The 288,358-nt window shown below is 40.7% G+C and overlaps 4 protein-coding genes across 7 annotated transcripts in view; 2 read left to right on the forward strand and 2 right to left on the reverse strand.

The window, feature by feature from the left end:
* PM20D2 (peptidase M20 domain containing 2) overlaps positions 1-10,846 on the reverse strand; it is a 14,764-nt gene extending 3,918 nt beyond the window's left edge. Inside the window, exons 1-6 of one of the 2 annotated variants that reach the window (XR_001554327.2) lie at positions 10,140-10,846; positions 9,697-9,845; positions 7,174-7,316; positions 4,283-4,437; positions 2,672-2,807; positions 905-1,037 (exon numbers count right to left, since the gene is read on the reverse strand). Coding sequence is in view for 1 of the 2 variants with exons in the window: in XM_015858954.2 (XP_015714440.1) it covers positions 2,672-2,807; positions 4,283-4,437; positions 7,174-7,316; positions 9,697-9,845; positions 10,140-10,565 (1,009 nt within the window). In the remaining variant the exon portion in view is untranslated. The remainder of the gene's footprint in view (positions 1-904; positions 1,038-2,671; positions 2,808-4,282; positions 4,438-7,173; positions 7,317-9,696; positions 9,846-10,139) is intronic. The other variant, XM_015858954.2, reaches the window with a different exon arrangement.
* Positions 10,847-27,414: 16,568 nt separating this feature from the next.
* Positions 27,415-29,734, reverse strand: PNRC1 (proline rich nuclear receptor coactivator 1). Its single transcript, XM_015858935.2, has 2 exons — positions 29,181-29,734; positions 27,415-28,594 (listed from the first exon to the last, which is right to left on the reverse strand). The coding sequence occupies exons 1-2, from the start codon at positions 29,571-29,573 to the stop codon at positions 28,154-28,156; spliced, it is 834 nt and encodes a 277-aa protein (XP_015714421.1). The 5' UTR covers positions 29,574-29,734; the 3' UTR covers positions 27,415-28,153.
* Positions 29,682-32,629, forward strand: BORCS6 (BLOC-1 related complex subunit 6). The gene is given in 3 exon segments (XM_015858934.2): positions 29,682-29,718; positions 29,721-30,139; positions 30,142-32,629. Coding segments are annotated over 3 exon segments (1,116 nt in total). The 3' UTR covers positions 30,802-32,629.
* A 10,180-nt stretch (positions 32,630-42,809) lies between these two features.
* Positions 42,810-214,646, forward strand: RNGTT (RNA guanylyltransferase and 5'-phosphatase). Of its 3 annotated transcripts, XM_015858955.2 has the most exons (16): positions 42,811-43,031; positions 44,693-44,802; positions 51,248-51,351; positions 51,471-51,559; positions 55,150-55,225; positions 57,465-57,714; positions 63,850-63,959; positions 64,751-64,852; positions 86,912-87,047; positions 92,974-93,045; positions 107,351-107,515; positions 128,436-128,504; positions 156,869-156,969; positions 182,762-182,828; positions 210,646-210,769; positions 211,869-214,646. In XM_015858955.2, the coding sequence occupies exons 1-16, from the start codon at positions 42,968-42,970 to the stop codon at positions 212,030-212,032; spliced, it is 1,803 nt and encodes a 600-aa protein (XP_015714441.1). In that variant the 5' UTR covers positions 42,811-42,967; the 3' UTR covers positions 212,033-214,646. The 3 variants fall into 3 exon arrangements, with proteins under 3 accessions (XP_015714442.1, XP_032299456.1, XP_015714441.1); XM_015858956.2 differs by lacking the exons at positions 210,646-210,769; positions 211,869-214,646 and adding an exon at positions 205,507-206,879 and having other exon boundaries at positions 42,810-43,031; XM_032443565.1 differs by lacking the exons at positions 210,646-210,769; positions 211,869-214,646 and adding an exon at positions 183,111-183,176 and having other exon boundaries at positions 42,810-43,031.
* Positions 214,647-288,358: the final 73,712 nt, after the last annotated feature.

Genomic DNA, 288,358 nt, shown 5'->3' on the forward strand with positions numbered 1-288,358 from the left:
GAAGAGAGCCCACAGAGACTACATTCAGTGATAAAAGAGGACAAGATTAACTTGGTATCTTCTATGCCTGTAGATAAATCAAATGAGAAAGACTTTTCCAAAAAAAAGAAAAAAATGAAGAGAATCCAACTGTTGGCACAGCACTACATTGTTTTCATTCTGAGGACTCCGTACTACTCAAACATTCTTCGGTAAATCTGGAAAGACAAACCAGGAGTCTAAAAAGTCTGACCCCTCCAGACTACAACCAAGAGTTCTAGACTTGCCCTTATACACAACCAGCTGAAAAGTAACCTATGAGTATGTTTAAAGCTACAGCTGCCCAAATAGCTTCCAGTCAAACACCTGAAACTGTAAGCTTGCCATAGAAGCATAAATCAGATTTCCTTCAGGAAGTAGGAAGAACAGCAGTTATGAATACAACATACATTCACACACTATCTTCAACAGAAATGTATCGGGACTCCAACCTCTCAGAAGAATACCCTAAAGCAAATACTGAAGCCTATATAAGTCATTGAGCACATAATGGAAGTCTGTCATTACCACAAAGCATGAGTGGAATAGAAAAATGCAACTGATGCCAGGAAGCCTTTTAATTCAGCCCTGAAACTTCAGAAGGAGTATTTTCAAAACATACTGGTTCCTTAACTTCATCTACACCAATCCTGTGCACAGGGTACCAGCAAAATCTATTAACCCTAAAGGTATCAGAATAAGTTATTGTAAGGGTGGGTGCTTTGGGAGGTCACCAACATCCTGCAGTAAAGCTACAGCAGGAGGAACAGGTCACAGCACCTCCTCAGTCTAATTCAATCCTTTCACATCTTTCCATTTGTGTGCCACAAGGCAGTGCAGTTCGATAAAGACAGACTTCATGATGCTTAGCTGCCTAGAAAGATACCTGTAAGCAGACCGACACTAATACGCATGTAGAGGCGGCTGTGAGTATGCTCATCTGTTAGCGACTTTTCTGCTGCACAGACATGGAGAAGCACCTGAGCTTTCCTTCCCTTTCAACAGAAGAAACTGATATCCTAAAAGAAAACATTGAAAACCATATGAAAACTAAATAGAGATAGAGGTCTCGAAAAAGATGACACAAAACACTCAACCCTCCCCCAACAAGGGCTGCATACAAACTTTTGCTTCTATGTCTCTGGAGACTGTGCTTTGTTACTACTCCTGAGCCCCAGCACCACAAGAATTCACAGGAGAAACTGTGGAAAGAAAAGTCAGTAAAGTCCTACTGCAGCGTGCAACAACAATATAACTTCTCAGCCCTATTTTGACATCTGACAAGCAGCCTAAGGACAAGACAGGCACATGAGAAGTTTCAGTTTAAGCAAATTAATGCCTAATGTTTGAGGCATCACCTAACTTACATATGAAAATACTACTACAAGTAGATAGATGTTTGCACCAAGTTCATTCAAAGGTTGCCTGAAGAAGCAGGACCACGAGTTGTTAATGATTTTCTGAACCCTTAACACAACACCAAGGGAAGCAACCAGCAGAGCTTCAGAAAATTTCACTGCAGTGAACATTCTAAATAAGGTCCCTCCCTGCTTCGCCCCTTTCTTAGGCTAAATGTACTTGTGTACACTTGTACCATGCTGAAGGGAGGAAAAAAGAAACCTGACATTCATTATAAATTGATTTTATACCCAACAAACCAAACCAATTGGTGAAAATATTCTAGCATTGTCCCAATTTGGAAGTGGCAAACAGAGGAAAAAAACCAGAATACCATCAGATCTGTTATGAACCCCATCCAAAGAGTTAGAGAAATCCTACAATACACGAGACCTCACCTGCCTAAAGCTGAACCTCATTTAACATACAGGATATTAGTAACACAAACTAATTACAGTAACTATTTTTACAGTCTCTTCCTTCTAACCAAGAGAAAGGCCTTTAACTTGAATGGACTAGAAACATGATATAAAAGTTATGACCAGTCAAAGCTATAAAGTATTAGCAGCACTTACAAGACTTGAACAGCACTCCTGCAGGAAGATTCTAAGAAACTGCAAAAGGTAACAAGACCCGCCTGAGCATTCAGGAATTTAGTCCTACTACTCTGTGTAGGTCAGAAACTAAGAAAACAAAGCAGCTCTGAGACATAGTCCAGACAATGCAATGAGCACCTACTTGAAAGGCGCCCTGTAGAAAACTAGTCTGCTGAATTTGTGAACCAGAAGCACAGAATTACCTGTTCATGGAATAAGGTTTTAATTAGTTACTGAGATGCCTAAAACTTCACTCAGGCACTTCAAAAAAAGCCAACTCTTAGTTAGATGACCATAGATTTGTCTCTGTGTTGGCTCAACAGTTCTATAAAACAAGGTTTCTATAAAAGGCAGTCTCTATTCATAGCATAAAGCAGAATTCTGTATTTCAAAGTAGCACAAGGAGCCTCAATTCATCCCAAATCCAAGTGCTCCTTAAGTGAAATAATACCATAATGCAATTATTGCTTTTGATGTGTGTTGGGAACATTTCTCTGCTTATTGAGGAAACAAGCACAGGCCAGAGGTATGATCCTTCTACACTTCTTCAGATTTCTAATTTGACCTTTTCTTCTGATCAATGTTTTGTTTAACCCTCCTCTGTCTCATCCTTTTACACACTTAAGACTTGTCATAACAAAAAAAACAGATCAAGTTACCTGACAGAGCATTCAAAATGCAGTCTTCTGATATAAAATCTATTCCAAGCTTCTTGCCGTTCTCCTTGTAAATCTTCTCCAGGCTCTTATTTGGAAGCACATTGTAGTAATCATTTTTACCCCCTTTTATTTCCACCTAGTCAAGAGAAACAAGCTGTTAGACACCTTTCTCCAACCTAAAGCAGTTTAGTGTAAACAAGGACTGAAAAAGTACACGTCCGTACTTCAGAACCACATCAAAGCAGAGAAAGCACAGAGTTTCTTTCAGAAATATAACATCCAGCCAAACATTAGCTTTGTTTTCTGTCAGGCTTCCAAGAGACAGTCAAATACCATAAGGATTTCACAGACTGCATCTCTAAAAAGAGCAGGAAAATCCTCCCGTAACAGCTTCTAATGACTTTCACTGCAGTTACTATCAACCTATGACAAAAATCAATTTAAGTCTTCCACACAATTCTGTTTCACTACTTTTCTTTAGAGCAGTTCCAATAATTACAGCCTCAATAATGTTTATGGAATCAATTCACACAATAAATGTTTGAAAACAAGTGTAAAATATATATATATATATTTATCTACCAATGTCAAGTTCCAAAAGAGATTTTAGCTTTTATTCAGAATGAAGCAGACAGACTTCCTGAAGCCATTCTCTGGCTGTAGTAGAAAAGCCAAAACAGGCAAACAGCACCTAACACCTAGAACACTCCTCACAATTATATACACAATATCTCTTTGTTCTAATGAGCTGTATCAGCACCCTGTACCAACAGCAACCATAACCACCTATCTTACAAATATGCTGTAAGGCAATCTTATTATTTGAACTAGCCACAGGAGAGAGGAATGGGAGGCATCCAGGGTGCTCAGTGAGAAAGGAACATCACTACAACTCACAAGCATTTTTAAACATCACTGAAGTAGAGGGATGTTCCAAGCGACTGAAAAAATGCTGTCATATTCATCTTGAAGGGCCATGAGGACCTTGGAAATTACTGTCCTATCCTCAAGCTCTTGGGGAGATTCTGGAGTTAATTCTCCCTAAAACCAATGTCCAAGTACAAGAGTTATAAGAGTGAGAGTGAATATGCAGCATGGATTTGCTGAAGACTAGATGGTACATGACCAAGTTCAGCTTTTTATAATGACATTCGGCACAGTGGATATGGATGACATTCAGTTTTAAGTTTGTAAACTATACCTAATCAGTGTGGAGCAGGCAATAATGTGAAGATATGTATGGGGAGCAGCTGATAAGCTGAAGGCTGAGCTATATTCTATTCAGGAGGATGTCAACATGACAAGAATAGCAACAGGCTGGCAGGAACCTCATGAACTTGAATAAATCCAGTGTCCTACATCTAGGAGGGAAGAATCCCATGCAGCAGTGCTGTCTGGAAGCCAAATGGTGAGGAGACACAGTACACTGAACAGGATTCAGTAGGGTGCCCTTGAGGTAATGGGACCAAATGTAAACTGAACTGTATCACTAACTGGCGGGATAAGAAGAAAGATTCTTTCCCTCTCCAAGATCCTATTTGGTGTGCTGCGTTCAATTCCATGCTCCTCAGCTCATGATCAAAACACACAGCCGTGAGAATATGTTCATACTTTGCATCCTGTGGCCAGTGCTGCAGCTTTGAAGCAGTCCTCAACCTTCTCTGTCAGAACAGAAAGATCTTTCATTGAAGGGGCACGCAAGTAAAACTCCAGTTCAGTGTAAGAAGGAATGATATTAGGTTTCACACCACCATTTTTTATAACACCTGTGGAAAGAGGAAAGTCAAGTTAAACTACCAGCGTCAAATCCTACTGCTTTATCTTCATCCTTATCATGAAGCTCTTCACTCAAGAATTAAAGACATACAAAAACAAAGCATCAGTTGAGTACAAAATACAAAATGCCAAAAAACAGTGCATAGGCAAGATTTCTTTATCACATCAGATTAAATGGGATGTGTACATGCTTTCCAGCATGATTTCACCCTATTCCTTGGTTAGACATCTGTTATAAGCCTAAAGACAAACCAAGCTAGCATTTGCAATTAATCCCCTGGAATCCAGTGCATCATAGTTGCAAGGTAATCTGGTTGTCGATGACAAAGAAAATAGCCTGTTATAAAGGCTACCTTCATTTCCAGCTCTTAAAGGTTTCCTGAGCTAGAATGTTTCCAGTTTCTATCAGCTTGTAGAAAAAAATTTAATGAATGACATTACTCTGCAATGCTGATATGTGTGTGCTACATGGGACAGAAAGTTTATTAGATTCCTCATACTAATCCTTCAGGAATCTTAAAAGTGTAAGTTATATATACACAGTTTCACTGGAGAATTAAGTTTGAGTTTCAAGTATTCTTTCAAGGAAACATGACAAATACATCCTTTGTTTATGGCACTGGAGGCCATAAAAAACACAATATTTAGCAATTTCAACAGAAAAATACTGTAGTCATCAATACTACATGACAGCTAATTGCTTCCAACAAGCTGCCTTTGTTCCAGGCCTCCTGCTCTTATATATATATATGTGTGTGTGTAATATGATTTGTTTCCCACTGAACCTGAGACAACACCTTATCTACTTTAAATGAAAATAGCACACAAAGTGACTGATGTGTGTAACTGAAGACTGAAAAGGCCACACTGTCAGGATGGAAAGGGGCAACAAATCTTTACCCTTGATGCATTAAGTCTATAAATACTAGGAACTCCAAAGTTTTAATCTGGAATGCAGTCAAAGCAAAGTGCTGAACCAACCAACAATCAGCACTAGTCTACCATAAAGGGAATAGCTCAGAAGTGACAGACAGACATCATAAAGAACCAGAAAGTCAGCAAGCAATCATGAAGATTTGCATGACATATCAGAACACGTCTGCTCAAAACAAGTAGCTCAATGAGCAAACAACTCTCCCTTTTCTCCAATGCAGCACTTTGTAGAGCCTAAAAGTATGCATTTAAATACAGATATACAACAATAAATGGAGAGCAGATCTTAAAAGCAGTCTGCTCTGTAGACAGAACCCTGCTTCTTGACAGAACTTCACTTAAATGCACTGTTTAATATAACTTGAACAGAAAGAAAAAGAAGCTTCTGTTTTTCAGTTTGCAACATTTACCTGTAAGAAGATCAACCCAACAAATACCGGACCAACTCAATCTAACATGTTAAGCTACCATAAGACATTGCTCAGAGATTCTAGACTTAAAACAATGGAAAAGTATTTCAGTGCTTGTTAGTGCATTAATGATTTACAGGATCTCTTAGGGCAGATAGTTAATGCAAGCCCGCAACACAAAACATCTAATACACAGATGTAAGCAAAGCATTCCCACAGTTAAATCCCATTCTGGTTGCTTACACAGTAATTAAAGTTTTACTGTAGTTTTGAGAGTGTTACCTCAACAAAAAGGATTGTTTAGGCCTTTTTTGCTAACGAGGCTTGCAGAAACTAAGAGTTAGCCGCCTCAAGTCCTTTCTTAAACCTACAACACTAGTTTCATACACCCAAACTGAAATGTATTGTCTCCTATGGAGCAATAGGTTAGAGATGTAAGGCTACGCCCACTGAAACTCATATGGATAAGCTGACACAGCAGAACTGCAAATGTTATTTTCATTGACAGATGTGCGCTTCCAGACTCCATTTAGATACCCTGGAGAGAAACATGCAGAGGTGTTAGAGAGCACAAGCTGCCAAGATATACAATGGTCATGAGCTCAGGACATATGTAATACTCATAGCTCATAACAAGATTTCCAAATATGCAGCTGTACATTCATAAGACCTTTAGCAATGAACATTCTTCTTAATTTAAACTCTGATAGAGCTGTATTGGGTATAGGAGGGGAAATTTGGGTTTACAACCAACAGGCAGCTTTCACAGCTCCACTTCTGCAGCTTTCTCACCATGCACAAAGAAATGCAAGATTCTGAAGGTAAAGGAAGCTGACCAGTTAGTATATCTTATTGCAGAAGAAAGATGTATTTCTATCTCAAGGTCTACTAGATATTAAATAATAGAATCCAGCACATCTGACTGGACAACTATTCAGAACTACAGACTCCAGCCACTACTTTTCTTAGCATTAATTTAATTAATTTAATCCACTGAAACACTACATGAATGCCAGCATGAATGAGTACAAAACTGATGCAGAAATTAATACTTCTTTACTCTGAAGCACTTGATTATAAGCCACTGCAAAAACAAATACATAATTTTAGAGGAATTCTATTGAAGCACACTTCGCTCCTTCTTTCTGAACTGCAACTTCAGGTGCAAAGACTTAAGATTATTGTTAACAGTTTGTTGTGACACAGAAATGACTGTAAATATTACATACTATTTAAGTGAAACAGTGATACTCCACAATAGATGAAGTGACACTACTAATTTAATGCAACAGTGCAATATCTCAAATCATGGGATTTTGCAAGTTAGTATTTGAACAGCCTAAAGTCTTACGTGCTGGACATCAGATTTGATGAAGATCTCACCATGAACTCTCCAGGTAGGTTTCATTTGCTGTCTTAAAACAGACAGATTGTTGTATGCAAGAACAGCAGCATCTAATGCATTAACTCCTTCCCAAGGATAAGCAGCAGCATGAGAAGCTTTTCCAAAGTATTTCACAGTCACGCTAGGAAATAAAAGGCATTGCTTATTTGCTATTCATTCACTTACATATTAAAGAAAAAAAAAGCCTCTAAAACAAAAAGTTCCTTTTGTTCACACAATCAATCTCATTTAAGCCTTGTACAGCAGAACACCAAATAACAATTTACCTAACATGACACCATTGCAAAGTTAAACTACCTTTGAGCGAAGGGAGGTGTTGGAAGATTTCTAGAAAGCTAATGATATCAGATAATATTAAGAGCCGATCAGGCAAAACAGCTCCCAGAAAGTACAGTCTTTCCTGCAGATAAAAGGCTTCCTGTAGTACTTAAATTCCTTCAGCACTTTTCTATACCTTCCTGATGGTTCTGAGATACTTACTAATATTCTCCTCAGAGGATGACTGATTCAACATTAGAAGCTGGCTGTCCTAATTCTTGCCAGACTTTTAAATTTGTGCTGTTAATTATACATAATTGATGGAACATGAGTAAGATCACACATAACCCATGTATAAGCAAACAAAAAAACCCAAGTCTTAAGTGTAGTAAAAGCACAGTGGGGTACAGTGAGGTACATTATGCTACAGTAAGGATGCCCTTTCCCTGTACACCTTAAAAAACACTGGGAGAACAGCCTGCAATGATGAAGAAATGCACTGCAAAAGGCATCCTCCAGCTTACAGCAGTCACAATATCACACCTTGATATATGATAGGATGAAGGCAGGCATGAACTCTTCTGATGAGTGTCATTTATTAGCCTTACAAAGAAATTTAGCATCTTCAGTTATATGAAAACTCTGCACATAAGGCAGATATTAAATACTGACATCTCTGTTTATTACCATTTCTCAAATATGCAAACACCAGCTTTTATCAGTACCAGAGGTTTAAACTAATTTGGCTGGAGCTCAAACCCCAGACTTTTACATACAATGCTCTACTCTCAGGCTCACAGAGTTTCTCAAAACACACACTCGTTACTCACCCTGCTAGGGAAAGCCTGCCATGCTCATATCCCTGTCTGCACAAACTCCAACTCAGCCACTTGTCCTCAGCTGACCCCTCAGGCCTGGAACCATGCCACAGCTGTAAGCCAATACTGGCACTTAGATACCAGACAGCAAACAGGGACACAATGGGGTCCCCTGTTGCAGTACAAAATGACTCCTTTAGTGTGTGCAATCCAAGCTAAGCAAGCTTTTGTAATGCCTTTTTTTCCTTCCTCTCTCATCCTCCACAAGGATCACTCACTCCACTCTGCAGGGTATGAGTTTAACATCCCAAGCATTAGACCGCAGCCTTCGAGTCAGCTCATAAACATGATAGGACTGAATACTGTCCAAGTTAGAGGGAAGACAAAGTAAAGATGAAAGCCATGTTGCAATCGTTTTTGTCCATGAGAAACACAAAGCTGCTTATTAAAAACTCAGCACCCCTTCTCTTAGGGCCTCTATTGCAACATAAATGTCACATACAGAATAAAAACAGATTTTGGTGGACAATGAAATATGAGGACCTGGGTCTTCTTGCCAGTCTTGTCAATGTTAAACCTAAAGCAAAGCAGTAACTGAATAAATTGTTCTCCAAAAGCAACACTTTAAAACAAAAAAGAAGCCAATAAAATAAAGTACACACAGGGAAAGCCCCATAGATGCCTATAAAGGAAAGTATGAGTTTATTGAAAGCCAAATCACTCTGAGATTGCATATAAGTTGAAATTTCTGGTTAATGAGACACTATGTCCCCAGCATTAGCTCAGTAATGCAATTCCACCCCAAGCATCCAGCTCTAGTTACACGTCCAGCAAGGAACAGGTGAAGTACAAGTACAGAACAAGTGCAGAAAGTGAACATGTGAGCTAATCAAGAAGTGACAAGGCAGTATTGCCAAAGAGCTGTGCTGCCAGCTGACTGGAACAAGGTGCAATGAGGGCATGGCTGACTGCTGCCTGTACATATAGTGATGTGACCACTTGGAATCAAAGACAAATTTGAACCAAAAGACAAAGCTGATGTTAGTGTTACAGAATCACAGAATGACCCGGGTTGGAAGGGACCTCAAGGATCATGTAGTTCCAACCCCCCTGCCTGGCAGGGCCACCAAACATACACCTTTACTAGAATCAGGTTGCCCAGGGCCCCGTCCAACCTGGCCTTGAACACCTCCAAGGACGGGGCATCCACAACCTCCCTGGGCAATAGTTAATAGATACAAAATAGCCATAATTAAGTTTAGGCCGGAAATTGGCCTAAACTGACTGTGAATTCCTCCTCTGGATGGCACCTGTAAGGTCCCGGCCTAACCTCAGCCTCCGCCGGGCAGCAACCCGGGGAGGAGAACCAAGGATAACCAAGGATAACAGCGAGGCGACCCTCTCCACCTCAGCTCGCTGACTCACTCGTGCTCAGCCACGTCGGGCAGATAAGCCGCGTTCTCCTGCGAGGGGTGCGCCATGAAGACCACATCCAAGCCGTCAAACGCGCCGGCGTTGATCAGGTCGATCTTGCCTCCTCCCTGCTCCTCGGCGGGCGTCCCCAGCACCGTGACCTGCCACACAAACGCACACACAGAATCACAGAATGACCCGGGTTGGAAGGGACCACAAGGATCATGTAGCTCCAACCCCCCTGCCTGGCAGGGCCACCAAACATCACCTTTACTAGATCAGGTTGCCCAGGGCCCTGTCCAACCTGGCCTTGAACACCTCCAAGGACGGGGCATCCACAACCTCCCTGGGCAGCCTGTTCCAGGGCCTAACCACTCTCCTAGTGAAGAACTTCCCTTTAACACGGGCCCGAGCGGCTCCAGGGCCGTGTCCCCGCCCCGTGTGAGGGCACCCACCTGCACGGCGATGGGCGCGGGCTGCGGCAGGCTCTCCAGGGCGGCCTTAAGGCCCAGCGCGGCGGCCGCCCCCACCTCGGCGATGAGGTTGTGTCCGCACGCGTGGCCGATGCCGGGCAGCGCGTCGTACTCGCACAGGAAGGCGACGCGGAGCGGGCTCGGGCCCTGCGGGGGGGCGGCCGTGCCCCAGTCGGCGCGGAACGCCGTGTCCAGCTTGTAGCGGGGCCGCACGGCCCACGCGGCGCCCGGCAGCTCCCCGCCGGAGAAGAAGCCGGTCATGGCGTCGTGCGCGTGGTGCTCCTGGTAGGCCAGCTCGGGACAACGCCAGATGCTGCGGCTCAGCTCGCCCAGCCGCGCCGCGTTCAGCTCCACGCTGTCGCACGCCCGCCGCTTCAGCTCGTCCAGCAGCGAGTCCTGCGGCCCCATAGCGAGGCGGCTCGAGCGTCACCTGCCGACCTGTGCGCTAACCCAACCCCAAGGCTCCTCCGCCCGCACCTGCCAGCCGCACTGTGACCACACGCAGCTGCGCCGCACACTTTTATCGCCTCCGCAGCGCCCCGGGAGCGCTGGGAAATGTAGTTGGGGCGGTGAGCGGCTGCACGGGGTTGGGTGGCTGTATTTTCATGGAGCTGTTTTGCAACACAGGACACAGGATTGGTGTGAAATCCTCAGTGTGTGTATCGCTACTGAGGGCTTAGCAGCACTTGGGCTGCCCAGGGAGGTGGTGGAGTCTCCTTCTCTGGAGATATTCAAGACCCGCCTGGACGCCGTCCTGTGTGACGTGGTGTAGGGAGCCTGCTTTGGCAGGGGGGTTGGACTCAATGATCTCTAGAGGTCCCTTCCAGCCCCTACAATTCTGTGATTCTACTTGGAATGGGTGTGAAGTCCCCATCGTGTTTGATACTAGATGGGGTACCTTGCCTATCTGACCAGTCTGTGCCTGACAAAGGTGATGTCAACAGAAACAAAAATTAAGGCTTTTTTTTCCCCCTGAATTTATTGAATGACTTCATTTTACTGAACAGAATTATTCTCCAGGCTGTTTATCAGCTGTTGTATCAACCATACCCTGTCTCCATGATGCTTCTGTCACCTGCAGTAGTGCCCTGTCCTGCTGAACGCCACGTTTCCTTCTCTTTTCTTGGTGCCCCCCCCATATGACCCTCGGTCGCTCCAAGCAAAGTTCATGCTCCCGTTCCCTGACACAGATACTAATCACAAGCTATTTTTACTCTTGTAACCCAGCCCAGCAAACACTGTGGTCTGTTCTTTCCCCCAGATACTTCCAGACAGAACAAATCTCTCCACCCAGAAATACACGCTGGAATTCCAACTGTGCCACCTGTACATATACTACAGATAGCAGAGGGTGCCCATATACAGCAATAGTCATGTAAGTTCTGTTTTCCCAGCGATTTCAAGGGCTGGGAACCCTTTGAGGCAGGCAGCCCATTGCCAGTGTGCTTTAGAAACAGGCACCCTGGGACGTGTCTCTTTTCTCTACAAGAAGGAAGCAGATGAAGCCTCCAAGCAGAGCATGCTTGAGGGTGTCATTCCTCAAGTGGGCTTTGCTGGGCTCCATACCTCCCCCTGCCCAGGAGCCTGCTCCTGCTGCTTCTCTTTTCTGTGTCTGGCAAACTTTGCATCTAATTAAACCAATAAGAAGCAACTCAGAATATGCTTTTTCAACTGAGTACTGTTTCGCAAGGCACGTAATGGCCCTCTGACGCCTATGGGTCTTCCTGATTCCAGCAGGATTTTCTCTCTCCTTGTCAAAAAGTCATGCCCCATGCCATGCTTTCTTTGGCACATCCAGACACCATCACGGTTTGGAAGAAGGAAGAACTGTGTGTGTATTTATTTTCAAGTAAACAAGAGAAAAACTTTGCAGCTGATCAGTCAACTCATATTCCTGGAAGCAAGCTGTAAATAAATGCTTGTATTTTTGTTTTAGAGGGTGGATGAGGTTCTGGACCTTTTCATTGGTCAATAAGAAGGAACATCTGTTGTGGCCATAAAAAAACTTGATGATCAAGTTTACCTCATCCCACGTTAGCAACATTAGGCATTTAGGTTGAAATCCAGTTCTGACTGAACACAGTGGAAGTGCTGTTATTAAATTCAGGGTGGTCTGGATTTCAAGCCAAAATCCGAAGCTATAAAAACAATAGGACAGTTTGTAGTAAAAACAAAAGCCTGTTGATGCTGGGAGTAGGATCTGTATGCTGACTTACCTAAAATAACATTGTAATGTTCCATTCTTATTTTTCAGATAGCTTTATATTAAGTAATACTTATCAAGACATGCAGTGCTATGAAAGTGGACTGTGTGTTTAAAAGTGTGATGGAGGAGGGTCTTTGGTTGGACTGTGATATCATTGTCACAGTAGAGCAGACATGTTAAAGATCGGGAAGAGATCTTTAAAGGTCATCTTTTAAAGACTTTAAGACGTTCTTAAAAGAAGGGTCTTAAGTCACTGAAGCGCACTGTGAATGAATCAAAAATGCCACTACATTTTCTACATTGCTTATGAAGGGAAAATAACAGCAGGATAGGTTGGATTCAGAAAAACAAAGCTCTCTCCCTTTAGAAACCTCATGTCCACCACTAAAGAGGGACCTCACCATAGTGAGGTCAATATTTTATTAGCTAGAGCAGACTGAGTCAGACTATATGAACCTAATATTTTCCTTAATGTTCAGATTTGGTTACCTCATGTAATCGGAACTAAATGTGAAATTCCTCATATAGCACTTTTATTCCTCTATTCTTCTTTCATATTCCTTTCCCAATCCCCCACGCGTTCGCTATTTGACTTAACAGTTACAGCCTCACCAACTGTCCACCTACTCAAAAAGATAATGCAAAAACTGCACTTGGAACTTGGGTACATTCACTCAGAAGACAGCTGGGGCTATTTGGGCTGTCACTGCCCCCAAGCTCTTTGTAACTGCAAGGGATGCCTGCCCCAACTCTGGTGGCACAATGAAAGACGCGAACATCCAGGAGCTTAACTCCAGCTATCCCTAGACCCTTTGACATTGTATGCTTTAAACACTGGACTTTATCCTGAAGCAGCTTAGAATTATCTGCATTTTCAGTCTGCTGACTCTGCTGTGTGGGTGGTATCCACAGTAATATTGTAAACGGACACAGTTATTTTCATAACAATCACTTTCATGCACCATTAACCACAGGGACTGGTGTAAGCTTTGCTGGCTTCAGACTGGTATAATAAAACAATGCTCTCGTAACTGGTGAAGATTTTCATCTGCACTCAGAAAGTTGTGTGGCTGCAGACTGGATTTAGCTGTATTCTGTATTTTTGCTGCTTTTCTTTCCTATCTGGGCTGTGATGTTTTAACTAACTTAAAGAACAGTGCAAAAGCCACTCAAGGTAAGTATTGAAACCTAGGGAGGGAAGCTGTTCGAAAGACAGGGCTGGGTAAACTCTCATTTCTTTCTTTGGTTACAAAGAGCTTATCAGCTGCTATGGGGCTCCTTGAAGTCTGTGCAGTATAATATAAGCAGAATTAAATCAAATTGGCAGATGTGGAATGGCCAAGAACCGCATGGATTCATGAGGCCAAGTGTTTTCCCTCTTAAATCTTCATGCAGCTGAAAAGAAACTAATAAATGTCACACCAGTCTCCACAATTTAATTGATTTGCTCCTCTACCAAATTTTAATATGATTGATGTTGTTATTAATATTAATAACATTGCAAATGTAAGTGAAAAATGAAATATAGACTGTGCTAATCTTTTCAAAGTAATGCAAAAATAAATAAATAAATAAATAAATAAATAAATAAATAAATCTGATCTTTCCTGATGTTAAATAACCTGTTTGCTAACATATGTACACCTCCAGTTACTTACTGGACTTAATCTCATACTGCTAGAAGTAAAGAGTAACTGCTATTGATTCAAACACAGATGTAGGCAGGCCCCGGCACTTCCAGCCCGTTGGAGAAAAAATGTTTCCCATCTCTGACAGATCTCCATTTTTTAATCCATTCACTCTTCAAATTACTACAGCTGTTTGTTCATAGGCAATCTCTTTTTGTGGGTTAAGCAGACAGAAAACAAATAACCCAAAGCAATTTGATATTCAATTTTTTATTTTTAATGTAGAGTTGTGTATCTCACACAATACCTCATGTGAAAGCTTTATGTGGTTTTATATTTGTATAGAATCATAGAATTACAAGACTGGAATGGACCTGCAAGATCATCTAGTCCAGCTGTCCTCCCATAACCATTGCAACCACAAGCCACTAAGCCATACCTTGTAGCTCTTCATTCAGATGCCTCTTGAACACTGCCAGGGACTGCAACTCCACCACCTCCCTGGGCAGCCATTCCAGTGCCTGAACACTCTCTGAGAGAAAAACTTTTTCCTTATGTCTAATCTAAACCTCCTCTGGTACAACTTGCAGCCATTTCCTCGGTTCCTGTTTGTTGCCTGGTAGAAGAGGCCAAACTCCTCCTCATCACAACCTCCCTTCATGAAGCTGTAGAGTGCAACAAGCCTCCTCCAGGCTAAACGATCCCAGCTCCCTGAGCCGCTCCTCATAAGGCTTGTGCTCCAGACCCCTCACCAGTTTTGTTGCCCTTCTCTGGACATATTCCAGGGCCTCCATATCTTTCTTGTAGTGAGGGGCCCAAAACTGAACACTGTACTTAAGGTGCAGCCTCACCAGTGCTGAGTACAAGGGGATGATTACCTCGCTGCACCTGCTGGCCACACTATTCCTAATGCCATTGGCCTTCTTTGCCACCTGGGCACACTGTCAGCTCATGTTCATCTGAGCATCAACCAACACCCCCAGGTCCCTTTCCTCTTCACAGTCATCCAGCTACTCATCCCCAAGCCTATAGCACTGCATGGGGTTATTGTGGCCAAAGTGCAGGACCTGGCACTTGGCCTTATACTGTACACTGTTTTGCAGTTAACAAAAATACGATGCATTTCCAATCCCCAGAATTTTTAAATGGATTATCTCTGTTAGGCCTCACAATATTACTGCTAAGTACTTTGTTGTGGATTTAGTGATACTGAGGGGTTATTGAGAGAGTGAGAAGGCAGCTTACTGTGTGTAATTGCAAATCCCTGTTATCCCTGATGCTTTGGTTTCCCTTGCTATTACAGTTGTGCTTTATTTTTAACTAAGGTACGGCACAATCACAGAATCACAGAATTACCCGGGTTGGAAGGGACCTCAAGGATCATGTAGTTCCAACCCCCCTGCCTAGCAGGGCCACCAAACATACACATTTACTAGATCAGAGTTGCCCAGGGCCCCGTCCAACCTGGTCTTGAACACCTCCAAGGACGGGGCATCCACAACCTCACTGGGCAGCCTGTTCCAGGACCTAACCACCCTTCTAGTAAAGAACTTACCCCTAACATCCAACCTAAATCTTCCCTCCTTCAACTTAAAACCATTTCCCCTAGTCCTGCTATTATCAGCCCTTTCGAAGAGTTTACTCCCCTCCTGGGAGTAAGTTCCCTTCAGGTATTGAAAGGCTGCAATGAGGTCACCCCGCAACCTTCTCTTCTCCAGCTGAACAAACCCAACTCCCTCAGCCTGTCCTCATAGGGGAGGTGCCCAGCCCCCTGATCATCTTTGTGGCCCTCCTCTGGACCCTTTCCAAAATCTCCATATCTTTTTTGTACTGAGGGCTCCACACCTGGACACAGTACTCCAGATGGGCCTCACAAGAAGCAGAGTAGAGAGGGACGATCACCTCCCTATCCCTGCTGACCACCCCTCTCCTGATGGAGCCCAGGATCCCATTTGCTTTCTGGGCTGCCAGAGTGCACTGCTGGCTCATGTTAAGTTTCTCATCTATCAGGACCCCTAGGTCTTTTTCAGCCGAGCTGCTCTCAAGGACAACTCCTCCCAGCCTGTACAGGTGCCTGGGGTTCTTCCAGCCCAAGTGCAAAACCTTGCACTTTGCCGTGTTGAACCTCATTAGGTTCACCCGAGCCCAGCTTTCCAGCCTGTCAAGGTCCTCTGAATGGCATCTGTTCCCTCCACCGTATCAACTGCACCACTCAGCTTGTGTCATCAGCAAACTTGCTGAGGGTGCACTCCATTCCCTCATCGATGTCATTAATAAAGATGTTAAAGAGCACTGGTCCCAAGACAGACCCTTGAGGGACGCCGCTCGTTACCGGCCTCCACCTGGACATAGAGCCATTGACCACCACCCTCTGTCTGCGGCCTTTCAACCATTGCTTATCCATCTATTGTCCACCCATCAAATCCACCTCCCTCCAATTTGGAGATGAGGATGTGATGGGGGACCATGTCAAAGGCCTTGCTCAGGTCCAGGTAAATGACACGTCGCCTTCCCTTCATCCACCAACGCGTCACTCCATCATAGAAGGCCACAAGATTAGTTAAGCATGACCTTCCCCTGGTGAAGCCGTGCTGGCTGTCTCGGATCACATGCTTGTTCTTTATGTGATCAAGCATGTTGTCCAGGAGGATCTGTTCCATAATCTTCCCAGGCACAGAGGTGAGACTCACCGGCCTGTAGTAACCCGGGTCCTCCCTGCTCCCCTTCTTGTAAATGGGAGTGACGTGACCCTTCCTCCAATCATCCGGGACCTCACCTGACAGCCACGACTTCTCAAATATGATGGAGAGCGGCTCAGCAACCACCTCAGCCAGCTCCTTCAGGACCCTGGGATGCACGCCATCTGGCCCCATAGACTTATACTCATTCAGTCTAAGGAGGCACTCTCGGACTTGCTCTACCCTTACAGTGGGGAGGGATTTACCTCCTTGGTCCCCACATGGAGGGATGGGGGTGCAAGACTTAGGGACGTGAAAAAGACTAGAATCCTGGCCACCAGTGAAGACCGAGGTGAAGAACTCATTCAGCACCTCAGCTTTCTCTTCATCTGTTGAAGCCATTTCTCCTTTTGAATTTACCAGAGTAGGTACGCCCATTTTGGCCTGTCTCTTCTGGCCAATGTACCTGTAGAAGGTTTTCTTATTGTTTTTCAACATCCCTCGCCAAGTTCAGTTCTGCCTGTGCCTTGGCTTACCTGATCCCACATCTGCAAGTTCGGACGGCATCCCTGTATTCTTCCCGGGTGACACAGCCTTGTTTCCAGAGCTTGTACACCCCTTTCTTCACCCTCAGTTCTCTTAGCAGGTCCTTGCTGAGCCATGCCGGTTTTCTACCTCTTCCTGCCCACTTTCTTAATCAGGGGAATGGAGACCTCTTGTGCTGCCAGGAGGGGCATCCTTGAACAGTAGCCACGCTCCTCAACGTCCTTATCTTTGAGGGCAGCGCGCCAGGGGATCTTGGCCAGCATTCCATTGAGTAGCTTGAAGTCTGCTCTTCTAAAGTTGAGCATCCTGGTCCTGCTCTTTGCCAGGCCCACATCGCTTTGAGATCACAAACTCAACCAGGGCATGATCGCTGGAGCCCAGGCAGCCTCCAACCTTGACGCCTTTGATGATCTCCTCAGCGTTGGTGAGCAGCAGGTCCAGCAACGCTTGACCTCTGGTCGGTCTGTCCAATACCTGAACCAGAAAGCTATCATCAATGGATTAGAGCCTTCTGGAGCTCTTGCAGCTCGCCGTGTGGTTTTCCCAACAGATGCATTTTCCCAACAATGCATAAATACAGTTATATTATGTTGTCTTTTTCCACCATACCCTGGGAAATTATGTTTAAAAGAGTCATTATTTTTGCTCCTGCTACTAAGAGGTTTTGTACCAATCATTCAAACGCAAACAAAACAAGTTTTATATGTGTTTATTCAACAAGAATTATTTGCTTAAGTTATTCATTCGAAAATCAATGTTTCCATAATCATACTTTATCTATGCTCAGTGGGGATGAACAAAGCAATGAAACACTGCTAATAGCCATTATAACACACAGCAATCTTTCAGTCCTTGTTTAATTTATGTGGTATCACAAAGTTAAGAAACACTCGCACGATATGTTTGCACTCACTGTGTGTAGTTCTGGGCTTACTGCTGGCAGGAAGAGGTTTACAGATATAACACATTCATAGATTTGTTCAGTTTTACATTGTTTGCCTCTATAAAACAAGTAGGTAAGTAAAAAAGGAAATGTGTGTTTACCTGCAAGGCTCTTCAAAGGAATCGTGCTTTCTAATTTTCTGTGCCGGGAGCTGATAGGAACTTTGCTGATCGTGTGTATAGCAATAACTCCCAAGAGCTGCAGTTGGATTTGCTCAGGTCAGTGTAACACACATGCAGAACACTGTGAGAGCTTTATTGCCATTTGAAGACATGCAGCTGTGAACATCACGGTGAGATGAAACATGAACAGCTTTGTATTTTTTAAATCTGGGAAAACAAAGGCATCCAGTACGTTCAGAGATGTAAAAACGTATGGAAGATTGTAAGCAATTGTGATCAAACTGTATGGCTGGACAAGCCAGTCTAATCCACTTTCGTCTCAGCTAATGGTTAAAATAATTTTCAGCTGAAGTCATGCATTGCTCAGTGACATCTGGCAAATTTTGCTCATGTGTTCAAGTTGTTTCTGATCCAATAGAGCGTGATGAACCCTACCCTGTTCATCATTCCCCAGAGTGAATGTATTTCTTCAGTTTTTGAACACATCGCTGAGACACTGAGTTGCAGTTTGTCCAGGTACTCCATCACTATAATACTTTTCATACTTTGTTATCAGTATCAAATCTGGTCTGAGCATTTGCACCAGATAGAGATGAGGGACTCTCCTACTGTCCCAAATCCTTTCATGAAATGGGGGACAGAGGTGGCTCAGTGTCAGCAGGTGGGATACAGGTATGCCTCGCTCAGCATCCAGTTAGTGGCAAGATGGCCAGGGCTGGTTAATGTAATTAAAACATTCACCTTCTCCTGCATTCTCATGCACAGTGTTTGTGCACTGACATGTATCTGTGTGCTCTGTGGCATGTTTTTGTATGCTCTGTATCCAGTGTATGTGACCTCCCCATTCCTTGTTAGTGCTGCTTATAACACATACCACAGCTGTCCACCTGTGTGTGGTGACAGTGATGTGCCCTGTATTTCACTGATATGGAGAGAAGCTCTTCTAGAGGTCTGCACGGAGAAAACAAGCATCTCTTTGGGCCAATGCAAGATGAACTGCACAGGCAGCATTTTCTTAGCAACAACGCCATCATAGCAGCTGTGCAACAGTGAGTCATCTCTGTGGTGCAGATATTTACGGGCACAGTACGTAGGCTCCTGTTCATTGCTGATGAAAATACAAAGCTGATGGTGGTGACTCTGTTGAAAAATAGTGTTCTGTAGCTGAGAAACTGTTCTATCAAATAGCGCTTTTGTGCTCTTTGTATCAGTTTTCATGGAAATAAATAAGAGGCATTACTTTCAGAGCAGCCTACATAGAGGATCTTCAGTGGCTCTTAAGGGTCCACAGATGGCACAATCTTATTTGTTACAAATAAATAAATAAGGCTAAAGTTGCCATGGCAGAAGTGTGCCTGTATCAGTAGTGGAAAGCTGCAGTGACAGTGGCAGTGGGGAATGACAATGGATGTCTGGTGGCCGCCAGCTGCCCTGCAGCTCAGCTATTGCCACAACACGCCAACTGCTTGGCACCCTGCACAGCCGTATTAATCTGGACCCCAACAGCAGGTGCCTCTAACATAAGGGTCTCTAGCAGCGTTGCTTTTCAGGTTGGCAGAAAGTCCAGGGTTTGAGTGAGTCACAGCCTTGTTTGTGACATACAGGTTGTTTGTACATTGATGCAGCTGCTAACGTTTCTTAAAATAAATCTGTCACTTAATGGGCATCTATCTATGGTATCTACTGCTATAAATTATCACCAAATGTAAAATCCAGCAGCCCTGAGTACTGCAATTTATATATATATAAATGAATACCAGAGTCAACACAATTTATTACAAACACAAGAAATAAAGAGTTTGAAGGAGATGAGAGAAAGCACCAGATTTTTTTATACTACTCTCTAGGAGCTTAGAGATTTTCTTGGAAGCAAATGACCTGGTAACTATCTCCTCTTTCCTGTGATAAGGGTAGTGGGGTAATGACAGTTACCAGCCTCCATAATCTAGTGTGGAATTTCGAGACGCTGTAAAAACTGTTGCCATAATTGCAAGTGTCCCTTTCTGTTGGCTGACTGCTGAGGGTGAGGTTAGACATAGGTGTCTGCCTTCCAGGCACTTGAGCAATGGCATATACTAGTCTGCATATCCTCTGGTAAAAACACAGACATGCAATAACAGGATGGAATGAACACAGTTATGGCCATTTTTTTCCCCTAAGTTCCTAAGTTCACTGAAGGAAATCTGTTCTCCTATATTTTTGAAACACCGAGGGCACAGTAATTAATACGTTGTAAGTTTGTGTTTTACAAAAACACCATCTGCCAAAAGTGCACCGGATGTTTTATTTAAGGAATGGAGGCTTCCTGCCTAATTGGTTTTGCCTCAACCTTCCGGCTGCCTTTTAGGTAAAATATTAGCTGAAGAAAACAAAAAACATTAACTTCTTTTTTTTTTTTTTTTTTTTTTTCCAGTGTGCTAGCAGTCTTCATTGGCCTTCCGAATGATGATCAGACAGTGTATCTACACATGAGATTTATGTGCTGTAGGCTGTTTTTATGCTTGAAACTGCTGCTGCAGGATGACATCACCTGGGGGTGTACTAGAGAAGTGCCAGCTGGCACCGCAGAGTTATACCCAGGGGGATGCACTGCTACAGCCAGTGGCAGCAGAACACAGCCCTCACAGCCCACCTGGAACTATACAGACCTTAGAGGTAATGTTTTGTTTTTGTTTCCCTTAGGAAAAAAAAAAAAAAATCTTGACCAAAAAATCACTGCCTGGTGTCCACTTAACTCCAAAACCACCTGAGGACCTCCCACAGCATATTCTGGCTTACTGCAGCACCACAAAGCCTCTCCCTAGAACCACAGAATACCCCAGGTTGGAAGGGGACCCACAAGGATCATTGAGTCCAACTCCCAGCTCCACACAGCACCACCCAAAGCAAAAATCCTATGTCTGAGAATTTCTTGAACCCCAGCAACTTGGGGTGGTGCCCACTGCCCTGGGCAGCCTGTTCCAGGACCTGACCACCCTTTGCTGAAGGATTGTTTCCCAGCCCTCTGCCTGACCCTGCCCTGACACCATTTCATGTCATTTCCTCACAACCAGTTGCTGTCACCAGAGCAGAACTCAGCACTGTCCCTTCACTCCTAAGTTGTGGGACGGCAGGCTGCCATGAGGCCTCCCCTCAGCCTCCTGTGCTCTGAGCTCATCAAACCAAGAGACTTCAACTGCTCCTCACATGCCTTCCCCTGTAGACCCCTCACTACCTAACTAACTTGCATTTAGGCCTCCACCAGACTGTAGAAAGGTGGGGGTCAGCTTCCTTTTCCAGGTAACAGCAGTAGGACGAGACTTAATGATCTTAGGAGGTTCAGGTTGGATACCAGGAACAATTCCTTCTCCAGCATGTGGGGCATTGGCATGGGCTGCCTATATAGGTGATGTGGTCACCATCTCTGTAGGCATTCAAGAACTTTGTGGATGTGGCACTGGGGGACATGCTTAGTGGGCATGGTGGGGATAGGTCGATGCTTGGACTAGGTGATCTTGGAGATCTTTTCCAACATTAGTGATCCTGTGATCCTACGACTCTGTGATTACACTGCTCAGCCGCAGAGCACAAGTATGGGCTCAGAGCGTTGCTGTGGTGGGGCCTTATGCCTTCTGCTGCTCTCAGCTGCTCCCTATAGGATACCCCTGTGAAATGTCCCCACGAGCCACCAGAGGGAGCTCCGCTGCTCCTCACCAAGACCCACAGCACTCAGTGGCGAGGATGTGAACCTGCATACGCATAAACATACCTAAAACAGTATGCATATGCTACTAGGACATCTGCCACAGTTTCTCCATCTGTTAAAGTAAAGGAATCAGTAGCACTCTTCTATATTCCTCTTTCTCTCCGTTGCTCTATCAGCTTCCTACTCCTTCAGTTCTTACTTTGGCTGGGAAAGCCCTGCTCTTTGCCCTGCTGAGGGCTCAGCCCATGTAACCATCTCAGTCGTGTCAGAATTAAGCAAAGTCATTCCTGAAGAAAACCGTGACTAAACTGGCATTTGGGTCAAGTTGGCAAGACAGGCTCAAAATGACTTTTCCCTACACATACCCTGTCCTCACAGCGTTTGAAAAGTAGGACATGTTTGTATTAAAGAGTATACTGAAATGCAGCAGCTTGGAGGAGTGCAAGTAGTCAGTAACTGTATTGGTACAGGTTGGCTCTTCAGCATTACTAGAGAGGGAAGAAATAAAACCAGGCTCTCTCTTCCATACAGAAGTTTCAGTTTCATTTCAGCAGTATGACAGCAGGGTGTCCTGCCACGTGGTACCTCTGAGGGCCTTCCTTATGGCCATGCGTGATGGGAAAACCCCTTTGTGCAGGAAGACTGCCTTCTCCAGGCACTCTGAAACACCAACATTGACAAAGAATCGGGAATGAGTCACCAGATTGCAGAGCACGGTGACTAAGTGACCCAGAACTGATCCCTCCCAGCACCCCAGCACTTCCTTAGGGTGGAAATCTCTGATCGTGCTGCTTGTTCATTCCTGTGTACCCAGCTGTGTCCCTCCAAAGCTTCGACCTTTGTCCCTCCCAAACAGGATGGCAGTCACCAGCTACACCTTTGAAAAGCAGTGAAAATAATAAGTCATGAAACTAGTAATTTAATTCTGCTCAAGCAAAGATAGTTGGTCACTCTTAACTGTGCAGACAGGATGAAGTGACGCTGTTTGCTTTCCATAAGTTCACTTATATATAGTACGAAATCATACAAAAGCTTTTGAATTTGATCTCCAATACTATCAATTTGAAATTCTACCCTGCAGGTTCCATATTAAAGCCTTTAGGATATTTATTCTCATTTATGCAGAGAAAACATAGTTTCAGTACAGCAGTGAAAAGGATGTTGGAGATATTTTTAAATCCATATGGATGGATGTGTGGTAGAAAAGCAGCAGAATTCATTACAAGAGAAGAGTTTCATTCAGTGAGGGAAGAAAGGCTATTACACGGCATGAATGAGGACTATGGATGGGGACTACAGGCGCTGAAGAAATAGGCAGCACAGGAAGATGATACAAATGGTACAGAGCAGTACTGCTGGAGTAAACAGACATCTACATCTACATCTGAGTGAACAGACGTTCCTGGAACGTCTTCCCATGAGCACACAGGCCAAGTCAGGGCCCTCAGACTTCCTGATCTCTGTGAAAATAATTCCTACACTATAATTTAAAATGCATATATTTATTTATTTGTAGACGAATCCCCCAGTATCTGCCTGGCCTGGCTTGTTAGAATGTTTCTAGTCCTCCAGAGTATCAAATGGAGCATGTTACATTTACTGAGACTGTGCTACATGCTTGCCTGATCAAGCCATACCTTTTTGATGGGACAGATCTCAAGAGGATTACCGCATCTTGTACAAAATCTTTTTTCTTTAGAAACCTATATTCTTTGTCAGAGGAAATGCAGCCTGAACGTAACAGGTAAATGTGGTGCTCTCTCAAGTTGATTTTTTCAGGCAAATAAATTATACATACAAACATCTGTGGCTAAGTGAGGGAAACCGAGAATGGTGAAATGTGGGAAACAGAAAGAAATACAAGGAACAAAAAACTACCAGCTGTAGTGAAGACCAAAGAAAAGAGTCAGGGAAAGTCATGGGAAGGCTGAAGGTCTGGTGTTAGAGACTGGGTGCCTCAATCTTCACCCTGTCCTCCTCTACTAAGATCCTCTCTCTTGGGAAAGAATGGGCCTCTTTCAGGTTCCCAGGATCAACTGAGACTCTAAGGATGGCTCAGATGTAAAGTCAAGAAATGATGAGGATGCTGTGCAGGTAAAGGCAACAGAAGGGCAGCAGCCAACAGGCAGAAACTTTTGACTTGACATCAGTCTTCCACTGGTGGCTGTGGGAAGAGAACACAGAGGATAAGCTGGAAATGACAGTGGTGTGTGTGGATTAGATACTGTATAGAAGTGTCAAAAATAGGAGAAAACAAAAGTAATCTTCCAAGTGCACACTACTGAAACTGTCATGTAACGCAACTCTCCACCATACAGACCACAAACACAGCCCATTTTATCTCACCAGCCCTATCGCTGACTACATGTCCAACATCTCAAAGCAGAGTATTACATTCACTGCATTGTAACACACTACACACACAGTGGGGTAAGAGAGACTTGCATATCACACAGCAACCAGGCAGCCTAGCAAAAAACCCTGAGTCGAGCCTCAGACGCTGCTTCTACTCCTGGCTTAGTGAACCGAGTGAGCTTCAGCAAAACATTCACCTTCTTACAACAGCTTTTCCATCTGTAAAGCATGAAGGCAGCTGTCACCCACACAGATACTTCATCTGTAAACTCGTACGATAGTGCAGTAGTCTAAATATCTGACTCATCTCTTTCTGTTAAAATAACTAGAAAATCAAAACTGCAATATAAACCAAAAAAAGCCACACTCTTTCCCTCAAGTCATAATAAAAAATAAGAAAAGTTGTATGTGAAGTCTTGCACTGTTCTAGACCGATTAGTCAAGTGATCCTATACTGAACAGTGGAGTCCTTGTCTCTTGAAGCCAGAAGCCAAAATACCACAAACACGTGCTGCTTTTCCAGGTAGCACGGAATGTGGTGTGAGATGGCTGCCAAGGAACGTGGCATCCCAAGTCAACGGCTTCTCTGACCACTTCTAAAACTAGTCTAAAAAACCATGGAAAACTGGGAGCAATACGTCTCTATAGCAGAGCATCCTGTGATATTGAAATGGTGTTGGCCATTAAGAACACCACTCTTAGATGCAGTGACTAGTTATGAATAAGACGTACAGATCAGGCAGTCAGTCACAAGACCTGTCAGCTGATGTTGCCTTGCACAGAACTGGTAGCAAATTGCATTCCACTTCAGTCAGATGTCCAGCACTGCAGTAACATAAGATACCTCTGGAGGTAATTTTTTCTCACTGTACCTTTCAATCCCATGCAATTCAATGGCAACAACTATGTAGATTCTTTCTTACCTCCTGGTTGACCTTGTTTGTCTGGGTGTTACTTCTCATGAGTTATTTTTTCCTTATCACTTCTAGCACAGGGGAAAAAAAAGCATCAGCACTTTCCCTACTGCTTACATTGAAAGAATGCTTAGAGTTTGGACGCAGCCCATCCATTTACTACTGCATCGACTCCTGAAACCATCAGTTGGTATTCACAATGTGCTAACATGCAATTTCTGAGTAATTCGATGCTAGAAATGCAACTTGCATAAGCTTCATGCTATAGGGATGTGAATCGGCTGGAGCAGGCTACTTTAGACAAGAGTGCACCTTTTTCTTTCTCATGTCAGCTGGCAACAAAGAACACAAGACTGAAGGAAAAAGAAAGCTTGTCTCTATATTAATATATATTAATGTGATTTTATCATCTCATGAGAAAGCAGGCATAGAAGAATGCTGACTTCAGGAATGCTACCTCTGCTAGGATGAGTTCACTCTGCACATTAATATCTGAGGTGTTTATTTTTCCCTTTTGCTTCAAATTCAGCTGAATTCCTGACCTTCCTCTCCTAGCTCTATAACATTCAAAACGAAGTTAACAGCTTCTATGCAGCTGATAACTTCAGTTAAGAACCCTTAATTAGGTAATGTATTTCTTCTTAATTGATAGATGCGCCTTTTGTTAATATTTTCCATCAAATCAACAAGCTTATTAAAAATAGAGCATGATTCCTACTCAACATGACTCCTATTTTTCCACATAGGAAACGTTAAGATTTTACAGCATTCATCTCTTATTTGCTGAACTCTTCTATAGGCTACATAAGGATTTAGCAGGCTCTTTGAAGGGGTACTAGTGTACCAGTGTCAGTCCACTGACCAGGATTCAATCCAAAGCCCTGAAGAACAAGATTTAAACATGAAGTGTCAGATCATAACAGGACCATCAATAACAGGGCAGTAGTCAGCTCAGAAAGTTTTGCACTGTGTAATGAGTAAACGGTGAGGTAAAAGATGAATAAAAAAGGATAACATTGTTATCTTACCCTCGTTATCTTTATGACCCAACAAAGTACGAGACATTTTCTAGGGTTCAAAAGTCTCTTTCAACAGCTCTAAAGAACCTTCTGAGGAGATGAGAACTAATGTCACTTGTTTTTAAACAAGTTACATAATCCTCAGAGGTATGACAGCAAACCAAGGCAGGAACAGAGGTGCGTTATAGTGGCAAGTCTCATGTAGGATCAGAGTTACCATTTAGACTAAATAATCTGATGTCAGCTCCGAAGGGCAGGGAGGAAAAGAGGCTGATAGCAACAGAGGTAATAAGCAGGGAAAAAATGGTTGCTGTATTTTAATTAACGCCCACCCATGTCTTCTGGAGCTGGATCTTGTCAAGCTAGTTATCAAGATCCAGTAAGATCACGAGTTCAGCTGACAAAATTAAACACTAGTAAAAGCTATGGGGAGTTCTTAAAGGCATCTGCCTTCACACTCAGTGGCATGAAGCAAATAGAAGTATTTGGGGGCATTCATTTGTGTACAAACTTCTGGTTCAGAGCACAGTACTTATATAGCTTCATAGTATTACAATGATTATTCTTTCAAATATCTCATTAGTGCCTATAAGGAAAGCAAAGATGTTCTCTGATACTTTTCAAGCAGTGGAGTTTGGAACCAGCTGTTAATTACCATCACCAGTTGATACAAGGTCTACAATGTGAGCGCACACACCAGAACCAGCAATACTTAACACAAATACAGCTGAACGCTGGTTCTCTACTGAGCGTGCTAAGAAAGGAAACACTTAGGACCCTACTGGTTGTTTTCCACTTACATAACCTAACCTTCCTCATAAGCTAATGCCCAGAGATCACAGTATCACAGCCTCATGTGGGTTGGAAGGGACCTTAGAGATCATCGAGTCCAACCCCTGGGATTTGAGCCCTGTGTAGCAGAGCGGCACTTCTACCACTTGTGCCACAGGGGGGATTCAAACCCAGGCCTCCAGTGTTTGCAAAGCGGCCCTTCTACCACTGTGCCACTGGGGCAGGTTCTGTGAGCTATTGGATCTCTTCGCTACTTGGATAACTAAAGAATGACAAGGACAAAAGAAATATCAGTTACACATACAAAAAAGCAGCAACTTCAGTTCAAACACTTGAAGACACACACACAAGAAAAACAGAGACGTGACCTTAGGGGAGGCCAAATTGTTTTATTTAATTTTTTTAGTGACCAATTAAATTGATGGCAGGAAGCTCTGCTCTTTTCTTTTTTGTTCTCTTAAAAGAAATCAGCAGTGCTCAACGTGATGGCTTGGAATTCTACTCAAATTCCAGTTAATTTTGTTACAAACAGATAAACAGGAATTCCAGATACTGTTTTTTCTTTTTTTTTCCAGAGCAGAAAATTCACATTTGTAAGAAAATTCCATGTTTGTACTTGATTGGGACACAGAACATAGAACTATTGTCAGCAGTGCATGAATAAACCATTCACATTTGATCTGGAACCTTAACGTCAGCAAGCTGTACTCTCCGTTCAGAATATTCATTTACCTTGTGCAAATCAAGTCAAGTCTTCATGTGTCAAGCACACACGTAAAACTGTCCATGTTGTGTATATATATATACAAGACATCTACCACTCAGGCAGTGCAAAATACATCCTTTCATAACAAAACTAAAATGTACCTCTCAAAGTATCAACAAGAATATACACATAATACATGATGTACACTATTTACACAACCATAAAAAATATAATACAAGGAATTCTGTATGCGAGTATAAGACTTGACAGTCTTTCGTTTGTGGGTTGTTTTTTTTTTTTTAATTTTTTTTTTTAGTTTTTTTTTTGTTTGTTTGTTTGCAACAAGGCATGTGTAAGTTTCCTCGGATGGAGTTTTGCTTCATATTCAGAAGAGCTCGGAAACTACACCTGAACTTTGAGGAGAGTTTTCAGATGGACAGCCATCAACTCCCTGTTTTGGTCAGACAGCTCAGCTGTGCCCCCCACCCAGTGGCTGGGGGGCTTTGGAAGGACACTAGGGGATGGCGGGTCACTGAATTTTGCCCCGGCATAGTTTTCTTTTTGGTTCGCATCTGTGAGGGTGACGGGTTTCTTGGACTTGGCATTTCTGAAGTTCTCTGTGTTTTTAAGTGGCTTTTTCTCCTGCTTCTGAACGTTTTCCGGCGGGACCGAATCTTGCCAAAAGTTCTCAATCTTTTTCGCCGAGGCAATCTTTGTCATTGGCGTGTTACATTTACCCTTCTGCCTGTTCATCTTTGGCTGTTCACACAGATGTAAACCGTGAACGGGCTGGCCGTGGGGAGTGGCAGCCTTCTCAGTCTTTCCCATCTTGTTCTTCAAGAACTGAAGAGACAAAGAATTCGCGTCAGCACACGATCCCTCTCTGGATTCCAGAGGCGCCCGTGGCAACGAGCCTGGAAGGGCCAGGCTTCCCCGCGTCTTTACAACGGGTCCGTCACTAAGCGCCCCCTCGGACCCCTCACAGTCTGGTGCGGGTTGGAAGGGACCTCAGAGATCATCGAGTCCAACCCCCGGGGTTCGAGCCCTGTGTAGCAGAGCGGCACTTCTACCACTTGCTCCACAGGGGGCTTCACCTCCCGCCCCGCCCGCCATGTGGCGCTGCGCGCCCCGCACGTCCCGCCTCCGCGCGCAGGGGCAGCTGGCGCGCTGCCAGCAGGCTAAATCCGGCTGTTGCTGGGCGCAACGGCGGCCTCCTATTGGTGGAGGAAAGCAGCCAATCGCCGGCCGCGATTCCACTCGTCCCCCCCCCCCCTTCTCCCCGCACACAACGAACGTAACGGAAACTCAGTTCCCCCGCCCCTCACACAGCGCAGGGGAGGGGGGTGTGCCGCCCCCTGCCCCGCACCCCAACCGAGCAGGGAACGAAGCGCTTTGATTAAAGTCCCAAAGTCTCCGAGCCCCTTCTTACCTCCTTCCTGAGGGCGGGTCTGGAGGGGGTGGGTGCGAGGGACTCCTCGGCGGGGGTCGGCACGAAGCCGGGAGCGGTGGAGATATCCGAGGCGACGGGAGCGCCCAGCGCCGTCCTCCTGGCCAGCCCGGCGCGGTGCTGCTGGAACTGCTGGTAGCGGCTGGGCAGGAGCCCCGCGGGGCACGGCCGGATCTTGCCCTTCCTCCTCCTCACCCTCTTGAGCGCGGGCCGCGCGCCGCCCCCCGGCCCCGTTGTGCAGCAGCCGGGCTGGTTCTCACAGTTGTCGTCCCCCCGCCTGAGGTGCTGCAGGAGCGTCGAGGGCAGCCGACGGGGGTCTTCGGTGCCCGCCGAGATCCGGGTCAGGAAGGGCGGCGGCGCCGTGCTGGTAACCATGGTGGGACGTGGGTACCCAGAGCTGTGAACGGGAGAGGGGTCGAGCCCGGGTAGGGGACGAGCGGCTCGGGTCGCTGTGGGCTGTCGGCCCGGGCTTTGTGGGCTGAGATGGTGTCGCGGTGGGATCGGCCGCTAGGAGAACATGGCGGGGAGTGAGCCGAGCGGCCGGCGGCGCCCTGTGTTGTTACACGGGATGGACACGCCCTTTTCCGCCCTCCAGCCAATCGCCGCGCGAGAAAGGGGAGAGCGGCGCGCCTCTCCGCCGGGCTCCGCCAATCGCAGCCGACCGGCCGCGGCTCCGGTCCCGCCCCGACCAATCGGAAGCGACACAAACACTCGCGGCTCCGCCCGCTTCCGCAGGCCGCCCAATGGGAGCGGACACAAACAGCGGGCACGGCCCAGGCTCCGAGTCACGGGCTGGAAACGCCAAGCGAACGGACGGGGCGAGCGCTGCCCCTGCTGAGCGACAACAGCCAATCGGGAGCGGCGCTAACGGCGTCGGCCCCGCCCCCTCGAGCCGCTCAGCCAATCGGAAGCGACGTAAACAGGCGGCCAAGCGCCCCCCGACGGGGGTGGAGGCGCGTACCCGGCCGGGCCCGTCATGGCGGCGCGGCCTAGTGCCGCTGCGGGACCGCCGGGCGACGACGGAGCGAGCCGGGACCAGCGCAGCTTGGAGGCGCTGAGCCTGGCCGCCGCCGGAGGAGCGGTGTCAGGGCGATCCCTGCCCGACGGGCGGCAGCTGCCGGAGGGGCGGAGGGCGACGCTGGCGAGCGCCCTGGAGCTGGAGGGCACGGTGCTGCGCGAGGGGCGGCTCACGCAGTTCGTGGCCAACAACCTGGAGCGGAGGATCCGGCTGAGCGGCGTCCCGCGGGCAGAGCAGCACTCGGCGGCGGCGGGAGGAGCCGGCTCCATCCCCGCCATCGACCCCGGGGCGCTGCAGGACGTGGTGGCGCTGGCCGGGCAGGTGGCGGCGCAGGTGGACGAGCTGCTGCGCAACGTGCACTGCGGGCTGCAGGCGCTCACGGCGCTCAGCGTCGGCTGCATCCAGACGTACCGCGACGGCGTGGAGAGCCTGGGAGAGGCGGCCGACCTCAGCATCCGCGCCATGTACGCGCTGGTGGCGCGTTGCGAGGAGCTGGACCGCGCCATGCAGCCCGTGCCCGCGCTGGCCAAGCGCATCCGAGACATGAAGGGCACGTTGGAGCGCCTCGAGGGGCTGTGCAAGTAGCGCTGCGCTCCGCATGGCCGCAGAGCTGAAGGCCGAGCCGACCCTAATCTGTCTTCGGAGGGAGAGCGCTCAGCTGAAGCGCTGCACGTCGCTTTAACTCCATTAAAGAATTTGGACTCCTGACGCCTTACGCTTTCTATTTATTGAGGGCTTGGAAAACTGACCGAGTTCCATTAAAAGCCACCGCTGGTGTTTCTGCCTGACCGACTTTGAAGTCGTTGTGAATAGTTTCTTTCATACGTGCTGCTTTGCAGCTGACTCGGTGCCAGATGGGTGGAACAGTCTCTTAGCGCTTGTTTTCTGTTGCAGCACGCGGCCGTAAGGTGATGGAAATGAGAGAATTCATGTAGCCAAACACACTTTGTTTTATCAAACCCGCGGAGCAGAACTGAGATTCAGCTAAGAAAAACCAAATGCAAAGTTCTAAATAAAGGCTTTCAGGTAAAAAATGCTTTGCGTTTGTTAGTGTCTGCAGTTTTCACGGAGTGGAAGTTGAAACAGTATCACTGTGAAATGCCTCTTTCATTGGAATCTCTGTAGGGGCTGGGGGAGGCCGCTGGAGATCATTGCATCCAACCCCTTGTTAAAGCAGGTTGCACAAAAGGTGTCCAGGTGGGTCTTGAATATCTCCAGAGCAGGGGACCCAACCCCCTCACTTGGCAGTCTGTTCCTGTGCTCCTTCACCCTCACACGTAAAGTTTTTCCTCATGTTGAGATCATACGTTCCAATTTGTGCCCGTTGCCCCTTGTCCTGTCTCTGCTCACCGCTGAAAAGAGATGAGAAATACGATTACATCACTGTGTTATGCAAGTTTGACACAGGTCCTTTTGGAGAATTTGTGAACTCAAAAGCTTTTGTTCATGCATTGCTGTGTGCAGGAGTTACTTTGTTGTGCTGCCAGTATTTTTGCTGAGCCCAGAGAGAAGTTCTCTGGTGGCTGTGGATCTGATGCAGGTAGATTTCAGCATCCATTTAGGTTACAAAAGTCCTTCCAACAAGATTCACCACAGAAATGATCACTGTGATCTTTAGTGCTGCTGATGTGAGCAGTGTCTCCTAAAAGTCTTGAGGGAAAGGTACCCAGAAATACCACGTGAGTCCTATTCTTAGGTTTGTAGTGGGTACAGCTCTCACCCCTCCACAAGCTCATGTGAAACGCTGATGCTGTATGGCGCTTCTAAACATGCACAGTACTAAATTGTAACAAAACAATGAGCTTTTTACACTGCCCTGGTTTGCAGTCCATGGACAACTTTGTGCCTCTCAGTGTTGCCTCCCCCTTGGCACAGGGAATGTGTTTTGTATGCAGCCTTCCTGCCTGCACGGTGGGAGGAGGCTGGAAGTGGGCCAGGCCCTGTTGACTCTGTGGTGTCTGCTAGGGAGTAGTTGTGGCTCCAGAAAGAGACTTATCAGGTGAAGAATAAAGGTTAGTGGAGAGAGAAAGGAGAACGTGGGGCCTAGCAGATATCAGAGGCCACATAATACTGCAGTAATTTGTGTAGTTTTGGGGTGTTATTCTTGAGAAAGCTTGAAATTGTTTTATCATGAAGGTGCAGACATTTCATAGTTAAATGTTTTTTTTTGTTGGTTTTTTTTTTGTATATCAGGATTTAAGACCAAATTTTTCTCTTGTTTTACAAGTATTGATGACTTGTTTGTATGGTCACATGTACAGCTATGTTCTATTCATTCAAAGGTCAAGCCTGTAAAGTCTACACATCTTTGTACACTATCGGTTTTCAGTAGCTTTTCATTTACGGTCACTTGTGTTAAATGCTGATTCTCTGCTGAAGTTGTTAAGTCTGTAAAATAAAATCATTACTTTTATATTTGAAATTGTTACTGATGAGTTGCTGTTGAAGTTGTTTCACATCTTAATTATTCCTTTTCTTCTTTGGTAAAGCAATTGGAAGCCAATTTAAACTCCGCTCTTGGACCTGCACAGAGACCCATTACTGTGATTGCAGGGCCGGTTTCAGTCTGGGTCCCCAGGCAGTAATTTCTAACAGTGATGTCATTCCTGGGATGGAAAAGAGCTGACTAGTGAATCACAGGCATGAAGGCAGTGGTAATTAGCCGATGTATTTTGCTTCTTTCATGTCGGTGTGAAGGCTTCAACTTGTACCAGGATCAGACTCAGCTGAGCTAGGCAAAGTGAATCTCCTTCCCAGGTAGGTGCCCGTCTTATCCCTGTACCAGGCATGGCTGAATGAGACCAGCCTGTTCTGTGCCACCGCAGTCAGTATCAAGGCATGTATTCTGAGCAGTGCAAGTCAGTAGTGGAATGTTAATGCAGAGCTGCTGTGGTTTGCAGCCCTCCTCTCAATCCTGGCTTCCTTTTCTGCAGAACTGTGTCACTTGGCAGCATCCATATCAGCGCTGCTCCGATGCCAGCCCTGCCCTTGAAATCATATTTGGACTGCTCGTGAGCTACGTGCAGCTTGGAAGCCACCAGTGAACCTGGTGCTGCTGCAGCTGGAGATTGCTACAGTGCCTTTTTGATCCTAGGCCAGGCTTTCCTGTGCCTCTTCTGTCTTAATCCTGGTGCTCTCCAGCCTTTGAATGTTGAGTTTAGCTTTCAGGTTATTCGAGCCTTTTTCCTTAACCTATCAGCAGACAGAGCAGTGTTTGGATTTACCAGGATTTAACACACATTTGCATATATTGTCTTGCTAAATCAAGTCAGCTTTGCCGCTGGCCTTGCGTTCCTTATCAGCTGCCAAATGAACTGCTGTTCTGACAAGACGGACAAGGTCAGAGAAGAAAAACAGCAAAACGACGTGCCAAACACTAAGCAAAGCCAGGTACAGAATTGGCTGTTCTAGAATTTACTTCTCTGTTCCAATAACTGCTGCTGACTCCACTAGAAATTAGGTTAGTTTGTTCATTTCTTTTCATTCAAGACGACTCGGAGTTGAGTAAGGAAATCCTTTATTTATTTTTTTCCCAAGAAAAGTGTGCTCGGTTCTCCTTCATTTACATCTTTTTGTTCTTTCACTGTTTGTGACTCTTAACTGACCCCAAATCCATGCTGTTCGGAGGAGTTTTACCAGATAAAGCCTCACTGCATCAAAAGCCCCCTCACATCCTGGCTCTTCTGAAGCAGAAATGAACCAGCATTTCACCTTTGAGGCTTCTTTCCACTGTTACTTCATTGCACCATGTGTTCAGTAGGTAAATATGTATCAACATTTAGTCTATCTTGCTGCTGACTGTATACTGAAGTACAAAGTACTTTTTCCAGCCCTAAAGTCTTTTGGCTGGAGTTTCTAGATTGACGGTTGTACTTACTCCCATTCCTGACTGAGTTACAAAGTATGCGGAATGTGAAGCGCTTGGGAGCAGCATATTGGTTGAACTGAAGAAAATAAGTCTCAGTATTAAAGATGCATCTGTTTTGAAATGGTTTTGGATAGCATGGCTGTGCTACCAGAAGACTGAAAACTCAATTTGAATGCTTCAAAATGATCAGCATCTTTACAGAAGGGTCCTAGATTAGCTGTTGTACCAAACCGTTACTTGAAACTGTGAAAACTGGCTTCAGAATAGAGGCTTTTGCAATAGGCATCCTCAAACGTAAGGCAAGACTTCCTGTCAGACTGCACAGTACGTCATCTTAGTCAACACTGGCATGTTCATCGTGTTCCTGCCACAGTTTACTTTTCGTGCTAGGAAATTGCTTTGAGCAAGGGACATTCCTATACAAGTCATAGTCTGTGCAAAGCCAGGGGTTGAACATGTTGATCCTCGTGGGTCCCTTCCAACTTGGGATGTTCTGTGAGTCTATGAAAAAGAATCAAATTAGAATGATTTCTGTGAAGATTGTCCCTAATTCTGTCCCCACCCTCACCTCTTCCAGGAAATGTACTGTGGATTGTCCTTTCTGCTGTGTATGTAGAAGCACATGTGAGAGGGAGTTTCTTTCTATTTCTCCTTTAGAAAGCTGAGGCTGTTATTGCATCAGCTAGAGGAACTGAAACTCATTGTGTTTCACATTGCTGCTTCAGCTTGGTGGCTGATGAAAACTGTCAATACGGTTGTTCTACGTTGTCTAACTCTCAAGTAGCAGAAGTGGGCCTAGCTCTGGGCTTCCACCTTGGAAGTTTGGATCCTCCTACCCCCTGCCACAACAATGGCGGAATGGTGCCCTTACCTGGTAGCAGGAAGAATGATAAAGAATCAACCTCTCACACCTTCCTGCAGTTGTTTCTCTCCTACTGTTTACACACACTAGAAGCAATGCAAAAACAGAAGCTAACAACAAAAGCAAACATAACCCTCTGACCCAAAGGCTGATAACCGATTCTCTTGCCCTGTCTGTGAGGATGTCACTAGGTTGGCAACTTCATAAAGGATTATGGTTGGACTGGATAATCTTTTAGGTCTTTTCCAACCTTGGTGATTCTATGATTCTATGATCACAGTTTTGGCTACCAAGGATAATGCATGAGAGCCGGCTCTCTGCAGCTGTGTTAAATCCTGGTGAGAAGAGAACACGATTGTAAGGAAAAGAAAATCCAACATTTTTAGTTTAGTATTGATAAGTTGGGTATGTGACAGTCTGTGCAACACTTCCATAACTGCTCTCTGTTTTTTGCTAGCAGGGTTCTGCTGTCATGCACACTGCCTCAGAATACATCAATGCTCATTAACTGGGAAAGCAGAGAAGCAGTGTTGAGACAATCCCGGAATTCTGTCCAACAATGTATTTCCCTTTCAGTGTGACCAGCCGTGCCTTTTCCTGATTTTCTTGATGGACAATGCTGGAAAAGTTCCCATCATTAAACCTGCTTATAATGCAAACAGCTGTGCCCAGTGAGTTAGGAAATACATTGTTAAGGAAAGCTTCCTTGTCTGGAAATACATATAAGCCCAGGAAAGAAACATCCACAGTGCTGTCAGACGATCATTTGTAACTTTGCAGTGATCTAATAATAACGTCTGCTTTGTCACAGGGGTTGTTGGACTGTGCTCCATAGCAGAAAATAAAAAAAGATCCTAAGTTGAAGCCTTACATATTTAATAAATGACTTTTCATTCTGTAGCCTCATCCCATTAGTGAAGCTTCTGGCCAGATTTGCTGCAATGAGATTTTTCTTGTCTGAATTTGAACCGCTGCCATCAAGGAAATGCTAACCTGAAAAAAAGAGCTCCTTTAAAGTCGAAGTATCATTTGACTTTGTTCCTCTTTCTGTTTTCGCTGCCTGTGCAATTTGTTTACTTGCTGGATGTTTCTTTTCAGGCTGGGACTTTCCAGTGACGTTTCCTCAGCTGGAAGGAGAGCAGAGTTCTTCGCTGCTGAACAAAATTGGGATTTTCCATTTTCCCAGCCTCTTCCCCTGTGCAATTTAGAGTTGATGATAGGGATCTAACTTTGGTTTTATTTCCTTATTCAGAGAAAGGGATTTGCAACTACAAGCCTTTGATCTCTCCTGCTCCATTGCCATCAGCTTTCTTTTCAGAAAGTTATTTCAAATGTATTACAGTTTCTACCTTCCTTACCATTTTCCACAGCACACCAGTTGGACACCATTTTCCCAGAAAAAGGCTGCTCTTCCCTTAGTGCAGCGATCCATGGTCAGCTGTCAGATGCAATTCATAACCAAAGGGTTAATCCTCCATCAGCGTTAGAACGTCTGTTTTACAACAAACTGAATGTTGAGCTCTGCTGAGCTGAATAGCTGTAAAAAGTCACACTTAGAGTGCAAAAATCCAAGTTTTAGTAATGCTCCACTGGGCAGTTCTGTGCACGTACAATCTGATTAATTAAAATACATTACAGAAACTTCTGTCCAACTCAGTGCCTGGATCTGTTTCTTACCTTCTAAATGAACCTTAAGTAAGTGAGGTAACTGATTCGGACCTGATGTAAAATAGGAGCCACAGAACATATTTCCTGTATGCGTTAATATAACCAGAATAATTGTGTAACGTGTTGATGACTACTGGGATTTACACAGAGCTGTAGAAACTTCAGGGTGCAGTGTTCATTCATCATCATTTCTGGTTGTGAAATCAAATGTACTTAGTGACTGGCCTTGACTATTTATGAACTATGTGTTGAGATAGAGAACAGTGTTCTGTCTCAGAACTAGGCCTTGTTAGCAGACAAAACAACGGCTGGGACAAAAGTACATGTTTCACTACGAATGTGTGAGCCAGTTTGTCACTGATATCTTTCTGATAGTGATTTGATTAACACTTGGGAACAAAAGTTTCCTGGGTCCAACACAGACGATCAGCTTCTTGTTACAGAGTGTGCCCTCGGTGGCACGCCTTGTCACCATTGCCTCCTAGATAGCCTATCTTTAACACTATGTATACAGCTGTAAAATGGCAGCTGGCTAATGCAAACATGAGTAAGTCTTACCAAAGGGTTTGTCTGTTTGAGTTTTTCACTTAGGAGGATATTTCCTTCTGTTCCCATTTCATTTCTGCCTGGTTCTCCTGTGGAATGCCATGGCTGGGCCCCTGGCAACACTCCTGTTTTAAACTACCTCTTACAAAGCGAATCAACTAACAGGCTTAGTGCATACATTATGTTCGCACAGCTGGCACAGCAGGGGCCTGCAGTCTATAGGAGATCAACACCTGACACGGGTGAATTGTCAGCACAGGAGAGCAGGCTGTGTTGAGTCAGTGCTCATGTGGTGTGCCCCTGGGGCAGAAAAACACCTGAGATCACACGGGGATCTGCAGGGCAGCTTCAGGTTGCTTCACTAGGGGAAACAAGAAAGGAGAAATAGGTCAGTCAGGTGTGGCAGTGCCTGGCTGCTCCTCTGTCTGCCAGCTCGGACCTGTGGGACTGGCACTGCTTCCTCAGAGTCAGGAATTACTGTAGCACTGGAGTGATTAATACCCTCAGGACTGGATACACATGCATTTATCACGTGTTTGGATGCCAGAGTTCACATAGAAGAGGATACTACTTAATGCTAAAAAGGTGATGAGTGCAAGTGAACCATTCTTTGTAGCCCACAGCCCTCCAAAAAGAGAAAGCAAGGCCAAATTTTTGTTCTTGTTGCTTTATCATCCATAGGTAACAAAAATCACAGAATCACAGAATCACAGAATGACCCGGGTTGGAAGGGACCTCAAGGATCATGTAGTTCCAACCCCCCTGCCTGGCAGGGCCACCAAACATACACATTTACTAGATCAGGTTGCCCAGGGCCCCGTCCAACCTGGTCTTGAACACCTCCAAGGACGGGGCATCCACAACCTCCCTGGGCAGCCTGTTCCAGGGCCTAACCACTCTCCTAGTGAAGAACTTCCCCCTAACATCCAACCTAAATCTTCCCTCTTTTAACTTAAAACCATTTCCCCTAGTCCTGCTATTATCAGCCCTTTCGAAGAGTTTACTCTCCTCCTGGGAGTAAGTTCCCTTCAGGTATTGAAAGGCTGCAATGAGGTCACCCCGCAACCTTCTCTTCTCCAGGCTGAACAAACCCAACTCCCTCAGCCTGTCCTCATAGGGGAGGTGCTCCAGCCCCCTGATCATCTTTGTGGCCCTCCTCTGGACCCTTTCCAAAATCTCCATGTCTTTTTTGTACCAAGGGCTCCACACCTGGACACAGTACTCCAGATGGGGCCTCACAAGAGCAGAGTAGAGAGGGACAATCACCTCCCTATCCCTGCTGACCACCCCTCTCCTGATGGAGCCCAGAATCCCATTTGCTTTCCGGGCTGCCAGAGCGCACTGCTGGCTCATGTTAAGTTTCTCATCTATCAGGACCCCCAGGTCCTTCTCTGCCAAGCTGCTCTCAAGGACCTTGATGTTGTAATAATGTCAGTTTTTTACTTCAGTTAGTTCAGCTTCATGCATTAAAAGGACCTCCAGATTCCTTAGGATGCTTGGTAGATCACAAAGCTGAGATTAAGGGAGCCCATGTTCTGTATCCAGCCCCTAGATGTAACAAAAAGAGGAGCTTGACCCAATGGCACCCAGCAGTGAGGGAGGGAGGTCTGCTCACTTTAAGCTCCATCAGCTCCTGGCTTTGTTCACCCTGTGAGCACAGACCATGCTCAGCATGAGGGGGTCAGAAGGGTGTATGAGCCTGATGTTCACTACAGAGATCAGCAAAGTGCTCAGGATGGGTGTGCAGCAATTCATGTCCTGCTGATCCATGGCCTGCAGAGCTACACTGCTCAGCCTGGAGCCAGGTTACTCCTGAGATGAGACCTCTAACTAGAAGCATTTAGAACTAATGCTTCAGGTCTGAATCATGTGCAGTTAGATACATAAAAACTCTGGAACTTCAGCTGCCAAGCTGGTAAAGATTACTTTGCAACAGCTGCCCTTCTTGACAGTGGTACAAACTGCAGTGTAGAGAAGCATGGACAATAATGAGGGGGGTTGTGCTTTGGGATGAAATGCCTTGTGTTTTCATTCTGACCATTCCCTTTGTGGTAAGCAAAACGCACATCTAAGATACAAACTATTGAAACAGACTTCCTGGTTTAAATCATCATATCCTTACATACAACCAGGATGATGTCCATACTGTTTATACTCTTTTGAGACCCTCTGTCTCTGTGTCATGGTCCAATAACCTATTAATTATGTGTTTTAGTTCTGCTCATGACTCTCCACTGTTGTGCACAAATGTTTCCTGACACATTTTTCTAATTCTCCATGTACCGGATACAGATAGGCAGGGCTTGATTCACAGTCCACTGAAGCTCCTAGAAGTCTTCAGAAAGCTCAGAATGTGCTCCATGGTCTGAAAACAAACACCATCCAATTATAGCGAAAAATGAAACACTGAGCTCACTTTAGCACATCTAACTGCGTGTGGAAGAATATGTGGAGACTTCTCTCCCCAAAGGGATTTTTGTTAAGCAGTTTCTGAGCAGCAGAAACGGAGAAGGGAATTCACAGAATGACTTCTCACAGAAGAGTCTTCACAGGAAAAGCCTACACTGTCTCGGTGCATAAAGACTACTTAACCAAACTGCAGTACTTCCTAGTACTGGAACACACTGTGAGCCTCAGAGTCAGGAAACTCATCTCAGACAAATGCAGTCATCCTTACACCTCCTTCTCTTTCTCTTAATCTCTTTGAGTAACTCCCTTGTAGTCCATTTGTTGAAAGACAGCTTCATACCCATACCAGGTGAAGGTTTGAGTATGAAGATGGCAGGTTTATTTGTGTTCCTCTTCACATAACTACAGGAGGCAAAATCAGTAGTGGAAAGAAATGGCATGGATTGCATGTGACTTTGTGACCAGCAGTGGGTATCACACTGCCTAAGGAAAAGCCCATTCCATAATGTCTGCCCCAGGTTGTTACTGTGTGATGTAGCCTAAAGTGGTGAGAATGTGAGAAAGAGTATTTCTAGGGAACTCCAGACATGTGCCTAATGGAAAGGAATTTCTGATTCTTTCTCTAAGGAATGACTGCTGTATTCTTTTCCTTTCCCTTTAACCAGTTCCTTGGGGGCATTTTCAGGACTGAAATGCCTCAAGACAGAGACTATGGTTTTCATTTATACTTGTACAGTACATTGTATACCTTGAATCCTACAGGCATAGAATCATATATAAAGAAAAATAAGTCTGTATGTACTTTCTTATCTGTTGTATTACATAGTTCATACATGTGTTATTCTTCACAGGCTTTATATTCACATATATTCATAGTATATATCCACAGACTCCAACTTAAGGTGCAGAACATCAGAGAGTGTCTGTGGATAATAACCTTTACTTCGTATGACTGATCACATGAGAAAACACTTTTCTACCTGTATAGCAACCCAGAACTCACTCATCACATACACAGATTTACAGGCTTAAATGCCAAGCCCGTCTGGCTATTTCAGGCTGTAGAGAAGTGATAACCCCCATCAGCTACAGACTCTGCTTTGCCTCCCACACTGTCCAAGGCCTCAGTCACACAGTTTCAACCACAGCCTCCACTCAGGGTAGGATTTTGCTAAGGTAATCCATCCTCAGGACAGAAACTAGGAAGTGAAGCAGCAGAATGCTGTTTTACCATGTGGGATCGTCACTCACCAGATCAGCTCCAAAGATTATGAGTCACGCTTTCCACTTACTTTAATTAGAGTTTGTTTCTCTGTATTATGTCACACATCTCCCTACCGCTACTCATCTTCCATCGTGAAATTCCAGCTGATTGACTAAAACTCCATGGCTATCCATACTGAAAGCGCACTATTATTGTGTGATTTCACCTTGTGCAGCAGATCTAATGCAAGGCCACCAGTGTTGAGGTCAAATTTCAAGAACACTGGGGAGATCAGCATCAGCCCACTGGGAATCACTGTTGTTTTGCTCATGATCCTGCTGTCCAGCTGCTTACCTCCATTACATCAAGCATGCTATCAGTTCAGTTGCAGAGGAATTCAGTTGTGGAGGAACAGGAGGAGGGCATCTTGTTTTTTGGACCTGCAAGTCAGTATGTGAAGTCACATCCAATGTCCTTCAATAACAGCAGCCTCTGGACAGCCAGATACTTTCCTCCTCCTGTAGGTGAGAGGAGGGTTTGCAGACACACAGCTTTCTGATTCCTTTCTAGCACGATGTCCAGTTCAGGGACCTGGATTTAAAGTAGCTCCATCTGAAGCTCTCTGCATCCTCCCTGCCTATGCAGAACTATATTCTACAAACACTAATACCTTAAAGGCTTGTGCCTTTAATTTCCCATAATGAAGCCCTGAAGGGAAATTTAAGATTCACATGAAGACTTGAAAGCAAGTTGCATCTATTAGTCTGCGAGTTTTATTACTCTGGGTGTACTCTGTGCTCTACTAGAAGTCTGGCTTGTCTTCTGTTGGAATTTCTGTTAGGAACTGTATCACAATCTTGCATTATGGAACAGCTCCAGGAGCTGATTAGACTGGCTTCATGCTGTTTCCTGTTTAGTTTGGATAGGAGAATTAACTATACTTCAGCTTACATCATGTTATGTCTGTGAGACTGTGGTGCCCCCTAATGTTATGAAGATTACAGACTGGTGATTTTGTTGCTGAACTCTCAATGCTCTCTGCAGGAAGAACACTGCAAATGACATCTCCAATATATCAAAGAACTTGGTTTGAACAACCCTTTTTGTTATTTGATACACTCAAGGGTTACAATAATTCCTTTTAAAGTCTTATTTTCATTTCCAAACACGGAAGAATAATTGATTTGCCTTAGAACTCAGTTTCTTCATTATTTCCTGACACCAAACAGGTGGACGTGCTTTACAACCTGTTAAGCCATTAGCATTTTCTTTTGGCTTCACAGAATCACAGAATGACCCGGGTTGGAAGGGACCTCAAGGATCATGTAGTTCCAACCCCCCTGCCTGGCAGGGCCACCAAACACACACCTTTACTAGATCAGGTTGCCCAGGGCCCCGTCCAACCTGGTCTTGAACTCCTCCAAGGACGGGGCATCCACAACCTCCCTTATGGAAGAGCTGGTGCATGCTCAGCGTGTTTAAATGCCTGCATGATTAGGTTCTCTAATTAGCATTAAGTGCAAGCGCACACTTGTAACAGCAGTATTAAGAATGTGGGAACTGTGTGCCCTCTGCTGGTATAACAGGAGAAGTGCCTCGTTCGCAAAGAAACAACTTAAGAATTGTCATCCTACGCCTGTAACTTGTTTCGTAAAGTCTAACGTGGTAAAGCTCAGCGTGACCTACACCAGCAGAACTCGTAGTAGCTGTGGAAATAAACGTGAGGCATTACTTTCGGGGCAGCCCCCCGTAGGCGATAAGCCGGTATCCCCGCTTTCACTTTCAGTTCGGCCTCCAGCGCCCCCTGCCGGCCGCTTCCCGACCTGCGCTGCTGGGAGCAGCTGGGGAAGGAACAGAAACGAGGCGGCCGTGGAAGCGCAGGGCGATGTGGGTCGGGAGGGCACTGCGCACCCCTGGGTGTCAGCACAACCGCGGGCTGGTTGTCACCCGCTGGCTCCGGGCTCATTCATTCCTGCCCCGCTCTCCGCCCCGGCTCACCCGGCATGGCGGCGCCGGCAGCGCGCACCCGGAAGCGGAAGCGGTGGCGGAGCAGTGCGGGCCGGGGCCGAGGCGGAGCTGGGTCTGAATGAAGGCGCCGCGGGCCCGGGGCCGCGGGCGGCTCTGAGCGCCGAGCGGCCGCTCCCTCTCGCCCCTTCCTTCCCCCGCCCCCTGTGCCCTCGGCCCGGGCCCGGCCATGTCCTACAACAAGATCCCGCCGCGCTGGCTCCACTGCCCCAGGAGGGGACAGCCCGTGGCAGGTGAGCGCCCGGCCCGGCGTGGCTGCGTGGCGGCGGCGATCCCCGCCGTGCCCGCTCCCTTGTGTCCCCCCCGTTCCACCCGACCCCCGTTCTCCAGCCCCGCCGGGCGCTTTGTCCCGGCACCGCGTGGAGTTTGGGCCTCCCGGAGCCCCCAGCTCGGAGCTGGTTCGGAGCTGGAATCTCTGCCTCGCGTCTCGGCTGCAGGGAACAGGGCGAGTTGTCAGCCTTTGACCACCACCAAAATAGCCCCATGAATCTTTACTCTTTGTTTTCCCTCTCAGCACGTTCTCCGTCTCTAGAATTAGTTAGTTTGGTTTGTGTGGGGTTTTTATGAGTTTTTCTTATTCTTTGTTTGTTTTTAAAGCCAGGACTGCTCAAAAAAAGAAAAAAATAAAAAAAAATGGCCAGAGTAAGCACGATTGTAGTTCATCAGCGTGTCATCTGCTGAGCTCTGAATGCACGGGCTGTGCTTGTTCAGGAACTGCAAGGTGGCTGTTCTGCTCTGTGCGCTCAGACACCACAAGTTAATGCATAAAGATAAAGGGAACTGCTCGCTTTGTTTCTTTGGCTGCTGGATCATAATGCGTTCTTATGTCACTTCGCTTAATTTTTAGGCATTTAGTGTGTGTGCAGCTACCAGAAATCACAGAATTGTAGGACCTCTAGAGATCATCGAGTCCAACCCCCTATCATAGTGAACCAGCAGTCTGTCATGTTTTATGAGCTCTGGTTACTGGTGTTCTACATCATAACATCACATAGGGCACTGGGACTTAAACACAGTCTTGCCATGTGTTTTATTTCTTATTCTGCATTCAAGCCATCTACCTATTTTAGCAAGATGTGATTTTTAGACTTTCCTGGAGTTGCTGCTGTCTCACAGGTGCTTTATATTCCACTTTGGATCAGTTTTTCGAACACATTCGCATGCTTCTATGCATGGCTTCATTCCCTTCTAATAGCATGTCAGTACTATTGTCACTCAGCAAGGTTTGTCTGGCTTCTGTGGGCTAACAGCCACCACGTGTTTGATTGCATCCCTCTTATGCTTGTGGCATCTTTAAGTTCTAGGTGACCTGAAATACAAGAATCAGGGAGGTCTGGAGCTCTTCTGTTTGTGTGACTGAGCTCATTCATTCAGAAGTTGGGCACCTAAATGGTTCCAAGGCTCGGGGTTTCGGTATGTTCCCAAGTAGTACTAAATGGAGCCCGTTGAAATACTCAACACTTCCACGGAGTGAATGGGTGTGTTGGGATGGCAGTGTCTGAGCAGTGAAGTGAATTAGAACAGTTCTAAGCATGCTCGATGCTTTGTTGGATTCACTGCAAAGAGAGATTTCTGCATTAAGATCATCCACAGTCAGGATTTGGAGAATCAATCTGGGCAGTATAAGCTATGAGTTAGTGTGGAAGGAGGGGTTAACAGTGTGAGAGTGCTGCTTCTTGATGGTCTGGTTGGTTTCCCTCTTATTTGGGTGACATTCTGTGAACTCAGAGCTCAGAAAAGCTTCCAGTTAGTTGTTGTTGATACTTTACCCGCAGTTACTTTTCACTGTAGAAGAACCTATAGAACTGCTTGGTGTATTGCTTTGAAAACACTGAGTTGCAAGTGTGCATATACATCAGTATGTATATAATGCTGCCAAATCTGTGTTTCCTAGGGAAGTTTTTACCTTTGAAGACAATGTTAGGACCAAGATACGATGATCAGGTTGCTGAAGAAAATCGTTTTCACCCAAGTATGTTGTCCAACTACTTAAAGAGCCTCAAGGTAAAGTTATATTTTCTATTTGTTGAGATGTTACTTTTGTTACTAGCATTCAAATACTGCTTTTCAGGTTTAAGAAAAGAGTTGTTGATGGTTTTCCTGGAGACACCTGTACAGAAACATGTAATATGTGTGTGTAGCAGAAATGCTAAACCATGGCTTGAGTCAGTGATAAAGCACCGGGTGGGGAAGCAGGGCCAACCCAGATCTATGCATCTACATTCTACTTGGGCTCCTCTTTTATCTAATGCGGTGTCTGACTCCAATCAGCTTTAATGGGCACACTTAAATTTTCCAAAAGTTAGCCTGTTCATTGCTTAATGTAATATAAAATCATAGAATCATAGAATTACCCAGGTTGGAAAAGACCTTGAAGATCATCAAGTCCAACCGCACCCTAACTATAGTACCCTAACTCTAACAACCCTCTGCTAAATCATATCCGGCCGCCGTCCAACCCTGTCTTGAAGCATCCTCCAAGAGGGTCATCACAACCTCCTGGAGCCTTTTATCCAGGGCTAACCACTCTCCTAGTGAATGAATCTTCCCCCTAACATCCAAACCTAATCGTTCCTCTTTAACTAAACCATTTCCCTACTGCTATTATCACCACTTTCGACAGAGTTTACTCTCCTCCTGGAGTAAGTTCCCTCAGGTATTGAAAGCCTTGCAATGAGGGTCACCCCGCAAGCCTTCGTCTTCTCCAGGCTGAACAAACCAACGCCCTCAGCCTTCCCATAGGGGAAGGTGCTCCAGCCGCTGATCAATCTTGTGGCCTCCTCTGGACCCTTTCCAAATATCTCCATGTCTTTTTTGTACCAAGGGCTCACACCTGGACACAGTACTCAGATGGGGCCTCAGCAATAAGCAAGAGTAGAGAGGACAATCCCTCCCTATCCGCTGCTGACCAGCCCGTCTCACTGATGGAGCCGCGTCGCCATTTGCTTTCCGGGCGTGCCAAGACGCACTGCCCTGGCTCATATTAAGTTTCTCATCTTCGAGGCACCGGCTCAGGTCTTCCTGCCAAGCTGCTCTCGAAGGAACCTTGATGTTGTATGGATAATGTCAGTGTTTTTACTTTCAGTTATTTCGCTTTCATGCAGTTAAAAGGACCTCCAGATTCGCTTAGATGCTTGGTAGAATCACACAGCTGACCTTAAGGGAGCCATGTGTTCTGTATCCAGCCCCTAGATGTGAAAAAAAGAGGGAGCTTGACCCAATGGCAGCGTGGTGATGCAGGCATTGAGGAGGTGAGGTTGCTCACTTTAAGCTCCATGAGCTTCCTGGCTTTGTGCACATCCTGTGAGCAGCCAGAACTCATGCCTCAGCATGTAGGGGGTCAGAAGCGTGTGATGAGCCTGGGAATGTCATACAGAGATCAGCCAAAGGCTCCGGAATGGGTTGCAGCAATCATGTCCTGCTGATCCCACTGGCCTGCAGAGGTACACTGCTTCAGGGGTCTGGAGGACCAGTTACTCCTAGCTGAGAACTCTAACTAGAAGCATTTAGAACTAATTGCTTCAGGTCTGAATCTATGTGCTGTTAGTAGCACTAAAAAAGCTCGGGAACTTCAAGCTTCCAGCTGGTAAAGAGTACTGTTGCATGACGAGCTGCCTTCTTGAAGTGGTAATGGAACTGAGTGTAGAGGAAGCATGGCCAAGTAATAGAGGGGTTGTGTCTTTGGGATGAAATGCCTTGGTGTTTCATTCTGACCATTCCCTTGTGGTAATGCAAGAACGCACCATTAAGGATACGAGAACATTCGAAATCAGACCTTCGGTTAAATCATCATATATTACATACAGCCAGGATGATGTCTGACTGTTATACTCTTTTGAGACTCACTCGTCTCTGTGTCATGGGTTCCAATAGACTATTAATTATGTGTTTAGTTCTGCTCATGGACTCTCCACTTGTGTTGGCGCTATAATGTTTCTGGACCGATTTTTGCTAATTGCTCAGTGTGCCAGAATTACAGATATGGGCAGCGGCTTGTTCACAGTCCACTTGAAGGCTCCTAACAAGTCTTCGAGAAAGCTCAGAATGTGCTCCATGGTCTGAAAAACCCATCAATCCAATTATAGCGAAAATAGAAACACTGCGAGCTCACTTTAGACAGTCTAACTGCGATGTGGAAGAATGTGGAAGACTTCTCTGGTTGGGTATTATGATGTGGAGACTTCTCTCCCCAAAGGGAATTTTTTGTTAAGCCAGGTGTTGGCTGAGCGCAGGCAGAACGGAGAAGATGGGAATTCAAGAATGACTTCTCACAGAAGAGTCTTCACAGGAAAAGCCTTACACTGTCTCGGTGCATAAAGCTAATTAACAATGCAGTATCCTAGTTACTTGGGGAACACACTGTGAGCCTCAGAGTCAGGAAACTCTATGTCAGACAAAATGCAGGTCATCCTTTAACATCCTTCCTTTCTCTAATCTCTTTGAGTAACTCCTGTAGTCCATTTGGTTGAAAGACTAGCTTCAAACCCCATATGGAGCGCGAGGTTGAATGGTTTGAGTATGAGATGGAGGTTTATTTGGTGTTCCCTTGAACATAACTACAGGAGGTCAAAATGCATGTGGAAAGAGAATTGGTATGGTTGCCATGTGACTTTGTGAGCCAGCAGTGGGGTATCAACTGCCTAAGAAAGCGCATTCCATATATGCTGGCCCAGGGTTGTTACTTGTGATTTAGCTAAAGTGGTGAGAAACTCGTGAGAAAGCAGTTATGTCATGGAAATTCAGACAGTTGCCTAATGGCAAGGAATGTTCTGATTCTTTTCTAAGGATATGACTGCGTGATTCCTTTCCTTTCCTTTAACCAGTGGTTCCTTGGGGCCATGTTTCAGGACTGAATGCCTCCAACAGAGACTATGGTTTGTCATTTATACTTGTACGTAGGAATTGTAATTACCTTTGATCCTACTAGGCATAAGAAACATCTATAAGAAAAATTATAGTCTGTATGTACTTTCTTATCTGTTGTATTCAGCTAAGTTCATACTTGTTATTTCTTCAGCAGAGGCGTTTATAGTTCATATAGTATTTCGTAGTAATATATCCAGACTCTCAACTTTAAGGGGTGCAGAACATCAGAGAAGGTCCTGTGGACTAATAACTTTACTTCGGTATGACTGATCAATAGACAAGCACCTTTTCTTACTGTATGCACCAGTACCGAGCTCATCACAATTACACAGATTTACAGGGCTAGAATGCCTGAAGACAGTCTGGCTATTTTGCAGGCTGCTAAGATGAAGTGTGACCCCTCATCAGCTACAGACTCTGCTTTGCTGGCCCATACTGTCAAGGGGTGGGGGCCTCAGTCGACGTACAGTTTGCCAACCAGCAGCCTCGTCCACATCAGGTTAGGATTTTGCTAAGGTAATCGCATCCTCAGCCAACGATAGAAACTAGGAAGTGAAGCAGCAAATGCTGTTTTACCAATGGTGGGATCGTCACTGGGCACAGTAAGTCCAAGATTACTGAGTACGCTTCTTCCACGTACTTTATTTGAGTTTGTTTCTCTTGTATTATGATCACACATCTCCTACCCGTACTGCATCTTCCATCGTGGAAAGTTCCAGCTGTTTGGGACTGAAAACTCCATGGCTATACCATACTGAATCAACCCAAGCGACTGGATTGATTGTGTGATTTCACCTGTGCTGCGCATCAGCTCTAAGTGAAGGCCACCAGTGTTGAGAGTCAAATTGTCAAGAAAATCTGGGGAGAGTCAGCATCAGCCCCAACTGGGAATGCATGTTGTTTGACTCATGATCTGCTCGTCCAGCTGTCTTAGCCTTCTATGTAATTCAAGCTGCTATCATTCCAAGGGTTTTGCCAGAGGAATTCAGTTGTGGAGGAATCGAGGAGAGGGGCATCTTGTTTTTTGGACCTAGCAAGTCAGTATGTGGTAACGTCACATCTCAATGTTCCTTTCAAGTACTGAGAGCCTCTGGAACAGCCAGATTACTGCTTCCTCCTCCTGATCAGGTGATAGGAGGGGTTTGCGAGGACACACAGCTTTCGTATTCCTTTCTAGGCAGATGTTCCAGTTAGGGACCTGGATTAAAGTAGCTCGCATCTGAAGCTTCTGCTCCTCTCTGCCTAAGTGCAGAACTATATTGCTACCAAACACTAAGCCGTAAGCTTGTGCTTGTAATTTTCCATAATGGATAGCACTGAGGGAAATTTAGATTCACATGAAGATTGAAAGCAACGTTGCATCTAGTTAGTCTGCGGCGGTTTTATTAACTGCTGTGTACTGCTGTGCTCTACCTAGAAGTCCTGGCTTTTCTTTCTGTGGAATTTTTCTGGTTAAGGATACTGTTCTATCACAATGGTGCATTATGGGAACAGTCCAGGAGCTGATTAGAGCTGGGCTTTCATGCTGTTTTTCGGCTGTTTAGTCTTGGAATGGAGAATTAACTAATCTGTCAGCTTACATCATGTATGTCTGTGAGACTGTGGTGCCGCCGAAGTTATGAAGATTACAGACTGGTGGATTTTTTGGTTGCTCGGGAACTCTCATGCTCTTCTTGCAGGATAGAACACTGCAGAGTGACTCCTCCAATATCGATCAAAGACTTGGTTTGAACTGAACCGTTTTGTTATTGTTGATACCTAAGGGGTTATCATATTCTTTTAAGAGCTTATTTCATTGTCAAAACACGGAAGAATAATTGATTTGCCACGCTAGAACCTCAGTTTACTTCATTATTTTTCTGAACACGAAGCGGTGGACGCTCGTACTTTACAACGCGTGGTAACGCCATTAGCATTTCTCTCTCTGTTGGCTGTAACAGAAAGTATGATTGACCTCGTGCGGGTTGGAAGGGGACGCTTTTCAAGGATATCTGTAGTTTCCAACGCTCAGCCTGGCAGGCACCGATAACACGAACACCTTTTTAGCGTAGATCCAGGTTGCCCAGGGCCCCGTCCGAACATGGGTCTTTCGAACTCCTCCAGACGGGGCATTCCACAAAGCGATCCGCTTAGTGAGAGAGCTGTGTGATGCCATTCGCGGTGTTAATATGGGCTGCCTGATTATGGCTTCTCCTAACTTGATTAGGTGCAAGCGCCCACTTGTGCACAGCAGTATTAGATGTGGGACATGTGGTGCCCTCTGCTGGTATATGGGACAGGATGACGTGCTCGTTCGCAATAGAAACAAGCTTAAGATATTGTATCCTAACGCCTGTAAGCGTGCTTCGTAAAGTGCGTAAAACGGTGGTAAGTCAGCGATGATCGGATCACCAGCAGAACTCGTATTAGTTGTGGAAATAAACGTGAGCATTACGTTCGGGGCAGCCCGCAGTGGCGATAAGCGGTATCCCGGCTTTTCACTTGCCCCCAGTGGCTCAGGTGGCAGCGGCCGCCCTGTCGGCCGCTTTCCGCGACCTGCGTGTGCTGGGAGCAGCTGGGGAAGGAACGAGAAACGAGGCGGCCGGTGGAAGCGCAGGATGTCGATGATGGGTCGGGATGGGCACTGCGCACCCTCTGGTCAGCACAACCGGGTGGCTTGGATTGTGCTACCGCGCTCGGTCCGGCGTCAGTTCCTTAGGGGCATCTGGCGCTCCGTCTCGCCCCGGCTTAAGCGCCGCAGCACAGAATGACCCGGGTTGGAAGGGACCTCAAGGATCATGTAGTTCCAACCCCCCTGCCTGGCAGGGCCACCAAACATACACATTTACTAGGTCAGGTTGCCCAGAGCCCAAGGGCAATGTAATGTAATGTACTTGTAAGTGCACTATTGATGTCTTTTAAAAGAGACAACAGAATTTTGTTAAATCTGCTTGTAAAATGGCCTTTAAATAGGCATCTGATTTCATGGTGAGGATCCTAATTGAAAGTTTTGTTGAACCAAGGATGAAATTGTACAGAATGGAGAAGTCTAGCGTTGAGTCAACAGGTGGCCATGCAACTTGGTTTTCCTGTTCTGTTTTTCCGTGATTTCCTGTATCTCTGTATCGCTGTGATTTCCTGCATCCAAAGGGATGCATTTCCCCTGAACTTGGAGTGAAGTGTTTTCCACCACTACTATGAAATTCCTCTTGTTAACTTAAATGAGGAGTCAGTAGAATGCATGTTGCTGGTGAGCTGTGTGTACGGTGCCGCACAGCAGAACTCCTGCTTTCCTTCTTGAGTTTTGAACTGCTAACTTCAATAAAGCTCAAAGGATACATTAGGATAATGGGTAAGGCAGCCTTAATTCAGGTACATCCTAACATCTGTGTGGTTAAAACTACCAGCTCAGTTACCTTCAGGCACAAGCTTTCACAAAGAGTGACTGGTGGTAGAATGAAGCTTATATAGATGTTTTCTGAACACAATGTTTGAAAGACTTCAAACTCTCAACAGTAGTTCTAATTTGATTGTTATTAACAAATTAATCTTTATGCACTAATGCTTGAACTGAATATATAATAATTTTTATTATTTTTTTTAGGTTAAAATGGGTTTGCTGGTAGACTTGACCAACACCAATAGATTCTATGATAGGAACGATATACAGAAAGAGGGGATTAAATATATAAAGCTCCAGTGTAAAGGGTAAGTCGTCTGTATTCTTTTAAGCTTTTAACTTGAAAGATCACTCGGAAGTAATTGCTGTTTTTTCATTTTGATTTTTCCTTTCCCCCCAACCAATTCCTGTCTTGTTCTTTTACCAGGCACGGTGAGTGCCCTACACCTGAGAACACAGAGACATTTATCCGTGTATGTGAGCATTTCAGTGAAAAGAATCCCACGGAACTCATAGGTATGTCTATTTCCATCAGTTTTTGCGGTTAATTTCTTTTTTATTTATTCCTTACAGCCTCTTATCCTTTGACAGCGTCAGCAAAGGAATTTCTACAGTACAGTGTTTATGCATATCTAGAGGAGATTATTATTATTATTATTTAATTCTGGAGTAGCATTTTCTTTTTACAGAAACCTGTTTGTTTCCATATGCATCAGTTTGAATACAGGAGTTTACTTTATGCGGAAGAAATGTACAAGAACTGTCTACAAGATATCCGCATTATGTTTTTGAAACTTCTGCTGATAGAAGATTATGCATTGCCTGAGTGTTGTTTTGACACCCAGTGGTTCCGCTTACTTGCCGTCCTTTTCAACAGTTTCAATAGCTGAGACTCTCCAGCAGATTTCACAAAGCAGCTGATTAATTGGTAGAAATCGGTAGTAGATATTTGGCTAAGTTTTTCTTCTGTGATGTATTGTCCCATAGTAAATATTTGAACGTTCATAAGGGTTGTTTTTTTTTTCCCCTCAGAGAAGAAAACAAATAATCAATTTGAGCGGCTTTCAGTTTTAGTGGAGACCATTTTATTCTGATTCGTATTAAGCACTTTTATACTTAACTCTGTCTGCACGTTGTCAGAGATGAGAAATTACTGTGCAGCTGAGTTTGCAGAGGCAGGAAGAGTTCTGTCATTATGACACCTTTGGTGATAATTCCGTACCCTTACTAATAGGAATATCTGTCTGACTTAGTACATAGAACAGTTGTTTGCATAGGTGCATTGATAAGAGCTTGGTAAACTTAGCTTGTATGTTCGCTCAGTTTAGGATATGTATAGAGACTTAGAACAGCAGCAGTTGAAGTGGACCTCTGGAAATCATCTCGCTTATCACCCCTCTGCAGAGCAGAGTCAGCTGAAGCAGATTGCTTAGGATGGTGCCCACTTTTGCCAGTCTCCAAGGATAGGGACTCTACAATATCTTCTGGCAACGTATTCCAGTGTTTGATTACTTTTACAATGAGAAGTGCCTTTTCCTAGTGTTTAAACAGCATTTCTTGTATATCAGTTTGTGCTTATTTCTTCTTGTCGCTGGATACCATTGAGATAGGGGTGTGATATGGGTTAGCAAACCCATTTAACTACTAAAGCACTATTTTTAGTGTTGAGCCATTTATTTTTTGACTTGCATGAATTTTGGAATGGTCTATTGTTTAGACCGTGTCTTGACTCTGGTTGACTTTAGAATCATAAAATCACTAAGGCTGGAAAAGATCTCTGAGGTCATCCAGGGCAGCTGTCCACCTACCACCAGTATTACCCTACTAAACCATGCCCCTCAGTACAGCAACTGAATGTTTCTTGAAACACCTCCAGGGTTGATGTCCTAACCACCTCTCTGGGCATCCTGTTCCAGTGTCTGACTGCTCTTTCAGAGAAGTATTTCCTAATATACAACCTGAATCTACCTTGGTGCATCTTAAGGCCATTTCCTCTAGTCTTATTGCAAATTACATGGGAGAAGAGGCTGACCCCCAGCTCAGTACAACCTCTCGTCAGGTAGTTATTGAGAGCAGTAAGATCACCCCTGAGCCTCCTCCAGACTAAACAATCCCAGCTCCCTCAGCCACTCCCCTTAAGACTTGTGCCTCCATACCCATCACAGTTTCGTTGCCCTCTCTGGACACTCTCCAGGGCCTCGATGTCTTTCTTGCAGGGAGGGGCCCAACATTAACACAGTACTTGAGGTGAATAGAGGGGAACGATCACTTCCCTTTCATTCACTTCCATGAGGCAAAAAAATAATAATCTCTTAAATAACCTTTGGTTTAGGCTTTTGTACTATAAGTGAAAGGTTGGAATTTTCTATTTTTACATGAGTTACAGGAAAGTTGTTTCTAGGTCTGAATGCTTTGTTTCCTCTTCTGAAAGAGCGCCAGAGGACTTTAGTGTGGAGGATGTTTTTGTCAGAAGTGAAAGCAATCTACAGCAGTGATGGTACTGCACACTCTGCGATCGTTCCTTTCCAAGCCATTGGTCTCACTGCAGAAATGCTACTTATCTTTGTCATGTGTATAAAATTATTGACTTAACCTTCTCGGTAGAAGTAACAGCTGCAGGGCTTATTGATAGCAATTGTGTGCCATTTCATTGCCAGTGTCAGGATTAGATACAGAAAAGGCTCAAATGCGAGTGATAAGTGAACAAAATTTTCTATACAGCTAGAACACTAGAGGATGGAAGCTATATTTTTGCAGCTTGAAGGACTGCAGTGTGCCTGCCAACTTCAAGGAAACAAAATGCAAAGATTTTGCTTAAGCCGAAAACAAAAGAGAAATGATTACTGGGAACAAATTCTATAAGGAAGCTAAAATTAATTTCATTTGAGGCGATTTACGGGTTTTTGTGGCTATTAATGGTTAGAATGTGTGAATCCAAGAAATTCCTAGCAGATTTTGCATTGCTTTATTGGGAAAGGAAGGTTGGAGTGAAAGGGGAATGAGTCACAAAACCAACTTTGATGCAGTTGGGGTTTATTTCTGTGTAGCCTTGTAAAGCTGCTGCTCTTCATAGGTGTTTTGTCTTGAATCTCCAGTTTAAAACAAACAGATTGCTTGCAGTGTGGATGTAGGGTGGAGGAAGAGAAGATAGGTGCTGAAAATTGATCTGGATAAGCACCGAGTGAATTATTGCTGACTTAGTCATGGCAGAGAAATAAGTAAATTAATAAAACCTTGCTTTGTAGTCAGAGCTGAAAAACATTTAATGGATTAATAATTGCATTTGGTTTTAGTGGAAACTTTAATGCTGTGGTGTTTGCTGTTTAAAAATGTGCAGTGGGAGGAAGAGACGTCATCTTGCTTAAGTTTTTCATAGCCTTTTAGTAGCACAAGTTTCAGGCTTGGTTTGTTTATCACTAGATGGAGCTGTTGCCTTGAGATGGGAGAAAAGAACAGGAAAAAGGAATTTCGATTCCTTTGACTCTTCCCTTTCTTTCACTGTAAAGTAGAGAGAAATTTTGTGTTTTTCTTAAAATGTAATAAGTATTTCAAGGTTATTGTAGTGTTGTATAGTTTTTTTCCCCCCCAAATGAATGCCTGGCCTTAGCATAGTAATTACAAATCTGACCTAGAATTTTAGACTGACACTGCATTCAAGTTTGGAATAGGAAAATCTGGGTATGATTTTTATGCCCGATGGTGTGAAATAAATGTAATGCTTGTTGAATCCATTAAAAACACAGCTATCAAATTTGACTGCATCGTCTCCTGATAGGCATTTGAGCAGTCATTTAAAACAAAACAAAACAGCAAAAACCCAAACCAAACAACTTTGGATCTCGCCTGCATTAGCCATATTTGAGTTGGGTTAAGTTTCTGGTCTTGATCTGAAGTGTCCTATACTCTTATAGCTGATAATTTGCAGTAAGAATATAACAAATTGTTTTTAAGCTTTTTTTGCTTTAAGTAATCTGTGCTGTCTTGATAGGAGGGGAGGTAACTTGCTATTGACAAAGGTAGAATGACCAGAAAATTTGCTTGTGAAACGTAACCGTGTTTGTTGAAAATACTTTCAAATGATTATGTTCTTCTCTTGTTTCATCTAGGTGTCCATTGCACGCATGGTTTCAATAGAACTGGATTTCTCATCTGTGCCTTCTTGGTTGAGAAGCTGGACTGGAGGTAACTTTGACTTTTAATTCTTAGGGTTTTGTGGACCTGAAGGATCTTCAGGACTCATTGTCCTGGCAGCTATCCTCGTGCATTTGCTGTTTGAATTAAACCTTCCTACTAATTTTGAGCAAACAACCTATGTTAGCATTATTCATATCATATGTTGGCAGCTAAGCTGTGGTCAGTCAAGCTTTTCAGTTCTGGTAGGTGAAAGTCAGCTGTACCTGCTGTGTGTGAGGGCTTCTAGAAATGTCTGTATTATGCTGGGTCTTTCCCCAGTGCATGCCCCACACTTTGAATGAAAACATAGGGTTCAGCGAAGCCTTAAGTATTATTTCTTCTATTTCACATAGGTTTGCATGTAGGCAGTCCCTTCACCATTTTGATGGTATTTCTTGTACAGTCCTCAAAATAAAGAAAATTATACTCATGTTCTTGTGTTATATCTCTGGACATGGAATTTATTTGGTAGTTAGCATATATATGCAAGCAGTTTGCGAATAAGTAGGTTGTTGTCTTCTGTTAGTAAACTAGGATTAAAGACACTGGAGTAATGGAGACAGAATGCCGTTAATGGTGGGTGGCTGAGTCTTGGCAGGATCTTAGCTGACTGCAGGAAGATAAAAGATTGTTATAGTGTGATTACAGTTTCTCTTACAAAGTAGAAAATTGGTTTGCTTTTAATCTAACAACTTTAAAGCAGTATGCAATAATCAGACTCAATGCTGGTCGTTTGTTCTGAGGAGGAAATGCACTTAAATCTATTTGAAACTGCCTTTATGCGGCTTTTTACTTCTGAGCCTCTGTGGGAAAGGCCTTAAAACTTAGCAGCCATATATTTTTGTTTGTGTGCTTTGTTCAAATGACTGATCATATAAATTTGCTCTTCCCTGTCATATTATTTAACAGAGTGTCCAGATGTCACTTAATAAAAATACCCACCACAAAAGATTTTTGTAAGGTGATAGTGCTAAGCATTGTATTAAGATAAAGCCAGTTTGCTGTATCATCCTTTAAAATAAGTCCCTGCTGTTTGCTGAGGAGGAAATAAGGCTTTCCTGATGGAAAAAAACATCCATATTCATTTCTGAAGTGTGTGGTACAAGAGTACTGCCGCTGCATTGTGAATTCTGAGATGTATTTTGTAGTTAGTGTAAAGAAAGGTCATCTAGAATGAAAACCCTCCAGCTAGTTATCAGAAACCTTCGTTTTCTTTTTCTATAACTTTTTCCCCAAAGTCTGCTCTGTTTTTAGAGCTTGCAGAGCATGTTTTCCTATAGCAGATTTCAAGCTCAGAAACCTAGCACTGGATCTTTTGACTTTTGCTACCATATACTCCACAATAGTGTAGAGTTCTTGTAATACAATGGGGGACAAATCTGAATGTGTTTCAGGCCCTGTCTCTTTTGGTTGTTCTGGACTTGGAATGCTGTTGATTTCGGAAGGTGTAAAACAATTTAAGTTATCAAAGTAAAAGTTATCAAAGTAAGCAATTAGTAGTCATAAAAAGATTGTTCTTTTGTAAATAACTCAGGTTATGAAGATGTCATTTCTGAGATTTTATGACCATTTGATGGCTTGATTCCTGAAATTAGTTTGTTCTGCATTCTTCATGAAAGAGAGAACCAAACTTACCTCGTTCTTGGGAATTACCTTTCTCTGGTCTCCAGTTTATTATTGCAATTAAGGTTAAGTGTTTGCTGCAAAAGAGAAGGCTTCTAAACTGGAGTTTCTGAGGGAAATGTCCTGTGAGAGAAGTAAATTCAAAACATCTGAATGTTTCCTGCCGAAGTGTTTGCAGAACCTCTAAATAAAAAATGAGGAAAGCTTGTAGGCAGGAAAGTGTAGGTATTTGAATGTTACCACTTGAATTTTTTGTTTAAATAAGCCTTTTAAAATCTTTTTTTTCCCCTCTTAATGTGGTCTGCAAGTACTTACCTATGTGTCACCCATTTATTTTTTTAATAGCAGTAATAAAAATTATAATGAAAGTTTTACCTAAGTGAGCAGCAGGTTGCTCTTTGCTGCGACTAGAGATGAAGCAGATCAGTTGCAATTTCTTTTGTGAACGTATGCAGTGCAAGACCAACACAATTTAAACATGATGTTTTGAATACTGTGAATGTTTCTGCAATTATCACTTATTTTTTTCTGAATTCTTGCTGCTGATAAACTTTAAGTGTATTTTAGTCGTGCTGTGCCTTAACAAATAAAGCATACAGAGTAATTTCTATTTTTTATTTGACAGTATTGAGGCAGCTGTGGCTACCTTTGCTCAGGCGAGACCACCAGGTATTTATAAAGGTGACTATTTGAAGGAATTATTTCGTCGTTACGGAGATGAAGATGATGCACCATCACCACCTGAGCTACCAGAATGGTGCTTTGAAGATGAGGAAGAGGAAGATGATGACAATGGTAGAATGGGAAGCCAAGAATCAGAACCTGGATCGTCAAGCTCTTCCTTTGGCAAGAGGAGAAAAGAACACCTTAAACTGGTATTTTTAATTAAGAGCTTAAGATTCTAATAGCTAAATATACTTGCATAAACTTGTGGTTGTTTGTTACTACACTGTAAGTGCTAGGCAAGTGCTCTTGCAAGTTGGGAGCTACTAGTATTGTCTCTAACAATGGATTAAAGTTAGTTCAGTCTTTTAAGTTCTGTGCTCATTTTGGTGAATATAATTACTGTTCAAAACCTGAGAGGACTGAGACTAGGATTAGCAAGAAGCAATGTGAATTTTAGTAACCCGAGGCAATTCTGAAATAACTTTTATCTTTTTTTTTTTTTTTTTTTTTTAAAGCTTTTTTAACTATAGAATGATAAGAACTTTTCTTTAGATTGGAACTACCAAACTGATTTTTGGACTTGTGTTTTGATGCATTAGCAACTGAGGTGTGATGGTGAGGCTGAAGACAGCCATTTTTTCACAGGTATAAAACAAAATGGATGTGTTTAGCAGGAGTCACCATACTGTTTTCATAGGCTTCTTCTTATCTGCCAGCATAGATTTTATTTTATTTTTTTGAAAGCTGGAAGCTAAATTATACGAATAAGCATATTAATAACTAAAACTTAATTAAGAGTTAGGGAATTTGTGCAAGACAGAATCATCTAGTTAATATGCATATTCGTATAATTCAGTTTTGCAGCTCTGGATGAACAGTCTTTGGCATGAAGAGGAGGAACGGGGAGAATTCTTTACCATGATACTTGGCTGTCAGATTGGACTGCATCTTAACTGAGTAGAGGTGGATACAGTCTATTTGTGATTCCTTGTAAATATACAATCTACAGGGAGAATTATTATCAGGTAAATAGCTCCTGCTTAGATTTTCTCTTATAGAATGTCCTGAGTTGGAAGAGACCCAGTAGGATTGTGAAGTTCAACTCCTTAATCCACACAGCACCACCCAAAAATCAGACCATATGACAGAGTGTTGTCCAGATGTTTCTTGAACTCTGACAAGCTCAGTGCCACGACCGCTGCCCTGGGCAGCCCATTCCATGCTCACTGCCCTCTGGTGCAGACCCTTTCCCTGACCCCCAGCTGCCCCTCCCCTGACACAGCTCCATGCCATTCCCTCAGGCCCTGTTGCTGTCACAGAGAGCAGAGCTCTGCCCTCCGCTCCCTGTGAGGAGCTGCAGCCACCATGAGGCCTTTCTGGCTGAACAAATCCATGGACCTCAGCCACTCCTCATAATGTCTTCTCCTCTACACCTTTTGCCATTTTTGTAGCCATCTTTTGGACGCTCTGATAGTTTTGTCTTTATATTATGGCACACAAGGTGAGCACGACACAGAGCAGAGTGGAACAACCCCTTCCCTTGCCTGCTGGCAGTGCTGTTCTTGATGCACTCCAGGGTATGGTTGGTCTTCCTAGCTGCTTGGGTGCGCTGTTGACTCGTTCAATTTACTGTCAACCAAGACCCCCAAATCTCTTTTGGCAGTGCTGTTCTCCACTCTGTATGTATAGCCAGTTATTTTACTATCTAAAGAGCTAAATGTTGATTGTGACTGTTGATATCTCACAGCAGACATTTTGAGATTTGTAATCTGACTTCTCAAAAGACTGGAGGATATGTAATGTCAAACTGAACAGGACTGTTATGATACCGATGCTCTGAAATGTTTTCATTTCACCCAAATCTTTGAGGGAATAGAAGAAAAGTTCTGGGGGTAGAGGAGATACTTCCCAGGCACTTATAGTCCAAAGCAACTGCCCAGATAGCTCATGGGGAGATAGAATCATAGAATTACCCTGGCTGGAAAAGACCTTGAAGATCATCAAGTCCAACTGCAGCTTAACCATAGTACCCTAACTCTAACAACCCTCTGCTAAATCATATCCCTGAGCACCACTTCCAGACAGCTCTTTAACACATTCAGGGTTGGGAGAAACTTTACTGTTGATGTCCAAAAGCTCTGACAGCCCACCCTCCTCCCCCCCTTTTTTTTTTCCTCCTGTTGTATATAAGCTGTTGGAACAGTTAGGATATTATTTCCCTTCATCCACATCTGAATGTAGTTGACGGGTCACAGTGGGTCTGTTAGCTCACACCTAAAATCTCACGTTGGGGGGAAAAGTTCACCCAAGTGTTTTGCAAATAGGACAGAGAGTTATACTTCTGAGCTAAAACTTTCCAACTTTTCATGGGTCAAACAGATCTTTTAATGTTTATTAAGAAGCACCATCTGTTCTATTCCTATGTAAGTCATGCATTTCACAGGAAGTACAGGGTGTAACATGCAGCGCTTCTAAAATGGGTGGTTACGTCTCAACCAGCCGCCTGGAAGTGGTGGTTACTACTAGTGATTTCCTTTGGGATTTTGAGGGGAGCTGTCTTGTGATCATCTGCGAGATAGAGGGAAACCATTAACCTTCATGGCTGAGATAGGTAGCCAGTAATATTTAAGTATCAAATTATATTGATTGTAAATATTAGTGATTTTCTTTTTTTTTTTTTTTTTTTTTGGCCAACATTTAACCCCTATACTATAGCTGTGGACATACTTTGGATACAGAAAAGATATTATTTTCTCATTTTTGCAGCAGTGTTTTTTTTATGTACTTTACCCCTATAGTCTGTTTAATACATCTGACTATTCTTGACGTTCTTTATATTCTGTCACATTCACCCTCGTTTTTCTGAGGCTTTGGTGCCTGTAAATGAACACAAGCCTCCAGCTGAAGACACCTCAGTGCTTAACAGGAAGGAATTAATTTTGTGTGTTTTAAGGCTGATACTTCTGCTTATATGTCTCAATAGAATCACCTTTTAAAAGATGGACTAATGCTAATTCAGCATGTGGTCTGTGTCTGCCTCCTTGTCTTTTTGTCTTATTTTCTGCAAGTGTGTATAATTTCTTATTCCTTATTAAATGTTGAAGGTATTTTCCCCCTCCCCATTTCTAAGGATTGCCTGCTTCCTCTCTTTCGGAAGGTCCGCTCTGTTTCTGCTATGTTTCAGAACGTTTCTTCTGTGGAGAGCTCTATTTGAACATTTTGTACTTGATCAAGTCTCTGAGTAGCCGAAGATGGCCATCACCCAGGCCTGATGATAGCTGTTGGGATCAGGGAGGTGTGGGAATGCTTGGCTCCAACCCTACGCCCTCCTCCAGCTGCTGTTCTAAATCTGACCAGGACATGATGATGCGCTGCCATTTTTCCTTCAGCTGAAGCAATGGGCATAGAGATGCAGTGGCAAGGGTAAAGAATTTCAGGACTACAGATGATATGAAGGATTGTGCAGAGTGTAGCTGCTAAAAGCACATAGTAACCTGGGATCTTGAGGTGCTGCTGCTGAGCTGCCTCTTATTCCATCTCTGCTCCATGTTCACTCCATGAGATTGTTGTTAGCTCAACAACAGTGCAGAAAGTAGATGTGTCTGCTCAGTTCTGGCACCTTGTTGCAGGAACTATCCATATGAAACCTGGAGCACTGAGTTTGCCAAGTATCAATATGCAGGTGGATCACCTGTTTTCCTACTGCTGTGACTTAGCTACAGAGTACATTTGAGGCCTGACTTGACTCTGTGAAAGCATCATCTTACCTGTTTGCTGCTATGTCTCTGTTTATACTAGCATCCTGGATAGAGCATCTGAGTACCTGAGTTGATACTTCTTAGGCTGCAGTAATTAAGTGAAACAGTCTCTGTATTATCTGTCCTACTATTGTACAACCTTATCTTCACCCTATAATGTTAGCACTTTGCTCCTCACTCCCCCCATTCCTCTTCTTGTTTCAAATTGACAGTGTCACAGTGAGGGGTTACAATGTGCCTATCAAGAGTTCATAGAACGGAGAAGCCAGTATGAAAAAGCAAAAGCTTGGCTTCTTTGTCCAATTGTAAGCTGCACTTGTTTCCTTAATTCTTTCATGCTTGCATCTCTCCACCCTCAGACCATAACTGTGTGTTTGTGTCTGTGTATATACACATGTATGCAATGTACAGTACCATACTTGTGACATCAAGTGTGAAAGCAGCGTGTGGCTGATTTTAGTTCATGGGGTAACTTGATTGTACTATGTGCTTTGATGTTAGCGCCTCCAAAGTCAGTTGTGTGAATGTGTAGTTCTCTAATCATTCTGCAGGAGACGGTTTCAAGTGGTAAGCACCAGTCTCATGTTTATGACTTCACTTTTTTTGGGAAAATATTTGCTTTTGCCTGTTTTTTGCTTTCATCTTAGCAGTCCCTAATGCCGCTGCACTCTGATGCTATTCAGAGAAGTCACAGTGAAGTCACAATCCTTTGTTTCTTAGTGATCTGAACCCCTTATTGAGAACCCAGACAACATGAGGCCAGGCTTATGAAGCTCTTCCTCTCCTGCTGAGTTACCTGTGTGCTGTTGTACCTGCTGGTGCAAGCAGAAATAACATGAGATATGTGATGCTTTGAAAGTCTGTGGAGCTTAAGGTAATTAAGGTTGTGAACTAACTTATTGCTTCAGGATGTACTGCTCTCAGAATATGATTCGGTGGCACAGCTGAGCCTGAAAACTTGGGTTCTGCTTTCCCTTTGCTCTTTGTGTTCTCTCTACTTCCACTGTGCAGGCACCAGTGCTGACTCATCCAATGGTGAGCTAATTTAGGGTACTGATTTGGAAGAATATTACTAATTCATGTTGTTATTTTTGCCATCTTAGTTCCTTGACTTGCTCAGGAGTGGAATAGATGAGTTGCAATGGTGTGTGGAAGGGGAAGGGAGCATGAAGGCTCCTTAGTATGCAGCTAGATTTGTTAAAGCAAGTTTCAGGCTTTTCAGAGAGCAGGTAGCAAACAATTCTGTCATCATACGCAGGATATGCGATTCGACAGGTAAAGAATCGTGCTTTGATCTTTTTAGTCTGCACTGAGACTTTGTGATGCTGCTAAAATAAGTCTGATAGATTTGGAATCTCCATAGAAACCTTCAGTTCTGTAGCTTTCTCAACCTGATGGCCTTATTGGGTTCCGCTGTGCAGGATTTTATTATACTCAGCATCAAATCTGTTCTAGAATATAGAGATTATTTGTTTGAGTTTTGTTTTCCGTATTTTTTTTATTGATATCTGATTAGGCTTGTCTGGGGCATTCAGAATAGCTGCTACGCTTTGGTGACCTGGTTTAGATTGGTGCCAGAACCATATAACTGTACTTTCATAGGTGTTTTTGCTACATACCAGCTGGTTATGTTCTCTTTTGTTAAGTTCATTCTAGATCAACCAAGAAACCCTCAGAGTTTGGTGCTGTATAAGTAAACTTTATTTTCCCCTATAGTGTAAGTTTTAAGTTTTAAGTTTTGAAATGCTAAATTTCCTACATCATCTAGGCGGAGGTTAAAAACATGGATTTTAACTTCTTGTGCTGGAATTACCATCTAGGTCTGAATGTAGTTAACATGCTGAATGCAGCTGCTGGTAAGCAGCTCTTATTTCCCATGAATGGAGGAAAACACTGAATTTTTGGTAGAAGAATACAATTTATGTATTTATTTATTTTTTTAATGTAATAATTCATAGTTAAATTTTGTCATTAGTTTATGTTTTACTTGTTTTGAGGCTGTATTTTTGACAATTTTTTTTATTCCCAGAAATAACTCATTTCAGTTCTTGGGTTCATGATGTGGGTCATATATTTGACTTTGCTGACAGAGCTGAACTGATCTTGCGATTTCAGGGAGAAATGAAATCATAGAATCATAGAATTGCTCAGGTTGGAAAAGACCTTAAAGATCATCAAGTCCAACCACAACCTACCCATACTACCCTGACTTACCCTGACTAACAACCCTCCGCTATGCTAAATCATGTCCCTGAGCACCACATCCAAACGGCTCTTAAACACATCCAGGGATGGTGACTCAACCACCTCCCTGGGGAACCTATTCCAGTGCTTAACAACCCTTTCTGTAAAGAAGTGTTTCCTGATATCCAACCTAAACTTGCCCTGGTGCAACTTGAGGCCATTTCCCCTCATCCTGTCGCTGGTGGGAAAAGAAATAGTGCTGGACTGGAAGAAGTCTCTAAGCTAATATTGCTCATTAAGATCATATATTGTTAAAGCATCCTGAATCTTGTACTGATGTTCTGATATGCTTTTATGAAAGCTTATGTACTGATTTTCTTTGTTAATTTTATTTTTATTTAGGGCGCTGTTTTCTTGGAAGGTGTAACAGTTAAATATGTGACCCAGGTGACAACACAACCGAAGTTGGGAGGAATACAGCAAAAGTGTCAGCAGTTCTGTGGATGGGAAGGGTATGAGAATATTTAGAACTTCTTCATTTATACTGTCTAGAAATGTTATGTCTCTAGTTTTGTAGGAGGAAGCAGTCAAAAAGAGTGACAATTTGTAGATGGGCTTGTAAAAGAAAAAAAAAAAAGCCTCCAAAAAACCCTCAAACCTGAAACAAGTGAGAATGGTGCGTTGTCCTGTGAAACAGAACCATCAGCTGTAAATAAACAAGATATTGAAGTTCCTTTTACAGTGATATAAAAATATTTTAAGGTGAATTGTTGCTGTGCAAATTCCCTGTGTAGTCTTGTCCAAGCATTTGTTTAAAGTTTACTACTTCCTCACGCAGCACATTTATTTATACTTCAGTGTAAAATGTAATACTCATTTTTATGGGGCTGGCTTGGTTTTATGTCCAGCGTTAATGAGTGTTGGTTTTAATGTCTCAGATCCTGAACTTCTCCTTTGTAAAGCTGGAGCTCCGGGGAGTTGCTCATAGTGCTTCCCAGCTGTCTGAAGCTTACAGTTTTTCCAGTGCTTCTGGTTTTTAATGCAAATCTCTCCTTGTCTAAAATTAAAATGTTGAAGTTCTGCATAATTCATTATTTTGTCATGGACAAATACCCTTATTGCTATCAGAAAAACATTTGATTCCTCTTGCAAAATACCTTGTTGGGAAGATGTTCTATCTCCAGATGAACCTTGCAGCAAGTCTAGAGTAAGATGTGACTTCTGTCATGTGATGTTAAAAAAAATGCATTACCGTATGTGACTGCTCACTGCAGAGCATTAATAAACATATTGCCCTTTTTAGGTCTGGATTCCCTGGAGCACAGCCTGTTTCCATGGACAAGCAAAATATTAAATTTCTGGAACAGAAGCCATACAAAGTTAGCTGGAAAGCAGACGGCACTCGGTAAGCTCATTTTAAATGAAAAAGAAATACCCTGTGAACTGCGTCTATGGCCTATATTTTCCCAGGAAGGTGAACTAACATCTGCAGCAGACAAAGCACATTCTAACAACAAATCTGACTCCGAAGTTTTATTTATTTTTTTGTCTTGGTATTGAACATTTGTGGCTGAATTTCATTTCAGCAGCTGCTCTACAGACTGGCTGTGTGTACTTTTATTCTTCTCTGTGACCCTCGTCTGTCTGTCAGCTGGGATTTGCTAGTAAGGTCTTAGAATAATCTTCGGTAACAGTAAGAGTTTGTTAAGCTAAAGAATTTGTTTATAAAAGTGAAATTAAAACTTATATTTGAGTCTTCAGAAGTAGATTTATGTTAGAAATGCCATGGGTTTTTGTTTTTCTTCACTCTGTGATCCTTTATTCAGACTTGTGGTTCATATTGGCCAAAGGGTCAATAGTTTCATCTTCCCTTACCAGTTCTCTTGCTTTCACTGTAGGGAGGACTTTTTTTCTCTCCGTTTGGAAAGAGACTACAACTCAATTATATTGATCTTCTGAGCCTATTCAGTGTTATGATTGCTAGTTTGAAATGCATCCTTACATGTAATTTCGCCTTTTTGTTTTTCATTTCTCTTAACACATGCAAAGTTTTTTTTTTAGGTATGATACAGTACTCTGTCTTGTCTCCATTTGCCAGTACAGAATAGTGTGGGTTTCAGACAAGATTTGTCTTATTTTGAATATCTGTTCTATTTTGTGGTGTCTCAGATTGTGTTAGAGATTTGTGCTTCGGGACTCAAGCATGCCAATTTGTAGCTGATTATTATGTATTTATGTAGTCTATATGTGTGTGTATATATATATATAAAATATGTACAATGGAATTGCAAATATCAATTTATTTGACTTATTTTTCCACAATATATCTTGCAAAATAGAAATATTTTGCTTTTAAGGCAAAAATCCTGAGGCATTGCATACAGAGATTAAAATCTGCTGGGAAGAACTTCTGCTGTTCATTTACTTGAAGCAGGATTATTGCCAACGTTTCAGACATTTAATTGGGTTTTATCTAGTCAAATCTAGATAAATTGCAATTCTTTTGGTGCAGCATGCAGGTGGCTTCCTGGGCTACAAGCTCCTGCTTGTAGTTTGCGATCAGCTTTTTGTCCTCCGCAACCCCCAAGTCCTCTTTTGTAGGGCTGCTCTCAGTCCTTTCTCTGCCCAGCCTGTATTTCTGTTTGGGTTTGTCCTGGCGCATGTTCAGGACTTTACACTCAGCCTTGTTGAACTTTATGAGGTTCATATGGGCTCACCTGAGTGTGTCGAGGTCCCTCTGGATGGCATTGCTTCCCTCCAGCAAGTCAGCTGCACCACTCAGCTTGGTGTTGTCCATACATTAGCAGAGGGTGCACTCAGATCCTGCTGTCTGTGACACTAACAGCTGCAGTTGCCTTTTTTGCAGGTTTATTATCTAAGTACTTAATTTAATAGTAACAAAACTTAATGGTCCTGATCGAAATGACTTTACAGCTCTGTGAGAAGTGTGAAGAAATACATTCTGCCAGTTGTTTACTGAATGCTTTTACTAGCAAAGGTCAGTTAATGGTTACAAGTGTAGCAAGTGCATCCAGAATTAGCAAACTCCAACATGCCAAGAGCATCATTTGTGATGCCTTCGCTAGGACAGGTTCTCAAGGTGACCTGATGGTGAGATTCTCTTTTGAACGTTATCTGCAGGATATTCTTTTGTGCCTTTCTGATGTGTATGAAAAACCTGTGTGTCACAGAGTATCTTCCCTCTACTGCCAGCAGCTGGGATGAGGTGCAGTTTACTAATCATGTTGAAATAAAACCCCAAGTGTTATATGCCCCGTTGTCTTTGTGCTCTTGCAAACAGGTACTGTGGCTCATCATACATGTGAATCTTTCTTAAGTTAAATTCTGGAATTTCAAAGTGGTATTTTATGAAAATAAGAATAATATTTTTTAATTTGGAACATCTGTGAAATTACAACAGGCTTCTGGAAGTGTTGGATGTTTGGAATCATTGCCATTAGGGATTGATACTGTAACCTCCCATCTTTCTTCAGTGTTACTGGTTTCAAAACTGAAGTCAGGAATACCAGATACTAGTGGAAATGACCTTAGTCTCTGCCAGTCATAGCATTCAGATCACAGTCTTCCATGTTGTGAGTGCTCTCTCAAGGTGGATAGCAATGACATTTCTTGCATTTTATTCAGGTGTATCTCACTAATAGGAACTTACAGGATATCTTCTACAGATTTTCTCACTTTTGTTACTTTGTCAGGTTTGTTATGTTCAGTTTTAGAATGGAATATTCTAGATAATGAAAAGCCTTGAAAATATGGGGAATTTAATGTCTTATGAGAATTACCAGGTGGTTCCACTTGGACTCCATCAGGATTCAGCACAATTCAGCCAGAACTAAGCTGTCTTCCACACAAAAGGTCCCTCAAATATTTTACATCTTCACTGTTTGTACTTCAGGGTTTTATTAGGTTGGGCAGAGCATGATGTGAAAATACAAAGCTCACACTGACATTCAAGCATTAAGAAGTGTGTGAGAATGTCGGCCTTATCACCCCGGTGCTTGAGCACAGTCAGCCAATATTAATGTGATGCAGCCATTCTGTGAACACGAGGTTACAGAAACATTGTGCTGGGAGATCCAGGCTTATTCTCAGAGCAGTACTGTGCATTCAAGTGCTTCTGAGCCTAAACAAATAAACTCAGCCAACTAAACTGACCATGCAAAGAACCAGATGGGATTCTTTGCATTAATTGTGCTTTTAATCCGCATTCCAGTTATACTATCCATGAAGTTGACTTCTGAAACTGTGAAAATGTTTGCAGAGTATTAATGTGTGTAGCTCAGATATTGTAATTGGTAGTTGTTGCCTTTTCTGACATCTTGATCCTTAAGTAAGTCTTTGTTTCCAGGATTGATTTACAGTAATGTTTTAATCTGTTAAGGACTGTTTGTGGATATGTTTTGGAATAATGTGAGCCTATTGCTTTTAGAAGTAGTGATAACAGCAAATGTTACTTTAAAATAATTTCTTTACTGAAGTCTATTTTATGTTAAAGGAAAAAGAAATAGCTTTGTCTGCAGTATCTCTTGTATGCTTTGCCACTGAACAATAATCCCTTCAAAGCTGTGGATCGTTGACCAGTGCAGATTGATTTGGAACAAACAGTAAGATGCCATATTAAATTAAAGATTTCTCTAAGGGCAAGATCAGCTTGCGTAGCCTCACTACTATTTCTTGCACGAGTTAAAGATATTTTGTTTTGCCCTATTAAATTAAAAACTAAAATTAGTGCTAATCTGTAGGGTTGTAAGCTATTTTTCGCATTTTCTTTGTGTTTTCAATAGGAAAAGCTTTTCTTTGTCATATTTTATTTGTTTGGAAAACTGAAGTCTTATGGAATATTCTTATGCAACCGTACAGGACATATTTTGTGTTTGGAATAGTTGCATATGAATTGGTAGTGCGCCTCAGAGACTGCCTTTTGTGAAAGAAATTAGAGTGCATGTAGCTTCTTAAGAGCAATTCAAAGTATTTGGGGGTATTTCATCATGTACTTTTAATATTCAGAACGAAGAATGAAGAATAGGAAACTAAACAGTTCTGTTGAATTTTCTGAGAACGTATTAACTTACGGTTGTGGAGATGGCCTCAAGTTGCGCCAGGGCAAGTTTAGGTTGGATGTTAGGAAACACTTCTTTACAGAAAGGGTAGTNGATATGATTTAGCAGAGGGTTGTTATAGTTAGGGTACTATGGTTAGGCTGTGGTTGGACTTGATGATCTTCAAGGTCTTTTCCAACCTGAGTAATTGTATGATTCTATGAGATGCACAAACTGATAGGTATACACAGAGAAGAAAATGGTGTTATGCAGACCTAGTGTTAATGAAATTCAACTGAAGGAATGCTGCAAATGGGATAAAAGACAAACCTGAGCTACTGTTTGGACATTTAGACCCTGTATGGTAATAGATATGCTAATCAACAATGGAAAAAGTCTGGCAACTTTTACAGTGAACATGCTTCTGATTATTTTGCTGTTTGCCAACGATCTGAACTCCATATGTAATTAAACAGATTTTCAATGATTGTTCTGAATACTTGAGTTGACAAGCATGACCTTCCTGAATTTAATATTAAGACATTAGTTACTGGATAAGTATTTACAGATACCTGGTTCAGTTTGTCTGGAAATGAAACCCCTGTTGTCACATATCTCTGAACCTATTCTGTCAAATGTATTACAGCTGCAGCAGCCTCTGGTCTGTTTATTACAATGTTATTTGGCTTGCACAGTTTTGTTCTAGTTGTTTTTCTGCCTTTCATTTTGATTAAATGTATGCTACTGTTTCATCAGACCTGCTATACACGAAGAAAAGTAGACGCTCAACTAACAATTTTATTTTATACTTTCTCACTTGAATATAACTTGCTCTTATGGGTCAATAGCAGTATTTTCTTGCCTCGTTTCTTAAGCAAACTTATATGAAAAAAACTTATATGAAAATATGAAACAATTTTCTTAAAAGATATTTATTTACCACCTGGCAATGAATAAATAATGTGATTTAATTAGTTAAATTAGTTGACAGTGATTCTGTAAAGCATTTTTGGAAAATTACTGGCGTAGCATCTTACATGCTTATGTGAACGTATGGATTCTGAGTTTCATTTTTGTTGGCAATATTCCCCTATTAAAACAGATCCTGGAATTCAAAATCTTCTGACTTACCCTTGCTTACTTTCTGCTGGTTCTCAGAGGCTGTGCCTATATGAGTGGCCTTGCTTGTTCAGTGCCTCGCTTTGAATTCTTCTGTGAGCATCCAAAAGTACACATCTTGTTCTTTCTCCGTGTTATGTTCTGGAGTGAACTGATGTGCTTACTCCAAAGGGAAATGCAGTGTGTTCTCCCTTCTTACCCAGGGAGGTTCCTCAGTTTTGATCTTGTATTCTCTAACGCTCTTAAATTTACACCTGCACTGCCTGAGGGAGCATCTGTACCTACGGAACTGCTGTAAAGACACCCTGCTTAATGACAGTGCAGCTGCTTTTATTTTATGCTTTTCTAAACTGACATAATGTCGTAATGGCTGTTAATGCTCTGATCTCATGTTCTCAGACCATTGTTCAGAGGAAAGGGACTTGGAGTTGTTGGTCGATGCTGGGCTGAACATGGTGGCCGAGAAGGCCAATGGCATCCTGGCCTGTATAAGAAGTTGTGCAGCCAGCAGAGAGGTGATCATCCCTCTGTACTCAGCTCTGTTGAGGCCACATCTCGAGTATTGTGTTCAGTTTTGGGCTCCTCACTACAAGAAAGACATTGAGGCAATGGAACGTGTCCAGAGAAGGGCAACGAAACTTGTGAGGGGTCTGGAGCACAAGACCTGGGGAAATGGTCACAGGTTGTACCAGAAGAGGTTTAGACTGGACATAAGAAGGAACTTTTTCTCTCAGAGAGTGTTCAGGCACTGGAATAGCTGCCCAGGGAGGTGGTGGAGTTGCTGTCCCTGGCAGTGTTCAAGAGGTGTCTGGATGAGGAGCTACGAGATCTGGTTTTGTGTTTGCTGTAGCAACAGCAATGGGAGGATAGTTGAACTAGATGATCTTGTAGGTCCTTTCTAACCTTGTGATTCTATGATTCTCTTTTTTTTTCTTCCTGGGTGGACAGTGTTGTGTCCATAAAGCACAGTGCCTGTGGACAGGCATGGGAGATGCCCAGCTCACAGTGCAGTCAGAACATTCTGTGCAGCCATTCAGCAAGGTCTATAGTAGGTGCTGTGTGGTTGGTCTACCAAATCACTCAGTGTTTTCTTTCTGAGGTAATGAGAGGTCATGATCTAGGAACTTAGCAAACATTTTTATAAGGGCCTATGTGAAGACCTGTATCCATATTTATCTCAGATTGTGGCTCTCTTTGGAAAAATACTTCCTTTATGGCATTTCTTTTTGTGTATGTAAATATTACTTGGAAGTCACTCTGTTTTGGGAGAAACATTTCTAAAGTCATGTTGCATTATTATTGAAAAAATTACTTAAGTTTGCAGTTGTCTTGCCTGGTTTGACATCAGCTCTATTCTGTATGCTTGTTGAAACAGTTGTCAAACCTCTGGGGTTTTAAAAATAATTTTATGGTAATCTAGGTCATCTATTCATAAGACACCCAAAATCCAAAGGACAAATTTTCCACTATTGAAGTCATGCCTTCTGGCTTTTTTAATAGAAAATACATGTTGTAGGACAGCAGTAGCTATAAGGTATGCACGGCTTTACAAATGCATCCAATTTCATAGGGCTGGGATTGCAGAAATAGTAGATGCTATCTGAATAAGATAATTGTTATAGCATGTACAGGGCATACTGGATGACTCAGTGTTATCAACTTTGTACTGTAAAGTCATTAGCCCAGGTGGTTAGCGGCTCGCTGTATCCCATGATACAGGTCTCATTAATAATGTTTGTAGCAGATGTTTGTTCTAATGAGTGGAGCTGAATGTTCAGACAGAGGTAGGGTCGGTAAAGTAATGAGATGCCAGTTTTGAAAAAAAAAGACTCATACCACCAAGAATCATTAAAAGCTTTAAAATGTCCATAGAATAATTCATATTAATCCAATCAAAAAGCACTGGGCTTTATAATGGTAAAATGTGACTTGAACAAAATATAAGCTATTAAGGGATGTGAGTTATTGTCCTACATTTGTGTGAGCACCTTTTTATTTTTCACATCTGTATGCATGTAGTTTTAGGATTGATTTTATTATTTTTTACTAATGCAGTGGCTGTTCAATTATGGTAAATCAGCTATTTAGAAGAGCTACAGAACAGATAGTTCTTGCCAAAGGCTATTATATTTGAAAAATATCCATATAGATTTGATGGCTCACAAATACCTAACCAAAAACAAGTAGGTATGGCACCTTAAGCCTCTATGAGAATCACTACTAATTGTTTAAAAGGCATTCATAATAAAATATCTAGTTTTGTTTCTTTTTTTACATAATTAGCAAATTACATGTTTGAAAAAGTCCTGCTGTCCACGTAACTCTCATTTTAATAGCATCAGTGGAAAATAAACATAGTGAGGCTGCACTTAAGTGTATGGTAAAACTGGTGGCCAAAGCTTTTTTAATTGTTTATTAACCAAATAATATTAACTTATGTGCTTTGGGTAACTCAGAATAATGGTTAAGACTTGTAATAGCACCCTCTGTGTCTCCAGTTCAGCTTTATAGAAAATGAAGAATTCTTCTATTTTTGTGAAGTTCAAGGTTATTGCCAGCTGTAGTCTTTTCAAAACCATACTTAAGACCATCACTTGAAAGATGAAGGATACCTACTGGGAGTACTTTTCATGCTTGTTTTTTAAAGATAGCAGATATGGGGGTAAAATTTTTTTTCCCCCGAATTTGCCTCAATGCTGTCTTCTTTCGCTGTCCTATGTTCCTTTGGCTGGTAAGATGAAGCTTGTGCCCACAACTAAGAAATATCAGCGTCCTAATATGAAAAATTATCCAGAAGTCTTTTGAGTTGAGTAACATGAAAAGGGGATCATTGCTGAAAATCAGCTTGACAAAAATGATGAAAACTGAGAAACAGATTTTCTGATTTAGAAATAATAAGATAAAAGGATGTAGTGCAAAATAACACGGCAAGGAAGAATAAAGATCACTTGCTTGCATAATACTAATGAAGAGAGAGTTTTCCATGAGCGCATCTGTAGCAGTAGGATGGATCAATACGATAGGAAAGACATTACAAGAAAGGTGTGATGATGGAAGTACTGGTGTGAGAGAAAGATGCTATAAAGGAAAGGAAGAAGATTGATCATTTATATCAGAAGATTCTAGGTTTGCAGGGGAAAGCTCCACTCAGGAGGGATCTCGAGAAAGAACCTTCCCCTGTGGAAGTCAGCCCTTAAATGGGATCTAAGAGAGTTGCAGGAAGGCTCCACCCCTTCAAGTCACACAGCTGAGTTGCCTGTTTTCCCAGGCCTGACCGGGTCCTTTCCCCAGGTGCTCAATCAGTGGTTCAGGCCATGACTCAACAGTTACCATACAGTATCCGACTGTTACCTCGGAGTGGCAGGACATTGTTATGGAGAAAGATGAGATAACAAAACGGAATGAAGAAGGACAGGGAAGATTGGAGAGTTGTGCTAATCCAATTAAAAAACAAATAATGGAATTGAGAACTCATTATTTAGAGTGAGAGACCAACTTACCTTGAAAGCAAATTAAAAAAACAGAAAGATTACTTACTGAGAGTGAAGTTGTTAAGGTGGGATTAAACTTGAAAGAGACTCTATTGGGAATGAGAGAGAGGGCATAGATTAATTTTCAGATTGGTAAAAAATGACGAGCAGGTTCTTACAGACATGGAGCCAATGGTGGAAAATACCTGACCCGGAGCATTACACAATTGCCTAGTGTATTATTTTCTGGTGTGGAGGAGGAAGGCAGAGATTTGGCTGTTGAGGTTAGACAGCTGGCATCAGAAAGAACTCTTAACAGGGAGATTTAGGGCCGTTCATTGCTGAAAATAGTTTATGAACATAGAGCTTTTCTCTAGGTATGTATACCACATTTCTTGATGGCTTTATGTTCTTACCCTAGATGGCTAACAAATAAATCAGTTAGTTCATGTGGTATCTTAGGTGTCTGATTATTTGCCTGTGTTTCCATTCTTGGGGTCAGGAGGGAATAGTTGCTTGTAAATGTTGTGATGGGATACAGAGCATAATCTAGAATTTTCTGGGCATTTTTAAACTGCGCCTTCTTATTCTTCTTCCTTCCTTTTGTTATCTAATATATATATATATATATATAATTGTAATATATATATATTGTATATATATATACACATATTAGTGCATATATATATATATTAGTGTAATTAAAAAAATACATATAAATTTTGCACCATTGATTGTTAACTCTGTGCATCCCTTCCTTTGTTGTGGCACTTTTTATCATCTGAAATGTTAAAGACCAGAAGTGCTCGGGGTTTTGGGTTTGTCCATGTACTGAGCAAGCTTTTAAGGAACCAGATGAATTCATTAAAGGAGCGACAGGTTTTGTGAACAAGTGGGCTTAACTTAAATGCTTTGATTCAGAGTTAAATGAGCTCTGTGCTTTTGCGATGGTCAGCAGCAGGCAAAGCCTCAGCTCTTGAATGCTAATTGTAGGTGGTTCATACGCATGTAAGAAAGTTTCTGACCAGACGCTTGTGGTTATTTTTAATAACTGTCTGAAAATAGGAGCGGTAAAGGTTTTTCTGTTATTCCCGTGAAGCTGCATCAAAATAGGATGGTATTTAAAGAGACGTGTAGTAGAGACCTTACTGAAAAGGGAAGAGCGACTGTTGCTGTTCCCTTATTCCTACCTGCAGTGTTTCGTTGCATACTATGCTTTTAAGACCTTTAGAAGGGAAATGCAGTTTTTATTTACTATGATATAGATCCCAATGTTCCTGCTTTGTAATTGCTTTAACTTGCTCTTAAGTGAGGACAAACCTGCTTATTTTTAAACTAATTATGTAATTAATTCTACATGTGGAAGAACCTTGATTGACGATGAATCTGGAATCCACATAGTATCTCTGACTTTATTTTGAAGAATATATTTAATTGGAGACGGTATGTTGTATACTGGCTGAAAAAGTTGTGAAGTTCATAAAAATAGTTGCACTAAAGCATTCCCCTTTCCTTCCAAACAAGGTTAGAAGCTATAAACAGCTTTTGTAAACTTCAGTACTAATCAGCTGTTGAGCACCTGCAGTTGAGCTCTTAAGTGTGTAGTAGTAATGTAATGTCAGTCTGCTCCAACGGTACATAAAGACACATATATGATTAAGGATTATATTGAGGTGTTTTTTTAAGGTTCTGCCTACTTGATTATATAATTTTCTATCCTAAAAAGCCATAAAATGCCTTATTAATGGTCATTGAGAACAACTTGTAGATGTTTTACAGCACCGTAAACAGCATTCTCTTAATTTTCTGAAAAATACAAATGCCTAATTCATAGTTTCATTTTGTGTATTTAGGTAGGAGGATAAGAGAAAATGAGGCAGGGAAGCGGAAAAGGTGTGTTTTTGGATTAGGAAGATGGAGTGCTAGTAGCAGAGGTGCATGTCTTCAGTCACTCTACAACTTAATAGTTACTTTTTGTGTTTGCATTGGATGCTAACCTTAGGATTACAAGACTGATATCAGCCTGTTTACCAAAGCTTTAGAAACAGTGAAAATTGCATTCCTACTTGAGTTCTTATCTGAGAGTGCAGAAAGCCACTTTGTGCTGAGATTAAGGGCACTTTATATGTGTGTAGTATGTCATGTAGATCACGATGAAGAAGCACTAGCACAAGATTGCCTTCATTATCTCCACCAGTTTATGTGTTCTCAAAGGACTTATCAACATTTTCTCACTTTTTACCCATTGCCCATGGAATGAGAGCACACTTAGACTTTCCAGAAGTCGATTTTTGTTAGCTGTTCTCAGGAGACCAGGTAACTCATCAGTTCTGTATAACTGTATTGGTTTGTCTCACTTTACTGAGAAACTGTAGGTCAAACGAAGTAGCATGGAGTATCTTAAGGTGTTAGGCTGGTATCTGGAAACGCTGAGTGTAAATATTGTTACTCCTAAGAAGTTTGCTCAAGGCAGCATTATTTTAAATGGCAATAAATGTTACAGACCAGATCTAGTAGTTTTACAGCTCTTGGACTAGGTTGCAGTTGGTGATGTTTGTTTGAAATTCATGCTGCATTTGGAGTGGGGTGTGATGGGGGATGTGAGTATGTGTGTGTATGTATACATATATATATATATTTATTGCTAAAGCACGATTATTCCATTTTGCTTCTTATCCCTGTCCTTTTAAATCACTGAGTCAGTGTAGAGAAATGAGTGAATAGGTATGACAGGTCACATCGTCTCCAGTCTGGATTCAAATTGACCTGGATATATGAAGAATATATTCTTACTCTGTATTTTGGTCTCATTTATGTGTGTCTGAAACAGAGTCACAACTCTGAAATGAAATTACAGAAGGAAGCTGTTGCTTCTTTGTTTCTTTCCTAGGGGTTAAAAAATCATGGTGATGTATTTTCTTGCCATAGGAAGGTGTGTTTTGCAAAATGCCAGGCTTGATGTTTCATAGTACTGGAGCATTTTGATAGCATGCAAGTTTAAATGCTTAAAATTCAGAGCCCTTTGAAAAGTGCTGCTTAACAATTATTCATACAAAACTATTTGAATATTTGGACAGACTGTCTTCGAAGCGAGCTCTTTTGTTTATTTATAAAGCGTTAATGTATTAAAATGCTTATTAGGTAGCTTGTGCTACGAATACTAATCTTTGAGTATTCAACTATAGTCCTAGAATGTTCTAATTAGACCAAGATAAATGGTGTGCTTGTGTATGTACCTGATGTTCAAGCCATGAGTATCAGAGAAAAATTAATAAATAAATCATTAATCATTCTTGTAGACCACTTTTGATAGTGAAACAGTGTGTCCTGTGCTGCTGATTCTCTTGGGAAGCATCACAGGCATGTTTCATGAAGTGTAATGGATTAAGTTTATTCAGGAAAGAAAGATATTGGGGCTACAGAGTGCAACTATACGAATACCTAGGGCATGTTTTCCTTTCAAACTAGTCCTCTAATCTGTGGGCACAAATAATGACAGTTGTCGCTTCTGAACCTGCTGCCTGTGAAGTAGACACAATTGACCCAGCATGTAACTTGGCATAAATCATTTCAAAGTCTAGGGAACTTCCCTTTTCAAGGCTGTAAATAGTCTTTTATTGTCTGTTAGGTGTGGAATGCCATGGAAAACGTGATTCTTTTTCTTGGGAAAGGAAGAAAATAATTACTTGCCATCTGATGTTAGGGTGGTGGGGTTTTGTGTTTGCTTTGTGTGTTTGTCTTCTAAATATATTTGTCACTTCTTCTTGCTTTTTTTTCTTCCCCCCCCCCCCACCTTCCGAGGCTGTTACTTTAGGCACAGATATCCCCCTAAATCTACAAAGGCTGCTCCAAAAGTAATGCCTCCTATTTTATTATGTTGGTGCATGACATCAGAGGCAGATGTTGGTGGGATGGCATGGAGATCATGCAGCATGTGCAGAATGGCCGGGGGATCAGGCCTAGCCAGCATGGGTTCATGAAGGGCAGGTCCTGTTTGACCAACCTGATCTCCTTCTATGATCTAGTGACCCATCTGCTGGATGAGGGAAGGTCTGTTGATGTGGTCTACTTAGACTTTAGCAAAGCCTTTGACACTGTCTCCCACAGTATTCTCATGAAGAAGCTGATAGCCTGTGGATTGGATGGGTACATTCTCAGCTGGGTAATGAGCTGGCTGGAGGGTCGGGCTCACAGAGTGGTGGTGAATGGAGTTAAATCCAGCTGGCGACCAGTCACGAGTGGTGTTCCCCAGAGGTTGGTGCTGGGGCCTGTCCTCTTCAACATCTTTATCGATGACCTGGATGAGGGCATCAAGTGCACCCTCAGTAAGTACACAGATGACACCAAATTGGCTGGGAGTGTGGATCTGCCTGGGGGTAGCAAGGCCCTACAGAGGGATCTGGACAGGTTGATAGCTGGGCTGAAGCCAATGGGATGAGCTTTAACAAGACCAAATGCTGAGTCCTGCACTTTGGCCACAACAACTCCAGGCAGCGCTACAGGCTTGGGGTGGAGTGGCTGGAGGACTGTGTGGAGGAAATGGACCTGGGGGTACTGATTGATGCTCGGCTGAACATGAGCCAACAGTGTGCCCAGGTGGCCAAGAAGGCCAACGGCATCCTGGCTTGCATCAAAAACAGTGTTACTAGCAGGAACAGGGAGGTAATTGTCCCCCTGTACTCGGCATTGGTGCGGCCGCACTTTGAGTACTGTGTTCAGTTTTGGGCCCCTCACTGCAAGAAAGACATTGAGGCCCTGGAACGAGTTCAGAGGAGGGCTACAAAGCTGGTGAGGGGTCTGGAGCACAGGCCTTACGGGGAGCTGCTGAGAAGAGCTAGGATTGTTCAGCCTGGAGAAGAGGAGGCTCAGGGGAGACCTCATTGCTCTCTATAACTACCTGAAGGGAGGTTGTAGTGAGCTAGGGTTCAGCCTTTTCTCTCATGTAGACAGTGATAGAACTAGAGGTAGTGGTTCCAAACTGTGGCAGGGGAGATTCAGGCTGGACATTAGGAAATTTTACTTCTCGGAAAGGGTGGTCAGGCATTGGAATGCACTGCCCGGGGAGGTGGTGGAGTCACCGACCATGGGAGTGTTCAAGAAACGTTTGGTTGTTGTGTTGGTGAATATGATTTAGCCGGGAGGTATTGGTAATGGTTGGACTAGATGATCTTCTAGGTCTTTTCCAACCTTGATAATTCTGTGATTCTGTGATTTCTTTCTTCTGAGCACCACATACTTCATTGTGAAGTGTATGTATATTCTTCAGTATATATTAGTTATAGGTTAATTTACCCTCTGCAGTAGGTCAAGTCATGATAACAAGATGACTTCAAATTTAATCCATAAAGTTTAATACCCTTTAAGAAATAGAATGCTGTGGATTTTTTGTTGTTGTTGTTGTTTCTTTAACTTAATTAAAACTCTGGAAGGCTGTCAAGAAAATGCTGTAACTGGATAGTCTTTCTTTTTTTTCCTTTCCAACCTTGTTAAATTCTTGGTTTTACCAGCCCTGCTGCAGTTTCACAATCTAATAATACTTCAGAAAATGTAATTTTACATCATTTTCTCATTTGCCATCTGTTAAATTAACTAAAGGCATTTTTATTCTTAATTTATAAAAGTAAAGTTTGAACTCAGTCTAAGCTATGATACTTCATTAGTAGAGATGATATCAGCTTCCATGCTTCTGCATTTTTCCATGCTCCATGTAACTGTGTTACCCTCACCTATATTCCAAAATGAACTTCCCTATTAATGCTGGTGCACATATTATTCCAGTTGAGAGTATTCTGGTGAATTGTATGATGATGCAACATTGTTTCTGTATTATGCACCGTCTGTGTGACCTAAAGGTTTATTGGCTTTAAAATTGGTTCACTGATGAAAAGGCTTTGCTTTAAATTTAAAGTGTTGTGGTTGCAATGAGAGGTAACAGTAAAACAGTGATGTAGATTCTCCTTCTAGGTGGACAGGTTTGGATAAACTAAGGAGTGAGGAAGGAATGAGGAATTCAGTCACCATTACAGATGAGGATTGACATTTCTTCTGTGTTCAACCATTTTGGTTGCAGTTTGCTTCCTATTTAAAGGGAAAAATAATATATTTGAAAAAGGAAGGAGTAGTAGTAGATCCTGTGCCTGTGGACTTCAGTGTGAATTTTGATATATTATAGATATGGAATCTAATGAAGTTTCCTAGAACTGTAAGACAGATAAAGAAAGGATTGAAAGAAAAACAAATGGCAATGGGTAGTTTTGGAAGAATGGGTATAGAAAGCCACAAGGGGAAGTCCTGAATATTGGATGTTAGGACCAGTTGTATATTGCCATTACAAATTCTGAAACGGAAACCAAACACTTTCTGACAAACAGATGAGGGAGATGTGTCACTGCACTTGAATGCAGTGTCATGAATATGAAATACTGGAGCTGAGGCTGTTAATTGGAAGTGACAGTCAGAATATAATTTTTTTTTTTTTTTTCTGTATAAAATATTGGAAAAATGATCGATGATAGAATTTAACCTAGAAGGGTGATAAAAACATGAAGTGTTAGTGGGTTTCGAGTGGGCTGACTTCCAGTGGGCATGTGTGTGGTTTTCCCTTCAGAATTTGCATGATACCTGCAAGTATGTAATTTCGCAGCTGTTCATGTGTAGCTGCTTCATGCTGTCTGATACTCTGCTTGTTTCGTTCTGTCTGATGCTCTGTTTGTGCGGATGGAAAAACTTGAGTATAGCATGGAAGTGGTATTTGTGACAGAGCTGTTAGTGTGCTGATTAAGTACTTACTGTTTTCCTTTTGTTTATACAATGAAAGTAGTAGTGTGCACGCATCCAGGTTTTATTATCCTTCAGGAGATAGTCAGAGGCAGTGACCATTGCCAGCAGCAATTAATGTAGGAGAAGAAAGCAAGCTGAGCCTTGCGTGTTTACTGGGACTTGAGGACGAATTGCTCCATCTGCCACAGGCCAACTGCATACTCATGTCATTTAAACTGCTACTCTGGATCCAGCACTATCTGGATTGAGGCCAGGATGTGGAATCAAAATGCTTCAGTGACACAGATAGAGGCACTCCCACTGTCAGTGGATAAAGGGTAGTGATTAATTTTCATTCCCCTGGCCCTTTCTACAGCGTTTGATGGTCTGGTCAGAAGTTGACACTGTCTTGTCAGGAAGGAGAAGCAGGGGCCTAAGTGCTGGGGTGGATGAGCCTTGTTCTAGGTGATGAATGTAAGGAGTGGCAGCATGTTTATGATTTCGAAGTGCTGTCAGTCATTTAAGAAACTAAAAATGATATCTACAACAAGATTTTGTTTTTGCTGTGCATCAGCAAACATCTTAGCAATACTAATTGCTTTATCAAGTTGAGTAAGGCTTGTTTGTGTGGGAGGGCAAAGCTTTCACAAGGCAGATTCTATCCTGTGTAATGAACTCCTGTGGGAATGAGGAACTGTCATGCTTTTGCACTTAGACTTGATGATGGAATTCCTTACATTTTGCATTCTTTAATGTGACAATGTAGACAGAAGCATATGCAAAAAGAAAAAGAAAAAAGGCAACATCAACAATGCTCTGTCAAAATAATTAGTATAGATTGATAAAGTCCATCTGAGTAAATAAAGCAGAACAAAGGAAGCTGCAGTATGTACTGATTTTTTTCAGCCTCCTTTGAAAATTAGTTGTGTTTTCTCAGAAAATTCATTTTGTGTTGAAATCAAACACAGGAGATCTCAGAAGTCTGAGAGTTGTGCAGTATTTTGTCTATTATTTCTAATTATTCAGTTAAGAAGATGTTGAAGGAAGATGTTGAACATAGGTAAAACACAAACTAAGATGATGTCCACAGTAAAGCTCCTTTGAACTTCTAGGAGACCAGTTTTACTATGCAGATACACAAGGGTAAATGCTGTGCTCAATGTTGGGAACTGTGTCAAAGAGTATTAACACTGATGAAGATGACTTTGAAAATAAACTAAGAGAGAGGAATGAGGCTGCATGCTCTGGTCAGTGTGGTAGTGGATTTGGAGTTGGGGAGATGTAGTTTTGCTCCTGTTCCTGACTGAATTACTGTAGATCGAAGAGAAATGAAGTAAGATGCTTACAGTGAGAGCGGGGCAAGTCTCTTCTCACTGGTGACAGGTGACAGGACGAGGGGAAATGGCCTCAAGTTGTGCCAGGGCAAGTTTAGGTTGGACGTTAGGAAACACTTCTTTACAGAAAGGGTAGTTAAACACTGGAATAGGCTCCTCAGGGAGGTGGTTGAATCGCCATCCCTGGATGTGTTTAAGAGCTGTTTGGATGTGGTGCTCAGAGATATGATATAGCAGAGGCTTGTTATAGTTAGGGTACTATGGTTAGGCTGTGGATGGACTTGATGATCTTTGAGATCTTTTCCAACCTGAGTAGTGCTATGATTCTATGATTTGCCTTGTTTCATCTTTAAAGAGTATTTTTCAGGAAGGTATTTTAAAATGGTGAGAATTATTTCACATTCATATAAAGTAGGAACCCAAGTTTTTTTTAACAGATCATTTTCAGCAATTAAATGGTGTAAAAACCACAAAAACAAATAAAGAATTTTAATAAAATAATTTTTGAAATGTGTTTTGTGCCAACTGCACTGTCTTCTGCATGAAGGCAAACCTGGACCTTTGAAACAGTTGCCTTTATTTGGATGCGTTCATTGATGTCTGCATAGAACTTTCAAGATAATTCTCCAGTTTTATGTATTGTTAGCAAAGGTAAATTGCCAACAATTTCATTGCTGCTCCACTCCTGCTATTTTATTCACTTGCCTTGTTTGAAATTCAGTTTGAGCTGTCTGATACAGACCATGTCATCTTGTGTACTTGCAGGGGATCTAATACAATGGGGCCTGGCTAATTGGAGCTTTTTTGGTGTTAACACAATAGAGATAATTAGTAATAAATGTACAGCTGTAATAGCGAGTAGTGTTCACAGTAGGCAATACAATGTGCGACAGTTAAGCTTCTATATGCCGTGTTAGTTCCTATTGAATGCGTTTGAGAAATCAACATTATTTTTTCTTTGCCAATGTGGCATTGCCCAGAGGCTTGCTCTGTATTCTAGTGTAAGTGCTTGTGATGCTAATACCTTAATTAACTTCTTTAAATATAAGCTGTCAGGGCACATCCAGATACTATTCAGAAATGCACTGATCAGCAGTCTACAAGACTTCCCCAAGAAAGCTTATAGTGTGGTGTAGAGAAAAATCTGATGTTAAGCATGTGAGTTTACGCTCTTTCACTTAGAAAATAAAGAATAGAAAAAACTCATTAATAAACTCTGTTGAACTGATCCCGAGATGTAGTTGTTTATCAGCTGCTCCTAGAACGCTTCTGAGTTGTCAGTCCCTCCTTCAGCACATTTCTTCTATCTAATGTTGCTAACTTGTAACTTGACAAGTTTGTCTTTTATCTGTGTTGGGTTGGTTTTCCACACTTTCCTCAAGTTCCACTTTCTGTAAACACAGCAAAACTGAACTTTGTGCTCTGGGTATTTGAAGTACCCAAGTTCTTGTAAGTCTTAATGGGATGCCCAAGGAACCATCTAGCTTTGTTCTGGTTATGGTTTGAATAAAATACTGATATTTACCAGCCAAATTACCTGTGGGTATGATTGTACATGCGGGCCTCATGAGTGCTGTTGGCTTAACGTAGTTGCACATACTGGATGTGTATAATGCATCTTGAAGAATCTGTCTCCTTAACTTAGGATTGCCTTAGGATCACTTAGTCATCAATAATATCTTGTTTAGGAGCCCTCCTGCCATACCAACCACTGAATCCTTTACAGTTTTTAGGCACTGGGATAGGTCGCTTGTCTCCATGCAAGCTTGCAATCAGATTGGATGGATTTGAGTCTGAAGAGAGAATTAAATGGGTAATTTCATGGCTCAGTTCTAATCTGAGAAATATGATGTCTTGTAGCAAGTGTGAATTCTAATTGTGGACTTGCATTTGGATAATTGCTGTTAGCTTAACTGCAGGTTGCCTAAATGTGGCAATTTTCTAAAAGCACAGATATGTTTTATATCTGCCTTTTTTCTTGGCAGCATTGCTGCTCATTTTCGCATGTGTTACACATTGGCCAGTGGATGGTCTGTATAATTACTAAGGTTTTTTATAAAGATGTTTAAAGATGGGGCTGTATTACTGACATTGAGGTAGAATTAAAATCAGGTTTGAAATCATAGTTTTTTTGGGGGAAATACACAAGCATGCATGCGCCCTCTGTGTGTTAAGAGTGCTTGAAATTGTTGTCCCAGCTTCAACTGAAACCATGTTAAGAGTAGCACACTGTTTGGTTGTTGTGAGTGATGGGAGTGTGCCTGGGTCTGGGGCAGAGCCACTGCTGTGACAGCACAAAGCAGGGTGTGGGGTCAGAACAGGTGCTTGAATTAGGCTGCTCCACACCAGGTGACACCATGTGCAAGGCCATTAAGCTGTAGACACTTGGCCAACCCCTCTGCTCAGGGGCCGTGAGAGGTCAGTTCTATTTTTTTTTTCCAGTTCTCTCCCCTGTCCTCCTTGGAGGGTAGTGAGCAAAAAGGTGTTGAGGTGCTGAGCTGCTTCTGCATTAAACCACACAGCACTGTAAGTATAAGTGGCACAGCTTGCCCTCAGAACTACAAGCTGATTTGCTGGCATTGCTAGTTTCCTCTTACTGTTTGAAATAACCGTGTTTTTTTCTGTTTTGAGAAAGTTCTGATAGTTAAAATAAATACACGATGATAAATATTATATACCATACAGAGGAAATGCAAGCTCAATGACTGTTTACGTAGTCCTTGTTTTGAAAGAAAGAATAGCTGTGCTTAGCTATTGTCACAAAGAGAAATTCATTAGGGGAATATAGATGATGTTTGATAAATGTTTGAAACAAGGTGTTTCCAATGGCAGTTGTGGGAAACTGTTCGAAGATATATTACAACACAGATGTGTAATTTGGGGACGTTCTTTGTCAAGGTGATGGATGAGATAATGCAATCGATTTCTTCTGTTTCCTTAATTTGCTTTCAGTTTACAGTAAGTAAAGCACTTCTGTGTAGTATATGCCCGTGTTTCCTTGCTACAATTGCATATATTAAATCCATGAATGAAATACTTTATTAAACTGGGAGGGGAATATTTTCAACCTTCTACAGGATCATAGGGGTTGCAAGGGACCTCTAGAGATCATCGAGTCCAACCCCCTGCTAAAACACAATCCCTACAGTGAGTGGGTTTTGAATATCTCTGGAGGAGGAGACTCCACAGCCTCTTGGGGCAGCTAGTTCCAGTGCTCTTTCACTCTCAAAGTAAAGAAATTTTTCCTCATGTTCAGATGGAACTTCCTGTGTTCCAGTTTGTGCCCAGTGCCCCTTGTCTAGTAGCTGTGCTCCACCAAACAAGCCTGGCCCTGTCCAGTTTACTCCCACACTTTAGATATTTATAAGCACTGATAAAATCCCTTCTCAGTCTTCTCCAGGCTGAACAGTCCCAGGTCTTTCAGACTTTCCTTACTCAGGAGACACTGCAGGCCCCTTGATCATCTTTGCAGCCTTCTGCTGGGCACTCTCTAGAAGTTCTATCTTTCTTATCTGAGGAGCCCAGAACTGGTCGCAGTACTCCAGATGTGTCTTCACCATTGGCAGAGTAGAGGGGGAGGATCACCTCCCTTGACCTGCTGACCACGCTCTTTTTAATTCACCCCAGGATATTGTTGGCCTTCTTGGCCACCAGGGCACACTGCTGGCACAACAGGTCAACAACAGTGAAACGCTGGGAAAAGAGAGAGAAAGAAATCCTGAGGGAAGGGCAGGAATCTCACCCCAGTGGCTGAGGATGCTACCAATCTTCTAAGATCCAATCCAGCTACCAATTTTTAAGTAAACCTCCATAGAGTTTGAGTGAACGGCTTGGAGAAAGTGGTGGTGTTGATCTATCTTTTGATGTTCAAACAGAAGATTTTGAAACCTTCTGTATGCCTCCTAAACCTGTGGCTGAAAACGAAGGTTTTAGATGTTTTTTGTTTTTTGAAGCTGTTAGAAGACCTCGTATTGCATCTCATTTGTAATGGTAACATGTGTATTGTTTGTTTTATGTCCTAGATCTTTTGAAGCTTTAGGGCTTGCTTCTGGCGCTGTTTTCTGATTGAGGCAAATTGCAAAGAAAGCGAGGACTTAAAACAGTGAAGAATATATGAGTGTGTAGATAGTTAAGGTTGCTTAAAATAGTGTACAATATATCTTACCCACTTTACGCACTTCTTTCTCCTTCACCTGATTTCCTTAATTTTTGAAAAAAACACAACTTGCCCTTTGTAATTAGTTTCAGTTTTGAGCAAATTTGTGTGTTTTGAAAAACTAATTTTGTCTTCAGGTTATTTTATCTTGTGAAGAACTGACATGAAGTCATCCACTTTAATGTAGGTTGAATTACAGTTGTTCTTTCTTTCATCGTCACACCTTGTGTGACTTTCAGCACCCCTAATGTTGCATCAACTTGATCTACGTAGTCCCAGCCCTTCTGAAGACTTCAGTTCTTCTGCTCCTACGTGTCTTTACTTTTGTGCAACTCATATGTAACACCTTGAAGTACTCATGCTGTTTGTGGAAAAGTATTAGTTAAGATGATATCTGGTGTGAACTGTGATGGGACTTATAATACTGGAAGAAAGTGTTTATTTAAGCTGCATGTGTGATGCTATGTCCTCACAAGCAGCCTTACTGATTTCGGGAGGTGTAGGATCTGCAAAGGCAGCAGTTGAGTTGCCTGTGTAGACCAAATGCCTGAAGGAGTTCTGGGAGCTGCTTTGCTTTTGACAGCAGGGATTCTGTGGGCATTGCTTTTAAGAGCAATGGTGAATTTTAAAAGAGACTACTAGTAACTCATTATTTCTTCAGAACCAGGACTACCCAAGGAGAACTGGATGAATTATGAAAAGATCTGTTGTTTTGTTGTTGGTTTTTTTTTTTCCCCCTAGTACATCTATTTTATTTTAGGACTTCTACAAGTATGAAAAGATCTTTTCTGTGAAAGTCTTCAAAATATGCTTTCTCTGTTTCAGAGTATTCTGATGTGGCTGGTGAAACTCCAGTCATTTACTTTTAATTCACTGTTTTCCATTATATACAGAATGTATATAGAGGAGTTGTCTTTGGGCTTTGCACAAAGAAACTTATGTTTTTGACTTGGGCTCCCAGCGCTGCCTTGCTGTAATTTATTCATTTGTTTAGGAAGAACAGTTGTTTGCAACTGAACTGAGCTCACCAATTATTTGTGATACTGTGGTTAGTGTTGAAGCTTCCTTTACATGTACCGTGGCAGAAGAATGTTCTTTGTCTAAATTTCTTAGTGTTTAATGGAAAGAGGCTCAGTCTCTTGCTGAGATTTGCAGTGTTTCTTGTGAGTTAAGCTCTGCTGATTTATATCAGGTAAAGATCTTGCCCACTTAAAGGAAAATGGGAGTGGAAGATCTTTTAGCAAAGTCTAACTGAATTAGCCTCATGTATTCCTTTCAGTGCTGAGATCTCCATTCTTTTTGGGAGATTTTCAGGCATCATTTTCTCTGTACATAGTGAGTTCTTGTTGGTATATTCTCAACTTTTAGTTTTGAAATATTTCCTTCATGATAGTTACATCAAATGAAACTGCTTTTCCGAAACAGGAGGCTTCTACTTTGCAACTATAAAAAGTTCTTTTAAAATGTTCTTTTATAATGCATCAGTATTATTATTTTTTTTAACACAAGACAAATTAAGTGTTGAGATTTAGAAGATGCATCTTTAACTCCTTAACGTTGCCTTTGCAGGTACATGATGCTGATTGATGGCAAGAACGAAGTATATATGATTGATAGAGACAATTCCATTTTTCACGTATCTAATCTGGAATTTCCATTTCGCAAAGATCTTCGCATGCATCTAGCAAACACTCTCCTAGATGGGGTAAGGAATATACAGTATCATAATTGTAACAATTTCAACAGTTTGTTTTTGTTTAGAAACAAGACCAAGTTTCCTGGGCTTGAATCATGGGATTTAGGAATAATAGATGTTGTCAGTGGCTGAATGTGGGAATCACACTGTTTATAACTCACTTCTTATCTACAGAAAAGTAATGATAACTGCTCTGGAGGGAGCTGTTCACTTGTCTTTGAAATAAATCAAGGTATTGAGATGGTTTTCTCTAAGCATGAGAAGAAGTTTGAAAAGAATCTGGAGAAATAAATGCCAAACCTCATCTCTTGTTATAGCTTTGTCTCTTGTTACAGTAAACACAGTAAATATTACACACTTGATCTAAGTGTTCATAAAGTTTGATCAAATTTTGACATTTGACTTCAGTGACTTGATGTCATTTGATTCTGTCATTTTATTTTCAGCTAATTTGAATTACTAACTGGTGCAGAAATGGTTTAATTCTATTTTTTTGACTGAAACATGTCTAAGTATTTGTGCTGTTTTAAATTATGTAAATCTAGTGGACTTGTGAACCAGTTGCAAAACAAACTTTATAACGTCTGCATTTGCTGTTCAAAAGTTGGCCTCTAGTAATATTACTAGGCTAAGCTTTGCAGAACAGTAGTCACGTGAAGAGAGAATGCATTTCTTGACCTTTCTATTTTAGCTATGAATGACTTCATTAGCTGTTTTACTAAATACCTGTCAGTATAAATGAGTGCACTTCCTTGTCATGATTTGGTAGCAGTGAAGTTGTTCTACCTTACTATCACTTTTGCTTGGTAAAAACCTGAAATAGATTGAAGTCTTTAGACTGAGGTTAGGCAAGTCATCTATCGAGTGAAATTACAGGTTGTCTTTGCCTTCATTGTCACAAGAGAATTGTGAAGGAGCAGACAGCTTGCTGTGCTGCTTTTGTAGCAATGGTTTTACAGGGAAGTCTTTGGAAAGCCTTACTCAAACTGAAGTTCTTCAGGGAGACTTGTTTCAAAACAGGTGATTTACTAACATTGGCTAATATGCATATGTGGAGGACAGGGAAGCACACATTGATATATGTGTGTGAATGCGGCAGTGGCTGTTGGTCATGGGATTGGGGCTCTTGTCTGGCTTTTTGGCTGTTAAGAATAAATTAAATTGGAAGAATTAACAATCAAGTGTATCACGTACTCTGTAGCCCAGGATGTAAGCTATAACTTTACCTAATTTGCTGTTCAGCAGAAGTGTGGTTGCTATAGTACATTTCAGTATTTCACTGCATGGCATAATGATTCCTTTCTTTTCCTCACAGTTTTTTTCATGAAGTAGAAAGCAAAATATGGAAAATCAATTGAGTAACATACCTTGAGATAAACTGAAATCTTCTGATGGATAATAAATATTTTTATAGTTCAGATTTTAAAACAAATTTGTATAATCTGTTAAAAAACAAACAAACAAAAAACCAACCTTGGTTATATTTAATTGCAGTTTGTTTCAGCAGATTTGAGGCTGGAGCTTGCCTATTGCTTGAAGCATCGCAACAGCTTAGCTTTGTAATTCACTGTTTTTTTAATGCTCGCATCAAATGATGATTTCCATAACTGTTCCCTTACTTGGAATATATGCATGATTTCATTTTTTTTAATCTACATGAAGAACAGTTTGGCTTTCTTTGCATTAACGTAATTTGCCCACTAGTGCAGGAAGGCTGTTAAGTTAATTCATTAATTACAGATTGAAGTAATTCACACTACTGCCCCTGAAGTAGCTTTTTCACTTTCAGAGAATGAAGTTACAGAACGAAGGGGCCCAACTGGCTTTACTTCACATTGATCTTAGTAGTAGTACAAGAAAGAAGAAAACAGATGAATTCTGTCAGTTCCATGTGGTGAAACTGTTGCATGTGATCAGAATACAAAAGATAAGTAGTCCCTGCAAGTTTATTTAGAATGGGAATGCATAAAACTTTAATAAAGGTAATTTCCATGAGTTCAGTGATCTCTTAACATGCTTTAAGGCTTCTAATGCAAGCCTTTCTTGCAGTGTTCTTTGAGAATCTCAAATGCATCTAGGGTTCACTTCAGGCTGAAATTACTTGTAGGCAGTTCTTACCATGATCCATTACATCTTCATGATAAGAACTTTTCTGCAATGCTCTGTCTTCATCTCAAGCTTTTCGATTGTGTTTGGTCTTCTGCCATGGAAGAAAGTTTTCTGTGGATCTCATTAAAACTAGTTTGAATGCTACCTACAGGTGACTAGCATAACATTAAGCATTCCTTTGGAAACCTGGTATTTGGTCTCCATACCAGCATCTGAGGGAATGCATAAAGGGAATGTTCAAGTGTTTTGGCTGTTGTTCGAGGAAACTAGTTAGTTGTTTTCAGGAAGTTTCTGCTTAGCTTTGGAACAAGTGAGTAGAAAATGTGGAAATATACTGTGTTTGATTTGCTGCTTAATATTTGGGTAAACAAGGTCTCTTATTGTAAATATATGGTGTCTAAATTTATAAAAAGGGTGATTTTTTAACATGTGAGGTCCTAGGTGGAGGCGTTCCTCCTAGAGCTTGAATTTAGAATTCACTGGGCACATGAGTGCAGAGAGACATTCACATTGACAAAGAAATCCCACAGAATTGCGGTCAGTGGAGAGTGAGAACCTATTGCACATTCATGTCAGTACAGAGCTCACATATTTGTAAGCTCTGTCAGCAATGGTACGGCTTACAACTGTTGTACTTTGCGAAGACTGACAGTTTGTGCGCATAGTTGTTTTCTTTTTTAAAAACATAAAGCTCTTTGTATTCCCGAAATCCAGCACTGGCTAGAATTGTTTTGAAAGTAAAGGGATAAAGGAAAGACTAGAGGCAGGAGGAAAAGGAACGATGAACAGATGTGTGATTAGATCCAATTCCATGCTCTGGTTCAGCTAGGAGTGCATTCTGCAAGTTGCTGGGAAAATGAGATTCTTTGAGTTGTAATTAAATTTTGGATTATTTTATATCCAGCAACAACATAGACTTGTGATTCAAGGTGGAAAAAAACAAGTCCCTGAGCTATCAGTCCATCATCTTTCCTTCTGCTACTGGTCCAGCTTAAGGCTCGTAGCACAGTTGCTGTTTCTAATATGCTGTAAGCATATGTTCTGCAGCACAAGCAAAGAAGATTAACACCAGCAGTTTTCCAGATTACGTCAAAGAAACTGGCAAGTGGACCTCGTTCTGCAAACCTGAAGGTTATGTTGCTATCTAAAGTGGTGGATAATGGGCAAGAGATAAAAACTGTATTTCTTAGTAGAGGCAATATTAAAACGTGTTATAGCGGCTGTAAGCCTACATGGGATATAAGAAAGGTAATAAAAGGCTGCGGGTATTACTTGTGAGTACTTCTGTGTCCTATTGTGTAGCCACATGATATCTAGAAATTGTCTTAAGTATAGCCTTACAGTATCAGGTTGTTAATCAGAATAAGTGAGTTTGAGTTCCTCAAGTAGTCCATTTTTCCTACAGTATGAACCTGCCCTTGAGATCTGATTCTGGAGGCATTTTTCACTTTTTATAATTTCAAGGAAGACTCTGAGATCAGAATCTTAAATAACAATGCGTTAGATTAATTGAATCATTCTTATGATCGCTTTACACCTTGTTGCCTTGTGACAGCTGTACTGGCATAGCTAATGGAGCAGTGAATGTCAGCGTTGTGATGGTGATGAGCAGCACAGGAATTTGTCTTTTCTACTGCTAAAGCATATTGTCTTACTGTGTTTTTGCCCTGGTAGCTGGGATTTCAGTCAGGATCTGGGAAAGAACAAGAGGCAAGAGGGAAGAAGAAAAGGAGATGTAACAAAGGACCTTCACTTGTAAAGAGTCAAGAAGGTTTATATGTGTCTGAAATAGAGAAAAAGTTTTGATATAGAATTTAATTCTGGGTTAAATCTAAAAATTCCAGAGAAAATGTAACAAATGTACATGACTCTCTTGTCTGTACCTTATAATAATTGTAAACAGAATATTCAGAGATTCAGATTTTGAAAATTAGGTTTAAAATCTTTTAGACTGGGCATCAAATTGTTTTCAAGGTTTTGCATATAAATGCTGGCTTTGCAGCAGAGCTGGGTCTCTGGATATGCGTGTTGAATAAATAAGTCCTTAAACCTTAAATGTATGTTCAATTAAATGTGTTTTAGTTTTGCTCGCTCATGCAGTTGAAACTTTAAAACAGCATGGTAGCATTTTTGTATTTCACTTTTACTATACTCCATATTTCCAATGGAAAAACAAATCCTGTCAGGTTTTTTGTTCTATTACATCTGTGAAAACTTTCACATTTGAACTCAATGCCTTTCTTCTCTGTACCTGCTCTATCTACTTGTTTAGCTGATTATGAAATTTACTCTCAAAGAATGCATGCCAGTGTTGCATCTCCGTTCATAGCTTGCCAGTGTCTTACCTAAATATTGGAAGGTGACAGAAGAGCATTTCATTACACCCCTTCTACGTAGACTTTTGCAAATGTTATTTGACAGTATCTATGGCTAAGTAATTTTTAGACTTAAAATTAAGATGTTGTAGTATTATGAAGGAGTATTTTTCACTCAGACTTTTTTCCCCCTTTATGGAAGGAGGATATGTATGATATTTCACTTGGCTATGAAAATATGGTCTACATTTCTGTATTCAGTTTATAGAAGATGAGATTGCAAAATATTAAGTAGGGAACTTCTGGTTCCCATTGGTATTTGAAACAGTAGGTTTACATATTCTTGTTTATCTTTAAATGCCTCCAACTTTGTATTTACTTGAAAACAAATCTGCATTTAAAACTTGCTTATTTTTTTAAAAGCCCAATGTGATTAATTACTAAGTACAGTTCAAGAAGTTTGATCAGTATTCAGACAGAATCTTTGAAGATCTTGTTGGGGTTTACTCTGTGAAAGTTACAGATTCTAAGTTAAAAGACTGTAAAACAAAAGTGCGAGTGACTCATCAAGAATTAATTTGAGTTGATGTAAGATGTTATTGTGGATTAATTCTTGAGCATGTAGTTCTGTTTTCATCATGTTACAGTAAACTATTTTTTAATATATATTTTATTTATTTATTTATTTATTAACCCTTGCTTCATCTCCTATGTGTGGCTTTGGAGTTTTAATTTGATATTGGCAGCAAAATACCTTTGCTGGTAGAACTATCTTATTAGTTAAGAATTATGTTGCATGTGACTAAATATATTTTTTATTAATTTACTAACCTAATGAGATGGTCTGCTTTGTATTGCATGTAAGGGGTCTGTGTTCATGTTTGTTGATCATTAATGGATTTTTCTCCTTGCTGACATTTTCAAGATAGATTACCCATATATACAGAATTGAAACTAATTTCATATGATATAGACGTTGTATTTCCATTCGAAAGAGTCCTAGTGCTTAGTCACAGTGCAGCGTTCAAACAAATTGCAGTTGTCACTGCTGCTTAGAACACAGCCAGCATGAAAGAGACCAAAGTGAACGTTAAAAAATGGATGAAAGAGCTTGCTCTGTACTTTTCTGCTGTTTAATTTCTTGTTGTGGGTGAGATTTCCAAAAACGACGAGTTAGGGTTGTGGTTCTGACTGGGTTTTTTAAGGCCTCATTCTTGCAAGAAAGGTCATGATTTTAAAAGCTGTGAAGAACCTAACGTAGAAATGTTGCAGATAAGAATGTGGAGCATTAGGACAGCTTTCCGCCTTCTTACTGAAAGCTTCATGAGACATTTAGGGCCATAATATTTTTATAATGCTGACATATTGTAAGAATTGTTTTGGCAGTTAGAATGTGCCAGTTATTTGATTACATCACACTCCCAGGCTTATTCACTAGTTATAAATGTGTTGACTTTTCTTTTTTCTTGTAGTCATGAAGTAAATGTAAATGTCATCTCTTTTCTTTTAAGGAAATGATCATCGACAAGGTTAATGGACAGGTTGTTCCTCGGTACTTGATATATGACATTATTAAATTTAATGTAAGTACTTCTGGTTTTATCATTAATTATTGATTCTCATTGCTAATTTCATCTTATTTGTATAATTAAGAGCTTGAGTATAAACTTCAGCGCTAGAAGTATCAGGTCATTTTGTAGCTCAATAAAAAGCAGTGCATCAGAATTAAGATTGAAAGCAGCCTTCTAAGAGACATTGATTTATTTCCACACAGCGGTGGTTTGAAATGGTCTACTAAACACTGTTAGAAAATTTCCCATTTCTAAAGCATTCCTGAACTATATAGAGAGTGAATATGGAGAAGGGATGGAGAAGTTGGCCTGTTAGAGGCATGTATTTTATAAGAGCATCACAGTGCTCCTTGTTAAACTACTCCAACACCTCTTTCCCAAATTTCTCTTTGAAGCCGGGCTTGTAGGTTCTGATAGCTGCTCAATAAGCAGACTCTCCTATTTACACTAGCTGTAGGGCAAATACGTGAGAAAGAAATACATTGTAAAAAAAGGACAAGCCTTTTTTGACAGCTAGAAATAGTCTCTGTGGGCACAGGAGAGACTTGTTAACAATACGGAGGACAAGCAACTTGTTTCTGTTATTTATTTTAAATATGGTAAGCATTTGAAAGTCACCGTAGGACTTTTGCTTGCTACCTTTGTAGATATATATATTTTTAATTTTGTATATTTTTTTTCCCAAAAAGACATGATATATGTGAAATATGAAGTTAGTCTTATGAAAGGCTCTTCTATTGAAGCTTGTTTGAAGAACTAACCTTGACCATATGTTTCATATGAAATAAATACCATATGCTATTGTTCTCAGTAATAGGAAATGGGAAAAAGGAGGAGGATGGGAGGACATTCACAACTGTGGTGTTTATCTTCCCAAGGAACCATTATTTGTGAAGGAGCCTGCTTCCCTGGAAGTGGTTGAGTGTGATGATGGGAAGTAGTGAATGGATGAGTGCTTTATGCTGCTTTGCTTGTGCAAACAGCTTTTGTTCTCACTGTAAACCATCTTTATCTCAACTCAGGGTTTCATTGCTTTTGCTCTTCTTATCCTCTCATCTCATGGAAAAACAGTCTAGTATCTGTTAATGCTTCTGAAAATACAGAATCCTTGTAGTTTTCCCAGCAGGGCAAACAGTATTATTAAAATGCAAGACATTTCAGACTTCTTAAACTGCTGTTGACTCTTCAACATCCTGTGTAAGATGCTATTCAGCCTGAGTGTGCCTCCCAGCATGTAGGGGAATTGCAAGCTGAGCCATGGTACTGGTCACAGAAAAAGATGTTGGTGTGCTGAGAAGGGTAGTCACTGTGATAGATGTTAGCTTTCTGGGCTAGCTTTTTTCTAGCTTTTTCCTATGGGTAGGACTTTTTGGTATGCAGAGACTCCATGTTTTTCAGAAGTGTGCAAGAACTTCTCATTTTTCCTGTATTCTCTCTTGTTCTTCCACCTGTGATTCAATGTTTGTTTTCTTCATGTAGTTCTTTGTCTCTGCTGTTGCTCTGTCTGGTCTGTCACTCACTGCTGTTACTTTCCCTTTAAAAATGAATTGTAAGGTACGAAATGAGCAGTTTCCCCTCAGTATGGGATATGCATATGCTGTCTTATCAAAATAAGGCTTTTCAAAAGCTCTGGTGAAATGTTTGGAGCAAAGGGTCTGAACTTAATCTGAAGAATCCCACCGGGGAAACAACAAAAATGATGAGAGGGCTTTCAGAGGATTGTTGAGGTTTGAGGAAAGTCTATTTCTGAGCAGAGATGTAAATTCTTTAGTATATTTTGTTGGTTGGTTATTGTTTTTGATTTAAACATTGGGAATGAGAGTGGAGTTTGTTACGTAACACAGTTTTAATGTCAAGGGCAAATTAAGGCACTGTTATCAGTATGAGTACGAGCAGGGCTTCAGCTGCTAGAATTGATTAGCAGTGATCCTACCACAAAGATTAAAAAGCACAGCAGTTTCTAGGTTAATTTTAGAAGCTTAATTACAAAACTGGGCACCTGAGCATGCTTGTTTTGGCAAGAAGTGGTCAACAGAATTTTATCACCAAGAGAGGTAAAAGCATTGAAAACTTCTCATTGGTAGGGAAGGATATGTTCTTTTTTTCTTTTTTAATAAAGTTGTGTAAATTAGGTTGTGTAATTTTCCTAGTAGTTTCAAATCTAATAATTACACAGAGCAACCAACTCTCACTCCAAAAGCCCTGTCTACAGTAGAGAGCTGTTGGTATTGCTCAGGAATTTTGTGTTATTTTGTGTTACTCTTTGATTGTGAACGTAGATCTCCTCTGAAAGTCAGTGTTGGAGTTACTGTACTCCTTGGCAAAATAGTGTCATATAATTGATGATTTCCAAATGTCTCTTACTGTAATATCACTTTGAACTCTTCTCAGTATTTTCACCTGGCACTGTTGTTGTGCTTCCCAACTGGACCATATTTCATTCTTGTATTTTAATTCTGTGTTTTCCTATTTTCAGGGGACTAATTCTTAAAACTTAAAACATTACATTTGCAAATGTAATGTAGCAGCTGAGACAAGGCAACCTGTCTGAGATGGAATTTAGTTTTACCTGTTTGACAGATGAGTATCAGTTTGAGATCTAAGAGCAGCAGTGGTCTGCTAGTCATGACTCAGATGGGAATAAATGGAAAGTATTTAACTTTGTGTGCAGTATTGTAATTTGTGGGAAAGTCATGGAATTGAAGAGTGCAGTGTCTCAGTACATCACAGAATCTTTCTTCAGACTTTAGTATTTCATCTGTGCTTGACCCAGAGAAGGTGAGGAAATCACTGAAAGCAGGATGATGTGATTATCGGGAGAGAAGGGTAACAGAAACTTAGTGGTGAGCAGGGAGAATATGAAATAAAAGAGAATGGCAAGGGAGAAGAATGAGAAAAAAGACCACCTGCCTCTTAAGAATTTTAATTAAATTTTTATCAGTGAGGCTTTCTGTTACTTAGGTTTTCAATTTTACTGGGATGTATCAGGAACAAACTTCAGGGACCTTATATAAGAGGTGAAAGAAACTGGGAAAATAGACTGTGATTGAAATACATACTAAGCATTTGCATCTAGATATCTAGGCAAGAAAAGTCTTAGAAGGAAAACTGAGTTTCAGTGATTGGGAGAGATGTATATTTGCTTTCACAGAGAAAGTGTGGAAATAATTTCTGTTCAGTTTTTTTTTTTTTTTAATGAATTCTGATGCTTATCACCTGCAATTGCTTAAAAAGTCACTTTTCAGAGTTGATAATGGAATGCTTTGATTTAATTTCTTTTCCCTCATTTGGCATGTACATGAGCTGCTATGAAAGTAATGCCTTCTATTTTATTTTGGCTCTTGACATCAGAGGCGAGTGTTGTTAGTGTGGCAGTGGGGGTTGAACCTTCCCACCAGTATTCTGTTACATTTTGGTTTAACATTAGAGATGGATGGCATCTGACATGGAAGTGTGTATGGAGATAAGGTATGGCATTGAATTCCTTCACGTAGAAAAAAAAAAATGGCACCCATTGATGTTTGTTGACACTTGCTGAATGTTTATGAAGACCAGTTAGAGGATGTGAGCACTGTGTTTTAGCAGTGGTGACGTTGACAGTGGGTCACCTCCGCTGGCGCAGATTGTTATGAGCATGACGTGCTGGCAAACGCAGGTAGTAGTGGTGACTATCTTGAAAAGTAGTGTTTTGTAACTGAGAATTTGCTGTAAGGCATTATTTTACTCTTTTCTATCTGTTGTAGTTTTTGTGGAAACAAATAAAAGGCATTACTTTTGGAGCAATCTATGTGGTTTCCATAAGCTTGTGGTAGTGCCTGTTTTGTTAAAAGGCATAACAATGCCAGGAAAAGTAAATGATTATTCAGGAAGTTTCAAAAGATTGTTTTGTTGTCATGTTCTTCAGTCTGAAATGTATTATTAATAGAAACAGAAAATATGATATTGCTGTATCACTGCCTTCATCCCACGTGCTGAAAGCAAGCACGTAGAAAGGAAGATGTGTGCAAGTGAAATAAACCAACCTTTCAGCCTCAGCTCTTTGAGGAAACAGCAAATCCCTGCATTATTTTTTTTTTTTTTTTCAGCTTTGCTTGGTTCTTTCAAACAAACAAAAGACACAAACCAAAAAAATCCCAATATAAATGTATATAAAATAATTTCTCAAAACCTCCCTTTCTTAGAGGCTGCGTAGCTACATACCTCTGTAATAATAAATGAAACAGAATATGACTGTCTGGGTAGTTGGTACTGAAACTTCATCTTCTCTGTAAGTCTCTGGCAGAGTTTTGTCCCTGGTTGTCTACAGTGCTCTTGAGTGATTCTCAGGAATAGTCTAAGATTTAATGTTGTTAAAGGACAGTTCTTAGCAGCCATCCCCAGATACTGTTATCTTCTTTTGGAGAACAAAAATGGATGAGCATGGTCAGCCAGTCAGTGGCTTCAGGACCAAGGATAAGGCTTTGCAGCATTAGTTGGCCAACACAGATGTTCCAAGACTGTCTTCTAGTTAACAAACATTGGTGTTGCATTACTGCATTTCAGAAGTCCTGCTTTTGAAATGTCAGGTGTTCTGCTGTTAATTTAGGGGCCTACAGTAGGGGATGAGATGAAATAAGGTGGAATAAAATATAGTACTATATCATTAGAGTCCTGTTACAGGGGATAAAGGAAGATTGAAGAGGCACCAAAACTAATATTCCACTTCTTGTCTGTGGCACCAGTGTGGGGAAGATGGTGTTATTGTGTCAAGTTGTGTCAGGCATGTGAGGAGTTTTCACTGCTAGTAATCAATTCCCGTATAGGTTACATTAAAATACACTTTTTTTCTAAGAATCATAATCCACTTTCTTTAAAATGTGTATGTTTATTTGGCTTTTCAAATTCTGAGATTTTTTTTTCTCCACGTTTATGTCACTAGTTATGTGTGGACTCTGCATAAATGAAATCAGGATTTATTTTATGTTAAGAGGATTATGAAAAAAAAAAAAGAAAGAGGCTAATGGAATCATAGAATCATTTGAGTTGGAATGGACCCTTAAAGGTCACCTAGTCTGACTCCCCTGCAGTGAGCAGGGACACCTACAGCTACATCAGGTTGCTCAGAGCTCCATTCAGCCTGACCTTGAGTGTCTCCAGTGATGGGGCATCCACCATCTCTGGGCAACCTCTTCCAGTGCCTCACCACCTTTATTGTAATAAAGGTGAATAAAAGTGAAGGATGGTGACAACAGAAAAATTAGCAGTCCTGGAGTAAATACAAATAAATCCAAATTTCTGCTCATCAGAACTATTTATAATCCAAAATGTCTTCATTCTTCAGTCATCTTTGAGACAGCTCTTCCTGAGAGACCTTGTTTTGACAGGCTTTTTCTTAGATCATATTCAGTAGCTACATTTAGATGTATAAACACTAAACCCAAGCAACTATTTTATTTCTTAACTTAGTTCAGTAATAAAAAAGGAACACTAGCGTAACATAGGGTCCTAATTAATGAGTTCTTAGCAAAGATACTGAAAATGAGTAGTACTTTTCCTTTTCCTCTTCAACCCTGGCCTTTAATTTTTATAATTCTAGCCAAGTTTTGAGACCAGATTGCAATGGTAAGAATAGATCAAGTGCTTGAAAAAGAATAATTATTTTAATGTTTAAAATGGAGATAGAGAATTTGGATAAATTTTTGAAAATTCTATGCATGAAGTCAAGATCAAAATTTCATTTGCTGTCATTATGCATAATAATGTTGTAGCTGTTAGATTAAACTTATCACTGTAAACAGATACTGTGATCATAAATCTTCTTATGGGTTCATTGAATTCATGCATGAATTTTTTTTGTTTGTTTTAAATCCTTGTAAAATATTACCATGTCTGATTTTTCCATTATAAACCTAATTTTAAAGTGATGTAAAGCTCACAGTACAGGTTGTCTGTCCTTTATTAGTCAAGTAACCTTATCTGAAAAATACACTGTGAAAATTCTGAGAGCATAATTACAGAGATGCAAGCATTTACTAGCATAATATTTTCTGTTTACAAATGCACCTGACAGCCAATGACTTTCCCAGTATTAATTTTAATTTCTAGGTTATTTCAGAAATTGTTCAAGTTGAAAGTACAGGTTTAAAATACTTACGTTGCTATTGGTACCCTAGAAAATTAGCTGTTCATGTACTTACTCTTGCCTAGGCCCCTGCAACGGTGGTCTTTACATTATGTTCTAAAAATCTATATGTGCATCCTCATTCTAACCCAGGTAAGAGGTTTTCAAGTAAATGAAGTATAGAGCATCTGCTTGATCTTACCTCATGTTGCAATCTGGTGTTACTCAAGAAAGACACACTAAGATTGTCTTTTAACTGCAATGTTCTGGTACCTCTAGAGCTTCTCTCTGATTCCTAGGTCTTCTGCTTGATTTGCAGTGTCACGTATCTGGTAGTGCCACTGCTCTCTACTTCTCCGTGTTTTGAAGCATAGTTGATTGGTTGATGAGCAGAGACTGTAGTGTTCTGAATGATGAGCAGGGACAGCTTGGCCAGGTGAAGCCACGAGTTGTAATATGCTTGAGTATTTCTTAGGGTATATGAGTAGGATCAGAATAGGGAGAGCAACTAGTGGTGGGCTTAGGAGACCTTGGAAGGTGAAGTGTCAATACAGTAATGCAGTGCTGGGACAAAGCTTTTGGGTCTGTGGAGATGGATGAACAGGAATGTATATAACTGGTGGTCTTTTTCATAGTTTTTCCTGTCTCAGCCCTGCTCCCTGTTCATCCTTTCCATTATTAAACATTGACATCTATGTCTCAGCAGTGAAAAGTGAAAATCTCTTTACTTATTCTGTAAACCTCTCATAGTTTGTGCTTTTTTTCCTATTACTCTTTGTGTTTGAGAAAGGTAGATATGCAACTGAGAAGTAGCATTGTTGCGTGTTTTTGCATCCTTCTTTAGAACTTTTTTTGCTGTATTACCTTCAAAAAGTAGACTATCGCTGGAGGGCGCTAACCTGGATATTTACGGTGTTTTTCTGTCCCTCATTCTGTACTTTTTATTTGATAAACTGCTTACTGTCAGGGAGCATTTCGTTTAATTATTTATTTTTGCATTGTGATTAGTTTGACGGATGACTGTTTTACATTCTGGCTAGATTTTGTGGAAAATGCATCTGATTTCTTTTTTTCTCCTTTCCCCTGTGTCTCTGAGTTAGATCCTCCTTTTCCTAACCCTAGGGGCACTACAAATTGCGAGTAAGGTAGTTTGTTTTCCACGATTGCCAGAATAGAGAATGCTCGGTGGAATATTATACAGAAGCAAAGAGACTGTATTAAATTTTGTCATGTCTTGTTTTCTTTCCCAAAGGTAGTTGTTTCCATACCTTCCTGCGAAACATGCCTCATGAGAACCCTTTGAATAGCAGATTACCATTGCTGTAATTGTCAGTAGAAGAGGCATGAAGTGTTGCTCCTGGGAGAGATGGGGACAAGTAGTTCTCCAAAAGCAGCTGTAGAAGTTGCTGTGGTATTGAATCCTTTATTATTTTTCAGGTGTTTGGGTTGTGTAGGTTTTATTCCTATTTACTCTGATGTGACAGCTCTTGAGCAAGATGTAATACTTGCTAAGGCAATTACAGTGCAAGGCCTGAATGTTCAAGTTACACTGTAAATGAAAATATTTCTGAAATACTTCAAACCTTCTTTACAGGGAATAAAGTCCATGAGCAGGTGTTTTCTTTCCTTGTTTGTTTGTCTCTTTAAAGTGGTCTTCTTAGTATTTTTTTCTGAACTGTTTTGCTTGTCACATTTTCACCTTTAAAAAACCCTCACTTTTTATTTGCAATATGTATTTTTTAACTTCTTGTGTTAGAAACTGTAAAGTTAAATAGAAGAATTGTCTGCCTCACCTTGCTGTTTGTAATAACCATTACAGTGGGAACTGTCAAGTGGACTTGGACCCAACTTCTGGCTTAGGCAAATATTCACATCTCTCAGGAACCTGAGAATGATCACAACTAAAATGTGAAGTGTTGATAAACTTCACAGTTGGGCAAGTCTTCCAATTGCATCATTATTGCTAGTGAGCATTAAATCTAATTATTTTCTTTCAAACAAGGAATTTCTTTTTTTTTTTTTTTTTTTTTTTTTTTGCTATATTATATGGAATCAGTGGGATTGTATTCAAACTTAGTCTGATTTCCTTAACTTAGTTTTTGTTCCTCCTTGTCTATACTTTATCTGGAACTTATACTTGATATATGCAGCTTCTTCGCTGTCTCCTGCCTTCCCCTCTTCTTCCTGCTTTTATGTAAAAGAAACTAAAGAGGGAAAAAAATATAGTTAATCAAAAGATCTAAAATAGATAAATAATACAAAATAGGGTTTCTGAAGATGAAAGGAGGATATCTCAAATGTCTTCTGTTCCATTTTCAGTATGTTGGAACAACTTGAGTGATTTATTTACTGTGTGACTTGTGGTAAGAGAGAATATGAGGGCTGTATTTCATCCTGGTTAGAATATTTCTTTTGTTTAAAACAAGTATGAAGAAAAAAATTTTTTGAAATAAGTAAAACAGCAGTTAATCAGTATTCCTGTTTGTAAGCATAACTATGGAGTAGGTATCTTACAGAGACTAGAATCATAGAATCTTTTGAGTTGGAAGGTTCCTTTAAAGGTCATCTAGTCCAAGTCCTCTTCAGTGAACAGGTACACCTACAGCTAGGTCAGGTTGCTCAGAGCCCCATCCAGCCTGACCTTGAATGTCTCCATGGATGAGGCATCTGCCACTGTTTTGGGCAGCCTGTTCCAGTGCCTCACTACCTTTGCTATAAAAAAACCCTTCTTCCTTATATCCAATGTCAATCTTCCCATCTTTTAGTTTGAAACCATTTTCCCTTGTTCCTTCACAACAGATCCTGCTAAAGAGCCTGTCCCCTTCCTTCTTGTGTACTTACCTTACAGATCTTTTGCAAGTCTTCAGGAGTATAAAATCTACTACAAGCAGATGCTTAATGTTTAGTTTTATTGTGATTTAGGAAAAGCAGGTGGCTCCCTTTCTAAGAAAACACTTGTGAAACAGTGATAATTGTAGGTTGGATTTTTTTAAAATATAAATTATTTTTAGGGGAGTTATGCTTACTGTAATGAGTAATCTTATTTTAAATAAAAAAGTAAAAGAATAATCTTATTTTAAGTAAAACAAAGTGATTTTTGTAAAAAAAATGAGTTTTACAATCTTTTCAGGTATGAAACACTCTGAGCAATATCTTGTAAGATTTAGAATTTTTCCCATGCTTCCTTAACTCATGGGAGTGCTACTTCCTCATAAAGACATCAGTGTAAAAGAGATCAATAACTAATCCTAAGAAGAGTCATGTGAAAGGGAAGAGAGTGTAAGGAGAACTGAAACAAAATATTGTCTGGGCCATGTAGTGGTTGTTAAAATTAAAATGCCTACATATTACATGCATCAACAGTGCTAGCAAAAGTCATATGAAAAACATAGAAGCAGTAAAGCCTTGTGTTTAATATTTTATCTTGTAGATAGCCTATGTTCAGTGCTAAATGAATTATTCAAAATTTAGATTCCCAAGGGAGGACGGTGTGAGATCTTTTTGTGTGTAAATATCCCTATGATGATGATGGAGAATCTATTTTATAGCTGTGGGTTATTAGAATTCTGTTTTTTAATTCTGCAATTAAAAATTGGAAGTTCATCAACTCCTTAAAGTACTTGAGGGAGGCAGCCAGTCTAGACTAGAACATCATTCCTGCAGATTTCAGTCATTTACATCCCAGTAAAATCTGCTGATTTGAGTTTTGTTTTTGAAGGCTCGGAAGGATTTATAAGGATTATAAAGATGCTGAATGAAACCACTGTACATGCAGTCAAACAACGAACTGGACTGAGTTGTCTGTATTCCCAAATAGCAGCTCCTAAGCTTTCAGTGCCTACCTTATGGTTGTGTGGTGGGTTGGATGTTTGTCCTTGTTTTGACAGTCCTGATATTCTGTTCTAGTTCTGTTTGCTGATAATAAAAGGTGTGAACTGTTAGGCCTTGAAGTTTACTCGTGGAATACAAACTTCCTTCCTTTGTTGATTCATTCCAAAATGTATCCCCATGTTCTCCTGAAAAAGGAATACAGATAGTTAAATACATGTCTGAAGTAATCCTTTTAATGGGTCTGATTCCCAAACCAATTTTGTTCTGTGGTAAGTCGAAGCAATATTCCATTGTATAAGCTGGCAACATATAAATAGTAATTATGTTTGTGCAGTGCATTGCTTGAATTGTTAAAATTGAAGCAGTACTTCACATACTGTACCTCATTGCCAATATAAATTTTAGAAACCATTTTGAAGCGGCTTAATTCCTTGCCACTAATGTAGCTTTTCTTAATATTTGGTGGGTAAATTTAGAAAAAGACACATTTCAAATTCAATTTTCAGATTGTAATAGCTGTATTCTGTGTTAGAGAAGGAAAATGGAAACGTTGTGATTCGTCAGTACATTTCAGTTCTTTGATGCTTTTTTTTGGTCCTGTTTTAAAAACAAAAATGCAAAAAAAAAAAAAAGTTAGATGATTGAATTTGATTATAATCTCATTTGGAGAATGGGGCAGCACCTTCAGATTTGTTTTTATGTATAAGCTACACATACATATCTGTATAAATAAAAAAAAGACTGCCACATCTATGAAAGCACAATCAGAATCAATCCATGCCAGACCATTAGTACAAGTATTAAATGCAAGATATTTGACTGCGAGGTCTTCAGAAAATGGGAGAACTAATAATGGGCTTTAGTTGGAAATGCAGATGTCAGCTGTGGGTGCCTTGAATTGTCAACAATAATGCTAAACACAGGGTAGGATTTCAGCCTGCTTGTTCTTTATTCTTCTCTCAAAATCATTAAAGCTAAGACAGTTGTGACATGTGTTCTGCTGTGGCTCAATAAGTAAAGACGTGCGTGGAACGTATATGCACGCATGTGCTGAATTATTCATCTCTAAGGTGTTTCTTTGGGGGAGGCAAACGGAACGGACTGTGCTGGCAGGTAGGCAAGTATTCTCAGTTTATCTTGGACCAAGCTGCTTATCAACAGTGTTCATGTCAGTGTTCAAATTCTAATAGAAAATATTATTGTAGGATTTAGCACCTGTGTACCTGTTTTTATTATCTCTACTCCATCCAGCGAGGTGAAGGACTTTCCCCATGCAGCTCACCAAATTTGTGAAGTTTTAGTTGCCGTAAGGTTGGCCTTAGAAGCAGAATGGAGACTTGTCTCCTGTCTGTTTCAGCAGCTGCTCAGAGGTGCTGTGCTTCTTCCTGAGAGAGAAGTGCCCCAGTGTGACATACAGCAGAAGTCCTGTTATCCTGTAAATTTAAATTGAAAAGTTCAAACTTATGCAGCTTTCAAAGCTCATTAGAGATCTTATTTTATGTTTTGAGATCGTGTGGAGGATTGTGCTTAAAGTAGAAACAGTCTTTTTCAGTGTCACATCTACTGCAAGCCCACTCTACACTGTGACCCTGTAGAGTTAGCGTCCTATGAGTATTACATGCAGTTACAACAGGTGGAAAAAAAATCTCAGAAGAGAAGTAGGGTCAACAGATGAGTCTCCCCCAAGTCTTCTCTAAGTGATATTTTGCTCTGGAATACATTTTAATCTTGTGAGGGGGAAGTGTAACTTTCTTACATGGATGGGAAACACATGCTACTTGTTAACTGTGCCTTACTCCACACCAGCCAACTTATTTTGGGATGAAAATGCGTAGAACAGGAATTGCCATCTCACACTCCACTAGCAGAGCTGTTAGGTGCTGCTGACCCTCATCCTTCTCAAACAAACAAGAAACTTGCATTCAGTCTCAAATATCTGAATGCTCAGGCTTATAGAACATCTAAGTATTGCTTAGAATCTGGGTCAGGCTGCCCAGGGAATTGGTGGAATCACCCTGGAAGTGTTGAAGAAACATTTAGATGTCGTACTGAGGGACACGGTTTAGTGGGAAATATTGGTAATAGATGGGTGGGTTGGAATGGATGATCTTAGAGATCTTTTCCAACCTTGGTGATTCTGTGGTTCCATTAAAAGTTATGAAAACACTGATGTTTTGTTTTTGGAGAACTTCTAAATGTGTGCTTTATACACTATATATTCTCATCCTCTGTTGTCAAGGTCTACAAATTATTGTGCTCTGCATTTCCCTCCTACTTACTTCTAGCTAGGTTTTCCCACTTGAAGGTTTAGGATCTGACCAGAATGCATACATTAGATGCTAATGTTTCTTGTGATTATGAGAATTTTGAAGAACAGTAAAAGCCTTCCTCTCCCAGTGTTGCTTTTATTCAGCATGTCCTTGATTTAAATTCAACATTGCGTTAATTTTCTTACCGCTAATATCCTGTACTTAGGTGGGAATGAAATACTCCTTAACTTCTTAATTTACTTGACTGATGAAGCAATTGCTTGGCAGCATTACCTGTGCTTTCTCATCTCATGTAATCTCGTGTCAGCCTAGCTCTGACCTTTATGTGATAGACCTTCCACTTAACGAGCTTTGGAATAAAAATATATGATTGACAGAGCTGCAGGAAATAATTAGTTTCAAATAGCTGTGAGAAGCGAAAGGATTATTTAAGGGAAAAGAAAGTGATACAGCTCTTTCGTGGGGCATATGAAATCATCTTGGCTTTTAATTTAACTATGAAGGGATTGAAATGAAGTCACTGTGCTAAAACATTTCTGAATGAATCATTGTAAAGAAGCACTTCTAAAAAACTTCTTATTGAAGCTCAAATATTTGGAGTTAATTAGCTCATCTGCTCTTTCAGACCTTATGAAATGTGGCTGTGTGGGAAAACTGCCTTAGGGAAGGGATCAGGTCTGTTAGATTTCTAAAACTTAGGTATAGGTTAATAAATAATAATAACGAAGTTGAAAAAAATGATAAGTTATGTAAAATAAATCACATTTTGCAGGAAAAAGGTGTGCGTTCTTCAACTGGTTGATACAAAGGTCAGGGTGGCAGTGTTTCCTTTTGAGTTTGGAAAGGACTTAATTAAACTCACCTTAATCTAACACGGGTGTTTGCTTTTTCTCTGAGTTGAGAGACTTGCTCAGAACATAATAATTCCCTCTTCTCTTTGCATACCCCTTCAGCATGTCATAGAATGGGGTGGCTTGGAAGGGACTGCAAAGACCATCTAATTCCAACCCCTGTGCTGTGGGTGGGGTTGCCAGCCACTAAATCAGGCACTAGATCTGGTTGCCTGGTTAGTTGTGTTTTTTTTTTTTTTTACATTTACCAGCTTGCTATTCTTCCAGACAAGTTCTGGTTCTATTTGTCATATGTTTGAATGGAGCTTTCTATCTTGCAGGTTCTCCTTCCCTTTCTCCTCTCACTGTGTGCAGTGTGGCTTGGTTGCTGGTTCTGTGTGTGTGTGTGTGTGAATGAGGTGGTAAAATAAGGGATGGTTTCATGTAAAGTATTTCCTGTGCTAGGTATCTTTTGAACTAATGCTGATGTATGAATTATGTATGCCTTAATACTAGTTGAATTGAAACAGACTTTAGAATTTCTGTTCATTTTCACTAAATGACATCCACGGTGTGTTCTTGTCACCATCTAATGTTCAAAACACATTCGACTCCATTATAAGCAGCTATTAATCCAACAAGCGTATTTAGGACGCTCGTACTGACTAGTTCACTTCATCAGTGTGCAAAGAGTGATGCGAAAGGGCTGCTTTGTGTCAGTAGGACTGAACCATCATGTATTCTGCGTGTTTCTGCAGCCAGTATTTTTTGGCATATTTTCCAACTGCAGCTATTGTTTTCTCTTTCCTATGACAGAAAAGCTAACTTTTATGTAATTATTCTTCCTTTTAAACAACACTGTGGTACATTTAAGCAGGGTTTTGCTTAACTACGTGAAATGCATTGTTATTTTGACTTTGTTAGGAGTAAAATGAGTTGAATGACTTCAGAATAAAATTGTGTAGAAAGGTATGGAATTGCTATATAGTCAAAGCTATGCTGTCATTTAAGTTTCTTAGCTGAATTTGCAAGCATTTAGTTTAACTCACATATGCTTGAATGCATGTTTTGGGTTTTTATCCTTATATGAACTTTGATTTCATTAAGTCTATCACAACCTGAGACAAAGACTTGGAAACCAAATACATGGCAAATATGTGTATGATAGTGATTTGATTTGAATGTTTTTTGTGTCTGTATGGTTCTAAATGCGGTGTAAGGAATACTTACTGTTCCAACAATTTGCTAAGTGTCTGGTTTTAATACTGATTTTGTTAATTCAACAGGGACAGCCAGTTGGAGACTGTGATTTTAATGTTCGACTTTCATGTATAGAAAAAGAGATTATATTTCCACGACATGAAAAAATGAAGACTGGTCACATTGACAAAGCACAGGAGCCATTCAGTGTTCGAAACAAACCGTTTTTTGACATCTATGCTTCAAGAAAGGTAAACTCAATTTTAGGTTTTTACATTAAGGTGCAGAGGGTAACAATGCAGTGTTCAGGTTTTCCCTAACCTAAATTTTCCTTTTTTTAATGTTTGTGTGTGTGTGGTAAAAGGCAATTTTGGTTCTACTGAATTCCACTTTTTCCATATCTAAAACCTGTCCTAAGATAAAACGTAGTTCTTTAGTGTGATAGTATCAAATTAAGATACAGCAGCATGAGTCTGAAATGTCTCCTAGCCAATGGGAACACTGGAGAGTTGCACAGTTCACACTGTCCTCTTTTATATCATAGAATATAACTTTCTTTTTTTGTTTCCAGTCCTCATCTGGGGCTGGTATAAGAATCATGAGTTGTGCTTGAACTCCCACATGCTCTTCAGCAATGATTACTGAGCCCATGTTGGTTAGCACCTCCACATCTTGCTTATTAAAATGCTGCCCCAGAGAGCATGTGACTTGCAAATATATATATGTGAGTTACTGTATTTCAGTGCACACTCTGTTCGTCAGTAAAGTAGTATTGTAACATTCTGTAAAATAGTTTTATTCTGTGAATTAATTGAACAACACTTTTGTCTAGAGTAACCCTTTTTCATCAGTGCTGCTGTTAGAGGGGTCCCATATCTAACCAACGCAGTGAATATGCAATTGTTAGCTTTCATTTGCTTTTGTCATTACCTAGAGCTTCTAGCAGGCAATAAGTCTTGCCCCAGCAGGAGCATTAGTGGAGTTTTGGCTAACCAGGAGGTGGCTGAAAACTCAAAGTGATGAACATAAGTTGGACTTTCAAGAAGCCCGACACAATGGCAGTCTTGGGGAGGTTTGAATCGAGAACAATTCTGTCAGGAGGTTGTATGCATAAAGTGCTGTAAATGTTTTGTTCGCTTAAAGTGCTGTAAATGTTTTGTTCGCTTCTCTGAAGCATAGTATTGTTTTTTGGATCATCTACCTAACATCATATTGCCACTGCTATTAATTCAATGTAAACTTGTCTTGGAGGTAGAAGGCTGTTTGCCCGAGACATGGAATTTTGAGCTTGAAATTAAAAGGAACATGTGATTAATAGTTGGTTTCTTATATTAATTATTTCTTCAACCTGTTTCTTAAACTGGAGTTCCAGATTATTTAAAAATCCCAAGGAAAATATGTGTGGAAGCATTCCTAGAAAACTTTCCAGGTAAAACGCATCTATAAACAAATCTCTGGCAACTTATATCTAATCATTATTTGACACATGAAGCCATTGACTGCTGGCAGCCACTCTGCTAAGAACTGATTGCTGTCAGGAGGTACATTTCAAAAGTCATCAAAATATACTTTGTACCATAGCTTTGTGCAGTACAGCTTAGAACCAGCCAGACGATGACTATTGAAAATGTCACCTCCTTCCCAAAAACTAGGAAAAGAAAATTAGGCTCAACTGCTTTATTTGCCTGTCTAAATGAGGCTTCTGAATTGTCCATGTACTGAATTTTAACAGTTCTGACTACAGCATTTTCAGTCAGCGTTGTGTTTACGGGCCTTTATTTTCTTAGGCAACTTTTCAGTGTAAATTCTTTAAGTTAGTGAAGGCCTTATATTTGATGCTTTACTGTTGGGCAATACTGATGAGGAAAATAAAATACACAGGACTAGAATTTGCCTTGTAGTAGATTTATAGTGCATTTGACATCAGTGCTTAGACATTATTGTAGAATTTATTTTTTCCTTTTATCCTTGCCTTTGACACAAGATTTGATTAACTTCTGAATTATGGGGTGAAGAAGTTTCCTGGCTAGTTTTTGAATTTTTTATTTATTTATTTACTTTTTTAAATCTAGCTATATTCAGCAGTTAGACATACATAGAGAGAGCAGCAGGGTTAGGGGCTACCCAGTGCTGCAAAGAGAACAGAGTTTTATCTTATTTAAAATATTTCAGACATTTATGATTTACCTACTCTATGCACGTTATAGATCAAGTTGGTAAGAAAATAAGGCAAGTAAGAGTAATATCCTGGGTTTAAAAAAATCTTTTTTTGTGTTTGTCACTTAATAATCCACCCTCCCCTATTAGACCAAATAAAATTCAGCAACTGCTCTACACTCTGGGGCTATGTGGCATTTTGTTTCTTTCTCTGATCCTTCCTTTTTTCTCTAGGAGTTTTGATGCTTTTTGTAAGCAATGAATATGCCTTGAAACAGAGATAGCAGTGACCACACAGCAGGGCATCTGAAAGCGTGAGGCACAGATTCCTCTTTGGCTTTTATAGCTTAACTAAAACTTTCAAAATGTGCTGTCTGGAGATAGGCAGTAAGTCTGTGGTATGAGGTAAAACTGTAAGGACATTGTAATGTGTGTTTGAGGTTCCTGTGCGGCTCAGTGAGCAAATTATAATCACCTTTAAAGTCATCTTTAAGGATGGTGATGGAGCACTGTTTTGCTTTCTGCATTTTGGGCTTGAAATAACCGTAGACTTTTGTATCTTATTTTTTTTTGAGCAGTATACTTAATATGTTTTAAACAGTCTTTGTTTTGATTAAAAGTGACTGCTGTATAGTGAAATACGTTAATTGCCCTACTGATAATAATATTGATATAACAGCTAATGAGACTTTAAATACGATCACTGTTTTCAGTAAGAAATAAGGTTTTTTGTCATTATCTATGTATTGTTTGTATGCCCTGTGATATCTGTAGGGAATCTGAGGTAGCACTATCAGCATTGGTGTGGAGTTGAAATGTTTAAGGGAAACCTTAAGAATTATAAACCTCAGAATTTATTTTAAATCCGTACCTGTTCAAAATAATTGCATTTACGACAGTATGTTCTCAAAATAATTATTGCTGCTCTTATATCAAAAATACAAATTTCATCTCATTTGTTCTGTGAACTTGGTGAGTTATCTGACTCCTCTAATGCTCCTTGGGATAGTGATGCAAAGATGAGATCGTTGTACTCATGGCAGCTTTGCAAAAAGGACTTTTAATTACGTGAGGTTAGAACATACTATTGTTTAGAATTGTCACCCTGTCCTGAGAAAGAAGTACTTAGAAATAGTATTGCTTTGCTGGCGACCTTTTTACTATGCTTTTTTCAGTCATCTCTACAACTATCACGACAAGTAAACTCATACCTACCAACACCTCATTAGTGAAATGAAGAGAACAGGCTGGTTTTTCTTCTGCATCAATGACAGATGTCTTGGTAGGGTTTACCAGCTTTGTGTGCAGCACAACAAGGGTCTGGAGAGAGCCGGAGAATCCTTCCTGGCTTCTAAGTCTGCTCGTGTTTGGATTGACTCAGCAAATACATCAGTTCATCTCCAGAGATGATGCCAATAAAATGAAGAGGAGCAGGAAATATTTATACAGATTGATTAAGGTGTCTGAGTGCCCGGAGTAATAGGTGTAAATGATAGATTCTATCATGAGCGGTTTGTCTTGGATTTCTTTCAAACACAGCTGGATTTTATCGAGGGTCAAGAAAAGAACCAAGTTTACTTCTGAATTACCTCAGCTGGAAGCATGGGTGTTGGTCTAGGTGGGTTGTAGGAATAATACTGAACAAAGCCAGGAGTCTCAGCACTGTATTGAAAAGTTTTATTCGCTTACTCTGCTATTAATTACACCAGTGTGGACTTTTCTTCATGTGGGTTTATTTATTTTCAGTGTAAATGTGAAGGATTCACTTAAAACATCGTTGAATTGTCTTCTGTTATATAGTTTCTCAAATAATGAAATAGTTCTTGAAGTTACGGAGTAGGATCTGATATTAACCAGATTTAAGAGTAATTGCTCTTTTTTCCCTGTTTGAAAATCAACTGTGAAGTGAAAACCACTTTTAAAGCTGCAATTATAAATACTGTGATAAAGTACTGCGGCAGTGTTTATCCTTTTGCCTTGCCCTTTGTTGTTAGTATTAGATTGTGCAATTAAGGGCTAGATCTCTACAGTATTATCTCAAATGTTATTTTAAGAGGCTTTGATGGACTTTTGATTTTTAGAGAGATTGAAGTTGGATAAGAGTAAGAAAAGAAAGGGGCAGCCATCTGGGGGTGTGCTATAGGTTCTCCAAAGCTTTGAAAATGTTACCTTGCTGAACTGTGATACTGATGGAAGTATTGCCACTAGATTTGTATGCTTTTATAAACAAAGAATCATTGAACAGTTTATTCTTTTAGTGTTAGCTGGGAACAGATACAATCTATGGGTATTTTGGCCTTTTAATGTACGATGTGACTTCCAGATTCTTTTATTAAGACATTTATGAGCTATTTTGCCTATTTACTGTTTGTCCCGACACTTGCATTGTTTGTCACTTTGGTTGTCCTGCTTGTTTTCTTGGTGTATATTAGCATGTGATATATGTCCCAGTCCACCAACTCTTCCTCCCATCGTGTAAGGATGACAGCAGTTGGTGGAAGAAACTGAGTTTAAGATTTCCTTTATGTTAAAAGACTGAAGATCAAAAAGAGTAATGCTTTTTATGCTGTGTATTTTTAGACTTTGAGGCTTAGACTTCTAGTTGTACAAATGTTTTAGGATTTTCAGAAGGGAGTTTATCTTCATTTTTTGAAGAGAGGGAATACAGTTACATAGGGAAGAAAGAATTAAGCTCTTAGAAATGATGCAAATGTTTGGTTTCCATTGTCTAAGCCAATCTGCAATTCTTTTGCAAAGCTTTTCCGTATGGGCAGGCACAGTCTGGATCATTACTGGAGCCTCACGTCTAGTGTCTGTGCTTTCTGCTGTGGCTGGAAAAATAAAGTTTCTTTTTTTGTGGTCCCATGGAGAATTGTGCTGATCGCTCTCAATGGAACAATAGGGCTAAAGGTTAAACAATGATACAGGTCAAATGAGCAACCTTTTTCAAATGCTAGCATGCTGTATATCAAGGACTTGTCAGTTCTCAGACAATTATCTGATCTTAAAATGACAGCTGGTCCTAGAGGGATTAAAATGAAGGTGAGTAATCTCTGTTAGAAGATTAAATGGTCTGGGATCTTTCTGAAAGTTTTCAGTCAAACCTGTGAACTGACAGATCACGCACTTTGTGTCCCTGGTTCTTCTGGTTTTGTGCTGTTGTGGTTTTTTTTTGTTTGGTTGGTTTTTTTTTGTAGAGAGGGTTTCATTTTTATTTTCCTTCAACACCTGGATTTTTATTTATTATTATAAACTGACATTGTTGTAGTTGGAAAAAACAGACTGGTTAAAAATGCTGTACGAGTAAATGTGTGGCCACTGCTGAGGTTGGTATGCTTCAGAAAACCAAGTGGTTGTATAACCTTCTTTATGAAGAAGAAAATGAATGGCATGACTTGCTGATATTGGTGTGAAATATTTTACAGGCAACTGAGAGAGTGGTGAGCGAGCTAACATTTGTGTGGTTAAAATTGATTGGATGCAGTACTGAAAAGGGTAGAATATGTGGGCACATCAGCTGTGTTTGGACTGGAATAACTTCACTCAAAACTGACTGTAAATGACCGTAGGATCCTGTATATTGTCACCAAGTGGCCTGTAGACAAAAGCTGGTGAAGGTCTGCAGACATGAGTTAGAATCTGAAGGGATTCAGTGGGTAGGAATGGTGGTGGCTGAATTGTATATTGTATCTGTATTGGAGACTTTGGATCCTGTATCTGGGTGGAGGAAGAATGTTTCCATCTGGAGGGGTTTTTTATGCCAAAAAGACTTACTTCCTCTGATTTTGTTTTTATTTTCTACGCCTTCAGGAGTAGCATGTTCAGCTCATCTTTCACTTCTGTGCTTCCTCATCCAGACCTAGCAGCCTGGCCTACACCATAGTCCTCTCTCCGTTTGGTTCCAGCTTTCTGGCCTGGTTATAGTCTCGTCTACTTTGAATTATTTTCTAAGCCCTCTCACCTGTTGCTTTGTTTGTAATTGCTTTTATTTCTTTACTCTATAATTTCTTCATCACTTTGCTCTTATACATTCCTGTAGCGTTGCCTTACTCCACTCACAGTTGTTTTTGTGCTGGTGGACATTCTCACTGAAATCATCACAGTGCGGTTCTTCCTGTAAATGCAAGTAATGATGGACCTGATAAATGTGGCATTTAAGTAGTGAGTAAGAGGCTTGAAATATGTACCTGTAGTAGGATACATAATCTTCAATTGTCAGCTGTTCTTGAATCCCAGCGTATTTTTCAAAATGATTTGTCCTGTGAATTTTGAAAGTAAGGGCAAAGAACCAGACAGAATGAAAGCTTAATAAATTGTAAAATGAAATAAATGATTGTACAATTACTCTTGAGTTTGGATGCAGATTGCTCGCACTTCCAATTTAGACCTTGCACTGAGATATTTCATGCAACCGGTTGCAGCACTGACATGATGTGGGTGCTGCTTGGTAAATGCCATTTCTGGCTGTAGGAGCATGAGGGTAAGCAGGAACAATTCAGGCCAGGATTAGTGGGGTGCCTAGCTGCCACTGGGGGTTTCTCCACTCTCTGTGATGCAGGGAAGCTGCTGTTTTTTCTGTATCAGTTTGCATGAGCCTATAGTTTAGGGCTTTGTCAGCAGGGCTTGAGAATTCATTAACTCTGCATAGCTGATCTAGACTACCTCTATTGATACTGAATATAGACTTATATATACTGATCCTTAATTAGGTGAAGAAAGTTGGTCAGGCAGATGTTGTTTTACATGATGAACTGTTTGTTTATGGAATCATAGAATCATCAAAGTTGGAAAAAGACCTCTGAGATGAAGGAATGATTGGATGTTGTGTTGAGGGACATGATTTAGTGGGAGCTATTGGTAATAGGTGAACGGTTGGACTGGATGATCATTTAGGTCTTTTCCAACCTTGGTGATTCTACGATTCTATGATCATCTAGACAACCATCCACCTACCAATAGTACTGCCCTCTAAACCATGTTCCTTAGTACAACTTCTACATGTTTCATTTGTCACAATGAGCAAATAACTAATTACCCAGTGCTGTCTATCTATGCTGCTTTTTGTAGTTTTGGAAGTCAGTTCATATAGCAGCTTGTGGGTCATATCTCCCCTAGGAAACCTGCTTTTCCTCTGTGAAGGTTGAGGTGAGGGAAAGGCTTCCCTTAGAGGTTTGTATACCACCAGAAGCTTGGCTACCCTGGTAGATGATTAGCTGTGTTCTCTTTACTCAGGGAATGCCACTATCCAGAGCCAGGCCTTCCAGGCTTACACCCAAAGGTGCTCCATCATCCACAAAAATATTATTAACGTATTACTAACTTTTAACCTTCTTGTTCTGATGGAGTTGTTTGGGGAGACCCATTCATGAGCAAGAATCTGTGTTCATTTCCTGGAGTTAACAGGAGGATTAGGCTACTTGCTACCATGATGTTGAAGATTAAATATAGTATTTCAGCACAGTATAGTGTGGGCTGGATAAAAGGTGAAATAGGTTTTTGCTTCTGATTTAAGAAATTATTCACACATTAGTTATATTTTTCCAGGAAATGACCTGGTGAAGTTAAAACAAACAGTCTTGAATATTTTCGTGAAAGATTATTTTCATAAATAGTGGTCCATGCTAGTGGTACAAATTAATTTAATGTATGTTAATTCAGATGTGAAATATATAATTAAATTCTGGCTCTTGAAGCCATGTGGGAAAGAAAACAAAACTTACAGAAAAGCAAACATATATGGATGAAGCCTTATACTTCGTTCACATTGTGAGCTTAAGCGTCAGAATAATACGTGCTCAGGTTTTGACATTTTAGCATCAACTTTAAATGGTTTCAAATCTTTATAAATATATATATATATTATATATATATATATATTTTCTGTTTTTTGAGCAGTGGAAAGTCATATGCCTTTCTAAGTAGAAAAAATACCTACAGGTATTTAACACTGACTTCTATTTTCAGTTTTGTGTTTTATTCTGAATCAGAAAAAATACAGATCTTTTTGGACTTAATTGCCAGTTGGTATCCCAGTATGGGCAATTGAACTGGTGCATTTGGAATCTTATGAATTAGAGGACTCAGCTGTGGTGACTAAGTGGGTCACCCTACACATTAATTGAAGGGCAACTGTTTAATATTGCCCGTTGTACCTCTTCACAGCCTGTCACTTTCCAAACTGCCTCCTGGCAATAGCACTCCACAGGGAAGCCATCAGCCTCCTTGTGTTGGAAGGATTTTCAAGGGGCATGTGCTTCATTTGGGTAAAATGAATGAAAAGACAAAGAAATTCATAAGCTGGGGGTGTTGTTTAAAACAGGTTTTTTTTGTGATATAAGATAGTAAGACATCCCTGCAAACTGTTTTGTTTCCCATGGTATGCCCAGGTTTTTTTTTGGGGGAAAAAATAAAACTCAATGAAATTTATTTATTTTTTATATTCAGAACTATTAAAATGTAGCATTTTACTCTTAAGGCAAGAAGGTGGAAAGTCTTAATTCAGCTTTGTAGCAAACTAAGCCCTTGAGTACCATTGCGTAGCAGAAATATCAGTTGCTTTTAAATATCCAAGGTACAGTAGTAGCAATGTTTTGTGTTAAAATCACTGCCTTGGGGCCTGGTGGAATACAGTATCCGGGCTTGAATCAGGCATTATAGTAGTAGTGAATGTACACAAACTTTGTGTTCTTGATATCCATTTTATAGCTAATTGAATTATTGTGTCTACTTACTTGCATACTTGGCACTGTTTGTGAGTCTTAGTGGAAATGCTTAATAAAACATGATCCTTAATTATCTGATTTAATTAAAACATGCCTAAGTTCTTGACAACCACAGGCCGGATTATGCTATAGCAGTTTATGCAGGGGCTAGATAACAAATAAATGCTATCAGGCTTATAACATTTCAAAATCATTTGGAAAATGAATGTACTTCACCATATTTGTAAGGTCTCGTACTCGGCTCAATGTCTTTTTCTTTCCGACATCAGAAGAACTTTTGATTGATGTTATATTTGGTCAAAACCAGAGAGGAGCTTCCTAGGATTAGTGGGTAGAATCTTGTTCTTTAGAGAATATAGGATTGCGAAGACTTTATGGTGTCTCTGACATCCGTTCAGTAACATGTTTATAAACAGGTCTGAGAATTTGCTGATGGCATCTTCTAGCTCCAATGGGGTTCTAGTTTCAGGCAGGTACACATACAATTCCTGGCACTGTTATCACTCAGGGATGATGGTGATTGTCAGGGAAAAGGATGTGGACAAAGTCTCAACCCCTAAAAGAAAAAGCTGATGGTACATTGCAGTCGGAATAGAAAACTGGAAATGTAAGTTAAACAGTTACACTGTGCTCTGTTTCTTCATCAGGTAAAATAAACATGAAAGACTGCTGTTTATCCATAGTATTCCTTCTCAGCCTTGAGGAATCCGTGTTTATACCATTTTGAGGCTATCACAAAAGTCAATTAAACTTTCTTGTAGCAGCCTATTTCTCTTATTTGAAATAAGCATTTGAAAACATCTTAGGTAATTGATGTCAATTTCTCAATTGTGCTTCTGAGAAGAGATTGACAGCAAGAAATGCCTAATGCTTATTTTGAATTCAGTAATGCAGATGTGCTGTCAAATCAAGCATTAACGTGCATAGTGCTCTTGTTATTCTTGGGTATTGTTTTGAATATATTAGGTGCGTGACCTTTGGATTTGCTCAAGCAGAAGCAGCAAACTGCTGATAGCTCAGTGGGACTCTTCTTGTGGTGTTCTCTCTACGCCTTTGCAAAATGTCCCTGTTCAAATAGTAAGGAACAAAGCATACAGCCACCATTAGTAGCATCCTTGAAGATGACAGGTAATAAATTAGTTATAAAACCAAAACCAGATTAAAGAACAGATAAAACCGTCAAACTTGGTTCTCCTCCCCCACTGCAGTTTGTTTTGGTGTTGTTCACTGCACCATTTTTTCCCTCGCGGCTGGATAATGAACTCAACATAATGTGGTGGTTTCACCTTTTCACTGTCAGAGGTTGCATCCCATTGCAGACTATAGTAACGTTTAGCTAATTTTCTGTCTAGAAGTGGCTTTTCCTTACATCTTTTAGAGAGGTACCAGAGAAGATTAAGAAGCAGGTTTCCAGTGATAAGAATGATTTCTCCTTAGTCCTCAGTGAAAGAAGCAGATAACGCTCCTTTGTGAAAGTAGCAGCGGTTCTAATGGGGGCTGGAAAGGTACTGAGTATCCAGCGGAGGGGAGGAGGGGAAGGTGGTACATGTTTTTGCTGGCAGTTGCCTCAATGATGGATACAAAACAGACTGCAGACAGGGATCAGTCTCTGACTTGCTTGTGGGTGCTGCTTTTTCCCTGTCATACAAATATCAACAGTAATATTTGTTACCTTCCTGTTCTTGAAAGAATACATAAGTTCTGGTAGAGACTTTCCTGCCAGAACTGCTCTTCTGAAAGACAATCAGTGTAGAGTCATGTCCTAGTTAGAATGCAAATGCACAGGCGTTGTTACTTTGAGTTGTTGTAAGTCCTAAGCTATGAAATTACATGTGCAAATGATGAAGTAATAAGTTGTATAGTAGCTATGTCTTTTTTTGGATTACACTGTTGTTTGTTACTATGGCCTACTAGCACCAAATCTTCAGAGCACTTACTTATGTGTGAAGACATCGAGGAATCTTTGGGATCCCTGCTCTAGCCAGAAAACAGAGCTAAAACTTAGACCTGAAGAACAAATCATGCTAGTGGCAGCCTGTCTTTGGAGCTTCATCTACTTTGAGTACAAGAGAGCCATCAGAGGAGAACAAATTTAGAATACATCTGAAAGGGCTGTTGTAGCTGTGAGGTAAATAATTGTTTCTGTCAATTCTCCTGCTGAAATTCTAACTAGGTTAGATGAGAGTATGCAGGTGCAAGAGCAAACCCAGATGGAATGAGGTCACTCTCCTTCCTCTCTGTGCGTGCACCTGCCCATTGCCTCTTTATGTTACTTCAGCTTTGCTGCTCCTGCTGTCAGTAGTGGAGAGCTTGTGAAGGTTTCATGGAGTGGCCAGGTGAGGTTTTATAACAGATCAGCTCCTGTCATGCTGCAGGAGCTGTGAATGTGCTGTGCACAAGGGAAATGACTGCTGATAAATCTCCCTTCCCACGAAGTGCTGGGATACCCTGAAAGTGAACCTATTGCAGAAGATTTTTTTACTTGCAGTTATTGATAATCACAACATATAGGTCACTGCCAGTATGCATTTTCTTGTGGAACATGAATTTATTTCATTGTCTCTCAGCATTTTCTTGCTACATGAGTTGTTAGTTAGAGGCACGTGTACTTGAATTACACTTTCATTGATGCACAGGAAGGAGAGGTGATCCTATAAATCTGATATCTCTTTATTAAGTCTGAGAAGGAAGAGGGTGGGAGGAAATAATATTGTAAGATAGTTTTGTTTATTGTCTTCATCTTTGTTTGACTACATTTTTTAATGATTGGTTCGAAGGAAGCCATCAGAGAGTCAGTGTATGGCTAACCAGACCCAGTTCATCCAGCTGCATGCAGCTTGCTTGCATTTCCCCATAGCTCTGCTGTAACTGAACAGGGTTGACTGCCTTATAGCAGATGGGCATATGCAAGTTCTTATCCTTTCAGTCTTGTCTTCTCTATTTTTATGTATACTCACATGCTGTGCCTAGTGAATCCATTACTTCCAGTGAGGTTAGCAATTGATTACAAGTGGCATGAGATAGATCATCTATGCCCTTCCTCTGCCTTAAAGCAGCCTATATGAAAAGGAATCAGATGTAACTGAAGTAGAAAACTCTCCATTTGGAAGTGCTTTTGAGGTCTCCTTCCTTCAACTTTCAGGGCAGTGCAGCTCTCACCCATCTTTGACAGTTCACCTGGTTGTGTTTTTTCATTACTTCAGGCTGTGGGCAGCTAACTATTGTACCTGTCTTAGGACAACCTGTGCTGTCCTGTTGCCTTTCCAAAGTGCTAGAAGTGTAGGAGTCAAAGGCCATTCCTGACTGCTTGTTGGCAGAGAGCCCAGCTGACTTTAAAATAGGTACTTGGTCAAAGCCCAGCGGTAGCGATGTTACATGTCCCTTGTTGCAGTGTGCACGGTGCATCTGAGCAGGATGCAGAGCAGTTCTTCAGAGCAAATTTTTGGTGAAACAAAAAAACACAAACAAACAAAAAACCACCAAAAAAACCCAACACCCTAAGAAGTAAACACATGCACACACACACACAAACAAAAATCCCACCCCGAAATCATAAAGCTTGAGAGATAGAAAAAGAAAGGCAATTGCAGGATGTAACCTCCTTGGTGACTACACTCAGTGTTTAATATAGCCTCTTGTAAGTGAACAGAGTGTGCAGTAGGCAGGAGTGCTACCCACATCTTAGATCACTGTGTTCCCTGTGACTCTGTCACCTTTCCAGGTATACTGGAAAACTCTGAGTCTAGGGGAATGTGAATCTTTGGGTACTGGGTCTCTGAAGCAAGCAGGAGCTACAGATCAGTCGGTATAGATACCAGCAGAGCATTCCAGGAGCTGGTTAATCCTTCAGAGGAAAGGCCTGTCTTACTTTGGTTCCTGGCAAAATTGTAGAAAAGGTTATTATATGAGTTACTGAAAAATGCCCGAAAGACTGTGCAGTCATTGGTCACAGCCAGCACAGGATCACAGGGTGAATATTTAACAAACTTGATATCTTTTTATGACAGTTATCTACCTAGTTGACCAAGAGAAGGAAGCCAGTTGGTGTTATCTCTTTGGATTTCAGCAAAGCTTTCAATACTATTTCTCATAGTATCCTTCTGGATGGTATGTCCAGCATGTATAGGGTTAGAATTTTGGGTGATCCTGTGTGGAGCCAGGAGTTGGACTCAGTGGTCCTTGTGGGTTCCTTCCAACTTGGAATATTCTATGAATATCATGACTGATGCTTTAAAGGATAGCATACTGTATTCCATACAGTACATTCTGAGGGTGAGGACAGACTATTGAGAGGAAGATATGTAAACACTTTGCAACAGAATTTTTTCCTCTTGCAGTAGAACTGTTGCTACTGGATATTGGTCTAATTGTGACATTCCTTTGGTCAAGCTTTAAAATGATAAAAGCGTACTTTACAGAGAAGCTCTCTGGGTGACTAATGTCCTGTCTTTACCAGGTGCTTTTGTGCTGGATTCTTGTCTACTGCACTACAAATTATTTGCAAAGCTCCCTTATGGAATTATTAAAATGTCTTCAGTGACCAGTTATATCCACTGTGCTTTTGTTTGGACTCTTGGCTATTCCTCTGTGTAACAGATGGCATTCGCTTAAACTGACAAGCTGTAGGATAGCAGAGCATTACTAATAAAACCTATCACATGTTAAACTTGACCTGACATTAATCAAGTTTTGAATGCTACAAATGATTCATGGATAATAATTAGTCTCTTGATCATATTAGTGAACATCAGTCTCACATTGCTCCTATTATCTGCTTTCATTCTTATAGGGAACAAATCAATTGCAGTAATTAGGTGTTTTTAATGTCCTTTGAGCCAAAATGTTCTGTATGATTAACTTGGCAAAGAGGTTATTTTTAGTTTTTGAGTCTTGTGGCAGGATTGGATTCAGAGCTACTAGTAAATTAACAAACTGAAAGGCTCCCTCCAAAAATAGCATCTCATAAAAGTCCATATTTACTAATCTTACAAAATGAGAAAATTCCCATCTTTCTTTACAATCATCCGTAATAATTTTGATCATCATATGTTTGAACTATTGCCATAGATTACAGTTCAAAAGAGTTTGATTTTTTTTTATTTATTTATTTTTTTTTAATGGATGAGCCTTTGGAGTTTACTTTTATTTTTCCTGTTTGGTACAGAGTTATTGGTTAACATAAATTGCTTTAAACACTTACAGTTTTATATAGACTACATATACAAATATATATATGCATGCAGCGTTTCTCTGTTTAGAACTTGAATTAACATCTTGAGAGAATGGCTGCTTGAAAACTAGAATTTGAGCTTCAAGCATATATTTTTTTTTAAAGGATTTCCATGTAATTTGTGTAATATGCTGATTTTTGTGGCCAAGGAGCATGAAATTTCCTTTTAAGTAAGTAATGAGCAACTGAAATCTTCATTCTTGAGATCCTTTTGCAGTTAGGGCAAAGTATATCATTTTACTGGCTTAATAGAAATGAAGCAGTTATTCTTCAATAGTCTTTGTATTTTGAAGATCATGTAAAACTTCTTTAGGTAATTGTTTTGCAGAGCTTTAAGCTTTTCAGGTAGTTGATACATATTTTTGATCCTAGCCTCCCTTTATGGATGTTTTAATCTATTAGCATAAGCCAAGAAATTCAAAGTTTCTAAGATAAGCAAATTCAGTGAGTAATTGAGAAATTGGACTTAATCCTTCTATAAAATTACCTGTCAATTAATACCTATTTTGAGTAGGTAATGAGAGTGATGCAGGATGAACCAGCTCATGTTAACATGATTGAAAACCCACTCTTGAACATTTTCATATGCGAATTGGAGGGAAGCATGAAATCATACAGGAGGTGCTACTGATGTTTGCATCGGTAGCCTGTGTCTTTGGGACTTTTGCAGTTGCTTGGGAAGAAGCTCTTAAGAGTCAAGCAGCCAGGTGCAGTGTACCATCAATGGGTGCAATGCTTTCTGTGGCAAGTGCTGTTGCATTCTGAAATGTTCTTGAGGCTTCCAATCAGAAAACAGGGTGTGCGTTTCTTTTCTTGCTATTACGGCTCTTATGGAATATTCTGTGTAGTGCAGCTGAGTGGTGTCAGTTGATCGGGGGGAAAAATGTTAACTGTATTTAGAGGAGAAGGTGTTTGAAGCAATGTTGGTTTCTTTGCACAAAAGAACACCTGAGGGGGGAATTGCTCACTCTCTAAGCACCTGCAGAGGAACGAGAAAGGGAAGTTGAAGCAAGAAAACAATTGCTGAGAAGTTTTTTTTAGTTGTAGTAGTCAGTAGGAGCAACTGAACTGAAGTTCTCCACTTCTGCAACCGTAACTCCAGACTGGACAGTTTTCCAAAAGATTGCTTGAGACTTGAGTGTATCACTTGAAGAGTCTCATTAATATGCATGATAGGAAAGAATATTTCCTCTTCCTCCTCCTCCTCCTAACTGTCTGAAAGCTGGTCTAAATTGATGATCTAGGCTATGTCTTCTTTGGGACAGGGAGGGAAGAAAGCAAGTATGTCAAAGTATGTCTTTGATACTTCTTATCCTCTCTCTTTTCTGTTAATTTGCACTGGGTTTCTTTGGATCAGCTGTTTCGCTTGAAATCCTAAGATTAGGCAGGGGGAATGGTCTGCCAAGTAAAGAAAATACATAGCCTGAGGTTTTTATTTATTTATTTCAGAAAACATGCACTCTCTTTAACTCCCAATGCTGTACGTACCTCTGAGTCATTAAAGATTGGAAAAGATTGGAAAGCTTTATCATGTGTTTGTAGAAATTTCAGTGCTGGCAGATGTGGACTTCATCAAAGAACCAAAACCAAAGCTTCTCTGAACGCTTCGCTCTGAGTTCTAAATCTCTTAAAATGGGAAGTAGACAACTTTAAAAAAAATTTTTTTTTTTTTTTGTATGTGTAAGGTTTGAGTTAATATACATTAAAAAACATACCAAGCTACCCACATCCCAGTCTATTATTGGGTACATTTTCACTTTGGGACTGGAGATGCCTGTTTAATTCTTGATACTGCCTCTAATTTTATTTTTAATAAAAAAGAAATTACTGCTGCAGAATGGATAACTAGAAAGATTCAGGGTAGAAAGAAAGAAAGAGTAGCTAAAGCTCACCTTAATGTGTAGAGACAATTCTGCTCATCTCTTATGAAGCTGCAATTGGTAATATTTTAAAGCATTGCAAGGTAGCCTTGGTATCATCTTAAAGCTTACACCTCACCAATGGGCGTATTTTGTTATTATTCATGAGGCTTCTTTTTCAAAATATAATATCATACATATTATAATTATATATATATATATATGTATATATTATAATAATATAAAGCTGGAGTTTATAATGTGAGTAAATTGTGGCTCCATTGTTATTTGGTTATATTGATCTGTTTTTGTCATCATTAGGATGAATCTGAGCAAGTGGTTTTTGTGACTTTCATTTAAACTGAATTTGTTGCATAACATATTCAATAGAATTTCTGATGGTGTTCAAAGTCAGAATTTCTCAACTGTGCTGTAGGTTATTCTTGATACAGTTTTCTTTTACCTCAAACAAGGAAGATTCAGATTTCCATCCTATTAATTAAGCCAAATTGTTTTGTGAAGCAAGTTTTCCGTATTTTTTATTCTGCTTTACTTTTCAGTTATGTCCAGGATTTCTACCCAATAGAAATGTTGATTTTTCTTGTACAAATCTTTAGCTGAATTTGTGATTGAGAGATTCTTTCTTCAGCTGTAATGTAGTAATAGACATAAAATTTATTTATTTTGTGAGTTAGCAAATTGTATATACTTAGTATCAATATGCATTACATTAATTCACATATGTTTATCTGTTTTATTGAATGTTGTCAAATGAACACATTTGGAAACATTTGTGTCTTCGTCTTTGAATGTAGAACTTTCTGGGATGACTTATATTCATCAAATACCAGCGCTTAAGTAATTAATTATTATTTTGAACTTGGAAAATAGAAGCCTCATTAAAGAGTATTCTAGGATTATACTTTGGAGGGCTACTGAGAAAATTGCCATTTAAAAAGGAGTTGATAAATCAGGAAAATACAGAAACTGGCAAACAAGATATAAACTACTGTAAAATAAACCAGAAGTAATATCCACATTTATAAGCAGAGTGGTCCATCTCTCCTAGAGAACAGACAAGATAATTGTTTCCTTTCAGATAAGGCGCTAGTAATAACGGGATATTTTCTGAAGTCTGTATAATATGTTTGAAAAAAAGAATCTGCAGTGTCTTTACAGAGATTTACTATTTATGAGCCCGTGTCTGTAAAAACCTGACAGTTCTTGGGATGTGCCAATTATTTTGTAGTCTCTTGCTGAAGGCTGTAATCATCAGATGAAGAGCTCATCCTTTGAGTTGGGTTGAACCTTGCCTCAGTTAAGATGTTGCCTGTGGGAAGTAAGGCGTGACAGGATGCCCGTCCTTGAAAGCATTTTAAATTCTACTTAACTGACAATTCAATTGGTGGTTTATTTGTGTATAAGTCTTTGGAATGAGTTACATTCCCTTTCCCAACTTTCCCAATGGAGTGAGCAGATAGATGACCAACAGTTTGAAGTTTTGGCTGTGAAAAACTGCATCGGGGCAGCTGTGTGCTGAACTGTTGTAGCTTGACTGAAAATTGAATGAGGCAAAGAGCAGCACTGAAATTGAAAAAAGCATGCAAATCAGCATGTATTTGTCTTGTATTATAAAATCTAAAGTGGTTCTTTTCTGCATCACCGAGTATTTCACTGGGTGAATAAACTGTATCAGTTTTGAGTCAGATACACAGACAAAATTGTTAATATTTCCATTTTGTGACATAGTAGATCCATAATAATTGTGTGCGAGGACCCGAGGCAGATCACACTACAGGAAGTCAATACAACTTAGCAGAAATGTTAATATCATAAAATCATGGCCTAGGTTGGAGAGGACTTTAAAGCCCACCCAGTTCCAACCTCAGCCATGGGCAGGGCTGCCCCCCACCAGCCCAACTCAGGCTGCTCCATCTAACCTGGCCTTGAGCACCTCCAGGGATGGTGCACCACAGCTTCTCTGAGCAGCTGTGCCGGCACCTCACCAAACTGACTAAAACATTTCTTCCTAATATCTAACCCAAATCTCTCCTATTTTAGTCTAAAGCCATTTCCCATTGTGCTGTCACTGTCAGACCATCTGAAAAGTCGTCCCCCTCCTGCTTGTAATCCCCCTTTACATACTTGAAGGCTGCAGTGAGGTTTCCCTAGAGTCTTCTCCAAACTAAACAAGCCCAACTCCCTCAACCTTCCTTCATAAGAGAGGTGCTCCAGTCCTTTGATCATCTTCACGGCTCTCTTCTGTACCCATTCCAACAATGTTGCATCCTTCCTGTACCGGGTCCTCAGGCCTGAATACAATACTACGATTTGGAACCTGCATAACTCTCAGTATGTTGAGTTGCCATGAGATTATTTTTCTTTTGTAGGAGAAGGAAAAGACACGCTACTTATTGAACATATAAATAAAAGTACATCTGGAAACTCCTAAGAACTATATGGCTTGTCTCAGAATTACAGCAACATTAATAAAAAAATGCCAGGATTATGTGGAATCTATACACAGATTTTTTTTTCTCCTCTTCCTGCTGGAGGAGCCAAGTGATTTCTATATAGTTATTTGCAGAGAGATCTCTAAAGCATGACTCTCCAGTCATCCGTTCAAGAAATCCTGACTGGCTCAGTGATTTAGCAAAATCAGCATCACCCGTTGTTAGTGCTGCTTTTGATGACGTATGGCTGCTCCTGACCTTTGGGTTAAAGAGCAAAGAGAAATCCTTTTACTCTTCGATAAAGCTCCAGTCATTTCATGGGATTCTACCATTCTTTTTATTATATGGCTGTCATTAGATATAGCAATTATTTTTAACTGGATTCAGCTTTAAATAATAAACTGTAAGATGAATAAATGGTTCATTACCATGTTCACTGTAAGCTGCAAGAAGTGAACAAAGAGTTTCACAGGTGGAAATGTGTGTCACGAGGCCATGAGGAACAGCATACCAGAGGAATTGGTTTGCATGCATCATTTACCCATCTTTTATAAAATGCCACTGAGATGCATTGCATTTTATCTGATCCCTGGCAGTAATCCCAGTCAGGCAGGTGTGCCATTTATCACGGTGCCGATTAAAGACTGTTCTGTTCAACTTTAATTAGGAATTTTAATATGTGTGGAAAATTGTACATCATTTTGTATAGGATAAACTGAGATGACTGCATTTTAAGTTCATAAATATGAAAGCCTTACACCAATTATGTTTCCGGTGTCAAAGATATTTGCTTATATGTCATGTGTTCCTTCTCTGCTCATTATCCTGTCGGTTTAAACTTTCTGCAATATTCAATATATATGTGTTCTGCTATTCATAGATGACTTCCAAAAAGTTTATTTCCGAAAAAATAGTATATGGGAAGAAACTGAGATAAAAATTTCTGTTTGCTGCTTCCCAATTCTTTTTAACAAAAATTTGTTTCTAGAATCCTGTAATAGAAATACCTGCAGCTGACCTAATGAGAATGGACTCAGAGTAGCCAGGAGCATCAAGAGCTTTAATTATCTATTCTAGTTTTAAAATCCTTTTGTCTTTGATGCCTAATTGACATTTCAGAAAAGATGTGTTAAGATTACCGAGGAACTCTGAAATGAAGAGAATGAGTTTGGTTCCTAAAACTGGACGTCAAGTTGATTAAAAGCAATCCCTTGAATTTCCTAATGCTGTTGGAGTGGTAAATAAAAAGGAATGCTGGAGTGTAATTTAGAAATGTTAAATACAGGTTATTAGAATTCTAGTGCCTTAATGTACTTCTCTAGAACATCAGTTAGACCACAGAGGAGAGAGCTACGGGTGGAACAGTTTGTTACAGCAATTCTGTACCTTGGGTTGCTGCAAACCCCAGATGAAAATGTGTTTCTGTATTCTGAAGTTGTATTTTGGGAAAGACTGAATGATACAGTTTCATGTAAGCTCCAACACCGAAGTCTCCATATCCTCCAATTATAGTTGCTTTAAGAAATTATAAGCAAAAGCAGAGGTAAAGGGGTTTTCTTTGCTGCTTTGGTTAATATCTTGAGTATTTTTTGTTGCTTTGTATAAACATTGGATAACTTATTCAGTTGTGAACCTCGGTTGTAAATTTGAATGATAATGGTTTGAGGTGCAGTTGAGAAGCATTGCTTCATGGGCAGACTTCTTACTTGGAGTGAATCTTTTTAAGTTCTTTACCACTTGGGAGTACTCTCATCAAGAGAGTTTTTCATTTACACTGTATCTCCAAGTTCCATGGTGAAGGCTATACATGCAGTTATGCATGTTGTAGGTGCAAGTATGCCAGTAACTGTATGGATAAGGAAAAAAGTCAACAGCTTTCATAACAAACAGATCAATTATACTGTACAAACAGCTTTAGTTTTAGATGAAATAGCATCTTGTATTATTACTTTAATGGCCGTATATTTTTAGAAATATTTTAGCTCTTGATTTGTTAAGTGTTTAACTGCACTGCATTGACTTTTGCAACCCGCAGTATGACACAAATGCTGTTTCTTGCCTTCTTTAATATTTTTGCCCTTTACTGAGGGCAGAGGTTGTTACTTAATTTGAATAATTCAGTCAGTGGCTCTCTGACTGTACAAAGGCAATGGTGCAAAGCGAACGACCTAGGCCAAAACGTTGCTTTTATAGCTGTGATTGTCAGATGTCTGTATTTGCTATGTTTCATGACAGTGTAGTAACTTAAATGTCAGAGTTTATCAGTCATTATTAAAAGCACTTGGGACTTAGAAAATTCTTTATCTGTACAAAAAAGCATAAAGTAATAACTCCTTTTGGTAGCTGTTGTTATTTTTGCTATTATTATTGTAGCACTCCCTAGTTAGTTATTTTTCCTTAAGTGGGTCTTAATTTAGCATGGAAGTCTATGATCCATTTTCCTAACCCTTGGCTACCTAGTTTCATTAGTTTGCATATGGAGATGTTATTTTCCTATGGTAAGTGTATCTCAAGGGATGGAATTCAGAATCTTTCAGAATGTAAAATGGAATGTGGGAAATCCATGTTAATTCAGATGGCTGTTTTGCGGTAGTGTCGTTGCATTACTGGATTATGACACAGCTGAGCAGTCTGCCAAACACGAGTTCTGGAAAATGCCCTGAAATTAATCTGCTATCACTTGGAATACTGTAACGCATTTCTTTCTGGAAACTGAAAAAAAATATATGTTTTTTTATTCTATTTTTTAGCTCCTGGAGGGAAGCTTTGCTAGAGAAGTTAGCCATGAAGTGGACGGATTGATATTTCAGCCTACAGGAGTAAGTAGAGCAATAACTGCTTTTTCTCCCCTCTACCCTAAAGGAAATTCTCTCCCCCCCCCTCCATCTCCTTTCATCTTCCCATCTACTGCTTAATCTTTAATTTGATCAGGACAGCTTTTCGAATTCGCTTCTAATTTTTGCAGATACTCAGACTACTTAAATTCACCTAATTGCAGTTCTAATTGTAGTATGTGTGACCATTAATTCATAGATTAATTAATGGCAATAATTTTCAGAAATCAGCTTACATTTTTTAGTGTGCTTGCAATATGATATACTACTAAATGATGAAGGATTTTTTTTTGACTGTGTGACCCGCTGATTTGAGTTCTTGCTTTATTTTTCTTAATGTTTTTTTCACATGTTAAAATTGTAGTAAATGGTTTAGGCAGTATAAAGATGTGTAACTGTAGTGGGGGAGAGTCATCAACAGTTCTACAGACATCTAGAAACAACAGTGTGAATAGTTAATTCTCAAGCAGAGAACTTTAATGGAATTCAGTAGCAGGACTTCCAACCTATTCCTGCTACTACTGATCCGGGTACAATGTCATACTTCAGTGTGTACTTTATGTTGGTATAGACTGACTGTAACATCATCCACATTGACATCCTTTCTTAGCTTGCAAAACAAGGAATGGATTTTGAGTGCTGGCAGTTTGACAGAGAACTCTACCCTTCCTATTACACACAGAAAATATTGGTATTCAGTTTTCCAGATAAAACTTTTTTTTTCTGACAAACTTCACATATTGCTGATCTCAACAAGCAGTGATAATGACGCGCCCATCTAGAAATAAGATTAAGCTCTTTATTGCAAGTTCTACATCAACTAACCACAAAATGAATGATAACTAGACCACAAACTTTTTCTTTCTTTTTATTATATATGGCTATTTCAAATTCAAAGCAAAGCTAGTAAGATAAAGAAAATACATGCTTCCATAGGAAATCCTGCTGATGTCTTAGAATACTTTTAAAACCTAAAACAATTGTAAAGACCTCTCCAATTCTGAATATTAGAGGTTAAACTATGGAGATTTACCGTAGTTAAATTTGAAATGATATTTTCCACTTGAAATGAAATTAGTGAAGAATGTGTGTTTTTTATCCTTGCTGCTGCAGTGAAGTAATATCTGATATGTTCTGTGTTTCTAGAACTTATTTTCTGATTTAGCATTCTGAGAAATTTGTAACCCAATAAAACAACAGTTTGCTTGCATAAATGCTTGTAAAGGTTTTTCATCTTTAAAATATGGGTTAGATTTGTTTCGTCCAATATAATGTTCAAATTTCTGCATTTCAGGTTTTACGAAATAGAAGTTAATTGCATTTGTTATTAAAGTGGCTTTCCTAGATTAAGTAATGCACAGTTTTCTCATGGTTTCTGTAGCTGAGAAAATGCAAATAATATATTCAGTGTAAAAGAAATTATTGTACACTTGTTGTATAAATGTGTTAAAACTGATTAATTTTAAAGGTTGATGCTGATATAGATACTGGGTACTGCTTTTTATTTTATTTTTAATGGGAACTGGGATTATTTAGTCTGGAGAAGGATCAGGGGAGACCTTATTGCTCTCTGCAACTACCTGAATGGAGGTTGTGGTAAGGTGGGGGATTGGCCTCTTTTCCCATGTGACTTGCAGTAAGACTAGAGGGAATGGCCTCAAGTTGTACCAGGGAAGATTCAGGTTGGACATTAGGAAAAACTTCTCCAAAAGAGTGGTCAGGTGCTGGAATGGGCTGCCCAGGAAGGTGGTGGAGTCACCATCCCTAGAGGTGTTCATGAAATGTTTAGATGTTGTACTGAGGGGCATGGTTCAGTGGGATATACTTGGTGGTGGGTGGAAGGTTGGACTGGATGATCTTGGAGGTCTTTTCCTACCTTGGTGATTCTATGTGGCAGGAAATACACCAGGCAGTAACACAAAGGCAACAGTAGAAAAATGCATAAATCATCTCTTAATAATAATTGAAATTATTTTTCTTTTTGTATTATAGATGCAGTTGTGTGATGTGTTATATCACTTTTCAGAGAAAGACACGTATTGTTGAGTGAGGTAGAGACCTAAATTTTCGTCATGGTGAGGCTTAGAGACCTTGATAAAAAACAGTTTGTCTCAAGTGAAGAGACCATGACATATCCACAGGAAGACAGGGAAGTTTAGGGATCATCATCTGAGAGCTCCTGAAGCCTCACGTGTGTTTTGAGGAAAAAGAAAGCAAAAGTCAACATGAATCACAAGATCACGAAAGAAGGATAAAGAGACAGCAGAGAATGGAAGGTGGCCATTTACAGATAGGAAAAATTGAGGGCAAAAAACACTAAAACACTTTCCGTACCTTTAATAGTTAAATGAGAGTACAGAAATGAACTCATTATTTAATATAAAGAGTGTGAATCTTATTTGTTGTCTGCTTGAATGTCTTTTCGATGTTCAGACAGAGAAGCTTCTCTTCGTCTCTGGTCTTAGATGCTTGTTTCCAGACCAGAGAATATGGATATATTCCCCACTAGCATAGGTAACAATGGTATTAGGAATAGAAACAAATGGAGAAAAATATTATGTTAAGTTTAGTTTAATTATGTCTTATGATTAAGATCAGGATACTTGAAGTGTCTTCTTAATAGGAGTGATTTCAGCAACCTCTATGAGCTCTGGGTTTGATGACATTTCTCATCAAAGTACTTGTGAATTTTTTCCGTTTTGAGAAATCATCATGCTTTGCCAAAAAGAGAATTGTGAAATTCTACCACATTTATGGTTTCAGTTAGGTATAATGTAATTTGTTATCTTTTGTTAGTCTTTCTGTTTAAACTTATGAACAGTGAGTTTCTTGTTCTGAGACAGAAATTTGTTTTATGTTGTGTCTGGTGATGGTAGAAACAGCATTAAGGAGAGCAGAGGTTCGTTTCTGTCTGTGCAGTTTAGTCTGTTTTGCATTGTCATTCTGTAGTGCATCATTTCCCCTATTTAATTCAGTGCTTGAGTTGTTACTCGTATATTACCCAAGGTATGAGAATGGCTTTAGTTTCACAATGACAATTAAAAGGCAGTGACAGAAGTATCTCATCTTCTTCACAGCTTTCACAGATCATGAGAAGAGTATGTTTAGTGGAAAAGATGGCGATTTTCTTTCTGGTTTATAACTTAAGAATGCTTTGTAGGTGACTTGATGTGATGTGTATGTCACAGTAAATCCCACACAGCCCTGCTGTACCATTCTCTAACAGTTCCATGATGAAAGAGAAATATAAGGCGATATTTTCTTACTATTGTTTCTCTTCTGCCCTTTGTACTTTTCTTCCTTTCCTCTGTTTCCTTTCCATACATCTTGTTTATCCAGTAGCCTGTTTCCCTTTCATGTCAGTTCTTCATAATATTCCTTTTCCTCATGTATTTTCTATCCACTTAAGATGCTCCTGATATAACTCCTGTACAGCTAAGACAGCTCCATTCCATTTGATCAGCTTTCTGATCCCTCTGCATGTAACAGGTTGGCAGAGCAGGTACTGAAGCAAAGTGCTAATTAGGAGGAGTGAAACAGGCCAGCAGGAAACTTCATGGACAGGTATGTTGCCCAATTATTGTGCCCCAGACAATGAGCAGATTAGTTTGTGAGCAAAAACCAAACAACTTATAGAACACAATTCATAATTTGTGAATAAGATTGGAAGCTTTCAACCATTGTTTCTGAAAGATTGCTTCAAAACAGCAATCAAGACCACATGCTTGCTTTAGAAAGCTTTTGGTTTGCCAACCTCTGTGGTTTTATTGAAGATATCAAATATTGCTTCTTATCTTTTGATGGCAGAGTCAGCTCTGACCTTTGCCCACTCATCAGTGAAATTACTTCTGTTATCTGCCTTATAAATCATGCTTTCATCCAGGTATCTGCCTGCAACTATCTAATTTTTCTGCTAGCAATCTCTTAATAACTGATTTTTTGCTGGCTAGAACTATTACTTTACCTTGCTTGGGAAGAGGATGTAGGAATTATTTTATTACTTGAGCAGCCTAAAAGAAGGCTACGTAGCCATCAGTTACGAAGACTGAAAGAAGCTGAGGAATTGTGGAAGTCTTCTATCAGAACTTACTGTCTTTTTTAATCTATTTGCCTCCTGAGCTTGCTGATTGTTTTGGCTCAGGCTGATTTCTGTTTCATACTTATCTGTGCTCTTATGTTGGTCAAGGGATGAAGTCTGGTTGTGTGAGTTCAGGGTGACTTCAGTGTAGGAAGAACAACAGCTGAAGTCTGTTTTAAGACAAATAATTCAGCCATTCTTTAAACTAATCTTTAGCTTGTAACTCTCAATATTGAATACTAACAAAAAGCTCAGCCTTGAAAATGAAAGGAGAATAATGAACAGATTTTTATTACTGTCTAACACTGCATGAGTTTTTAGTACATCTTCCTTCCTTTCACTTGGCAGACTTCATGGCGGTCTGAAGTGCTTGGATGCCTGTTAATTATTTGTCCTATTATGACTGTATAGTAGCTGTTATTCTTTTCTGTCCTTATAAAAGTTTACCCAGACATCTCTGAAGCTAACATTAAATGAGCTATCTGTGAGACACCACCAAATGAAAGACCTCTTAAAGGCCATGTTTTGTTTCATTAAGCAATGCCAGTTTCTCCTTAAAAATCTTGTGTGATTGGTATGTCTTTGTTTCCACAATATGTTTTGTTGGATCCTCTGCAAATCGTTGAATGTATACCAAGTCAGTTGTTAACCTATATTTAAAGATTGAACATCATGTCTACAAGTGACAGGGCATCAGTTTTTGTTAAGTGTTTCTAATGCAATATGAGTAATGGCTTCAGACGGACCCACGCGTAGTCCTGGTTGTACCAGTACTGGTGTATAAAGATTTAGGAACAATCGTAACAAAGGTTTTGCTTCTAACATATATATATAAGTTTCTGGATTTAGCTTTCTAATTTTGTACTAATTCCTTAATGTAGGTTCTAAGATTGCCTGATTTTTATAGAGTTTGCAGCATAAAGGAGGAGTAATCAGGCCAGAGTAATTTTGATCAGTCTTTGTGTTGGTCTGTACTACTAAAAACTGTCATGTATCTTTAGAATATCTCATTACTAAATGTGATTTCCTCTGTAAGAGGAACGTTCAAGACTGAGCCTATTACTAGTCACTGGTTGCTGTTGTCATGTCAGCGTGCACCTTTTGTGCTGCTGCAGGTTTTCCTTTCACAGAGAATTTGCTGTCAATCTCCTGAAATACCACTGAGCTTTACAACTCCTTTCTGCCTATGAATAGTTGTTACACTCAATTTCCATGGCAATGTTCATAGCAGTTTGTCTCTTAAATTGCTAGTCATATCACAAACGTACCATCCTGTCATATGCTTTATGAATGTACTAGAATGTATTGGCTATACCCTATTTCAAGTTTGTTTGTTTGTTTTTCTGTGACTATATAAGAAATATTTTTATACCAATTCAGTTCTGCTTTGCTCTCTTAAGGTGATTTGTTTAATACCTTTTTTTTTTTTGAAAATTGAAGAAGTAGAAAATCAGGAAAACTAGAAAATTAGGGAAAAGTAGCAGTGGAAATGCTAACTTAAACTGCAATGCTTCTAACTCATTAAGCCTCATTTAATTGGGTTGTTAGAATCCTAAATAAAAGTTCTGTGGCACCTGATGGACTCTGATTTCTCAAGTGATTACTCTAATTTTCAGGAGCTATCTAAGCAGGTTCTTCAACTTCTGTTGTGCAGTTTAACCACTGTGCCTGACAACGGCATTAGGCAGGAAAGATCTGTTTCTTATACTTTATGTGTACTGGTCATCCTTAGGATTGCCAGAATGTCATAGTATGATGATGCCTGTATGTATTGTTTGAGAACTTGTCTTAAATACTCTTTTTTTCTGGATGCTGCTGGATGTTGGGAAAGATATATTTGTTGGGATAAGCAGAATCATTATTTGCCAAGACTTTCAAATATGATCTTTTGCATAGCTTCTTTGTCTCAAAGTTCTTCCAAGCAGCTTCTTGAGTGCACTTTCTTCATGCCCCCTGCTGTGTCAGGTTGCACGTTTTCTAGCTACAAGAAATAAACATTGGGTGTATGTAGTGTAAGCAAGATGCTCAGGTGAGAATAACAAAGCAATTATTCACCCTTAACAAAACATACATGCTTTTAGGAGAATAAGCCTGTATTACACAGATTGTGTTTACTTCTACATGATGGATCAGCTTTGAAAAACAAAAGTCAATTTTATCACTGGAAAGAGAAGTCTAGGAAATAATCTGCTTTGAATCAGTGAGAATTCTTTATTAAATCGTCTTGGAAGTCAATTCAGCTCTTGATCCTTGACACAGGCAGCCATGAACGATCAGTTGTCTCCATGGCAGTGCTCCTACTTATACTGAATCTTATGGAATCTTATCATTGCTGAGAAGCTGATAGACTAGTAGTGACTTGCAAACTGGAATGCACAGTGGAAAGTATTTTAGCAACAATCTCTTCATAACCTAGAATAGTTATCAACAAATAGAATGCCTCACATGCAATTCATCTGACTTCTTTTACTGCAACTGAAAAGATTTGAGGACAGTATCCTGAAAGAACTACCTTGTTGCAGTTGCTTTCTCATATACCTTTCTCCTGTACGTGCTGGAATGAGACAGCCAACAGGCTTTTTACATTTTGATGAAGATCTTTAATCTTTCTTTGTCAGGGCATAGCAATGTAGTGAAAAGAGTGATATGTATCAGGCTAAGGCAGAATTTTTAGGTTGATCTCCATCCTGCTGTTTTAAGAGTGGGCAATATTCTAATATATCATGAAGGTTAGGTATAAACCTGAGATTTGGGCAAACAGGGTTGTTCTCAGAGAAACGCTGACACTAACATTTTTGGTATCTGTATGGTCAAAGTGCTGTTCATGTAAGACACAGTCTGTGAAAACTAAAATGACATATTTTGCACATCTCTCATTCAAAGTTTGAAATGTTTACTTTCTCTGTTCTTATAAATAATATATTTGAAAATGGAGGATCAATATCCAAAATGAGTAACTGAATTTTTGTAGTTATTGAAATACATCTTTGTTTCTAACACGTTATCAGATAAATCTTGAAATGTATCTGTGTACTTGATAACATATTTAGATCACATACTGTGTAGAACATACTATGCTCCTCACGGCTCACAGAAAGCTCTGCAAGGCTAAGATGTCTGCTGAATTATATTCTATTAAGAAGGTACAACAGAACAGTGCTGTGATAATTGGATCACATTTTGGCTTCTAGTATTTTAAATTTCCTTTGTAATTCTGTTTGTCAGCTGTTTTAGTCTCAGATATTTCCAAAATAATAAGAAGCTCCATTAAAGTGGAACATCTGAAAAGTACAGTTCTTGAGCTTAATATGAAAGCTGTCAGTCAGTTTTCAAGGAAATTCCAGTCAGTCTCCCACTGAATAATTTACACATGTTTGTATCATGCAGGTTATGCGCTCCTGAGTGTAGAGCTGGAAGGGCACTGCTGGGCTTCATGCCAGAACTATAGAAGTCAGGTATACAAAGCCAATGAACACTAGTACTGTAATTATTACAGATAAATGTAGCCTTATTTTCTCTTAATGCTGGCAGTTATGTTTCTGAAATGAAATTATCTTTCATGTAGAAGCTTTCCACCAAGACAGAGGAACGTACAGCTGGGATCTATCTGATGGTTCGTTCTGAAAGGGTAAAAGTAAACAGTTGGACTAGATGATCTTGTAGGTCCTTCCCAACCTTGTGATTCTATGATTCTATGAAAGTAAAAATCTTAGCTGGTAGAATCCTGGACTTCAGAAATGCAGATGTTCTGTGTACTTTGGATTGCCTATTAAAAGAAGCGATTAGTACACTTACAAGATGCTATTTAAAAGTTTTGACAAGTTTAAAATGACAAAGTTTGTTTTCTGTCAGAGATCATTGGAAATCCCAGGAAGATCCAACCACTGAAACAAAACATTTATTATGTGCAAAATAGGGTTCTCTAGAGAGAACGCTCAGCTTGTGAGAGCAATTAAAATATGTGTCTTAGGGATTTGTCAGGCTGTAAATTGATGTTGCCATTATTAAGTGAAAACATGGCTGTTTCTGCTAGCCATGAAGAAATGAAACAACAGGAGAATAAAAGATAATGCAAAGTAGTTTTGGAAATATTTCATTGTTTATTAATGGTACATTGATCACAGGATTCAGCGGTCATGTGATGAGCTCAGGATAGGTGAGAAAGACTAACTATGTACAGGAACCTCAGGGTTGTTCCTTTTGCGTCCTGATATATAAAATGTAAAGCTCGCAATTTCTATCTACATGTATTTTAAAAGATACGTTTGCATTCTGTGATAAGCGAGGGGATGGGTACAAAGTTCACTTGGAAAGAAGTGACAGATGTCAATTTCTGCTAGTTTTTAGGCAGTATGTTTCTGTGCAATAGTCTTAGCAGCTGAATTAGCTTCAAGCTAATCATTTTTTATGTAATTTTTCAGATGAGAGACGCAGTTACATTTCTTTTTCATATTTTTGGAAACTTAAGTAATGCGGTCTTGAGGCTTTCCTTATTGTCGGAGGTTTTGATTTAAGCTTTACATTTCATTGAAATATTTGAACCTGAAAAGGGATATGACTCCGCTTCTCATAATTCATATACATGGACCAGAACAACCAGGTAGGCTAATTTTGTGAATGTTTGTTCACAGTTTAAAACTTCTGCAAGATGTGCTGCGTTTTCTGTGCTTACCGTAAATGTTTATGTAAGACCTGGTACTTTACTTGCAAAAATATTATGGGAAATGTCTTTCTTTTTTCACATGCTTCTGCAGCTGATCCATTTCAGTTTCTTGAATGTATGGACATGTAATGTCATCTGACTTTTATCTAGTAACAATCACAAGGAGTGAAACTTAGCGTTGGTCAGATTGAAAAATATGCTTGGCAAGCATTGGCGTGGAATAAATTTGGGTAGTAGGTTTTGTCAGTCATGAGCTACTTAGAGATGCTTCATGAAGTGGACCTAATTTGTCAAATAAATTATTCATTGGGAATAATTTGTGTGGCTGTGCTTTCTGTGCACAAAGCTGGTCCATCTCTGTGGAGAGCAGCTGCAGCGGACCTGAAAGTCTTCAGCAATTTTTGAGTGTTTTGGTAGATGAAGTTGGTTGGTAAGAAGTGTAAGTTCTATGTAAAGGCAGGTAACATGGATTGCTTAGCTGCAGTTATGGTGTCCTTTCATACTGTGGTTGCATCCCTGTAATTCGTTCAAGATATTTGCGTATCTGATGGTTGTAGTGTGAGTCAGATGGTATAATGGGAAACAGCTGTAATATAATTGTTCTTTATGTTGCCACCAGTCTCTTATTTTTCACAAAGACTGTTACTAAGACTTGCCTTATTGCAGTTGATCAGTTTGCCCTTGTATTTTGCTTTGGCTTTAATATAAAATGCTTCTGAATTAGTACTGTTTTTTATTAATACTTAACAGCTATTGGGTATGTGGAATGTTATAGAAATCCACTAAAATAAAAACTGGTACTAAGCTAGTACCATATCTCGGAGCGTGCTAGAAATGAGAGTGGTTAGCTGCCATACCAGGGATGATGTTACCATGGAGAGAGCTTCTGTTTCCATGACATTTGCTTGCATATTTTGCTAGGCCTTCAAAAGAAATATGGTTTTGTCCTCTGTTGGGTTTGGTAGATTATTCCATTGTTTGCAAAGATCTTCAGTGTCTCTCTGCAAACATATTAGTGAACTAAATGAACTGTCTTCATAGGAACATTGATGGTGACTGGACTGATCAGGAAAAAAAAAGAGGGAAAATGTATTAAAACTTTTGTCATCCAGCAGGCAAGTTGCTTGGTTTGTTTGCTTTTAATATTTTTGACTAGTTTAAATATTTAAATATTCAAAGTCAGTTCTAAACTGGATTAAAGTGCTCTGCTTACATAAGTTTTGATTGATTTAAAAGAAAATCCACAGCTAGTTAAGAAGTAAAGAGGGCTATTACTTTAGGTAATGGCTTTATGTTATGAGATCTACCGTGTACTGAAGTGGGGTTTTGAAGAGTAGTAAAATTTTAAATCAAGTTGTGACATAGTTTACTATTGAAGAATCAGTTATTGGCTGAGAATTGCAGAAGCACTTTTTTTTTTTCCTTATGGTGAAGAAAAAGTGATTTTAAGATGTGAAATGTTTGGTAGCTGTACATAAGGGAGATGCTTCCCTTACTGCTTTTCCTCAGAACAGTGATTATGGCAATATCACTGTTATCTGCCAGCAGCTTTTACATTTCTCCTCTATTGAAACTTTCTGACTGCAGTCACATACTAGTTACAATGACAAGATTGCACAGACTTATATACAGGTGTGTATAATACGTAGGTGCTTTAATATAGGAGCTAGGCAGTGGTGTTGGTTGCTGAATGCTGCTGCATATCCTATACTCTTTTGCAGAAAGGATGCAGAGTTAAACACTGTTGTATCTATTCAATATTCTTTGGCCATCTCTAACACAAAATCCCTGGTCTTCTGTTCCTAATAGACTGTTGGCTGTTTTTGTATACCACTCTTCTGTTTCTAATCAGTTTCTAGCATCCTATGAATCTTTTAATTTTTTTTTTTCCCCAGTTACAAACGAGAGTCTAAAACTTGGATCCTTTGTGATACCTTCTTGGGGCCTATGACTGTATACAGTCATATGACTGTGTGCAACACTTACAAATAAGTGTCACCACCTGAGCCAATATCCCTCCAATACTTGGTTCTTTTCAGTTGTTTTCCCTTTTGCACGTTTTTGAAGCACAAATCCACATGCAGCCAAGGGCTAAATAACCTAATCAGCATAAACATCTAGAAATTGTCAGTCTAATGCAGCCACAGCGCTGGTCCAACTCTATTATGATTTTCTATATGGGCACTGTTACTTCATGCAATATCCTTCCTCAGCTTTTATCACAGTATTGTAATAGGTTTGTCATTTTGTTTTTTAATGCCAAGATGTCTTTGGTTTCCTCTTGAGTGGAATCTCTGGATTTTCCGTGCCAAATCCATTACCTCTGACATCAGCTGACTATAAACTTCAAGTTCCTTGTCCAGAATTTACATTTATTTCATGTCAAGAAAAAAATGTTTTCTGGATTTGTCTGGTCTATTAAAGTCATGATCTCTTTCTGTTGGGGAGGAATATATTTCCGCATACAACAGAAATGACTTTTATGAGACAGCTCATAAAATGAGCAGGCACTGTTCCCCATGTCAGCAGAGAAGTATGGCTCAATATGGGTATGTTATCCTTTATTGAGTGCCTGCTGACTTGGTGACAGGTATATTTGTTCACTTTGCTGCCATCACTGTACCTTTCCTCTCTCATTCTATTCTAAGAACATTTTTGAAGGATTCTATTAAAGTTGTTTCACGAATGTGATGCTTTCTCACAGAAATCCAGCTTACTGGCACATAGTTCATACAAGCATGCTTATTATCATCCCTTTGCATTTTGCTAGCACTTGCATTGGAAAGATATTGGTGACAGATACTCCTTAATGTTAAACTTGATTGATCTTGAGGGTGACAGAGTTTGTAAAGTATGTTCCAAACATTGCCATCGATTCCTACTTGAATCAGCAATGATGGTTTTCTACATCATTCTCATCTGTGACAGAGCTACTCAGCTTTATGTTCTAGGGGAAGGATCCTGTCTTTTTAAGACAGTCGTGGAAAGGATGTATGGGAATATAAGTAAGCTGAAAAACCTCTTAGAGGCCTATCAAATAAAAAGACAGCTGCTAGTAAAGCTGTTCCAGTTTGTCTGCTTCTGCTAATACTGCTCAGTGACCACTCGCTGAACATTTCAGTGTTAACTTGATGGGTATAGGTAAATTGATCTTATGAAGAACTTGCTTAAGAAACGCAGTTTTGTCTTTTAATGTATTATACTTCTGCTCATAAAATAGCTCTGCCAAATTTCTCTTTCTGCTCCCCATGGCTATTTGTAGCAATGCTAAAACTGCTAAACTTGTTACCCTTGTGGTTTGCCAATCATTGTCATTTACCTCTTCCTCTAATTCTCTGCAACTTTAGCTGTTTGCTTGCCAAGAGCATAGCTACATAAACAGTTTGACATGTGGTATAATTAAGGGAGAGGAAGCAGGAGAGGGGAAGAAGTGGCGGACGTATGGAAGTGCCACCTGAAGCTGTTCTGCCAGAATGGATGATGCCCACCAGCAGCAGAGAAGCTGGACGAGGTTCTTTGCAGTTGGTCAGTCCCACTCTTCAAAGCAGCACTTGTATTATGTGTCCAACCAACATTTGTGTGGTCATGCTCAATAGTAAAAGGGTGAAAAGTCTTATGTGACTAAATCCGTTGTTTTGTAATGTTTCCAAACTGGTTATGGGGCAAGATGAACAACCAGTATCAGAACCACTACTTTTAATGTGAGGATGCCCCTCTCTGTGGACAACTAATGAAGTTCTCAGTGTGGCATCTTTTAATACAGCCTGCACTACTTTTCTGTCTACTGGCAGTGCTTAGAAAATAGCTCTGCCATATAAATTATTGGCAGTTTCACAGAGCCACTGATTTTCTTGTTCCTAAGTCAGAACTGCAAGGATTAATTTCTCACCAAGAGTGGGCAGGTGCCTTTCATTCTCTCCTATAGTGTGCTCTTTTTCCCCTCTATAGGAGGAACTTCCTTTCTCATTATCCAAATTACTCTCCTCAAAATGCAGTTTTTAATTGTATTAGTCTTGTAGCAGACCGCTTAAAAGAGAACATACATGCTGGTGTACTTTAGTGTACTTTTTCTTTCTGTTTTTCAACTCCAAGCATTTCAGCTTTCTACTAGGAAAGCCAAAGGACTGTGGAGTACATGCTGTGTTCCACTGGTTGGATTTACTTTTTTGATCTTGAGAAAATTGTATAAATATTTCCTTGTGAAGCTAAGGGTATAAAATACACTTTCTGCTATTTTAATCTCGATACATAATGATGAATTCCGTATAATTAAAACTCATCATTTTTATAATTTATGTATTGGAATATGTAGTTTAGAAGGCAAATTTCTGTTGTTTCTTTTAAAACGCTGCAAGATTCAGTATTCCTAAGCAAGACTCATGAATATTTAATTCAAGGAGATTTGTAGCCTTGTAAAATGTAATAAGCTAACTCTTAATGACAATTTTATGTAACATACGTTTGGCAACATGTTCAAAAAATGCTGCTGGCAATTCTGTGTATCATCTTTCATGCATATCTCTTCTGCTCTAGGGACTTTTTCACTCTGGAATTAAAGAAGAGAAATTAGACTGTGTCTGAGATCAGCACGCTGCAATTTCTTAGTTTATACTTGTACGTCTCTCCTTATGTTCAGATTGGTTTACTGTCTGCCTCTTGATGTAAGGCTTCTTTCTTCTTTTCCAAGATTGACATTCCTGACAAAGTAGTCTGAAATATGTTTGTGTCTTCTGTTTAGCGTTGGTAATTTTCATTAATCTTCATGAACTCTCCAAGGTGATTTCCTGAAATATTCGTAGTATTCTGATGCTCACTGTAGCTTGAGAAAAGTGTTATCAAAACCGATGTTCTGATGAAGCCTTAAATGTGCAGGTTATAGCTGCTGCGAATGTGGTCTCTAATACTGATAAATTATCCAGCTTAGAAATAAGGTTATTGTAGTGAGCCATCCAAGAGCCCTGGGCTTTATTTCATGGAGATTCTGTGTTACAACAAGGATGCTTTTGTTGGAAGAAGTCAAGCAGTGTGTGCTTCTTGCTGATCGAGTCTGGTGGTAGTGAGATTTCCAGGAACCTTTGATCACAGCATAGTCAAAGAAATCAGTTCCTTTGTCCTCTGAGAGATGGACTTCTTTCTGTCTGCATTAAATTCAAGTGACAGCATTAAATGTTGAGTTGGGGCAAAGGTAATGAAGCTGAATGGAAAGAAGGTGAAGAGAGATTGGGACCATCAGGCTTTAAGAAATAAGAGGAGTTTTAGGCTGATACATCACAACATCCAACCATGTGAAAATAAAAAGAGTAAGGTTCATAAACCATTAATGTAATGAAGAAACCACACTTAGCAATTTATGGGGTGAAAATTAATGTTTTCTCCTATATCACTGGCTTCATTCAAGTTTTCTTCAAAGAAATATTGTGACATGAAGAATAGGAAGGAAGATGATGTTCCTGAGACTCTTTCATAGACTGTTTCACTGGGAAAAGTAGAATTGCTCTGAGGGACTAAAAAGAAAAGGGGGAAAAAATTGAATTGGGCGAGGAGTTCTTCTGTGTTATCTTGGCTTCCCCAACGGTTTTATTCACTTGTCCCTTCATCTTTATAATCATAGAATCATATAATGGCCTGGGTTGAAAAGAATCTCAAAGATCATCTAATTTCAACCCCTTGACATGGGCATGGTTGAAATCCACTAGATCAAGCTGCCCAGAGCCACAGCCTCCAGGCTTCCCTTGAATGCCTCCAGGGATTCAGTTTATCTATCTGTGAATTAAGAGATAATGTCTCAAACGAACCTCAGTAGGTGGATGGAGTCATCTTAAACATAAAATGGAATGAGATTATTAACATTTAAAATTTGAAGAATTAAAAACAAATACATTATTTTTTATGAGATTGTTTGTACACCCAAGAAGTATCAACTGATCCTTGCTGTGATTCCTGGGAATGTAACTGACTAGAGGGTTTTTTGTTTTGTTTTGCAGTCCAAACTGCAGCATCGTCAGTTGAAACACTGTGTTTCTATTAAGTATTTTAATACCTAATTAAGCCTGAAAAAAAAGTAGCAAAAAAAAAAAAAAAAAGATTTAGTTTTTGCAAAGAAAGTGCCTGAGTACTACCTGTGTTCATTGAGGGCAGGCAAATGACAGGGAGTCCTGTGCTCTGAATTGAAGTGTGTAAATGTATAGATAGCTTTGTACGCTGACCTTTCTATGCTGGGAGAAACATTAAGCACCTAGAATTCCACTGTCTCTGTTGCGCCTAAGTTAGACCAAATTCTACTCCTTATCACCTGCTTAAAAAAGTACCTGAGGGTAAAAGTAATGATAATCTTAGTGCCAGTTTTTAGCAATAATTGCATCAAAGTTTTCAGAAAGAAAATGGTTTCCTGATGGCTCGAGAGGAGTGTCTGTTTGTTTAAGGAGAAAAAGCGGATGGCAATGAAGAAAATTAGTTTCAGTCCAAATTTCATGAAGTCTTTGATGTAATGGTGAAACTCTTAATTTAGCCCATCTCTCACCAGGTCTGGACAGTTGTTTCAGATTATTTAGATTCTTACCTCTGGGTTGCGTTTATAGCATCATAACATCACCAAGGTTGGGAAAGACCTCTAAGAGGATCTACTCCAACCAAACAATGATCCACCACCAATATTTCCCCACTAAACCATGTCTCTCAGTACAACATATAAATGTATCTTGAACACCTCCAGGGATGGTGACTCCATCACCTCCCTGGGCAGCCCATTCTGGCGCCTGATCACTCTTTCAGGGAAGAAATTCTTTGTAATATCCAACCTGCATCTCCCCTGGCACAGCTTGAGGCCATGCCCTCTAGTCTCATCAGTAGTTACATGGGAGAAGAGGCAGACCCCTACCTTGTCATAACCTTTCAGTTACCTAGAGGGAAAAAATACTAAAAATATATGGCTGAGTAAAAAATTATGTAGATTTGATCTTTTTTTTGTTATATTAATTAAAAAAAAAAATCATCTGGAGAACTAAATGCAGTAGTCTGCTGTAGTCACATTGGATTACTGGTAACAGATTGCACTGTGGCTACAGCTTGATGTCACTTCAAGTGATGCAAACTGAAATCAGTAAGAATGAGGTAAAGAAAGCAACAAAAGACTAAGTGAAGTATCTGAGTTGTTTGCATTATTGCATTTGTTTATCCAGGAGACTTGCACAGCTCGTATTTAAAGAGTCAGTAGGTTCTAGGTGGTGAAGGTTAGGAAAATTATATTAAAATAAGCAGTAGTTATCTAAAACTACCTTGAGCAGCAGACATGGTAAATCATGAATTCCTTTGACCAAGAGAAGTATATTGTCAGTGCATTTCTGTTATCACAATGGCAGGAGAATGTAAACTTTATACAGTTACTTTAATTTCCCTGTGTTCAAAATACAGAGGTTAGAATTGATGGCAGACATCGTTTTGACCACTGTGGGTCATGAATATTAGCCAACAGTCTGAAGCTGTTTATTTGTTCTGTTTTGCTTCAGGCCAAATGTTGATGTTTCTAGTTTGAGTTCATAATATTAAGTGAAGGGATGGCTACAAATGGGAGTATATGAGAATAGGTTTCTGCTGCTTGCAGAGATGTGCTGAAAAAAAAGCCACGAGCAGTGAGTAATTTTGTAGCTGCCATATTCTGGTGGCTGTAAACATGTATTTTTGGATGTTAACTGAACTTAATTTATCAAATATTAAAAGGATTAATATGTAAATGAAGTTAGTTACGAAGAAAATGTTGATCACATTTTTCTCTTTGCTTAATGGAATATTAAGAAAAGCTATTAGCGTAGTTATGAAACGAAATGTTTAATGGAGCTTGAGGTATAAAGCTGAATTAAAGTGCAAGAGTAGCGGACATCTAGCCCAATAATGACCAAAATGTTCAATATAAATATTGCATTAGCTTGATATTCAGAGGCACCTCTGGAAAAAGTAATTGAAAAATAACTGCTAAAATATTAACGGTATAATTTCTTCATGCAGGTTAACTTTACAAACCTTATTTGCATTCAAGTGCTAAAATCCTTAGTATGAAACATAATCTAACACTATTTAAATGAATGCATATTAGTAGCATATTTTCCTTTCCAGAATGCTCTGACAGTCAGGCTTAATATTTTAGAAGTCATTTTGATTATAGCCCTTTTCTTTCTACTTCATGTAGCTTCACTTCACATTTTCATGGGAGACAAAAACTTTCTCAGTAGAACTTGCTACTTTTGACTAACCAATGTTCACGGATTAAGACATACAATTACTAGTTTGTATTTCAGATTTCTAATGGAAAAATTTCTGGAGTACACCTAAGTTAGTGTGTCTTAGAACATGTTATTTATTTTATTTATTTTACTTTTTAAAGTGGAGGAGGGATGGAAGAACATACACAGATCTGCTTGAGTATATGGAGTTGAAGCAGTGTTATGACTTCACTGTCAAGTATGAGTCATTTAAAACTTTGTTATCATCAGCTGGCTCTGTCATCCTTTTAGTTGTGTACATTAAATGATTTGAGCTTAGCCAAGGAAGCTGCTTTTTCATCTTTTTTTTATGAGCTTCACAAGTTACGGTCTAAGAATTTACTTTCTATTATGAGACAACAGTACACTGTAAAATGTTTGGAATTCATTAACAACCTTATATTAAAGCTGATCAAATATTTATAGAGTATCAGCATGTCTCTGTATTCCATTGAATTTACTGAACCAGGTAAAAAGCTGAAGTTTAGAGAGGATGAGTGTTGACTTTTAAGGTGCCTTGAATCGGTAATTTAAAACACTGAGCATTAAAAGAAGCATTTATCATTTTCTGTGATTTGTAGCTAAGAGGGTTTTGATATTTTGGGTTGGTATTTTCTTTTGCTGTTCTTGTTTTTGAAAGAGCAATTTACTTTTGTTATCATCTTCAGATAGAGCCTCCCGGCCATCTGTCTGTGCTTAGACACAGGTTGTGGTGGATGATGGGTTTGATGCAGGGGTATTGAAGTGTTCGCATGAAGCTGAAAAGGGTTTGGATAATTTTTTATGGTGGTATAAATTTTGTAGCCATTTTGTGTGTCCCTGTATTTTCCGTTCTGTGTTTAAATTCTTCTCTGTTGTTTTGACTATGAAAATGCCTTTCACAAAGTGACAGATGTTCAGAAAGTGCTGGTGTTTACCCAACAGTTTTGCCCCACCTGATTACTTGTAAGAGTACTCAGAAATGTCAGCTTAGTGTCGTTCCTATATAACTGCAGGGACGAATGAGTCATATTTATAGGGGGAGAAAAAGCACTCAAAAAACCCTCTCCAAAACAACAACAACAACAGAAGCCTGCCTGCTCTAAAATTTCAAGAGATTAGACAGAAACAATGTCAAACATCTTCATGAAAGACCTTATTCTTTGTCTCCTAGACTGCTAACAAACAAAGCAGCTGTTCCTGTTGTATGAGGGATAAAACTTGCAGGTGATTCACTGATCACCAGTTGATCACCACCAAACACCGTAAATGCTATAGCATACAATGTAGTTTACCTTCACCTTCAAGGGTATGAGTTAGGAATGAGTTTTGTATTCTGGAAGCAATGTCGTTGTCTAATCTGTTTGCTTTAGGGATTATTAAGAGAAGCTGGACATTCTCCACCACATGGTGATCAGCTTGGTATTTATATTTCTTTCATCCAGTTCTGAACATCCTGCTCAATATGCAGCAGGAAAAAGCATTAATCGCATCTACCTGTCAATAACCTAGATTCTTCTGGAGCCCTTTTGTCTATCTTTTTACCAGACAAAATAGGTTTTATGGGGAAGGGTGGGGCATCACAGTGATAGGCTACGAGGAAGATGAAGATATAAGTTACTTCTGTGGGCACTTTGAAAAGCAGGAGATGGAACTGCAATGGGAGGCTAGAATGGACAGAAGACAAATACTTTTGGAGGCTGAGTCACAGATTAGCTGCCAGTGCAATAACTTATTTCCTCACGTAGCTTTCAGTGTATTTCTTTGTGTTGGTTTTTTTTTTTGTTTTTTTTTTTTTGCTTTTTTTCTATTTTGGTGGAAGACTGACAAAAAAAAGATATATTAAGATGAATGATTTGAACATATTTTGGGTGTTTTTTTTGTTGTTTTTTTTTTACTTCTGTGTATGAGGTTTTGTGCATGCTTGTGTATGTGCACGCTTTTGTGCGTGTGTAGTCATGTTATAATTTCTAACTTCTATAGTAATCTTGGCCAGGTTCCCAAAGGATCAGTAGTATAGGCCAATCTGGGTAATTTAATCTTTAGACAGTGCTTAAATACAGCTAGTTATGCTCTGTATCTTAGAGCAACTGCACTAACTGGCTACACAGCTGAGGTTATTGCTCTGACAACTTGCATTTTAATGCATTTTAAGTGCAAATTAATACAAAATACTTAAATGTCTTTGTTGTTGTGTTGTTTTTCTTAACATTTCTATATACTTAAGCAGTGAAAAATGACATTGGAACATGGTAGGTTCAGTTCTGTTGCCTACTCTTCAAAGACTGACAAAATTATGCAATGAAAATGCATGCATACATTAACCAAATTGAAAATTACCTATGCAGTGACAGTCAGGCTTAATCATTTTGTCTTCACAAAAGGAAGTAATTAAAGGGAGAGCTGGTCTTCAGCCTGAGCTAAACCATTACAAGATTCAGAGGCTTTTGCTGTAGAAGTAAGCATATGTTTTTAACCTTGGCTGTAATAAACAATCATGGTAACCTCCCTAAGTACATGTTGTTTCTTCATTGCTTAGTATATGTCATGAAGATATGCTGTCATTTGATTGGGAATTATAAGCATGGTTGTTCAAGCTCCTTTGTCCTATGTGCAACTGAGATGACTCAGTGATACTTTTGTCTTAAAAGTCTACGAACATGCAATTGAATCAATGGCTGACTTTCATCTTGTGGTTTCTTGATCCATTGATGTGACTTATTCACACATTCTGCCAATATTAGCAACTTCTCTTCCTTCAGCTCATCTCTTGATCAGGTCTGGCCTGAAACAGTCAATTACAATTGATCCCTTTGGTTCTTTAAAATGATGCAGGGTCTTCAGTGCAAGAAAATAAATAAGCATTTTTGATAATTGTTCAGTCTTTATGTTTATACAGCTGTATGCAAACTATTGGATTGGGTAGGGTAGTGGCTACCACGTGAATATAAGTAAGTGTGAGAGTGAAGTAGAGCTCTTCAGAAAAAAAACACTTTTTGAGTGAGTATGAGAAGCAGATTTGTTGATGTTATTGGTTTGCAATAGTTAACTTTTTCCATTCAAGTGAAAGCCTTCACATCACAACAAATACCAAATTATTTGCAAACTGCTTAGTTAAAACATAGAAAAATATTTGTGGCAGAAATGGGTAGATTTCACAGCGTAACAAATCTCTTACTGTTTGTGAACTTGGAAGTATTCTAGTGTGTTTTAGTGTATTTATCCTGGTAAGACTGACTAAATATCAGAATAACATTTAATTGTAGAAGATTCTTTTTGGTGTTAAAATACAAACTAGCAAGGTAACTTTTTGGAAATTTAAACTATCAGACACATAAAGATTTATATTTCATACTTGAGAAACATTAATTGTAGTGTATCTTCAGTGTGGTTAAGCGCTGATGTCATTTTCATTGTGGCAAATGACATTTGATGATTCAAAAGAACTTCAGCAGTTGCCTTGGTTAACTCCATCACCTTCTACCTCTACCCTGTTGTCCCTTACTTCCCAATGGTACCCATACGTCTTTGGGACAGGGATAGATTTCCAAGCAGATCTTCCCCGATCCTAGATTTCTTTCAGGGCTGGTTCTGAATGGTACACAGTGGGGAAGTATAGATGCTAAGTGTCAGCAGTGTGCTGTTTGGGAAAATTTAAAGAGCTGGGTTATTTGCTTGCTTCCCGTCATTTGGAGGTGGAAGGCTGAAAAAGCCTATGTTAGATGCTGCTGCTGTACTTAAGGAGAATGACATTTAATAAAGATTTGAGAGATAGAGCTGGCTTCTTAGGCTTTGTTAGATAATGAGCCACCTCTGTCAAGGAAACCTTTTCTTGATAAGACAAGAACCTTTCACTTGGTCATGCTACCACCTCTTCCTATTCCGTCGCTAGGAGAACTGATCCATTTTTTTTTGGTCTAGACTTCTGGCTGAAGTTATTCTGTCTCTGAGGTGGATGTCTTCATGGTGAGTCACCAACACCTCGCAGCCCAGACTGTCTGCCCATAATGCAGTCCCAGAGATTAACTCCACTCTTCCTCCTACGGAATACTAAACAGCAAAGTCTATACCATGTGGTAGCTGAAAGCAGCTGCCTCAAGAGAAACTTCATTCTCGCTATGGGCAGTTAGCATCTCCGTTGCCCAGGCTTTCATCTTTCTACTGAATTATCCATTGAATACAAATGCTGGGACAATGCACGGCTTTAGGCAAAACCTGAAATTGAGTGGGAAGAATATATGAAGAAATGGTGTCAGCAAAAGTAATTTGGACAACTGAACTGTATTCTCTGAGGGTCAGCCTTTCTCATAACTTGTAGGGAGGGGAAAAAGGGGTTACCGCCTCCATGTACACCTATGGAGGAAGGGTACAAATAGGACTAATTACTCTTGGGACAGGGCAGGGGCTTGGGGTTCATTGTGACGAGGAAGCCACCAGTTAGTCTCACAGTGCTTATGTGGATCACTGGATACTAACACAAACTTATTCCATGTGACCTGTGTGGACCTACCTGACAATATGGGACTGGGAAGCCTTTTGATTCTGCCCATTATCCTGATGTCAGAAAAGCTTTTCTGTCACTAGCACAGACTGACGAGTCCTAACTGGCTGAGTTTGGTTTTTAAGAAACAGAGGTAGGTGACATTAGAAGTCAGTGAGTTTGTGAAATGGTGAAAAGAAAGGGACTGGTGTTCCTCTGGGAGAAAACCTGCGTTGTGCTGGCATCTTAATTGTAAAAATAATAAAGAAAATATTATGAAGGTGGAAGTAAAGTTGAGAGGATGCTGAGTGAGCATCAGAGTTGCAAAAATGTAAGGATTTGTGGTTGGTAGCCTGCTGGAAGGCTTGGTCTGTGTGACTTTGAAAGGACTGAAGGAGATCTTTTGGTCCAGTATTGTAAAGCTATTTTAGTTAGTGTCTGATTTGTTAATGTATGTTTTTGGATGTGGAATTCTAATTTTTGTGGTTAGACTAGATGGAAAAGTTAGATTGAACTGAGAGCTTTGTGTTTGAAATGATACGTGACCTGATAAGTTTTAAGAGTAGTCATGTACATGCATATCTGGGGGGTGGTGTGGAGGATATCTTGCTATGAATGCTATATTTAAAATGCTAGGGAGTAGTTTGATCTCAGACAGATTGCTTCACATTTTGTTTTGGAAATGGAATACAGAATAACTTCAGGCAGTACAGGTCTGCAGTATGTAGTGATTCATCTAAGGTGAAGTTTTCACATACTTAACAAGCAGAATTCTTGTTTGGCTCTGGCTTATCTTTGAAGAAGTTGATGTAGCATTTAACATTCAAATTCAAGAACTTACTACTGCTATATTGTGTGTATGGACTCAGCCAATACATTACTAAATACCGGGGAGGGCATTCATTTTGGCCTTTGGGTGAATTCTCATTTTTAGCTGGATTTTTGTGAAATTCTGCTCCTATTGATCCAATAGTAGAAGTCCGGAGACTGTGTAAGCTGTTCTTGAAATCCAGTTGCTCATCTGTGTAAATGTTACGGAAAAATACTTGTAAATTACCTGTATCTTTATTGGGTATTAAATGTTAGCTATTCTGCTATGAAGTCAGAAACATGTTATTTGTCAGTTGACAATAGACATCTCTTTGGCTAATTTGAACAATGGCAGAGACTGGTCTTGAATATATTTAAATAATAGAACAAAAAGTTTAGCTGAGGCTTGTTTTACATTGTGTTGGTTCAAGAAGCAAAGGCAAGAAATGTAGCTCTATCTTAAATAACAAATCCCCCTCAGCTCCCCTTCAGGCATGCCAGCCAATTAATTTTTTAATTAAACTTGAGTCAAAAATGTGGAAATGGAAGTGCAATTATAGGTATGCAGATATATCCTGTCAAAACACTGTTTTTCATTAGCAATCATGAAATAGTTTCTCTTGTCAGGTTTTGTATTTGAGTTTTAGCAGGGTTCATGTAGGCCTTTCAAACCTATTCAGGTCCCTCTGATTTCATCCCTTGCTTTCTTCTGTGTTAGCTACACCACTCAGCCTACTGCAGGCACATCCAAACCTGTGACCCAGCGTAGCCTGCAGTGTGGCCCACATCCTAGTGACAGCTCTTCCTTGACCAGTGGCCACATGCACACCCATTGCTCACAGCAACCAAAAATTGCTGTGCAATCAGCACTGTCTGGGCTCAAGCCACGGTGTGGGGAGGATGCAGTGCAGCGCTAACTCAAGTTATGGCAAATAACAGTATGAATTTTGATGCACGCAGTCCTGTGAACAGTGGAAAAACATGCAGCTGTGCTTTCCATTTTGATGCATGAATTTGAGAAGAAGCTTCAGTATTGCAAAAATATCAATTTATGTTTGCAAATCCATTTTCAGTTGACATGAATAGTACTTGCAGTTTTCAAATGGAATGTATAGAGTTGCAATCAGATGTTCAACTCAAAAATTTGACCATGTCTCTTTTCTAGACTTCTATAAGGCCTCTCTTAACAGAGCAGAATATCCCTCACTTCACAGTCAAGCTTTGTTTATGTCACCACTTTTGCAGTATGCACATTTGTGAGCAACTGTTGTCAAGGACGAAGTACAGGAAGAGTAAAACTTATTTAAAAAATCTCTGGTGAGCACCATGAGAACTCACTAAGAATCACAGCTGCTGCCATTGAACCAGACTGATGCATTAACTTCAGAAAAATAAGATCAAGTATCACACTAGTATATGTTTCATGAGGGCTGCTCCAACAGCAATGCCTCCTGTTTCATTGTATTGTTACACGACATCATAGGCAGGTGTTGGTGGTATGGCGGTAGAGGCTGAACTTTTCCACCAAGATCCTGTTGCGTTTTGTTGCCTTGTGACAGATGGCAGCAGAAGGGCAATCTGAAAAAGTGGTGTCTGGCGTGGAAGTGGGTATGAAAAGAAAAGGTGTGTTGTTGAATTTCTCTGTTCAAAAAAGAAAAATTGCACCCACTGTCATTTACTGACACTTGCTGAACTTTTCTGGAGACTGAATAGTGGAAGTGTGAGCACTGTAGTGCATTTCAGCAGTGGATCACCCATGTTGGTGCAGGTTTTTGTGAACATGGCATGCAGGCTCTTGTTCATCTCTGGTGACAATGCATAGCTAATGGTGACAACTATGTTGAGTGCTTTGTTTCTGAAAACTTGCTCAATCAAGCAGAGTTACTGTGCTCATTATTTCTTTTGTGGTTTCCATGGAAATAAATAGGAGGTATTGCTTTAAAAGCAGTCGTGTATATGTGGCCCAAGACAATTCCTCTTCATTCAGGCAAGGCAAAAGTTTGGACACTCGTGGCTTAGTGTCATAGAATCATAGAATTGCTTAGGTTGGGAAAGACCATAAAGATCAAGTCCAATTGCAACCTAACCATTCTACCCTAACAACCCTTGCTAAATCATGTGCCTGAGCACCACATCCAAATGGTTTTTAAACACATCCAGGGATGGTGACTCAACCACCTCCCTGGGGAGCCTATTCCAGTGCTTAACAACCCTTTCTGTAAAGAAGTTTTTCCTGATAACCTACCTACAAGTTACTCTGATGTAACTTGAGGCCATTTCCCCTTGTCCTGTCACCAGTGAGACCAACCCCTCTCTCGCTGTAAGCACCTTTCAGATACTGGAAGAGAGCAAGCAGGTCTCCCCTCAGCCTCCTTTTCTCCAGAATAAACAGCCCCTGTTCCTTCAGTCTCTCCTCTTAGGCACATTATCCAAGCCCTTCACAATCCTTGTTGCCCTTCTTTGGACCTGCTCCAGCATCTCAGTGTCCTTTTTGTACTGAGGTGCCCAAAACCAAACACAGTACTTGAGGTGAGGCCTCACCAGTGCTGAGTACAGGAGCAGGATGACTTCCCTAGTCCTGCTCACCACACCATTCCTGATACAAGCCAGGATGCCATTGGCCTTCTTGGCCACCTGGGCACACTGCTGGCTGATAGCAAATCAGCATATTTCCTGATCTCATTGTCTGGTTCACTGATAAAGATGTTAAAGAGTACTAACCCCTAGAGGACACCACACATAGCTGGCCTCCACCTGATCAAAGATCCTTTGACCACAGTTTTCAAATGTTTCTTCAGGATTTCAGTACCAGGGCACTTAGAGGGCTGTTTATGTTGTGTTGATGAGAATTCATATCCTCAGTATGTCAGACTTTTTCTGGATTTACATTCCAGACAGAAACAAATCCTCCTGTTTACGACTAAGAGAAAATGTTCAGTAATCTTGAATGCAAAATGGTCCAAATTGACCTTTTGGATAAAATATGGGAAGTTTTTCAATTGAGACTGGTAGTCCCGCAGACCGTTAGCTGCTCTTAAAAGGAGTGATATGTAAAGAGATTATTTGGACTGATATATTAAATCAGCTGACATTGTTTTCTGGAGTCAATTAGACTGGATCTAGTCCTAATACCTCATAAGGTCTCAAAAATATGACCTGTAGCTTAAATAGAAATTGATTACTTGAATATATATTAATAAATCCATCACTGTAAATGCTCCAGTAATCTTGCTTGGAAGATTACTGCAAGTCGATAACATAGAAGCCATGCCACACAGAGGCTTAATAAAAGGTTAATAAAAGTGTTAGATGTGATTGACAGATGACACTTTTATGGAGTGATTGAAGACCTCAGTCATGCTTAAAAAGTCGCATGAAGAACCACTGAGACAAATCTTCCATACAGCAAAACCAACCAACACCTGTTCCAACAACTTCAGCTGCTCGGCTGTACTTTGTGTTCCTTGGTGCCTGCTATAAAGTTTGTTTCATAAATTAAATTTTCACCCTGTGGAGAAATTTGTCATAAGTGAAAATGTTCCTCACAGTTTTTATTCGAACTAAGTAATGAATACCTTGTAGTAGGTTTGCCAAGTCAGAAGACAAGTGAGAGCAACAATAATTTCTTTGCAAGCATTGTATGTTGTATTATTATTCCCAGAACATACCTTAAAATTCAATTCCTTATTCTTGCAATATCAGATATAAGAAAACTGCAGAAAAATTTGACTGACAAAGAGATCTCAGTGCCATTCACCTACATCATATTTCTCATTTTCAGTGCACACAACCAGTTGAATATATTCTAAAATAGTCATTTTTTTCTCTGAAATGGAATTTAAGCTATTTAAAATGTATTTGAATATGCAGTCTGCATGTAAAAATGATTATCTGAAATGATTAAGTGGTTTCTTGAGATTTTTTTTTCTTTGTTTTGTATATTCTGTTGACTTATCCATTTAATATCAATAAGTACATTCGGCATGAGTGTTAAATATTCATACCTGCATTTTTTAAGACTTTTAATTTGCTAATCTAAATGAAGAAAACTAAAGAGATAAATAGATTTCATTACTGGCACGTAGAGAAGAGGCAGAGAGATGAGGGAGGGCTGATTGAGGCCAGCGGGATGAAGAAAACTAAAAGGACTACTGAAAGATTTAGTGGTTTTGGCTTTGTTTTTGTTTGTGTTTTTGTTTTGTTTTTTTTTTAAGCTTCTTAAGCTATACCTTTTTATATCCTATTTTTGTAAATGTGTGCAATCAAGCTACTCTCCTCAAATAGCTACTTATGTTACAGGCCAGAAATCATATAAATTTGGAACAAGATGGGAAGAGAAGTTAAGTTGTTTAAAAAACAGACATACCTTTAGCATAGCACTGTGTCTTACACTTTTCCTGATTCAAGTGAAATAAGAATGTTTGATTTGGTTTGACAAGAGTTCTAGATGTGAGGGGTGACTGAGGAAAGTTGCTTTCCAGTAGACAGTTTTCAAATAGAAGATAGCAGGGAAAAGGAATAAAGTAAAAGACATTGAAGGAGAACAGGCATGGATAAAAGGGGTCAGAAACCTCTTCTGCATGTTTTCCTAATGTCCAAGAGAAATCATTTAAATTCTGCTCAGATTTTGAGGGGACGGTTTTGGAGAAATTCACTTCAGAGCTGCAGAAGATCAGAATAGTTGTTGAGTAGGCAACTCCAGTACCAACAACTGAAAGATGACTGTAGTGTCCTGAATAGGAACCTGAACAGAAAGCCTGAAGCTTTTCGTATAGTCTGGGGCTGTGGTCAAGAAGTTGGTAGATGCAGTTCAGACAGCCACGTTCAGTTTTCAAAAAGAGCTTTCAGTAGGTTATTTTTGTCATATTTCTGCTATGCGTGACTAATGCTGTTTGGAGCTGGTTTTGGTTTCAGCTATGGGAAGTAAAGCTTGCCTGACTGTTGTCTAGCAAACATCACACAGTCATTTTGTGAGGAAGTAATGAGAGATATGATGCATTTATTTTGGAAAGAATAACTGTTCAGTCTTTTTTCAGAAAAAATTCACTTTCGGTCTAGACCTGTTGTACTTATCATCAGTAAATTGAATATTTTGTAAATATTAAACAAGATCAGGGTGCTATGAATGAATGGTGATCACTGTGGTACCAAAAGACACCTGGCATTCTTGATTTTGTAGGTTTGTTTTTATGAGATAAACTTAAAATAATCTTTCTCATTGATCTAAAACTAGAATTTCTCATCTTGTACGTACCCAGTTTTTTCTTTTGCTTTTTCTCTGTTCATGCTAATTTTGATTTACTCCACTGCTGTGAATGATATCCAAGTAAGGAAAAGTTTAGCTGCCTTGACTGTCACTATTAGCTGGGGATGAACAGCATGGCAGCTTAATTAACCAAAGTGGATGATAAAAGAGACCATGCTAAAGCAAAGGTCTTAATTTAAGAGAAAATTGCTCTTTTATGATAAATACAGCAACTTCTAGTTCAGTTCTCTTAAGCAACAGATGCTCCTTTAATTTATGTTTCAGTATGTCACGACGCTTTTTTAATCTCTACATAACTTAAATTCTTTTGATACCAAAGAACATGTTTCTGATGGGCCCTTCTGAGGGCTGTCAGTATGATGACTGCTGGCTTTTTCACATTGTGTCAGCCAGCAGTATGGGAAACAAAAACATTGTTCATAAAAATTGTACAAAATGTCGAGGTTATCTTAAATGCATATTTTATGCAAGTCCTATCAGTGCTATTATTTATTAAAACTGTGCTGTCTTATTTTCTTTTCTGAAATTTTCCATTAGTCAGAGTGAGACAATGAAGTATGCTAATTTTTGTTTCCGTTCTGAGTTTTTCATTATATGCAGTGACTTGGCTGCAGAGCAGTTTTAAAAGGGAAAAGCAGTTTAAAAGGAAAATAAAGTAGTGAAGCACAACTACCTCTGTGGTAATGAAATTCATTGCTTCAATCACCAAGTGCTGTAATTCATTAGAGACATCTAATATAGTCTGAAACTCTGAGTTTTTCTTTTAAAACCAGTGAAAACCAATGAGCATAATTAAACCACTTTTTAATTTGCTTCAGAAATACAAGCCTGGTCGATGTGACGATATTCTGAAATGGAAGCCACCCAGCCTGAACTCTGTTGATTTTCGTCTGAAGATAACGAGAATTGGAGGAGAAGGGTATGTAATCTCTCCCCTTTTGAAATGTATAACACACAAGTGAATGTCCCTTAGCAGTTTAATCTCCCCTCTGATATTTCTTGACATTTTCTGGGGCTAAGCCTGTCTATATTCTGTAGAATTTGTTCATTGAAAGCGTTAGAAACTGTTGTAATCAATGCAGTTCTGAAAACAACAGCAGACGCTTATAGTGTAAAACTACTCATACTTACATTGTTTCAACCCAACACAATAGCTAAAGTCTTCTTTGGCTTTAGCATTGCCTTTGGTGGATGTAGAATATAGACAGGCTACGTTGGCTTAAACTCTTATATAGAGTAACTATTTTCTCCTGTTTTTAAGCAAAATAGTGTCAACATCAACATCATTCCATTTTAGAATTCTGCATAATCACGAAATGATACTTAGGTTTTTTTTTTTAAAGAAAAACCTGAACTTCACGTTTTTTGACAGATTTTCTTTCTATTGTCTGTAAAACAATCAGTTTTGGTTTGTTTTTTTTTTCCCAAAAGTGGTAAGCTCCAGGAACAAGAGACACGTGAATCTTCAGAGTAATTGTACATACTTATTGCCTAATTCAGACACTGCACATATTAAACAGGGAGGGAAGGGTGAAGATTGAGTCACTGGATTAAAGCTTGCCTTGGAAATAATTTTGTTTAGGGCTGAGTTCATTGATTTTGTTGCCTGCTTTAACATCTGGGTTTCATTACAGCTGACAGTTTGACTACTGATGTTTAGCTTTTGTATTCTGTGTGTGTGCCCTAGGTAACTCAGTGTGGTTTAATAGTTAATACACAAACTGCTTACTTAGTCCTGAGTGCTAGTAATGGTTCATCTAACTCTAGCTTATTCTATTAATGAACATATTTGATGAATGTGTGGTATCTTGAGAATATGGGTTTTACTCAACAAAGTATTCTTGGCTACTGACTTCTGAGTATTTCATAAGGTTAGAAACATCAGTTCATATTTTTGTGATTGAAAATGGTATATTAAGTCTTCAGAAGCAATACGGCTGCTATAGAGAATATACAGGAATATTTTACATTTGATTTCAGATTCAGACATTCAGTTTCACATTTGTTTGGCTGTTATTTAAAGCACAGAAGAGTGTTACAGGAAGGATTTCAACTGAATAAATAACCTGGTGTCTGGCAGGAATTATACTCTTATTATGGGATTCTTTTGATTTCAGCTGAAGCTTACAGATTTGTAGTAGGAGCCTGTAACTCACAAGCAAAAGAAGGCTATTTCTCATTTCACATTAAAAAAAAAAGTATATATATATATATATATATATATTTGCTTGATTAGTTAACAGCAATTTCAAATAGAAAAATCTTAGTGCTATTGCATTACATTTAAAATAATAGATGATAATTTTATCAGAAAATGAATGTAATAAAAATTAGCCAGCAAAACTGTTGCTAAGAAGTTGGACGCTTAGCAGAAAATTCTTAAAGAAGGAGTGTTCCATTGTCAAACTGGAAACGTTTCCTAGCATTTAGAAAAGTTTTGCCATACTTAAGCTATGTGAAAATGTGTGTATTGCTTATCAGGATGGATATAAGTACCTGGATTAGTTTCTGAATGCTGTAAGATTTAAGTTCAGAGAATCACAAGGTTGGAAGGGACCTACAAGATCATCCAGTCCGACCATTCTCCCATTACTGTAGCTACAGAAAAACTACTAAACCATCTCTCATAGCTCCTCATCCAGATGCCTTGAACACTGCCAGAGATGGCGACTCCACCACCTCCCTGGGCAGCCATTCCAGTGCCTGAACACTTTCTGATTGAAAAAGTTTTTCCTTATGTCTAATCTAAACCTCTTCTGGTGCAACTTACATTATGTTCCTCTCACATGCTTAAGAAAAAAAAAAAAATCCTAGAAACTTGGCATTAGAGAGGTAAAGTATCATTATTCCAAGTACATTTTACTTTAGCTGATATGACAGTTGACTGCTGTTCATAGCACAAGTCCAGGTACGTTCAACTAAGAAAAAGAAAATTTAGTTAAGTACTGGGTGAAAAACAACACTTTGCTACTACCAGGAGAGAGGTATTAATGTTAAGTAGTGACCAATGAAACTGCAGCTTCTACTCAGTTAAACATGAACAATGAATAAAATATTGTAAGTTTAATTGCTTCTCTTGTTAATTTGGTTGTCTGATTAATTGCTTGGTGAAATATGAACTATCTAGTGGAAGCATCCAAACTATATCAACTACGAAATTGTTTTAAAAGAAACATGCTTAGTTTTAGACTTTTAAAAGGCAATTCCAGAGTTCTGATCACTGCCATATTAAACTGACTTTGAAGAAAGCCTGTTAGGTTGATTTCTGAAACAAACAAACAAACAGACAAAAAACCCTAAAAGCTCTATTTTGATGGACAGAATGTCTTGCTACTGTCAGTTCTAATATGGCAACATTAGGCATCCCACCTCTCCCCAGCCTCACTGAGATTAAAAGCCAGGATTCATAGTGGTTTCAGTGCTTTAGGTAAAATAGTTTTCATTCAAGAGCCCACAAAGAAATTTGACACACGTTTGACAGCAGAGTTGTGCAAATGCATTTAAAGTATTATTATAAAAGCATGTGTGTTACTTTGATAGTTAAGCAGTAATATTTATGGGAAAGGAATGTATGCATTTGTATTGATCTTTTACTGACTGCGGAGCTGAGCTCAAAGTATTGATCTCAAATACGTGACAGCTTGAAATAGCAAGGATTGGGATTGCCTATAATTTTCAAGTCCTCTGTTCTGATTTACAGCCTCACCTTTAAACCCTAAAACACAGACATCTAAATCTGTGCTGCTGTTGTGTGTGGTCTTTTAGGTTGAACCTGTGTCACTAAACTCAAGCCATGCTGCCCATGTATTTATAGTTCCATATTTAATTAAATAGTGGGGGAAAAAAACCCATATGGGGTCATTATTTATTCAAAAGCATGAGACTGGAGCACAGTCAGCTGTTAGGCCTGTCTTTGGCATGGCATGTGTAATTGAGATCCTGATCAATTGTAAACAATCTTGTGCATTTTTCCTGTGAATGAGGGAGTTCTCCAGGGAATTTGCCTGATTTTAGTCGGTGTGATTATTTTTCCATCTACCTAAAATTCCCCTGTGCTTTCAGTTGTGCATTTCCATCCATAGATCAGTCTGTAATAGTAATGCTAACTGCAAAATAGCTGCCATGTTTCACTCCAGATGTAGTTCCGTTCCGGATGGATGACTCATTTACTTTTGTATAGGGTTCAGTAATTTCAGTATTGATATTGGGCAGCTTTGCCTTTGAATTAAAAGGAAGGGTCAGGCTTATGGTCTATGAAGTACTTTTAGAATAAGCTGCACTATTAAGATGAAGATTCCATAACAAAGAATGAAAATAAAGAAAAAATACTATTGCATCCTGGGGAAAGACAGGTCTTGGTAATCACGGTGACCTAATCTTGACACTCCTGTTCAGGCATATACTTGAAAGAAACTGTGTTGTTGCACCTTAGCAAGTTACATCTTATCAGCTGAGCCACAGTAATTGTCCCCTGTGTATTCCCATAGAGCAGCCCATCCAAGCGTCAGCATGATGGTTTGCATTAACTCTTTTTCTGTTGCTTTTGCAAGGATTCTAGTTTATGGTTCAGTCTCTTCTGATCACATCATAATAGTTATTTTATTGAAAACAAATGGCTAACAACCTATCAACCTATTATATTAGCTAAATGAAGGAATAAGGTGTTCCTTATCTGTGGTGAAACACAGCAGTTGAACTGTAAAGCTCTCACATTCACATGCTGTAAAGTGGTAAGCCCATTTGTCAGCACTTCTGTATCACTTCAGGTTTACTGAGGTAATTGTATCTCATCAGCAATGTGAAGTGAAGCCCTCATGTAACAGTACTTTACGTTTTCCTAAAATTATGATGATGCTCATGGAAAATAAAATTACAAGGATATAGCTCACCATTTACAAATGACCTCTGAGTTAAATGACCTTGTCAGAAGGAAATATATATAATTGTTGTGTGCAACATCTCCATTACAGGGGCATGTTTGCAAGATTTAGGCAAAGCTTGTGTTGCTTGGAAGTTGTTGACTGATGAAAAATGCAAGATGAAATACAACGTATTTGAGGACAGCAGGGGCTTCAGTGACTGTATTGGCAATTATATATCAACAACCAAATACAGACATCATAGCTATAGGCAGTTGAATGTTTTCCTTTAGTTAGATGTCATGTTGTTCTTTTTGTTCTGTAAATTAGAGCGTCTGAACAGTAAAAAGTGGGTTCAAAATAAGCATGCTGTTCTTGATTTGCTGTCATATAGATATGCTGTCTGTCACAAGGTGACTTATTCACCTTATGATCCAGTCTTCCTCGCGGTTCTGCTTTGAAAAAAAAAACAAAAGCATCCTAACTGAAAAATATGTAAGAGTTAACTAAACAGTTAACTGACTGATCAGCAGAGGTGACAGTATGGTTTGTTTGCGCTGTGTTTTGTGCTTCCTCCTCTCTTTCTGTCCCCCCTTTTATTTGGTCAGTAAATGACTGGTTAAAGCTGTGAGCTCTTTTCAGTCTTACTGGGTTGCGGAATGGTGGTTGCCAAAGAACATAAACTTGTTCTTACGCATGTCATCCGTCACAGAATGGGAGCTTTACAACTAGTGCCATAGTGATGAAAATAATAATCCCTTATTGCTCTAGCCTCTGGAGATCTGTCTAGATTATGGCTGCATTTACGTAGAGTACAGTGGAGTTATGAGGCAGAATGCAGATGATGTCCCACAGCAATTACGGAACAAGTAAGGACAAGATGTTGCAAATAGATGCAGAGATGCACAACATTGGGATGACAGCAGGAGGAGTGCAGGTTGGAATATATTAACTGCATTTATAGTCATACTGTTGTTAAAGCAAGTGTGTGCTTCGAAGTTGCTTGCTTTTTATAGAATGTAAGAGTTGCAAATGGAAGTGAGTAATTTGCTAAGCTGTTATCTTCAGGCATTCAACTGTAGGTCTTACTAGATCTGAACAAATTTAGGGGTACGATTGTGCAAGGAGGTTGTAAGAGAACATATATATAAAAAGAACGGTCTGGCAGTATGGGAAATGGAAGCACGGGTAGTACTGTGGTAGAAATATCCATGTGCAATTTTCACCTTTGGCATTGCAGTGGAAGATACAAAAGCATACAGATTTTGGTGTATAGTAAACTTGAAGTACCAAGATGTGTATTGCTGCTGTACCGTTCAGATGAGGGTGTTTAAAATATTTTCCTGATGAGGTTTTTAAAAGTAATTTTCTAAGTAAGAATTTGAATCGTACTTGTATTCATACCCTGATAGACTGAACATAATGTGATACCTTCCTCAACTAATGCACAAAATGCTTTTGGAATTTCAAATGTTGGATTTCAAAAATGAACTCAGCCTCATCTTTTTATATGTTGAAGTGGCAGCCTTGGGCAATCTCCATCTGTCAGATAATTATTCTGCTTTAGCTACTCATTTCTCCAGATTTTTAAAAGCTTTGCCTCGTATCATCCAAGGATTATTTATATGCTTGCTAAATGGAATGTAAATGTAGCTCTGTGTGTTTTGTAGACCCTTTTCCTTTTTCTTGAACTTGTTTTTTTCTTAACGTAGACTTTGCTGTGGTTTGTGTCAGCTATCATAATGATTAACCATTCTGTTTGATCCATTTCTATCTGTAAGTGAGCTCAAGAAAAGCTCCCAAGTATCATATTCCTCTAGTGTCTTGGATGCTCTATCTTATTTTACCTTCAGATTTCAATTTTATTCTAAAGTTTTTGTTCACAGAGTCACAGTATCACAGAATAATAGGGGTTGGAAGAGACCTCCAGAGTTTGAGTCCAACCCCCCTTCCAAAGCAGGTTCCCTACACCACGTCACACAGGTAGGCGTCCAGGCGGGTCTTGAATATCTCCAGAGAAGGAGATTCCACATCCCCCATGGGCAGCCTGTTCCAGTGCTCCTTCAACCTTGTAGCTTAGACTTCTTGCTTCTTGTGTATCAGTAAGAACTAGCCAGAAATTTGAGAACTGATGCCATCCCTAGTTAAACAAATCTAAGATGGTAGAAAAGCAAATAATGGAGAAGTAATCTCAGACTTCAGGTTAGTTGGCTTTGGCTTTTTCAGAAAATGAATATGTAATATCCAGTGGCAGCTTCCCCTAAAGCACAGAGTGGTGCTGGAAAGCTGTCTTACCTTCAAAAACAGCTTCTTCAAAATGCATAACTACACACTTCTCCAGCATTGGGTAAAACAAATGGCTGGAAGGGCAACTGATCTCATCTACCTGGGCTTTTTGTGCCAGGCTGTTGGCATGGCACCATATCCTTACCTCTGAATTGGAGAGAGATGGGTTGGAAGGCTGGACTGTTCAGCGGATAGAGTTGGTTGGATGGATCCTGACAAAGGGTTGTGGTCAATGGACCACATAGTGTCCAGCTGCAGACCAGCAGTGAGTGGTGTATCCCAGGGGTCCATCTTGATAGGAGTACTCTTAAACATCTTTATCAATGACACAGACAGTGGGATACAATTTACCCTCAGCAAGTATGCTGCTGATACCAAGCAGAAGCATGCACTTAATACAGTAGAATGAAAGGGTGCCACCCAGGGGGACCTAGACAGGCATGTAAAGCGTGTCCCTGTGAATCTAATGAGATTCAAGGAGGCCAAGTGCAAAGCGTTGCTATAGTGCCATTGGGTCAGGGCAATCCCAGATATCTCTTAAGTTCTCGCTTCTGCAGAGAAGAACTGGAGATTCTAGTGGATGAAGAGCTGGACATGAGCCAGCAGAGTGCTCTCACAGCCTGGAAGGCCAACATTATCTTGGGCTGTATCAAAAGAGGGGTGGCCAGCAGGTGAAGGAGGAGCCTATTAGAGCCTGCTGGGGAGCCTATTCCAGTGTTAACTACCATTTCTGTAAAGAAGTGTTTCCTAACATCCAACCTAAACTTACCCTGGTGCAGCTTGAGGCCATACATATAAAGTGTTATGAGCTTCTTTGACTTTTGCATGTAGTAACTGTGATCTTTAGGCAAGGATTATTTGTTAGATTCTGAGTGTGCCACAAATGATAACTTAATTCTGAATGTTTTTCCCTGTGTGAACTGCCTGAAGTATTAATTAATGTTCAATTAGGATTTGTTTTGTTTATTTCTTTGTTTCAGTTTGCTCTTTAATTGGAGATTTTTTATCGTTATTTTCACTTTACTGATTGGTACATTTAAAAACAAGTATGGAAAAGAGCATTAGTGTAAAATTGTTGCAGATCTCTAATGTAAGAAAACAAAGTGGTTTTCCATGGTATTTGAACTGAAGAACCTTTTATTTAAGGAAAAGAAAGTTCACTGAGCTTACTTCCTTGCATGCTGTGGTGTATTTCAAAGAAGAATAAAGCAAAGTGAGAGAGGAAAAGAGAATTATCACAGCAAGAGTTGGTCAAACAAGCTGGACAGCAAAAGATATTGTATGTGTTTTTGTACTCTTCATCAGCCTTACTCTGAACAATTCATTTTGTAATTCTCTGATAATACCAAACTCACAAATCATAAAGGAAGCAATGTAAGTGCTAAGTAATGAATATATTAAAGATAAAAATAATACATGGCAGTCGTAACTCCGAGTACAATGCAGTTTGCTTTGATACCATCAAAAAAAAATATGTTTTGGAATTGGGTTAGAAAATGGAAGTCCAGCTTTTTGTGTCTGACTGCATGCACAAGTATTTGGGAATCAGCAAAGCACGTCAACAAAATAAATGGCCCTGATACAGGTTGTTTGCCTTTCTACCATGTCAGTGTTATCGATACTGTATGCATGCGGTGGTAGTGTTCTAGAACACTAAGCCGATTATCAGCAGTTTCACCTCCTTTGGTAGCCAAGAGAAACTCTTGGTACATCCACTTATCTTGAAACCTTAGAGACACTGGAAAAGAAGCCCATATAATTATTTTTAGAAGAATGATACGGTGTCTCTTGTTTTATAGGTATTCGAGGTGGGATGATTTGATTTAAAAAATAATTGCCTATTATTATTATTATTATTAATTACCATTTGAAGGGACGTTTGCATTCTGAGGAAGTACACTGTATTTTTCATATCTGTTACTGTAATGACTTAGGATCTGCCACAGGACTGGTAATTCACACGCCATCTTTTTGGCAAGTACCCAGCTTTTCTTTTTGTCCCTGGGAAAAGATGCATATCCTGTACAAACACATTAAAGTCATTGAGACTGTAGGTACATGTATCTGTCTGTAGGAGCTCAATTTGCATAATCAAGGCGTGATGATTCAATGGCAATGCAGAATCCATTTTGTTATTTATATAAGCAGTACGGAAAAGAACAGTAGCTGCTGGATATCAAGCTTAGGCGCATTGTGCACTTTGACAGGGAATAAATACCTAGTGCTTTGCAAAAGCCATTAATAGCTTTCAGTAGATACTTGGTCCCATCTGGAAACATGTTCCTACTGGAGGATCCTATAAAGGCCAAAATTGCATATTTTCATACTTTTTATGCTTGCTCTCTTTTTACCAAAGTCTTTTTTTACAAACATGACTTTGTACTGAATTCTATTTTGAAATCAACCTCAGTGTTTTTATCTTAAACACACGGAAGGAAGATATGTTCCTTCACAAGGCCCACTTCATTTTTAGCATCATTGTGTGTGTGAGAAATAAGCCTTTATTTTCATTTTGAAGCCCAAATTTCCAATATTGTACGTTGCTTCAGCTTCACTTGAAATGAATCATGTTATTTTATTTGTAAATATACGTGCCTCAGTGTGAACGTGTGTGTATGTACACACACAACAGGTGACAGATGCTTCTTTGTGTTGTAAATACAACAACAACAATGAAAATGTTTCCCTTGGCTTTAATGAGCCAAAACAAAATTCTCTTTCCCATATGCAACCACAGAGGATGAAACTCTGTCCTCATAGCTTTTGTCCATTTAAAAAGTAATCCATTTTATTCCATCACACTTTGCTGTTTTCATATATTTCTATACTGGACATTCTGGGCTTCCTTTGCTTATTTTTCCATGTTATGCACTATGATTTTCAATGCCATCTTTTCCTCATTGAAGGCCAGATTGCCAACGTGTTCTGCACCTATACTGTAGCAACCAGTGTTCCATTGCAGGCTTTTGAATAGTAGCAAAGTTGTGTGTCGCTGCAAAAGGAGATGGATAGCGGTGTGTTGCTCTGCTTTGTGTAAGCTGGATAAATTCAATTCTCTAACCATAAAATGTAGATATGTGGAGGTAGAGAAGCTTGTGAAGTAGTGGAGATTGTAAGGACAATCCAACTGTCTAATGTAAGGATTAAAAGCACTCCTATTGCTATGCTGGCCAATCTTATCAACTGATGTCAGATCTCTTGCTATTTGTGAGTTAGGAGAATAAGAAGCTTCATACATTGTTTTAACGAGGAAGTTACTTCCCAGGAAGACTGCAGATATTTGTATCAGTTTTTAAGGTGGGGAAAATTGACATCCAAAGTGCAGAGAAAACTCTCACAGGGAGCATATTATGTTAGAGAGGAAAGAAAAAACACTCTCAGTCCTCAGCTGTACCCAGCAGATGGCATTTTTCCCCCTTATAAGCACTAAATATTTTCAGAGCTATGATCTTTGGATATTTTCATACTTAAAGCCTTTTTTCTTTTCACAAAGAATTGAAAGATTGCACTGCGGGCAAGTATTTGACAGTGGATTAGAAATGAAATATAACGTGTATACCTCTACTTATAGGATAGTGAAAATTGGAATGAGGAAAGTGTAGGAGCATAGTGAACTTGATTGTGTTTTTATCCCCTCAAGTTTGCGTATCAAACCACTGTCTGACCAGTGTTAATAAAAGCACTTTTGCTCCTTTGGTGGTTGTTAAAGCATCAACTCTCTTATGCTCAGTTTTCTAATCTTTTTATTAAGCAGTGCAAAATTCTGCCAAAAGGCGGGTATTTCAATGTAGGAGATCAGTGATGTGGGGAGTAGAGCGGAACAAACGCAGAAATGGAGTGGATGTCACCCAGAAAAGGCTCTGAACTGTTCTTTCCCCTCCAGGAGGAAAGAATCATTATGGGCATGATTAACCCTTCTCAACTAATAGATTAGTAATGCTTCTGATTTACTAATTTATGATGACAATGATCTATATGCAGAACTGGCTATTGTTCTTTCTTAACTCATTTAGGAGAAGCAGAGAGAACTCAGTCTTCACTGCCCAAGGTCTTTGTACTTACATTTCTGCACAACAGTCACTTCCATAAAAGTATCCATTCATTACTTGAATGTTAAGAGAAGTGCTTTGGAGTATGATTTGAGTATCAGAGACATGCAAATACTTTCATCTAGCTGAGACAGATCAAAAATAACTGGAAGTATTTCAACAGCAGAGGTATTAAGCTTCTGTTATTTAAATTATGTTATTAAACCTGAATGATTAAAACTGTGCATTTTCATCTGTTACTCAGATTTATAATAGGAAGCGATGAATGTTTTTTTTTTCAGACTCTGATGATTCCTGTTTTTTACCTTAGTATCTATTTTATTTTAACCGTCTTAGAGAGTCTTTCATGTATGATACATCACTTGTTTCCTTTTGTAATATTCAGGGACATGCACGCACCAAATGTCTGAAGGTAATATCCTGCCTTTTTTGGAGATAAAATTAACGTTCTTTGATGCTTTTTTCTCTGATGGGTTTTTGTGGTTTGATAGAGCCTGTGTAGGCAAGAGACATGTCTGCAGCCAGTCTGTGACAAGATGACTGTCCAGTACTTTACTCCAGTAAAAATAAAACGACTTTCACTTGAGTAAAATTAAATTGCTATAGGCTATGCTAGGCATCAGAGGCATGGGAATAACTGCTTAAACTCCTTGACAAAGTAGGCTTTTACTTGACAAGCCCGAGGAATGGGAACGGCCTCCAACTAGTACAGAAAAAATCCTTCTTTTAAGGATCCATACAGCGTTGTCTATTCTGTTGCTTTTCATTATGTAGACTGAGAATCATTTGTTTCCCAGAGGATTTTATATAGCATTTGGTCAAATGTTTGACTTCATTGCTGGAAGCTGTGTTATGAAAGCGATGTTTCTTTTAAGTGAAAGCTGATACAGAAAGATTTTTAAACAACTTTAAAAATCCACAACGTAAGACACTGTAGAGGTAGACTTTGCAGAGTCCCCTTTCTGTTGCAGTCTTCTTATGAAAAGGATATCTTTAGTGCAACCTAGTTATGTACTTCGTTTTAATGCAAAAATATACCTTTGTGATTGTTCTACCTAAATTATTCCTTTGATTCCCAAAGACTTGAAGGGACATAAACTCATTACAAGGTGTAAAAGCACAGAAAGGATTTTTGCGTTATAAAGCCGGAGATGAATAAAACAAAAGTGCTGGAATATCACGGTCACTTGAAGTTAATTCTTCTGCTGTAATAGCTCCAAGTCCACAGATAGGTTTTTAACTTAAAATGGCTACATTGTGTTCTAGAACAGGAAAGGAAATTGTTTTTCTAACAAATCTTCATCTTGAAGTTGAATTGCCAAGGGGCCTACAAAGGTAGAACTACAAAAGTTATGGAATGTTATTAGTGATGAGATTGGACAAGCTGGGGGATGAGATGGAGTGGGGGAAACCTTCCAGATTTTAATTCTAGAGAGCTTCTCTCTCTGCCTTCATTTTAAATAATCTGTTTATTAGTAGCTACAGCAGCTTTCCACTCATATTTGCTGTACTTAATGAAATATGGACTCTGAGGTTCTGTAGAAACCTACCAGCATTTTATGTAAGGAAACCCCATTGACAAACTTACACCAAAGCGGGTTTTATTTAAACTGTTAAGTAGAGAAAGGATCATCTCAAGTAAGAAAAATAACTATTATTTCAAATGGAATGAAAAGTGCATCTAGACTGGCTCTCCTTAACTGGTTGGGGCTTTGAGCAACCTTGTCTAGAGGGAGGTATCCCTGCCTGTAGCAGGGGGTTGGTACTACATGGTCTTAAAGGTTCCTTCCAACCCAAACCATTCTATGATTGTTTGGGACAGTTGCAGGAGATTTCTTTGTGCCATGTATGCGAGATTAGAAAAGTTGGATAAGGGAAAATTTTTACACCATTTCCGTGGCTCATCTAAAAACTCCCTTCCTGCATTCTGCTCCTGAGGAATATGCTTTCTTTTCCTTCTTTTTCATTTTCAAAGATCAAATTGCTTTCTGTCATCATCCTGAGTGATTCATGCTTGAAAGAAGAAACGGTTTGTTGTCCAATAATAAAAAAGGTAGTCTTGAAAGTGGGTTCAAAGAATGGAATGATCTATTTAATTCTGAAGTGGTTAAAGGGTTTCTTGATTTTTCATTTTTTAAACTGATTTTTTTGTCTGGTGGATGTTCTTTTGTTGGTTCAAGAAAAGAAATGTGTGCTCACATTTAAAAAAAAGTTAATTCTTTTTCTGTGCAATTTATGTCAATCACAGATAAGTCTTCATCCTGTGCAAGTGCTGGATGTGAAAAATCAAAGCAATAGTCTGAGAGTGAAATTTAATATATTAAACAAAAAAATGTAGAATTATCAAAGTAATGTCATTGTCACTTGCCTCTACCTTTAAAATATAGCAGAAAAGTGTAGCATTCAAAATAAATGGACCCCGGGGGCTGTGTGCTGGAACACAGACTTATAGTAGCTGGGTAAGTGGAGTAACTCCTACCACTCCTAAATTGCATTTCTCATAGGAAACCGGGTCGTGAAAGGAGAGAAGAGACACTTTGTTTTGTTGTTGGTTTTCCCAGCTGTTAGAAAAACTGACAGCATTGATGTGTTAACACATAGGCTTCCCATGCTCTGCCACAGGAATATGTGCTTTACAAGGTTCCCCTTTTTTATCTTTGTATAGGATACAGTTCCCATATAGATTCAATCTTGTGTGACTGCTAAGGTTTTATTCATGCACCTTTGCTCCTCTTGTGTGTAGCCTGGTTGCAGGGTTGGCTTCATGGTACAGGTGATTACTTTTTATTTGTTCTCAGTTCCTATCCCAAAGTGATTAAAATCCTGGTTAAAACACATAGGATGTTAATGAAACAACCGAAACAACATTCACCTATACTGATAGATTTCTCTCTTTAATGATCTGAAGATGTAGGTAAGATGTGGGAAAAACCAATAGTTTTTATTATGCTCATCTGATATATTAAAACAAACAAACAAAGAAACAAATTTTGCATCATTAAAACCTTTCTCCTGACTTGAAAACATGTGCTTCAGTCCTTTTTCTTTCCAGTGATACCACTTAGTCTTCCTTGAGAATTGGTCTTACCTTAAATCAGACCTGAATTTAACAGTGTTTATAATAAACAGTGTGAATTGCTTTTTTTTCTGCAATACCTGGCATTAATTGCAGTTAACTGTATTACCAAAAAAGGCTTACTATCCATGCAGGTAGCCTTAAAACTGCCTTGAGTATCATCTACTTGGAAAGTCAAAATATGCTGAACAATGTTGCACTGATTTTCCAGCAGACTTTTTTTAGCGAGGATAAAATATAGTCCAAAATGACATGCAAAATTGCCTGCAGTAAAAATGATTTCTTGGAGGCAAAAGGAAAAAAAAGAAAAAGAAGAAAGCACAAAAACCTCTTGTACTGTACATTTATTAATTAATACCTTAATAATTTACGCTACATACATCTTTTCAGCAGTAGATGAAAGAAGAGATAGGTCATTGTGATACCAGTTAAATCAGTAGTTATCAGCCAGGGACTGGAAGTAACCAATTTTTTGTCCTATGCAGTTAGCTTTTAATCACAACTGCTCTTTTACTTGTGCCCTACATAATAAAAATTCATAATTAAGGGCAGTAAGTGAGAAGACACTCTCTTTCTGTAATAATAATAATATAGCTGTTTTTATGGAGGATTCAATTATTACTTTTTTCTTGCCTTTTATAAGAAGGATATGTCTGTGCAGGGTGCTCGTCACCCAGGCCCCAGCTTCTTTGACATGGTGGAGAATGTGTCACAAAACAGGTTAATCATTTTAAATCCAAAAAGACTGGCATTGAAGAAGAGGGACTGGGGCTACTGACTGCACACAAAATGCTTAGGAAATGGTTACGTTGGCCCAAAAAGTCTGTAGAAGCACGTGCGTGTTACATGCTTGCTTTCTTCCTCTTTGACTGTATTTTCTTTCTTTATCATCTTTACTGCAGATAACCTTTAGTAATGTTTGTTCTTACTTTTTACTTTCCACCTGTATCTGAAAGGCCGTTTTTTTTTACTGATTTCCATGTGGTTGTTTGTGACTTTATTTAGAAATATAAAATTACAATGTGTGTAGTGGGTGGAGGGTTTTGGAGGTGGGCCCGGTAAGGCTGTTTGTCTTCACTTCTTATGAGGCGCCCACTTATAGGTAAGATTGGGCTACAAGGAGGAGGCTGTGCTGCTTTCTGGTCCTCTCCCTTGGCCTGGTAGCCTTCCCTTTCTCAGCACAGCCTAAGCTGCCCTCTTACCAGTGCATTCCCATTTCCTGTCTGGGGGCTGTGGGGAAAGTATACTACCCTATAGATTTGTGAACCTTAGGAGAAGGGGTGCTAAAGTTTGGAGAAAGGAGAATTAGAACACAAAATATACTGGAGGGAGATAGGTGTCTTAAAAGGCAAAACAAAACCAAGGGGCAGTGGGTTAGGAGAGCAGCATGCTGACTGTTAGAAGTCAGAAGTAAAGGAAGAAAAGTCATGAGGAGAGCAGGAACAGGAAGAGACTTGGTGCTTCAGAGCACGCTGAGAGCAGAGTAGAGGTTTCTCTTATTGAGAAAGCAGCCTTACAGGTAAGGATAGCAATATTTGAGCATAACTTTGGCTGATGTGCAGAAAGACCTGGTTGTTTTCCTCGGAACCATTAGCTGTCAGTGTCTGGGACTGCCATGAGATTGTGACACACCTGGATTGGAAATCAGGAAACTCTTGCAGCAGTTGCACTGACAGGTGAAGGGCAGAATGGAAGAGATTCCATCTGGATGCGACCAGCCCATCAGAGCTTTCCTGCCAAAATATGGTCTTTTAGCAGTAACATCTTGTGTTAAAATGGTTGCGTATTTCCATTTCCAGCTCTGCTGCAGTGATTTTAGTTTGTTCTGTCAAAACCTTCCACAGGAAAAAGTTCATTGGGCTTCAGAGTTGAGCCTCAGAGTGTTGGAGAGTAAGAGAAATAATAGAAGTCTAGTTGCCAGTAGATGAAAGAAGAGATAGGTCATCGTGATACCAGTTATATATATATATATATATATATATATATATAAAACATATATACGTTATGATACATTCCTTAATTAATCCTAGGGAATTGATTTAATTTTCTAATTCATATGTGCAGGAGCACATATCTTTTGCTGCAGAGGAGAGTAATATTAAGATTATGTGGGTGATTGTAAATACGGCATCAGCTTCCTCTCAAAGTGATGAACTTTGCAATTTAGCTAAAGTTGCCTGCCTTTGCTCCATGACTTGCTTCATCAGCAGACTTTCTCTGTTCATGGCTTTTTCACATTTCTAATAAATATATTAAACAGTCTGTTACGCAAATTGAATAGTTACTTGGCCTTTGCTGAGATGAAAACTGACCATTTATTCTACCTCTCCAGTCTCTTAATCAAGGCTTGATCCGTAATAGTAAGTAGCCTATTCCATATAAAAGTACTTACTGCCTAGTTTTATTTTTTATTTTTTTATAGTATATTACTGTGAGAGACTGTAACAGAAGCCTTTTGGCTGTCTGAATTGATTATGCCAGTGTGGTGTCTCTCCTGTCCCCCACTCCTTTTTAAGCACTCTTTCATTAAGATGATCAAAAGAGAAGCAGATGCAGCCACAGTGTGAGGGCAGGGGATGTGCAACATCATTGGTAGTGCAGCCACACATGGCCAAGGTGGGCATGCTGAACAAAGCTGAGCTAAAGGGCATGACTCCAAGACGGCTGCAGAAATTAGCCCATTTAGATGCTAGATTGATGTTGGTTTCTTTGCTTGTTTGTTACTAGCGATTCAGGCCCTTCATATTAAGAAACCTGGGAAAGCTCGGATAAATTGCATCTGGGTTTGGTGGTTTATTTCACCTTGATTATCAAATTATCCTCACAGCATTTCTTTTAGTACCTCTATTTCTGCAGGCATTTTGGTAACTCAGAAACAGTAGCATCCCTCTCTTGGTGGTGGTTTTGTTTATTTTCCAGTGGGAACAAACAAATCAGCAGCTTTTCAGCAGTGTCTCTTCCTTCCTTATGTTTTCATATGATCAAGTGAATCTTGTCTTTTTTACAGGATTTGTACTTGGATATGCTTGAGTTTTTTTCACCTTTATCTCCATTATATCTTCTAGTTGTTATTAGAAGTCTGTTATTCTTAAGAAGCTCCTGAGACACTTGAGATTTCTTTATTTTGACTTTGGAATATCTAATTAGATGTCTTATATATTGAAATTTCCTACTGTAGAATTTAGCACTGCGGTGTCAGTTTTTAACCATACTCCATGTTTAATCTGGTATTGTCATGATCTCCATTAAAAGATGGCCAGCCTGAAAGAACCCCATGGAATAAACTAGAAAGTACTTTTGCACTGCTCCAGCATAATCCACTGCTGGGATACATGTCTGCTCTTGTGCGAGATGTGGATCAGTGTGGGCAGAGCTGCTACACTGCACACAGGAAGTCTTTCAGTGAGTTGGGAATAGTTCCTAACTCTGTCCTATATTTCAGTGAGATGAGAGGCATAATATTCAGAAAGAAAAATTGAGGTTTACCATTAGAAGTAGATTCTATTAGTGAAATCTCTCAGAATACGTAATAATCTCCCAAAGGAAAAGGCAAGCAGCCTCATTTTTCAGATAATTTATGGCCAGCGTGGCCAAATTGCTCATTATACTACAGGGAATAATGGTGGAGGAATGGGCATGATTATTTAATGGGTACTTTTTATTTCTATTTACTTGTCTTTTCTACTTTTTATGGATAAGTTATATGTAAATGTAGTCAAAATGCTTCTTTATGTGATTTGCTTGCAAGGCAAAGCCTGGACAAACATTAAAATATAATCAACTGTGGGCATAAGTGCAGCAAGCAAGAAGAAGGGCTTTTGGAAACATCGGATGTTGTGGTTTTATTCTCCCTGTCTCTAGGAAAGCATTCAAATACAATCTCACCCCCAAACAACATTAAACTTAAAAAAGAAAAAAAGAAATCAAGAATAATGCTTATTAAACTCTCCTAAATCAATGTAAACCTTGATATTATTCAGTTTATTCTCTTTGATCATGATACAGGATAACTTAGACCATTACCTCAAATATGAGGTCACTGTTCTGCCATTTCAGGCTCTGTAAATGCCATTTTCGGGGGGTTTGGTACATTACAGTGGTGAGGTTGTTCAGTGGCAGTATGTCTTTCAGGGTTCAGTCATTTCCTAGATTACTGCCGTCAATAGTCAATGACAGACAGTGATTTACTGCAGGTAGTGATGTAATTCCATGAAGCCTTTCAAGTGATAAGCATAGGAGCTTTTCCTGGGGAGGGCTATTAGCTTGTAACATTGATATTTTTGCCTAAGTTGCATTTGCTTCAGGAAGCAGCACTGGTATTAATACTGCTAATAGCCTACACTGTTGGAATACCATAGTGGGAAAAGATGAGGGTGTTGAATTCAGTTCTGAGTTGAGCTACCCACTGACTTTTTTTTTTTTTCCCTGTGAATATTGCTTAGATATTATGTTAATTGCTGTCACCATTAGCTTGGCTTGGGATATTCTGCAAGTTCTGAAATCGTACACTAAAATGATTGTGCTTAAATTTCCTTGGGGGTTTTCTTGCAGAGATAAATTTAATGCTGTAAAATTATTTACAGTCTCCCTATTTATTTATTTTTTTAACACATGCATCCCTTCCCAACCTTTTTCTTCTCTGAGGCCAAACACAATTATTCTGCACTTTTGCTGTGTAACTAGCTGTGTTTAGTGCCTTCTCTGGTTGTCTCGTAGGTGATTGTTTTTTCTTGGTATGTGCTCTGATTTGAGGTAAAATGTCCTAAATAGAATATACAATCTATTTGTCTGCTATTTCCCAGGAGGACTGCATTGAAATAGCTTATACTTGTCCATCAGTTTTTTTTCTCCTTGTGCATGAGTGATGAGTGAAAAAATTGTGTCAGAATATTTCCATTATCTAAAAAAGGGATTTCATAAATGCACTGTAGAGTGCTGGAAAAAGCTCTTCTGTCTTGTATGTGAAGCCCCTGATTTTCCATTGTCAGTATTTTGCATGCAAGATACATTACTGCTTAAGTGAACTCTCAATACATATACTTCATACTCTCAATGGCACTCTATAGTTTTCAAGAAATGTTAGATGCACATTGTTTGCTTATCATGTCTGCATCTCAGTTGAAATTCACAAGCTTATGCGTGCACTGATATTGGACTTTTTCAAATTTTTATTGGATCCCTTTTTTATATGCACTTCTGTATTTTACAAAATCTAGTGTTGCACTTTCACTGTGCTACTGCTGTGCTAGTCTATGAAATAAAATACTAAAATAATCATTTTCTAAGTTAAACAAAGTTAATTCTATGCAGCGTCAACCACTTTTCTGCTTATTTTTTTAATCTAGCAATTCCTTCAATTTATTACTCCCAGAGTTGAAAAGCAATGGGGAATGTTTGACCTAAGCAAGAAGCAAACTATGGTTGCAGTACTGCCACAGTACAAGTTACAGTTCTATAAACTGTTTAAAGGACTTCTTCCCTTTCCATGGTTAAGGCTCTGCAGCACAATGTACTGTTCTCCCTCACAGTCCAAGTGAACACAGGATAAATATGGAATATTTATTAATAAGACGTTAATGGGGCTGTGTGAATATTGCATCCTTTCTGCTGTGCCGTTATGCTTTATTTATGCTTGTGCCATAGTATGCAGTAATGATGTTCTTTCTTTGTATAAAGGAATACTAAATTTGTAAACCTTATGTAAAAGTTTTCTTTATCTTCAAGGATATATGTGGAAGCCATTCAAATAATGCTTGAAAATACATTTGTTGAACTTGTAGTGATGTTCCTTCTGTTCTCAGGGCAGTTCATTTGTAGTTTTAACTTACAACAGTCATTCCTTCCTGAAATGTGAAAATGCATCAAGAAAGGTTTTTAAATGTGGTTAAAAGCATACGTAGCGCATAGCGATGGGTATATACTTTTTTATATACTCCTGATGGAGAAGGCATACTTTAAAATGAAATGTGAAGTCTTTCAGATAATAACTAATATTAACCACCCATTATATAGTTATTTTAAATATGGAGTTTCAGCATGAGAAAGCAGTCATGGTGATTTTCCTAAAATTGTATCTGACTGTCCAATTTATATTTTAAGCAGTTTTTTTCCCCCTCCATTCCAGCCTTAATCATTCACTAATGCATATGCAGAGAGGATCCTAGCAATAAAGATAAGGATGTGCACAAGGGTCAGCAGCACCGCTGTCAGGATTGGTTTTTCATTCGGTTTTGCTTCACACCTAATGCATGCTTGGTACACATCTTCTCAGGACTGAAATCTTTTTACCAGTGAACTCTGTGAAGACTGTAAATGTCTTTTGGCAGCATGTGCAGGATGAAGTTGTTAGGTCAGACCGTCAGGCACATCGAGCCACTTAGTACTGCTGCTGGCTGCAAAATGGAATTAGTGCGTGCATCTTAATCCTGTTGTCTCAACAGTGGAGTCGATATTCCTGTTAATCATATCTGCTGGGTGAAATCTCTTCCATGCAGACCCCAGGAGTGTTTGAGGTATCGGTCTGCCATTCTCATTAACCAGAAAACACTATCTCTGGCCTGAAGAGACTTCTTTCCAGGAGCAGGTCAGATCATACCTATAGATGCTGCCCCTGGTCCCTCAATGACAGCAATAAATTGCAGCTACACCAGCACTGGAAGTGCAAACAAATACATGTAGCATGTAGCTGAGTTTCAGAATTTCTTTAGTCTTGGGTACTCTCAGATACTAGTCTGATTGTATAATATAAGAAAGCCATGTTAGATCCAACAGAAATTTGCTGGTATGCTGTAGCACTTAACAAGCTTAACAAGAGAGAGAAAAGAATAGAATGCGTAAGAGCATTGCTCATCTGAAGTCAGGCTTTTTGGTGATTGCAAGAGTTAGTAAAAGGAGCAAGCAACAGTCAAGAATAAAGACAGAGAAACAGAATCTAGTGACTTATATGAAATAATGAGCTGTTCATCAACCACAATGTCCGTGAAGTTGAATTTGAGGATTGCCAAATAGATGCTACAAGATACCATTTGATAAATTGCTCTAAGTTCTTGGATTTTGATGAGAGTTATTTTTTGAAACATAAGGAAGAAGTTGCATTTTGTCTTTCAGAGGGATAGTGAATAACTGAAGCATGGCTGCGGGCAGCTCTGCATGCTTCCTGCTCCCTGTTTCACGCAGCTTTTCATCTTGGAAAAAACAAATGTCTCAAGCCTGCTCATTTTTCATTGTTTTCCTGCAGCACTCCCCAGTCCTTCTGCTGCCATCTCCCTTACATCTCCGCAGCCCCACTATTGCATACGTTGTGTTTTTCACACCCTGCTTCCCACTCCCAGCCTGTCTGACCTGTGCACTGCTGGCTGGGGCCACACATCACAGCGCTGCGTTCCTGCATAATAATGATATGGTCTTGCAACAGAGCAAGCACAGGAGCTGCTGCCTCGCACAGGAGCAAGTTACCGCGTTCAGCTCACCTGCCGTAACTCACTGCTGTGAGATGCAGCGACTCCTGGCTCCCCCTGCTTCCCTACCTCTGTGTGTGCTCCTGTGCAGAAGTTTCCCATGCTGTGTAGTCCAGAGGGAGCCTCGCAGGTGGCTCATGTATGAACTGGTCAGTTGTATTCAGATTGACATGTTGTGTGGCCCATTAGATTGTCAGAGCAGCCCTTGGAGTATGACAAGTGGCCCGGAGGGTTCTCCTCGTTCTCTAGCCATGTCTTCTAGGCCAGGCTGCCAACAGGATGTGGGGGACTGTTTGATGCCAACTTTCTGCCACTGCTGAGCACTACTTGGTGGCTGAAACATTTGTATGACAGTGAAATGTGCCTGAGTCTTTGCTGAGAATATCTCAAAGCGGACACTTCATCCTACCTGACAGCTATTGGTGATTTACCAGAATAGACATGCAGAGAAGTGAATGCAATCAGGCTTCATTGAAATGAGCTGTCCTGATTAAGTCCCTTGCCAAGGACCCCCAAGGGTTCCCGTGAACAAAGGCAGTGGGAGATGTGAAGAGGACAAGGGCATGGGACTGTACCAGCTCCCAGAGCAAGGTTGGCTGTGCTCAGGAGTGTGAGCTCTGTGGTCAGTCAGTCCCTGTGGTCTCAGATCACTAACCTGCCTGGCTTTCCCCTCTCTCCCGGTGCTTTCCAGTCCAGAGGGCTGCGTTGTCATGTTCTTATATCTCTTATTATCACTTTTGTTTGCCAGATTCCCTGCTGCCTCACTCTTCCTTATTCCTTTCACCCAGCCCTTAATCTTGTCCCATGTTTATTTCCATTTACCCCCCTTCTAGTGCCACCTCTTTTTTGTACTTCTGTGCCCAACCATACCCACTCCTGCAGTCAGCATCCTTTGTAGACTGGCTCTTGCAGCTCTTGCAGCTGGGATTTTGAAAACATGGGTATTCTTTTGGTCATGGAAAAGTCCAAATCTAAGATGTTGGTTGCAGAAAAGAGGGCATTTGGCAGAGTTTTCTTGGTGCTCGGAAGGTCTTTATGATTTTGATATTACATTGCCAAAAATCAGAAGTGACTGGTCCTAATAATTGTCTGTTACAATGTTTTTATGAAACACGACGCTACAGCCCTGATATGCGTGTCTAAAGAGGTGGTTGCTCAATTCATTGTATGGGAAAAGAGTATGGAGATTGCAGTTTTGTGCATGGATAGCTTCTCCTGAAGAACCACTGCTTCTTGGAGTGTTGCTTTATTCATTTATACCTTTATTCTGTTGTGTTTGTTTGGTTTTTTTTTAATTACTTAGTAAAAGAAAAAGAAAACCAAAAGAAAAATCATATAGATAATGAATTGAATGAAACATGCTACAAACAAAATATGTTGCAATCTATAAACAAATACAATTAGTTTAAACAACTGTGAATATCGCTATGTATTTTAAACTGTTAAGTACTTATAAGTGACATGTCTGGAGTCATTTGCATTTTTGATGATTGTTTCTCATAATTTTAAGGTAATTATTTGAATGTGAAACTCAAACACGACAATTGCACTGTGAAACCATCTCCGCTATTTCATAGGCTGGTGCTGATTTCAGTCAGTGCTGTCGGCTGCTGGCAAGGCTGAGTTTGAGTACTGTCAATGGGGTATGGAGAACAGAACTGTGCAAATATGGAATTAGGAAAGAAACAGTCTATTTAAATTTTAAGAAGACATCATGAGAAAGCATGCAAGTGCTTATAACTAACCCTGACCACCATTTAAAGTCTTTAAACGCAAATGTTGCTTAACTTAATGGGGTAGTTAGCTGAGAGCATTAAGAAAGAAGATGTGTATCAATTTACACATGTTGAAGTTTTATGGCATAATGTTAATTTTAAGTACTTTAAAAGTATTTTCAGCATGATGGGAAGGATGAGAATTGGCACATGCTCCCCTACTTCTCCAATCACCTCACTGGCACATGGTTTCTTTAATTCCTTCAATGGAGGCAGCTGAGGCGTAGCGAGCACTCTTGTCATAGGTTGGCTTGTCCAGAGCTTCAGCAGCAACTCTTGTTGCAGCCCACCTGTTTCTGCAGGCTGCTATGTGAGTTCAGTCCCTGAAATAAGGAAATACCAGAAATACTGTGATTGTAAAAGAATTTTAATATTTTTTTATTGCTCAAGGTGCTTGGTGGGAAGAGGGGAAACCCAGAATATTTCAGGACATGAATTATGATCATGTTGGGATGCTGATTCAAACTATGAGAGCTTATATGGAAAACTAACAGGCTTTGAATGTACAGTATGGGTAGCAAGTTAAGTTGCACAGACAGCGATGCTGTCTTCGGGAAAGACTACTCTTAAGGTTCATTCAGTGTTCACTAGTTACAATTAAAACTTCCTTAAAGACTCAGCTTTGTAATGATCCTTTTTGGTAAAGCAAGGATCACAAAGACTGACCAAGTGAGAATAACTAACTCTCTATCTTTTTTTTTTTTTTTTTTTTTTAAGGTCCCTTATTAGAAATGCAGTTGGAAATTTATTTATGTATTTATTTATTTTAATTATTTTGCCTGATGAAAATTACATGCAGTTCTTTTTAAGGTGCCTCTTTCTAACATGGTTACATACCGTGAATTCTTTTCATGGATTCTCTTTTAACCTTTTCTACTAATTACTTCCCGCATGTTCCTTTTCATTTAGAAAAGCCTTAAGTATTTTCTGAATTTGCTTTATACTCCTAGGAGAGTTGATCCATACACTGACTCTTGCAACTCCAGAGACCTGTGTTCCAAATGAATTTAATTTATCGTGGGTAAAGGTGAATTTGACATTCTCATCCTGACTTTGCATCAATACTGCAGATCCGCTGCAAAACAGTAAAGCTCTTCCAGACTGAGACAGGCGTGTTGATGAACAAAGTGAGAAAGCTTCTTAGCTGTCAGTAGTGTGACTGGTTTGCTCAACTCCTTACTACTCTTTCCTTTCTTTGAGTATTTCTATCAATAGCCAGGACATTTCTGTGTACATAATCTAATTACAAGAGGGTTTTGATTTTGATTCATAACTTAACACCAGTTCTTATTTATGGTTTTAAATACTTGAATGTTTTGACTTGGCCATTTTGCTGAGTGCCAGTATTTCTCACTGTTAGTGAACCAGTTTAAGGTCATGTATATTGCCATAAGAACTGGAAAGAATCAAAATCATACTGTGAGGTGTTTGCTGTGTATTGAATCACAGAATCACAGAATCACAGAATGACCCGGGTTGGAAGGGACCTCAAGGATCATGTAGTTCCAACCCCCCTGCCTGGCAGGGCCACCAAACATACACATTTACTAGATCAGGTTGCCCAGGGCCCCGTCCAACCCGGTCTTGAACACCTCCAAGGACGGGGCATCCACAACCTCCCTGGGCAGCCTGTTCCAGGGCCTAACCACTCTCCTAGTGAAGAACTTCCCCCTAACATCCAACCTAAATCTTCCCTCTTTTACTTAAAACCATTTCCCCTAGTCCTGCTATTGTCAACCTTTTCGAAGAGTTTACTCCCCTCCTGGGAGTAAGTTCCCTTCAGGTACTGAAAGGCTGCAATGAGGTCACCCCGCAACCTTCTCTTCTCCAGGCTGAACAAACCCAATTCCCTCAGCCTGTCCTCATAGGGGAGGTGCTCCAGCCCCCTGATCATCTTCGTGGCCCTCCTCTGGACCCTTTCCAAAATCTCCATGTCTTTTTTGTACTGAGGGCTCCACACCTGGACACAGTACTCCAGATGGGGCCTCACAAGAGCAGAGTAGAAGTATTGAAGGTCAAAACTTGCTGCTATCAAAGTTTCTGTTTTCATTGTTTTTAAGAATAGAGCTGGAGATGGTGAGAAATGGTTGGGAAAGACCAGATTATATATAGAAAAAGCATTCACTGTGCATTAAAGGTGTGTGTGTACGTATATATATATATACAACATATACAACTTTACCTGACTGTCTTCCTACAGCAATGGTCTTTTCTCCCTGTTCTTTAGAATCGTGTTGTCATAGAATCGTAAGGTTGGAAAGGACCTACAAGATAATCTAGTTCAACCGTCCTCCCACTACCATTGCTACCACAAGCCATTAAACCATATCTCGTAGCTCCTTATCCAGACGCCTCTTGAACACTGCCAGAGACAGCAACTCTACCACCTTCCTGGGCAAGGCCATTCCAGTGCCTGACCACTCTGTACGAGAATAAGTTTTTCTTTATGTCTAATCTAAATCTCCTCTGACACAACTTGTGGTCGTAAAAAGTAAATTTAAGTTGCTTTCTAATGGTTCTCGGGTATTTGGAGCTGATGTAGTAACAACTCTGACATGCCCAATATCTGCAGAAATCAGGCTAACAAATTCAGAAGCATCAACATTTCTTTGAGTCAACTTACCCTACCGTTCCTATGAATCTTGGTAGTGATAACTGTAAAGAGTTGCAGAGAATAATCAGCACAAGCTCAATCTGACACGGTCTATTTAGGAATCCATTAGACAACATAACAGAGATTCTTTATTATTTCTTTTCTTGTAGTGATGCTTTCATATCACTGTGAATGCTTTTATTTGTCCTTATCTGATTGACTCTTAAGCTTGCTTCTCTGGGTGCATATTTGTTAGTCAGACTGTATTTTTATGTCTAGGGTATCAAATAAATAGAAATGGAACACATGTGTCGTTTTTGTGTCTTATTGAGTGGCATTCATCACAAAGGAGTCTATGAAATTATTCAGTTAAAAGGTTTTTTGGACAAGAAAAAGCAAGCTACCAATCAGTGCACATGGTACAATGCACAGTACATCTTTCGTTTTTATACTGGTTCACATAGGATTGTCTAATGATGTTTGCAAAGGTAGCTCCTGCCATTGCAGCAAGCCTGGTCCCCTTCCCAAGAGTTCAGTAGCAACTGTTGAAGATATAAAAAGCTTATGGATGTAAAGTGATATCTTAAAATTATTTTTTTCCTTTTATTTTTTTTAGGCTACTCACCCAGAATGTTGGTCTTCTTTACGTTGGAAACTTTGACAGACCTTTTGCACAGATTAAGGTAGGATTAACAAGTAGGGCCGAGAGGCTTTTTAAGCTAATTCAGTTCTGTATACTTTATTCTGTATTCTTTAAGTCTTGATTTAGAGAACTTAATGTGTACCAATACAGTTCCAGCAAAACTGATTGGAAGCAGCACAATTTTATGTTGTTCACTATATTCTGGATTTGTTTCTAGTTACATTTGCATACTTTTAAAAGAAGTTTAGTTTTTCCTATAGTCTTTTGGTTAATTTTAATTCTGGTTTAATTATCAGAACCAAAATGTTCTTTGTTTTTTTAGGTTACCTTGTCAGGGACATTTCAAAACAAAGCCATTTTTAGAACTCTGTAATTCTTCAGGTGAACCTTGACAGGGGAGATACTGCAGTAAAAAGCATAGACTGCTTTCCCAGAGTTACGGGAATTATAAAAAGGTCATAAATTGCTGGAAAATCATTTGTCGTTTATGTCAGTTTCTTTTATTTCAGTTGAATTATAGGAGTTTAACATTTCTAATTACCAGTTGCTAATTAGTTATCATCATGTCACCTCCAAACAAAAATGCCTTAGAAAAAAATATGGATTTATTTTGGTGAGCGTCATTGGGATTTCACTTAGGACAAAGAGAGCTAGGCATAAGTATGTCATTCATTGAATGGGATGTGGAAATGCAGTGTCTGATTTGGAATGCTATAATGTTCCGAATGATACTTTTATTATTATTTTTATACATATATATAAATTCTGCACTCTTGGCAACATGGCTTCCTCCAGGGTGTTCATTTTCTTCTTTCTCTCAATTTTAAAAGCCTTACTCTTTGTTTTACATCAAAATGAAACTTAATTTCTGAAACTCAAATATGTTACTGTGCCATCTGTAGTTACATTACTAAAGAACAGTACTCCTAACTGTACCTAGCAAATACTTGCTTTTTCTACCTTGAACCTTTGTACTGCTTTCAAATGGCTTCAAAAGAACAGGTGCTTGCTTTTCATCTTCCCAGTACCAACATATATATATTATTCAGTTTGGTTAATAATCAAGTGGCTTAAAATGTTTCTGGCACAATGCCTTTCCTTGCAAGAAATTTTATCCCAAAAAAGCTCTTACATGTTTGGTGATTGCAATTCATAATCATGCCTCTTGAAATGCCTTGTGTAAATAAATAAAATGTGCAAACATGTGAAGAATGCTGAGTGATACCTGGGAATTCTGAACTCAAGTGGTCAGTCTGCAAGACTTATTGTGGGCTCCTTGTCATCTTTAGGATTGAGGATGGTCTATTTTAATAAATTACACCTCTATAAACTGTGCCTGTGGGTAACATGGCAATTTCCCACCCAGTGCAGATCACCCCACATTTGAGATGTCATTTTTTTCATCATTATGGAGGGCTGCTATTAGGTTCTATCTCTTTGTTGTGGTCTTGTTACCGTTGATACGACCTTTTATTTCTATAAACGTTCAAGGAGTGTGCCTAAGGTGAGTGATGGTGATTATTATTTTTTCTTACTGAGCATTAGAGCTAGCCCTGCTGAGTGTCATCTTTTAAGAGATACTTCCCTCAGCTTCCTCTCCCAGGGATAATCAGGGAGCTTAACCCTGCCTTAAATGACTGATGGTAGGTGTTGTCCAAGATTTGGCTGCGTTTCATTTCTGGTCACTATGCACTTCTGATTGCTAGCCTGTGGAGAGGAGCCAGAGCCTGTACTGCCAGACAGCAATGGAAATCTTCATCCTTCCACTGAAAAATGAGTGATGTGATGCCTATGGGAAAGGATCAAACTGCACGACTGAGTGCAAAAACAGAATAAATACAAAATATGCATTCAGTCTCCTACACTTTGCGTTCATGGGCTTTTCTGCTGTAAGCTGCAGCTGCATGTTTGTGCAGGTTCTTTGGACCTTCTTATCTGAACAGTCCTTAGTGATTATCCACTATATTTACAGCATGCAGAGCCTTACTATCACCACGAGTCATGGTATTATTTTATTTCTTTTAAACCCATTGCCTAATAATTTAAGTTTTTTCCTTCACCTAACCCTTACATCAGGAGAGGGTGAGCAGTCATTCTCTACTCATGACTTCATCCACTTTCACTTAATACCAATCTTGCATATGCCAAGCTACAAAGAGTTTATCCAATTGCTCCGTGTATCCAAGCCATTCAGTGTCTCCAGTGAACACTCTTTACACTCGTATCCTTCTGCATTTTTACTCTTGCCTCTTATAATGTAAGGATTGGCACAGTGTTTAAGATACAAGTGCCCTAATGTTTTCTTTAATGTTTGCTGTTCATAGTGTATATGTGGTACAATGCTTGATAAATATCTGATGTAAATTTAATCTGAATATGCTAATTTTAGACTTTCTAGTTTATATTGCTGCTGTGCTCTCTTTTTAAATGTTACGTTTGTCACAGGATAGGCAATCTGGATATTGTAAATAACTTCAGTTACCACCTAGGGAAAACAAACCTTATTATCCACTAAATGAGTGTAGATTATATATAGACATATTTAAATGAGCTAACTCCACATGGCTGTACACTCTCAAAAAAAAATGCTCATTTCTGGAGCTATAGGTGAACATATGGGCACATATTTGCACACCGCTGCTTTGTTTCTTTTCTAGAGATGAAGGTAATCTTGAAATAGCAAGCTTATTTGTCTCATCGTAATCTCTTCTGTGGTTCTCAATTAGGAAATGATGTGCAGTTAACAAAAACAATAAACTTTTTAAATTGAGACTCCTGTCTGATTCCTTGGAGACTGTAGAAAATGTCAGCTGCCTGACAGCAAAGGAATTGATGTAGAGTGACGAGGCTGCAACTTCTTAGAGATTTTCAGCACTAATAGTGAAGAGTAATTATTCACATTAAGAACTGGTACTGCTAAAGAAAATTTATGTATTCTGAAGGCATACCATAGTCTTATGGAACTCTTGACACAGATTTCTTTCATTGTTCCTCCAGCAGTCTTTCATACATTGTTGCTAATGATCTCATCAGTTAAAAGAACTGTGAACCAAACTTTGTCATAGAATATGTATAAGGTAGAGTCTTGGTAACCTTTTTAGTTCAGATGTGTGATAGACTGGTCTCTCTTGTTACCCAACTCTGCCCTGTTAAGGCCTCATCTGGAGTACTGTGTCCAGTTCTGGGCTTCCCAGTACAATAAAGACAGGAATCTCTTGGAAGGAGTTCAACAGAGGGCCGCAAAGATGGTGAAGGGCCTGGAGCATCACCGCTATGAAGAAAGGCTAAGTGAACTGGGACTGTTTAGCCTTGAGAAAAGAAGACTGAGAGGGGACCTGATCCAGGTCTATAAATACCTGAAGTGTGGGGGCAAAGTGGCGAGGCCAGACTCTTCAGCAGTATGTGGAGACAGGACAAGGGGAAACGGCCAGAAACTGGAGCACAGGAAGTTCCTTGTGAATGTGCACAAGAACTTCTTTACGGTGAGGGTGACGGAGCACTGGAACAGGCTGCCCAGGGGGGTTGTGGAGTCTCCTGCTCTGAAGATATTCAAGACCCACCTGGACACCTACCTGTGTGACGTGGTGTAGGGAACCTGCTTTGGTATGGGGTTGGACTCGATGATCTTTGGAGGTCCCTTCCAACCCCTATGATTCTGTGATAAATGACTCTTTTGCAAAGATCCCTACTATTGAGATCTTCTCTTAAGATATGGCATTACTTGCCAAACGTGTGCATTAAGGGATGCCCCAAGCCACTACATTCCTCTGTCAGTGTAGATTTATGACTCAAAGTGAGCCATTATTTTGCAGCGTTACTTCTAATGCATTTTTAGTGCGCTTTCAGTAGGATGAATAGGAATGTTATCTGGTCTTTGAAATATTCATAGTAAACATATAAACTGCCGTGTTAGTCCTCATAAATTCATGTTTCAATTTGTGTACATTTAAAAAACTGCAGAGAAAAGCTCCTTATCAAAGTGTATGTTTGCAACAACAAACAAGTTTTGATTTTCTGGAATGGTACAGGATGATAATTGTAAAGTGTCTTTGATGATGAAGACTGTGGATGGCAAGTCTGGGAAAAGATTCTGCAAAACTGATGTCGCTTCTTGAGATTATTATTCTATGTCTTTCTTCCTCCTATGCTCTAATTCATTAATATTTATATATATCAATATTTATAATGTTTCTGAGACATAGATGAACTGGTAAGATTAACCAAAATTACCTATCTTCCTCCTCCTGTCTTGCTTTCAGTGATGTCAGTGGTAGTGCTTGATAGATGTTTGATCTCTGTGCTTCATTATACAAAAGGAATGAGAAACATTCACTCCTGAAGTTTTTGAACTCTGTTATCTGGCAGTGGTTAGATTAGAAGAAATGGAAAAGAGTGTTTTCCTGACCAGAGGGATCTGTGTTGAATTTTTCTTCTCCAGTAATTTAATATTCAGTGCCTGTTCATAGATGTTAAAGATTTTGTGTGTTGCCACTTTGAACAGAGTTCAGGATTCAGAATCTTAAAGTTGCTGCAGGAAGTTTGTGGTCGCTCTTGTTCTGGAGTATCAGTGAGTTTCTGTACGCTCCATAGCTCATAAAAATGATGGCTGTTCCGGTTAGCTGGTGATGAACTAGAGGTTTGAAAGTCAAATATGCTTTAGCAATGAAGTCTCACTTTATTTCCACAGGACTGCCTTTTAGTGATGTGTTAAAGGAATTGGTAGGGTAGCTTTTTGTTCCTAAATTAAATTATTTTAATCTACTGCTTCAATATTGCATTGGTTCAAGGGTGTTACAGAACAGTTTCACTATACATTTGCTTTTTTTAATCTTTAAGCATTTAAGTAGCTGTCTTGGTAAGTGCTGTTGTATATGTCTGCATTCATGATTTCCACCTTTCTTTGGATCTTAAGTGGTTGTGTTTGTTAAATATCTCTTAGAAAGACAGATTTTATGAAGGTTTCTGAAGATGTGAAGGTGTGACTGACTTGATCGGTAAAATGAAGTCTTGACATTCATTGGAATTGGCTGGCAGACTTTCTTAAATCTATTTCAGTAGTTATTGTTCGTATTCTTTTGATGAGAATGAAGTTAATCAAGAAAATGCATTATGCAAATGTTGTGTTTAATAGAAGTTACTAATTTCATTGTTCAGCGTACGCAACGGTCACCTGTGAAGTGTTCTAAACCTGTTTCCAGAATAGGAAGTCCACGTTATGTACATGATTTGTTGCATTTGAAATAGAGATTTGCTCAGCGTAGATCAAAACGAAACCTAGCTATGCTCTAACCTGTAATTATAAATTCCATCTTATTGTTTCATCAATTTATTAGGATTGAAAGTTTTTGCAGATCAGTTCCTAGTTGCTTCTAGGATTAGGAGGATCTGTTCAGTACGTCGTGTTCTCCATTATTAATCAGTAATGAAGCTTCTGACAGCCTTTACTGTTGTGCTAATGACTAGTTTCATGTTGTGTTCTTAACACATTTAATTACCATTTAAATAAAGATTCATTACTGCCCTTTTATTTTTAGTATTTTAAGAGTAGTTATTAAAAAGTTGCATAATAAATACTACTTTGTTCAAAATAGAATTGTTCTATTTAATAGAATATGAGGACAGTTAATGGCTACAAGTCTACTTTGGAAATAGGCTTCTTACTATTTTGTTTCTAAGCTATAAGCCCAGTGGAAAGTTCCTGAAAGTTTAAATTTTGCTTATGGGGAATTTGCTGCTGTGGTTGAAGCAGTCTTTCTGTTGAGCAAAAATCAAACTCTGTGCTCTGATCTGCAGCTCTGTAGCCATTACCTGTGATTTTATTAAACCTGAGAACAGTATTTCTGATTGCTGAGGTTGCTAAACCTACCGCCCACACGCCAGGACTGCACTTTGATTCTAAGCTATTATTTGCCCAACTGTGTTATTTTCCCTCAGCAAATATGCTTTTAACTTAAAACATGAGGAAGCAGAGCAGAGTCCTACCAGGCAGAGGCCCTGCAGTGGGTAAGTGCCCCAGGATAATTTCACTGATCACATCTACACCAGCAGACCCTCCAGATACAAATCTACCCACCTTAACTTTTAGAAATGCAGTCAGCTTATCAGAGAATTTACTGCAATGTTTTCAAAGCTGAAACTTTTTCAGTGTGGCCAATTGGTCTTTCTCCAGACACTGAGGATGAAATCATGTCTAAGAAGCAGGCTGTCCCTCACTTGTGACTCCTTCAGCAAGATTAAACCTCTGCTGGTGATTACTGAAGGGGATGTCTGCAATTTACCAAAGCAATGTTTTTGAGGGAGGGCAAAAACACGAATTGATGAAAAAGATGCTTTCCGTGGACCACTTCTTAAGTTAGAAGAAGTTTATGCTTCTAAGTTAGAAGTTACTTATGTTCTGAAGCTGGCTTGTCTTTCTTCATGGATAACAGTGACACCTACTACCAATTGGTGATCCCTAAACTTGAACGTCTACTGATCTCTTGTCTAATAACAAAGCACAGTCATGAAGCTCATTGTTTGAATACAGCTTTTCATAGTCTTTACAGTTTAGGAGCAGCATTGGTCCAACTTTCTCTATCCACTCAACTGCTAGCCTGACTTACCTCCTACCAGCAATGCAGTATGTATGGTCTTTCTGCAAAATATGTGTAAAACATTTATTTCTGTGCCTGCTGACAGCCAGAAACCACATACTGGTGCTCCAGTCATACAAAGCTCTGCTTGTTGGACTTTCCTAAATATAATACAGCTAGTGAAGACAGAAACTAAGTGTTGCTGCTGCTGATGATCTCCTCTTTGTATTTCATGTCCTGTCAGCTTATTTTGTGTGCAAGGAAATGCAGCTGACTAAAACATAGGAATATCATGCCTTCAGGATGAAGAAAATGGTATTGTCTTTGCAGTTCTCTCTTGATATCATTATCCAAAAAAAAAAAAAATTGTCAGTACAATTTAACCATCATTTTAAGTGATTAGGGGAATTAGGGAAATATTATGGGGATAAAATGATTTTAAACCACAACAAAGTAATGGTAAAAGATGAAATGGGTTTTGCCTGCCAGAAATAATTTTATTTTGAAAACTGAAGAATAGTTTTGAGAACTCCAGGATTTGGATTCAGCTTCCACTGGGAACAGACAGTGTTAAGGAGTATAACAATTATATGATTCAATGACTCTGAAAGAGGAAGATAAAACTGATAATCTGAGTTGCTACATTTCATTAAACATAGTCACTCTGCATTAAGGCACATAAACCTACAATAAAACTGTGCCATGTTCTACTTCTTCTTGAGTTCAAACTATATCTTTAGGATAGTCATAAATATTAATAAATATAATAAATATTAATGCATATTTATTACTGTCAATAGTATCCAAACAGAACTGGTAGCTCTAATATTTTATATGGTTTTTTGGGCTGCTACAGCAGTTTTTTTTTTTTCACATCCTCTTGATGGACAGGGAATTCACTCTAAGTATCACTAGAGTTGCCATTGTTACAGGTTGAGAAGCCAAGTAAGGAATTCTTTCTTCATTATTTTGCTTCTTTCTCAGAAACATTCTATATTTGTGTGCTACACAGAATGGGAACACCAACACTTAAAAGTAGGACTGATAATCAGGAAATCTGAAGTGAATTTCTTGGAGTGAGAACTTAAGCTTTGTTCCTCATGTTTATTGTTACAAGATGGTGATGTGCAGTCTCCTCCTGGGGTTTCCTGTGTTGATGTGATCATGCCTTATGGTGTCTTCCACTCTTCTGGAGTTTTTCCTGATGTCCAACCTGAACCTCCCTTGGTGCAACTTGAGGCCATTCCCTCTAGTCCTATTGTTAGTTATGCAGGAGAAGAGGCAGACTCTCAGCTCACTACAACCTCCCTTCAGGTAGTTGCAGAGAGCAGTAAGGTCTGCCCTGAACCTCTTCCAGACAAATCCCAGTTCCCTCAGCCACTCCTCCAAAGACTGGTGTGGGATATGCTGTGAGATATATGAAAAGTTATCTGATACAGGATTTTGGGCTGTGTTTGCAGTCCTTGGAAATACAAGTTAATTCTCAGCAGCATTAGAGTTTTCAGCAGGGCAGGCTAGCATTTGAAGTGATACTCACAGAACCTGGAGTGATAACACACCTCACCGTCTTCTTTCCTGAGTTCAAGGAGCATTTGTTTGACCTGTTCTCTTAAGCAGTTGTGTAAATACATTCATTAACAAAACTCTGGAGTAGTGGCAGCAGTAAGAAAGTCTCCTAGAAAGAAGCAAACTGCCCTACATGCTCAGCTGGTAGCCTGTGAAGATGAGGAAGATGCTGGAGAAGAGAGTTCACAGAATCAGTTGGAAGTTAGAAAATGCTGTAAGGTGCAGGCAAGAAACAATGTTCTGCTGATTCCTATGTTCTGTGTTTGTTAAAGGTAGCAAATTTAGCTACTTTATGAAAACAGGCTCCTTTTGAACTATTACTTTGAAAATGAATTAGGAAACAAAAAGTCTCTGTACTTTCTTTCACTTCACTACATCTTGACATTCTTTGCTGGCAGCTTTTCTCGAAGGTAGTTGCTAATGGTTAGGAACAAGGAGTCCTGACTGTGTGCTCTGGTAGCCCCTGTGTAGAGCCATAAGTCCTGCCTGGGGATGGTAGACACTAACGATGTAAATTAATATATTGTGTGTGTGTGTGTTTATAGTATGCACAAATGCCAGCATACAGTGGGCACATTTACCCTCTGTAGATGCATTGCAAAATAGGAAAAAATATTAAATAACAGTAGGCTTGGGAAGTGGTGATGTAAACAGAGAAAAAATACCAACTAGGAAATCTGCACCAGTGTTGCAAAAATGAAGTGGTTGATTTTGTATGCTGCCACAGTTGTTGTCCATAAGAACAAAATGTTAATGAGCTATAATTTTATAAATTCACTGTGTTCTGCTGGATCAGATAGTCCCCATTTTGCTTTTTCTCATGATTATGCCCATGAATTCAGTTAACAAATTTGTTCTTTGTGAAGTCTAGAGCGTTCCATAGAAGTTCAGAGAATTAAGAAGATTACCTCTGCAGTTTTCTGTTGTTGCTGCCAATAAGACAGAATAATTGATGCTTGGTTTTGGACTGTCAGGTTGTTGTTTTTTTTGGACATCTTTTGTTACATCAGCTCATAGACATTTTTTTTTTTTTTTGTTTGTTTAGAAAATCAATCCAAGTTTCTTCTTGCTAAGCAGAGGATAAATTAAGCCTTCTGGAAAGGTTAAAATAATAGCTAATTGATTATAGGTTATGAATTTTTAAGCTTACTGTTTACTTCTATATTAAGTGTTAAAGAAAAAAACAACTGAGTGCTTTTAATGAGTACTGTAAAAAATGAACAGATTGCAAATATTAAAGCTTTCTGTTTCTTGTGATTTCTTTCCTAGTGATGGAAAATTAGTATTAATAATAATAATGCCTCAAAAAGCTTAGAAAAACAAGTGCTGACAAAGGAAGCTCATAAAATTTAAGAGAAGCAAGATGCTGGTTTTGCTATTAGGACAGAGATCTCTCTGGCCTTTCCATGCAGCAGCTCTGCAGGAAAGGGCCTCCGGGTCCTGGTGGCAAACAAAGTTAAAGGCTAACCATAGCCTGGCTTGTGTTAGCTACAGCCTAGCTGTCACATCAAGGGAATTCATGATTGTCCTTTACTTGAGCATTTTTGAGGTCACAACTGAGTGCTGCTCTGGAGTCCTCAGTGCAAGTGGAGACTGCAGTGGTTGCGAGGAGGGGTTGGTCATCAGCTGTATTTGGAAAGATTAAAGAAGGTGGGTCTGATTGGTCTGAAGAAGAGAAGACAGTGGGGTGGTTAAATTGCTGTCTTCTATCACTTCAAGTGGAGTTTCAGAAAAAAAACAGATGAACAGACATCTCAGATCTGCACAGCGAAGCAGAAGAGGGAAAATTCCAGTTGGATTGTGGGAAACAATGTCACAGTGAGGTTGTTTGGGTACAGCAATAGCAGGTTGCCCAGAGAGATTGTGAGGTGAAGATTTTCAGAACTTAACTGGAAAAGGCCTTGAGCATCCTGGCTCATCCTTGAATTGACCCCTGCCTTGAGCAGGAGTTTGGACTAGATGGGTTGGTGGAAGTCCTATCTCACATGAATGTATCTGGTTTCTGCCATTGTATAGTAAAGGCATTCAGCACTGTGAAATACAGCTGGTTCTCAAAGATATATTAAACTGCATCATATATTGTGTTCATCAAGAAATTCTGCAGTTGGATGCTTCAGAGCCTCCACTATTGCTGATTGAATACAGCTTAATTTCAGTCAGTATCATTAACATTCGGTGTACCAGTTAGTTCTTCCTCCCTATCTATTCCTGTGGCTGCAACCATTACTGCATTACACCATACTTTCAATACTCCGCTCTCAGTATCTTTTATTTATTTATTTATTTATTTATTTATTTATTTATTTATTTATTTCCTCTTCAGTGTTTATTTTTGTAAATGACCGATTTCCACATAATACTGCAAATATGGGAAAATGCTTTTCCATTAAGGCCTAGGATTGCATTACCTTCCAGAGATTTGAGTCTTCTTTCAGAAAACATTTTTTGCCACTATAATATTTTATTTAGAAGAATGGTTTGTTGTTGTTTTCTTTTTTCCTTTGAAGTCATTTTGCAGCAGTTTTCGTGCAATGAGACAGTATGGATTTTTTTTAATGGAGTGTATGGTATATATTGAGAATAAAATGCTGTTGTTGTCTTAAACTAAACATCTGTAAGTGTAACAAACTGAGAAACACCAGTATTCTCAGGAATGTCTATAAAATGTAAGACATTTATAGATCATTCTGAGTCATTTATCTGAACTTAATGAGAGTAAAGGAGAAAAGCAACAAAACTGGCTATGTGAATTGCAAAGGTCCAGAGCAGCAGGATAAAAGAAGAAGCTAAACGTTAGGAAAGTTGGCTTAAAGCTCTTTAGAGAGTTGGTCAGCAAAACACCCCAGGAAACTCTTCATGGATAAGAGCACAGAGCAGAGATGGCAGATCTTTAAGGAAGCTTTCCTTAGCACATAAGAGCTCTCCATCCCCAGGTGTAGCAAGTCAGGACAGGAGAGCAAGAGACCAGCATGGCCAAACCAGGATCTGCAGGTCAACCTGAATAGCAAGAAGAAAATACACAGGCTTGTGGTGTGAGAGGAGTTATCAAACCATGACAGGAGTATAGGGAAGCTTCTAGGCTGTATAGGGATGGGGTTATAAAAGCCAAAGCCCAGCCTGAACTAAACTTGGCAAAAGATGCCAAGAAGAACAGTAAAGGAAATTTCAGAAGGGCATACCTCCCCTAGTGAGTGATACAGGCAAGCTGGTAACAGGCAAGGAAAAATCAGAGGTACTTAACAACGCTTTTACCTTGGTCTTCTCTGATAACTGCTCACCACACAGCCCTCAAATGTATGGTTTAGTAGGAGGGGACTAGGGAAGCAACATCCCTCCCACTGTAAGTGAAGATCAGGTTTGTGACCACCTGAGGAACCTGAACATCTGCAAGTCTGTGGGTCCCAATGCGATGCAGCCCAGAGTCCAGAGGGAATTAGGTGGTGTAGTTGCCAAACCACTTTCACTGATAATTTAAGAAGGATATTTAAGAAGGGTAAAAAGTATGACCCTGAGGACCATTGACCTGGTTCCTGGAGGGTTTCAAGGTGAGGCTGGATCTGGCCCTGGGCAACTTGATTTAACTGTGGTGTCTCTGTTCACTGTAGGGACTGGAAGATCTTTAAAGACTCCTTCTAATTCTAAGGATTCTGTGATTCTGCCTTTCTATGATTTTAAGAGCAGCCAGTTGGTAACTGTTGGTTATAAATACACCAAGGAGACTTTGTAAAAGCATGATATGGTGTGCAGCTGCTGTACACAATGGGTAGTAGAATGGGAAGGCCAGTGGGAAGTGGAACACAAGATGCTCTAGAGAAAGAACTTGACTCTAGGCTGGGAAGACACATTCATTCCACCCAGCATTCCTACCTTTCCATCTCCTCCAGTCTTCTGTGTCCACTCTTCCAGGAGTCACACTGACATACAGTGACTGAAAGAAAATCCCCCCAAATTATTCCCTAAGATCATTCATATTTTCTTCTTTTGGTTGTAGTACTGTCATTGTATGTGTGAAATTAAGCCAACCAGCTATTCTTTATCACATTAAGGGTGGGCTGTTTGAACTTTCTGGCTCTGATTCAATTGATGAGATTTGAAACCAGCAGTAGCTAATATATGTCATCACTCCATAGTTTTCATGATCTTCCTTTTCTTTGTTTGTTTGTTTCAGCATTCCTTCATATGAAATTCATTTACTTTCTTACTTCTCTGGATTACTGTATGTTCTGCTGTTCTCAACAGACCGTGTACAGGATGCTGTTCTGAGAAGCACAGTCACACAGAAAATCGGATTTTCAAACTGATGTGCAGATTGTGCTTACAGCAGCTTTTCCTGTGCCCAGTGATATGCAAATAAACAATGATAATGTAAACATTGGGACATGCAGCATGCGCCATTATTAAGATTATGTGTTAATGTGCAAATAGCTCCATATTGAAGAGGCTGCGAAACGGAAGGGTTAAGCTCTGCCTCTGAACCACGAAGTTGTTGCTCACTACCAACTAAAAGCTGCAGGGAAAGATTCTCGGAACGAGAGGTTCATTTTAGTGGTAAGCGAGCACAGAAGCACAGACCTTGCAGATATTTCATATCTGCATTGCGTTGTTCCTCTTTGCCCCGCCACCCTCCTTATACTTACCGTGGTGGAACAACTGAACAAGTTGGTGTAAAACTGCCAAATTTACCATGTTGTGGTGCAAGTTGTATTTTGTATTTTGCATCATCTTGCTCATGTTTTTCTTTTCCAGGCTTCTGTGTCTGAGAACATTCTGGCTCCAATACATGAGTGATTTGAGGCTGGCAGTGATTTTTGTTTTGCTTTCTGATGTTTCACAAAAATCGTCTTGCAGGAGAGGGATGATTTGTCCGTGATGCTTTTAAAATCTTGAACGTGGTAATTTGTTGCTGCAGCTGTTACTGTGTTATAACTACATTGTGAAACCTGTTTTGTATGTGCCTCTCCATACAAAGAGTGTAAGCTTTCCTGCCAGTAATTGAGGATACTTTACTAACACCTCTTTATGGGACCAGGTCCTGTGCTTGAGTTGAAGCAGAGACTGTTTTTGCTTTGATGCAGACAAGCTTATGCTTGGTTTCCATCAATACAATTGCATTTGCATTTTCTTTTGACTGCAATACAATACTTAAACTGTATAGCAAATGTGCTCAAGCTTCCCAGAGTTGTAGGCAGTTTAGGACAGTTGTTGTGTTGACTTCTCAAAGTAAGTACTGCCCTAAATCTGTGGGTCTTTATTATTTCCTTCAGAAACTCTTTTCGTGTCATTTTTTGTCATTGGTTCATCTGTTCTCCTTTCTGAAATCTGTTTTTTGTCTTTTCTTTCTGCATTAAACCAGAGGCTCTTGTAGGTACTGTAGGCAAATGAAATAAAGGGAGTAGAACGAATAATAGTCAAGAGTAGATATAAAAAATGATTTCCGGATTATAGAAACCAGACCATATTGAAATTAGTTCAAATATGAAATGATGTAAAGGTAGTCGTGCAAATTCTTTTAGGCCATCTTTAAGCATTTCTTAGTAGTTCACTGGTTAAGAGTATCACAAGAACAGCCAAGATAAGGCTTGAGGGGATAGAGAAAGCAAATCGTTCTTAACAATTTATAGGCAGGGTAGATGTAAATTTTTAGAGGTGAGTGATTTTGAGTCTAAACTGAACAAATGAGGTTGAACTTGATAAATGAGCTTGAACTTGTAGTACCTTTGCAAAATGCAGAAGATAGTCTCTTTAAAATAAATTACTTATGAATAAATCAAGATGTTGAAGTTGCAAAGGGTGAGAGATGGCATAGCAGGGTAATTCTTCGACTAGGAAATTGTCTTGGAAACCTTTCTGTGTAATATATAGAAAGCACATAGTGAGCATCATGAATGAGAAATATTTTAAATGTCAGATACTGATAAGATTGGAGAAAAGCCGTTGGCAAAATTCCTTGTATTGAGAGGTGCCGTGCTGTTTTAGGGCTAGTAAAAGGCAAATGCAGATTAAATTTAGATAAATGAAAAAGAATAGGCCTGCAAACAATAACACAGAAGGTAGAAGAAATATCAAATGAGATAATTATGCAGGATATCAGTTTACAAAGGAAAAAGGGTTGTGGGTAATATCCTGTCTGATTATAATACCCATAAAAGAGGGTAATTTCAGCCATCATGTGCCCCACAGGCTCCCTGTATGGATTGTGGAAGACAGCTCATTCCACAGAGGTAATCTGAGAACCTCCAAGAGCAGGTGCCAGGTCTTTAAATTGCTTTCAGAGTACCAGTGGATTGCATACAGAAACAATGTCCTAAATGTTAAGTAACCAAGGTAGTGGTGCAGGTACCTGTCTGGCTTGTCTCTGTGGATATTTCCAGTTACAAGGCTCAAATAAAAGCAAATTCTTAATGTACAGCTGTTTTAACTACAAGTGAGCATTTCTAGTATAGTGTTTCCTACAGACAAGCTTAAATGTCACTTCCACTACTGCTAATTTCCAGATTTTGATTTTTTTTTTTTTTTCCCAACCATTTCACATCCTCAAATATAACCCATAAAACCAGGTATGTCCAGCAAGCTTAGGCTCTATTAGACTAGATTAGAAGGTCGGAGTTTCTTATACAAGGTTAATGAATTAAGAGGAAGTCAAGGAAGTCCTTGAACACCTGCAGGGATGGGGCACCCACTGCTCGCTGGGTAGCTGTGCAGTGCCTCACTGCCCTTATAGTGGTGAACTGATGTCTAATGTAAGTCTTTCTTCTTAGTTTAAAGCCATTAGCCCTGGTTGTGTTACTACACACCCTGGCAGTAATTCAGTCCTCTCTGTGCATAATGTACAGTGTAATGCTTTATTCATTTTTCTCATAGAATTAACCGATATGTGTGTCATTGCAAGGCAGTGCTATGATTGCTTGGTGGTATTCCAGATTGATTAAAATCTTCATAAATTTTTACATCTCAGAGAGAAATATGTACTAAAAATCAGTTCGATAATAGAGATGTCATACCTGATTATATAATAGTCAACAGAAATGTTGTTTATTTACTTTATGATTGACAACAGTAAAAACTACTGCAGTTTCATCTTTCTACCGTAAGTGGGAATAAATGTGAGGAACAACAGAGCTCTGTGGTGCTATTACATTTCAGCAAATTGAAGTTTTCAAAATGCCACTTCTGCTTCTCTCCAGAGGGAAAAAAAAAGGAGGGGAAAAAAAGTGATTGTGGAGAAAATAGCACGTTATATCTTTGGGAAAAATAATGTATAAGTATTTGGAAAGATCAAAGACATGGCAGTATTGTTAGAGCCATTGTGCCAATGTTCCGTTTGTACTGCTAAGGACTGTAGATGTTTTCATTTACGGTCGAGGAAACTGGAAATATGCAATATTGCTTTTTATGTTACAACTTCCCCGAGTTACTGTTTAATTGGCGCATTGAAAAATTTCTGCCAGTGACTTCACAACTGAATCCTATAATGAAATGTCACTTCTTTTCAGAAGAATTTTACTTTCTCTTGATTAGCTGAAATATTAAATTTGCTTCTGTAAGTGAATCTATTGATTTTAGCTTAATGTGTTGTAATAAAAAATACTCAAGTATGTTCTCAGTTGATAGATTCATGGGATGCTGCGCTGGTTTCTATGCAGGCACCGGTGATGGATTTTTATTTGTTCCTCATGCATGAAGCAGGGAAGCCAGCAGAGGTATAGAAAGGAAATAAATACCCTGGTTCTGCTGGGGGGCAGTGCTTGCTTTTCAGATCTCCACAGGTGTTTTTTACTGCTCTATTCAGGTCCCAGAGGGAGGGCATGAACCTGTAACAAAATGGCCCTGACAGGCCCATGGGCCCAGGTCTGCAAGTACCATGGGGTGGTTACGTCAGTCATGGCTTGCTCTGCCTTGGGTGCTGCTTATTGCATATGTGTTAATGCTGCATTGCTGGAGGAATAAGGTGCCCAATTAGTGTCATACGTTAATCCATCCAGTTGTAATTTAGTGGTAACATAGACAAGTGCATCTCAGCTTCTGCTTCATTTCATTAGTGGGTCATGGTTATCCATGCTTGGTAGCTGACTATTGTAGCAGCAGATTAAGTGTTACATTTCTTTCATATAAACAAAAGAAACCTGCGTGGGATGTGGAGGAAAGGCTAGCCTGTAGGAGAAGCACTGTACAGAGATGTGCAAAAGCAAAATCAGAGACAAGAATGTTTTGTTTCTTTTACGCAGTAATCAAGATCCTACTCGCTCTATTTTTCTACATCATTACATTCTCTTTCCACTGGTTACACTTGGTTGTCATTAATGCATAGAAAGAGGTTTCAGCGTAGCTGAACTTAGACAGAAAACAAAGGATATCTCTGAATTATTTAAAAGGACATTTATAGATCAGCAAGTCAGAGGTTTCAGACTCAGATCGCTGAAGTTAAGACTAAAGCAAAGAGACTCTTAAGTAAAGGCTTAATTACTAGCTTGTTAATGTTTCATTCAGTGCTTTGAGGAAAAAGTCTGTAATTTGTCGTTACTGTTGGTAGTTATAGCAGGAAACTACAAAACAAGGCTTTCATTTTCAATTCAGAGTTTCCCCAGCGTGTTCTCTCTGGTCTGACAAATCAACACCTTTTTACTTTGGGCTTTTCAACTGCAGAGTTATGGATGTTAAACTCTTTATCTGAAAAAAAAAAACCAAAAAAAAACCACACAAAACTAATCAAGTTAGGTGATTAATGTAGAAAAGCCCGCTTTGAGATGATCAGGCAAGAGCTTACGTAGTTACAGTACTGTAACTTGGGGAGTTTTTTCCTTTGTACTTCTCTTTCTCTCTTACCTCCTTCCAGCACTGCTTGTTCTCATGGAAAAGAACATTTAGGAATTTATTTTTTTATAATGAGTTTTTTCCTGACTGGGCCATTACATGATTGGTTGTGACACTGGCCATCTCTAAAATAGGTTTGCGATGTTACTTGTAATGCTGTTACATCATATGGGAAGCAAATCCAATTTTTTAAGCTGTATTTTTTACAGAACTAAACCTGTTTCAGTCTTGGGTCTGAGGTGGATAAGAATGGCCACTAAAACAGAACTTCATCTCAGATTCTAATTTCTCTGACTTCTGGAAGGTTTAAGACTCAGCTCACACAGAAGTCTTTGCAGACCAGAGCTTTCTAAGCTGATTTTTCATTTGGAAAGCTCATCTGGTTGGAAAACCCAAGCAACTTTTCTTGGATTTGCATGGCTTCGCGAGCTCCTGCAGGTGAACTGGATGAAATCAAAGTCTGTGAGCAAAGCCATGACAGGGATGCTCGTTACAGTGGGCTTTTCCAAATTCCCTGTCTTTCAGAGTTGAATCAACTTTCAAATGTGAATGTTGTCAGCGTTTGCTGCTCAGAATTGTAATCTTGTTTAGTTGATCTCAAAACACAAAAAAACACACCCTAATTTGGCTAGCAATGCTGCTACCCAAACAGACCAGAAAATTCAGAGATTGCTCTTTTAGCACATCTGATAAAATCCTCTGAAGCCAATTGAGACTCTCCCAAGGCTGTGAATATTGCATGTCCCTGTGCCCTCCTCTGTCTCGTGACTGCAGCCTGTCGCCCTCCCCACATCCATCATTGTGGTGTCCTGGGAAATCTGGCTTCTGAAATCTGCAAATTCATTAATAAGAAGTGGAAAAGAGTGACTTGCAATGAACGGTAAAGCAGGAAGAACCCCTCCGTTGCCTCATTTACCAAGAAATTTGTGCCATTGATAGATTAGCCCTTGCATACCTTTCTTTTAGAGCAGTGACCTCATCAGCTGGCAGGCACTATCAAACCATTTGCTGTGTCTCAGCCACCATTAACTTCCCTAACTATCCCCTTCCATTTTGTAGTCCCATGATGATCAAGAGGACCTGCCTGCTTAGATTTGAGATAATAAAGCAGATTATACTGAACATCTTTAATTGCTTTTGAAGAAGAAGGAAAAAGCTTTCCACGATTTCAGACTCAAAGCCAGTTGGGCTTTGAAGTTTAAGGTAGACTGTTCCAGAAGGGGAGGGAGTTCAAACCACCTCAACACTATAAAGGCAAGGAAGAAGTGTGTTGGGGCAGCAGAGGATTCAGGCTACAGCAGCTGCTTTGATCAAAGCTAATTTTTGAAAGTCTGCGTTAAGTCTGCAGCCATTCATCTGTTTATGTTGTGATGCAGTATCAGTAATGAACAAAGCTAAAAGCTTATTTTCCTTCTAATTGAAATCTTGGATGAAAAACACAATGAAAAATCCCTTTCACGGCTTTTTTCTCCCACCAAATCTTTGCTTTATTATTTGGATTTTATGGTACAGCTGATAGATATTTCTGTTGTTCGACTCTTTTTTGCTTTTTGGTTTTTATTATTGCAGTGTTTCATTAAGGCATTTATCAGCTCCCTCACTTAAGTGGTTCTAGCAGTCGTCCAAAATTTACCCTGTGTCGTTAGCTACAAAAATGAGGGTTGAGCTGGCAGAGTTGCCAGCTCCATGGTCGGTGATTGGGGTAACCCCCACCAAACAGCAAGGTTTTAAAAAATGGCTTTAGCTTGACTGTTGTTGTCATCCTATAGTTGAAAATATAAAGTTTGTGCTTTCTTACAGACGTGTGCAGAAACTGAGAACTTCCTTTAAACAGTAAGATGTACTTCTCCTGTAAGAGACTGATTTCAAGGTCTGGCACTCTTACAGATGCTTGATATTACATGAACTGTATTGAAGCTCCAATGAGCAAGACTGAGCTGTACTCTTTGGCTTGACCCTCTGGTTCTTAGGAGACTTGGTTGATGACAAGCTGTTCAGTCTAGTGAAGTGGATGGGGACTGTCTGAATTTTTATTTCCTGCGAGTCTCTTAAGCCTCAGTATGCTCTAGTACCATATCTGCAAACAACTAGAAATGTATGAAAGAAAAAATCAACTAGTTTTTGTAAATATTTCCTGGGCAAAACTACAACATATTAAATACAGGAGATTAAAAGTAAGTTTACTTAGTTCTGGTCTTAGGTCATGGGCACATTCTCCATTCTCTCTGTACCATCTCAACGTTTTCAAGTATTAATAAGATTTCTAGATGTTGAAAACATTTATAAATTTATAATCTTTCTCCCTTCCCCCACCTTTTGAATAATGCTTTCATAGTATCTTTAATAATTTACATATCACTTAGATGCCAGTATTTGATAATGTCAGTATGCTCAATTCAGCTTTCAGTGTTGTGTGTTTCTTCATACGACTACTGTAGTGACAATATAAAATTTCCACTGTATCTTTTTTTTTGTGTTATTATTCAGTAATGCTCTGAGGCAAAGAAATTTGAAATATGAGGAAAGCAGATCTGCTAACAAACCAGTTTGGGCTTTGTTAGGCTGTGGGTAGACACATGAATATATTACATATGATTATCATAAAATTATGGCCTGGAAATTGAACAGTCATGCTGCTGCATTTTAGACAGTACATTTATAATAAGCTATAATAAAGTAAACTCTTTGAATGGATATAAGAATAGGCATTTCTTGGTGATCACAAAACTATGCTCAATTGGTGCTTTTGAAGCTCAATTTAACAAAGCAAACAGATTTCCTTGTAGCGTTAACACAATTGTTCTTGGTGAATTTTGATTTATGGAGGAAAAAAGAAAGCAACTTTAAGCATATGAAACTAGATGTTTGGGAGCTAAATGGAAGAAAAGCATGTGGATCATAATGGCTGTCTTTTGAAAGCTCCGTGTTGTTAGAAGTGGATTTGAAAGTCTCACTTGCAATTACTTGCTACTTTGGATTCTAGTTTCAATTCCTTTTGGTTTATTCTGGTATCATTTGGCATCTTTTCAGAAAAAGCAGAAGAAATACTATTTCTAAGAATGTTTTGGAACCCAGATAAGCAATGACTAGTGTTAGGTCTAGGGCCAGATCCTGATAATGCTGGCATGAGTTAATTGAGCTTATGAAACTGCTTGGAGGTACGTAACTTATAAGGGTAAGTTTGTAGAGCCTTGGTGCAAATGAATAGCAGAAGATGCTATCTGACTCAGGAAAGTAGTTTTTCTGCCGATGGCACAGGCTGATTGGAAGCTTCTGATAGCACAACTGTGGGGCTTCTCTATTCAGAGCTATTCATGGGGGGTACGGCAACAAGGCACGGAGCTCCTTGTAGAGGGAGATGTGCAGATAGAATGAGATAAAAATCAGCTCCTGCAGTAGTTAACAACTTGGATACCGAGAAGAGATGAAAAACATTCATACAAGAAAATATGCTGTAAAATCTAGGTATGATAAACGCAAACATTTGCTAAGAGAGCCATGATTAGAGTCTGCTGTGCAAAAGAGAAAAATGTCAGAATAAACTTCTTCATCCTGACACTGTCACCTCGGTTCTCTGTCTTATTCTGAAGTACAGAAATAATGTTGTTGAAGACTGTAGGAGAGTGAAAGCATAGCTTTGTCTCTGGAAGATATGTTTAGGGTTTGTGGTTTTTTTTCCTGATAAATTATTAAAGAGATCTCAGCTGCCCTTGTGTTGCAGGATTTCTTGGTAGCATGACTGTAAGTACCTGAGGGATAATTACAATAAGGTTTAGAGAACTGAATGGGGGGTAAATGCTTTCCCTGGTGTGTGACCGCAAACCATCTCTCTCAGTTTCCCCATTTGCAAGCTGAGAATAGTAAGCATTATGAAATTAATAATTTATGAATGAGGTAAGTGTTGTTTTCAAAGTATATTCTTTATGATCGGTGCATAACTCCTGTCTGGGTCTTTGTTTCTCAGCATGCAGAGCTCTTTGGTTGGAGCTGTCTCCTTTTTGCAAAATCAGTTTGTGTGTGTAAAACACAAATCAAGGCTAAGGCTGGTGTTCACAAATTAGCTCACATCAAGCAGGAATACAATCCTCAAAAATATTCCAGGCTGTGGGTGAAATATTTCCTTACTGCGTTACAATTACAGCTTTTCAATCAACTCATACATACACTTGCTGGTTTAGCCAACTGTATCTTCTCCTTGTACCATCCTTGTGGGGATATCTTTTTGCAGAGACACCCAGAGGATTCCTTATCTTTCAATGCTTTTTTATTTATTTATTTTTTGCTTTTTTTCTGTCAACCTGCTCAACAATTCTGTAATTTGCTGGGTATTTTCTACCTCTTCGTATGCATCAGCCTCTTTTTCTTAGATACTTAGGCAAATGTCCCCTAGTTTCAGCACTGATGGTGAGCTGATGGTTTATTATTGGTGCTATTATTCCTGGTATACCATATCCAGACTGGCTGTCTCTGGCCCCACGAAGTTCTTCCAAGTGCTTGTTCCTTTTAACACCTTCTCCAAATTCGTGAGCTGTGGAGCAGGTGAGGTTCTGTTTTGTTTGCACAAAGAATGTGTCTTCGGTGAGTATGTTCTCACTGAGGCTTTCCTTGAGAGCTCCATTACTGCTTTCATACTGCCTGTGTGTTCACCGCAGTTCCCCAGTCCCCTTAGAGGCTCTTCCTCTTCTATCAGTGCAGACTTCCATTTACTGCTTTAATACAGGTGTAGTTATGGACTCATCACAGTGGAGGTATGCCAAGTTCACAAGTCTTCAGAACAGGATTCTTCTGTTTCTCAGTTTCTACAGAAGACATACAGAGACATCTGATTTTCTTTAGTGCAGAAACCTCTGCTGATGAGGGTGCTATAGCAAAAGCTATTTATGTGGGAAGCGTACTATTTATTACTTTATTTCATTTAACTCTTCAGCACCTGCGGACTCTCGGATCATTGCTTCTCATTCATGGCAATAATTAAAAGAAAATAGGTTTTTGAAAAGCTTTAAAGTTCCCTCAGGACTTAGGTGGAGGAAGGTCAGCAGCTCTGTGAGATTCCCGAGTTATAATGCCTGAAGCTGCAGATAGTTTATAGGTTTTCTATGGCTGACCAGGTTTTCCCACTGAGTTAAATGGCAAGTATAGAAAAAGGTCCACATCTTGAAGAATGTGTATCAATGAGAAGCAAAATGTTTGTGCAAATGTACTCAAACATTGCTGTCTTAGCAGCTACAAGGAGGGACCGCTTTGTTGTAGTACTTGTATTTCTATGAGAGTCCCAAACAAAGCTCGTTGGTGTCTTACAGATAGTTCATCTGGTGTTAGAGGGTCAGGTGTGTACAGGAGGCATTCCAGGATGTATTAAGAAACCTATTACCAGTTGGCACAGAAATCATTAAGCTTGTAATATCTCTGATAAGAGGAAGTTTTCTTACTCCTGATGTTTTCATCAATCAGTTGTCAGGAAAACCCCCGGCTCCAACCCATTATACGTGGCAGATAATGGTATCCGTGTTTGAAAGTACATATAGTACTTTCCCAGATAATCTCTTATATGCTCAGAAAAAGGAGTAAATCATAAACAGAGTTCTAGACATTGGAAACCAATTAAAAAATAAAATCCTACAATTCAGCAAAGCCACACTCTTGTGATTTTTGAATGAATTTTCTCTTTGGTGTATTTCTTGATTTTCCAGCACTTACGTTGGCGCTGTGATTTAATGTGGTGTGAACAAAAACATTAAATTTTTTATATTTCTTAATGTTTCTTTCCAGGAATGAGATCTCAGAACTGGAGCATTTTCATTCCCTATGTACACAAGAAACGGCGTCGTTATGCTTTGAAGACTTCTTTAATGTTAAATAAATATATCAACTGCATTGTGTTTACCCAACCTGATAACCATGTGTTGGGTAGTATATTACTTAGACATACTGATTGTTTGTCCTTTTAATTTAGCAAACGAATTGAGTTACCAGTGCTGCTGTTTTACTTTTGACGCATCTATGGTTTTGATAAAATAATCTCTTGAAACGTATTAAGAAATTGATATTAAATTACATTATGAAGCCTGTTCTGGCATGAACAAAAATGAGGCAATTTACTTAACTGATGAGTTTCTGCCAGTTGACAGTGCTAATATTGTTGTGTACGTTAATGGTATGAACAGGCACTTAGTTACCATCTCTTGTATTTTTATAATTCGTAGAGAAGGCTTAATTTTACTGTGGAGACTGAGAAACTTCACATGAAAGGGAACAAAAGTTCTTTAGGAGCATCTGAACAAGCTGAGCATCAGGAAGAAGCTCTGAAGGAACAACTTCCAGTCTTCAGCATTCAAAAATGCTTCATTTGGGGTCTGGCTTTTAGTTACACCTTCAGAAGCTTCTTCATTTTGTTGCTGTTGCTTCTTTCTCTCTTTCTCATCCTGTCTCATCCTGTTCATTCAAGATGTCTTGACCTCTCTTCATTTCATCCAGTCTCCATGTAGTTTGTTCCTTTTGTTCACTGAGTGTTGTCATTGCTTCCTCCTCACCTTCAGATGATGCCCCCACTGCTGTGGTGTCATAGGAACCATGGACAGGTTATTTCTTTCTGTTATCTACGTCATTCCACATTGCTTGACAAGTTTAGAAACGATGTCTGCAACTGCAACCAGGCAGTTAACAGCACTCGAGAGTAAAGCAGAAGTCAGCATTTCAGACATGCTACTCTGCTAGAGAGGTTTTATTTCCTAAGCTGTAATCTCTGTCTGGATGTACCCTGATTCCCTCAGGACAGTGAAGCTTTTGAATCTCATGTTCTTGGACAGCTGTTAGAAAAACATGGTATAACATTTGCAGAATGGCTGCTTAGAGGAGGGTGGGCTGTAGTTCTCCTGCAGTAGAAGACCAGGATGGGAAGCAACCCAGGAGCTTCTCCCATGTGTACATAAAGCCACGAGTTTCTTTTGGGATGCGCTTCTTTGGCTTGTTTGTTGGCTTCAGCTCTGAGAATGGATCCTAATGGATCCTCAGATCCTTAGTTATCAGGAAGGAGGAATTACTTTCTGGAACTTGTGTGGCCACTCTGAACTTCTTTTGAAACAGATTGTATATTTGAGCATCACTGAGAAAGATTGCCTCCATTGCACAAGTAGCTCTTCAAAAAGAAAAGAAAAAGGAAAGAAAGGAAAGAAAAGCAGATTCAATAGAATGTAGAATATATGTAGGATCTGTCTTGCTTGTGTGTTCTAATTCCTTATTTAAGTTTCTGTTTAGAAATAAAGTTCTTTTTAATTTCTTAGTACTTCAATTGCTGCTTTTTCTTACTTGTTCTCTCATAAACGTTAACATTTTGTATGTGTACTGTTATGATCTTCTGGGATCTCACAAACAGGCTGATAATTTTGCATGTGGGATAAGCAATAGGAATAGGTGCATCAAAGAACAATTTTCTTTCTATAAATGTTTGGTAATAGAGGGGAAAGTGCAACAGAAAGGCATTTAAAGAGAGAAAAGATTGGAAATAGAATATGTTCACATTTTGCTTACAAACATCACTATCTTTTAAGTGGACAGTTTACTGAGATGAAATCATTTCAATTGCTTTATAAAAGACATGCATATGGAAACAGACCTTCTTTCAGTCGAGTTTCCATTTATCTAGAAACTGATCTTTTTTCTTTCAGAAGAACTCAAAGGTGAGGAAAGTAGATGAATTTGTAAAGATTACCCATTGTAGATACAGTTTCTGGAATGTTGTCTCAAATTCTCATTGGTAACCATTATGTAACGTAGCAGCTTGCCCTGGAATGTTGTGCTCCTTAGGAAGTAAGGACGATGAGACTGATGTCCGAGTGCAGTTTTAAAAGGAAATGTACATGTGTTAATTAAAGAAAAGCCCGGCTCAGCAGGTTAAATTATGGCTCAGCCTGATCAACAAGTGCAGCACGGGGATGCACAGAAAAACCTCGGCTATTGGTAACATCACAAAAAATGCTGCCATTTTTACCAGACTGGAGTTAACTATATTGGCTGTAAATGACTTTTCCTCTTTTTCAGCTGGATATATTGTTGGGGTTTTTTTTTCACATCTTGCCCTAAGTTCATGTGAAATGTGACTGCATATAAAAATGCTGCTGTGATTCATCTCAAAATGGCTCAGTTAGTCTGCTGAGCGAGGTGATTTAATGTTAGGTATTTCACTTTTTTAATATATTTTGTGTTTTTTTTTTAAATGAAAATGGGGGATGGAGGAAGAGACTTTGGGGAAAGAAACAGAATTTTTCATAGCAAACAGCACAAACGATGGTGGCAGTGGGGAACCTTTCTTGGCAGGGGGTGGCAGATAGCTGGAGGATGGTCTGTATTGTTTCTAGCCTAACCTGCAGAGCTGTTGATAAAGAGGAGGTGAAGCTCTTGCTCACTTTTTCCTATCACAGCTGGCAGTCTAGCAGTGGGGTAGTGAATCACCATCCAAAAGGAAGCTAATCTGTATTTTTGGCAAGTAATTTCTGTTGGGCAGGTAGGCTGGCTCCAGATAACCAGAGCAAATGCAAGCAGGAACAGCAAGTATTACGCTCCTCTGGGGAGGAAAGCAATCCATGTGTGAGCCAGTGGGTGACTGCCCATCCCATGACACATTTGTGGCCTTGTGTTGAATTTTAGATACAAGGATCATTGTTTGCTTGTTTAGTCCAGTGCCTGAACAGAGCATGAACTAAGATAGAAAAATAATTGAATTTGGTAGAAAAAGTATTTTTAATGCTGAAAGATGTGCTATGGTCAGGGCACTTGCAGCCTTAATCAAATGTCCAGAATTTGCTGAAACTTAAAGGTACTTCTGCAAGACTGAGACTGCTTAAAATACGGGGATCTGTGTGTGCTGTATTTCTTCCTTTGTAAAGTAATGACTACAACTTGCAATTGTTAAAGATGATGATCACCATATTCAAGTCTGTGCTGTGGCGGGTGTTCATATTTTGTAGAAAGATCTGTCTCCTAGGTTGCTAATGAATGGCCAAGCAAGGATCTAGATAGTTAATAATACTGCTTAATTGCTACAGTCAGATAGAGCTGCCATCTAATTTATTGCTATTCTGAGCATCCAAACACTAGAAGAATGATAAACCATGAGAAAGCCATAGAGATTGTTATTTAGTTGAAGTCATTGCCTGCAGTTTTGTATATTTCTCTCCCTGGCAGGTGATCCTTCTAACATTTTCATGCTTTGGCAGAAAATCAGATGCATGGCCATACCCCTCACTGTCCCCAGTGCCACTGGGCAGCTGTTTCCAAAGTAATATACCTTCCCAAGTTACTGTGCAGCCAGGTGTTTTTCCTGCAGGTATATATACAGTGTGCTAGAAAAGAATGGTGTGTTTTCCTGAATATACCTAATGGAACAGGAGTATGTCCGGTGGGCATGTGTCAGTCAAATGTCTGGACTGGCTTTCAGCATGGATGTGAAGAACTAAGGTGCTGTGCAGAGAGCGCTACAAAGACTGGCAACCTGGGTCATTGGGTATCTTTATCCAGGTGATCATCAGCAAATTTCACTTAAGGGATAAATGGTTTTAGAAGAAAGCTCTTTGAAGGTGTTGGAATGGAGAAAAGAATAATGCGTGATTTGGAAGCCTGGCTTTGCGAGTCCTATAATGTAAGAGGACTCAGCTGTATTGTCTTACAGTGTGATTTTTAGTTGACAAGTAAAATCCTACAGCTTCCTATCTGGGACTGAACAGAAATACTCGGAGTAAATGCCAAGCATAATGTTATGGTTCTGCTTATCAAATTAAGGACAAGACCTGTACTGTGCAGAGTAGGAGGACTCAGTCCATGCAAAGGACTTCATTAATGAATTGCCTTTATCTGAAAATTAATGGAAAACAGGTTCATGGGCTTTTTCACAGTGCGTGCTATTAAGATGCCTGCAGACAGTTATGGCCTTTTTCAAACATGCATCCTCATGTCACTGCAAGTAGACTACAGAGGTGAGAAATTATGCTGATGAATTGAAATAACCACTGCACTTAAGTGAAGATGCAGAATCCAAAGTGTGTTGTTACTCTGTAGAGCTTTTGATTGTTAAACTTCAGCAAACTAAGTGTAGCTAGCAGTTGAGTGCAGCTCTATACTTATGAAGAGGCTCTTTGGAGCAAAGTGAAGTATGTGGGTAAAGTTGTTAAAGCATTAGATAAGGTTCTCTGGTTACCATGGTTACTTGAAATTTTTTGCATTGTATCATAGATTAGAATGCATAGGATGAAGTAGTCAAAACAAATAGGAAGGCCAGAGCATGTAAACTACACTTCCAGATCACACAGCATTGCCAAATGGAAAGACAAAGAGCTCAGGGTATTGGTTACTGACAATTCTAAGAATCAGTGCAGTGAGGCCCGGGAGGTAGTCAGAGCCTGTGTGAATTGAAGTCCTGCAGTATTTTGGAGTTACGATTTTAATTTTTAAATACAAATGAAGATAAAAGAAAAATCCTCAGTAAAGTTAGGAATAGAATGATTTTCCACAAGCTCTTCCTCATATTGAAATCTGACATTTGACTTTGAGACGTTTAATGAAGAAGGCTGACGAAACATGGATAACACATTTTGTGCACTTAGGCTGGCAGTGGTGCTTACACTAGAAGCAGTTTATTCCCATGGAAACCTATTTGCATTTGGGACAGAACTGACTTCTTTTGCCTCTGCTAGAGCTGCTAATATTTTAGTGTAATATGATTGCTTTATATCAACAGCAGTTTTGAAGAGTATCTCTAAAATGTTGAGTAGCTGAGTCTGCGTATAACAGAGGTGGACTTGGCAGTTTTTCGGTGTAAAATGGAGGCATGTTACTAAAAAACGAAGGGCAAAAGTGAAATACTTGTTTATCCCCAAGTGTTGTTTTATTGTGTTGTTTTTGTTTTGTTTTAAACAGGTGACAAAAGAACTGAAACAGTATGACAATAAAATCATTGAGTGCAAGTTTGAGAACAACAGCTGGGTCTTCATGAGGCAGAGAATAGACAAAAGCTTTCCAAATGCATACAGCACTGCCATGGGTGAGTGGAATAATACACTAAAAAACATTATCAGGCTCAAATTTTGATTTCTTAATTCTGTACTTGTTTAAGGAGGAAAGGTATCCTGGACTTTCTTTTACTGTTTGAGGTTCCCATAGAAGTCGTTCTTCTTGGCAGCCCTTGCCAAGTTTAGTTCAAGCTGGACCTTGGCCTTTCTAACCCCATCCCTACACAGCCTACACTACATCCCTACACTAGCAGCTTCCTTATGCTCCTCTTACACCACCTGTCTCTGTTTCCACAGTCTGTGCATTTTCCTCTTGCTCTTCAGTTTTACCAGCAGATTCTAGTTCAGCCATTATCCTCTCAATCTTACGTATATTTCCAAGAGAGTTGCAGTATTCGTGCTTAATTTCTTGCTTTTTTGTTTGGTTTTTTTTTAGTTTTTTGGGGTACTTTCTTAGTCTCTAGAGAGGGCTAATTGGAGGAGTATAAAGTTGCATACAAGAAGTATTAAAAATACTCATACAATCATCTGGGTTGAAAAAGACCTTTCAAGATCACTAATTCAATATTAAGCCAGTCTTGTTTTGAAATGTTAGAATTTGTTTGCTGTTTTAAGGCCAGGTCTCACAAGGAGTTTGTTGCTGCTGCGTCACTTGTTGCTCACCTCACTGGGATGTCTGGCCATAGAATCAGAGAATATTCCAACTTAGAAGGGACCCGTAAGGATCATTGAGTCCAACTCTTGGCTCTATACAACACCACCCAAAAATCAGACTGTATGTCTGGAAACTTTGTCCAGATGCTTCTTGAACTCCAACAGGCTGGGGCTGTGACCATTTCCTGGCCATTGTATAGTAGCTGCACGCAGCAATATGCACATGCACGCAGACACGTACACATGCCTGCTTTTGTTTAAAAAGAGACAGATGCCCACTGTGGCACAGCAGTGCTTTGCTGTCTGGGGCACAGCCTGACTCCCGACAGAGCAGGCTTGTGCAAGTAGATGTTTCAGGCTGACTACTCAAACCAAATTATGTTGTTTATTTTGAACAGAGGGGTTCAAAGTATTGAAGTGCAATGAATACTGTTACAAATCAGTCTGGTAAATTCACAACCTGTTCTTTGTTCCCAGCTGTATGCAATAGCATCCAGAACCCGGTCACAAAGGAGATGCTGTTTGAGTTCATCGACAGGTGTATGGCAGCTTCTCAGGGACAGACGCGGAAGCACCACCTTGACCCTGACACAGAACTGATGCCACCTCCACCACCCAAAAGGCCCCGCACCATCACATAGGCCTCGGGCACAGTGGGTGGCATTTATGCTGCTGCAGAAGGTGAAGTGCAGGTGCGAGGGCTGGGAAAAGAAACACCTGAATTGCTGTAAATATCAAGGTGTGGGTTTTTTTAGTTTTGTTTTTCCAAATTCCACATCATGGATGGACATTGTTTCGTAACTGAGAAGTTCAACGTTACCTTCTGATATTTGAAGATAACATTTCCAAAGGTATAGACAAGAACAGTACAGCGGAATCAAGGGAAAGCTGCCTTGTTTATATACGGATATCTTTTCACCTTTAATTTATAAGGTCAGCAACCTGGAACTGTGAAAATACTGGAATGCTGTACTTTTTAGAAGCTGTGTTTAAGAAAAGAAAAAGTGTTGGTTTTTTTCATAATGATTATTGTTATTCAGCTGGTTGCGGTTATACCCATAGTATAATTTATCATAGTTTCCCTGCATTTCTGAGACTTGTGTTTAACAGCAAACAGCAGTGTTATTTCTGCGCTGTGTTGGCTGACAGCAAAGCCTTCTTAGGCTAAAATCCACTAATTTTAAAATTAGCTGGGATTTTGTTGTTGAAATATTAAAGAGGTGAATCCGTCTTGTAAATAGCATCCTTTTGAAATGAAGTGTTTGGGCTGATTCTTTTCTTTCTTTTTGTTTGGTTTTGTGTTGTATTTTTTTTTGGCTGTTTGAACCTAACACACCAAATGTATAGTGGGCTGATTTTAGCTTCTCCTTGAAGTTCCTCTGTAGATAAGGAAATCATCAAATCTTTAGTGTTAAGGTCTCTGTCCCAGGACCATTTCTAGTACAGGGCTACGTTCTCCACAGTGATACCATTGTAAATATTACTAAAAAGTACATTTCACTGTGATATGCAAGAGTAATAAGCAGTGCTAATAATGATGTCTCAGATCCAGGGGCACTATGGCAAAAGAAACGCCAGATGCTCCTTCATGAAGGAGAATGCAATTCCGTGTGAGAGACCCATGCCGTAGGGCAAATGTCCTGGCTGGGATGGTTGCAGGGCATCTGCGTGGTGCAGATGGGGTTGGCTGTCCTGTGACACTGTGTGAAGCTGCTGGCTGAATTCCTTTCCTATGGCATGAAGGAGCTCATGGATACCCAGTGGCTCTCCTGGCAGTTGATTCTGAGAAACTGAGTTCTGGTTGTCTGATAGAGGAGCTGGTCTGGGCTGAAACCAAACGCTCACAGATTTTAAAGCTTACTGTCAATTTAACAAACAGGGATCTGATTGGTTGTTTCTGTAGTTCACTGAGCATCACTGTCAGCATTCACTGTCAGGACAAGTCATCCATTCATCCAGCAGCCTGATCTGTAAAGACCATTGATTTGTTACAGCTAAAATACATTCAAGGAGTTTTAATGTTTGGGAGCAAAATTAACTCCCGCAGTTTATATTTTTCTATAGGGAAACTTTAGGACTATGCTTTGTGGTGGCTTCTCTCACTGTTTCAATCCATTGTGTAAATGCACGTGGCATTGCTCAGATGGCATTCCTGGCATCGCTTTCTGGGATATTCCACCTGTGTCTCAGAAAACTGAAGAAGATTATGTTAGTTTTTTTTACTGTGCTAAAACTAGAGGGGAAAAAAAAAAAAGTGTTCATCAAAGCTCTGTACATAGTTTCTGCATATTGTCTATAGAAAAGATATAATATCACCTATGCAAGGTTGCAAAATTATCTCCTAAGAAGAGCCTTATGAATTTGATGTGAAAACCTATGCATCCTCTGCACATCTTGCATTGAAACACACAGTTAAATATTTCTTCACATAGTATAAAGATTTCCCCCTCCATTAAACACATCATTAAGATTGTCATAACAAACTTTTTGTCACCAGTCTTCATGGTTCTATGGCAATTCTAACTTATAAGATGATTGCAGCCTTTTCAGTGAGTTACTGCATTTTGTTCTTTTAGGGTTTGTCCAAGCTGTCTCCTTCTTTCTCCTTCCCAGCCTCAGCATCTTGTATTTTGACAAGACCTAGTTTCTGGTTTTCCTTTTACGTTAGAGCTGCAGGAATCGAGCTGCAGCGCTCCTCCGTGTGCATTCCGCCAAGCTCGTCAATGTGCTGTGGCCCTTGTGTTTGGACTGTGTCTTTTTTCACACTCCTCTTGAAATGGATATTTTGAAAGAGCAGTGACTGAGGAAGTTCAGAGCCTCCACATTTATATTCAATTATAGAACTATCCTTGCACTACGACCCGTAGCATTTTAGAGAGGTCAATTTGCTTTGCTTTTTGAGAAGAGGAATCTACTGAGCAAGGGTTGAATGAAGAACCTGATGAAAACAAATGGAATTTCACTTGGACCAGATGGGTTTCGTGCTGTGAGAAGTGCAAACTTCCTTTGTCTGCTACAAGAAATTCAAGACTGAAGCAAATAAGAGTCTGTTCCAGGAAAATAATGATAATTTCAAAAAAAAAAAACAAAACCCTAACTTGTCTATTCTTTGGTGTACAGCATGTTTCCATCCACTGTTTCGTCATTTCTTAAATATATAATTAAAATTTGGTTTCAGTGGAGTTTCCAAAAAATGTAAGTACATTCCTCTACGAACTGTATTAAGTATTTTAATAAAGTCAATGGTTTAAAATACTTCTGTTAAGGATGTGTTTACTTTTGATGCCTTATACCATCCCAGTACCGGTTCAAGCACCAGAATACTGTGGTGTTATTACTCTTCAGTGCTCCAAGACAGTTTTCTATGTTTTTCAGAGCTCAGTGGCCCTTGTCTCAGGTGGGAGCTTCTCAAGCCAGTGGTAGCCACAATCTGTTATGCCTATTTTAAGTACAATTTGCTCTTCCTGCTGCTGGAACCAGAAGAAAACCAGAAGATGCATGAAGTACGTATTTTATGATGGGTTAAAATTACGTAGCTTCACCGAGTCAGTGCTAAGAGTGCAGTTGGGAAAGGCAGCAGGATTGGTCTTGCCTGGTTTGTCACACCCACCTGGACCTGAAGCTTGTAGCTCAGCAGCTTGGACAGCTCCTGGACCTTCATTGTAAGACAGCTGGTTTCTGTTTCAGCATTCTTTTTTCAGGAACTAAAAATGCCATCTTGGTGTTTGGATTTGCCTTTTAATTAAGGTTCTGCCTCCACTGCTGATACACTGCTCTTCTAATGGGTGTGTCATTTGCACACTTCTTGTGGTACCGCTCAACCATTCCTGGTTCTCTGGTGTTGGACTGTGAATGCCAAAGCGCATCTAACATTTGAATGCACCTGGAGAATACTATAACTGCTTCGGTCCCTGCTTAGTTCTGCTCTCTGTTTGCGTTAAGGAGGTAGGTTGCCATGCCTGGCCGGCACATCACAGTGTTGTTTGTGTTTGCTTACTTGTTCATATGAGCAGTCCTTCAGCATCCCCACTCATCAGTACAGCAACTCATCAGTTTTCTGCCTGTGAGGTGTGACTTGTATTTGCATAATGTGTAATGCATAATTGTATTTCATGACCCAGGAGTATTCACAAAGGCTTTGGCACAGCACGCTCATCTCCTAGGATTCATCTGCAGTCAGTGGAGAGAGAATGAGAGCAGAAGTTCAATTTGTGCCCTGCAATGTCTGCCTGTCTCTGCAGAGCCTCCCCCATCAATTCTTTTTTGAATCAATATACTCTGTATCCTTTACACGTTACTCCCTTGTGCCATTAGGATTTTCTGAGTACAGAATTAAAAAAATTATTGAGAGTAAATTTTGAAGCATCAAAATTACTGCAGTGTTCAATCAGATTTATAATCTCGTTAAAAGTATTGAATTATTTTTGGTCAAGAGCTATTTATTTTCCTTGGGATGTCTTTAGTCAAATCCTTAATCCCAGAAATTCTGTTAACTTGCATGAGACTGGCTGGAATGCCTGAAGTGGGCGGATTGCTTCTGTCCCTCTGTGTAGACACAGAGGGTCTGCCCTATGAGCCTTGTCTGGGGGCTCCTCACAGTTCAAGAATCATGAACCCAGTGGAGTTTAGGTTTACCCATATTGTTTCCAGTTCCTATGGTCCACTCATGGAGATAGCCCCTCAAGCACACAATCCTGTGTTGTGATTTTCAGGTTGACCTGTTGCCATATGTGAGGCCATGAGACCAAAGAGCTGAGCCTCCATCTGCATGTCACAAGGGCAGTGCTGTGCTTGGCCCCTGTGTGCTCATCCCCACACCATGCCAGCCTTTCAGATTAAACCTTTGAGGGATAGCACAGTGCCTCCAATCCTCCTTGCATGAGGAAATCAAAGCCACATCCACCAGCTAGGATGGTATACATAATAGGAGTAAGGATTCTCCCCTCCTTCCGTCCCTCATGAGCTTGGACTCCCTGTTTCATGTACAAAGGTAGGTCATACTCCTTGCACTGACCTCTGGACTGATGAGTTAATGTGAGCAGTGGGACCAGAGGCTGGCATTCTTTCTGCTTTCCTTGGTGAGATCCCACTGGCCACCTCCATGAGACGAATGCAGCGGAGGCTGGAGGTTGCTTGAGACATTTACAACACTGTTTTCCACTACTCAGGCTCATGTTAATCTGATTTATTTCAATCCATAGGCAGCAGATGGAGAGTACTTGAGCATGCTGTAATGAGCACAAGTGAAAAACTTCCAATGGCGGTGGTTCATCCATGGGTGTAGAAGGACGGAAGATGCTGAATGGACTCTTGGAGGAGAATAATCTCATGTTCCTCTGTGGCAAAAAATAAAACGTAAGTGCAAACCATTTGCACTTCATTTGGAGAACACTGGAGTAAAAGTAACAAAAAAAGAAATCAAATTACAGTCAAGTTGACTCCCATGATAGGAATTTATTTAATGAGAAATACTGTTCATGCCCCCTTTCTCCCTCCCCCGTCTCCTCCCTCTCTATCTTTGTGTCTTTTTGACTAGCAGAATACATGCAGTTTGTGTTCGGGAGCATTCATCTATCAGACTTGGAGAAAATTAAATTTCGATTAACTCTGATGCTCAGAATTTTCTGTAATGCCGAGGAGGTGATAAGGTTATTGTATTAAATGGGTCGGTATAAATGCTGTGTGTAACACTGAAGGAACAGAATTTTGTTATTATCAAGACGTACTTCAAAGGGTTTCTCAACTAATTTGATTATCACGAGAGGGGAAATTTTAATCCAAATTAAAAAAAGAAAAATCCTTTCAAAAAAGGGAGCATTGTTTAATAGGAAAAAACTCAGAGAAGAAGAGCACAGAGTTGGTTGGGCGGCCATGCATTGCTGCAAGTGGGGTGTGGTGGAAGGGAAACCTGGAAGGCAGCCGGAGCTATATCTTGTGTGCTGCCAAGGAAGGGAAGAGATAAGATGAATGATCCTTGCAGGTCCATTCCAACTTAGGCTACTCTGTGGTTCTCTGAACATGATGTGGCTCTCAGAATGGAGAATGCTCATCTGAAGACCAGGGGAGAGCAGGCCTCAGCGACATTAAGAGGTGCTTCTTACATTGAGATAGTGGGGTTATGAATGAAGGCCCTTCCTTGCTGGGAGGCTCAGAACAGCTGCCTATCAAGGTGGCTGGTAGAAAAGAGGAAGAACAGGCAAGTTCTAACAGCAGAGCAGCAGGTAAACTGTTTCTCTTTCCTGGTGGTAACTCATCTCAGCTCTGGAAGCTCTGGGACATGCTTGCACAACCACCAGTGAGTTTTGTAGGGGTCAGAGAGCAATGGGTTGCAGTGGGTTTTGTCACTGCGTCATATCACAGGGCCATGGGAGGACCTCTGAGCCCTTCAGGCATATTAGTGATGTGCAAACAACCCACGCGTAGGGCAAACAGGGCTTCAAATTGGGCATCTTTTGAGGTCAGTGCACTCCACTTTCCTCATACCTCATACCCTGCCAAGAGGAACAGGCAGGTTTTGCCAGTGTGTGCATGGGTGATGAGAGCAGCACGTCTGCTGAGAGCCCTGGTAGTGAGGGACACAGGGACAGTGTGAATGGCATGACAGGCATGGGGAAGCAGAGATGTGCCTGTCTCCAGTGCACACCCTGATGCCTAATGAGGTAAAACAAGAATAGAAAAATAATCCATTTGAATTCCCCATCAGCTTGTTTGGCAGCTGGTGCTGGTTGTTGGGTATTTTAGTACTTACAATCTTCTCCTCTGGTTCAGTTTATGAACAATATTATGCAAGATCTTTCTAAGGAAGAATTCTGATTTGACAACATGGAGGTCTGAGACCCATAAAATAAGTGCCAGGAAAGCACTACAGAGCAAAAGTAAAAATAAAAAAATCCCTTTCCTCTATCAGGCATTGGAAAACTCGCATTTCTGAAAGGATTTATGGTCTTTAGAGCAGTGGGCTCCTGCAATAATTTACTTCCACCTGCCATGACAGTTTGTTCCTTAAAAAGAAAAGATTTATTACGTTACTGTTGGGCGTTAAATCAATGATAATTCTGCAGCCAGGTAATACTGACCCGTGAGTGAGTGACCCGTGGGTGTCCTGCACAAATAACCTGTGACAGCCAGGCGCTGCAGTTTGAAGCTGTTGTGTTTGGAATTGCACCTGTCACCATTTCTGCTTCCACAAAGCTGTGTGTTGTGTCCCTGGATCTCCGAGCAGCTGTTGCCAGTTTGGCTGGTGGCTGCCCATTTTGCATTTCGTCTTATAAACATTGTGCAGAAATACACGCCCTCCTTAGGTTCCAGCATCATAGCGATAATTGATCCAGACGTGCCTGTTGCATCCTCCTTTCCTCAAGTGTTTAGAGCAAATCTATTGACATCTGGAGGGAAGTTCTTTCTCCAGCCCATCTCCCTCCAGCACTAGTAGCAAAGTGAGAAGTGCCCTCAAGCCTCCCTTCATGTGGCTGGCCTTGTACCACAGGCTCTACAGGTCCTCCCCTGCATTCCCCACACCACTGTCTCTGGTGTGGAGGACAGAGAAGATCTGCAAAGCCCTCAATGCCATGCTATGGCTGCACACAAGCTCTCCATGTCCCTTCTCCTGAAAGGTTTCCAGTTTCGCAGTACTTGAGATGGTACTAAACTCAAGGTGGAGTCTGACGTGGCCCTTCCCAGGCCAGCTGAGCACCGTGCCTTTTTGACCAGTGGCAATGAACCACCAGCCAGTCCATCGTAGCACGCATGCATGCATGCACATGGGCATGAAGGAAAGAGAGGTCATTGTTAGCTACAACTTTGTAGGTGTGAGCCACAAACCCTCTGCTACAGCACAATGCACAGCACTAAAGCTCTGTGTATCTGTGTATAATAACTGCTGTCCTTTTTGCACCTGACTGTGCCACTGAAGCTTCTTGATGCATTACAGAACATTACAGACAAACACATTAATACTTGGCCGTGTGGGTCTGGAACTGCTGAAGAACAGGGAGTGATAATGAGACTCAAAGAAATGGAATGAGAACAGCAGCCTGCAACATCCTCATTTCACTCATGAACAAAAGAGTTTGGTGTGTACACCCGTGTATTTGCTGAGGACTGTGCAGTAGATATCAAAAGCTTGAAACATTTGCTAATGATAGCTGCAAAGAGGGAAAAAGAACAACTCTTAACAACTAACATAAAATGCAAGACTGGCTGTGTTATGTAGCAGCTCCTGCTAAATTGACTGGCAAAATATTTTCTGAGTTCATGGAGATTTGACAAAATTACCCGTTCCCTAAAGCCAGTTGTGAGCACAGAATGTTTCTGCTTTCACATGCGGCTTTGAGAGGCAGAACAGAACAATTCCTGCCCAGGCAGCTGGGTGATGGAAACTGACAGAGCAGTGCCTGTGCAAAGAGAGTTTAAATGATGCACGAGGGACTGGTTAGCGTGTGATATGCAAATGTAAATCTATCCTCCAGGCATTGCAACTACAAAATGTTTCGCAATAATGCTCGTTTATCGAAAAGTCATTTCTTACTATGGATTCCTCCCTCCCAGAGCAGCAGGGCTTCCTGCCCCAAGTGAGCTGGTCCTTCACCCCCTCTCCAGTGCATTACATCTGGCTTTAGCCAAGGGACTGACAGCCAGAAGGATCATCCCCTCCTGTGGTGCTCCTTGGCTGTGCCTTCCCAGTCTAGTGAACAGAGACAAGTAGATCAGCATGATGGCCATCCTGCTGCAAGACCCGTCTGCCTTTTGATGAGCTCAGATTCTCACCATGACACTGAGCACAGCTGCTTTCTGCAGAGGTTCAAAGCCACCTGGGCTTTGCTTGCCTTTACAGAAAATAATTGGCTATAGGATGGTCCACACCCCCGAGGTGAACCGATGATGTCTTCAGTGCAGTTATAGCAGTGGGTGTGTTCATGGCCAGCTCATCCTACCTGACAGTACCAGCCAAAGTGCAATTGCAGGATGCTGGTCGTGCCTGCTGCTGGCTGCAGGAGGGCTTTGCAGTGGAAACATGGGGTCTCTGGTGTCTATGGCCCTGCTCCTAGGGACACATCCTGGCTCAGGGCAAAGCTCACCACAGAGTGGGCAATATGGATAAAGCCATGCATTAGAAGCACCAGTTTACAGCTTCCCTTACTTGAAAAGAACTGGAACTTAATCTTCTCATTGCATAATCTGTGGTAATGGAATGGCTTTTCCTGCAAAATCCACATCCTTTGTGAGGACTGCTTGCTAACTGCTTATTGGCCATGCAGTCTGCAGGGTGAGTGATGGTTAGTGGATGCAGGAGGGGAATGGCAGTGCAATGTCAACCTTACCCACAAGAATCAGCTTTTCTTTGGTGGCAACAGTCAACTACCTTTGCACAGGCAGAACCAGAAAACCTTTCCTGCGCTTTAAATAAGCCACATTTTTTTTCAGCTTCAGTAGGTGCTCCTTCAAAATGCCCAGCAATATTTCATGTAAATTACCTGAGTGCAGATGCTAGAAGTGTTAAGGCTCTTGTTTTCAAGTTCCTGGACAAGTCCTAAGTGGCAATAGAAATCAATTCACAACCAAAGCACTCCTGTTGTGTGTTACAGGAGCTGATATCAGGCCCTTGCTACCTGCCTGCCTGTAAACACTTAGCGGAAAGAACTGTTCTGACATCCAGGCAGCAGATGGGTGCCAGGACCCCAGCAAGGGTGGTTTACAGTGCAGGGCTGCAGAAGTTCCACTGGGCTAAGGGAAGTCCTCTAGGCTGTTTTGAATCGATGTGCTGTTATTGGGTATTGCTTGGTAAGTATGGAGACTGGCTGAAACGCAGCCAGTCTGTAGTGGTGTTTTCTACCTGCTTTTGGGGTGAAGTTGTAACACTGAAACAAGCATCTCTCTGGAGCAGCACCCAGTGAGCACAAGCATTCCCATCCTGCAACAAACACAGCGAGGCCCTTCTGCTTCTGTGTGAGACAGGAGCTTTGTGCTGCTGGCCGCGTTGATGGCTGCCTGCGTGTGGGTTGTAATAAGCCCCCTGATGCCTCTTATGGACTCCGAGATATTTGATAAGAATCATATGATAGGTGAGGCTGGAAGAGACCTCCGGAGACTGTCTCGCCCAACCCCTTCTGAGGGGTGCATTTGTCACTTTTTAATTGCGTATTAAAAATGAAAAAATGGCAGAAGAGGCATATTAAGGAGTTCTGTTCCTCATTAAAATGGGACAGCTAATGTATATGCAGCGTGCTCGGTGACAGCCATTAGCTAATCAACAAATCATCATCCACGAGACCACAATTACCTCCTATCATAAGGGAGTGGTGGTTGTGCTGGGGCAGGGCGGAAGCTCACAGAACAGCATGGGCTGTCTGTGCATGCACACATCCCAGCTGAGAGATGGGGTCTGTGTGAGCTCGCTGTGAATACACAGCAGCTCAGAGAGATCCTTTTGAAAGCTTTAATTGCTGCCACCAATGCATTCACCAGCAATAATGCCTAAAAGAAAATGACGTGCTTCTGGAGTGCCTCTCATTGCAGGGTCACAAAGCCACTCACTGCTATGGGCAGTGGGTTGTGCTGCTGTGAGGCAGTGAAGTTCTTGTTCTGTTTTTCAGGTGGGGATGCAAAGCCAGAGGAGCTGTTGTAAGTAATGCTCTCAAGGCCACCAGGATGACAAAACCTACAGCCCCTCTCTGCACAGCTCTGCTCCTGTGACACAGCACAAAGTCCCCCTCTGTGACAAACCAGAACCTTCCCCTGTGTTTTCCCAAGGACACAAAGGCAGGACATGAAAATGCAGAGCCTGGCATATTCTGAAAGTGGTCTTACTAAAAATGTCTCCATTCTCAGCCTTATATTTAAAATGCTGTGCTTTGTGAAATAGGAATCCAGGCTCATTTCTTCAAATCTGGGATGCCTGGTTCATTTACATGTCTGCTGTTCCCTAAATAGGAGCTCCAGCATCCTGGTGGCTCATCAGGCTGCCTGTGTCTGTTCTGCATGGTACTGAGGAAACTTAGTTGCTCCAGACATCATGGGCGATCCAGAACAGTGAAGTGATGGCGAGACCTTCTATTGCTGTATTTTGGACCAGGGCTTTGATGACCTGAGGTAAGGCTAATACAAGAAAAATATTGAGACCCCAAAGTGTGTCCAGAGAAGTGCAATGAAGCTGTGAAGGGTCTGGAGCACAAGTCTTATGGGGTTGTTCAGTCTGGAGAAGAGGACACTCAGGGGAGACCTTATTGCTCTCCACAATGACCTGAAAGAAAGGAGGTCATGGCAAGGTAGGGGTCGTCTTTTCTCTGAGGTAACAGTGATAGATTAGAGGAGATGGCCTCAAGTTGCACCAGAAGAGGTTCAGGTTGGATATCAGGAAAAAATTCTTTGGAAGAGTGGCGAGGTGCTGGCACAGGGAGGTGGTGGAGTCACCGTCCCTGGGGGTGTTCAAGAAAAGGGTTAATGTTAACACTGGGTGATGACATGATTTAGTGATGCGGTGGTGATGGTTGGACTACCTTAGTGTTTTTTTCAACCTTAATGACTCTACGATTCTGAGGCTGTCACCAGCAAGGTGGCTATCAATGCTCCTGTTGAAAGAAAGATCATTGAGGGAAGATATGGGTGTGATACATTAGAGGGCCATAACAGACATCTGGAAGAACTGGTCTCACTTTGCTTCATCATCCTTTTCTCTGAATAAACAGGATTTCAGCTTCATGATGTCCACATGATAGGACAGCTAGCATTTCTGCTGCTGTACCTTTCTTAGCATATACATCTGTATGCAAATGCTGCTGGGCAGACAGGCTAATGTATATGCTGGGATCCAGTAAGTCTTCATGCTGTAACTAAGAGTGCTGCTGAGCGACTTATCTGAATAAATGTTTGCCAATAATGCTGTTAATTCCCAGCACTTGCTGAAAATGAAAGGGAATACTGGCCCAGGCGAAATGTGATTGAATTCAACTGCTTTGATGTTTCTTAAACAAATCTTTGGGTAATTTCTCAGCCACATCTGCACATACTGTATAATTTAATATCTTTGACAACTTCATGGAGTTGTGAATTTCTGTGATATTTGGGTTATAAATTTCACTGGCACGATATTGTCACTCTTTAGAAACAGCAAAATTAAACCCCCTTCCCGCATACTTCAGGCGCCTTGTTCTACCCACATTTTGCAACTGAATCCTGTTCATATTCCATTCTCTGAAGTAATTGGGCAGCTAATCATTCAATAGCATTCCCATCTCCTTCTAAAAACTAGTAACAGAGGAAAAGATTCCTTCTCTCAAGAGAAGGAAGTTGGTAGGCTGGGCTCTTGCTGACTGAAGGAAGCTGACCTCTGGGTGTGGAGGAATTTACTCTGTCAGTAAACAGAACTAGTAATAAGTCACAGCTATGAAGTGGATCAAATTGTATAATATCAGAGGAAGCTGTCAGAAGCTGATAGGAGTAAGTCCTAAACTGAGTGAAGGCCTGAACAAATGGTTTCCTCCCTCCAGTATTCCTGCATGAGGAATGGATGTGGGAAGAGGCTGTTTTGGTGTCCCCAAACCCTCTTACAAAGCCTTGGCTTTGCTGCATTTCTCAATGTTCTTCCTTTTTGTTTGTACAAGAGGTTAAACCAGGATGTTTGGTTGCCTCTGTGCAACAGTCTCAATTTCAAAGCTAGATGGAAATAAACATCAGAAGATTCTACTGTACATGAGCTTTATCTTAATCATCTTAACAGCTGATTTTCCTTTCAAAGCCATCTCTAACAAGAGGAGACTTTATTGCTCAAGACGCGAGAGTTCATTAGAGATGGTCAACAAATGGCAGGGCCCACAGTTCCCTCTGCAAGCTGTCCTGCTAAACTCTATTAAGACATCTAATACCTCCTCTGCTGTGGTACAACTGCCACTGGATCAGGAGGATGTGAATAGCAACGTGCTGAGAGGCTGGCTGTTGTGCCTTAGAGAGTGAGCTGGACGGATTTTTCACAAATAAGGAAGATAATAGAATTGGATATATTAATTTTTTTTCCCCTGAACTGTAGCTTCCTGTGATAAGAGAAGCCTTAGATGGAATCAAAATCATTTCCTGACTCTGTGTGGTCTCTAATTAAAAGATTCACTTAAACTCATCGGCCTCAGTCGACTTGCCTTTTCCATCAAATATAAGCCAGCTCTCTTCAGCCCCATTTGGTAGGATTCATCCAATCAGAATCTCTAGAAAACTTGTATTTATCAGTGTTTGTATAGGTTTAAAAATTCTACAGTTTTTCCCATTGACTAAGGCTGGTACTGTGCTGTTAAAGCCACCTTCCCTTGCTGTCTTGCAAGAGGATTCAATTTTTGGAAGTGACGTTCTTGGCAACTAGACAGCAGGCCTTTGGAAAAGTCATTAGCACAGCCTGCCCTTCCTGAGCAAGTATCCCCTTGCAAACCATCTGCTCAGTTCAGGAAAGCTTTATTCTTCTCCACAGGTCATGTGAGGATTTTGGAGGAAGGTACAAGATCCAAAGCATTGCGACACAGCACTTGGTACAAAGCTAGCAGTCAGGCCAGGCCTGCAAAGAAGCAGGAGCAGGGATCTTTCTGAACTAGAGTCCAAAGGGGGGCTGATGCAGATGGAAATAAAGCCCACTGCCCAAGCAGACTTTACAGAAGAATTGAGAGTCTGGAAATACCAGATGCTTGAGGAGAAGAACCAGGCTTTGCAACAGTCAAATACATTCACCTTTAAAAGCAGAGCAAAGAGTTTTCAGTATTTTAAAGACATGAATGTTGGATTTGAGGCTGGGGTTAAAAATAATTGTTATAGTTGTGCATTTGCAAATAAAGGATCCACAGAGTAGCACGGCTCAGAGGAATGATGCCGAACACGCAGCAGCATGTAGGGTTGATGTTCATGAGTGCTGAGGACTCGGGCCTGATGGGGCTCATTTATCCTCCTGCACAGAGCGGTAGGATTCCTCTCATAAGCTGAGTGCTTTCTGTTTGACCTTGTCCCTCCTCAACTCCTGAAACACTTCTTGTTCTGCTTCTCGTTGTAAATATATGCTGGACTACAGTCTAGATCTTGTCTGAACTCTTCAGAGAGTAGCACAAAGTATTCCAACACTGTTATCATTGTCTGCTTTTTGATCAGCGGTGAACTTGTTCCCACCTTGCCTGATGTTGGAGGTGAGCATGTGCTGCTGGTTAGTAATTCCAGGCATTGCAGGAAGAAACACTCAGCCGTAGACATATGCCTCAGTTTGAAATTAAAGCTCAATTTAGTTTAATTGTCCTTGATTTTATCAAGCATACAAAATGACTGATTCCATATGCAAAGAAATAAATACATAGGCAGCAGCTCAGAAATGTCTTCCTCCTTATGGTAGCAATTTTATACGGTTTTCTGGTCTGCCAAATGATCTCTCGCTCATTCTGAAACTGGTTACATCTCTTCAACAAAGTCTATTTCGGCAGGGTAAGGAGCCAACATAATTAGTGCAAAAGCATGTGATAGTTTTCCAACACTTGATGAACGTAGCTTGGAGTGATGACAGTTTTTGTACATATTTGATATTGTTTTAATGGTCACAGAAGAGAGAGAACTGGAGACCTGTGCAGCTCAAACAGGGTTAATGGATCCGGCTCAGCCCAGCAATTAGTCCTGGCCTTGGAGTGAAGATGACATCCTCCACATTCTCTAAAACCATGTCGCCACTTCAGACTGTTCTAGGAACATAGGCTGAATTTCTTGGTATTACTTTGTTCACTCTTTCAGTTCTGCTGTTGCTATTGTTGCAGAATAGAAAAGTGAGAGGGCTGGGGAAGGAAGAAGCTGGATGAAGTAATTGCAAGCACTGCTTGGCGAGTTGTGGTTTTTTGTGTGTGACTTTGAAAAATATTTTATTTATTTATTCTCTTGTATCTAGGATTCCCCATCACAGACCAGGTCCCACGGAGAGAAATAATGCTGCAAAAAGCTCTCTTTGTGCTGAGAATGGAGGGAGGCTGGGTAAAAAACACTGATGCCATTAAAACAACAATACCTGCCTCTTTGGAAGTTATTCTCATTTTCCATTGCACCGTGTCAAGGGAAATGGGTGCATTCACACTGATTTGTAGCAGTGGAGGGAGAAATTGCATGTCCTGCCTTAGGACTGTAAATTCTGAGCAGATAAATGGGTGTTCCAGGAGTTTTGTATGGTCTGGATGGATGTGCCTCCCTCTTGGAGAACAGGGGCCTTCCAGACCCCTGGGGGTGCTCTGAAGAGTTCTGTCACATCAGTGGGGCTATGTGTCCTAATTTATGCTCTCTAAATCCTTTCTGCATTGAGTTTCTTCCTTTTGATGTGTCAGTGTCTAAGGTCATTTATCTGAATACGGCTCCAAGGCTACTGGAAGCTTTTCAGCTTGCTTAGATATTCTTAGGTCCTTCATCCTCCTTGTCTATTGGTACAGTCTCACCCTCAGTGTTGTGATGTCTGACCGAGCTGGCTAGTCAGACCCCAGCATTTTTCCATGCCAAGGAAGAACAGGTAGCATCTTCTATCCACTTGTGGGATATATGTTGAGCCTTTTTTGGACATCATGTGAATGAGGAGTGTGTTGTATGTCCCAGCCCAGCTCTGGACACCGCACTTCCCCCACATCCCCAGCCCTGCAGAGCAGCAATGTAAGGTCTGTGATGGCAGCAGACTGCCATCTGGGAGCCCTCCTTCTCCGGAGCCTCCTGGTCAGCTGGCCAGATAGGTGCCATTACGTAATGTCAGAAGTGGCCAAGGGGACAGATGGCATCTGCTGCCCACAGAAGGTCTCATCTGACCCACATTGCCTCTCCTCTGGGGCTTTGGGAACAGGGCCATGGCCTGAGCACTTCTCCTGTAGGGCGGTAATGGCAGCGGCTGGTTCTGAGCCTCTCCTCTCCTCGTCAGGAAAACAGGATCAACTGATCTCCTTCACAGACCTCTGAAAGTATTTTATTAGCTGTCTCCAAAGAAACTTCCTCTCCCAAATACTTTCAGGCAGGATGTGTTCTCACTCAGTAAAGATCTGATGATGGTGTCCTCCATTGTTGGAAATCATCCTAGTTGCCTTGAAGCCTGAGGAGCTGCGACAGCCTCCGCCAGGAGAGGATGTGCCTCCTTAGCTTCTTAATGATAGGAAAGTAGTGAAATTACCTTGCCAGAAACTGACCATTCTTTGCTTCTTTTCTACTAAGAGGAGGAAATACTTCAATAAAAGGATTTTTGAAAAGTTTGGAGTACAAGAATTACCTCTTTTACCTTCCTTGTTTTTTATAGCTTTGACATAAGACATATGATTCAGTTTGGATTAAAACAGAAATAAGCTTGTTTTTCTCCTACACATTTCTTTAAAAGCCTGCACATTCTGCTTTTGATATTTTCCTACCAGATGACTTCTGGAGGGAATATGGCTGCCTGCAACTTGCAAAGAGTCTCACTGCTGTTATCAGAAGCTTCAGAACGAATCCAGTCCATTTTATGTGCGCATATGTGCATGTGCATGCGTACAAGTGTGTATTTTTATATAAAAAGCAAGCTGGAATGTCACTATAACTTGCATATCTGTAAAAAGTAAGTTATTCCCGATTCCCTGTTTCCACTGGCATTTTGCGCACTATTTTCAGCTTTGAAACTTCTGGAAAGCCTTCCAAGTGAGGAGGTTCTGGAGGTTTATTCCAGTCAGGAGGCTGGTAACTGGGAAACTGAGGCAATGGTCACTAGTTTTACACGACAGCTTTCCTTATAGATATGTTTATCTGGATTTGTGTATACACCAAATGTGCCCTCTGGTCCATTCGGTGGTGCATGATATGCTTTGGATAAATGTAATTTTCAAAACTGATTCTCCAGTCCATGACAAGAGCAGCCATGCTTAATTCAGGAATAGCTCAGCCCACAGAGACTCACCGGGGCCCATCCACCAGCCATTCCCCTCCACACAGGAGGGAAGGGGATCAGAGGCAGCCACCAGGGCACTGCCCTTAACGCTGCCATTAATCTTTGCAGTACAATCCCATTCACTATCCTTGTTCACAAGGCTGTGACTGGCGCCTTGCATTACCCCAGTGGCCTGAAAAGTGATTTTTTTTTCCTATTGATCACACCCTGAGGCCTTCTGACAGACTGGAAGCTGCTGCTGCTCTCATAATTCAATTCCCCTTGTGCCTGTAAGAGGTAAGCCAGGGCTGGCAGTGAGTGCCCCCTCCCCTCAGGCCTGCTACCTGGCATGGATGCGCAGTGGGGCCGGATACTTCCGCCACTGCCATGATGGAGCTCTTTGGCCTTTTGCAATCGGTTGTTAGGGTCCTTCAGGCAAGAAAAGAAAAATATCAAGCGATGTTCCTCCTCTCTCTGTCTGTGGCTGTCACTGCAGGGGTACTCCCTCATGACGACATCCTTTCCTGACATGGCTGCTTGTTAGGCTAGGGGCATAGGAGTGAGCACCGAGAAAGAGTAGTGAAGGTCTCATCTGTCAGCCTGTAGGTGCGAATTTAAATGTAACCTCATTTAGCTGTGCACTCCCTTTTGATTTACTGGCAGGTGCTCCTCATGGTGAGATGTCTAGCAGACACCACTTCACTGACCAGCTGTTCCCATTAAGCCATAAGAGCACTGCAGAGTGGGGCCATGGCTGCCTTGCCCCGATAGCTCCCCTGAGGAGGAACTGCACCCACCTTGCCATGAGATGCTGGGTTCAAGTCAAGGAAGCACTCCAGGCTTTGAGCCTCCATCTCTCCCAGATTTCACATTGGTGTGCTGCAAGTCAACAAAATAGCTGGTAAGTCAACTGATGGGGTAGCATTACTTCCTAATTTTGGCATTTCTTCTTAATACGTAGTATCATTTATTAAGAGGCAGTTGTCATTTTCGGGTTGGTTTTGTTATGAACTCTCCAGGCCTTCAGGGAAGTTGCGTGCAGAAGTTATTTAGAAGTCAGACTTTGCTCCTGTAGTTCCCGATCTCAGTGAAGAAACAACAAGATACCAATGTTTTATGTGCCAAGGAGGATTGCTTTTAACATCCAAGCACATCTCATGCATACAGTAAAGATGCCGGAGTTTTGATGACTCCTTATTTATCAAAGTAACGCTGTTTTACATTTAGATTATGTTTCTTTGCTGAAGGGTACCTGAGTAGTTCACAAACAGCATACACATGTTAATAATACATTGTGAAAACACAGCTTCCTCTGGGGTAGAGAGTAAAAAGCAAGGAAATCTTGGTGCATAGTGCGCCCAGGGCATGGAAAGAAACCTAGCTCAGAGCAACAAGAGAAATCATGGTGCTTATACAACACTGTCAGAACGAGACTGTTGTGGAGAGCAAACAGACCCTTGATTTCTAAAGTTTTCATCAGAAAACCAATACATGGTAAACTCTGCGAAACTCAATTTATTGAGCTCTCAGGATCATGAGTTAGGTCAGCCTTGCCAAGAATTGATGTGGTTTTAAGCAATCCAGACCCGAGGTGTCAGAGCACTGTTATACTTCTCTGATCTCATGCTTTGCTTTATTGTTTATTCATATGGCACTGTACAGCTGTGCCTCGGGCAGGAAAGACATTGCTTCTACTGAAAGGAGCTTCACAGTGTATGGCCCTGATTTAAATCTTCATAGGGCTATTTGCATAAAACCAATCATTGTAGTATATTTCTGTATATTTAGGGGGTCAAGACTCAAGCTGAAAAAGTACTTATGACAGAAAGATGATCATGAGTTTGAAATCTGATCTAAAATGGATAGGACAAGGGGGAATGGTTTTAAAGTAATATAGGGAAGATTTAGGTTAAATGTTAGGAATAAATTCCTCACAGGGCAGTGAGACACTGACACAAGCTACCCAGAGAGGCTGTGAATGCCCCATCTCTGTAGGAGCTGAAAGCAGGGTTGGAAGGGGCCCTGGGCAGCCTGGTATGATGTGGAATAGCCCCAGCAACAGAGGGTTGGAACAAAGTGGGCTTTAAGGCCTCCTCCAACCCCAGACATTCTATGATTCTATGATAAGGCTTAAAGGCCTCTGAGGATGCTCCTTCACGCTGTAGATATGGAGCTAGCAACTGAAGTCACTGGATGATTTTGTTGAGTACATCTCAAAGGAAGGGTATTTCTTACAGTATGCATTCTTCTATTACAAATACTAGATGCACTGAAAGAGTATTTAACATCTGATGGAAAAATGAACCAGAATGGATTCTTGTGAATCTGCCACAGGAAACTCTATGCTAACATTAAAATGGCACACAGTGATACATTATTTAAAGTATACAGTCAGTGGATTTAAGAGTATGACAGAAAATCCTGTGTGCAGTATTGAAGACACCATCCCTCCCACTCCCTGCCCTGCCTGCTGTGGTTATAGTTTGCTATCTCCTATTGCACTCTGCAGAGTTAGATTTGTCATTCTCTTTTTAATTCTAGACAAGTAGCAAATTGACTTAAAATGTAGAAGCTGTCCTGATGTGCATGCACACTTGCTCCTGCCATTAGCTTTCAAACATCTCAAGTCATCCATTAGATTAGTTATCATGTTAGTAAGTCGATTTAAGAAATACAGCATGTTCTCAGCTCTCTCTCAGACAAAAACTCAAGTGATTATAGGCTTCTGTCTGATATATCTGGGGACTGACCTACACCTCTGAATGCACAACTCAGAGCTATTTTATCTGCCACAGAGGTAGAGGGGAATCTTAGCGTCCTTGTAGCAAGCAGATTGAGAGGTACTTGAGAGCTTAGAGATGGCCCTGTTTACTACTGAATTCCCATGCCTGATAAAGAAAGGTGAGGGTTCTTTTCAAAGAAGTGGATTTTTTCTGAATAAATAAATAAATAAGCCTTTCTGAATCCTTCACAAAGCAGCATAGTATTCCTGTCACTGTTCCTTTCAACCTGGCGCATCTCATGAGCAAGGCTGGCCACGCCACACTTGGCACCAAAGAGAGCTGTCTGTCCATTACATACTAGGGCCCATTGTGGTGATATGGGGACACCTGTTAAAAAACAGCCATCATGCTGAAGGAGCAGTGATTTCCCTGCTTTGGTGTGGAGTCAGCCCCTCTTTGCATCCTGTTAAATCTCCTCTGCCAGAGATGACTCATCCCAAGGTTCATAAAAATACTTCTGAAGAGCTGATTCTCTTTTCCTATTTTCTATGTTGTTTTTTTTTTCTTCTTACCTTTGAAGTAGACACGTAGTACTGAATACATATTTGCAAAATAATTCTGTGAGGATATTCCTGAATCCTGCCCTTTAATTCCAACAAACTTTTAGCAGAAATAGAAATATCCCTGTGATACTGGGGGCAGCATGGCAACAATATGGGAAAGAACATGTTCCTTATTTTTGGAGCAAGAAAAGGGGCTCTAGTTTTTGCAGTGATGTCTTGGCGGTCAGTGGCGTACTTAGGATGCTTTCTCATTGCCAAGGAGACATCTCACAGGAGGGTCCGAGGACTGAACAGATAACACAGTATCTCACATACATATTTCACAGTCATACCATGCGAACAGGGGTCTGCAGTGCCACCTGATTATTTTGTTTTGGTATCTTTCTGGGCTCAGGCAAGGAAAAGATGATTATAATAACCACAACTTTTCTAAATATAGTGGTTTTCTTTATATGTAGAAATGAACTAGAAGGCTAGTTGAAAACAGTGTATGAATATTGAGGGGTTTGTGAGGCAAAAGAAGAGGCCAAAAGTATGCATAATATTATAGCAAAAAGTGTTGCATATCTTAGGGTGCCCATTCTCTGTCATGACTTTACCGATCATTTGTGTCAGGAGGTTGTTGGAGTCTTCTGAACCTTTTGTGTTGTTTTTTTGTGTGTATTAAATAAATCAGAGTAGAGACATAGACAGGTACTGGTGTCATTTCCCAGGCCCTGGGATGCAATGAGCCTGCTGGGCTGCCCTCATGTTCTGCAAGCATGAGAAAGTGGCCACGTGGCTCATATCCTACAGCAATGTAGAAAGCAGGCTTTGTTTGTTTGGGGTTTTCCTCATCTTTGACTGGGATTGAGCAATATTTTTTATTTGTGTCCTAAAGAAGAGGAGGAGAAGAAGGTAGGGAAGAGAAAAGGGAAGGGAAAAGTGGAGGAAGAAGGAAATTTGGCCTAGCTTGACATGTTGTGGTTTTTTTTTTACAAAGAGAGCAACCAGGGTTTTGTATAATGCTGTTACTTCAGTGGAAAAAGGAAAAATGAACAGATAAAAGGAACAAAGGGAAGACAGATTGTTATTATGCAGAGCAACCTAATGCATGCATCTCTTCAGTGCCCTGCAGGTGTGGCACTGCATTGACGTACCAAGTCATCTAGGTACACCTCCCAGGTGTCTTTGACTCAGGCATCTGAGAAAGCTCTGCTGTCTGGCACAGAGAACTCAACCTGCTTTGGATGGGGCTCTGCAAGCAGCCCTCAACCCTGAGGGGCTCTCCCTGGCTGCACAGGTACTGACTTTAACTGTGTTCTTCCCTGTAAGAAGTGAAGAGCAGTGAGTCAAATAGCATCTTAGGGATGAGTCATCTGTACCAAGCAGCATTGTTATTTTGGGAATTAACCAAGGGAGCACGTGTGTGTGTATTATAAAGGGCATAATAATAACATCTACACCAAAGTATTCCTTACATACTATTATGACCAGGCTGTGCAGAGCTTGGCTTTGGTCAGGAAAACTGGGAAGTTCTATTTGCAGATGCCTTAGTGATATTATTCCAGTGCTACTACCATTATATCTTGCACACTCTCAATCCTTCCCAGCCACACATTTAGAAAGTAAATAAGCTCATCAGACACGTGTTCCATTTTATGAGAGCAGAGATGCGTACAAGAGCGTGAATGAATATGAATAGCCCATTTTTGGCATTACTCAAACTTTGGAGCAGATTTGTATGAGTCAGAAATAAGTACTGTTCTAAAAGGGCTCCCTTCAAAATATGGATGGTGAAGGAAAAGGAGAAAGGAGGAAACTTTCCTTTCAGAAGATGGCTGCTCCCTGCGACAGCTCCCCGTGACATGAGGCAAGTCTTCATGCAGGGCCTGGTTTGCATGGCAGCTCTTTGGCTTTGCTGACAGCTCCCCACCCAGGGAACCACACTACTCCAGACTGAACAAATGCCTTTAAAACACAGCAAAAACCAGACTTCTCTTTGAAAGGAAAAGAAGATGAAGAGAGTCTAAAATACCCTCAGGAACTGAAAGATATCAAAACAAAACCAAAACCAAAAGCCACACCAATCTTTTGTTTTATTTCTCTTTTATGTGTTGTTGTTGTTTTTTCCCCCTAGTGTTTTGTGTTGTTTTTAACTCTAATTAAGAACGTGGCTTTGAGTACTACAGTTAACAATGAAAATTGTTAGACTAGATAGCAATATATGCATATGAGCTGGAAATGGCCATAAAACTAACAAGGCTAAGAAGGCTAGCAATGGCCCTAGCATTTAGGATTTTGCATGTATCTGTAAATAACCACATCCTCACCACCTATCCCAAAATCTAGAAGAATCTCTTCTATGTCAGATAGAAGTCTTGCTGGTCTCTAAAAAGCACAGAGAGGAAATGCAAAAGGTTCTCTTAGGTTCTGGGATGTTAAAACTGGATTTTTAGGAGGTGCCTGCTAAGCTATTGGCTGGTATTAGGGGGATTGATTCAACCAGAGTCTCATGAGGGCTTTGCTCCATGGAGAAAAATGATCAGCAAGAACTACATTATCTCTCTGTGACTTGGTGGCAAAACAGGTAAGATAGAGTTTCCTCTACCAAACAGTGTGGATTTGGTGTACCTGTTGCAAGCCACCTGTGCCCTTTAAATGTGTGATATGTTTAGAAAGTAATTCTCTTTCACTCTGGGCTATTTATATTTGCTCAGGAGAAAGGCTTTATGTAACTTTAGATATGTGTGCACATGGTGAAACACAGGAATGCGTCTATATTCTTCCTACTGAAGGGAAAAGAGTCTTTGAGAGCAATCCCACTGCTGGCTTATCCCAGACTGTCATGGCTGCAAACCTACAGGCAGGCGTTCCTGCCTCTGCCCAGTCTCCCTAGGGCTGTCCCCACCCCACCATGGCCTTGGACACCATGTTGCCCCTCCTGGGGTAAAACAGATACCCCTGGAGAGTCCCCTAGTGTCTCAGGAAAAGGCTTAGATTGCTGGTGACGTCTGTAGCCTGTTTCCACAGCAAGGGATCAGATGTGGCTCTTCTCAGTGAGCGTACCTAGTAAATTTGGGAATATGTAGCTGCCTGTCTGAAGGCTGTGTTTGGTGTCACAGGGAAGGTGGGTGAGGGAGAACCCCATCCCTGGTGTGCCCTACCAGGCAGCACAGCCAGGTGCTCTCCATGAATGCCTCATCACTGGCAGTGGGGCCACAAATGCAGGCACAGGTCCCTCTGCTGCTGAACTGTCTGCTCAGTTCAGGTGGGGAGACATCTGCCCAGTGAGGTGGAGAAAGACCCAGTTAAGTAGCAAATGGAATGCTGTCTGTTAAACTTTCAGCAGAAAACTTTTCTCTGGGAATTTGTTGGTAACAAGACATGTTGTTAATGAGACGCAGGCATAGACTCTCATTTGTTCCCTTGAATTAGTTGTGGCAATCACTTTCAGCACCATCGAAGGCTGCTGGGTTTTTTTGTGCATGTGATTTAGACACACTGGGCTTGAACTAGTATGGCAGCAGCACTGACACATCTCAGTTTCATCTGGAGCTGTATGATACTGAATCATTTTTGTTTTCCCCCCTACAGCTTCATCCACTGGAAATATGGGGGTGTAAAGAACGTCATTCATTGTCATTGCAGCTTACAGAGAACCCTGGAAGTGTAACAGTGAGTACATCATTTGGCTTCAGAAATCAGATGCCAAAACAAAGGACTACAGCACTTAGTTCTAATTTCAATTAAGCCTCCCTGTTTTCAAGCCCAGTTACATGATTTCTTGGGATAGGGTAAGCAGGAGGATGGTGGGTTTATGGCTGCTGAGTGTTTAAGCCTGTCAGAATTGTATTGGGCACTACAAAAATGGGTGGCTGGAAGAAAATTTGGATGTGAATAAGCTGTTTCCTCCACAGGTCTGGTTTACACTGTCAGGGCGCACTTAACGGTTGACTGGAGAGAAAAATGTAACAGACAGGATGGTTTCTTACATGTCCTCAGGGAATATAAGCATGAGCTCCGTTCTTCCTTTTAACTCACCCTCCGGTCACTGGCAAAATAATTTAGATTCAAGCTTCAGGTTCAGATGAATTCCTGGTGGAAGAGGAAGGGTTAATTTATTTACTTGGGGTGTTGTTTTGATTGTTTTGTTTTACTTTGTTAAACCTGATGTGAATTATCCGTTTTGGCAAGTGAATGGGAACAGTTGCATGTACTTGGTATTTTCTGTCACATACACTATTATTAGTAAGAAACACGTTTCCTTTTGGGGTGAATGCTGAAGACAAAAATAAGGCTGTTCAGATTACCACCCTCCCTCCTTATTAACACTGCTGAAGCAATTGTGCTGGTGTTTCAGAGAACTGGCAAATGAATTTGTTCATCAGCAAATGTGATGCATTCAGCGCTCTTTTCACACAGAGAAGAAAACAGGGCACTTAAGCACATGGAATGTAGCAGCCAACCTTTGCTAAAGATTTCTAATATTTTCAATAAAGAGGGAGGAAAGATCCCATTCAGTTATTTCAGTGTGAAGGAAGAGGAATAGCTCTGTTCCCCAAAATCTCCTCCAAAGCTGTCAGTGCTACTTGGTGCACGTTTTCTCTCCACGTGCAGACAGATTTGCCTTCAGTGACAAATCATTTGGCTATGGCTTGGATTTTGCATCTAATATGCATGGTACGCCTTAATTCCTGGAACAAATTACCTCATAATCTAGGCACAAAGAAGGGACATGCCTCAGTAGCACAGGTTTTCCACTTGTTGGTGAGATACTTTCTAAGAATGAGTAGTATCGTGGTGCTCAGATGCTGTTGAGCTCTCTTGTTAATAGTGCTTTCGTCAATAACAACATGCTGATTGAGTATCTTTGCTGACTTCCCAAACAACTCTGATTAAGAAGGGTGTTTGTTTCCTTTCATGGTGTTACACTCACTGGTATCAGCTTTGAGTTTGGCCTCAGTTAGACTGGCTTGATCATCACTTATCTACTTGTGGTGAAAACAGGTAGATCTAAATCTTGGTGGGGGCTTGATGTCACCTCTCACCATTGAGAAAAATGAAAGTCAGTGGTGGGAAGTGCTGGGGTAACTGATGCACAGGACACTTATTTTAAACAAAGTACCCAAGAAGTTGGTAGTGGTAGAGATCAAGCTGCCTTCTCATGGCTGATGGAGGGGATGGGGGAAACAAAACAGCCCATGTTTACCAGTAAGACGAACTTGGGGACATTTGCATTACTCTTGGCTTTGAGGTATTTTTCCTATGTCTGCTTTGAGGACTTTGGTCTTCATCCATCAGCTTTTAAATATATACTAAATAGCGTTTAACAAGTGGCTTTTAAAACAGGGTGAACTTTTGAAAAGAGAGTATTTATAGAAGTAGCTATTTAGTTTGCTAGTAATTTTCAGTATTCATTTTGCTATTGCTGAATATACAGAACAGGATTATTCACCCACATTACCCAGCTGCTTCTGTTTGATAACGCAACAAAGGTTGTGATGTAAGTTTCTTTCCATGGAAATGACTGTGATGTCATGATTCATGTCTACGGGTTAAAGTGGGATTTATGAGGAGGAGCTGTTTTTGAGGCAGAAAATCCCAAACTATAAGCGTCTCCCATTAACAGTTAAATGGTCGGTTAAAATGCAATCCAATTAAGGATATGGCAAGAAATTCATTTTCCATGACACATTTGAAAAATACTTCCTGATATTGGAATTTGCTAAAAACACAAGAGTAACTTATTAGAAGAAGTTGTGGTACTATTCCAACTGTGCTTTTCTGATAGATGAAACTTGGCAACATCACACATTAATGGGAGGAGGTGCTCTGTTACAGTGCTTAGTAAAGGATATGGGAAAGGGCTGGATTTTTCATTTACTTTGCTGGCAGTTGCCATCTGAACTGGGTAAGTGATTGCATTTGGAAGTTTTCTGGTTTCTTCAGCTGAGACTTGAGAGAAAAATACCGTGATACCATGATGCACTTGCGCAGCATCTTTCTGCTGCTGGGTTTCCCTAGAGCAGCAATGAAACAATGCAAATGAATTCTCAGAAATTTGGGCCAGTAAACAACCACTCTCACTGACATTCTAGTGGGTGTTTTATATAGAAGTACTTTTCCCACTGAGCTGATCCAACCTCAAATGCTTTTGGTTCTTCTCTTCAGAGTCCCATTGAAATAATGCACCACTTCTCTCTTTCAGTAATTTGGCAAATCTCTTGAACATCATAGTTCTGTGCTGGATAGCAGGCAAACCTGCAGCCAGATCCTGAGGCTTTGCTCTGCTCTGGGCATCAGCTAAGCTTTCTAGATCAGTTATTGATCAGCCTCACGTGGGAGTGAGGACGGAGTAGAGCCTATGGCAGGATGTTGCTGGTAGGGAGCTTAACTCCTAGCAGAGAACTCTGTTTAGGACTCTTCCAGGACACGGCCTTCATTGTATGATGGCCACTGCCTATTTCAGGATGGTTTCATTAAGGGAAAATATGACACCTGAAAGTCCAGTTTTTACTTAGGAAGGCTCATGTAATGCTTCAAAAGATATGGTTCCCTCCTGCCTAGTGGTGTTATCCCAGTCCTTTCCGTGATGGTGACAGAATAAGTAGCACTGTGGGATGTGTGTGTGCACCCCTAGCTGGGAATGAGCAGAATGGTCTCAAATTTCTCCACCAACTGTAACATCTACTTATAGCTTTCTCTATTTGGAATGGAAAACCAGAACAGACACCTCTAGATATACCAAGTGTAAATGACAAATGGAATTTTGGACACTGCTGAACCAAAGGCTGCCTGCAGCCAGGCTGAAAATGTGACTGAATCTGGAGTCAATGGACACACAGAAAGATTTTCTATCTCTTGGATCGAAGAATATGGACAAAGCAAAGAAATGCCAGGAGATCTTCAACTACAAATCTCAGATGTGAGAAGACAGCTGGCAGCTTTAGACTGATGCAGACAACAGTGCCACAGACTGTGAATCTTCTCCAGGAAGATCTCCATTATCCTGACCTCCTCCAGTGCCACAGATCAGACAGTTTTCTCCACCACAGATCCCTGACCTCTCTCACTCTGACATAACTGTGAATGTTATCAACCAAGGTCTGGCCTGGAGGCTGTTACCAGAAATCTGACCAGCAAATGATCACAAAAGGCAAAAAGGAAAGGTAGCTTTGAGGAAGTTTACCAAGAACCAGTTGGAACAAGCTGTGGTGTGTTTCAGAGGCTCTGGCTAGCCCCATGCTGATTGCCTAGAGCTGGAGATACCAGAGAAAACCCAGCTCTGGACACAACATGGCTCTGAGTTCCAGCCTGGCCTGAAATTAGAACACAGAGGAGAGCACCGCCAGTGCCAAGTTTTCTAGAGACATGGTAGAAAGCTGAACACAGTATGAAGACAGCATTATGCCATCCCTGCAAAGGTCAAAGAAGACACGAGGCAGCTCTATTTTTGACAATAGGTAGCTCTGAGGAGCTTGATATTTTCAATCATTTTCTATCTACATAGGCCAAAGTGGTTATCTATAAAACTGTTACAGATATTTGAGAAGTGTTGAACTGCCCTTGAAACGAGCAGTATGGACAGTGTGAAGAGAAAATGAAGACCTAACATTGCCTGTGATTGACCTAAAGTTTCTGTGTCAATCTTGCAGTTTCAGAACTGATGAAACAGCAGGATATAATCCATCACAACAAAAATCCTTAGATTTCCAAGACAGTGAGAGATAAAAGGTTATTGAGTGTTGCTGAGTGAAAATGCACCAGAAAAAGTTGTCCATCATCCCTCTGAAGAAGGTATCCACACTGATCTCCCTTTGGTTGGTGCAGCACCAACCAAAAGCATAGGACAACAGGAAATGAAAAGAGAAGAAGGGAAAAAGAGAGTACTCTAGGTGAAAGTAGGCATAAAATGGCTTTTAAATGAAATATGTTATCTTGTTGTCTCTAAGTATTGTTCTCATTTTTCTGAGATACTTGATATTATCATTTATGGTGACTGTGCAAATCAAATGTATTTTAGCAGTAGGGGAATGTATATGCGATCTTGTGCAGTGAGATAAAGGCATAGCTGTTTTTCTTCAAATCCCTCTCTTCCCCTGTCTAACGAGTTATGAGGTAATGAGTAATTTACTGCTGACTGAAGAACACTGGAGACAGCACTGTTGAAATCTGGGATTATAGTCGGGGAATGTATGATTGATGCAACCAATCCCTCATGATTTAGAGCTTCCATCTTATCCAGGACTGTTCTGAGCAGGCAATAACCACACCAAGGACTTGTACTGAAGTTCTCGTTGCTGTACTTCCATATGTGTTCAACTAACATCAGAGAGAAGCCAAACAGAAACAACCTGAGATACTTCTATCACTTCCCTTTCAGGTTAGTATCTTGACAACAAGGCTGACCTAAGTCTCCTCCTTCTCTCTCTACTGTGTCTGTGTTCTTGGATGTGCAGTGGCTCAGTGCCACAGGATGGTGTGGGAAGCTTTCCTGCCCAAGGTGTGTGAGGGCCACCATCACTGACCTTTACTAGGGGAGCAATTAAGTTGGATACTTAAATCAAGTGAAATTATTAGCAGTCTGAACTTAGATTCTGCGAAAAACAAACAAGCAACAACAACAACAACAAAACACAACAAGTTTTCCCTGTAGGTATGAGAAGGGGCTTTGTTGAAGCATTTCTCTGAAGGAAGAAAAAAGATTAACTCTGTCACACATGCTGCATAACTGATGGCCAAAAGAAGAGCATGGAAAGTGAAGCATGAGCATTTGCATACGCAATGAAGTGCAGCCATTAGCTATTTATGGCTTTTGTAGAGATATTTGTAAAAGAAGCAATTCCAGTAGAAGGCAGGAAGAGAATTGAAACTGTTTAGAAAAAGAACAAAACCTTGTTTGTTGCTGTTCTTTTCAAGAAAAGTCTGTTGTTTAAGGGCAGAGACTTGAAACATATGACAGAGAAAATAGCATTGTGTGCTCCAAGTAACACTGCTTAAAAATGCAGTGATTTCTTATACTGTTTTGGTTTAAATCACTTGACAAAGTCATAAAGTTAGATTTGCTAGGTCCTTAAGCTTCTTTTATGAACATTTTATTTGCAAGTACAGTGAAGCACTCAAATATATTTTAAGAATATGCTCATTTGAATTTGGGCTGTGATCAGAAGTGCAAGACACATTTGGAATAGCATGCACTGACTTTGTGGGACAATGTAGGGCACTGGATTAAACATAAAGTAAGAAGTACTGAGGGATGTTGATGTTTTTATCTTAACCACACTCATTGCAACATTTTGACGCATAGGTCCAAGACTACATAAGAAAACTGGGACATGAAATGAACCTCATCCTGCAACTTTATCAGCGCAGCACATTTCTCCCAGTGGGCCAGCATGTGCCTAATGAGACAAGGAAAGGCCAGGACACTGACCATGAAAAACACAAACCCATTAATTTGGTATCGCTTATGGGAAAATGCTGGAAGCTATTGCAGGATTTGTTAAGTGAAAGCTTGGCGAAGTCAATTGATTAGGGAGGTTTCTGAGAAAGATGTTCTTGCTGGGCTGCCAAGGTAGGGGGGTTATTATGTCCAGGAAATTTTTAAGTGTCTTGCTGGCAGCATGTAAAACAGAATGGGTGCTGTCATGTAAGAGAAGATGGAGAACTAAAAAAGGGTTTTCTGTTTTTAGGAGAGTACAAATATTTGATCTTCATCACCAGTTCAGGGAATCGTCTCCTTTCCCTGTGTTAAATCTCCACAGTGCCCACTGCATACCAAAGACTGACAGAAGCAACTACTGTAATAAATATTCATTAAAAGTATCACCTTTACAAAGATGGAACTGCCTCCGAATAGGAGAGAGACTTTGTCAGCAAGCACACAACTCAGTGTTAATCCATTTTGTTTGCCCCTGGTCCCTGCAGCAGCTGAAAGCCTGGAACCAGGAGAAAGCCAATGCTCTCTGCAGCCCTCCAAATCAAAAAGCTGTTCTGAAACACTCCAGGATTTCATAAGGAGTGATGATGCATCGCTGAATACGGCAGATTTGAGTCCAAGTCTGTTAAAAACTGAGCAGGGAGTAGGTATTGCAGCAAGAGTTTCTACACAATCAGCAATCAGATGAAGGAAAAATCTGTTATAGATGGCCTCTATTCTACTGCTAGTGAGGTCAGCAGACCAAGGTGCTTGGAGAGGAAGAGCTTCTCTACAGCATCTTGTCAGCTCAGGAGCTGTTCAGGGAAAGTGTGAGGACATGGGGACTAACTTCAACCTGCCTCTGAGTTCCATGGGGCTCTCAGGTAACCGAGGGCAGAAAGTTTATGTGGTGGGGCTGCAACAATTCCATCTCCTAAAGGAGGAAAGGCAGGTGCTGTTCAATGTATTTGTTCCCCTGTAAGCAGAGGGATATGCGTGTGCCCCACTGAGGCATGGGGCAGCAGCCACAAAGCAGCAGGACCTGCCACTTACGGAGCTGTTGCAAGGAATCCAAATAGTTCTGGCTTTTTTCTTCTCTCCTGTGAACTGGCCAAGACCCAATCATCTGAAGGAATAGAGGCAGCTCCAGGTTGCCATGCTGCTGCTTGTACAAGACTGTTTGGGACAATGGACTTTTCCCTTGTGTGTTTTTCCCCCTGCTGCAATTCAAATGGGAAGTGAATGAGGACTTCTCATATTTTTATTCCGTCTTAAGAAGCACCTCCATAAAAAGACAAGTTCCCAGGCAAAAAGCAATACGTTTCTGGCATGCTTCTTCTCTGCCATAAAAATATGAGAGTAATATAATATGGTTATTTGCTTTTTCAGGATCCTTTCTATCTTTTCTTTCTACAGTCAAAGAGGTAACAACGGAACTGCTGGAGAAAGAAGTTTTGAGTCTCCCCATGTCAGAGAAAAAGGAAACAACTAAGTTTGACCTCCCTTCAAGAAAGGACAATGGATCCTGTATTCTTGACTGTGGAATCTAAGGTTTTGACAGTGTTGCAGAAACTCACAAAGTAAGCCAAATAATTAGTAACCTTTCTCAGGGTGCAGAGTTTACTTTCCTGAGGAAACCCATGTTGGTTTCCTTGAGAAATAGAAATATCACGACCACGTTATTAGAACAGTGGGTTTGCATGTACTAAAAATAACATAGCCATCAGTGCTTACTAATAAGGCTAGGAGGTAGAACTGGCAGGGATAAAATCTCAACAAAACTTCCCTCCCTCCTCTCTGGGCTCCCGTCCTCTTGGCACTGTCCAGATCACGACTCTTGGCTGAATCCCAGGTTTCTCCTGGATGCACTCACTCGATCTCCTCCCCTTATTTCCCCCAGAGTATTTGGAAGATAAAGCCACAAAATGGGGTTTATGAAAGAGTTTCATTTTCTGCCCTGAATGCCAGTTTCAAGGGGGAGACAAAAACAAAACAAACAACAACAACAAAACCCAAACCCCTTAATTGCAATGAATTGCTGCCTTTCACTTTTGATGATATATTCAGTAGCCCTGGTACCACTTTTTCAACAACATGGTGTTGGCTGTTACCAGTTCTGACCAGGTCTCTCATCACATACATCAGTGCAGTGTTTCTTTGGAAGGATTTGTTTTCTTTTTGCCATTTGTCAGGAGATGTGGATGTACTCCCCAGCCTTCTGTGCTGAGAATGCGTAGTATGAAGTACATTTATGTGACTGTATTATCTTAATGCAACCTAAAAAAAAAAAAAAACAACCACATGGTAGAATGAGATTTCTAAGTTTGAAGGCAGGGTATCCTGTCTCTGTTGTAAGGGGAATGTATTCCCTGGGAATCTGTAGCAGTCTGCTATGCTCAGTGAAGTATCCTCAAGGTAAGTAAATGAAATGGTTTCTGTATCTTGGACAAGGGAATATATTTTGAGACAGGATGGTATTATGTTCTCTCTGCACATCAGCGCTTCTTGGTTCCTGAAGAGAAGCTCATCAATCTGTGGTGACAATTATATGGGAAACCTCACTGAAAGCAGATTTCTTTTTTTAAAAGGGTGTATGGATTAGTGATTTGAGAAGCAGCAAAGCATGGGGGAAGCAGCTAAGCTGGATTCTAGAAGAGTGTGAATTATTTATATATCAGTTAACTGGATCACAGACAGGAAATCCAGGATGATATTGCTTAGCAAAGGCTACCTGAATATATCCCACCAGTGTATGTTTGACACCAGCCAGGGGAAAGCTGTGAATGAAAAGACTTGCTGTGCAGCTGCCTCAGTGCAGAGTCTTTGTGGGGAAGACAGACCGATAGACAAACCATGCTGCTAGACAAAGACAGCTTGTCAAAGCAGATTGGGTTTTTGCCTTCATAAGACCATTATTTCCAGTTGTTCCCATCAAAAAATAAATAAAAATCAATGAATCCTAGACCCATGTAATCTATTCATACAATGGAATGGGACCTTGTATGTAATGCTTTACCCTACACTGGTAATTTACTATCAGCTTGGTCGAGGACAGTCAAATTACTTAATTACACATAACAGTAATTCTGTAAAGACTTGGGAAAACACGGATAAATGTAACTAATCCCTCTTTATTTATTCCCTGCAAACAAAAGCCTAAGGGCTTCTGGAAGGAAAAAAAAAAAAGAAAAGAAGAAGAAGAAGGGAAAAAAAAGGCAGTGCAATTAACATAATTAGCGATACATGTCACTCAAATCTTCACCACGGCCCACAGACATCCTGGTTATTTTGATTATGTAGTTAAGTCACGACCAGATACAACTTTCTCAAAGATGATGTTGCCCAAAGCCGATTGCATGGCTTGCTCTTGTAGTGATACCTTCCTGCCACTGGATGGCATCTTCTGCAGGCTCCTGAAGCGCCATCATGCTTGGTAGGGGTCTTAAAGGGCTTGTTGCTTTTCTAATTGGGTCATATACGGGGAGCTGTGCACTTCTGTGAGCAACACCTTCCTACGTTTCCATGTATGGAGGTGTTGTATGTGTAACACAGGCTTATTTTAATGGGGATTTACAAGAAAGGACTAGATTGAAAACTCTGACAGCCTTGTGCTCTTTGTTTGTAGAAGTGGTAAGGAAGGCCCTGCTGTCTTCCCACTGCTCCTGGCCATCTCAGCTGGCTGGCTGGCTGTTTGGGCAGAGAGATAAGAGGGACTTGGCCAGTTCCCGTTTGCTGCATCCATCTGTAGGTCCACCTGCTGAAACCATCTCCAGTGGGGCAGCATCTGTGTGCTAGGGATACCCTGAAAATGATCTCAGAGTCCCAGGAACCACAGCAGAAAGATGCTGAGCAGCCACTGCTTCTTACCTCCATTGCTACAGGAGCTTCTCCTTACCTGAGAATACGATATGATTGCAATCAGGAGAGACAAAGCTTCAGATGACCTGGCACTTTTCTTCTTCAGTGATTGCTTTTTCTCTAGGTGATGCCTTTTCTTTTGAAGAAAGTCATCACAACAGTAATCTGTGGGAGATAGATAAGATCTATGCTCTTCACATCAAAACAACAGGACCTTTCACCAAACTGCTACTGATTAGTACTAGAAGACTGTATCACTGCAACACACCATCAAACTCCTATACTTCATCCTGCAGCCTTTTCTGTCTTCCATGTGGGGTTCTGACTCACCTGCCCACCTGGAACATGACCTGTGATCCCTGAAGTTACCACAGGTGATAGATGCTCCACATCATGACTTCTCCATAGAAGACCGTCTTATTGGCTGTGGCTGGAGATCTTTGATGCCATTTACCATCTGAATGCTGAAAGGATCTTCAGATTGAATAGAGGCTTATGGAATAGCAAAGAAAGTCTTATCTGTGCAGCAGATGATGGGAAGGCTCCCAGCTCTCAGTCCTCTTCCTACTGAAGTGTGGAGAGGTGGTGAGCAACATCAGTAACTCCTCCCTTGAGTACACACACTTATCCCCCCTTTAAAGACCACAGAAAACAGAAAATCCAGAGAACAATTAGACACAGGGAGAGTTCCGAGTGCTAAATGCTAGAAAAGCATTACGATAATCATGGCAAAAAAAAAAAAAAGAAGCAAGGAAACTCAAAGCAGCCCCTCTGGAGGAAAAAAGAGAAAGAAAAAAAGGAATAAAAAGAGAGGCTATAATAAATTCTGACCAAAAGATAAAAAAAAATCCCTCCCCAACACACATGCACACAAAAGATGAAGAAAAAGGCAGCCTGATTCTATTAACTAAGTATTAACACCCCTGGCTAAAGAAACCCTGCAAAAAGGAAGGATTAACATTTTCAATAAAGGGGACCAGATATTGCAGTGCTAATCACCAGCACTCTCCACTGACAGGAGAATGGAAAATAATGTTCTTAATAGTGTGAAACAGAGCAGGAGGTTCACAGGCAAAGAATCAGAGGTTGCTGCGGGCAAATGACAAATAACCTGGTTAGAAAAAGGCATCAGAGATTAGGGGAAGTCTCTGCAAGAAATAGTAACTATGTGCATTGTCCCAGCATCCACGCGTCTGGCTGAACTGCAGCGCTACCGCAGGGTGTCGTGACAAGGGCTTTAGCACTAAATAATGAGGCCACATGTTGCACCATGTTTTCCTAGTCATCATTTTAGGAAAAATAGACCCCCGGATATCCTCTCCATTGCATAACCCCAAGGAGCCTGAAAAAAAACATGCTTATTTTCTGAGTAGCTGTGTAGAGAGCTGCCTCATCTCCTTGTGCTGCCTGTCAGCAAAGTAAGAGCCCTCCTGTTATGTTAAGGTGAGCAGGGAAAAGATGGGAAATTATTTAGCGTGGTTTAATGCAACTAACTCTGAACAATTCGGTCTCTTTGCAACTGAGTCTGCTGAGTTAGCCTTTCAGCACTGACCTCGAGAAGCAAAACAGGACTGGGTCATGGGCTTGTCCCTATAGAGCAGCTTTCCAAGAAGCCTCCTTGTGTATGTGGTTTTAGGCTAGTGACACTCAGGGCCACTGGACAGGGGCTTCTGTTGGAGAAGACTCCGGGGGAGGTGGGAGTGTCCAAAGGGTTTAGACTTTTTTCTCCTCATCACTCTTGTTAGCATTGTGTTTGCCTGTGACGTGCAGTGGGACTGGGTGGTAGCTTTGGATATCCAGAGTTACACGTACATACACATTTTGGCAGCATTGCTCAGATGCCATTGATGTGGCCGTATGCATTAAATTCAGAGCCAATGCAATCAGACCTACAGCCCCTTCCAAAAACCTCAGCAGAGAACACAAGTTCTTAAACAGTCCAAGATGAGAGAGCCTGGGTTCATATAAAATGGTTAATTTCCAGCTGCCAACAAACTGGAGCTGTAGGTTATTTTTAAACCTGTCTCATTAGAGCACAGGATAATGGGGACAGGGATTTGTTTTCACTCTGCTTTTGTGCAACACCCCAGCACAACGGAATGCATTTCCCATTGCGGTCTTTGCATGCTACCATTGTATGGTATATTTGAAGATGGCTAAGAGTCCACTTTGTCCCTGTCCTGCAGCATCTTCAGAGTCAGTTAACATCCACACTGTATGCAGGTACTGTTCTGCTCATTCCTAAAAGACAGTTTCTTTTTGAGAACCATACATACACTGTATTAGCTCATCACACACTTACAGGCTTGAGGAGAAAAACTATCCCCTCTTGAGAATTCCAGGGCATCTAAGCAGGTACAATTTAATTACTGCCAGTGTAGCACGATGTTCTCCAAGCTCCCTGGAACAAGAACGGAGCAGCAGAGGGACCAGGAGTGCGTGCAGCCCACGTATTTACTCGGAGGGCTCCTTCTCGAGTTTGCTGAATCATGAGCAGCTCTGATGCAAGGAATTCTCTCACTTGTGCATGCCTCACTCTGTGCTGTTGTTGGGTATAATGCTCCAGCTTACACTGTGCTTCAGTTTGCTTGGCAGTGAAGGGTACTCGTGTTTAAATATTTTTACCCTATTAACCCATATGCTTATACGTGCAGAATCCACTGCATCCACAAGGCCTCATCCCTAGATCCAGGGAAAGATGCTGGCCTGAGATTTCTCTGAAGCTTCCTCGGAGGCCCTTCAGTTCACAAGAACACTGTTACCAAGAGATTAAATGAATTAAAAATTGATGACTGTTCTGTACTGGATGTCTTGCAGTCAAGGATATTTAAACAGATAGCAGGGAGGGTGGAGGGCAGATTCTTTGCTAGAGTATTCTTTTCCTGTTTTTAAATGATGATGATTTTTGGGGGGAAAGGAGAGAGAAAAGCGAGGTTAGAACCAGAGGGGTATCTGCTGATTCTGGGTAAGGAAATTCATCTTGTAAAGAAAAAACAGTGTGCTCTGAGAGAACTGCTTTGCCTGGATGGCAGAGCAGAATCATAGAATCATAGAGTAAGTCCTGAGGGAGAAATCAGTGGCTTTTGCATCAGAAAGCCCTTTGAACCCCAAACCCATACTAGTAGGGTTGGCAGTGCCCCCAGAGTCCCCACAGCTTCTGGGGGAGGGGACACAGCCCGGTGTGTGATGGGGTCTTGCAGTGGTATCCTAGTGGCTGGCAGCTCTGGGAGCCACAAGGGAGCTGTGTCCAAGGCAGGGCAAACAGGGAGGAGAAAAACCAAGAGCCATTTATCCAAATTGCTCCAGCTTTAGGGTTAGCTTCAGTCCCTGCTGGCCCAGGGCTCCTGCCTGGGTTGTCTTTAATGGCTTTTTGTACCATCTGGTGCGTCGGTCCCCAGGATAGGAGCGCGTGTGTGTTGTGGCAGATGTTCTGTGCCTCTGCTCTCACCAGTGCTGCTGCTGGGGGTGGGTGAGGAAGTGGCCAGCCCTGTAACTCTGGCTGTTCGCTCAGCTTATTGCAGGCCCACATTTGCTTTAGGCTGCGAGGCTGCTGTAGTTCACACAATGCAGTGCTCTCAGTTCAGTTCTTTAAACCAAGGTTGAAATTTTCAGTCATGGTAATGACTATGGCTCCTCTGTCTTTTGGTCCCCAGTTGGAGGCAACTTTAAAAGAGCTGGGTTTTACAGTGCGTGCTCTGAACTTACTGGGCTCTGTTAGAGGTATCATGAGATGAGTATTCCAAGGCACCAAGGCACCTCTCTTTTTTGAAGTTCATGCTTGAACTCCATCTGCATCCTTAACTTCACTTGAGAGAAAGCTGCACTGCACAGTACAACATGCAATGTTCACACCAGTGATTTAATCTGGCTGATTTAGCTTTGTTCACTGACAGGTGTGTAAACTCGTTTACGTGCAGTCTTTATACTTTCATGCCACATTAAATGACAGTATTTTCTGGCATCCTCCCATCTGCAGTGGTGATGCCTGTCCCTTTCTCCCATCCTCACCTGCAAAAATATACGGGCTCGGTGTGTCAGTGTCAGTCATAATGGAGAAACAGAGAGGAGTTTTACTGTCTGCGGTGAAATCCTCTGCTTCAAATTGCACCAGTTATGAGTATGAAATTGGAATTTGAGTTGAGAAATGCAGATCTACCAAGCAAACTTCACAGGTCTACTGAGCAAACTACCACAGGTTTTCCATGTGTCTTTGAGTGTGTGTAGAGGAGGACAGAGCACTGTCTCTGTACTGAGCAAACTCTGTTTACTGTGTTTTGAAGCTAAGTTCAGACAAACAACAAAACCTGTGCCATCCAGTCTTGAGTGAGAGATGAATAAATACCTCATTAGTTCCTCAGGATGAAACAGATTAGATCCTTCCTGTATATATTGGCTAACTAATTAAAATTAATGGTCTCAATGACCACCCAAGTTGTATCTTCATTGCTTCTTTAGAAATGACTGCTTTCCTCAGAAGCTAAAAAAAGGTTTGTTCTGCAATGTGGCTATTATATCTTCATGTAAGCTAATATTAAATATGCACCAACTTAGTTGTATTAAAACACTGCCATTCAAATATCAAAACATAATCTACCCAGTTAAAGAACAATAGTAGTAAATTTATTTTTCATTCTAGCTTTCCTCTGTGAAATGAGCCTGTATTCTTTGGAGAAGAATGGGGAAGGAAAGTCTGAAATAAATGGATGTAATTGCCTTCATTAAAAGCTGACTGAACAGACTTTATCCTGTGGGGTCTACTCTCTCTCTCTGAGGTAAGTTCTCATGTAATTTTAATGGGAAACTTATTACCAATCAAACCTGTATTCTTGCCCCAGTACATGAAGGTGGATGTTCTGCACTTTTTCATCATGCTGGGTCCCCTGGGAAGAGCAACTCATTATGGCGTCAACTGTCCCTGCCCTTTGCAAAAAGCCCCACCAAGGTCATATCAAGAAGTGATGGATAAAGGCGAGCTTTAACCCTTGACCTTGGTCTTCCTGGTGCTGAGTGTTAATAAATCTACATTTAGGATAGAGGTTTTCTCCCAGCTGCTCTTTGTTTGGGAAGGGGGAGAGATGCTGATGCACAACAGGTTGCATTTCCTAGGGCAGCACTTTTCCCTTCCCTGCAGAGCCCTGCATCCACTGTGAGAGTATGCTTATGAATATGGCTTAGGCACCTGGCAGGACTCAGGTCACGTCATACGCCAGCTGAGGCATTTTATGTTTGGCCCTCCTATTTTTACAAGGGACAGCTTTCTTGGTGCCGTGATGGCCATGTGTCATTGTCTCCAGAGTTGAGGTGACCTTCAAGAGGCTTAGACTTTTTAGAAGGTTCACCCTCTCTATTACACCCAAGGGGAACCAGCATTGTTGGGTACCAGGAGCGAGCAAGTCCTTTGGAAGGCTTCAGAAACTTAGGGTTGTGTTTGATTAGCAGCCTTCAGCTCTCCTCTTGTTCAGGTGAGCAGGAAGCTCATCACAGAATTGTTCAGTGCCATTGCTGTTCCTGGGAAAGAGCAACACTGATGAAGAAGAGGCTTTTCCTCTCGTGTTCCTTTTATTTTTCCCCAATTCCCCTGTTTATTTTTCTCCAAATGCTCCATCTTTTCCTTCTTTTTTATTCTTCACCCACTTTCCTCTTCTTTTTAGTCAGAAGTATCATTTTTCTAATGCTGCTGGTTCTCAGGTTTCCTGGTGGTGAAAAGGGTCATTTGGGGTATACCTCAGCATAGATTAGAGAATAAGCAAGTTAATATCGTGGGCTGGGGGAGCGTGTTTCTGGACATTTTTGTTTCTTCTTGATGAAAAATGTTGCCCTAAAACTTCCAGTGCATGAAAGCTGCCTGTAGTAAGCAAGGTGGAAAAATTGGCTCCTGCACAGGGCTACTCTCAATGGCTCTGGCATTTCATTGCTGTCATCTTCTAGGGAAGTTAAATTGCTTTGTTCCCCATATCCAATTAGCTCTATAATCAACTTACCAGAATGTGGATCAAGAGTGTGCTGAGATTGGGTATACTCAATTTGACAGAGTGTATGTTCAGATTCACTGATCTCAAACTGGAGCAAGAACCCACGAGGAGATTTCAGAACAGAGGGCAGAGATTATAGCAATCTGATCAAACTTGAAGCCTGTACATCACTGGGGGGCTTTTTGCACACTGGATGAGAAATACCAGGAAAAAAAAAACTTCACAAGTACCAGAAATATCAAGCCCAGAAATTAATGCTGCAAACATTTGTATTATGTAAACACTCAAGCTGGCTGTCCGAAAAAGCATCTGGTAGTAGCACTGAGAGGTGCCAGGGTTAGCAGGTGAGTGCAGTTGGCTTCAATATTATCCCCTCCTGGGCTTTGTCCTCTTTGTGACTCTGCAATTTGGTTTAGTTTATTTATGACCAGAAGCACATTTAGCTCACTTTTTCCTAGTTTCTGGTTCTACATAATGTAAGCATCTGGAATGAAACCCTTACACCTTTTAAATCTCACAGTTTGTGCACATATATTAGTGGGAGAGTTCACAGCCTTGCAGTTAATCGTCCAGCACTGTGGAAAAGTGAGATCTTTTTTCTCAGCTCCTTTGCAGTGGGCAGCAATCCAGCACTTGATTTGCATCATCAGCCAAGGTGACAACTGATGACAGGGCAGTTCAAGATTTGATGGAAATGGCACAACCATTTCGCATTCAGGGCGGGCTCTCTGAGACACTACTGGCTCCATCCTGCTCTTTCTTTGCATAGATATTTCTGACAAATGCCTATTTGTTCCTTGGATGAGTTCTCCCAAGTTATAGCAGTTAGTGCAGACATCAAAGCAAAGGCCACATGAGTAGGTCAGCAGCCCAGCTGACCAGAGAATCAAGAAAGTATAATGACTTCTTGCAATGAGGCAACTGAAGCTGCAGTGTGTTTTTCTCAACTTCCAGAGTAATCCGTAAAGCAAGATGGAATGGGACTAAATGGGGCACAAATGACCTTTTAATGGCAACTGAGATAAAACTATGGTCTTGAGACATGGTCAGCCCAGCTGGGACTGGTCAGCTAAGGCTTATCCAACTCAAATATGAGGTCCTCTGCTTTTGACAGAGCAGTATGTTTCTTACATCTTGTGTTCTGCTGCTTCATTTCTTCCATTGAGTTCTGGTTGGTTTGCACAGAAGACACATTCTTTTCACACCCCATCCTACACATCTACCTGATGTTTCCCCTTTTCCTCACTTAGGATTATACTGTGGATGCTCAAATTTTTTCACTGGGTTCTATAGCTATGCTGTCCCTATACTGTGTAGTATGTAAGAGATCAGGAAACACACCTCATGGCACATCTTTATTCTCTCCCATGCTGAGATAGGACATGGAAACAAAAAGCCTGGAACTCTATGCATACAAGTGCTATCAGCTTTGGAGCAGAAGAACATGAGACAGGAGCTAGATCAGAAAGTTTAGTATTCAAAGTATGAGACTCAGTGTATTTCTCTACATTCAGAGACTCCCTGCTCTCCTCAGCTTCATCCTGTGTGAGACAGGTTTCCTAGTGAATAAAAGCTGTGTGAGCCTTAAAAGAGGTGGAGAGCAGATAATTTGAATGCCCTGGAGATGGTCAGTATTCAAACATATATCTCTGCCCTCACCCCTATCACTGCCCATTAAGGCTCAGAAGTTGCTGTGTGTCCTCACCATGCTGAAATGAAACTAAGTAAACTCTGTACTATTTAGACTCTTCAGAGAGAGTTTAATATTTTCTTCCTTGTAGTCTGCCAAGCAGAAACCTTTACAGAAAATCAGATGGTCATAAGCCAGAGTTGCCTCCTAGGTTAGGGAAAGGTCAGCATGCATGATGTAAATATTGCTAGTGCTTTGGTTTCAGCAAGGCCTAAGCTGTTCAAAGACACGCTGCATCATCTGTGGCTGAAAATCATTCATAGTACTGCCTCCTGAGCTGCAGATTTACTTCCCTTTACACAGGCTAATGAGAAAGTGTCAGAAGTGGTCTCAGTCATAGTGCTGCAGCAGAACCCCCTACCCATTCTCAGCTCACTTGCAGAGATTTTGATTAAGAGGGGGGAGGGAGGGAGGGTGGCGAGCGTAAGGGAGGGAGGAGGGGACGGAGGAGAGGAGGGAGGGAGGGGAAGGAAGGAAGGAAGGAAGGAAGGAAGGAAGGAAGGAAGAAGGAAGGAGGAAGGAAGAAGGAAGGAAGGAAGGAAGGAAGGAAGGAAGGAAGGAAGGAAGGAAGGAAGGAAGGAAGGAAGGAAGGAAGGAAGGAAGGAAGGAAGGAAGGAGGAAGAGGAAGGAAGGAAGGAAGGAAGGAAGGAAGGAAGAGAAGGAAGGAAGGAGAGGAAGGAAGGAAGGAAGGAAGGAAGGAAGGAGGAAGGAAGGAAGGAAGGAAGCGAAGGAAGGAAGGAAGAAAGGAAGGAAGAGAGAAAGAGAGAGAAGGAAGGAAGGAAGGAAGGAAGGAAGGAAGGAAGAAGGAAAAGGAAGGAAGGAAGGAAGGAAGGAAGGAAGGAAGGAAGGAAGGAAGGAAGGAAGGAAGGAAGGAAGGAAGGAAGGAAGGAAGGAAGGAAGGAAGGAAGGAAGAAATATCCATTCTCGCAACTCTTTCTTTTGTGTCCTCAACCTAGAAGTACTGAATCTGGAAATCAAAGCAATGGGATAAAGAGAACTGCATGCAAGAGGTGCACAGGCTTATAACATTGCCTGACTGACATTCCACTATAGCCCTAAGCAGAACAGAGCTCTTAAAGGCAGTGAATTGCATGGCACTAGCATCTTCAATATGTACGGCAGGATTTTAGGATTTTCCAGACTAAGGTATCACTTTTTCAAGCATATCTTTTTGCAACCCCCTCGCCTTCCCCCCGGCTTCCAACAGTAGAGCAAAGCGGCCTCTAATCCATCCACTCTCATGCCAGTTTGGAACAAAGACTCAGGATACGGGTCAGGACACAGATGAAAATATGCTGATCACAAATCAGAGTTCACCACAGATCTTTCTTGTTCAGATACAGTGAAGGAAGTTCTCTGACCTGAATGCAGTAGCATGGGGACTCTTACTGGGCTGCAGTGACAACAGTGCTGATCCGTTGTTTTACAAATTTGTCTTTGCCATGCACTGTATCTCTTTGCATTTAGATGGTTGAGGAGGCAATACAGAGCCCTCTACCCCTCTCCTTTTTCTGCTTCCAGTGCAGCTTCAGGGTGGAAGGGCAGCAGCCTTTGTTATGCGCTACCACGATGCTGATAGGTCAGAAAGCATCATGACCATAAACCATTTTATTGCAGGCTAAGGCCAAGGTTTTCAAGGATCGATTTTGCTGCCTTGCATGCTTCCTGGAGCCTTAACTAATTGCACTGCTTTTCTCATGAACTGTTGCATTAACTCTGGTTTTCTAAAGAACTGCCCTAAAAATACTGCAGACATAAAACCAGACATAAAACACATACCACGCTCTTGCAACACGAGTATTCCTTGTCTAATTTGTTTGCTGCCCACTACTGTATATTGTGCATTTTGTTACAACCTTTCCAAACGAGTCACTGGGGCAGGCAGCAGGCTAAAGGGGAAGCAGGCAAAGCAGGCAATCACTCAGGAGAAGGGGGAGGCCTGCCTGACAGTGGAACTGCCTCACTGCCAGACTTTGGTAGAGTTGGTTTGGCTGAGGAGGACAGTGGAAGTTGAACAAGGGTTGGAGAAATGGACCTAACCTTTCCAAGATCCAGTGGAGAGTGGAAACAGCGCATCTTTCCTGGAGTGTCACAGTTCAGTGATTCACCTGTTCCAGCCTGAATCTACCTCACTGAGGAGCTAGGAGCTTTCCAGCCAAGACAGGCCCATGAGTCAATTGTACTTCTACCATGAATCCAGTCACCGGTTCTGTGCTCAGAATGCTAAACTAGAACATTCAGAATGTTCAGTCCTCACTAGAAGTCACAGTACATCCTGTGTATCCTCTGGTAAGTTACACGCTTCAGTTGGAAGAATGCAAGTGTCAGAGACCAAAAACATGCATTCTTAGCACTGCAGCACCTGTTCTTTTCAGCATGTGCCTGATTTTGGCACCCAATCTCATATTTCTTCCAAAAAGCAGCTTTTACTCTATGATATTACATGGGTCAGGCTCTGTTCTCTAGAGGAAGTGATTGCAGTTATAAAGTTGGAGGGTTGTTAAAGGAGGAAGCGTGGAAAATTCCTGTGAATTTTTTCTTGGGCACTGGTAAAAAGTTTGCCTTAATTGGCACTGGGTGCCATTTTGGAAACAGACCAGCCTAACAGCATAAATCTAGTTACAGTCATCTCTCCTTTCTGCAATAGGCACTTGTACTGCAGCATTATGAGTGCTGAAAAAGGGGGGAAAGGGGAATGGAAACAAGGTAGATATTGAAAGGGATACCAGAATGAAGTCAGTGACATTTGTGGCCCCTCTGGTCATTCAAGACTGTGGTGATTTGGGATTTAGAGCGCATTAATATATAGGAATTCTATGTATTAATGCTCATTAACTGATTATAATTAGGGAGGGAATGCTTTTTCTTTTCCACTAGACTGCAAGAAACTTAGACAGGATATTAGCTCCATACTTTACTTCTCTCTTTACTTTTTTAAGGCTGGGCTAAGCAAGAGACCAATGAGGTTGGGGTCTAGCATTTGGGAGGCAGCCCCTCATCTACTCAGTATTACCAGATTACTCAAAGACAAAACTAGAGGACGTGCTGCAGCCCAAAGTAACTCCTGGGACTAAAGTCGGGACAAGTCCTTGTGAGGAACATTACAGTGGTTTAAGCTGTTAAAATGCTAAATGGGAATAAGAAGAAGTGATGACTGAAGGGAGAAAAGCTAATAGCTTTCAGGGCGTAGCAACATTTACGGGTTAATGCATCTCTGCGGTGTTGGCTGCGTTTAAAGCTCCCCTGCCTTTGTTGTCGCATAAGAATGGCAAGACATAACTGCTGAGACACAGAAAAATTTTCTGCCCCTGGCTTTTGCCTAGTCTGTGTCATGGCCATTAGACAGAAGCCGTCCTTAGCAGGCATCTTCAAGAGAAAACTACTGAGAGGGAGAGAGGGAGTCGAGACCTCAGTGGCTTGCCGTCTGTCGCTTCCTCTCTTTCAACAGTGCAGATGTTACTTTCCAGCTGTGTTTGAGAGAGAAGCCCTACTGTTTGAGGATGTTGAGAAGATTAAGAGATTAAACCGAAAGGGCTCCACTGTAAGAATTTCTCTTCCAGCTGGTCTCAGTTGGGGTAGAAACTTTTCTGAGTTAGGTGCAGATATGGTGTGCATGTGAATATATTTGGTTCCTCTGATTAATTTAATATTAATACAGTGTTATGCTTTTCCTTTGGAGAAAATTATAGTGAGATAATGCCACATGCTGTCAGTCTTGTAAAGAAATCAGCAGGGACAGATAAGTCCTAAAATCATTTTTTCAGGCTTCCAGTTCAGACTTGTCATGCTGCTCCTCCCCCTTTTTCCATGTAATTCTAACTTTTTTTTTCTTTTAGGTTTATCGGAAATGACACAATTATTAATCTGTGGCTGAGTAGAGTAGGTGGACTGCGAATTTTCTCTCCCTTTTGCTGGGTTAAGCCCATCCTTTCATGTTATTTTACACACAAAGACGTTTGACTGCCTCTGATCTCCATGCACTTTCTCTTGGTTTCTTTAGAATATGAAGGAGAATGGCTCAAGCAGTCCAAAGCTTATTGAAGTCAGTGGTCCATAGAGATTAGAATGGCTTTCTTGCAATGTATTTTTGGGGCAGAGTAAGGCACTGAATACTGGGCGTATTGGGAAGGAAGAACTGTACTTGGCCTTTCCTTTATGTTCAGTGTTAAGGGGTTGCTAATACACTTTCAAGGTGTTTTGAACTTGAGAAGCTCTCCTAAAATAAAGAAACATGTCTTAGTTTTTAACATGTTGAACAGGCACACTGTGCAGCTAAGAATAGCAGAACAAACCAGTATCTGGACTGACTAATCCCTGTTATGAGGGCCACTCATTCCTTGCTTTTCATTATCTCTTCCTCTGTTCTGCTCCTCTACTTCTTTCTTTCTCTGCTCTGCTCCGCATTATTTCTACCATGTTATTTCTTTGAATTTCTCTTTTCCATTCCTTTCCACTTTCTTTAAACAAGGAGAGATCAGGGAGACCTGCTGAGGACATTCCAGTATTCATGGACCTCAGGTTAAACATGGTTAACACTGTGGACACATCATTAATCTCATTGGCCTTCACTCCCTCCTTCCCCCATCAGACTGATGTTGCCCCTATGGATGTTTTTTTCTAATAAATCTGATTTTCTGGGGTAGGAAATTTCAGAATGGGAAAGTTTGCCTGCAAATGAAACAGAATGAGTTCTCATCCTTTCTAAGCGCCTTGAAAAGGGGTTGTAAAGGAGGCTGCAGTCTATTCAATTGCTTTTTATTATTACAGGGATAGTAGTTTAGAAAAGGAAGAAAAAATTCACATATCTTCTGTACAAGTCACTTTTCTTTTCTAGTCATTTAAACCTTATTTCATATCAGAAAAAGAATCATTGGCACAGTCAGTCATTCCATTCTGTTTTCCTGGTAACCACAACAAATTCCTTACAGACTGAAGATTCTTGTATTCCTGTAATTTGAACTGGACATGACTCCAACTAAGAGAAGGAAATTTGCAGCTCTCCCACTTCACCCATTTCAGCTTAAGTTTTTGTTTGTTTTGTTTTATGAAAATCACCAGACTTGCAGAGCAGTTACCTTTATTTGACGTCACTTACTTTGTTGTCATGGTCATTGCTGCGGAGGAAAGCAGTAGCACAAGTTCTTCAAGAGCCAGTAGCTCCGGTCTTATTCAACATCACCCACTTCATCTGTCAAGTGATAAATAAACCAGTTCCTCATATTAGTCTAGGTCACCGTTGTCTGAAGTTACGGGGCTCAGCAGTTGTGGTGGATCCATGTCCTCAGGGAATGTCTCTATTGAAAAGACACAACCCCACCATCAGGAAGGGATGACTGGGTGGTTGATTTGCATTGACTTGTGACCTGTGCTCCCAAGGGCACTTTACCAGCCTTGTGCCTCTGACTGCTGCTCACCCCAGGGCTGTGGCAGCCCGCATCCAGCTGGAGTGTCCCAGCTGGTGCTCGGGGCATGGCGGCTGGGCTGGGCGGTTCCACCTGCCCCAAAGCACTTGGCTTGTCACTCCCAGGGACTGACACAAGCTGTTGGCTGTGACGGATGCACACTTGACTGGTGCTGAGAGTGGTATTTTCTTTCAGGCTGCCATGTTATTTTAACAGATCACCTTTGTTCAGCACCCTCCATACAAGCCTTTGTCAGACAGTTCTTTTGAAATAACACGTCTATATGAAGTTCCAAAGTATGCCTGCATTTGAAGCAACTTCTCTGCTCTTCAGTTTTGCATAGCAGTTCATATCATTCATGAACACAGATTCTGGAGAAATTTACTTATTGGCTCAAGTGCAGATACTCAATCGTAGAATCATAGAATCAATCATAAAATCATAGAATCATAGAATCACAGAATCACAGAATCACAGAATCATAGAATGGCTTGTGTTGGTGGGGACCCCGAGGATCAAGTTCTAACTCTTTGCTACAGGCAGAGCCACCAACCTGGTCTTGAACACTTCCAGGTACAGGGCATCCACAACATCTCTGGGCAGCCTGTTCCAGCATCTCACCACTCACTCTGTAAAGAACTTCCCCCTGACGTTCAAGCTAATATTTCCTCGAGTTTAAAATTATCCCCCATTGTCCTATCACTGCCTACCTTGGTAAAAAGTTGGTTCCCCTCCTGTTTATAATCCCCTTTTAAGTACTGGAAGGCTGCAATGAGGCATCTCAGACTCATCTGAGACTGTAGAACATGAGCACACTTCTGGCTCATGTTCAGTTTTTCACCTACCAGGATCCCCAAGTCCTTCTGTATATGTATGTGGGATTACTCTGACCCAATGCTAAATCTTGTACTTCGCTATGTTGATCCTCATTATGTTCACACAGGCCCACCATTTTGTTAAGCTGAAGTATCTCTGGATGGCGTCCCTTCCTTTTAATGTATCGACTGCACTGCTCAGCTTGGTGTCATTGGCAAACTTGCTAAAGAAGATGTTGAAAAGCATTAGTCCCAAGACAGACCCCTGAGGGACACTGCCCATCGCCAGCTTTCACCAGGATATAGTGCCATTCAGCACAACCCTCTGTCCACTGCCTTCCAACCAATTCCTTATCCACCAAATAGTCCACCCCTCAAATCCATCCTGTTCCAATTTAGAGATAAGGATATGGTAGGGGGGCATGTCAAAGGCCTTGCACAAGTCCAGGTTGATAGCATTGTTCTCCTTCCCTTAGTCCACCGATATTGTCACTCCATCACAGAAAGCCACCAGACTGGTCAGGCATGACCTTCCCTTTGTAAAGCCATGAATTGGATTTTCTCTAGTGCTCTTGACTATTTGTGGCTCAATCAGAGAAGAGCTCTGACTGTTCCCTGGCACTTATATCAGCTTTTCTTGGGTAAATGAGGATTCCAGAGGGGACCTAGCAAAAATGCATAGAAGCGATTGTGTAAGAGTTTCTCTGGAGAATCTTCCAGATTTTCATCCTGAAACTATAACAGGATGAGCATAACCCTAACAAACTTTGGAGCCATGAGGCATCAGCTGGCAAAACAAAGGAGCTGGAGCCATGTAGAAGCACACATAGGGCTCATTGCCTAACAGTGTACACATTTTTAGGGCTGAAATACAGATGTAAGCCAGCAGTGCTGCTGGAAGCTGGGAGCTATGGATGATCAGAGAACTGCCTGCCAGTGAACAATATGTATTTTGTGGTGCCACATCTCAGGAAAGAAACAATCAACAACTTTAGAAACATAAAAACAAGTTAACATATTGTTGCTGTTCTCTGTGTATGGAGGCAATCTTGAACTCACAGGAGTTATGTGGATAAACGGAATGGAAACCAACTAACAGTAGCGCAGTACTTTTTCATGCTCCGACGGGTAATTATTATCAACTCACTTTCTATAGAAATAATGATTTTGAACTTGTCAGAGAGCAGAAATGAACTGTGTTTTTAAGATGAAAGGAGACAGATTCCTGGGTGAGTGGGAAATGTTTGTGTCTGTCAATTTTCCCTTAAACTCTTTGCAGTTCCCCCCACCCCAATAACCTCCATTCATTTAATTTCAAGACCAAAAAGATTGCTTTTTTCCTACTGCTTTCTTGGGGCCACCTAGAGCAACCTGCTCCATGCAGAGAAGTCTCCAGCACTAGATCGAATCAGCTGCTGCTTTGTTTGGGTGGGTTAAGAGATGATTTGTGGCATGGCTGTTAACTACCAGATGTGTCTCTGCTGTGCTGGGGATTGTCTCCCATAGAAGTGGGCTTACTTATTACAAATACAGAAAACAGCACATTTTGCTGAGTTTTGCTGGGCCTACTCTTTCATTTTTATGGCTCAATATAATGTTAGTATTGCATGTGTACAAATCAGCAAAGGTGCTGCCAATTAAGTTATCTCACCACAGTATAAAGCTATTGGACACTAAGAATATTTGTATTTGCGGTTCTGTAAGGTGCTTGAGAGCAGCACTCTAGAGAATTATCAGACGAGCTTATTAGAGTAATGAATGTTGATCCCACCCAGAAGTTGTAACAAAACAGTTTGCTGAGTAACTATCACTCAGTGGCAAAATTAGAGGAGGCAAACTGTCCTTGCAAGAACATAAACTTGTGTGCTGAAATATACATTGCAAATGCACGGAGAACTGAGCTTTGTTACAGTGTTCAGTTGTATCATGTAGTGATAAAGTGGGGTAAAGTAGTGATAAATTGCTGCGTGTGTCACAGCATAGTCTTTAAAATGTCAGAACCCTGTGGAAGTGATGGAATGGATGCTTTGCTGGAGCAGGTCCCCAGGGATGCACTGGATGCATTGGTTTGCACAGTGTGGCACACTGGCGTGGATTTAGAACACAAGCAAAATCATTTTCGAAGGAATTAAGCTGATAAAGTATTAAATGAAAACTCTGACTCTGGAAAACTTACAGATTTGCTTATCTTTTCTTTCAAAAAGGTGTGTTTGCCTAAAGAATGGTTGGACTTTGCTAACTCCCTTTGCACAAAACAGCACAAGCCCCTACATGGCTGTGTGTGATTATTACATTAACACATCTCTATGGTTACACCACAGAAACCTTTAAGTGTGAATGCATTTTTTTCCCCTTAAGTACCAAGATGTTCCCGATGGAAAAAAAAAATGACCTCTTTTTGGCTCCTGAGATAGAGTCAGCGATGTGATTAATGCTGACTATATTCCACTGTTTTTCCCTGAAGATGAACTATTAATATTTTCCAGTGATGTATGTCCTTTCACTTAGCCACAAATGGGTGGTCAGCAAGGTATCTAAGCCCATGTTTTGTCTAAAGGAATATTTTTTTCAGTGCCACCCCCCATAGAGCCTTTGACTTGGTGCCCAAGGACTTCCCAGTATTTTTCTACTGCTCTGTCAGTACCCAGCACCACTCCCACCACTCCGAACATACATGAATGGAGCACCTCAACCCATCTTATTTGTTCCATCCCATCTTATTTTTTATTTAGCCTGACATTTAAAGCAGATCCAATAGCCTGTGAAATAGATGGTATTTCTAGATTTAGTAGATTACCTGGTTAACTCATAGTGGCAGACTACTGAAAAGCCTTACACATCACTTGCCACATGCACTTTGATGTATGACCTTGCAAAGTCCTTTTGATTTGGCTTTATTTTTTGTTCCATCATTTGTATCAAGTTGGCCCAACACTTAAAGGATTCACCTCTCATTTTCCTTAAAGTGAATATGTTAGAAGAAAGCAAAGGTTTCTGAGGTTCAAAGCTGTCCATTATTACACAAATGTGTACAACTAATTTAAAAACAACAGCAACTTTCTCCATTCTTCTACTACTCCGAAAGCGTTATTTGAACTTAGCTTCCTTTTGCATGGTCTTCTTCTCTTTCCAGGCTTATCTTCATCTGTACTGGGACTTGCTACCTTGTTGTGCTCTGGGCCATGTCACTCTGCTACTGGGAAGGACCAGTGCCTCCCTCTTGTAGCTTTTCCAGAGGTTTCACTTCATTTGGCAGCCAGGACAAGCTCCCTCTGTGCTACCACCCACTGTCACAGCCTCCTTAGCATGTCCTGTCCTCATCCCAGACCCCATCCTGATCAGTGGAAACACACAAAGGGAAGAAACTTTCAGTATAAAGAACTCTAGCTGGCACAAAACCCAATAGTTTTATTCCACTTTACCTTTGCTTTCTCCATCTTCCCCACCACTGTTCATTATAACAACTTGCATTTCTTTTCAAACTAGTTTGCAAGCTGTAAAGGACTGGAGGAGCCTGCGGCTGAGCAACACTACACAAAGGAGTCAGGTTCCTCAGGGATGCCCTCATTAGACATCAGGGCCATAAGGAGACAGCTGCAAGGTAGGTGTCTTGTGCAAGTGGTCCTGAAGGAGTGGGACCTGTAGTATTGGCACAGGCAGACTTGTGGCTTCATGAGTTAGAATCTGCCAGGGGATTTTCTGTCTCAGCTTTCACTCTTTGTATTTAGGCTCTTGTGTGACTCCAGAACTGCATCCAGACCTTTGGATGCAGTGCCACATTATTTTGTCTTGTTACTGAACTTTCCCACTTCCTTTTTGCACATTAAATCCTCATTCTATGCCCTGCTGCTAGCAACTGAGATTTTCAGTTTGTAACAATTTTATGGTGTATTTACTGAAAAATATGATTTTTTTAAGTCCACGGTCAGCTGAATGAATACAATCAGCACTGCAATGATTGCAATGTCTTCTCACTAGTAAGTTTGAATCAAGAACATGTTTATCTGTGAGTTAGTATCTAGACATTTAATATTGTCCCAGGTTGCCCAGATCAGATCTTTGAAGTCATTGTCGAAACTGGGTTTGCTATTTTCCTCCATATAAACAAAAGACCTTACTTACAATCCAGGGAGCATACCCTGGGTGTCAGGAGATCGTGGTTGCATCAGGGCTTCCAGCAAGTTTCATAACAAAGCTATGAAGTACCTGAGACACAGTTATGCGTGCTTTTCCTCTTCAACAGATTTTTTTTGCTCTGAAATGCCAGGCCACATCTATTGTGCATGTCTGTTCTACAAATGGCTCTTTGCCTCTCTGTGGGCAATCGTTTTGACAGGGTATTTCTACCTTTGTATAATTTTGATAGAAGAAATGGTAAATATTCTCCTCCTTTCTAAAGGTATAACAGCAAGTGGTGGATCTCACTCAGAAATTTTTCTGGAATACACCTGTCCCCCAAAGACATACAATGTTCCTGTTGCCAGGAGGCAATTGATATCTTCATGGGGAGAGCGTAATAAATTGAAGCACAGTGGTCAGCCTCCTAGAAAAATGTCAGAGAAGGGTAGGTGTCAGGGAGAAACTATAGTAACATGAGAGGCAGATGCAGGGGACTAGCAATGTATGAGTCCAGACAAATCAATTCCTGCCACAATTTGCCATCCTGTAATTGCATGGAAATGAAGGTGAGCTGAAAACCTGAAAGCTTTTAGAATAAAGAGATGAGTTGTGTCTCCAGGACGACTACATCACTTAAGGACTATGGACTGAGTAGATTAGGCCCACATTTTCATTTACTCATGGGATGATTTTTTTTTGTCTAGCAAGGCCTGGGATTCGTGAAAATGATCTTTATTTGTATTTATTTATTTTTTGTCTGTTATTATTTCCTCATAGATTTTGTAAACTCCCATAGCATGGTAGTGTATGTGAGCTGGGCAAGTGGAGGCAGTTACAGTGAGCGACTACTTCCAGACACTACAGTGATACAAACGATCCTATAAATCAACCAGCTCAATGGCTGATACGAAATAGTGAAAAATAAATAAGATTTATTTTGAACTTAGCTCATTTTAGATGGTCTAGATTGAACAAACTGTACATTAGAGATGAGAGTATTTTTCCTAAATATTGGCCACATTATGAGATTGATTTTTAAATGTGACCCCATGCTAAAATCAGTGCATAATTCTGCCTACAAGATGGCTGTTTTTTTGATATATCTGCACTGTCTATCTGGAATGTCTTTAATCAGGGAAAAGGCTCCAAATCAGAGACATCCTCAAGGAGCTACATTTACATTTGGATTTACAAGTTCAAAGCTGCCACGTTTAAGTTTTCCATCCATCTCATTATATCTTCAGGGTATTTACAGACTCCAGCTTCAGACAGACGAACTTGCAGTGGTTGGATTTAGGCACTTTAAGTAAGTTTGCTGTTTGCTTTTTTTTACTGGTATGTTTGGAGCTTTTTCATCTCCTTTAACCTGCAGAGACTCCATTGAACTGATTTAATGCCAAAAGCAAGGCAGAGAGCTCTGTAACTTCTACTGCTTTCAGTATCAATATTCTTGTCCACCGTACCAGCAGAAACACAGATCTTTGAATCTAGGTGTCTAAGGTAAAGTTTATCTGCTCCTGGCTGGCTGGCTCTTCCAGTTATTCAAACCACTTCCGCAGAATGGCTTGGGTTGGAAAGGACACTAGGAATGATGGCTGCTTTCTAATGTGCCAGATGTTAGAGATCCTGTGCTTCTGATGTTGACCAATGTTTATTAGCATTTCTGGGTAGCGCTTCAGTTCTTCTCCAAGCAGGCAAATCTGAGCATAAGACCACAGAAAACAGATTTTAGAAAGATCTGGATATATAAAAGAAAGGCTCATCTTTTGGGGTTATGAATAACATAATAACATGAAAGTGAAAAGGATGATCTATATTTATCCTTTAGAAAGTTTGAAGCCATGCTCATTCTGATTTTCTTTTAAACACAACCTGGTCCTCTGAACTGAGATGCATGGAGAGATATCAAGGTCGTGTCTTTAGAGGATGAATAACTTCCCAAGAAGCTTACACTACATTAAGACCCATCTTCAGGATGAACATTCCTGGGAGGAGTTACAGTAATTGCTACAAGACTGTTCTGTGGTGGTAGTGAGAGATGAATTGACTTGCTGGGAAAAGACAGAAGATGAGACATCAGAAAGTGTCTTCAAATACTTTTCACTAAAGGAAATATGGGAAGGTTGGGAATATCCTTTCATAAGCTTAGTACTATCATTTAAGCATTTGGAAAATCCCATTAATAGACAAGTTCTCTATTAATAGCTTCATTCTTATCCCACAGAGAAGTCAATGTGATCAGAATTCAAGCCACTAGTTCCATTAGAAGCAGAGCTTCCTTCTTTTGCTTACTGCTGGCACAGGTAATGACAAGCCACATTGCTTCTGGGGAAAGAAAGCTCTCAGGGCACCCAAATCTGGTACAAACACAATCCTAGTGGCTACAAGGTGTGAAGCAGAATACAGGAAATAGGGCCCATTTCTTCTGCTTACTCAAGTGTTAACTCTCGTCAATGAGAAATTAAAAGAATAGGATCAATTTGGACAATGGAATCCAAGTTGAAATGGGTCTGACCCACTTTCTTTCTTTTCTTACATGGCACCTCCTAAATCATGCCAGTGAAGATGGATTATACTTTCAGTCATGAGATAAACCTGTAAACTAGTTCTTGTCTGCAGCACTTGTGTATTATAGATCTTGTGTCTCCTGAAAGATGAATAATTACAGTCCCTGGGGAGATACTTTTAGAAAATGCAGTCATCATGGATTCTGCAGCTGTATGGACAATGATGATAAAAGGAAGAGCCTTCTTCTTGTCCCCAATGGGCATGAAAGTGAAATAGAAAGAACAAACAGCTCTCATTAGATTAATGAGTGAGGCTTCCAATTTATGGAGAAGTTTCTGTTTCCCTTGTGCTGATGAAATAAATACTATTTGATGAGGACCTCTAAATACCATCAGATCAAACCATGCCATAAACCAATTGCATTTGCCTTGATTTAAAGCAGGCTTGCCCCAACACAGTGTCATATGGAAAGAATGGATCCTTCAAAATAAATTGACTGGATTTTCTTTGCTTCTTTTCCTGTTTGGCAATCTATCTTCACTGAAACCTTGGTGAATCAGATAACAAAACCTAATGAGCTGTGCATCATAAATCTGTAACTTATCTCATGGTTGAATTCTTCCCTGTGCATGTTACCCTATATTTAGAATTTCAAGCACACTCATTATCCAAGGGATACATGAACAAGAAGTCTGCAAGCATATGCTCCAAATATAACCTGAAAAGGTAGTACAGAGCTTTTCCCTTCCAGGAGCCTGTCTGAAGTAATTATATGAAGACCGTATTATAAAGAATGTAGCACATAAGACACACCTGTGACTATAAAGCAAATGAGCTTCTCAGGCAATGACATCTTCTGGGATGGATGTAGAGTTCCTTGTTCCCACACACTTGTTTGAATCAGCTTATATGCAAAAATCACTAAGTGATCGTAGAATCATAGAATGGTTTGATCTGGAAGGGACCTTGTTCCAATCCCCTGCCATGGGCAGAGACACCTCCCCATAGACCAGGTTACTCAAAGGCCCATCCAGCCTGGCCTTTAGCACCTCCAGGGAAGTGGCACCCACAACTTCACTGGGCAACGTGTTCCACTGTCTCACCACCTTCACAGTGAAGAATTTCTTCCTTATATCCAGTCTAAATCCACCTTCTTCCAGTTTATAGCCATTACCCCTCATCCTCTTACTAAACACCTTTGTAAAAAGTCCCTCCTCAGCTTTCCTGCAGGCCCCCTTTGGGTACTGGAAGGCCACTGTAAGATTCCCCTGCAGCCTTCTCTTCTCTAGGCTGAGCAACCTCAACTCTCTCAGCTTGGTCCCATAGGGGAGGTGCTCCAGCCCTCTAATCATCTTTGTGCCCTCCTCTAGACCCACTCCAACATCTCAGTGTTCTTATGTTGGGGGCCCCAGAACCGGATGCAGCATGGGAGTTTTCTCGGTGTGAACCAGGCAGTTATCCTAACTAGTACAGCCAGTGCTCTCATTGCTATTCTGCATGAATAGTAACAGCATAATGGTCATGGAGACCCAAATACCTTCTCATTAAGAGGTGTCCAAAGGCACCACCGTATGGTCAAGCCTATATTGCCTTTGCCTACCAGCAATTTTCATCATCATACTCCATTTAACAAAGAAGCACTTTATGTGTGCACTGCTCCTTCAATGCATTGGCCTAGGATTGTTCTGAGTAGAACAAAAGAAACAAGATTTAATAACTGTGCAAGTCAGTATGACCCTTCTGGAAAGGTGACAACAGCTGTAAGGGCATGGAGACACAGCATTTGAAATCTTCACACAAATGCAAGAAAAGCTCGCCATTTTGCCTCTGGCATATGGACTCAAAGTGGGGAAAGGACCAGAGATGTCTTCAGCTACCTCATTAAGTGAATGCACAGCTACTCTCCCAGGAGCTGGGAAGGATATTTGTCACTCTCCGGCTTAAATGACATATTTCAAAGCCACTGTTGTTAGCTTCCAACAGTGCCTCAACCTTGAAAGCAGTTTATCTGAAGATAAAGCTTGAAAGAGTAAAGCATCTTCTAGCTCTAGGAAGACAAAAGATGATCGGCATTTACAAAGATTACAGCCAAAACACAATAGGATGCTATTCAAGGCAAGTATTTAGATTTTTATTACTGCTTGTTCTATTGCTACTACCAGTACTTTTGTTACTGCTATTATTATGAAGGCAAACACAAAAGCTCTCAGAATATGTTCCTCAATATACAATACCTAATCTCTCCAGAATGACAGCGATTATACAAAAATGGAAGGGAAAACATCAGTGTGAAGTAAAGTCACAGCGTTTAAGCTTCATCAGTCCTTAGGCAGTGACTCTGTGACCAATACAAAAAAAATACAAACAAAAAACCAAAAAAAAACCCACCAAAAAACAAAAAACCACCCAGGATGTATTGATCATGAGAACATAAAAAGCACATACCTGCTAGAGCTTCACATACAGGAACCAAGTAAGGTCTTGTCCAATTTTTATCATGTTATACAATGCAAAATTGCTTGGACTAGCATTAATAGACTATATTTGATCTGATCATTGCAAGCTCTCTATCTACATGCAGTGTTTAAAATTCATATCAATATCACATTAGGTCAGAATCAATAACAAAACTCAGAGTTGTTTTTCAGCTTGCCCTAGTATCAAAATTAGAAGCAAAAATCCAAGTGTTTTCATTACATCTCTTAGAACTGCTGTTTTAAGACACTTAGACCCATAAGTGCAGACACATTGTATGGACTGCCAGCATTAAATGGAAATAGTGTTTATTCCAGTGTCTGTAGTCCTGGGCCATTTTCTGTTGGTGAGCTCTCCCATCTTGTTTAAGAAAATAACACTTTACCATTCAATATTTTGCCTGTCAGCACTGTGACATGGAGCACTGTTCTGTCAAGGAGCTTGAAAAGGGCAGTAGCTTGCAGAGTGGAGAAAGAAAAAGAACACCAATAAAAAGAGATTAATCCCACGGAGATTAAATAAATAAATAAATAAATAAAACAATAATAAAAAGAGAGAAAGAATTTGCACAAACACAAGAATTCTGGAGGTTTTGGGTTGTTTCTCACAGCCAGCCACACCTTCAGAACCTGGCAGGATGCTGCACACATCCCCTTCCTAGATCCATGCAGCATGCCATGATCCAAGCCCGGAGTAAAGGCAATTCTCCCATCCCATGCTCCTTTCCACAGCCCTGCCACGTCCCCAGGGGATGGATCCCACAATGGAAGAGAAAAGATGAACGCCAGGGATTGTTTGGCTCAGATTGGGTTGTCTTTTCTGAGGGGCATTTCTTCCAAGTGGGAGTGAGAGTGTTAAGAAGAGAAAAACTGGCAGCTAGAATAGCATCTAGCCCAGATAATGCCACCCAACTGTTCATGGGTTTATTGAATCAACAGCACTACCTTCCAGCCTTTAGTGTAAGCAAGTGAAAGCCTAGGGAAAAAAAGCAGAAGATTTTGTGTAAGATCTTCCCATGAGGTGTGTGAGATGGCTTTAAAAATTCCTGTGAGCTGAGAAACCGTGCTCTGCTCTCACCACGATGGGTACTCTTCCAAGAGCTGAAATAACAAAAGCTGTTAGCAAAGCTGTGGGAGTGAGCCAGAGTAGCCATCAGAGTCGAGCAGCAGGAGGAGAGAGGGAGCAGGTAAGAGAAATAGGTCACCCCATCACTCAGATCTGCCTAAATTAGGCCTTGCTACTTGTCAAAAATTAATAGTCTCAGACAGAAAGGGAAGGTTACAGCATGGAGGGAAAAGCAACCCACCAGTCTCCACAAAAGACTAACACTGAGCTGTGCTTATATTTTAACAATTAGGTATTGCTACTCTATATTGTCAGGTTTTGTTTTTTCCTGATTATTATTATTTTTTTTTCTATGGTGCATGACAAAGTGCATTATTCTCCTGTATTTTCTGGGGAGAAATTCCCTTAAATTTGACCTTCCCTCTGTGGCTGCCAACCGAGTCCTTCTGGAAGGGATGCACAGTCTTCATTCTGAAGGCTACCGGTTGTTAGCAGTAAAAAATTTTACCCTCAGGCTTATAAATCTTGAGAAGAATTGTAACCACTCACAAGTTACAATGCTACATGCTACAGTCCTTCTTAAGGCATGCTGGGTGGACAAAGTCAGGCGAGGAAATTTCACAAGGGTCATTCTTCCACTGACCACATCCCAAGGAAAAGACTCATTTTGGTCCAGGAACACCCTTCTCTCCCAGCAGGATCTCAAGATCACAGATGGTATCCCCATCCTGTCCTAAATATTTGATCTCTAGATTTAACTCTTTTTTTGACCTTGCTTTGCAGAGTGCAGGTGGCTGAGCCAGGCGAGGGAGTCTTTGAGAGGTTATTTTGGTGGAAGGCTGGCTGTCACCCACAGGGCTTCTCTGCCAGCCGCAATGCTTCTTCACTCTCACCACACCTCTCTCATCCTCAAGATGTTTGAGGAGCTTGTATTCAGGGTGTGAAACACCTGTGTGATCCAGCCTGCAAAATACCATTGTGGCAGGTACAACATGCTCTGCATTATAGGCCATTTTTATATAGAGGGATGGGGAGAAAGAAAAAGGAATAGATTCAGGAGTTTTCAGGTTGTGGAGCAGAGCCCTGGACTCAACAAAACTGAATGTTTCTAGGAAGGAGTGTTCTCACATTTCTAGGTTCTGCTGTTCAAAGAAGGGTGTTTTTCATTTTGTTCTCAGCAAAATCGTATTATTGGTGTGGCTGCTTTTAAGCTCAGTAACACTCTGCAGGTGTTATGTTTGTTCCTGAAACAAACATCTGAGTTCATTTGGGTTTGGGAGGACACTAAACTCAAAATATATTTTGAAAAAATCAGGTATTAACTTGGAGAAATGAAATAGACATATTACCTTTTTACATATTCTCTTGTTAAGAAAGGCCTTTTTCTTGTCATGCTGTGTCTTTTTCCCCCTGTTCTGGTCTGCAAGGCAGAAAGATGCCCGTATAGGCTGTAATATTTAAAGAGATGTCAGAGGTGTTACATATAGATCTACAAGAACATTAGGTTCTGGCTGGTGTCTGTGTGCACCCCCCTCTCACCTGCCTACCAGATGAAACATACATGAGACCTACTCAAGTGTTTATAAATTCTTTCCAGTGGCTGAGCCTGCGAAAATACTCTTGTAGATTGCTGGTTAGAAATGCGTCCTTTGGAGGTGAAGGGCATAAATGCTGTGATTGCTTTTTGCATGCATATAGTTATCCCATGTATAGTCACACCAATTATTTTACCATCTGAAATAGCTCAGCTGAAAAGCTCTCCTATTTGTCTGAGCTTCTAGTATAGGGAACAATTTTTCTTTGACTTGGGTTTGATACAGTCCACTAAAGGGGGAGGTTAAGGCGGTAAACAAGGTATAAACCATATATGGGTGCAAGTCTGCAGAAAGATGTGTAGGAATAAGAGTGAATAACAGCACCCGAGGGAGGTGTGGGGAGCATTAATTCATGTGCTCCTCTGCTGCCTGCTGTCTCTCATATCCCCAGTGAAAATACTCCAGGTCACTGAAGAGGTGAACCCTTATCGCTTCCCTGGAGCACAGCAGTCACTTTGCATCTCACTGCTCCAGCTGGAGAGAGTCAGGAAAGTCTTGGTAAGGATGTAACTGTCAGGAGCACCAACCTGGTGGCACTTGAGTTATTACAGGAAAATGGAGTACAAGTCTTGCTAGGAGCATGGTAAAAGCCAAAGGGGAGCATCATTAAAAGGTGCACTGTTACAGAGGCTCTACAGCTAACAAGAATGATGCTCCCCGGGGGGAGAAAACCCCTGTCCAAAGCACTGTCTTGCTTGCCTAAGATGGATCAGCAAGGAGATAAACTCTAGAAAAGCTAAAGCCAAGATTAATAGCAAAAGTACAGTCAGCATTTTGTCAGGGAGCCTTTACAAGATAATTTATGACAATGAAGGAATAAAGGGTATGGACCATGGTAAGTGTTTGTGTAAAAGAAGGACAGTTCTGCAAAACAGGCATATTACATGAAAAATGAGGAGATTTTTACCTCTCCATAGTTGAGAAGACTTGAAGACACAGCTCATTCATTTTTACTTTTTTTTCAATGCTACCTTTCTCCATTAACCCTTCGCAAGTACTCAGTTGCCACCACAAAAACATCTCTTCTGTGTTGTTGGCTTTTTTTTTTTGTTTTGTTGTTGGTGTTGGCTGCTTCTTTGGGAAGAGCCACTCAGAGCTCAGTTAGGCTGATTCTCAACACCTCTGAGTGGCTGGAGGCTAAATGAAGCCTTAGACCATACTACTATTTCTCTAACCCTTGGGCTGGCTGGGAGACAAACTAAGGCAGGGCACAGAATCATTCACAGACCAGGACATTTAGAGCAAGGTCAGATTGTTATGCCTGGACTATGTGGTGGAGGATACAGGAGGATGCCCTGTAAATCTCTAAGAATAAAGCAGTGGAGATTACTGTGTGCAAACACTGGCTTATTTTAATAACAGCTATTAGGAACCTGGCTGGAAGGCTGTACAGTGTATCCAGACTAACAAGGGCCATGACAAGACAGCCAGGAGGTTGCTATTTCCAGAGTCCAGCTGCACATTTCTTATACTAGGGCAAGAAATCAAGTGATCCTAAGACTGCTGGGCATTGGAAGTGAGCTTCTTGAGCAGAAGGTTCACCAAGCTGTCCAGGAGCTGTTTACAGAGAAAGGATATGCAGATAGACAGACTGCCACCAGGGGCCTGAAGTCACAGAGCCTACTGCTGCACTAGGGAGAGGTCAGAGGAGCAGCTAACCCTGGAACTGTGACAAATCCTATGTCTCAATCTTTTACACGCTGGCTTTCCCATCCCTCTAATCCTCTCTGTCACCTGTCCCCAGGCCCCTGCTATTTTTACCATATCTCTTTTTGGATCTGAAATGGCCAGAATGAAAAACAGTCTTTCAATTTATATAGTGGCACAAAACAAACAAACAAACAAAAAACAACAAAAAAGACTAAAAATCTCCCCCACAGTATGTGAGACAACAACCAGCATGGAAAAACAAAGGCCTTCAGGGAATGTTCTGGACCTTTTGTCTGAACAGTTACAGTTAAGGCAGGACCCAACAAGGCACATGAGTTTGTGATTTCCTCTGGTGTGCACTGCAGGTTGTGCTTCTGCAAGTGATGCCTGCTGTTTGAGGCTGTGTGCCGGTGCATCAGGGCTGGCTTCTGCCTGGTAGCAGGGCTTTGCCAAACCTTGCAAAGCTGGAGAGATGCAGCCTGACTGCAGCAGCACAGATGTTTGCCTGCCAGGGGGCTCAAATAGCATCTGGCTCCCTAACACCTCTCTTCTGAGCCTGGCCCTAGGTAACAACAATAACAAGAGATCCGGAAAGCTGTTTCTCTCCCCACCTGTCTCTCTCAACAGTGATGGTTTCACACTGATCACAGCTCAGCTCCACCACACTGCTCTCTCACTCCCCCTTCTCAATGGAACAAGGGGAGAAAGAGAAAATATGATGAAAAAAAAAGCTGGTGGGTTGAGATAAGGACAGGGAGATTGCTCACCAATTACTGTCATAGGCAAAACAGACTCAGTGTAGGGAGATTAATGTAATTTATTGCCTATTGCTAACAGACCAGAGCAGTGAGAACTAAAAACAAACTAAAAACACCTTCCTTCCAGCCTCTCCTGCCTCCTCCTGCCAAGCAGTTCAGGGGAATGGGGGCTGCAGTCAGCCCATAACTCTTCATCTCTGCAGCTCGTCCACAGTCACTCTGCCCTGCTCCATGTGAGATCCTTCCCAAACCGATTGCATGTCGGCTTCTCACAGGCTCTCCAAGCTCTGCTCCAACACAGCTCTATACCCCAGGGCTTATTCTTCAGGAGCACAATGCTCCAGCAGCTCCCCAAGACTCCTGCTAAGCCCAGTGCACAGACCCACCCTTGGGCCCCTTCTCTCCTTTTTCAAGCCTGCACTTCTTTGTACAGTCTTCCTTCCCAGTGATGTCAGAAGAAGGAAAAGTGTGTAATAGGCAGAAAAATCAAAACTATTGACATCGCTGCTGATTTCAGCAGTGACTCATCCGCAGCCTCACACTGAGAGAGCTAACTTTTGTTGCTCATTATAAAACAATATCTCCTAAGGTAAGGGGGATGGAGGGGAAGTGCTCTGTGCTTCCAATAAGAGGACGTTTATCCTGGAAAATCTCAGCATGTAATTTACCGTCAGGCAGGCCCGCCTGCACACACGCATGCAGGTAATGATGGTGTTAGCCGCCTGACAAATTGCAGGGCCTTGCACATTTGACCTCCTCTCCTGCCCTGCCTGCAGTATCGCATCTCCCAAGGGGTTCATCCTGACATCCCACCCCGGAGCAGCTTCCAGCCGCTGCCATTTTGGTTTTCCTGCCTATTTATTTATTTCCAAAGATCCTCCCAGCTCTCACCTACAGGGTAATTCCATCTGCACTGCGTGCAGGGCTTGGTTTGGTGTCCAGCCTTGCTGCAGAATCAAATACCCTATCTATCATTCATCCGCCTAGGAATGCAAACTTGCAGCAGTGGAAAGGTGAGCTTCAAACCCTTCTGAAGAGGTGTTCAGCTTTTGCTTTTAACCCTAAGTATTCTCCAGATATTTGTCTTCAAAGCTGAGGCCTTTTTCTGTATAGAAAAGGAGTTATTCTGCACATCTTCCAAATTGCTTTGGACTGTTTAAGTTTAATCTTTTCCTTCCAAACCCTGTATTGTTCACCTTACAGTAAACAGGGCTTGAGAAGGAGTTCTAGAAACAGTCCAGATGAAATTTTTAAGATGCTCAAGCCTTGCCAAAATATTTTTGCTCTGATTCAGCACATCTTTATCTTCTGGATTTTAGTACAAGTTAAGTAGTGAATTTCTGCATAGTAACAGATTAAAGCACATGTTTAAACACTTAACTGAAAAGCATCCATATAAAATACATGATGTTGTGCTACAGAGCTTTTTCTTCACCCATTCAGAGATGGAAAGGCACAAATTCTCTGGTGTTGTTTGTGCTTGTGACTAAAGAAGGCTTCTCCTGTTCAGCCAGGTATACAGCCTCATACCACACTGATGTCTGTGCGATCCCTTTCTAGTCTATTTGGGCTACTTCATCATAGTATGTAGAAAAAAATATTCATCAGACATTTTGTGTCTTAGCATGGTAGTAAATGACCTGAAGTTATAGCATTATGTTTTCAAAATTTCTTATGTAAAGACAATCCTGTTTCTATAACACACTAGTAGGAGTCAGCCCTTGACATATAGTCTAATTGGTAGATCGTTATTTTAATTGCTAAACTTTAATAAATGTCAGTGTTTGCCCTGCTCCTCTCCCTCAGATTACTTGCTTTTGATTTCTGATGATTCGCAAGCTTTCTCTTACTCCCTCTGGGTTTCTTCATTTCTGTTTGGTTCAAAAAGGGTTGTTCCCCATTTCTCTCTACCTGCAGTGCAAAGGCTTCCCTTTGCTCTTCTCAACCTGCACATTGCAATTATAATCAGTCATGAAAAACCAGCAAATGGCAATTTAAGCAGTTGCTTTTCAGTAAAAATAGATGCTGGATCTTCTTGAGCAGTCAGGGCAGACACTGAGCCTGTCAGTCAGGAACTCTCATGCTTGGCAGGGCGATTTACTTGTCTGATGTTCCTACTCGTTTCCCATCATAAAATGAAAACATTTCACTTGTCAAACATCTTCCTTTTTTTGGGATGCACCTTGCATGCACGCTGCTCGGCCATTTGAAACTCAGCTGTGCCTCCAGCAGTCAGTCTGACAGCTCAGCCAGACTCCATCCTAAAGAGGTTTCCCAGGAACCCATTGAAGCATCCCATAAGTTTGGGGACTGAATAGTGGAAAGATTTTTTTATTGTGTGATGTTTCTAAATAGAATTAACTCTTTATGGAAGCAGGATAGCTGTTCTGAGTTCTTTGAAATGGGGGGAAAATAAGAGTCTTCTCTCTAGTGAAGTGTCCTGGCTGAAGCATGAGCTCTCCCCTGCTAGGAAAGTTTGTGTTGAACAGCAGATCCAATGCTCTGCTAGCAGTGGATCTGGCCTCCCTGGCTCATTGGGCTTGGTTTCCCTTTGGGCTGATGTCCCAGTGTAGCCATGGCTCTTCAGGTCATTCTACCCAGCTCCTGACTGCAACCATCAACATTTCTCCTTAGCTTGGCTCTGGTCCTGAGAGCCCAGCCTGGCTCCTACACCTCATCCTTTCTGGCACTGGAAAGGACAGGGTCTGACTGCACTGCAGTGTGGCCACAGTTCCTGAGACATGCCATCCTCCTCTCTGGCAGCTGGATTTCTGTTCTCCTGACATCATGCAGACCCTCCCACTGTTTCCTCTCTGCAGCTGCCCCAGCTGCAGCCCTCGGTGGGAAGCCTGCTGTGCTTGGTGATCTGGAAGCTATTTTAAGGCACGAGGCTCTTACCATATGAATCAAGGTAGTGTTGCTCGTCTGTTATGGAAAAATCACCACCATTCAATTCATCAGCCAGTTATTCATCTCACACTGTAATTGTAGCTTGTGTACCACTCACCATCTCTAGGTGCATCAAGCGCATCTTGTATTTAAGAATTTGCCAACAGTATAACTGAATGCAATTATTTGACAAAGGTTTTCCAGCATGGGGTTTTGCAATGCATATTTTTTCCCCCGAGTTCTAAAACGAGGGGCTAACCTTAGTAATTTAAACAATAGTGTTTATCTGCCTGTAATTTACACTTGGAAAAGAGAAACACGGGTTGGATGGAGTGATTTTCCCATGTTCACCCAAGAAGACAGTTGCCAAACTGAATTCAGATCCAGAGCTCAATCCACTAACTCATCACACCCCTTCAGCTCAAGGCTGACATAGGCTGAGTAACAGGATAAGTTTGCTGAAGAGCAAAGCACTAAAATATTAGAAGAGTGAAAAAGGGCACTGGCAGTATGAAGCCACCTCCTTCCTTGGCCAAATGATGTACCGATTAGTGGCTGGTTAATATTTAACGTAACATATGTTTTAGCATTTGAGTAGTGTGCCAGGACAAAGGGTGGCACTATTTTGATAACTGATTGAACTTTCAGTAGCAAGGGGAGGGAGATTTTTAATTTCAAAGCAAATAAAGGGATTGGCACACGCTATGGCCTAAAATTTTAATTTCCTATCTTTTCCAATTATGTTAAAGGCAAATGAAATGACTCTTGTGTTGGCTGAAGATCTTAGGGTATTGAAAGCCTTTGCAGTACAGCAGCTTAACAAATTATCACCCATCTGGTAAGCCGTCATACCTGGCCCCATGGGTGCTCTTAGCAATCCTTAAATCATGAACTAGAGCATATCAGCATTGGTGGGTTGGCCTGTCCCTCAGAGGTGCTAACGCCATTTGTTTGGGAATACGACAGCACCCTTCGGCCAGGTGGTAGGAGCTCGCAGCCATCTGCTGAGCTTCTGAAACATGTGGCAGTAAGGTCTGGGAGCTGCTGTCAAATCTCCACCTTCTGCAAGACAGAACCTGTGGGGCAGGGAAATGATGGCAACTGCAGACGTGAAGCTTTCTGGGATCTGACCCAGCAATACCTCTGGCAGACATCTGCAGTCTCTTCTACATGTCCTAAGTTTAAAAATGGCACCAAAGGCACATAATGATGGCCAGCTGTTTGTTTCCTTGGATAGCAAGCGCTGTTCTTACCAATTCAAGTGACTTAATTGCTTTGAGAAGGTCTTTAATTTGCAGATTGTACCTTGTATGGGTGCTGATGAGATCGATTACCTGCATTAACAAGGAGGAGCAGTGCCTTGGTGTTCTTGCAGTGTGAGCTTTCAGATTAAATAGCAAACAGAGTATGGCAGGACAAGAGGAGGCGGTGGCACTGAAGACATCGATCTGAGCTACATGTCTCACCCAGAACCGCTCAGGTTTTGCTGTACACACAATCAAATATGTCAAATGGCCCCTAAAATGTAAATGTTAGCAGTCAAGGTCACCTTCCAAGGGATGTCGAGCAGCGTGCCCCAGGCAGGCCCCATTAGTGGCAGCACTGACAGTGTTCCCATCACCTTCTCCTCCCCCAGCTCTTTGCTCCATGCTGAGAAATATTCCAGAGGCAAAAGTCTTTCCTATCTGATGCTAAAAAGCTGTTCCCTCCTCCCAGCCGGCCAAGGCTCAAGTTTAATAAAAATCCTCATTAGTTGTCATCTAAATATGCAGGAGGTCCATGCCAACGATTGCAGCTGAGATAGGGAAAGCCAAGACAGGTTCTAATTAAAGATGAGGCCGGACCAAAACCTTGGGTCAGAAGCTAATACCTTGTGGAAATTTGGATCCAAGCACTGAGTGCTATTGATGAGGACAATCTCTTCAATGAAAGCCCCAGGTTCTACCTGGCAGGGCTGTTGCAAACTCTTGGAGAGATCCTTTGATTCAGTCGCCCCACATAACGTGGTGGAAATCCTCTGCCTGCTTTGCTTTAATTAAGGGATGGGAAGCTTTAATTAATACAATATGACAGTGAAAATATGATCAGCAGAGTGGCCCCTGTTGTTTGTTTGCATGTTAATTTTGCATTTTGCATGTCTTAAAAACAAACAAAAAATGCCTTGATTTTTTATTCTGTGTGGCTGCGCTGCAGAGCCAGTAGCCACAACACAGTGTTCCTCGAGGAGCTCTGGGGAGCAGAGTGTTAATCAGTGCTGGGTTTGGCACCTGAGGAGCCACAGGAGGTGCTTGGGGATTATAAATCAAACAGAGTAGCTGGGCTTTTCTGTTAACATGATCATTAGGGAACAACTGAAAAATCAATGATATTTTGTATTTCTTTCTTTCCGTTTTTGGGTCAGCATTGTACTGAGACATGGTATCAGCAAGACACAGATGTCTCATATGAGTAGCTTGTGTTCTAGCCTTAGCAAAAACCATATGTACGTATATATAAATTTATATTCTGCGGAAAAGATAAGTGTCATATGGCTAAGAGAAATCCCAAATCTGAAACTGTGTGGCCAGCTATGCTCACCTTCCCTTACAACGTAAGCTGAAGAACTGTTCCCAGTTTAAACTTGTATTTTTTTCTTAGCCTACTAATATGTAGGAGGAGCTCAGTTGTCCTCCAACTGAGCAGACATGGTGTTTTCATCCTATAGCATTCACTGTGCATTTGCGGTGAGATTTTCGTCCCCATAGCTTCATTTCTATCTAGGAGGGCTCTTGGGTTACAAAACCCTGTGGTTGTGAGCAGTGGAGATGCTGTGGCAAAAACTGAAGCTGAAGCACGAGCACCTCAGTACATCTCCACCAAGTCTCAAAACACAGTCTATTAGCACTTTACTGTTGACATAGGCCTCAGTTGGAGTGCAGGTAAGAATACTGGCTTTCAGCCACCAACACCACCGTGATCTCTTGAGAGACCACGAGTGGAACAGCTCAGATGTCCTAAGCAAATGTATCTGCACCTGAACTGCACGCTTCCTATTTGCTTTATAGCTGGTAGGATGGAATAGACACTTTGTCTCACCCTAAAAGCTTCAGAAATAAAACTTAAAATGCCTGTGACTCTTCCCAGAACACAAGTTGCCCCTCCAGTGTTTTGCTTACATAGAGTTTTGCATGATGGGCATTGAAAGCCAAATGAGATGAGTCCTACTTGTCACATATATGACCCACTGGAGCAAGAATCCTGCCTTCACATTTTCAAGGAGCTGTAGCAAGTGGTATTTATACTAGGAATTTATGGATGTATAACTTACCATCTGAGGCATTGTTACTCTGCTTATTCAATTGCACTTGGAGCTTACAGAACACCTTCTCACCAACACATATTTCTTTTGAGCTTAAATCTGAAGACACTGAAAATAATTGCATTAAACTTGAAACTTTTTGCAAAATTAATACCTGTTTCTCAGCTCATTCTTCTCGTCAGCAGCACCTAAGAAGCTCTGAGATGTCCATGATGGACCTACAAGTAATTATCTAAATGTCATCTGCGTTACACACTGAAAGAGTAATAAGGAAACAAATAAAGACCAATCAACCAACCTAATAACCTCCTCCTGCCCTGCCAGCATTGTAGATCCTGACAATGTTTGCCTGAAACACCATTCCCAGCCATAGTCATCCACATGCACACAGAAATATTTGCTATTTGCTGCAGAAAGCGTTATGAATATTGTTAATGGAAACTGTGTTAGTAGCAGGCTAGAACTGAGACAACCTTTAGGAAGTAGCTGAGAAAAGAAATCAAAGCTGTTGAACAAACATTAATATTTCCTTCAGTTGTGTGAGACTCCTGTGAAGATTTACATAATTAATCTTCAGCAACAAAACATTTATAATGCAGTTTAATAATCTGGGTGATAGACAGGTCATGTTAATTACCATCTTTCTTCCTGGTTTTAAAAGCCACTGTTCTCAAGCTCTTAGCTCAGAAGTGACTTGCTTGTATCAGCTTGAAGTCAGAGCAGCAAGTCTGCAGATGATTAATGCCTGAATGCCTGACACCAGCCAAGGATCTGAGGACATGTCCGAGCCCTTGCCCTGCCACAGGCTTCGCGTGCATCTGGGAGCAAGTGGTTTTGGACACACTTCTACATTGCCGATATCCCAGCAGCTGATAGCACAGCAACTGCTATTTGATATCCCAGTTGCAGTTCACTGTCTGAGAGATTTGCTGTTGTTAAATCCTGTTGTGTCATCATCTGCTGAAGAGGTGCCAGCTTCTTGTGAGAGGAGGGCAGGTGGAAATGAACAGCTTGAGTGGCACTTCTGGTCAGCACCAAGAGCCTGATGCCTAACTATTATGAAGGCTTTTCTGGCTCTCCTGTACAAGGTAAGAGTAGAGAAAGGGTTTCAAGGACAGTACTATGGTGGGTTTTACACCTGTTAGGGGAGATGCTCCAAGTACTACCATGAGGGAGAACGTGGTAGAAAAGAAAAAGAGATTCAGGGGAGCAGCAGTGACTGAGGTAAATGGGAGACAGAAATTGCCTTTTCAGTGCTGAAAAGAAGGTGATTAGCTGTTAGGAGAAAAATCTTTATTCAGAGGGTGGTAGGGCACTGGAGCAGAGAGGTTTTGGATGCCTCATCTATACTGGCATTCAAGGCCAGGATGGATAGGGCCCTAGGAAGCCTGATCTGGTGAATGGCAGCCCTGTCCATGACTGACTGTGGAATTGGATGGACTTTAAGATCCCTTACAAACCAAGTAATTCTGTGATTCATTCTATGGAAGCACAGGGACAAGCAGTCTTCACACCAAAGAGAAGGAGCAGCTAGTGGAATAAACCTGAGGGGTGTCAGGCTATGAGAGTGATCTCCGCAGTTGTGCTGTAGAGGAATACTGGCAAGGCAAGGCTGTGGTAGTGCTAAAGGAAAGGATGCTGTGGTAACCAAGACCCCAGATAATGAGTGCTTGTATGAGAGTTTTAGTTGTCTAACTGGATAAGTAGGCCTGGATTTTACTTTAACTTGAAGAAAAAATGAGTCTGTAAAGTATAGGCTAAATCTGAGAAGCCATAGAGAAGTTCAAGCTCAGACTGAGAACTTGATGTGGGAAAATAGTGTTATGCAGCTGCTAGAGAAAGAGCTGTCAGGAAGAACTGGGCTTTGACAGGAAGAGCTGTGCTGAAGCCTGGCACAGCTGGCTGACCTCTAGTGAGTTGCTAACCAAGCAAGTATTGTGGTTTGGGCAGGAAGAGACCTATCCTATGGGAGCGGACCCATCAGTCAATGAAAGAGCTAGCCAGGCAGCAGTGCTGGTAAACTAAATTTCTGAAAATTAAAGGATGGAAGGAAAGAGGAGGGCAAATCCATGAAAGGAAAGAGAAGGAGCACGTCTGGTGGTAATGCGTGGGGCTGGAGATCTAGGAGGGCTGGAATGTGGATGTGGCTGCCCACAGGGCTGGGAGGAAGCCAAAGAGGCAGGCTGGAGGTCAGGATGGTTTCCTAAGGTGTGAACTACTGCCTTTGAGGAAAGGTCCACAGGGCAGAATATGTGGAATAAACCAGGCAAATAGCACTTTGAGCTAATATATCTGATAAGTTATTATATACAAGAATATACATGCTCTGTTACTCTCATAATGTGGTGTTCATCAGTTATTAGGCATGTGTGAGCCAAATTGGTGGGTCAAAGAGCCCCTTAAAACAATCACTGTCTCAAGAGACTAGAAGATAAAAGCAGTTTCTAGAAGTGTTTCCTCCTTCCAGGTTTTCCAACTAGGGCTTTTCAGGTAAGAAAGGGTGACTGAGCTGTGAGTCTAAATGAGTTTAGTCTCCTTACCCAAGTACTCCTGTAGAATGCATACCGTAGGAATGCTTGTATGCCTTTGTATCCTGTGCTATCTTGGTGTCTGCATCAGCACAGTCAGAAAAGCAGAATTTCACTCTACAAGAACTGGTATCCCTGCATCAGACTGTGCATTGTATAATGCTCTTGGGAGAAGGTTTTAGTGCACTCATTTGATACTCTGGTGCCTGAAGTGGGTGGTGGGAAAAAAAAAAAAAAAAAAAAAAAANNNNAAAAAAAAAAAAAAAAAAAAAAGGAAGAAAAAAGAAGGAAGAAAAAAAAAGGAAGAAGAAATCAAATAGGGATCCTGATAAATAGAATTTCAGATCTTGCATAATATCAGTCAATGGCAACAGCAGGTGTTTGACAGTACTGTGAACTTCCTTGGAATGGGATCTTGCCAACATGGCTGTGATTCAGTGCAATGATTCAATGACTGCAGGACGGTATCCTGCCAACCAGCCTTCCAGCAGAAAACTGATCACCCCGCTGCAAACACTGCCAGTCCATTAGCATTTCAAATTTTGTCTATCCGCATGGCAGTAGAAACCATGCATCTCCTCCAGGTAATGGAAGGAGGGAGAAAAATTCCCTTTTCTCCCAGGAAAGGACAAAATTATCGGCTGCAGTGTTATCTCAAAAGAGGAACGTGGGACATGTTTTCTCCAAGGAGTTTAAAGAAATATCTTCCTTTCGCTGCCCAAGCTCTGCTTTTCCTTCCATCTCCAGTCAGGAACATTATTAGAAGAAGACAAGAGATTCTCATCAGCTTTCTCTTATGCCTTCCAAACTGTGCAGAGATACTACCAACATCTTGAGTTGAGCAAGGAAACTCACGGAGCCGTTTGCATTCTCCTTTACAGATATTTTTTGACTGCTTCCTTGCACATGGACAAGCATTTCTGTGCTCCCTGCTGTCCCCCCTGTGCCTCCACAGAGCCCTCTGAGCTCTACAATATGGATACGTGCATACAAGCTCCCATAAAGGACAACCCTCACATGCTGATGCCAGCCCTCACCTGGAAGTGAGTATGTGAGATGAAACCTCCTCCAAGTAAACTCTCCACCAGGGATGCAGTGCTGGTGTAGGAAGCACAATTTAGCTCAGCTCTCCTCTTGCTCCATTTTCCTGTTGTGTAGCAGGAAGAAAACCCAGATTGAAGCTGAGAAGCAATTCTCAGTGCTGCTGCTGTAATCTTTGTTATAGCACAATGTTCTTATCCTTGGCCGGCTCTTTCAAACCTGCTGTAATATGAATAATGATCTACTCCACTTAGGGTGACTTTGTTAAATACTTTGCCTTTATCGTTGGAGCTGCGTAGCCGTCCAGGATCAAAAGGGACTCTTTGAGGGATGATTAGAGCAGGAGGGGAGGGTTTAGCAGCCTAAGCACTGCATTTGCAATAATTAGGCTCCCTGGTGTGATAGGTTCAAATCCTAGCAGGGTTGACTCAGCCCTTCATCCCTCTGAGGTAGATTAAATGGCTTTTCTGTAGTAGGGTCTATTGGACAAGACCTTAAAAATGCACAGACACATCAGTTTCTCCTTTATGTTCCAGAGCTGAATTTTACAAATACATAAAACAGAAACTCAGAGTGTTTCACATAAACCCAGCTGTTTGCCCAAGGACTACTTGCCTACACCTGTGCTCACTGTCGCAGTGATCGTGTCGCTTTCCCACCTGCCAGCCTTCTTCCCACAGGGGCTTTTTGGTGTAAATAATCTTGTAGGGAGGGCAGTGTTTGGGGTAAAACAATGCAGTGTGAGTGTATCTTGTTACTAAACAGAACCATCAACCTCTAATTTCTAGATTACTCTTTCAAAACAAGCACTTTGTACTATATATTGACAATCCCAATCCCTAGTTTGACAGTGTCTAACCACAACTCCCACAGTGATTCCAGCCATGAGTTACACAGGTTAATGTGGCACAACTCACTGAAAAAGGCTTATTTCTGGTTTTACACACACCATCATAAAAGCTTTTCTAGGATGACCCCAGCTGTGTAGGAAGTATCATTGCTGCATGTCTGTTTGATCTGCGTAAGAAGCCAAGCTCACTGTTACCAAGGAATTGTTCAAGAGGAGTTTGTCAACCCAAAGCAAGTTCTTGGGAGTAATTGAGAAGGTGAAGGAAAGAGTGCTTCAGTCTTGCTCTCCTTAGCACAGACAAAATCACACCAAAGAAGGTGACAATGAATAGAATGAAACACAGGGAAAAGTTCTTGGAGGAGCCAGAAGCTGGACAAGGGCGGGCAGGCAGGAAGAGATGCAGAAGGGTATCCAGGGAAGGGAAGAGTTGGGTTGACAGAGAAAACAGGCATGCAGAAGAGGAAAAGGGCAAGGGAGCGGAACTGACAGGGAGAAAAGACACAGAAAAGGCTAGAGCAAATATCACTGGAACTGAATGATGGGGGATGTTCCATTTACACCCAATGGTTGTGATTTGTTTGTAGAGAAGTGCACTGGGCAGATAAGTGGTGGTGGACAATGGGCTTTTCTGAATTCCTCTTGCATTTGTCCACAGCCTGGAGATGCAGAGACTGCAAACCAGGACAGTGCTTCATTTGTCCATTGTGTACATAGCGCTTCTCTATCAAAGATAGCTGTTGTCCCTACGCAACCAATACTGGGGAAAAGGAGGGGAGTGAGAGTGGGAGATGCAAGTATGACTGAATAGCAGTCGAGTACAGCTAGCTAATTGCAGCTTCATGTAATCTCTTTCATAGCTGTTATCATAACTGTATATATTTCCAGCCCAATTCGTCTATCTTTTCCGGCCTCCTGTCTTTGCAGCTGCCTCCTCTTCTCTCCTTCCTGATGGCTGCAAATCTCTGCTTATCACCCGTTTTCATGCTGTGTTTTGTCTGTCTCTTTGTGTTCATCCCTGTATCGGCTTCTTGGCTGCATGTGGCAGTTTCTTATTTCCTGGACCTTGTGAGAGCCTTCAGTCTGAGCTGTTTGCTCCAGTTAGCATGTGCGACCTCTCATATTATTTTGCTTTTCTGGGTGATTTAATTTTACATGTGTTTACACTGAGGACTAGTTTTGCAAACTAAATTCATCAATATAGATGTGCAATTGCTATGTGAGGCAGTAAGAATTAAGACAATCGTTTATTTATCAGATTTCTTTTTGTATGAATGTATCCATCCACTACATGAATTTTTCATGCAAGCTCGTCTTGAAAAAAAACATCCCTCCTCCCAGGAAGGATTTGAACTCTTTGGGGAATTCCCCCAAATTCTTGTTGTTTTTTTTTCTTTTACTTTAATTGAACTCCGCCATGTAAGAAGAGCTCCGTCTACAATATTGATTGCGGAAAAACACGCAGACCTGTCAATCTCTCTTTTCCCAAGGCAAAACTCTCTTATTGTCCTTTTCTTCCAGGGTATAATCTCCCCAAAGGCAGACTTCAAACAGTTAAGCTCCTTTCCATTGTATTGGGACTATGTGTAGTGCTCCACTTTACATTCACATTTAACAGGTTTCAAGCTTCAGTGATAAACCGGCAGCGTTTTTCCTTCATGACAGCTGTTTGACAGCATTTAAAAATGGATAAAAAATGGAAAATTACTCTACAAAGGACACATCCCCTTCTCTTCATAACTCAGGCTGAGACATGGCAGGAATGGAATAACGCACTTATTACATTCTGCACACCGAATGCAAAATGCGTTGCCACCCTCTATTCCACTTGATTTGATAATCTAGTACAATTTAGGTCCCTTACAAATTAAATTGTTCGGAAACTTGGTTCACTGCCTAAACTCTGTGCTAGATTGTGCTATTTAATGATGCTTTTCTTTCTTTTGGTGTTTTATCTTCAGGGTAAATAATTCAGCCAAATAAACCCTATGATCTGCAAGGTTAATTGACGCCCACAGTAATTCACAGCTTGTGCGCAGCACCCACATTTGTCTGTTTTGCACAGAGTCCTGGAGCGTCACCTAATCTCCATCCTCCGTGGCTCACTGGCCAAGTTCCTGAGTGTGCAAGGTCTGAGCTCCACATGCTTGTCTGCTTTCCCTTAAGTAGTTATTCAGCTGATTTCTGGGAAAATCTTAGGACAAATGGAACTAGGTGGAAAAACGAGAATGGGCAAAATGTTTTAAAAATATACAAACACGTTATTTGGGGGATATATTCACAGGTGACATGTCTGGATGAATGTATGCTTATTATTAAACCATTAAGATGGTCTCCATCCCCACACCTGGCATTTATTCAGAAAAAAAAAAGAAAGGAATTGAAAAGGATTTGGCCAGTTCCCTGCCTTGTGTTCAAGTGTTATATAACAGATATCTCCAGCAGCCCGCTCGTCTGTCTCTCTCTGCTTTTGGGCTAGCACACAGTTTATTGGCTATCAATAAAACATAAGAATTACTCCTGGTATAACAATAGCACCTCCCTGCAACCTTCAGCCTGCTTAGCTCCCAGGAACAGCGTGCTAATGAGAGCGTGCTGCCTTTTGGGCAGATGCTAGGATGTTGTGCTGGGCTGATAGCTGCCTCTCCTGGATCAAACGCTGCGCTGGGATGACTCATGCATTTTACTAATTTATAAGAACAGTCTTCCTTGAAATCCCCATGTAAATATTATCGCCCTGTTCTCTGTGAGTGACTGCAGCCTTGAAGTCAACAGAAGTAATGGGCACTCCACATGGAATAACGAGTCACAGGCATATATTCCTTTCTATCCTCCAGGTGGAATAGCTGAATTATGTGTTGTTTTCTCTCTTCTAAAGTTGTATTTTCCCCATGTACTGTAGGAATGCAAGGACCACGTAACACAGAGTGAGCTGCAGGATGCCACCAAAAGGGATGAATCTTGCTGCCGTGAAGTGAGGCTGGAGCAGTACTGCAGACCTACCAGCTTGATGAATGCAAACTTAAAATTAGGGCTCACGTATGGCAATCATTACAGCGTCCTTTGCAAAACAGCCACTGAACAGGACAGATATCACATTCACAGCCCCTTGGAAGCAAGGCTTTTGAAAACCAGACAGGACACAGTGCCTTTCCTTTTCCACTTTGACTGAATAGATGTTTGTATTTAAGTGTTTAAAATTCCTGATTTGTACTGGTGTTTCACATCCCTGGTCTGTGCAAATAAGGATGCTCAGGCACTGGCCTGCTTAGATGCAGAATGTCAGTTACCCCATTATAATTCCTGGAGACAGTGGGTGAACCTGAGAATGAAGACATGGTTCATGTCTTTCCTCACTGAAATACTGGGCTTTAGCTGGGCACAAGACCAGTTTTCTGAACTGCAAAGCCACTTCCATGGTCTGCTTCATTGCCGTCTCTGCCCATGGACTGACTGTGCCCAGCATGACATCCTCACACAGCCCTGGAGTCTTCCAGGATGGGCTGGAATAAATAACCATCACATCTCTCTCCACTGGCTCAAAAGAGAACACAGATGTATAATAGATCTTTAGTTAGCTAAAAATAAATGAGAAGATCCCATACAAAGTATTTCTCTCCCGTAACTGGAACTGAGCCTGTTTTTAGTGAGAAAAGTGCTGATGGGCAGCTGAGATGTAAGATCTAGAAGTCTCACATCTCATTATTGTCATTCATATATCAAACTGTGACAAATCTGCATGTGCTGTCAGTAGTATTCCAAGATAAACAGAAATATTTTCTCCCCCAGGTCTACTAAGTAAGATGTTCCATGCAGCTTCTTTTCCATCGGACACAACCAGGCTCTCTTCGGCCTCAGACTAGACACCAAGGAGGCCACACAGCTCTTGCTCAGTGCTTTCTATACTCAACAGAGGCTCTCAATTTGCTCATCTATAGAGACCTGCCCATGTGCTAGAGGGTATTATTCTAGGAGCTGACCAGTCCTGAGGAGGTAACTGTATGACAATGTCTCTAGGCTGAATAACCCCCTTCTGTGCATAGTTGTTCAGCTATACAGATTAAGCTGGTTGCAGCTTATTGAGAAATAAAGTAGTTTCTGTCTACATAGAGAAAGTACATGAAACTTGCAGGAGAAATCAAAGCATTTCCCTGATTAAAAAGTCCATTCAATTTAAAATTGTTGTGTTCAAAACTGCATTCAGATAATTACTGTCATTTAGAAGACATATGAATATGTCTTTCAGAAATGCTACTAAATCTTTAACTTTGGGAAGACCTTTCTGCCATACATGACTACAAACTTCTCTCTTGTAATCACAGCCCATCTACTTGCTCTCTCCAAATATAGAGAGATGACAGACAGTGGTGACTCTTGTTATTTGCACATCTGACACATGCGTGTGTCAAAGCTTTAATGACATCCAAAAATTAGTGTATTATTCCTTCGTAAAATTCATTTGCCTGTCATGAGGACATATATACTGTTCAAGATTTCAAATCCACCAGAGGTCTTGTAATTCCCACTGACACTGAATGGGACTCAGATGTCCAAATGCATACTGAAAAACCTGACTTACAGTTGTAAGAAACGGCCTGTATTTTGGAAGTGCTGTTCACTCACAAATCCATCCTGAAATTGGTCTGGACTTGAGAATGCTCAGCTTCCCTGGAAATCAGGCTTTGGTACACACAGACAAGCAAACATCCTTGAAGATAGCATATTTCTTCCCAAAGTGTTAGATGCTTCTAAAAGGGACTCTTAAAAACATGAGAACAGCAAAAGTTTTGTGTGCTTGGTTTTTGGTTTTGTTGGTTTGGTTTTTGTTTTGGTTTAGTGTAGGTATGGTAAAGGGAGGACAGCTGGACTAGATGATCTCATAGGTCCTTTCCAACCTTGTGATTCTATGA

Source organism: Coturnix japonica, chromosome 3 (assembly GCF_001577835.2).
Source record: "Coturnix japonica isolate 7356 chromosome 3, Coturnix japonica 2.1, whole genome shotgun sequence".
Classification (NCBI taxonomy): domain Eukaryota; kingdom Metazoa; phylum Chordata; class Aves; order Galliformes; family Phasianidae; genus Coturnix; species Coturnix japonica.

What these genes read in the sequence shown, in the direction of transcription:
- RNGTT (XM_015858955.2), top strand. Translation starts at nt 42,968, where the DNA reads ATGTCCTACAACAAGATCCCGCCGCGCTGGCTCCACTGCCCCAGGAGG. An exon ending in CAAACACTCTCCTAGATGGG is followed by an intron (nt 87,048 to 92,973) that starts GTAAGGAATATA and finishes TTTTCTTTTAAG; the next exon opens with GAAATGATCATCGACAAGGT. An exon ending in TGCATACAGCACTGCCATGG is followed by an intron (nt 210,770 to 211,868) that starts GTGAGTGGAATA and finishes CTTTGTTCCCAG; the next exon opens with CTGTATGCAATAGCATCCAG.
- PNRC1 (XM_015858935.2), bottom strand. Translation starts at nt 29,573, where the DNA reads ATGGTTACCAGCACGGCGCCGCCGCCCTTCCTGACCCGGATCTCGGCG. An exon ending in GACCCGCCCTCAGGAAGGAG is followed by an intron (nt 28,595 to 29,180) that starts GTAAGAAGGGGC and finishes TTGTCTCTTCAG; the next exon opens with TTCTTGAAGAACAAGATGGG.